Here is a 284,585-nt window from a genome sequence, read left to right as displayed (position 1 = left end):
CCCGCCCCCTCATTGCTGGCCCCTCCCGCCACAGCCGTAGCGCTTGAGTAATCATTCCCGTCGCGGGGCTGGATATTACCAACTTGTTTAGGCTGAAGTTTTCCTCCGACCGCCACCGTAATTATGGCCGCGCCTGACACAGCGCTACGTGCAGATAATACAGTAGAGCCTCGTCCACCGACGCGCACGGAGCCCAAAATAACAGCCCTGTGGGGGAGGAGAACACAGGAGGATGAGGATGGGGAGGAAGATAAACACAGGAGACAGGAAGAGGAGAGGACATGGAAGGAAGGGGAGAAGACGCAGATGGAGGAGGAAGACGGGAGAGACACGGGAGAAGAGGAGGCGTACGGAGGAGCGGAGCTCTGAGAGGGATGGAGGCGTTATTCCTCCCTCATGGTCTGAATGGGTATTGTGAACGGAGAAGGTCACCTGGCACGATCGGCCCCGCCGTCTCACGCTTTAATCACAGCATCGCTCACTCCTGTCACATTAGCTCTCATATCAATCACCCATCACATTAATCGACAAATAAATCACGGCGATGGCGCTAATGGCCGTGTCGGTCGTGCCGATCGGGCGCGGGAGGGAGGGGTCGCTGGCTCAACAGCGCCACCTGCCTGGTTTTGGTGGTGCGGAGGCAGAGAGGCCCCGTGCAGGCCACTCGGAGCAGGTGTAGGGCCACTCTGGCCCCAGGACACCACAGACTCGCTGGGCATAATTCTTTCTCTCAAAAGAGGAGGGAGAGAAAATACACTAGGAGAAACAGAGAGGCTAAACTGGGAGAGAGAGAGAGAGAGAGATTCTGCAGAGAGCTCTTATTGTAATGTAAAGGAGAAGTCTGAAGGCCGTTAAGGAGGCGTCTGGGGAGCTCACGGTACGTCTGGATGGGGCCTGACTGAGAGGAGACGGCGTGGTTGCAGCTACGCAGCAGGGTGTGTGGGATTCCACTGGCATGAGGGGGTGGAGGAGGGTGGAGGGGTGGTGATGGGGTGGAGGAGGGTGGAGGGGTGGTGATGGGGTGGAGGAGGGTGGAGGGGTGGTGATGGGGTGGAGGGGTGGTGATGGGGTGGAGGAGGGTGGAGGGGTGGTGATGGGGTGGAGGGGATGCTAACAGGATTGATTTCCTGTAAATGTGCACTGCAAAAGGACAAGGAGCAACTGCAGCAGTACAGTGCAGAATACAGGAAAAGTCTTCACCTCACACACACACACACACACACACACACACACGGAGGAGCACACACACACACACACACACACACACACACACACACACACACACACACACACACACACACACACACACACACACACACTACGAGGCATCACCATCTTTGGGCTCCGTTGTCAATAAAGTGGAGAGATGTCTGTACTTCTGAAGCACTTTTATCACTACATGTGCTCCCTCACTTACCCTCTCTCTCCCCCTCTTCCCTCCTCTCTCTTCCCCTCCTTCTTCCTCTCCCCCTCTCCCAACTCCTTCCCCATCTCTCCTCCATATTAATTGCCCTCAACCGCTCCTCTTCCTCCTTTCTTCACTCCTCTTCCAATTAAACGTGAGTCACTCTCATGTTCTCTCTATCCCCCCCCCAGGTGTGGTCCATGGACGGCTACTACAAGGGCCGGCGTGTGCTGGAGTATCGCACGCTGGGCGACTTCGTGAAGGGCCAGAACTTCGTGCAGCACCTCCTGCCCCACCCGTGGGCCGGGACGGGCCACGTGGTCTACAACGGCTCGCTCTACTACAACAAGTACCAGAGCAACATCCTGATCAAGTACCACTTCCGCTCGCGCAGCGTGCAGGTCCAGCGGAGTCTGGGCGGCGCCGGCTACAACAACACCTTCCCCTACTCCTGGGGCGGCTCCTCCGACATCGACCTGATGGCGGACGAGGGCGGCCTGTGGGCCGTCTACACCACCATCCCCAACGCGGGCAACATCGTCATCAGCCGGCTGGAGCCACACAGCCTGGAGGTGGTGCGCACCTGGGACACCGGCTTCCCCAAACGCAGCGCCGGAGAGTCCTTCATGATCTGTGGCACGCTCTACGTCACCAACTCCCACCTGGCCGGCGCCAAGATCTACTTCGCCTACCACACCAACACGTCCACGTACGAGTACACGGACATCCCCTTCCACAACCAGTACTCGCACATCTCCATGATGGACTACAACCCGCGTGAGCGCGTGCTCTACACCTGGAACAACGGGCACCAGGTGCTGTATAACGTCACCTTGTTTCAGGTCATCAAGACCGCCGGGGACTGAGGCGGGGGTGGGGGGGCAACTCACTCACATCCACACACACCACACACACACACACACACACACACACACACATGCACACACTGACTAAGAGGAGGATGTGACTGAAGCTTAGACTTTTTTTGTACATTTCAATCTTCATCAAACGCTACTACTCACATATACAGAGAGAGGCGGGCCGGCGGCCGGGCCGGTCGATGTGTACGGGCTGGTCTTTTGCTTTTGTTTCCTTTCTGTGATGACTCAGCATGATCCTTCTTCATTTGATTTGTGAGAACAACAAAGAAACAATAAACGTCAGTCTTTAACATTTTAGCGTTTGTCTCTTCTTTTGCCGTGGCCACAGACTACGGGAGTCTCCACGGGGTCCCGTTCCCCCTCACCACTGCGGGACCTCTGGCGGGACGTCAGTTCTCTGTCTCGGGTGGCTGTATGTGAAGTCAGCCCAACTCCCACGTCAGTCTTCCTGAGGAGATTTGTCAGATGGCTCGGGGGGGATGGAGGGGTTGCTGGTGGTGCTTTGGGTTCTATCGTGTGAAGGGAGAGTTGAAGAGGAGAAGGGAAGAGAAGAAGATGAAGAGGGGGTGAGGAATGTTTATGAGGGCATTAGAATGCGTGTGGTGGCCCCGGGCCCCGGGCTGCTCCCACCCCTGCTGCGATGTTCACCATCGTTCGCTTTGGCTAACCAATCGCAGCGTGCCGCTATACGTCCAATCGGGCACATGTGAGCTTGCTCCGCCCCCTCGCTCGTGTGCTATGAGGAAGTGACAAAGGCGGCCTCTGCGTGACCGTCTCCGCTTTTCTTCACTTCCGCTCAGACGTCACAGGGGGTCCGAAACCAGACAGCAAAAACACAAACACTGAGAAGAAGACAGGAGACAGAGGAAGAGAGAGGTGGACAGAAAGGGACAAGCGAGGGAGTGCACAGACAGAAAAGGATATTTGGAGAAGCTCCCGGTTACCTTCTCGTGCGTTTTCTCCTTCCGTTTCGCACAGAGATCCGACAGCCGCCAACGCCGTGGCACGCCGTTGCAGGATGTCGAAAAGCGGGCCGAGCAAATCGGAAATGACCCGTGGCGTGTCTGAGCGCAGAGGCGCCGGCTCACAGAAAGGTCCGCCTAATTGTTATTTCATTTGTGTTAAGTGTGGCGGGAATTATGACTCTGATTCGGCGAGCGTGGCATGAAATGGACTGGAAATACACGGCCAGGACGTCGACCCACGCCCCCTCCTCTCACATACACACGCCCCCTCCTCTCACATACACACGCCCCGGCTTCATCAAAGTAGATTGCGAGTGGGATAACATTAGCTTCAGAGTAGGTCTAAAATCTGCAGTATCTGTGCTGAATAAAAGATGAGCCTCTAACAGCCTCTGTTACTCCATATCACCTTTCTGTCTTATCGGCAATAATGAAGACAGGCTCTAAAATAGAGGGAGAGGAGGAGAGAGAGAGAAAGTTTCAATGACACAAGCAAAACTCCCCCAAAAAGCACCCGTTTCCTCTGCGTTCGAGTGCACATCTCGGAACGAGTCCTTCGGGATAGACAGCTGCTCTGCTTGCACACGCATGTCCAAGTGCTCGAAGGGAAGAAACAAAGCAACAGCGAGAAAATTGCCCCGCAACACGAAAACTGCGCCCCCTGTGGCTGCCGAGTGAGTTTGCAGCGACTCCAGCTTGCTCTACTGGTTAATTAAGACTTACGGGCGAGGTGGGCCGCCTGACAGCTGCTTCATAGGCGACCAATTAAAAAGGCCGCGAACCTTCCCCTCCACTGCAGTGAGACCTATAAAAAATACATCTATTACTGTAATATGCCCCCCCCCAACCCGAGGGTTCCTGCCGGGTGCTGAGTTTAAGGACAACTCGGCCCTGGTGGAACGACCAACTAGGACCCAGGATTCTGGGTCCTAGAGGCCTCCACTTCAGAGGGATAAAGGGGCAGGGGTGCGGAACAGAGCCAGCGGTTGGAGCTCGGGAGCTGTTTTATTATGCTCGTTACCCCCGACCCCCCCCCCCCTCCCCCGCAGACGGAGCGCGGTAATTGGATCGTTAATTGCGTTTTTTTTTTTTTTTTTTTTTTACTCCCGGTGATTCAGCACTCCCCACGCTAATCTCATTATGCCACTGATTTGTGAAGGACGACAGTCCAAATGTTCTGCCCAGGGGCTGCGGGCCGTTTGGCTTTACGACGGCGTTAGCACCGCAACAGGGAACACACCGCCGAGCCGGGAAAAGCTGTGTGAGGCGTCGTCTGAGTGCTAAGAGCCCTTAGTCATCAGTACTCATACCGGTTTAAAAGAGCAGACGATGACAGTGACTGATGATGTGGGCTGATATAATTATTTATTAAAGAAGGACTAGTGTTAGTCACAGTGATTTACTGACTAATGTGAGTCTCAGCTGTGAAATATGACCATCAATCAGTTTTCAGCTGTCAGATTTCTAGATCGTAAATAAATAGCAGAAATTCCAGTAATAAAATCTTATATTGCACTTATATCTGTAACCTCACTCTAAAACTCAAGCATAAAACAAGTATAACAGACTGGAGTGTCGCGTCCCTCAGTAATATGTGATAGTCAAGCAAGATCTGGTGAGTCAAAGCCAGGTGAGTCATGGCCAGGTGAGTCATGGCCAGGTGAGTCAAGGTCAGGTGAGTCAAGGCCAGGTGAGTTAAGACCAGGGGAGTCAAGGCCAAGTGAGTCAAGACCAGGTGAGTCATGGCCAGGTGAGTCAAGGCCAGGTGAGACAAGGCCAGGTGAGTTAAGACCAGGGGAGTCATGGCCAAGTGAGTCAAGACCAGGTGAGTCATGGCCAGGTGAGTCATGGCCAGGTGAGTCAAGGTCAGGTGAGTCAAGGCCAGGTGAGTTAAGACCAGGGGAGTCAAGGCCAAGTGAGCCAAGACCAGGTGAGTCATGGCCAGGTGAGTCAAGGCCAGGTGAGACAAGGCCAGGTGAGTTAAGACCAGGTGAGTTAAGACCAGGTGAGTCAAGGCCAGGTGAGTCTAGACCAGGTCAGTCTAGACCAGGTCAGTCAAGTTTTCATTAATATTTGTGTCCCCTAACGTGCCGATGTGTGCTTGTCATTCACAACATCACCTTCATTTCTGTGGGTTTCCAAATAATAAACAAAGAATCATCAATAGTTCCAAGAGAGAGCAATATTATCACTGCTGGAATTTCCTCTAAAGCCCCCAAATCAGTGGAACAGCCGATTTTATCAGCCGTACAATATTTCAGTCGTGTCCTGTTGGAAAAGGGTCTCCGAGCAACAGCCGATGAGTGAGGGCAGTGCTGGGTGTTAATGTGCCGACCGCCTGGAGGTGGAGCGAACACCTCACACCCCTCATCTGAACACCACCCGACCCCAGCCCACCCCACCCCCGTCCTTCGAGTGGCTGGAGGCAAGCGTAAAACACGAAAGAGCACGGCTCTGACTGATCAGGAGAGACAGGAAGTGAAGTACAGAAGCGTAGCCTGGGTCCTACAGTAAGACAGATAGCCCGCTCTGTGCGCCCGAATAGGAGGCCAGCCGCTCACGGGCAGACTGACACGCAGCAGTAATAGGAGTTCGGTCTGCTCAGTCATGCGGCACAATCGATGAGATTTGAGAGCTGTCTGTAATATTAATAAACCTACAGCACACATCAGTACAACTTCTGCCAAATGGACGCCATGTGGCTTTCAAAACCTCAGAATCGCTACACCGCTCGCGCACGTTTATCTCGACATTTACCGCCTGTGACCCGCTGAGTCACTGATGTGGGGCCGTGGGCGCTACATGAGCGATTGCAGATGAGGTGAGCGTTCGAGATCCCCCGACGTACAGCGTCTTTTTCTGCAAATACCGCTCTTTCCCCAAAAAATACACAGGAGAGGTGAATATCATGTGATGTATATTTATCACGTCAGGACGGAGCCCGAACCACTGGCTGTAGTGGTCGTTCCTGCACTAGACTGAACAGAATGAAGAGAAAAGGAAACGGGGAAGTAACAATTGGTTGTTGAGATGTTTTGTTGAGGTTTTTGAGATGTGGGCAGAAAAGAGATGTCTGTTCTTCAAAAAGAGCTCAAGCTAAACAATAAACAACAATGAACAGTCTGAACCATTCAAGTTCAAATGAATCTGTTGCTTTTGATCTGATCTGCAGTTTCAAAAGCAGAGTTTTGTATTTGTTCTGACGATGCAGACTAACAATATCAAGAATGTTTATGCATTCTGTGCAAAAAAACCAAAAATGTGTTCATTTTCCCTCATGGACAAATAGAGTGCACAGAACAAAACTACTCATAAGTAAACTAAGACTTTTCTTGAGGCATATGAAACTATTCTGCTCTAAACCTAATCTTTTATTCTGAGGTATTTATCATTTACCAAGAGTTCTTTTTGAAAAGTGACACTTAGTGAACCTGGGAAGGCTGAGGGAAAAATATAATAATTAAAAAAACATTTATTTCAACATTTCATAATTTGCACACAAGTAAAAGATATATATATATATATATATATATATATATATATATATATATATATATATATATATATATATATATATATATATATATAATTATTATTTATTATTTTTATTTATTTTTACAGGGACAGTACAACAAAACATTATCACCCATGGGCAAAATATGCAGCGTACACAGGGATTCCAGCCAAAGGCTAATTTACAACCCTTGTCCCTGGTTAGGCATTTAATCTAAAAATTCAAGGAGAATGACAGATTAATAAATACAAATACTTACTTAACATACTTAACAATTTCCTGCCCAATTAGAATGACTGTATATAGATGTAGAAATGGCAATACTTTCTGCAGGGGTCCTCACCCTCATCTTCATCCTCACCCTCATTCTCATCTTCATCCTGATCTTTATTCTCATCCTAATCCTCCTCCTCATTTTCGTTTCTACTGTTCATCACTGCTCACATTTCTTATCACATTTCTATCACCTCAATGAAATTTCAACCATTTTTAAAAATACAGTGCTCATTGCCCCGCCTCCTACAGTAACTGGATATTGGGCAGTGTCACTTTTTGGGGCGTGGCTTGAAGAAACACCCTGATTGGTCCCTGGTGAGCTGGTGCACGGTTTGCACACTGCTTCAGGCTAACGGCCTTGACTGCTGACTCGAGGTTGCACCTCTGGCACCAAAAACCAGCATAAGACCTCCTGGACTAGCCGCTCCGCCAGTATGGCCACGCCTTGGTCCTGGTCCAAGGTCCAGGAATACCTCCTAGTGAAGGGCACGCCGTAGATGTTAAATGGGGAAAACACGAGAGGCACGTTTCCAGGATAGTGGGGGGAAGCCATAATACTTGGACTTGCAGACAGCATTTTAGAAGACACAAGAAGTGACCTAGTCAAACAGGAAAAGACTATTCTATTCGAAGTGGTAGTAAAATGTCTGACTGTGATTCACTCAGAAAGCTTAGGCCACTTGTAGAGTTTAAGAATTGCCTTCCCGTGGGTGTGGTCATGCATTTAAATGAGCAGGCTGTGACCAGCGCATCACAAGCACCTGTTTATGCAGATGAGTTTTGGGGGGGTTTTTTTTGCTTGTTTGTTTTTAAATGTGGTTCTACTAAACAAAAGTCTGAAAACAAATCTAAACCAAGGCGGTGTAGTAAGCATCATTTCCTTTTTGACATCCAGAGCAAGTGCTGATCTGGGGTCAGCTGTGGCCTCTCCGTCCACAGGTATCAGCCAGACTCTGTAGTGCTCTGTGTAGCACCAGCGTAGCACCAGCACTGAAAGAGTCAGAGAATACCGTTCTCTACTCAAGAGAACAGCTTTTTTAATTGTAAACAACGTCTTTAGAAACACTCATACACAGAAAACAAGCAGAAAAGAAAGTGGACTAATGAGGCAAATTAAATTACAGAACACACACACACACACACACACACACACAAACAAACACATCAGAGAGATGGTAACACTATGCTAGACACGCTAATTTTAAGAATAGGGAGAAAACAAGACTAACTAAACAATACACGTAGAAATATTGGCATGAATCAACTACTCAGAACAACACATTAAACATTTAACTTAACAAGACGTCTGTGGCGAAGCAACATGGCATTCTGGGAGTCATCCTCACGCTCCACTATGGTGTCGCTACTGGTCCCAGTCCCTAGGTCCAGTGGCAGCTGCCTCCCACGCTAACGACCCTCATCACGGGTGTGCTCATCGATTTGTTGTCTGGTTGGGGAGGTTTCATCTGCGACTGCAAAATCGGTGCTAAACTTGTGCGGTGTGCACCCGACAATATTTCACTACCCTCACACTCTCGTCCCTTCTCACGATCACAGGTGGTGGTTCTCTCCCTTGCCTACCACATCTCTTTCTCCCACTTCTCCCTCTCTTCTGCTCTCCTCCTTCTCCTCCACCCCCTCCTCCTCTTCCTCCTCCTCCTCCACCCCCTCCTCCTCTTCCTCCTCTCCCTGTTGATGTGGTGGTGAAGTCATAGAGGAGAGAGTGAAATTTGTATTCTAACGGGTCTCTTGTTTTCATCCCGATGCGTTTAGCAGGCGCCATCTGTGTGCGTGTGCGCTGTGGGAGTCTGCGTGGGTGGGCGGGGGCTTCATGACCAGCGAACACTGACCTACCCACAACAACAAATGTATGCAGCTCGGTGCACGCCAAACAGCATTTTGTTAGTTGTTTAGTTGTGTGTGTGTGTGTGTGTGTGTGTGTGTGTGTGTGTGAGAAACCCAGCAGGATGCAGCAGAGTTGTAAATCTTTGCCTAGGCTTAGAGAAGACCCCCCCACACACACACACACCCCCTGCCCCTTTGCCCCTGCGGGGTGTCTGGGGTTTGTGGCACAGGTCGGGTACCAAAAGCCAGATGAATGTGGCAGTTGAAGGCATTTCATTCTGCTCTACCTCCCCAAAGATTGAGAGGAGCGGTGATTCTATGCAGGAGAGTCTCCGTTCTTACCCAGAGCCTGAGACAAATGAGACCTCCTTCTGACAGCAAACGAGAGGCACACGGCCCACTGCAGACAGAAAGATAGAAGGAGAGACACAGGCAGACAGAGAGAGAGAGAGAAAGAGAGAGTAGGTAGTGAGAGTGTCACAGAGAAAGAAAGGGAGAGGGGAGATGTCTAAAACTGTCGAGAAAAAACCCTCAGAATTAATTGAGTTTTCAGGAAGTGTGGATGCAGAGTCAAATCTCAAGAGATGGTTCATCTCGTATCCACAAACATCAACGTCATTAGAATTCCTACAGCAAACCTGCGTTGGGCATCGCACGAATGCCGCAGTGTAATGCAAGCTTACTGAAAGAGGAGTCCTCGAACGTCCCTTAAATCTTCATTACGTTTATGGAGTCAAAACATCAATTCACAATGCCATACATAATAAATCAAAGGCTATATTTTATTGACAAATTCCCCGCCGAGCCTTTTAACTGGGTCGGTTCCGTCTCTGGCTCAGAGCCTCGGGGAGAGCAGCGTCAGTGGAAGAAGTCTTACAAATTTTCCTTTTCATAAAAAAAAAAAAAAAAAAAAAAAAAAACTCGGTGATGATTGGATCTTCTTTTCTGCTCACTTGTAAACCGTACGTGTCTGTGGTTCATGGATGAACAAGATAAATGTAGCAAAGTCACAGGGTCCAGAAGTAAATCTTATTGGGTGGTGCTGGAGTAAAACATAATCTATAGCGTGAATGATGATGTAAAATATGAATCCTGTAGAAGAGTACTGCCTGCTCTTTGGTAGCCTCCACCAACGAATGCACACAAACGAATGCAGTAAATTCATACGTCGTTGAAACACTAACGTCAGCAGAGGGCATACGTGTTCATTAATGGTTGTTGGTGCATCTGGGAAATGCAGTTTTTCCCCCCCAGCTGTGTAAACGGCCTGTGGCCCCGCCCACACACTCCTGTACTCCCAGGGGTAATGAGAAACACACGAGCATACACGCGTCCTGATTCGATTCATTAATATGGAAATTGGAGCACGGCTGCGATCACACCGCTTTATTGATACTTTTATTAAATTAATTCCCTGAAAACAAGCCGGCGGAGTTGCTGAGCTAGTGAGTGGGGCTCTCTCCTGTCTGGGAATATCAATGAGGTCTTATCAATTTTACATTCATCACAGCGAGACAGTGACATCGGCGGAGACCAGAGGAACAGGACTGCCAACCTCAGCCTGTCACCAGACCTCATCACATACACACACTCTCACACACACACACACACACACAGCACTCACACTGCCATTCATCAACATGGTGACATCGGGCCACACAGGACCTCCCGGCAAGTGTTGCCAGTCCCGCATTCTGCCTCACACACACACACACACACACACACACACCTACCTTTATTCAGGAAGTGTAGTGGGGGGGCACAGACCATCGCAGTCATGGCTTTGAAGATCTATTTCCGCGGCTCTTGAACTTCAGTACTGACGGCTAAAAGGCTTTTCAGAGCAAGCAACCTCCGCCTGTAGGCTAATAGAGCATCAGATCCAAACCCAGCAAGCATTTAAAAGCAGCGGGTCCCGGCCGGGGCAAAACGCGCCGGGGATGGTGCTATCGACCGCATCATCGCGGAAGGAGGAGGACACTTCAAAGACCACATTTCCATACAGAGCCTCCAGCCTAGTAATAATATTCATGTTGTCACAAGAGCTTAGATGGAATGTGGCATTGCTTAAAGAGCCACTGTGGGTGTGTGTGTGTGTGTGTGTGTGTGTGTGTGTGTAGATCTGTGTATTATTTGGCTTCTTCTGTTTGTCTGTTTGACTTCAGGTAACCTTGGGTAGCCGCATTGTGGGAATGACAGTTACTGATCGTTATAGTAATTACTAAAAAAAGCACAAGGCTATAGGAGCAATTAGGGCACGCGCCCACCAAGTTTACACCCAACCAGGGAGCTTAGGAGAGGGGGAGAGAATGAGCAGAAGAGCCTCAGGGCAGAGGAGATCATGGACCACTAGGAGGAGGAGGGGAGGTTACAGGAAGGGGAGGAAGGTTGTTTATACACCACAGAGAGGGGACGAAGGTTGTTTATACACCACAGAGAGGTGAGGAAGGTTGTTTATACACCACAGAGAGGGGAGGAAGGTTGTTTATACACCACAGAGAGGGGAGGAAGGTTGTTTATACACCACAGAGAGGGGAGGAAGGTTGTTTATACACCACAGAGAGGTGAGGAAGGTTGTTTATACACCACAGAGAGGTGAGGAAGGTTGTTTATACACCACAGAGAGGGGAGGAAGGTTGTTTATACACCACAGAGAGGTGAGGAAGGTTGTTTATACACCACAGAGAGGGGAGGAAGGTTGTTTATACACCACAGAGAGGGGAGGAAGGTTGTTTATACACCACAGAGAGGTGAGGAAGGTTGTTTATACACCACAGAGAGGGGAGGAAGGTTGTTTATACACCACAGAGAGGAGAGGAAGGTTGTTTATACACCACAGAGAGGGGAGGAATGGAACAGAGAAAAGAGAACAAAAGGTTTGCTGCAGTTTATGAACATCAGGGGAGAAATGTTTGGCAAATGGAGAAGGTAAATAAGTGGGAAAAAATATTTGTGTAGTGTGTGTTATTGGGTTTGTTTACTGCACGTGCATTTGCGTGTGTTTACATTTGGGAGATGGAGGTTGGACAGGTTGGAGGAAATTCTGTATATTCAAGGAACGGGTTTCGACTGGAGTAATGCCTCGTGCCGCAGACGTTACCCTTCTCAAAAGGCATGCGTCTCCACTCTGCTGTCTCGGGTATCAAGAGGCACCGGAGCCGTCTGGCTCAGCCAAGAGGTCGTTCCCAGACCAGGGTGATAAGGAGTAGATGGAGAGAGGTCAACCGTTTCAGCAGGGGGGAGAGAGGGAGACTGATGGAGATAAAGGCCAGCTCCATTTCATCACGGCCATTAAATCTCCAAATTGCCCCACTCTGTTCAGCCCGTACCTCTTTCATATGTGCAAAAGGAGGGAAAGTAGCTTAATTGGGCTAATAGAAAAATCGGAAAGCCTTAATTTCCCCATTACCCTGTTCAAACTGCTGATTACACCTTTGCTGCTTCTCGGGAGAAGGGACAGATTGTGTTAGAAACAGTGCTGCCACTGCGAGATGAGCGCGGCAGACCAAATAATAAACCACCGGGGAGACGGGCGAGCCATCCGTCTGGCCAGACGCGCCTCTACCCTCACGCTTTAGCTCCGCCTCTGGCCCCGCCTCCATCCCCGCCCCCCGGTTCCTCAAGTTCATTTAACTCTCAGTCACCATGGAGGCCAGTAATGTGTTTTATTATCCCATTATCAAGTCCTTTGGCAGTGCTACATGGGAAATACTGAATTAAAATAAAGATGTAGAGGACAGAAGGGAGTATTGTGGCGTTATGTGCCACACTTAGGAGTAGAGGAACTCTAAAAGCAGCATGTCTTCTAAAAACAAAGAACTTGTTGTGACCTACAAGTGGTAAATCAGCCAAGAATGTAACGCGGAGGTACGGTCACTCTGAACCGCCGGGCGTGTCATGCGGGGATACAGATATTGATCAGAAACCAACGACAGGTTGTAACAGGTGCGGAAGTGAGGAGCGAGGGCTCAGCGGCCGGGAGGTCATGGTGGACAGAAGGGGAGTGTGATCCAGTGTGATCCAGTGTGATCGTGGCAGTGGGTAGGTTGGTGACAGGAGCATGCAAATGGAACACGGCCTTCCGGAAAAGGAATTTTTTTTTTCCAGGTTCCAACAAAAGCATTGAAATGGATGTCTGTGTGTGTGTGTGTGTGTGTGTGTGTGTGTGCGTGTGTGTGTGTGTGTGTGTGTGTGTGAATGGATGACGAAACGAACGAAAGAACGAAAAGGGAAAGTATGGGAGACAGTCTTTCACTCACACACGAACTTACTCCATATAATGTGCTTGGTTACAGACACAGATTGCATCATTCAAACACCAGACTTGACGGCCATTTGTTTTCGGAACCTAATCATATTTTGTGCACCCAGACAATCCACTTACATGTGCTTGTTTGCTAAAAAACATACAAATGTGGACTGAATCAGGCTTAAACTGACCAGATTTAAATTATATTTTTATTTCAACAAAGACATCAGACGTGCATCAGGACGCGTAGAGGAAAAGACACCCGATCGTCTGCCAATGCACGAGCTCGGCTCAATACTGCCATTGATTATAAAATTTGTTTTTCATTCCTCTGAGTTTATTTGCAAGCTTATTGTGAGGTAATGAGTGAAATGTGTGCAGCTGCGTGCACGTTTGTGTAATCCTCACTCGAGCAGGGACGGAAAAGCTATTCATACCGACAAAAGCAATTTAAAGTCAAGCAAACACGGAGACCAGAGTGGTGTGTGTGTGTGTGTGTGTGTGTGTGTGTGTGTGTGTGTGCTCGAGGGGACGAAATGAGGCGTCTCACCATCGCGTCCCTCTCCGGCGTGAGCGAGTGATGGCAGCGGGATGAAGACAGAGTGATGAAGGCCCCTGCGGAGAAGAGCGCCTGATGAAATGATTGCAGGACAGGGAAGGGTGGGGGTGTGGTTTGGTGCGGGTGGTGCGGGTGGGTGGTGCGGGTGGGGGCGAGCCAGAGCCAGGCGGGTGTCGGTGGTGCGGGAGAGCCTATAATCACCCCACCCCTCATTTCCTCCCATTCACTTCTGATGGCTCCCTGCAACAGTGGTACAGATGCCTGTCCATATCACACACACACACACACACACACACACACACACACACACACACACACAGAGGTGTACGCAAACACATGCACACACACACTCACAAACTCACAAACACATACACAAGCTCACAAAGAAACCATAATTAGGCCTGGACCGATCGCATGATTATCGTGGGGGGGGCCAACAACAATCTCCTGCAGTGTGTACACAGAGTGGCCCGTGCTGGCCGCCTCTTTTCATACGGTACATTAGCCCTGCAAGAGCAGAACTCAGCACAAAGCCCCCGCCAATGAGTGGGCGGACGTGGGACGCCTGCCGTTACTATGGAGATCTCCAAGCTGATCACACGGACGGTGTGGCGGGCTCCAACAGAACAGTCAAAGGTCACGCTTTATCATATCTCTCATCAGGACCTAGTGTGTGTGTGTGAGTGTGTGTGTGTGTGTGTCAGCGTGTGTACACATGTGAGGGTCTGTGGGTAAAGGTGTCAAAAGGATGAGAGTAAAACAGAACTGTGTGTGTGTGTGTGTGTGTGTGTGTGTGTATGTGTGTGTGTGTGTGTGCGCACATGTTCAACAGGGTGACTGATAATGGATGGTAGAAAGAAAAGGTGAGGACAGAGGGATCATGGAATCAACCAAAGGGAGGAGGGGAAGAAAGAGAAGATGTGCAGGGAGGAAGACGAGGGAGGAGGGGAGGAAGGTGAGGGGAGATAGACAGATAGAAGACAGATGGGGAGGAAGACAACGAAAAGAATGAAGGATGGTAAATATTTAATGAGAGAGTGTATGGAGGGGTGGAGAGGGAGAGAGTGGAGGGAGAGAGGGAGAGGGGAGGAAGAGGTGGAGGGAGAGAGAGAGGGAGAGGGGAGGGGAGAGAGAGGTGGAGGGAGTGAGAGAGGGAGAGAAACACCATGCCCCAGTAGTGACACTCATTCACTCTCTTTTTTTAGACAGCCATCACAGTTTAGCCATGTGATAGCAAAATGTGTCTCCCGCCTCCTTTTCTCTCGCTCTTTCTCATCCCTCTCTCCCCACATCCCCTGCTCTGTCTCTCCTCCTGTCATCAATGCACTGGCACCCTTGGCGCTGCTGTGAAGTCCTGTAGAGAGTCACAAGTGGTAGAGTGAACTTGAGATTGTGAGTGGTAAGCAGAGACAGGGAGACCCCACACAGAGGGGATATACCTGATCTATATGGGGGCAAACACAAGGTGTCATTACGTACATGGATACAGATCTTTAATACAGTATCATTAGAATTCATTGAAGACCTTACAAGTATAGTAATGCATAATGCAGGTGTGTGTAGGTGTGTAGGGAGTGACTTCAGTAAGACAGCATGAAGACTTGGTGCAAACAACACATGACATTTCTCATGTCAGAGCATCATGTTGTTTCTTCAGAGAATTGAAAAAATGAACATAAAAGAGACTCTTTTCCTCCATCACCTCCTATCACTAGCCACACAACACCAACTCAAATAACACCAGCTCAAATAACACCAGCTCAAATAACACCAGATCAAATAACTCACTAGTAATGGTATTGGATTGTACTGTTATTTTCTTCTTCTTCTTTTGGTCTGCAGAGCTGCAGAAAGCGTAAGTGAAAGATTGAGGTCGTCCTCACCCGGCCTGTCTTCAGTGCTGGAGACACGGTGTCAAAAGATGTGCTGCTGGTCTTCAGGATGTGGGCGGGGCAGAGTGCAGCTGGGAGGGGGAGAGGAGATGTTCTTCCCGCCCTCGAGCTCCTCCGCCCCGCCTTGAACACAACAGATGTCTTCCAACCAGAGCGCGCGCCTGCCCGAGCCTTGTAAACGCGTGCAGAAATGATGCGCATGTCGAGATGTCTTGCCGCTGCTGGCTGCAGGTTTCGGGCACATTCTGACGTCTTGCACCTGCGCACTTTCGCCTGAAACAATGTGTGACGCAACCGACACGCAGTACCTCGGCACGCGCACCTTTTCTTTCCATTCCGTGACTGGTGTTGCACGTGCAGCGCCTCGCGGTTTTGTGCTGATTAGCACATTTTCCTGCTAACCAGAGAGAGTGCCTCTAAAGCCGCAGAGCAATTCACTCTGCCTCGTGATGCTGTGAAGATGGGCACGGGATGAATAGTCTCGCGCTGCAATCGCCCACCCTTCTCTGATGGAACAGCTGGCACGAGCCACGACGCAGAGCGCGTCGGGGCCAAAAAAGGTGAGCGTTGAGTAAGTGCACGTTTGGAAAGAGTTCAGGAGAGCGCGGATTTGATTAAAACGTCAACCACTCACGTCCCGGAGGTCGTTTACACGCGGTGTCTGCCGTGAGGAGCGTTGGGACACGTGCCTACGTTCGCTCGCAGACGAGACGACAACATTCCACACGCGCAAGATCGGCCCAAAAACGCGTCGTTCATCACGACACACGAACCGCCGGGATTTGTCCTGGGGAATCCTGTTGCATCTTTAATTGTTTCTGAAGGTTTGCAACCATGCAACACAGCCCGGTTCCCCAGCGAATCTGTGGTCACTCGACTATCACAGAAGTGTGGATATTTGTTCACATGAAGTAAACACACACACACACACACACACACACACACACACCTCTTATTGCAGAGGCAGGCAGGTGTGCTGAATATTGCTCAGCCTCTCAGGAATCAGCATATTGAATTAACCTCCTAGCTGCCCTTTTCATTACTCACACGCGCGCGCGCTCAGACACAAAGGCGAAAGAAAAGGGAAAGTGGAATCTATAAATGCACGTAAAAACGCCTATGAAAAGATACTAGCTCAGAAATACGCGCACGTTCATCATTATGCAAACCAGATTAAGAAAGTGGAGCGGCATCGTATGGCTGGTATTCCGCGTGGCCCATTTGTCCAATTACATTACTCAAGTGAAAACGAACCGGAGTGACAGGTACGGAAGCCGTATGCAGAACCTCACAATAACGAGCGTGTGTGAGAGTGCTCGTGCTTTTCCTCCAACCCACGCGATTATTCATCTCAATCCGTTATTGATGCTATTCAGTGATGTGTAAAAAGTTAAGAGGGTTTTCAGTAGACATGTCTCGGCGTAGTACAGGTGAGCCTAATTAAAACAGTAACAAAACATTGTTATATGACCATACACTACTGTTCTGTTTGTATATTAATATGGCTACACTCAATGGCATGAAGCAAAATAAATCAATAAAAAACGAGGCACGGCAGCTGTTTGAAAGGTTTACATTAGCCTTTTATATTGGCTCTGCATGCATAGAGAAAGCGAAATGCTGCAGTCAACGTGCTCGCGAGCGCCCGTGGCGGTTGACCCCACATTTACATAACATTTAACGCGCTGCACCTGACATTTACCTGTTACACTCGTGTTTCATTTATATATATATATATATATATATATATATATATATATATATATATATATATATATATATATATATAACTGCTATATATAATATGCTATATATTATATATATCCAGTCCTATTATTTTTATATATTAGGACTGGAATACAACATAACTGAAAATTGCTGGGATGAATCAATATTAGACTAGTTTTCGTTTTAATGTGTAGAAAAATAAGGTCTGTGAATCTCAGCACAGCTGGTGTTTTGAGGAAGACCGCGCTATTGTATCGTTAGACTGCATGTTTGTTGATTGCACGTTCAGTCGGGGGAAAAATAGAAAGATAATGAGTTATTAGGCAGACCACATGTGACGAAAAGCCAAGCTAACGTCATTAATTAAACAATTATTTATCCAATCTTTAAAATTGAGCTATTTACATTTCTTATTACTGCTTTATCATTCACTCTAAATGTTCGAGTAAAGTTTGATAGCGGGAGAGGAGAGGAGAGGAGAGGAGAGGAGAAGAGAGAGGAGAGGAGAATTTAGTGGTAGCGTGTAGGTACAATCAGTCACAGACCGGAGTCGTTTGTCTCGGTCTGAAAGGCACTCATTCAATTATTCTCTAACTGTTTACTTTGGTGGGAACAGAGACATGCTGGCAGAAGTATTGATTCATTTATTTTTATACCATACCAATAAACAGCAATACGAGAGCAAAATAAAACTGAATTAAGGGTTCCCACTTCCCACCGTGGAAACACCACCGGTGTAATACAGGTTTGTGGCCGTGCTCTTGTCACGAGGTCTATTTGTCTGCGCGCATGCCTGCGTGGTTTTTTTTTTTTTTGTCCGCCCATGTACAAGGTACTGCAGCAAATCGTTAGCGGGCAAACCAGAATAATACGCTGACTCGTGTAAAGACCAGAGCCCAATTACACACCACGGACGCCTGGCGCTCCGGTTCTGATTGAGTTGCTGCTTGAGCTTTTTAGAACAATTTGTTATTTCAAGGATTTTTTTCAAACTTGCTCAAACAGCCAGAGTGCGCTGCTCAAACGGAGAGGCGGTAAAGCAGTTCAGCGACAAGTAGCATTTACGGTCCAAATTAAGTCCTTGCTCATGTTGGCAGCTACGCTTCCACACAACGCGTTCTTTGTGTTTGTGTCCTTGTGTTACCCACAAAACTTTTCTATCACGCCTCCTTCGCAATAAAAGTGGCCCCGCATCTAATCCGGAATGTATCCAGCGCGCGACTGTATATGAGACACATAACTCAGACTGATGGCAGTCCACAAAACCAACTCTCCAGAAAAAAAGGAAGCCAAACGAAAAGAAGAAAAAAAAAAAACCAGCACATGGGTGTTTAAAGTGGGAGAGAGTGGAGCAGATGGCTTCTGAGCAGGCTAGGTAGTAAGTCTGTGACAGGCGACCACCAGCAAAGAGGACATCGGGCTCCTATAGAGATACTTTAACAGGCCTTGCTGGGAATGACGCCCAGAGATGTGCTTCTTCCTGAACAGCCCTGGCAAATACATTACACAGTATTGATCACACATTATTAAATCAAGACCTTTCCGGAGAGGCACTTGCTTAAGCCTTGAGGTCACAACGTGCACGAGAAAGAGGAAGCAATTATGTCAATGTGCATAGTTCTGGCTCTCAGTAAGTGTGATATTACCAGCACTGTCTGCATCCAACCCGTACTTGGTTCAGAGGGCGATCTCCCTTTTGGAGATCATCTGGAGTGCGTCCGGACCACGGCGGAAGGAAGCGCGGTGCCGGTGAAGCCGCGATAAGGATGTGGCGGCCCGGGCTTCCAGAACCTCGCCTCGCCCTCACACGGTGAACATGACGGCACCGTAACCGAGAATCTCGTTCTGCAGGCAGCCCGGTGTGACCTGTCCTCGGAAACATTTTTTTGTAGAAAGCTTTGCGATCCCAACTGCCGGGCATGGAGAAGGTTGTTATGATTCAAGTCACGCCAGTCGTGGCGATGGGCGCTCGTGGACCGTGTGAGTTAGCTTTTCGCTGTTTACAGAGGCCTCCTCGTTAGCCTGCCGACGGAAGCTCGGAGAGGGTGTCCTGAAGAAAAGCCCGTCCCTGTTAACCAAGTTAATAAGCCATACATAATGCAGCCCTGTGAATATAGTGGGCATCTCACAGAGCTGAAGGACGTAATGTCCATAAGTGGGAGGGACAGAGGGAGGAGTAGGACATGAGGAACTAGTCCCCCAGAAACAGCATGAAAAACCGGGCTTGAAAGTAGCCTACTCATGTTCCGGGAAAGAGCACTGGAGATACTCAAGACCTTAAAGCCGTATCCCCCATAATGCTCTCTGGTCTTCTGCGGCCATTCTGAAGCTCACTCAGAACCGTCTGCTCTTTTTGCTGCTTTCCAAACCCCCGTGGCTAATGGTGTAACTTGTGCTTTTCAGACCATTTGAGGCTTTTAGCGGTCTCAGTTGCCTGGATTACACTGGTGGTCTAGTGGAGTTAATTAGGCTGCCTCAGACTGATGAGAATCAGCCCCTCAATATACAGAAATGTCCCACCAGCGAAGTGGTGCGAACAGACGCGCTAGCAATTTTCATGAAACGGTCAGTAATTCCGTGACCTCCCAGCACCTGTAATAATAAATATAGTGATGTATGTCCTACCCCTGGTCCCAAGGGTAGGAAAGGCGGTGAAGCAGCAGATTTCAATCATATCCTCTGTGTGTGTGTGTGTGTGTGTGTGTGTGTGTGTGTGTGTGTGTGTGTGTGTGTATGATGGTCAAAAAGATAGTGGAGAAGGGGAGTAAGATCCTTGGGGTAAAGTGCTGGGTTGGCAAGGAAAGATTTCTGATCAGAGTTGAGGGAGTTTGTACAATGTGATCTGAATTAGAAATGCAAGATCAGGGAGATGCATAAAAAGATTAAGTTTTAAACAGTGGTTACTAAAACCTAAACAATATTTGCCAGATAAAGGGGAATACTAAATTAATTCATTTATGCATTAATCAAGACATATCGGCAAACATTCTCTTTTTTCCTGACTACTGTTGTAAACCTTATTATTAAACTGCCAATAACCATATCATCAAAACAGCCATTCTTAATACACTACACGGTTTTGTATTAGTGCTTGTCTTGTTGGTCTAATTGTTTAACACATAAAACACACTCTGCTCTGAAGTAAATTATTTTTCAATTCCAAAGAAAATGCCTCTGCATAATATGCAAAAATCAACTGTGTAAGAGTTATACAAAGAAAGACGCACTGACTACAGTGCTTAAAATCAATTTCAGATGAATTAATACTCAAAACAGACCAGTGAAATCTGTGAACCCCGTCATCAGAGGTAGGTTAGGGTGTGCTTTTCACAGTTTGACTGCAGTACCCCACCACTGTGAAGGAGAATGTTTTCCTTGTTTGGATAAAATGAAAAATGCAGACTGAGGAATACTGCCTGAATGAAGAGACTTGGTGGAGGAGTGTAAGTACTGTGTGAAGCACTTTCCTGGACACACACTTGGGTGGGCGTGGAGAAGCTCTGCAAAGATCCTCGGGGTGTCCGTGTGCCTCTCCGCTCGCCGTTAATACTTCAAACATAGTCTTTTAAATGTCTTTGAGTATAGTTGAGTTGTGTGTATGTCTTGATTTTGTTAAATTGTGTGTTAATAAAAAAAACCTCTACTGTCCTAGTGTTATAAGTGTTTGGTTCTCTGTGTGTGAGATGTCAAAGGTTGAGATAGCACTTGTTCCTTGAGCAAAAATGTCTTTCCACTCTTTTTCTGTGCCACTGTTATATGTTTGTATAGAACAAAATGCCTTAGTTCAACACCCAAACCTGCTTAATGTATACAATCTCCACCGAGTTACACATTCTTATATTTCAGGAATAAAAATAATATATCTTTCGCAGAACTGTATAACTATAAAAATATGTATTTTACATCCTCTGCATAACCTTTTCTCTTAAGAGAGTTATTTTTTACTGGCCAGATACAGCATTTGGCCATATTTACATTTGAAGCATATTGCCTGCAATGGCCACCGGCAGCCTTGAGGGCATGTGGTTAAAATACCAGCATGTTTAAATAATGAGAGTAAAAGTGAATGTAGAGTAATGAGCTAGATCTGAGCTTTGATGAAATCCAGCTCTGTCACAAGGAACAATCGATCAACGCAAGAGCTTATAATTCCCCAATCAGTGCTGGTCCCTGTTTTAAACACATTATTCCTGTAGAGCATTGTAACTGTCATTGTGAGGTATGATGGTAAGGGATTGATGGATGGATGAGAATTTCCAAGTGTTAGGAGTGTGTCATGTGTGTGTGGTGTGTGTGTGTGCATGCATGCATATGCGTGCATGAGTGTGTGTGTGTCTGTGTGTGCATGCATGCATGTGTGCGTGCGTGCATGAGAGTGTGTGTGTGCATGCATGCATGTGTGCGTGCATGAGTGTGTGTGTGTGTGTGTGTGACATTGTGTGAGATGATAAAGTGTGTGGTTTGAGGGCTTTGCAGGGTGGGAGGTAGACTGACCTTTGCAGCTACCATTTCTAATATTCTCTACAACACCTTTCCAGAGCTTAAGAACTAAGGGAAAAAATGTCTTCTACCAACTGAGCTGTAGGTGATTGTGGGGATTAGTAGGCCAGCCTCAAATTCTGGAAGTGGTCAGCATCAGGTCTGGATCCCAGACGCCTTATGAAGCCAAATAATAACCACTACTCAGAACCCATCAGCCCATGGGATCCCACAGACTAAACTACAAATACTTACAGTTTACAATACACTCCTACATCCAGCTCTTCCTTCTGAGAGTTCAAGGCACTTTGGTGTCATTGGTCATCATTGTTGCTCACTACAGAGAGGTCTGACAAATGTCCTGGATGAAATCACTACTGTACACCAGCTTAAGGACACTTAATGTACACGAGTCCAAGATGTACACGAGGTTCCAAGGTTCCATAGACTGCCAAAGGTCCATAGACTGTCTATTTGTTGAAGACTCTTATCTTGTAAGTGTTGCAGCATATACATGGTCAGAATGTATTTTCCTTTCACCATCAGTAGATAAGTTGTATCAATGTTACATTTTTGGTTTAAAAAACCAGTGCAATGTTTCTGTGTGTGTGTGTGTGTGGGGGGGGGGAGTGTTAATACAGAAGAATCATAAAAGTGAAGTTGAATTGGAATTAGAATATTTTAGAAAATGGCTTTAGTTGGTGGAGCTTAATAGGTAGTCTGGACAGAGTAAGGCTTTTTCCTCTGAGCTATCTGAATCTTACATAAAGGAGAAGGCAGAAACATGTAGCAGCAGTCTAATCTAAAGGTTATAACATACTGTATATATACTCATAATCTCTGATTATAAAACATAGCCATATGGTTTGTATGTTCCTGCAATAACAATATGCCATTGTTATTGCAGGAACATACAAAGAGAGATGTTACTTTTTGAGCTGCCAGTTTATTTACATTTATGGCATTTAGCAGATGCTCTTATTCAGATCAACTTACACATGCTCTTCGTTAAATTCTCATAGAATATATCCTAGCCAGTACAGGAGGTTGGAGTCAAATTGAACCACTGAGCTGGGAGTCATTAATGCTGATACTTAGAAAGAAATGCAAAAGAACAAGATCAGACAGCCATGAGTGCTATAGCAAACCTAAGAGGTGCCAGAAACATTCTATTAATCAATAAATGTGCAACACTTTGTTTGCGAAGGATTAGAGGTCATTTAAATACTCCTCAAATAGAGGAGTCTTCAGTCTGTGTTTGAAGACAGCAGGGGACGTTCATTCCACCATATGGGTGCTAGAGCAGAGAAGAGACTTCTGTTCTATGAGACTTCAAGGATGGCATTTCAATCTGAGTCATTACTGAGTTTCTGAGTACTCAAGGCATGGATTATGGATCAAGTTTTTACAATTGTCATCATGTATTGAGCGGCTTGGTAATTTTTGGCTTTGTAGGTGAATATCCTGTTTTCGATTTGAAGTGAAGAAACGCAGCAGTGGAATGACGTGTGCACTTAAGAAGACAAGACTAGTCATGCTGGGTCAATCCTGGGTCAATTATAGAGGTCCGATGCCCCACTGAAGAAGACCAGCAAGTATCCAGTTGCAGTAGTGGAGCCTTGACATCATGAGAGACTACGCAATCACCTGGATATAACCCTGTGAGAAATGGTCAAATTCTATGCACGTTGCAGAGGAGAAACTTGTATGACCAGGTCAGGTTTGAAACATGAGTTGAGAATAATAACCGGTCATCCAAAGTTCTCCCAAAGCTCTGAGCAGCTTCAGTTGGTGAGACCAATGGGATGTACAGAAGCTTGATCTTGCTGGGGTTCAGAATCAAGTGGTGGACTGTCATCCATGAAAGAGAGAAGGGGACCTAGCACCAAGCCCTGGGGGACTCCAGTGGAACGTTTAAACGGATTCGATGTGGATTTGCCCCATGTTATCTGATGGGACTGGAACCACTTCCATGCAGAGCCAGTCATTCTGAGATTGGAGAGAACAGTGAGGAGGATGTTGTGCTTAACTGGGTCAAAGGCTGCTGAAAGTTAAAGAAGAATCACGATAGATGACAGCTTGGCTGTTCTGGCAGCATGAAGTTTCTCAGTCACAAAATAAGGGCGGTTTCTGTCGAACGTGCTAGTTTGAAGCCAGACTGATTGGGATCCTGGAGCTGGTTCTGGGAGTGGAAGAAAAATGATTGATTCTAGAATTATAGACTGCTCTTTCAGGATTACACACCACTTGTTCAAGAACCTTTTGAGAGGGAAAAGAGCAGTGACTCTGGTCTGCAATTGCAGATATTTGCTACCCTTATATATATATTGTATATATTGACACCACATGACTGCAGAATGAAGTATAAATCAATCACACTAATGTTACTAGCAAAGTGGGAAACCTTCGTGACTGTCCCATTATCGTTGTCTCTGGGTGCGTTGATTCTAACGGCTCTAAAATTAGACCTTCTTGAGCTTTTCACACATATCAGGTTCTGGGTTTATTTAGAATGGTGCAAAAAGCGATCCTGTGGATTGAGATGGTTTGTGGGTCAGAGGGGTCAAAGGGGAATGACGTGATGAGGCATGTCTTCTCGGGATGCACCACTTAGTGAACTCTTCTCTTTATTGGGCAGTCATGTCAGGTGCCAAGAACAGTGAAGTGAGTCATCAGTGAAGAACAAGAAATGTTGTGGGTCATGGGTATTAGTGTACTACTCTGGTGGGTATTAGTTTAGTACTCTCGTGAGCATTAGTGTACTACTCTCGTGAGCATTAGTGTACTACTCTCGTGGGTATTAGTGTACTACTCTCGTGGGTATTAGTTTACTACTCTCGTGAGTATTAGTGTACTACTCTCGTGAGCATTAGTGTACTACTCTCGTGGGTATTAGTTTAGTATTCTCGTGAGCATTAGTGTACTACTCTCGTGGGTATTAGTGTACTACTCTTGTGGGTATTAGTGTACTACTCTCGTGGGTATTAGTTTAGTACTCTCGTGGGTATTAGTTTAGTACTCTCGTGAGCATTAGTGTACTACTCTCGTGGGTATTCGTGTACTACTCTCGTGGGTATTAGTGTACTACTCTCGTGGGTATTAGTTTAGTACTCTCGTGAGCATTAGTGTACTACTCTCGTGGGTATTAGTGTACTACTCTCGTGGGTATTAGTGTAGTACTCTCGTGGGTATTAGTGTTCATCAAGCCTTGGTCAACATTGGTCTTAGTGAAGCTGTAGTGCTCACAGCTGGGAAGTTTGCATTTATTTGACATAAACCATTACCCAAGAAGGCACTTCATGCATAATCCAGACATAAACCGGTCCTACGGGTCCTTTCACTGTTTATCAGAAAGAAGACTTAACCGATTGGCCACTAAAAGAAACATGCCACACTCCGTTCACGTTTCTGACCAGTGTCAAACAGATGGTTGTTGACCCGTCCGTCCTTGGGCTATCTCGGTTCTGGACCAGTGAAGCACAGGCAGATCATTCCAGGATGTACATCTTGCAAAAGCTGGTACAACAGATAGATACACCCCTTACACACACACACACACACACACATGTACACACATACACATACCAAGATCCTTCCATAACACCCGATTAATTATGAGCACAAATAAGACTCCAATGAGGACATGTAAAAAAACAGGAAGTCCTGCTTTGCACGAGCGCTTCACTGAACTGGGAACAGCTCTTGTATAGACTGACACAGAAGATGAAAGTCAAATATATGTCAAAGTGGAGAAGATACTCATGCATATTTATATATAATTCATAACACTATTGTACTCCATATTCTTTGTTTTATATTTGCCTTTGCTAGTTTACACATTATTTTTACACTGTTTAGAGAGTTCTTTTAAATATGTCCTGAACTCAGCCTAGCTTGTCATTGTGTTCTGTGTGTGCATAAATATTTTCAATAAACTTTAAATCATAAAAACGCTATGAGCACAGTTAAAATGTAATGCATGAGTGAAAATGTCAAAATATCAATATCTACCACGCAAGTGTGAAACAGGACCATTAACAGGAGCGGAAATAGCAGCTTGTGATAGGAATCACAGTCAGAGCACAAGTGCCAATCCACACTCCTTTCTTAAATGCACCAAAACAAACTTCATGTTTGTGAGGTGGATGACACATGAAGTTAGTAGAGGAACGTTTGTGACATGGTGGCAATCTGAGCGTGCGACATATACTGACAATGTAAAAGGAAAGTCAACATCATATTGAGATAAAAAAAAAGAACAACAAGGGGTTTAAATATGACACTGTTGGACAACACACTGCACTTTTTAATGCTCGGAAAAACAAATGTTCATTTGCATAAGGAAAATGGTCACTTTCTGTGAAGAAGGCTCAAACCCAGGCAATGACGTGTACCAGGGATGACAGTGTTTTGAGTCTGGCCATTAAAGCATTATGTTTGACTCTGGCAAATGTTGCCCTCACCACCAGCAGCATCAAAAGCGAAACATATTCTCAATCTCACATGTTCATTCCATGTAATACATTATTCTTTCTGAAACAGGAGCCAAGCTGTACAGCAACAACTTACTAAAGTCTTAGATAGAAACAGTAAAGGAGAAAAGGCAAACGGAACAGTAATTGGAGAGGTCAGAGGGTTAAAATGCAGTTTCTTAAGAAAATAAGATATTTATATTTATAATTGGATATTGTTCATTTACATGAACAAAACATACCTGACAAATTATATATAATAAATCACTAATAATAATTCCAGTACTGAAGCAAGTATATTTATGGCTGTGTGGTTGAGCTAGTCATCAAGATGTATAGCTATGTTATATTACACCAGAAATCTGTGGTCTGGACTGATCTGAGAACGGCAGTCTGGAGTAATACAAGAAGCATCATGGTTGGGTTTCCCAACTGCATCGGAAAACGATGATCTTTAAGCGGTAGAGCCACTTTTACACTGAACACTCTCTCTCTCTCTCTCATTAAAGATGAACTTTACACTATGAAATCTGTGGGAGACAGGTTCCTCCACACCCACCGAGTGTGCCTGGTTCTCCCAGATGAGTGGAGCTAGTTTCACCAGCTTGTGTAGACTGTTCAGGCTTGGTTTCATCACTACTACACCCATTAAGATGGTCTGGCTTCATCACTGCTACACCCATTAAGATGGTCTAGCTTCATCACTGCTACACCCATTAAGATGGTCTAGCTTCATCACCGCTACACCCATTAAGATGGTCTAGCTTCACCACTGCTACAACCATTAAGATGGCCTGGCATCATCACTGCTACACCCATTAAGATGGCCTGGCTTCACCACTGCTACACCCATTAAGATGGTCTGGCTTCACCACTGCTACAACCATTAAGATGGCCTGGCATCATCACTGCTACACCCATTAAGATGGCCTGGCTTCACCACTACTACACCAGCCAGGTGCACCTGGTTTCACAGCAGCTACTCTGGCTAATCAAGCCTTGACTTCCTTTTCTGGCCTGTATCCACCACTGAATTTCCATTCTCACCACATAACACACAGAGCCATTGAACCGCTCTACCTTAACAACTTTTATCATCTTCCAAAAACTGCTGCTATGCCCAACTCGGTTCAAGACGAAACTGTCATAAAACTTTCCACCTCTCTGCTGGCACCAAAATACTCATCTTGGACATCCTCTCGCCCTCCACCCACAATAACCTGCGTGCTCCGTCTTCCTGCCTCTCTTAGCACCTCATTTGCTTTTCTCAGTGTCTGTTTCCTCTATAACCACAGGCCAATAATTAAAATTCAGTAATATTGTTGATCCGTTCTTTGACACATGGCAACAAGCTGCCAATTTCTTCGCCCTAAACCCTGTCTGTCTATAAACCTTCTCCTGAAACATATGCTACAATGCATAAAACTGCTCTTGCAGACTTGATTGAATTTTTCTCTTATAAAAACTAAAACATCACTCCCTTTCAGTCTCTTTCATCACTCCATTTCCTTGGTTTCCTCCAGAGCTTCAAATAATGAAATAGGCAGGTCATCATTTGGAAAGAAATATAGCCTCTCTGGTCATGCTGAGGCTTAGAAACAACACATGTCAACTCTCATAGATGCTTTACATGCAGCAGAATAATTGTCTGGCTGTGGATCTTTCCAGAATTCAGACACTAACTCATAATGACTCCTTTCAACAGTTGCCAAGCTATTTAACCCCCCAGAAAGTATTTTGGCTGTCTTGTGAGAAGTGTGATTCTTTTCTACATTTCTTTGAAAACAAAATCTCTCACATCTGTAGATCAAACTTATGCCCCTCCCCCCTCAACGTTTTAATTTTTTCTTAATAACTACAGAACATCCTTCTCTTTTCAACATGGTTGATTGTTCCCAGAATTATTATATCATTACTACTTGTCAAACCACTACTACCTCTCGTGATAACCTCTCTTATTAAAACCTGTGTATCTGACTTACTGCCACACCTTCTAAATTACTTCTCTTTAGTCGTGTCCCTCTCCACAGTAATTATCCCTTTTCTAAAAAATGGTCTAGAGTATATATTGCTTCATCTCCAAAGGTCTTGTACGAGTTGTTGCTACCCAGTCCCAAGAATACCTAGACAACTGTAAGCTATTTGAATCATTTCAGTCAGGCTTTCACGCTTACCACTGTAATGAAACTGCTCTCATTAGAGTTACTAATGACCTCTTCTTATCTGGTCATACTGGTGCCCCCTCTGTTCTTATCGTTCTCTATTTAAGTGCTGCATCTGACATGGCTTCTCATTCTATCTTCTCTAGGCTCCGTGAGATGGGTATCAGTAGTTCTGTTCTTTGGTTGTCCTCCTACATCACAAGTCTGTTTCAGCGTGTCCCTCAAGGTTCAGTACTTGGACCTCTGCTATTTGGTCATATCATACTACTTAAAACCAGGATTTCTCTTATACGCAGAAGTCAAATGTATGTAAAAGACAAAGCCATTAATAACCCACTTCTCAGACAACTGGAATTCTGTCTATGATAAATCAAACCCCTGAAAGTAAGACTCGTTCCAACCTGATTTGAAATCTGGATATTGTCCTTGATTCAACTCACATGTAGGACTCGTGCTAATGCCGTTGTTAAAATAGCTTTCTTATTACGCCATCCCACACTCAAACTGCTGCTGTGTCTTTTATTCATGTCTTCATTTCCAGCTGCTTCGACTACTGCAACTCATATCCTTACTTCACAAACTTCAAATGGTTCACAATCCTACTGCCAGTCCTTTAACTCAAACCTGCTTGGCTCAGCACAGCACATTCATCCTATGTAATCTCCACTAGCTTGTGGTTAAATATCGCCTGCTTCTTTTGGCCAGGGATTTGAAGCAATGTATGCACATGTGGTGTGTCATACTGCATATGTCACAGCTGTGCCCTTTTACTCTAATCAAGGTCCCATTTGAAAGGATTGGCATGGACCTCAATGGGCCACTGGAGTGAAGGGTACCACGTTGTATTAGTCCTTGTGGGTACCCAGACGCAATGCTGTCCTGTAGCACCTCACCTCAGAGTTGTGGAGGCTTCTCTGTCATCTCCCAGGTTGGAGTCTCAAAAGAGATTCTGACTGTTCAATGCATTGGTGACACACACTCCACAAACTATATTACCTATTGAATTTATTCAAACATTATTCACAAGTGTGTACATGAACATGCTAAAGTTTGGGATAAGTGGCTGGAAGCTCTCCTGTTTGAATTGTGAGCAGTCCAACAGGTCTCCATGGTGTTAGACACCTAACTCAAGAGAATTTGCTGTAGGCTCAAGAACATCAGACCTGCACATATAACAGAAGCACTCAGCTATGTGAATTTGCACAAGAAGACAAGGCCCTCATGTTGATTCCCACACTGATATCTAAATTACTCACCATGTAGCAAGGTCCCGCCAAGATCATAAGATGAACAAGATACACTGACTATGAGGTAGATCTAATGGTAATACACTTCAAATGTACTCCAAATAAATTTCTTTGAACCATGGAGTAAGGAGATCCTTGTTGCACTGGCCACAGAGGTACCTGAGAAAGACGACTTGAGACCATACGATCCTAAAAACCTCAATCTCCTGTTCCCTGTGTTCATACCACCCCAGGAAGCAGAGGTTAACCCATGGTAAGCAAAATTTGCATATGCGTTTTCACCCCAGCCAATCACACAGAACTCCTAGGACACACACAGTCCTCCTAGGACATCACATTGAGAGATTTCCCCCCCCCCCCCCCCCCCCATCCCCAAGACACCACAGGAGTGATTGTCCACAGCTGACCCATACCATTTACCTGCAGACAATTTACAAAATTTACAAATTAAAAGTTGAGGAAGAACTCGGGGCTATGCTTGACATGGGTGTAACCATGGACTCATACAGCAAGTGGAGCAACCAAAGCCTCATGTATTGGTTTGGCTTTCAAAAGCCCTTTCGCGCACACTCACTACAACCTCAAAAGCCCTTTCTCCACGCGGTCAACACTTGTTGCTTAGTAATCAAAGCAAACTTCGGGCTCATACTGTATGTGGTCATTTTATTTTGCAAATTAAAGATGATTATCAAACAGCGCTCCTTCACTACACGTAGAACTATATACACATAATAAAGATATAGATACATATTTAGATTTTTTTTAATTATGTACAACTATTTACAACAGGGCAGGTGGGGTGTTTGTCTCGCTGACGCTGTCCCGCACCACCTCTCTTCATCTCCTCCATCCACTGCTCCACTGTCTTCCCCGCTGGAAAGTCAACAGTATGTGTAAGTTAAACACCTATCCAACGTATTGACAAGCTGCTTAATTGATTAGACGCTTATAATCTAGCATCCCCCAGATGAGATTTGCTACATGTCAGTTCTAAGATCTCCATTCATGAGACAAATGACACAACTATGAAGACAAGCTATGTCCTGTTGTACCATTGGCTGAAACATGCTAACATGTAGGTCACCCATATGGCAAGCTGTCTTCGTTTTTATTCCTTTTTTCTTGATATCAGGAATTCAACTTTTACATGTAAAATATAAAATATTGAAATCAAACTTGTATGTCAGGATACATATGCGTCTGAGTGTAGTGGGTGAGTTTGATGTCAGTATACATATGCATGTAGTGGGTGGGAGTTTGATGCTGTGGACCAGCATTACATTTATTTCTCCCATGGCAGAAATTAGCGTTGAAAGTACCACCTATCGTCACTAAGCAAAAGGCAGGACAGTTGCACCTCCAAACTATTTAAAAAGTACATCAGATTGCACCTGCATATCAGTTTACTTCAGTAATGTTGAGAAGGACCTATCTGCAGGGTATGGGCTGGATGGGTGTGTCAGCATGGCTTAAGTTTACAAAGTTGCATCTGACCAAACCACAAGACACCTGGAACAGTGTATGTTGGACCGAGAGACCAAAGTAGAAATGTTTGGCCATGACACAGCATATCAGCACAAGCCCCTCATACCAGCTGTCAAGGACGGTGGTGGAGGGTTGATGATTTCGGCTTGTTTTGCTGCCACAGGACCTGGGGACCTTGCAGAGACTGAATAATCCATGAACCTCTGTATCCCAAAGTATTCTAGAGTCAAATGTGAAGCCTTCTATCCAAAAAATTAAAGCTTGGCTGAAATTGGGTCAATATATAAAAGAATGGCCCATTCAAATTCCAGACCTTTACCCAGTCAGAAATGCTTCTGTAGGACCTTTAGAAATGCCAACAAGCTCGAATAAACTGGAGCAATTTCATACAGAGTGGGCCAAAACTCCTACAGACCAATGTGAGACTGATGAAATCATACAGAACACTTCAGGATATGGGTGTTAAACATGGGTCTAAAAGGTATTGTTATGGGTGTTAAACATGGGTCTACAAGGTATTGTTATGGGTGTTAAACATGGGTCTACAAGGTATTGTTATGGGTGTTAAACATGGGTCTACAAGGTATTGCTTCATGGGGTGCTTCATGTAGTTTTTCCACACATGGCTTCTCTGTTAAATAAACAATGGCACAGTGGAACCTGTTGGGTGTTCATCTAACATTTTAAGACCTGCTGAGGACCAGACGTTTTTTTATGTCCTGATATATATATATATATATATATATATATATATATATATATATATATATATATAAATTCAGAAATCCAAAATTAAATGCCAAAAAAGAATTATGAACATTTTTAAACTACTTTAAAAGTACATTTGACTATGCAAAAACAACTAGGAAAACAACAACCACAGACTGAATAAATCAAAATAAAACAAAAAATAAACAACCCACTCAGAACATACTTCCTTCTTCTGTATTGCAGAAGTCAGTACGAATACTCACCAAGAATGTGAAATATACCCATATATGAAATAGACCCATTACACTTCATCCCATTCATGCTCAGAAGGAAGCACAGTAGCTCATAATTGTAGATAGGGAGACATATACTTCCAAGTTAAAAAGTAAAGAAATGATCCATGCCTAATTTCTCCTTCAAAAAGGCAAGACAGCTCCTCCTTGAAACCATGTTTCAAAGGACTGTCCGGATGCATCTGAATGTAGTTGATGGACAGGAGATTGATGCAGTTGACCAGTATTACATTTATTTCTCCAACGGTGGTTCACCCAAAGTATTACTTAACTAGCTCTCTAAAATGTATCTACTCAGTTTGTCATGAAATTCTGCCACTTAAACAGTTCAATGCATAACAAAGAATGCATTTACATATATGTACAGGGGGAAGTCACTAATGCTGCAACCAACCTCATCCCCTTTGCATGTAATAATTCTTTCCATTTTGAAAAAGAACCACTTCCACTACTATATCTTGTTTTTTTTTTATTTCATGTCATGAATTGTTTGTCAGTGCAGTTTTAAGTCACTGGAATTGTAGGTGGTCGATTGTAGGTGGTTTATGTAAGTGGAGCAATCTTTCAGAAACAGAGTGGAGAAGCATTGGTCTCAACTACTTTTAACAAAATAATAATCAAATAAAAGATGTAGCACAGAGTGGCAAACGCTAAACACAATCACACATATTCTCCCCATGGATGTGTCAAAGTAAAAGTCTCAACATATGGAATGCAGTATGGTATGAATACTTATAAAACTCTTGAGTAAAGTTACTATCTCACCTGTAACCTAAAGACACTCACCTGATTCTGCCATGCTCTCTTATCCAAACAGATGGATATGTGGATATAGTCATAGAGTATTGAGGAGTGTAGCATTAAATCACTGACAGGAGGTCAGTAGAAACACAAAACAAGATACTGTACTGGAACAAGTCTTTAGACAGTTTTCTCAAGCAACTAATTTTCACGTTCTGATACCATTGCTAAAATAATTGGTCTATTTATAGTGTTCTACATATTTCAGTTTATTGGAATAAATAAAAAGGTGTGTGTGTGTGTGGGGGGGGGGGAGTTGACTAATGAAGGGGGTGTTCAAAGTGACCTGTTGTTGAATAGTTTTTTTTTCCTGAATCCATGAGTCTTGTGAGTATTAAGGCACTGTCGGATACACTACAATAGTTTTAAAGCTTAAGTGTCCTTTCAACTGAAGAAACAAACCAGGCATTCACATAACTCACTGTACATGAATTCTAGAATAGTCTCTACACAGCTGGCATGCTGAAACCCAAGAATTAAGAAACAGTACAAAAAAATGACTTCTGCACAAACATAACATTAAACTAATTCTAATACATATATGTTTGTAAATACACAACCAAACCATAAAGAACAATCATCAAGAATTAAGTGCATGAAACAAAACTATTACATGTCATCTAATTCAAGCTCTAAACAAAGTACACTATCTCATCACCATGGATGGGGAGATGTATATACTTCAAAAACACAGAGGCAAAAGGCAAGACAGCTCAACCTTGTCATTAAGTCAAGATATGGACCCTGAGCCTAACCCTAAGAAACTGTATTTAGAGTAAACTTTAGAAATGACACTTCAGTGTATAGCATTAACCACCTGAATAAGAAGCAGTATAGCTCCATTTGAACCTATATTAAAATAAATTACACTGAATATAAATGTCAGATTTGGTGAATGGCTTCAATCAGTCAACTGTGATAAAAGGCACTTGCTCACCAATTTCACAAAATATTAATTTAGGAGAGTAATATTTTGGTAACCCTTAGCTTTCCATGAGGCTTGTGAGTGTCAAGAATTCTGTCCTCACATGAGTACAGAGCATATAAAGACAGGTATTATGTAATTTACCAACACTGCATCACCATTTTAGGCCCTTTCCTGTTGCAGCAAGACCAGGCAGAGAGTAAAACTCTTAGGGATGTGGTTTGATGAGCTTAGGAGGAAAGACCTCTACTGACCTGCACAGAGCCCAGAGCCCAGAGCCCAGACCCCGGATCTCAGACCCCGGACCTCAGCCCCACTAAACACTCCTGGGATGAGTTGGAATGCCAAGTCAAGCCAAGTCTTCTCACTTAAAATCAGTGCCTGACTGCCTGTAAAAATTAACCTTATCTTGAATAGTTTTTTATTTTCAAATGTCTTGTGAGCATGAATATGAAACTTTCTTTGATCACATGACTTTCCAAAAACATTACAGTAGTTTAAAACAGAGTTGTGCATGATTTGAACATAAAGTGCTTATTCACATGAAAATTACTGTATGGATGGATGACAGAGAAGCTGGATGTTCTGTTCCAGGAAACAAGCTGCACTGCCGGAAAACAAAACCAACAACACACAGCAGGAATAACAGGAATCACTTCCACTACGACCAACGCTCTTAAATCACCTCTAAAGGTGGTGACTCAACTTTAAACCACCAAAAAGTAGCCCACTCAGAATGTGTCTTTTCCCTCAACTGCAACACTCAGACAGAACATTCCTCAGGAACTGCATGAAACAACATTTCTACATTCCACCTTATTCATGTTTATAAAAAAAGCTTATTAGCACATCATAGTATATAGGGAGATGTACTCCTGAATCACGCTTCTAAGTTAAAAGCAATAGAAATAACACCCAACACCCAATTACATCAGTGTTATCCAAATCAAGGTAACAGACTGCACAACGAATGGACGCAACACATTACAAGTCCTGCGTGTTAGATTAGACTGACGAGATTAGACTGACGAGATGTGTGAACAAATACACAAACAACCACACCCACAAGAAGTACATATATGGACACAGACTACGTATACCAGGGGTCGGCAACCTATAGCATGCGTGCCACCGTTGGCGAGTGACCGTAGCGCGCGACTCCGTACACCTCGCGCGAACCTGCACGAGCGGCGGAGGCGTTTATACTTGGCAATCGATCGCGATATAATACTTAATGTGTCCATTTACACCTCACCTCCGCTAACAATTTACACTCACCACACAACACCCCCCCCCCCCCCCCCCGTCAACAATTTACACTTGAGGTTGAAGTATTTAGGATCAACAATAGATAAATATTAATTAGTATATATTAACCACAATTAGAGTTGCCACCTAGGTCTGACAAAAAAACAAGGACACTCTGTCATACGCGAACGTAAATTGTCGAGGGGGGTGTAGAATGGACACATTGAGAAAAAAAAGACGGATGTAAAGTGTGCAGAAACAGTCTAAATAGTCGTTTGAACTAACCTAGTGAAAACCGGGCCATTAAATGAATTTTTTTTTTGCCGGGACCAAATATTAAAAAGAAGGAAAACCGGGACAGCCCTGGAAAACCAGGACAGCGACGTGAAAACCGGGACAGTCCCGGGAAAACCGAGACAGGTAGCAACCCTAACCACAATACAGTAGACCATACAGGGCATGACTGCTGAGAGCCAAAAGCAGTGAAACATCTGTACATTTGTAGCTTCATTAAATGAGTTCCTGTGGTCAAGCTTCTGCTCTGAAGCCCAAGAAGAACTGGAGAAGGTCAAAGCGCATCACGTCTGGACTCTACAGAGGTGAAAGAGTGTTCTTTGGAGCAAACATCTAGCAGTCTGAGGAACAAATCTGGGTTGGTGGAACGTGAATGCTAAAGTACACCGACATTTGAAACAATTAAGTGCCTCCAACATTGTGGCAACAGCATGGGGAAGTCCAAATTAAGATATGATTTGGTCAGTGCAGTGTGGCGAGCCTCCGGTGGTCTGCACAGAGCCCTGACCTCAACACCCCTGAACACTCCTGGGATGAATTGGAATATTGACTCCAGGTCAAGTTTGATTCCCAGTCTGCATGCTGTCTGCTGGTAAATGTATGGAAGTCACTCAAGATAAGACTGTTTGCCAAATGTAGGCTAGTAGTTATTTTTAAACCTCTGTGTTTTCCAGAGTAAAATACATTTTCAATGAAATATTGTATAAACTGAAATTTTACATGATATCTGATTTATTCAAAAGGAAGTATTAGCCATTTGCCCCAATAAGAGCTGTTTGTACATAGCATGGGCTGACTATAATATTGTTCAGTGAAATCTTATTCAACATTCTGAATAAAACAGATATATTTTTATTGCTTTACATTGCAAGTCATAACAGCGTAAAGAACTATAGGAGACTATAGATAGATTTCTACTGAGATTTTTCTACCGAGTGAATTGAATGTCTTCCGTCAGTAGTCACACACAAGAGAAGAGAGACGGAGAAGGCTGAAGGAAATAAGAAAGTTAACATTTTAGCGAGCGCTAGAAGAGTCCCAGTAGTGGGTGGCCAACCCAGCAAACCAACAGCGGGTTCAAAATATTCCCTGAAGCTGCAGGCTAGAACTCAGTTCAGAAACTTCGTACTAAACCTGCAGCATTGTGGGAGGTGTGAACAGCGGACCGGCGAATATGATCATCGGCTAATAAGCTTGGATTGGCTCTCCGTCAAAGTCAGAAAACAGTGCAAGAACTGTGATAACGCAGGTGAGCCTCAGAGGCTGGAAGGCTAGTGATGATCCCAACATAAGGACCTGAAATCCCTGAGAGGAAGTTTCAGACTTGGCTGGACTAATTAACCCAAGATCCAGTCGAGGGAATCATTACACGCTCGTAGCTCCATGTAATTGTGTTGGATACACAGTACTGGGGCCCTTATCAAAGGCAACCAAGAAGCAGACAACTAGTGCTGTACATTTCATATTTAGCGATTCAGGGGTGCAAAAAAGGATGAGAATAGATAAGGCCACACATTTAAAAAATGTAAATGTCAATGACTAAAAAAAAATTGTGTCATATTATATGCAGACAGACAGAATGGTGGAGAGGCCCATAGAGAGTGTACAGTGTTGCAGATTAGCAGTGACAGAAGTTATGCTAATGGTCAAAACCCCAAAACTAGCGAGAGAGATGGACATAATCAGTCCTAATGACCGGTAACACTATTCACTGAAGGGACACAGAGGCTGTGCCATTGTTTCCAGTCAAGGTCAAAAGCAACGGCCAGGTATGCACTGAAGGAATCCTACCCAAGCCAAGTCAAGCCTGTTTTGAGATGGTAAGGCCTGGAGTTTGAACAATGTGCAAGTTGTCAGTCGCACAGTGTGTGTGGGAGGGTCAGAACTAGTACAAACCAAAAGAAACTCAAAGCAAAGCCAGTATGGTACAGGGAGGACAATGAGACAAGCTTCATACTGTGATGAATATTGAGCGAATTGGAGAGCTGGAGCTATTAATGTGTTCTAAAATGGCTCTAAAATGCTTTAAAATGGTGGTTACAGATCTTGATTTGTGCACGTGCACTTGGATTGGAGCTCCACCGGGAAAGTGTCCAAAGAGCAGCACTAATATGGAGAATGGCTGGGCTGAGAGTGGGCCGGGCCAAGGGACGGCGGGTCAGGCACGTGTGGGGGAAGCTCGTGGGACCATGACTGGGTTTGGGCAGACGTTGAGTCAGTTTGGGTATTCCTAGAGGATTTAATTTCAAAGTGTGCAAATAACAGGGGAAAAAAATGATTAAATAAAAACTGGTTACACTGATGTGTTGAAGGTGAGGGGATCATAAGGAATGGATTGTGATGTACAGTTGCAACATATGCATTGCACTGTAAACAATACACAGTGTCTTTGGAGTCTAGGATTAAGGTTGAATGACAAAATCCTGGGCATAATCACCCCCTAATTCCCACTATCCCTCAGTAAATTTTGGAATGGGATTATTCATTCATTGCCAAAATTAGGGAACACCACACACTGTCAAAAATTCTAAAATATGCAACATTATTATTTTTTGACCCCACAATCTGAGAACCGTTCAATCCATGCTAATATTCATGGTAACTACACAGGCGTTTCATATGAAAATCATCCTGCATTGCTAATGATTTGTTTCATGCACCCGGTCCTGCATTATTTAATTAAAAACAAAAAACTCTGCAAAATGAGAAAAGAATAACAATAGGTGGATTTTATGAGGTAAAGTCTGTCCTGTAAGCCTGTTTAGGCCAGAGTCTGATGGAACGTTTGACCACAAACAACACACATCAAATTCCAAATCTGCCATTATCTTGTAAAGCGATAAGTCGCCTGCTGTGTGGGCTGAACTCTTACACGCTGAGGCCACTAGTGAGGAAAGACAGGCTGCTTGATGCCAATACAAACAGAAGTGTACCGACGAACAAACACATAAATAACACAGTGACCATAATAAATAACTCAATTCTAGGTTTTAACCTTAAGAAGGTGGAGTGAGACACATACTATTATAGTGCTTATGCTGTAGTTGAGCGAAAATTTTGTGTAAACTAGCCTCTAAATCAAACTTTGAAATGATTATGGAGAAAATTAGTGGAAGTGTTTGTTTTGAATAACAATTTCCTCACAGAGAAACACACTGACAAAGCAACTAAGAGTGCACATTATGCTATGGTAAATGGCCCAAAATATAAAAATGTAATCTAACGTAATGACAGGAATTAGAAGAGCGTTCCGCTTAGGGGAAATCTAATTGGTCAATTCATGAAACAAAAACTCATGCACAGGCAGAAGAGACGTCACACGGGCAGGAGCCCAGTGTCACGTCAGCAGGGAGGGAATGAGACGCACACGCTGGAATGGAGTGTCTTTATTCTCCGTTGCAACACAGAAATAATAGAAAATTGCCGCAAGCAGGAGTGAAAGGGGTGAGAGGGGCGAGCTGGTGAGGTTTAGCACCGCAGCAGGGACGCTCAGGGCCCCCACAGCACACAGGCGTGAGAAACAACACGCAGCACTCGATGAGTGCTCAAATGGGCAGAGAAAGTTTAAATACAGAGAAAGTAAAAGAGGCAAACAAGGCACAGGTGCAACCAGTCAGTAATCAGGTGACTGGGAGCAGGGTATGTGCATGCGTGTCCAGTGGGCGTGTCCAGTGGGCAAAGTGTCTGATGCACCTTGATCACTGTGAGCTAGGGTCCCAGCAAAGGAGAGTGATAGACATGTAAGGACCCTTAGTTTTACACCTACATTATTAATTATTACATTAATAATGTAATACATTACATAATACATTATTATCTACATCATCAGGTATATTATTATTATTATTATTATTATTATTATTAGTCATATAACCATACGGGCTGTTTGACAAGAAAATAAATAAAAATATATATAGATTATACAGTATTTGAACTAACCCATTTCAAACAATGACTTAATTATAGAGTAAACCAGCAAGTCATACTCCATTGACATTTGGTGACATTTGGTTGATATAAAGTGTTTTTAGTAGGCCTGAAGAAGTGACAGCTAAATAGTTTTAAGGGGTAAGGCCTTTCCATGTAGAGAAAAAGAAAATGTACTGTAATTATTTCAAGGGCTCAAGAACAGAAGCAGTTGTGGTAATAATGTCTACAAACCACAGTTCTGGAAAGAAGAACACAAAGGAGCTACAGTCATACCACTTATATTTATATTCACAGCCCTTGGCAGACACTTGTAACCAGAGCAACATACATGCATATAAACCCACAGTTAAATAGATTATGCACACATATCACTCCAAATATAACTACAAAATGTGGGACATCCTCCTTAATTGGGAGGAATTTTACAATAATTTTATAATAATTGAGTATTGGTCCACCAAGACCCTTGCTAGGTTATTACCAGTGGCGCCGGTGGAAAAGACATTTACATTCCCAGCACAGTCTGAGTTTTTCCCCCTCACTTTCCTCAGGAGCATCTAAATTGCTACGCTCTCGCCTCATCTGCTGTCGTGATTTTAACACTGTTCTGAATCCATGCATACACGGTGCATCATTAGCACAAAATAACAGAAGTCAACTCAGCAACCTCGCTCAAATAATATACTATATTGGATTATTAACTTGTGGATATCTGGAGATTACAGAACCCCAGATGCAACGAACTAATATTATTCCCGAATCACAAATCAGACTCCCACATATGCTGCTTCTTGACTAACAACCCCATTATGCATAGAATAATCAACTACTTTATTAATAGTATCATTACAGCAGATCAGGCTCCATTCAGTTTCACTTTCCTAACAGAACATTAAGCTCTCCCTCCCCCCAGATGGCACTGCAATACTTCCTTACTGTATGGGAGAGGAATTTCTAAAGTTCTTTGACCAGGAATGGGCAGTCATTCTTGAAACTAATGACCACCCTGATATTCCAGCACATTATGGGCAACAGGAAGACGTTGTGATGAGGGGAAAGAAGATGTAGCAGAGGGAAAAAACACTACAAGATGAGATGAAGAAAGACTAGATCTCCTGGATTCTTCAACAGTTCCTTAAGAACTTCTTAAAACCAGAGATGACACATATTATATTACGAACAACAAAAACAAAGATGCCATGTTCAGACTTTGGCAACAGTTTAAACTGGGAAATAAAATTGAAAGATTGTATATAAAATGTATTTATTTATATGAAATTAACTGAGATGCAAATCATTACATCTGATGAGGTTATTTAGGATTATTTATTAATGATTCAGATCCTGATTGAGGTCCTTCTGTTCCACCCTTTAGAAAAGAAGTTAAAAGTTCCTGAACTCTGCCTGCCTGCCTAAACTATCCACAACTCCACCAGAATCAATAAACAGACTTCTTTCTTCTGAAGAAATTAACAAGGCTCTCTTTCTCATGGTCTGATTATAAATCACCTCCCTGCAGTTTTTTCAGGGATTGTCTTGCCCATGACTGTAAATGTAATTGTATAAATTTCCCTAAATACAACCATACCTCATCCTACGAAGATGACTCTCATACTTGTTCTAAAACCAAATAAATAACCTACCGATTATTCAAATTACTGATCCATATCTTTATTCATCTCAGATATAAGAATCATAAGCTACATTTTGTTAGACTGGTGTCTATAATCTCTGAAGTCAAACACAGATCAAACTGACTTAATCAAGTGGAGACACTACTCATAAAATGCACAAAGGTCATTGAAAGTAGTTCACATTTATACCAGCAGCATTTCCCTAAATAAGTCATCAGTTATAGCATTGTGCCTTCATGCTAAAAAAGCTTTGCTTTAGATGTAACAGTTCTTTTTCCACACCTCTCTCAGACACCCAGGATTTGGTCCATAATTTATCACCTGGACAAAATTATTACATGACATGTCACCTGCCTCTTTTTCCTTTTACAAATATGACATGTATCAAAACCTGTTCGGCTACAAAAATGAAGTTAACAAGCATGTTCTCTGTTTCTATTTAAATCTTGGCTGGTTCCATCAGTACAGTACAATCTCAGATATCCAGTCGAAAATGTGTCATAATAAAATCAATTTAAATGCCGATGCATCACCTATTGTGCACAAATCCACCAATTCTCCCACCTGTCAAATTCTAATAAGTAACTATAGCAAGGTGTCTAACTAAAATTGGAGTCTTTGCCCATAAGCAAATTAAACTGGGATGATCCCAGTTACCATCTAAACACACAGCACCATTTCATTAAGTACCGTGACGTTTGTATCTACCCAAACCTAAATGATTTATATCAACTCAGCTACGTACTGCAACTGCAAAAAAACAAGATTATCTACAAAGACGGAATAAAATACCATTATCTCTAATTGGCTGAATATCAACAATAAAAATGAATATCCTTCCTAAAATCAATAAGCTGTTTTCTGTGACCCCTGTCACCCCGTCGTCTGGCTTGTTTGTCTTTATTGACAGTCCAATTATAAAGTTCTACTGGAAACACCAAAAGGCTCAAATCAAATTATGCACCCTCTAAAAGCATAAACATCTTGGAGGAATAGGAGCCCCAAATTTATTTTGCTATTTCTTAGCACATCAACTTTAATTTACATTTGACACGGGACAAGCAACACACATCTTGTGTGTTTAGACATCAAAGACACTAACCAAACATGATGAAGCAGCGTTTAACACTGATGCAACTGGAGTGAACAGAGAAGTGTCAGTGTGTAGCGATTTTTTAAATGTTTGTATTCTCTTGTGCTTATAGCTGAGCTCTTCTGCTGTCTTGGGAGCATGTTATTTTACTATATATTAATACTTTTAGTCTTTTAATGTATGTATTTTTCTTCTCTTTTAATTAATTCATTTCATTATTTATTTAATTCATTTTTCCTGTCCTATGTAAATTATGTATATTTAATTGTATAATAAGTTAAATGTAAATGCTTTATTGCAAAATCCTTAATGAGTTGATCTCAGGATGCAGAAAGCTTCATTGTTTATGTAAAACACATTGCATTCCCACTAGGTATGAAAAGTACTGTACAAATAAGCTTACCTTACCTTGCCATAAGGTAGACATAAGGTTCACTTCACAGACAATCATTTAAAAAACAAACTCCATTTAAAACAGCACTGTACGTACTACTCTAAATGACTGACAGAAATCAGATGAAATCCTCAATCATCCTTCTGATGACCTAGTTCATTGTTTAAGCTTCAAATCAGCAACAAGTCATTCATATTCTCAGCTTGTAGTCGGAGAAGAGTGACCTACCTGGCACTGTTACTCACCGAAGACCTCATGACCTCTGACATCATCAAATTAAACTACAGCACAACACACAACTGTTACTTTCAGTATATGCAACTCAAAAAGATCTAATGAAAGGAATCAGCCTTATAAACTCTCCTCTACTCAAATCTACACTGCTTTAAATCTCAGAAAATGCTTTCACAAATATAATGCATATTCACATGACAACACAATATCACTCTGTGCTGAAAAATGGATTGCACATACAAAGTAGCTATGTTATCTTATCTGGCAAAATATAAGCAGTGATACTTGATCTCTGACCAGCAATTCAAAGCTTTGGTTTGAGCACCTGCCTGTGCTGGTGTCTTATTAGACAAGGAGGATGACATTTCCTGACTTTGTCCTCAGGTCCATAAGTGTGGACGGAGGTTACTGGAGATCCTGGTCTTCGATGCCCCCTTCTGTCTCAATGAAGTATTCCTTAGTAATATCTCTTCATTACAAGTACCCTGCCACCCTGAACCCTTCAGATTAATACTACACACCAGTGCCAAAACAATTATACTACTGAGCGGGAAAGACAGAGACCACATTGCAATAAATACTCAACTGGATCATTCCAACCTGGAATGACAGCAAATCTAAGAAATAGCACTAAATCCTTCCATTTAGTTTCTACTTTACAAAATATAATGAGCCAATCACGTTTTGTTCACAGAACTCACAGAAAATAAAGCACACTTTGTGGTGGGTGGGGGAGCGGGTAGGTGGGGTCAGTTGGGGTTGGCGGGGCAGATGGGGGTTATTATGGACTTAGCTTCATCGCTACCTGTAATTCATTCATATTAGTAGCACTGTGAATGAGATGTAAATGAATGATAACATTAATAACGATGACGCATAATCATAAAAAGTCTGTTTGAAATCATAGGAGCTACTGAGAAAGAAGAAGCAAAAGAAACAAGAAACGGGGTTACATTAGGGTCTGAAATGGCAGCGTTTACCAGGAGGCCACTACACCATCAACAACGAGAAGATAAAAGCACGCGGAGTTAGCAGGAGAGGCAGGAGGTGATGAAACTGCTGAGGGGTGTCGAGTTCACAGCCATGTAAGTTCAGGAGGTGTTGATGTGATCAGAAGAACCAATATATCGGGGGAAAAAAGGTCACAGAAAGGGGAGTCACAGCAGACAGCCTGAGGCAGGAACTTCAGAGAAAACAACCAGAACCAAACACATCCAGCTTCAGCACCATGATCCAAACTGGATATTAGGGCAGGAATACCACTGACTGTGAATGGCAAATATTTGGTTGGCACTACCAATGTGCATAGTACTCCATTAAGCTTCTGATTTATTTGTGCTGACAAATATGTAAGTTGCTCTAGATAAAGGAGTCCTAATACCATAAATGATTTCTACAATTTGGACCAAGTTATTATAAAAATTAAAAAAAATCAATACAAATCAAATATAGCTGCCTTTCAGACCATTCATTTATTATTATTATTATTATTATTATTATTATTATTATTATTATGTGGTGTCATTTATTTTGTTTGGAAGTGTAGCCTTTGAGCAGTGCACAGGCCTGTGATTGATGGCCAGTCAATTGTGTAATACCTGTTGGGCTGATATGTTGAACCTATTTGGTCTGTCACTCTAGTGATCGATTTGATGGATGCTTTGTGGCTGGGCTAAGCGGAAGTGCAGTGTTGTGTTGTGGTGAATGTTTTGAACCTCCACAGTCTGAGCTGTGTCAGAAGTGTCAGAAGCCTGAAAATCTGTGTGCTCGTGGTCCCAGCTGAAGGAGAGTACAAATCTCTCCAGACTACAGGCCTGGCAGGACATACAAAAGAAGAAGAATAGACACGAGAAACAGGCATGCTCTGCAAGAGACTGCCCACAAGGAACCACTGCTGAAGCTGTGAGTGGAGAGACTGCCCACAAGGGAATACTGCTGAAGCTGTGAGTGGAGAGACTCCCCAGAAGGGAATACTGCTGAAGCTGTGAGTGGAGAGACTGCCCACAAGGGAATACTGCTGAAGCTGTGAGTGGAGAGACTCCCCAGAAGGGAATACTGCTGAAGCTGTGAGTGGAGAGACTGCCCACAAGGAACCACTGCTGAAGCTGTGAGTGGAGAGACTGCCCACAAGGAACCACTGCTGAAGCTGTGAGTGGAGAGACTGCCCACAAGGAACCACTGCTGAAGCTGTGAGTGGAGAGACTGCCCACAAGGGAATACTGCTGAAGCTGTGAGTGGAGAGACTCCCCAGAAGGGAATACTGCTGAAGCTGTGAGTGGAGAGACTGCCCACAAGGAACCACTGCTGAAGCTGTGAGTGGAGAGACTGCCCACAAGGAACAACTGCTGAAGCCAAAAATGGAGGACAGCAGAGATGGACATAAGCAATGAAAAAACACTGGAAGAAAAAAAAGTCTCCTCGTCCGGAGGACGTTCATACTCCTCCCCAAAGATTCTGTATGAACACAATCTGTTTTTGGGTTCAACTCATCTACTGACTCCAGAAATGTTTAGGTAGATGCCCTTTGTTTGTATTCCTCAGATGCAAATGTTCTGTGAAGACTTTGTTTTTGCTACTAACTTTTGAATAAATTATTATTAAACATTTCTTTCATATTAAGCTATTAATATGCATTTGGTGTCCGAGCTATTTGTGGAAAGCCCAGGGGAGAACCCTACCTGAGGTTATTAGTATGAACAAGGGCCTCACCAAGGCCGGCAGGCTGAGGGGATCTTCAGGACATCAGATCATATCTGCAGAGTCCTGTTGTTTCATCTGTTACTTCCGCACGGGACAACTGAAGCACACAGTCTGACAGAGTGTCTGGAGTCTTCCTGTACAGTATACAATTGCACTGTAACTCTATTATATTGATCTTAGATTGTATTATATTGTATAGAGCAAGATGAATCTATATTCCAAATAATAAAAACAACATTATTTTGGATTGCAAATTAACTGTTTGGATTGGATTTCATTAACTGTGAAGACCAAGACTGTGTCCTCATTACAACTTTCTCACTAGGTGGTTTATCTACACAGAATACTGTACACTGCCCCAGAGAGGATGACGTGAAAAATGTAAATGTGCCATATTTGTCAATTGTGATTTTTTTCACCACAATAGAAATTTGTCTTCCACTTTTACCCATCTGTGCAGTTAGAACACACACACACACTCTAGTGATTACTAGGGGGCTGTGATGCACACAAACACACACACACACACTAGTGATTACTAGGGGGCTGTGGTACACACGTGCCCAGAGCGGTGGGCAGCCCTAGCCCAGCGCCCGGGGAGCAGTTGGGGTTAGGTGCCTTGCTCAAGGGCACCTCAGTCATGGTCTCAGGCCTGGGAATTGAACCCACAATCCTCCAGTCACAAGACCAGTTCCCTACCTCCCTGATCTTGATTTCAGTATTCCTTAGATAAGTATTGTACCGTATGCGGAGCCTAGCTGTTCGTTGTGCTATAGAGGATTAAAGCTGTTCACGTAGTTATTGCATTTGTCCCTGAAGCACCATTGTTGTTTTACTCATCACCAGACTGTTACCTGGAATATTGGTGTATGATAAGTTGATTTAATAAGTAGAAACCTAAAAATATAATTTACAAATGTTTATCTCTCTATCCATGAGGGAGAGTGGCCGTTTCTTTCTGAGCGAGACTCAAACGGACAGTAATGATTTCATTAATATTATTTCTGTCAGCGATGATCATTCTTACTATATTTTACAGACTGGAAGAAGGTAGTAAATTCAGGGAGGCTTGTTTTATTGAACTTTATTGAAAATATTTTTTTTTATCTGTAGCAGATCTGAAATTGGCATTCTTTTATATGTGTTATGTAGTGTTTAAAATGTTGCTATGTACCTGTGCAGTAATTTAACACTTTAGTTGGTGTGTATTTTGCCAAAAGACTCTATGAGGTGAAAATTGGGAGCGGACACACATCTAAAGAGCCTGTTTTTTTTTTTTTTAAGACAAGACAGATAATTATACAAATAATAATTAGATCCAATGACACTCTCACATTCATCAGCAGTCTCTAGGCATAATCAGAGATGGTAAATGGTGTCAGGGTAAATTGTGAGTTGAAAGGTGGCAGGTCAGAAGACGGAGAGAGGACTCTTCTTCACTTAAGCACACATACAACTGGTACAGTAGTATGAAGGCAACAATAGGACCTCAGGCAGTGAGGCATTCAGTGGACAGCCTTGAGGGTGTGATGTACAGAATGAATGTGATGTACACAATGAGTGTGATGTGTGATGTACACAATGAGTGTGATGTGTGATGTACACAATGAGTGTGATGTACAGAATGAGTGTGATGTGTGATGTACAGAATGTGTGTGATGTACAGAATGAGTGTGATGTGTGATGTATAGAATGAGTGTGATATATAGAATGAGTGTGATGTGTGATGTACAAAATGTGTGTGATGTATAGAATGTGTGATGTATAGAATGAGTGTGATGTATAATGAGTGTGATGTGTGATGTATAGAATGAGTGTGATGTATATAATGAGTGTGATGTGTGATGTACAGAATGAGTGTGATGTGTGATGTATAGAATGTGATGTATAGAATGAGTGTGATGTGTGATGTATAGAATGTGTGTGATGTATAGAACGAGTGTGATTTATAGGATGTGTGATGTATAGAATGAGTGTGACGTATGATGTATAAAATGAGTGTGACATGTGATGTATAGAATGAATGTGATGTGTGATGTATAGAATGAATGTGATGTGTGATGTATAGAATGAGTGTGATGTGTGATGTACAGAATGCATGTGATGTGTGATGTACAGAATGAGTGTGATGTATAGAATGAGTGCGATGTATAGAATGAGTGTGATGTACAGAATGTGTGTGATGTATAGAATGAGTGTGATGTGTGATGTACAGAATGAGTGTGATGTGTGATGTACAGAATGAGTGTGATGTGTATAGAATGAGTGTGATGTATAGAATGTGTGTGATGTATAGAATGTGTGTGATGTATAGAATGAGTGTGATGTGTGATGTATAGAATGAGTGTGATGTGTGATGTATAGAATGAGTGTGATGTATAGAATGTGTGCAATGTATAGAATGAGTGTGATGTATAGAATGTGTGTGATGTATAGAATGAGTGTGATGTATAGAATGAGTGTGATGTGTGATGTACAGAATGAGTGTGATGTGTATAGAATGAGTGTGATGTATAGAATGAGTGTGATGTATAGAATGTGTGCGATGTATAGAATGTGTGTGATGTATAGAATGTGTGTGATATATAGAATGAGTGTGATGTGTGATGTATATAATGAGTGTGATGTACAGAATGAGTGTGATGTGTGATGTATAGAATGAGTGTGATGTATAGAATGTGTGCGATGTATAGAATGAGTGTGATGTATAGAATGTGTGTGATGTATAGAATGTGTGTGATGTATAGAATGAGTGTGATGTGTGATGTATATAATGAGTGTGATGTACAGAATGAGTGTGATGTGTCATGTATAGAATGAGTGTGATGTATAGAATGTGTGCGATGTATAGAATGAGTATGATGTACAGAATGTGTAACGTGCTGATTTGAGTGTGAACCCTTTCTGCAGACTCTAGTCATTAAACCAGTCCTCACCACTGAGTAGCACTCCACTGCAGAGCTCAGAGTGGCCACCGCTCCCGACGCAACACGTGAAGCTGAGCTCCATACCTTCTGTAGCTTCTGCCATCCCTTCAAACCAGACGGCCGTGTTCATTTGGCTCCCGGGAACACCGGATCATGGGTGGTCATGGCTGGAGCCAACAATCCCGTTGGACTTGAACTGAAATCACAATAACAGAGTGAACACTTTTCTTCTGCAGTCATTTAGGATGGAGTGTAGCAGGAACAGCAATAAAAAGGGCATTAGAGTAGTCTAACTTGGAAGCAATGAAGGCACAAAATAGTGATTCTACGTATTTGCTAGAAATGAAAAAAAGGCAGTTTTGTTCAGTGTATTAATGTGAAAATCAAATGGGAGTCATGGGTCAAATATTTTTTATTTCCTTTACAGCAGTTGGCAGTCAGTGTTCTCCGGAGTGACATCCATATTTCATCTGCGTAAGTGTTCCCTGGGACTCAGACCTCCCTCCCACTTCTTTGCCAGGAACTTGATAAGATTATGGACAGTTTGGAGAGACATCAGTACTTTAAAGCCGACAGGCTGGTCAAAAAAGGCACTAATGAGATTTGGGACTGAGTATTAGAACACTGTTTTTACTTTGTTAAGTTTAAATGAAATTTGAGCTTGTACAGGTCACATACAGGTGACTGACGCCAGAGGAAGGGAAATAAAGGTGCTGGGACTAATATCTTAAATATATATGTGTGTGTGTATGTATGTATGTATGTATGTGCGTGCCTGTGTATGTATGTATGTGCGTGCCTGTGTATGTATGTATGTGTGTATGTATGTTTGTGTATGTGTGATATTTTTTGACTTAATGCAGTGGTGACAGAGAGCAGTCTGGAAGGATTAATGCTATTAAAGTAGGACTCTGCTGGAGTGTGTGATTGGACAGTAGTTTAGAGAAGTAGGATCTAAACCAGGTTTGGTAAAAGACAAGAGATGTATTAATATTAGTGATGTCCCGATCCAGCTTTTTTAACTTCCGATCCGATAGCGATATTTATTTGCACTTCCGATCCGATATCGGCCGATACCTATCCGAGCATGTATTAAAGTTTAAAGTTATTTAGCCAACTTACTTTGTTGTCAAACTCAAGTTGAAAAGCGTTTTACTCTTGATAACAAGTAACCAGCTGAATTATGTGTATTTGAATAATACACAATGGTTGGTAAGGAGAAACGGACCTGTTTATTTAGCAATTAATAAACTCAGAATAGACAAAATCCAAGTAAACCAAGGCTTAAAATGCCATAAGTGCAAATAATATTGTAAATTGCATTTTAAAAAGTGGCAGTTTGTCACGCTTCGCAAACATTTCTGCCGTGTTAGTTGTGTAAGACCTTTCTTTTTGGTTTTCTTCGGTTTTCTTTAGAAACGCTTCATGTTGTTTATGATGGTATCTCGCTAAATGCTTGATTAGATTGGTTGTATTAAAAGTTCGTACAGCTTTACCACAATGCTTGACTTTTTTACTGTGGCATATGTCGCACTTTACCTCTTCGTCTTTGTCGTCCTTTAAGGTAAAATAATCCCACACAACTGACATTTTTACCGATAACTTCAAATTTACATGGCCATCTTAATGGTTAGGAGATGCCGCTGAGCTAAATTGGAGAGACGCTATGCTCGTGTGCTGAAAGTGTGCTGGAAAATGCGGACCGGATTTTACTCTCACTGGCGAAAACACAGCAAAAACTGGAATGGATTATCTAAATGGGTGCGCTGGAAAACCCGGACTTAAAAAAACTGGATAGGGAGTCTGGATAGACATTTTCTCGTGCCTGCCGATCCGACACTGATACGCATTTTTTGCAAATATCGGCGGCCGATCCGATCCAAATATTGGATCGGGAAAAGCCTAATTAATATTGTTTTTATTTATTAAGTGAAAAATAGAAGCTGAGATATCATACAAAGCGAAATTAGGCAGAGGCGTCGTAGCTGGCAGAACAGATTTCTAAATAAAGGTGAACTGGGGAGGTGGGGGGGTATCAGGAAAAGAGTGAATAGGGTGATCAGAATGTAAAATTGAACAGGATGATCAAAACAAAAAATCTCTGGTCAGAGGTAACTCAGTAGGTAAAAAGTCCCCATGTAGAGTCGGTATTATTTTGATGGAAGTGACGTTGCAGCCATCAGCAACGATGGGGTTTGGTTTGTTTATTCACAACAGCGTTAGGGTCAGATTTGGGGTTAGAATTGGAATTAGTATTGTAAACCAACAAGTCGAGCTGAAGGACCAAGGGGGGGGGGGGGGGGGGGGGGGGGGGGGATACAGGATGAGTACACGGGATTAGAGAGGATCCCTGTACGTCAGGATGTTTTCACTATATGCCACAGTAGTAACGGTGGGATGAGTGTTCTTTGTAAACCCACTCAAGGTGGTGCTCTCAGGGCCCGGTGTGTGGAGAGGAGGAATGAGAGGATGGAGTAAGCCAGGTCTTTAAGGGTGGAGGTGGGGGTGGGTATCTACATCAAGTGTTTTAGAAATGGTGAGGTTGGAGAGTATATCAAATGCATGTACTCATTTAGTAGTATCTGAGAGATAAAAGCTTGTATTTGGGCAGAGAGCTGAAGATGAAGTGATTTAAGGCTATGATAGGTTAGACTTTTTCATCTCAGGCAGGAAGAAAGTGAAACTGAGCTCGGTAAGCTGCCGATCAGACGCATCAGTCTGGGAACCAGAAACAGTGACACGACATAGAACAGAAGAGCCAGATCAAGTAGGCGGCAATGAAAGTGAGTCAAACCAATCAACACGTTCCTTGAAATGAAAACAATCACACATTGCATTAAAAGCGTAAGAAGCTGTGCAATCAGTATCGAATTACATAATAAAAGTCCCCTCCTAATAACACAGCAGGAGATAAGCCACAAAACAGAATGAGTGGGCCATGTGGTTCAGATAAAAGCCAGAGGATATTTTAGAGGAGCTATAATCAGTGGGAATCAAAAGTAGATACCTCATGCAATTATGAGACCACCGTTCTTCAACTGCTCTGACAGCAATCAGACTCCCGCCTGTAAATGTCAGACAAAGCTTTGCGAGATGACTGCAACTAAGATGTGAGCAGGTGAAAATGATCCCTGGGCGTTTGCCAGGTTTCTTCGAGAAGCAGCATATCCAGCTTATTGCGGAAGACTGTAGCAAAGAAACTTGGTTTGTCAGTTAAGGACCGAAAGCTTCAAAGAGCAAATTTTGGTTGTACACAGACATCATGCTTGACCTGCTAAAAGTGAGAGGAGATCTCCGGGGAGAGGAGTCAGAGATCTAAGAGAGAACTTGCCATAGAAACATGCGGTTTTGACACAGCTAGCCACAAGGCTGAAGGATCACTCACTGCTGGAGAAGACATGTTCCATTTGAGAGCAGGAGTAGACAATACTCTCACCAGGAGTGACAGACTAAGAAGGTACACTCGAGGCTCAGGCACATTTTTCAGCGTTCAGTGCAAATCAAGCCGAGCTGCTCCAGAATCTATAGTCCAAGGACAATTTGCAACAACTTACCCTGATTGTGAATCAAGGTTGTAGTCAGGTTAAAGGTCATGAAGTGTTCACCCCCCCCCTTCCCGGTTCACATTTGCTTGAAGCATTTTCTTTTCTTGAATCTTGTGAACAGTAGTAAGTTCAGAAATCTACAGTCTTGCATAACAGATAATTGACAGTGAGATCGCAGAGATGTGCAGGAGTGTAGGCGTAGCACATTTCAGTGTGTGTGTGTGTGTGTGTGTGTGTGTGTGTGTGTGTGTGTGTGTGTGTGTGTGTGTGTGTTCCCACAACTGACCACAAATCATTCAGAACTCATAGCTGAAAATAGGAATAGGTTATTTCCAAGGCCTACATCATTTCATGTAAAAACAAAATCAGATTTAATTTTCCTTACAGACATGCTACTACATCATCGCACAAATGCATAAGAACATTTTAAATGCAATGCAACTTTCATTTTTTAAACAGTGAACTACAATACGAAAGACCATTATTAATGCACAAATGACTGAAGCCATTACTCAGAATTATCATCAGAAGGAACCACTATAATTCATCATGGACAAGGAAACAAACGTTTATGGACCATATTTCTAAGACAGAAGTTGTAGAAAAACATCCTGAAACTAGTTACAAAACTAGTTCAACAAGTCAACGCTGCCTGGTCCTGAACCATCATTTCAAAAAGATGTTCAAGTATTCTTAAGACGTGGCTCTGTGACTTCCTCGGCAATCATAACTGAAATTACGTTGAAACGGTTTGAGAAATTTCCCTTTGTCGAACAAGAACACTGGAACAGGTCAATAGCTACAGCTGAAAATAAATGTAACTGTTCACGAGACTAACGTGTGAAAATACTCTGCTGTTTTGACTGCACATGTCATTTCATGCGCCAAACAGCAAAGCGTTCTTTTCTAATAAAAATGTTACCAAAGCACCATATATATATATATATATATATATATATATATATATATATATATATATATATATATATATATATATACTGATATATATGAGTTTTAGCTCCTCATTGTGAAATCTAGAGAAAAGAGACATTAGAACAAGAGGAAAGCCAGCGTAGTTTCAAAAAGATGTTCGGTTTCACATACGCATTGGCCTTGATTAACCAAAACTACATCTGTGACCCTGGTGCGCTTTTCTGTGCCAGCCCGTGACTCCATCTGTCCCAAACCTGTAGACCGGAGTGTGGCCAGCGCACTCAGCCAGACTGGGACTGGTGAGCACCAGCCGAGGCCAGCCCACTGAGCCCAGACTTAACCTGCATGTTAAACCTGCAGACCAGGCGTGGCCTACACAAGCACGTGACTGACGCATACGCTTTGCAAAATTTACATACAAAGTTCCGTCTGCACGAGGCGCTTCATAGCCAAGCCGTGTAGCCCTGTCGGGTGAACGTGGTAGCTGGATTTGTAGACGACATGTGTGACGATTGCTGTACTTTTATTGCATGTGGTAAACAAAACTTTAATATGCACAATTGCTGCCGCTAAGCAGGTTAAAAATGACGAGGTGAAGTATTTTTTTTGGCATATAAAAATGAATTTTATTTGAGACTTCTGTTCACTAGCTGTCTAGTCTAGCCAGTTGTGTCTGTATGACAGAAAACTTAAAGAGAAGGTGGAATATGCAATATTAAGTGTTTGCACGTCAGCTTCGGGAAACGCGTGTCACGGTTTTTATTCAACGTGATAGTGGTATTACGTTTGAGTATGGTAAACCGAATGTGGCACCTGGAGAAAACTTTATCATCGACATACAAATGTATCTGCTGTTTATGCTAAAAAGTTTCAGCGGGTTCATTATTCGCAAGCATTCCTTTAGGACCTCTACCTAAAGGAACTGAATTAAATGAGTATTCATCTGCAGGCTTCACTTCAGAGTTAAATGTTCGCCGTGCGTTGTCTGCAACGTAAGTGCACAATGGCACGCAGCAGGTCTATAACAGGCACGCGGCAGGTCTATAGCAGGCACGCGTCTTTATGCCCGCGTCTCAGAGATGCCTGCCGAATGCGTATGGCGTCACAAGCCAGGGTGGCGCGAGCGGTCCGCCGAAAGCTGAAGGCGCTCGTGTCCAGCGGCGGGAGGCGGTGAGGGCGTGGCAGAGTGCAGGGAGGTCGGTGAGGAGCAAATCTCCGACATGCCGAGAGTCTGCTGTGTCTCGAGCGGGGGCTGAGAGCCTCCGGATCCTTAGTAAGGCTCGGGCTGTGTTGTAAATAGCCTGCTACATACTCACTCACTGACTGGGCCCCACACCAGCATGCAACCAATGTTGCTGCATACGTAGCAACCAAAATAAACCAGATCTATTGTGGTGTAGCGCCTCCTGACATGCAATGGTAGTGTAAAATCGTTCACATCATCCTTCATATGTTCACCTGACCTCATAGTGTGGATTGCATTTGTTGCATACTGGACACTATACTGCATAATAATACAGGGACTAGTATGCACTATACATTACGTATGGAGTAAAGTTTGGTATGTAGGAGCAAACTTTGAGCAGAATTGGTTTGGTTGATTGGTGGTCAGGAGGGTGGGGACTGTAAGCCTGGCACAGACAGAGGGAGCCGAGAGTGGACAGTCAGACCAGTGGGAGGAGTCCATATGCAGGGCCATCTGTATGCACACGTGTGTGTGTGTGTGTGTGTGTGTGTGTGTGTGTCAGAGCTGTGAGTGCGGAGGTGTTCTGCCTGCACGTGTGTCTTTGCGTGTGACCGGGGTCTGTGTGGGTGGCGGCGTGTGATGGCACGGCTACATGTTGGCCACGGTGACAGAGAGCAAGACAGAAGCTGTAGAGAAACACGAGAGAAAGAAAGTTAAAGGGAGAGAAAGTAGAGATGTATAAACAGAACATGAAGCCAGCAGAGCGAGAAAGAGAAAAGAAAAAATAAACTCTCTCTCTCCCAGTCTCTCCGTGTGTCTCTCTCCCCACTCCGTATGGGATGGACCTGATTGCAAAGGCATAGTGACAGCCATTTTTAATTTTCTTACAATAACAGAAGATTGTACATGCCAGAAAGACAGTGAAGTGAGAGGGTTTTTCATCAACACCAAGACCATAGTTCCATAACCACACACAGACACATATCGATTCATAGAAATAAATTCAGACAAAATTCAGCAAACACACACACACACAAAAATATAAGTTATTACAATACAAATACAGAGCAGACTGAATGCTGATGCAGAATTAATGGCGAGTGAAAATATCTTCATGATTGTCCTGGTGCAATCAATCGTACGGCGTGGTGCAGAGCGCTGGAATGTGCTAGAGGTGTGCCACGTGACCAAGGACGGCAAACAGACCCCAGCAATTACCCTGCAGAACAGAGGCAAAGCCATTATAAACAAGAGGTTGCAGGCATCATTGTTTACGTGCGTCTCCCCAGGAGACGGCATCCGGTGGGACCGTGTGTGAGCTCGTAGGTCTTACGGAGGCCAAAAGCATCAGCTCAGTAGCGCCAGACGCATGCCACCGCCTCCGGGTCTGGGTGCGGGTGTCAGGGCTCCGCCTCCTACCGTCTCTACACCACCTGCACCACCCCCTTCACCCCCTCCACCCCCTCCGTTCTCCACTGGGGTTTTTTTTTGTATTATAAAAAAATCCACCATCTATTTAGCTGAGTGCTCGCTACCAAGAAGAAAGGGGTTATGCGACGTGTTCTCAGAGTGGAGGAATATTTATGAATATTTATGCATATTTATGATATTTATGGCTCTTGCAGAACTCTGCAGAGCAGGGCCCCCCCACCATCCCCCCCCCCCCCATCCTACCCCAACCCCCTTCACACACAGGCAAGTCACAGCTAGTTCCACTTTCCCTGACTAGACTTAACACTGCACGCAGCATGCGACCAAGGGTCATGTTCACCTTCTCTCTCTCTCTCACACACACACACACACACACACACACTGCTCAGTCTACTCTCAGACAGCCGTGTGAATCAACCATTTCAGTATACATCAAAAGGAGCTCTCTGTCATTCTGGAGCAGACTTTTAAAAAAGAACATTTCAAACTGTCAAAGTGAAATTCCAGGCAGCTGGTTTCATGCCTGTTTTTTTCCCGCACACACATTTACCCCCCAACAAAAGGAGCTCACCCGTTAGGGCAAGTTGCAAGAATACATCCACCCTTTCATCCAAAAGCTCATGTGTGTACATACATAGATGAGATGCCAACTGCTTCCTTTGGGAGGCGAGACAGATATAATAAAGGGACCAGCTTCTGTGGTTCATTAATAAGGTATCAAGCTGGATCATCTGTAGGGTTGCCTAAAGAAAACAACCAGTAGTAGAAGAAAACACAAAAGGATAAAGACTCCCATACGTCCTGGAAGGATTCACACAGCACTGTGACATCTTTGGTGACATTAATAGAATAGAATTGCAAACTTCATGGAAAAAGGAAAAAAAAAAAGGAAAAAGGTTTTTTAAAAATGCATGAAAGCTTCTAAAATGCAAATGAGATTTAAATAAGACGCACACTGATTGTATACGAATGCATATACCAGATATGTCTAACCTAGTGCTAGTGAACCAAGAGTATTACTTCTGTGCATAATAGCTGTACATGTAATAGATTTCTATACACCATGTAAGACTCTGAATGTAGGAAGAATGTAGCCGTAAGTTCCACTCAGAGCAGATACCTTAATAGGTTCTGGACTCTGCATATCAACATGTAAACATCCCCATACACCACAAACAAGAGCTCTCAATTTACAGAGGTAGAACACACACACACACACACACATTCCCACTGCTCTGTGTTCCCTCCTCCAGTTTCCTGGAAGACATTTAGATGCTCCCCAGGGCAGATGCAAGCCTGCCTTCACTGAGAGAGCGACTGTATCACAAACTGTTTGAAGTGTGTGTGTGTTTGTATGCATACACATGCCTGTCCTCCTTTCCATCTCACTGCACCACCGGCAGGTTCATCTGCATAAGACAATTTTGTCCCAGACTCCACCTTTCATAAAACCTTGGCAGGAAAAGAGCGACTTGTCTGCTGATATTAAAAATGTGTTTTGGAGAGACATGAAACCGTTTGGAGGGTGGCGGGTCTCCTCTGTAACCACCGTCCCTCCTCTTCCTCAGACAGCGCGGGAACAGCACACTGCAGCTACAGAGAGAAACGCGCGGGCGACACACACAAGACACAGATGTTTGTAGCTGCTCGCCTGGTCACGGGATCATGCATAAAAACAAATGTGTACAGGAGCCAGGATATTAGACCCGGGGTTAGCAGCAGGGGGCAGGTGGGGGTGGGTGGGGTCTACATTTACAGAGTGTCTCATTTGCAACTTGGTGAAAGATGAATGATAACATAATGGTATTATTTCACTTGGCTTCATTACAGCTCCACCGTTGAGAGATTTTGTCCCAATACCTATAATGCGAATTGCTCCGAAATACCAAACACGTAGAGCTGAGTGCCGCCTGCATCTATCCTGTTGTTCGATCCGTCCTGGACTGCCCTGAACCGGACTGTTGAGTCTGCAACGTGGAGAGGAAGAGCGAGATCGTGAAGATGATCTCCCCCCGCACATGCGCTCAGGTCAGCGCGGCCTCTGCCCTCGGCCCCTCGGTCCAGTTCTTCCGTCTGCTCCCTCCCCCCTTGTCCCCTTGTCCCCTCCCCCCTTGTCCCCTCCCCCACACCCTCAGCTACCTCTGCCTCTTCCTGAACTTCCTTCAGGTGATGATGGTGCCATCTTCTGCTTTCACACTCCTTCTCCTCAACGCCTGTGCCCCCCCCCCCCCCCCCCCCGGCTTGCGTCCGTTTCAGCTGAGCTCCATAGATCAACGTCCGGGTGGGTGGGTATTTCAGAACCTGTTTTTTTTTTTTTTTTTTTTTTTGTGAGGAACTTAGATCTGTTCACTGGGAGCTTGTGGAAGCCAATAAGTATAGGTTAGTTGCTATGGCAATCGGCACCATGAAGCTAACCTACTACGCTGCAGGTTTCCTAGACATAAATCAAGAGTTAATTGTCAGAGCAGCAGAATCTGCAGTGCGAGCACTCCTACATCTGCTGGAATATTACTGGTTAGGAGAGATTATATCAGATTAGAGTGATTAGAGCCTGCTTAAAACACTGACGACTGTGTTCACCAACATATTGTCTGAATCAAATTTATACTTCAAGGATTGTGGTTTGTGTAGTTCTACAAATCTCATGCTTCAGCTTTTCATTGCTTATTTATTTATTTTACCATTTCAAGTTGTCTTTTGAAAGTTAATGTTCAAGATAACTGTGAACATAATTCAGTCCAGTCATTTGTGGTGCACTTTTAATTACATGCATTTTCCCAAAACCACTTTACTGAATCGTTTATTCCATTCACATGTTGGTCTATTCAGCTGGTATTCACAGCATGTTCGAAATCACTGCCGCCCCCCCTGCGTGTAGGTTTGAAAAAGACAGTAGTTTTATTGGAAATAAAAAAATCTGTTGATGTCAACAAGATCTCCTAAGAATTGTAAATTTTGAAAATATATATGTGACTCGCGGAGTAGTAAATGTATGTGTACCGAAATCGTTCCATACCATTAACGTGCAGGGAATGACAAAACCATTTTCTTCCAAGTCTTTACTTCACAATATAAATGCTTCTCTCCACCGTCAAGATAATGGCCTGTGTGATATTACATTGTACCAGGCAGCAAACATCCCCTGCAGATCCAGAGCCAGGCCTGAGACAGGAACACCAGCATCTACAAGGCCAGTCTCCAGCGCCTGAGTGGACTCAGGGTCGCCCCAGAGAGACCTTGAGACGTAGCAGACACCCCGCAACTCCACACGGTGACCCAGAGGAACTTACACGTCCTCTACACTGCTGCAACAAAGACAGCGAAGTCCGGACAGACAGCGCACGGTTCAACTGGAGAAGTTCTTGACCTTCGAAGAAGGTCGAAGAACATTTACTATGGCTGGAGGTCTTATGGTTCTATGTATTTTAGAATTCATGTAAGACATGTTGTCTTCCAACAAAAATGAACAAAACTTTCTATACTGTGCCATTTGAGGGCCTAGGGGCACTGACCATGTCACGTTGAGCAAGTTTAAAAGACCAAAAAACTAATAACAGGAGTAATGGCTATTTCAAACATACATGGAGTAGATGACATTTTCAGCTCCACATGAAAATAGCTTGTTGTAAACTACTCATCAGGCAGAACGCACACAGAACTCCTCCTGCTGTAATCTACACAACGAAGCCCAGCTAGAAGACTACTGCTAGGTGCGTGCCGCTGATGACATGAAGTAGCCCTGAGAAGACCATCCTATAATTTTGGATCATACTTAAAATCATTTACCGTTTCTTTGGTGTCATCCCTATTTAAAAGCACTTGGATTACATAAGATGTTTTTTTTTTTAAAGACCATCACTATCTAACTTATAAGACCGGAAATCAGCAAAATAGCAATTATAGCAATGAAATATTAGCTCAGACTGAAGCATATTGAACAAGTAAATGGACTTTATACAGTTATGTGATTCTATGAACTTGCTTATTGACTCATCTTTTTGGAACGTCTGCAGTTAATTTGCTAATATTGCTGTGTTTACTTCTAAAGTATATTAATCTACATACGTACACATTCATTTTCACTGGAGATGGAGTGGAGGAAGCGACACCTTTGACGGTTCGCATGCCTTGAATCTATTGATCGGCGCTCAACTGATCACGTCTTTTGAAGTTACCTGTGAACGCACCAGTGAATGGTGAGTCAGTCAATTCTTCTTACTAGGTAAAATAAATTGTGAAATATGTAGATCTCAATAAAAATAATGTACCAATGGCATCAGCTCATGTGCACATTACTTGCCCGAGATTCCTGTCTGAAAACCGCAGGGGAGACTGGAAGCTTGTCCAGGCGGCGGAGGTGACGGGACACGTTTACACCTCCTGTCAGTTACTCCATACCTGCGACAGGTGCGCTGCAATGACAGGTGCCTGTACAACAGGCAAAAAACATGCTGTGCTGGCAAAAAGAAATTCAAGAAACGTGTTGGAACAGGAGTTAACACTGGAAGTGCAGAGAATTATTACATGCTGAGAGAGTAGACCCAGTGACATTGCTCCAGGACAAGTACGTAAATACAATCAACACAAAGATCCATTTTAGGAACAGCCTTTACATAATGAATAGATTTACTCATCTTCTTTATTATTCATATCCTCCATCTTCATCCATCATCTTGATTTGTGTCTTTATCCATTAGAGAGTAAAGGTAATGCTTTGAGTGAAAACCACCTTCAGAGAAATAACATGTAATGCTTGTCAACTGCATCAAACTCCATTTCAGCTAAAGGTACTTACTAGCCAACAGGTGATAAACTCATGGGAGTGCATTGGTAAATATTGTACAACGCAAACATTCAACTATTCTCACAGCAGCAAATATTTCCACAGTGAATTATAAGTATTTATTGCCTTAGAATTTCACCACCAATGGTAAAATGCTAACTCTCTCACTCCTGCAGACGGGGGGTGGGGTGGCGGTGGTTCCCACTCTATCAAAACCAAAAACAATTTGTAGAGTACCTGGATAACATGATAAGAAAATTTGTTTCCAATTGTCTACAAATGTAAAAGTTATGGTATGTCATCATAATTTGTCAAGTAGAATCAATAAAAAGATTTATCGAGAGAGAGAGTCGAAGCCTCACATGATACATTATTTAGTACGTTTATTAGTACTGCGTTTTGCGCCACTAAAGTTGGCTGGCAAGTTTTTTTTTCCAGACATTTTAATTAATATTCATAGACTAATTTGTCGATGTATCGAATATCAAATAATAAGCAGCCTGTTTACATCCATAAGATCGATGGTTATGTAGCTAGCTAGCTTGCTAATAAATATATCATCAATTAACAAATTAGTTATGTATGTTTCTTTTAATTGAATATTAAAAAGGTATTGAAATGTTAATATCGCCTCTGACAATGAATCACGTTATTACACGCTTGGCTAAGTGTCCGTGAACTGGCCAATCAGAGGAACGAAGCAGAACCATTAAACACGGTGGCAAGATATATTTCACAGATGACAGCTGCCACCACGTGCAAAACACACGTTGCCATGCGTGTGAACGTGCTCGTGGAACAAACCCCAAGGAGGTGAAAAGTCAGAACAAGCGGCACAGTGGCAATTGAAAATTACACCAGAAAAAGTGTCAAGTCACATGACATGCTGCAGCCCAATTACAGGTCAGCAAGCTGAAAGGGCGGGGCTGATGAGAGGGGATTTCTCCAGAGGAGGCTGCTAGCCTGCAGGTAGAGGAGACCAGGGACGTTCGGGGCTCCGAGTGGTGCTCATTTTTGATTCCTTGACTAGAGAGCCCTGCTTGATTGCCAGTCATGAGGGGAGTCAGTGTGCCTGCAGGCACTGGAAGGGAAAATAGTCCTCAAAATAAACACACACACACACAAACTTTCACTGCAGCTTTAAAATGTTCTAGCCGCAGTCTCCTGTTTACACGTTCTCCACATGGGAGGGGCATAGCAGCAGTCCCTAAAAGAGCGGTTGACAGTCTCGGCAGGCCCAAATACGAGAAAGCCAGCCACAGATAAAGAGAGGAGAGAGAAAGAAAGGAGGGCAATGACAGGAAGTGCAGATAAAGATCTCATGGGCCTTCCTCATTCAAAGTCCACAGTACAGCAGCCATGAAGATGAAAATCACAGCGAAGCTTCAAGCAGATGTACATTAGCTTGCCTTGTTATTCCGATCAGGCTGATGGGAGCTGCCGTGTTTGGAATTTAGACCCGAGGTTTCTGGAGCACTGCGTTTCCCTGCACTAGAGAGAGCGAGAATCCAATCCAACCCAAGCTGATTGTCACAACAGAGGAGATATCTGTTAGCAAATGGCAAAATTAGCACAGTTCTGGAGAGGAACAGACATCTGTTTGGGTTGAGATGGAAACTGAAAGCCAGGTGCAGACGCTAAGGCTTGTGGGTAGCAGCGGACCAGCCAAAGCAGGAGGGTCTTTCTATAATGCTGAAAGGGCTTGGCAGTTCATCAAAGCAGATTTAAAGGGGGCAGAAGCGTAGAGTTCGCGCGTAGCACCGCTGCTTTCGGACGCGAGCGCAGCTGGTCCGGTCCGGCTGAAACGCGTCTATGCCAGCTGCTGACATTCCACCTGTGCCAACTCGTCTCATCCTTCTGCCTTGGTCGGTTGGCATTCTGTGTGGTTAAGGGCATCAAAACAGAACTCAGACTGGGATGTTTGGCGTAGCTGTCCATCAGTGTGCATTGACCAGATCAAACTGCTGCAAAATCAAACACCTGCTATCACACACACACCTGCTGTCTTACACTCACACACACACTCAGATGCCACAGCGAGTTGTTTTTTTCCTTTATCTATTCAAAGCTCACATCCGCGACAAAGGCAGCCAGTCGCCTCAGCAACAGCAAGGTCCTGAAACGGATTAACCTCGGCGAAGCGGCAGCGGTTGCCGCCCGGCTCTCATTAGCATGGCGCGTGGGGCGAACACCAGCACGGCAGCCCCGGGCCACGTGGCCTTCAGAAACAGAGCAGTGACTCAGTCTGGCTCCATCCGTTACCGCTAACGAGGTTGCCGCTAACGAGCGTGACACGCGGAACCGTCGAGCCAAAAGCAGCACGCCACCGGGAGCCGGCCGCGTTGCCGTCGGGCCGAGCCGAGCCCGCCTCCAACACCCGTCACGCCTTGAGCCGTCGCGCGAGCATTTGCGAAACTTCAAAGGAACGAGGGGGCTTCGCGTGTGTCCTGCAAGCGTGCGGGATGGTGGGGCTGCGGGAAAGTGCTGCAGACGACATCACATCCTGAAACGGGCTCAGATTAGCTCGTTTGTTCAGAGGGTAATGAAGGGCACCGAAAATATAAACAGATAACAAAGCGACAAAATCAAAGACGCAGCACCGCCTCGCATACAATTAAGAGGCAGAATGGTTTTGCAAATGAGAGCGCAGACTTAAGACGGAACAGAACAACGAAAGGCAGAGAGAGACACACACACACACACACACACACACACACACGACTCAGGGCCATGCGCAGTACAGTTCTCCACATTTTCTGGGTGCAGCTATATACATGATGGATGTTGCCGTATACACGCAAGGTTCTGCAGCGGTTTGCCAGTCAGATAAATAGTGCGGGAGACTCTGCAGTGCGGTGCGGTCCCTCTGCTCCGAGCCCCCAGCTGATCTCAACACAGCAACCGCAACTGCCCCACAGAGACTAATCTAACAAGGAAGCCATCCGCTCTGTTGCCTATTAGAGCACCTGTGCTGATACAGAGCTAATGACCAATTGCCCAGGCCACATTAATTCCACTTTCCTGCACCCAAAGAGGGGCAGATGCAGCTTGACCCTTGACGGGAGGTCGTAGCGGGGCACCTCCATCCGCTTCCTCCACCCTCTCTGCCAGCCTGTAGTCGCCCCATTCCGGGCACTGGAAAGAGGAATTAATGGGGCCGGATGACGGCGATCTCTGTGGGGTCATCCATCAGCAGGCCGCAGCCGGGGCCCCGGGGATACCAGCCCTGTTCCGTGAGCCGGGTCATCGATCAAAACGGCCACGGCTCACGCCGGAAAGGCGCAGCACGGACCGGACAATGTCACGCAGCCCGATAAACCCCCGGGGTGGGTGGAGGGTGAGGACGCACGAGAGCCCGGAGACCCGAGAGAGCCCGGAGACCCGCGAGAGCCCGGAGACCCGCGAGCACCGTCTAGTGCAGCCCCGGGACGCTGATAACGCAGTCGGTATCTATATCTCTATATCTGCTGTGCATCATTCTCCTTCCTGCGTCCGTGACAAGCTCACCAGCGCTGGCGGGATCTTACACTGCTCCACTGCTGCGTCAGGCGGACTGAAGGCGGACGTGGTACGGATGGAACGGGTGAGGTGAAAGTCATCACAACACTGCAGCCGGGACCTTTCTATTAGTATGTGCCGTCTGGGAAGAACGCAGGAGAAGCTAGGAGGAACCAAACTTCCGGCTGAGCTGGACCTCCCGCACCGGGAGCAGCCCGGTTCCACTGTGGTGTGATTTCCGGCAGCGGGACATCTGGACTGCAGCCAAAGTCCTCGCAGGGCGGCCTGGGTGTAGGTTCTGACGCGAGGGAACGCGAGGAGGGAGACGCACAAGGCCGGGGGCATGTTGGACGGCACAGAGGGGATGAATGGAGCGCGCTGATGCAATCAGCCTGAAAGAAGGTGATGAGACGGCAGACGAGCTGTGTGTGTGTGTGTGTTTGTGTCTGTGTGAGAGATTCTAACTCAAAGCCCTGAAACGTAGATGCACAGGCTGAGCACAACTGCACATCAGCTATTGAGGGCGGTCAAGCCAACAGGGGGGTCAGACAGTGTGTGTGTCCGTGTGTTTGGTGGACAGGACATGGGTCTGGCGTCAACAGATGTGAGGAGCCTGCAGGTGCTTGACTGGGACACTAGCCCCGCCCCCTTGCTGTGAGTGACAGGAGGAAGCACGAGCTGCTGCCACAGACGCAGTAGCAATTAAAAGCTCTAATTAATCAGAGTTATTTATAGAAGCCCATTCATCCCGCCGGCAGGCGCACAGACGAGCGCGAACGATAAACTGCAAACTCTTGTCTCCTGGTCTCTCGCCTAATACCATATCGTCCGGCATTTAGAGCCCGGCTTAAAGGCCAAGGCACTGGGAAGCGTGACGTTCACACGAAACCCCAGTACTGTATTCATCTCACGAGACGCCACCGCAATAGCCAGTGCTGCTACAGCTCAGGCACGAGAGAACGTATGCGGCACGCGCAGGTAACGTCACAGTGTTGACACTATAGGACATAAGTGACGCGAACGATAACGCAGATATGCCCGCTCCCCCCAGAGGTAGACCGTTTGGGCACAATGTCTGCTTTTCCAGCTCTTCACCTCTGCGAGCCACAGCAAAGGAGACTGAGCCATTGCTCTCTTCATACGGCAACTCGTGTCAGACGCTGGTGCAAATCGCGCATTAAAGCTGAACCAACGGCTCCTCGAGCGCAGAGCACGCGCTCTCATTCGGCGCCTCTACAAAGCCCAGAGTCCAACTGGAGTTTAAATCTTTAATTAGCTCTCTGGTGCCAGGCACTGAAATAATTACTTGTTATGTTGCAGCACCCTGCAATGCTATGAGAATGATGCATCAAAAAACAGACGCCGGCTGACGGAGGGAAGCGGCGCTATTTATATAATTTTGATCTCAAAGGCGAAACTAAAAATGACGGCAACTTAAAAAAACAGCGGTTTCTTCTCTCCCTGATGTTCGTAATGGACTATGTTTACTATGGTCTTTTGTGCGCAGTGCCGAGAGACCTGGTAATGTTTCTCAGACGCAATTGAAATGCAAATAAGCATGCAACAACTTCAAAGATGGAGCGCCGTCCTTGATCAGCTAACTGGCGGGTGCACTCCACCGCCTTACACGGAACCGAGCAGTGCCTCTCAAACCCATCGAAGAAACCGCGATTTCATTCCAACCCGTTGTCGCCCTTCATTGGCTACTCGTACTCGTGTACAACCGTTTCCGTGTTTAAAAGCCCTCTGGTTGGGCTATTGAATTTCATTTCAAAGTTATTAAGATATGTTTTATTTAGTAACCTCAGCTATGTCACCATAATTTGCTTGGAGTTCCTTTATGGTGTAGCTGGCAGCATATTAATGATACTCTGTGAACTCAGTTAGCTGACCACGAGAGCACTGTAGAGCTATTTTGGTACAACTATGGTACAAATGGACTATGTATGGTACAATGCGGCAGGATATTCCCAAAACACGCACGCACGCACGCGCACCCCCAACGTCTGCTTCTAAGTGATCCGAGTGGCTGCAGTATGATGTCAAATACGGCAAAAAATTCAAGCGTGGAAGCAAGCGCTAAAAATAGCTTATGCACGTACAGCGCACACACCCCTCCTGACATTGTACAGACCTCTCCACCACCTGCGGCTCGTTGACTGTCCATCATTCATTTCTAGTCAGAAGAAAAAGCGGCACACATTTTTTTTAAAAAGAAAGGGACGTCAAAAAGTCCATTTTCACTTTCATGCTGCCCTGCTCAGTTGCATGTTTCAGTGGGTCCCTGGCCCGGCCCGGGAGCTGATGCCTATTATTAGAACATTTAATTAGAGACAAAGCACACATCTGACTCAACACGTCAATGTTCGATTACCTTTGATCATCAATACCCATGACACGGCACGTGCAGTGCACGTCCGAAGGGGGTCAGGCTAAGCGCAGTAACATTGAGCGCCGCCTGCAGGGTGCACAGCAAACCTGCACGCAATTAATTAACCTTTTACGTCCTGCGGGGGGAGGAAGTTAAAGGGCGATTCAGTGTAACACAGAGACGCGTTCCCTGTAAGAACCATTAACGCAAGAATGTTTGCTTCAGAAAGTAGCATGATGGAAAATGCGGTGCGGAGGGGTATGTGGTGTGGGCGGGTGTAGTTGGGCTATCTTAAAGAACAGCCTGCCCTGCGAAACCTTCTCCACCATCCAGAAAACAGTTTCAGACAGGCTAAGTGTTATGGTAAAACTGACCTTTGAAGTACCTTGGGACGCTGTCTGAGCATACAAATTCCAGGAGTTCAAGAGGAACCCGCGGAGAAGCAGTTAATTCAGGGTAACAATGCTGTTGTAGTCCCACTGTCTACAGAGCTGCCAGGACCCTTTTAATAATGAACAAACCCCAAGCTGGTAAACAGGTTAGTGCAGACAGTAATACCTACAGTCTTATTCCATAGCTCTGGTGAGAATCCAGATAAAAGTGTCGGTTCACTCTCCTGCATGTATGTGACCAGTAATTGGGTAGCGACAACCATGGCAACCAGAGCAGGTCGGCCCTGTGCAACCCAGCTGAACAAAACTAGCCTCAGGTTTGTGCAAGGCAATTAATGCTTCATCCCATTAATGCACGTTAAAGTCAAACCTCGACCCGTGGACTCAAGGAGCAACACTGCCGCCTGGTGGACGTATTTAATATTTAATAAACGGCTTCCTCCCTTCAGAGACGCCGCAGCTCCAATAAGGCAATCGGCTACATGTAGGAGATGTGCGATATTGACGAAAAAATCTCGGTACATGCTTCTGTTTTTATCAAATTCTCTCTGAAATTTATTGTTTATCTTCTGAGCGTGAGGAGTTTTCATATTTCTGAGCGGCCAACACCACACTTAATTATTTCTGTGGACAAATTCCATCAGTGCTCTGTTGAGCCGTTTCTTCTCAAGTTTGAGCAGGCTCTGGGAATAACACACCATCACCAGCAGGCGGCAGTCATGAGACATGGAGGAAAGGCTGTCAGTGACATTGTAATCATGTTTGTTGACGTTCATGGTCACTCAGCTCATCGTTTTTGGACAACATAGCGATTGTGTTAAATCATACCTGCAAAGTTCTAATCCTCCAAGCAAAGCACACTGAGGCATGTAATATAAAATTAGTCAAATGTGACTAACTGAACGGCCTTAAAATGACCCGTGGTTGTGTGCTGCGTTTGGCACAGTATGGATAGTTTTTACTTTTTCTGAGTAATGACTGGGACTTTCCATTAAAAACCTGATGAAGGAAAATAAATTGGATGAAGGATTGCAAAAACAGTAGAAGCCACACCAAGTATTTCAAAGACAAAAAGTGATGCTTGATATGTAGGACACAGAAAAAAACAACACTTTGAACAATGGATTGTTCCACAACGTGCGTTTGACGTCAAACCATATGATCAATGGTGACCAGCAGCAAGCCAGCGATGGGCAAACTGGGAGGATAAACAGCGCCTCCATTCCAGAACAGAGAGCAAACCTGTTACAAAAGACATGACGCAGTTTCAGTTTGGAAATGTGCTCGACATTTATAAAGTCCCTAGAGGCAGAAGATCAATTGTACTGTAAATGGCGCGTGCACAATGCTTAGCTAGAAGGCACCTGGACGTTAGACGGCACCTCCTGTGGAGAGCGCGTAAGCCAGATCTACTCCAAAGCTAGACAAGGACAACGGGGCAGGGTTCCCTCACCTTACCTACCGCACACAGGAATCGGCCTCGACTAGACCATCTTTATTCCGTAAAGGTAAAAACTAGTAAGACAATAGTGGTGGTGTGATAGCTAAAATATATTATTTCTTATATATAAATCTGAAAGTCCTAAAAGTCCTAAGTGTTGCACAATTGAAGTTCCTTTTGTACTTACAGGTTGATAAACCACTGATAATCTGCTCCTTTGAGATTGAGGTGTGGGAAAAACGCTAACATGACGACACATTTATGCATTTAAAAACAATAAATATTATGATCAAATAATATTGGAATCTTGCAGCAGGAAAAAAAAAAATCTAAAAAATCTTATTTTTGCAAGCTGTAGCTGGAATCTAATATCAGGTCTATGTATACTTAACTATGGACTGATTGTCTTAAACGTTTTGAGACAGTATTTTTTAATACTTACGAAAATATTTCTAAGTGGAGAAATGTTTGACCTTATCAATTGGTTTATACTGTGCAATGCCTCATACACGCACACACTCACTCCCTCTCACACATGTGCATACGTGCACACACTCACACGCAGACACACGGTATCTGCACAAACAGGCACCATTTTCAGGAGTGGTGCCTGCTGACACACGAGTTCGTCATGTCGGTCCGTCCAAGCAATAAAGCTACAGAAGTGTGAAGGTCCGGGCGGGCCGGTCCGCTGGGACGGAGAGGGGTGCTGTGGTCCGACTTCATCACCTTCATCCTGATCAGAGCGCCCACGCCGCCATCGAGTCGATCGGCACACGCTTACAATTCTTGTCACGCACACGGGCGCATCGTGCGTCACGCGGACGTCCTGTCCAAATAACACCCTCGAATGTTTCTCTCCGATGAGCTTGAATGCCTTACACCTCAACCGAAGACCTGAAGAGGATTTTATAAACAAACATTCTCACAGGAGCCCAGAATTCTTGATGAGTAGAGAAGAAAAAAAAAAGGCGGAGGAGAGGTGGGTGGTCCCCCTAAAGCTCCGAGTGGCTGAGCTGCCAGAGTAAACCAGAGCCAACAGGATCCTTCATCTCTCCCTCCTCCCCCCCCTGAGGAGAGCAGTGCTCTGTGGCGGACAACGAGGCGTGACACTGCTGTGCGGTGAACGCTGGGACCCGTGCGGTGTGGCATCCGTGTTGGGGGGGTGTGGGGTGGGGTGGGGGGGGGGGGTGTTGGGGGTGGCGGGGTCACTTGTTGAGCGTGATGGTGGCGTAGGAAGTGGGGATGTAGCCCTCCTCGCCGTTACTGCGCCGCACACGCGTCCAGCCGTCGCCCTTGTCCTCCTCCACCACGGCGAGAACCTCCCCCTCCTGCATGGAGATGGTGCCTTCACTGGAGCCTGCCGGCCACAAGGGGGAGCCAGAGCGTAGCAGGAGTGTGAGAGGCGGTAAGAACCAAAAATCAAAAGTAGTCCACAAAGGGCAGAACATAAAACGGTGCGGGATTTCAGGACACACAGGACATTTACGCTGCCGTTTTAGTAGTGATGAAGCTTCTCCATACACACCTGGGAAACTGTAGAGCGCTGTGCATTGGCCAACGTCTTCCTCAAAGTCATCGTCGAACTCGGCGTAGATGGCCTGGGAGCCGTCCGGGGTGCTCTCGTCCGAGTGCGCCCCATCCGGACTGGTGAGGGGGGGGGGACAGCAGGTGAGTAAATCACACCAAACTACCCATCACGCAGCCACACACACACACACACAACGGCTTTAACGACTCTACCGTCCCTGACCCAAATGCAGCCGCGACACCGTGTCCCGTCAGTCCTGCTGCAGGATGTGTATCTTTGTGCTGCTATATCAGAATGCCCCAGTTTGCTGCTCATTTTAGGGGGCTTTTATTAGACAGCCAGGACTGACACACTTTAGGGATGCGTTTGAGAGCCTCTATCTCCACCCACATCCAAAACGCACCTCCCTGAACTTCCTTCCTCTAACGGTGCTTAAAGGCTGCAGCTTTGGCAGAAGAAATCAAGTTAAAATGTAAAATCTGCAGTTTTGCCTCCGCCCGATAATGCTACCCTGGCTACCCAGTTTTGGCAGTAAAAACCCAGAACACTCGCACTTTTGACGAGATTTGTCAAGTTACATCTGGTGTAGCTCGTGTTAACTGAGCCTGGTGAGTCCGAGTGGCTCATTGTTCATTGGGCACCACCAGACGGAGATAAGGCCCTGCCCCTTCCCACAGACACACTTTATTTTTAGCAATATGCGCGTTTGAGATAAGGTTATCGTGTGTTGGTGTGAGTGTGTGTGGTGTGTGAGTGTATATGTATGTGTGTGTGTGTGTGGTGTGTGTGATGGCGCTGACCTGTATGCATTGTGGCCGTCGTTGTTGTTTAGTGAGTGAGTGGAGTAGCGCAGCGTTTCTCCTCGACCTCCTGCTCCCGCCAGCCATGACTGCAATTACAGGGACACACGTGAGAAAAGTGTGTGTGTGTTGGTGTGTGTGCGCGTTGGTGTGTGTGTGACGGAGCTGTGCAGCACCTCGTATTTGTTGAGATCCCCACGGAGTCTCTGGATGTTGTGTGTGGTCTGTGTGATCTGCGGGGCCAGGCTGGCTGGGTCGCCCATCTGAGGGTTCTTCTCATACACGTCCTTCATCTTCCCCAGGGCCTCACTGCACAGGACAGCAGGACAGCATGGAGGGGGAGAGGGAGATGGAGAGAGAGAGACAGAAAGAGGGAAGTAGAGAGAGACATATGCACGTGGTCACACACGTGAATCACCAAGAGCAAGCCCATTCTGGACCACACCCCCCCCCTCCCCCCCGGTAACCCCTGGAGGATCTCGTCGGGCTGGTTGCCATGGCGACGGTTGCCGGGGAGACCGCCGCACCACACTAACCTCTGGTCCAGCTCCTTCTGCAGCTCCTTGCCGATGTCGTCGATCTTCTGCTGCAGACGCTTCCTGCGCTGCTCCGGGGGGAGGTGGCCAAAGTCCTCCGTGGCGGCCGGCTGGGGGAGGAGCAGGGGGAGGAGCAGTGGGAGGAGCAAGGGGAGGAGCAGGGGGAGGAGCAGGGGACAGTCGGATCAGAGCGCCGGCAAACACACACACACACACACACACACACACACCACACCCTTTCCCCATTAGTGGCCCGCACCACAAGCCGTGTTAAATGAGACCTCAGATAGTGAGAGTTGTTTGGTTGTTCTTAAACCGCGAGACCCTCTTAAAATGAGAAACTCCGACACCGCAAGAGTGAATAAGCAGAAAAAGAAGACGTTTACCCGCCAAGAGAATACACTTCAGTTACCTGAATAACAAACCCTCCGTAAGTGTGTTATGGTCTCTCAGCAACAGACTTGGCATTCAACAGAGCAACATGTGACATTTAACAAGTTATGTGGCTTCTGCTGCCACAGTTACAGACTCTGGCCAAGCTGCCTGGTGCGTGTCCGTGTCTGCACCAGTATAATCACCTTTTCCTGTTTGTCTACGGGACATTTACACTGAAGGCCACTGTGACGTTGCGAGGAGACTGACTGGACTCGGGTTTTCCAGAAGGCAGATTATGAAACGTTATCAGCGACATCCACGTTTATGATCATTCAGATGTCCTTCTGAGGTCATATGGACGTTTTAAGCCGCTATATATATTTCTTGTAATGCGTTGTGCTCTCTAGGATTCACTTGTACACAAAGGATATTTAATCCACTTGATTAATCCACCTACTTGAATAATACGCCTGAGTGAATCCACTGACAGTATTACATTGTTTTCTGGGAAATTAATCAAGATGAAAAAACCCTCAGCGACAAGATCCGTCTCAACCCAACCAGTTCGGCTGACCCACTGTTAAACCAGTAAGAGCAACCTGTGCTCCCAGAACTAAGTGCCCGTTACAGTACACCATCACAACCGTCTTACAGGAACCAGGGCTTCACGCGGGGCCCTGAGAACAGGCTGGCATGGTGCACTGTGCGGATACCCATAGGTCTGACCAAGCCCGATGGCCCCCTCTGCAACACCGCCCCCCAGACCTGGACCTGCGAGAGCCATTTATTCAATCACTAATATTTTCTCTGTTTAAACTGGGCTGATGATCCATCACTGGTGCAAAGGAGGCCATGCAGGAAAGAACCCCGTTAAGGTGTAAACACCTCCCAAAAACAACCTAAAGAGAAAACAAAAAACCACACGGCAGAATTACATAAGAGCCCATCCGGACGTTGATAATGGCCAGTCTCTCCAGGGCATATTTCTGAAAGAGAGGGGGAGAGAAACACACACACACACACACAGTCAGGCAGGAGCGTCCGTGAGAGCAGTCACACAGCGGCAGGCTCCTCTGCTCGGGACTCGGGACTGTCACGTGAACCCTGGATGTAGAGCGGCGAGCACTCGCCACACACGACCATTACCCAGAAGTCCCGCGGCCCCTAAACGCGCAGAGAAGTGGTCAGCCCTGGCTCACTCACCGTTCTACGCAGGGTCCTGAAGGAGGAGATTCGGGGTTTGACCGTCTTATTGATCTCCTTTAGACAGTAGGACAGGGGGTCCCGCGTGAACTTGGGGGAGGGGGGCCCGTTAGTGGGCGACGGGGCCGGGGGGGGCGAGAAGGGTGTGAGTGGGGAGGAGGAAGGCTGTGGGTTGGGTGGGGAATGAGGGAGCGGGCGGGGAATGGACATGGGGGGTGGAGCCAACACCAGGCGCAGACCAATAGGAGGGCAGGTACACGACAGCGGGAGGCCGGGAGGAGTACGAGGGTGGGACGAGGGGGGGGAGGGAGACAAAAAAACACACACACACACACACACACACATAGATGACAAGGGAAAGAGAGAGACACCATCAAACACCATGAGCAACATCACAGAGCAGAGGCAGACAACAGTGGAGCCAACCCAGCAGAACAAGAACGCCCAAGAAGCCCCACAGCCCAACGCAGAAGCCCCACAGCCCAACGCTGAAGCCCCACAGCCCAACGCTGAAGCCCCACAGCCCAACGCTGAAGCCCAGCAACGCGGCGACGTCAGAGGAAGGCGCAGCTCCAACAGCAAAACCTCGCAGCAAACATGCAAACTCAGAACAGACGCCCGTCTACTGCGGCCGTGCAGATAAACACTGCATCATGTTTCAGAGCAAAGCTCTGCGGGTACGAGACCCAGGAGTCCACAGTCTCTTCTCTGGGATCTCCAGCGGTTCCTCCAGAGGAGTTACTACAATGGCTGAAATACTGCCTCAGATTTCAAAACTTCTGCTTTTCCACACACACACACACACACACACACACACACACACACACACACACACACACACACACACACACACACACACAAAATGCATCAAAGGTGAACCGGTCAAGCTCCACCACAATAACGCGACTAGCTGAAACAGCAGAATAAAGCCTGAGGCTGCATTTTAAGCACTGCGGTAAACCCAACTGGGAACAATGGGATGGACACTGAGACCGGCCCCGGGCTCCAGCTGAGCTACATACAGGCCCGCACGGGGTCCAAGCCCACTGCACCTTAAAGGAACCGAGCACGGGGCCCGTTCGGCGAGGGCCGCGTCAGTAAAGCTGCCGTCCTATATGTCTACGACGCCGGGCCGCCGAACTCGGACGGCAGACCAGGGCCGGCCGATCCCAGCAGAGCAGTGGAACCAGACAAGCCTTGATAGGCTTCTATCAATTAATCGTTAGTCCTGGTGGAGGCAGACAAACACGGAGGGCTACGCCAGGGAAAACTAGAGCACGTTTAAGAGCACGGCTGGATAAACTAAGAACTAGATACAAGTGGATCGTGTAAAATCAGCTCCAGCGGCCGCAGCACAGCGTGTTGAGTAGAGCCGCACGTGCTCTGGCCTGCTGGAGCAGTTTTACTGGATCCCTGCTACAGGCGGGAGGGAGGACAGCCCCTCACAACCAATCGGCTCAGGAGGCGGGATCTGGCCGTGCATTGTCATTGGTTGGTTTTGGAGACGAGGCAGGGCGGTGCTGCACGCTGACGGGCCGCAGAGGGGAGGAGCGAAGGGAAGAGATGGGTGGGACAGCAGGCATGGTGGGGGTGGGGCAAGGGTGGGGGTGGGTGGGGTTAGGACAGCAGCAGAGGAAGCCAGTCTCCTGGTTCTGCCTCAGGGCCATGTAACGGCGAGTCGCTCGGGCTGGACGCAGGATGAGGAGGGAGGCCCTGGTGGGTCTGCTCTCACGAGGGCCACCATGAGAAGACGAGACCTCTTGCTTGTGCTCGTCACATGGGCCTCGAGAGCTGAATGAGCCCTAACGCTGCTCCCTGAGCACTGGGTCTGACTAACCCCCTTAACCAAGTTACCCAGACGGCAGCCTGATGCTCGACATTTCATAGAGGCGCCATTGTGATGGGACTAAAGGATGTATTCTGTATATGTAGCACTAGTGTGTGTGTGTGTGTGAGTGTGTGTGTGTGTGTGTGTGTCAGAGCTGACCCTGCTCTTACTGGCTTGTACTAGTAATCTCCGGTCATGCTGTCGGTGCACAAGAAAAAAGAGCTCACAGCCAGAGAGACAGCCATGCAAACAGCGTGTGTGTGTGTGTTTAAAGAGAATTGAAATGGCTAGTGAACACCATGCATTTCTACGCCCAACTCAAAAGGTGGAGATCACACCTACACTAGTGTTAAAGGCCTCTAAGGCATCTACAGCTCACTTACAGTGACACTACAGCACACAGCGTCAGACTCATGATACACACGGAGTAGATCAGGATAGCAGACTACACAGAACTAAAGGTGATTTTCAGTGGGATAGACAGACATCATATTTAAAGACAATTGTTTTAATTCTGTTAATTTTAAAAAGCTGCTTCACACACCTGTGTGCATTATATGTTCCAACATGGTTATAATAACGTACATTGCAAACAACACACTGCTTCAGGCAAAACGAAGATACCCCTCCACTCCAGATGCAATGTCGGCATGTACGTCAGCTGTTGCTCCCTGGTGTGTGTGTGGAGTTCCCACACAAGCGTACTGGTTAGGTGATCACCTGGACCTGATCGTGGTGTGTGGAGCAGTGTGTGGCAGACAGGCTGCTAAAATACAGCCGTCCTCAGTAACGCTGACCCTAAGCCCCGCCCACACAGGGGGGGTGGGGTTGTGGTGGGGGGGCCTACCTTGCTCTTTTTGAAGAGCCAGAAGGGTTTGCTCTTGTTTTTGCCCAGCAGGTCCAGCGGGCCCTTGGGCGTGCCCAGGCTGCTGTCGGAGGAGGCACGGTTGATGCCCTGGCTGTAGTCCTCAAACTCCAGATCGCCGGGCCGCTCGAAGCCGGACTTGTGCTGCTCTACGAGAACCAGGGAGTCCTGGGGACACAGGGAGGTTTGAACCCGACTGCCCCCCTCACCGGCGCCCCCTACTGGTGCATGTTAGTACCTCGGCGCGGAGCAGTGACATACGCTAATGTTAGTCAGTGTTCTGAGCAGCCCAGTCAGGCTGCGGTGCCTTAAGTTAAAAACGCCGGCCTGGTGTTTGATCTTAGCTGGCCAGCAGGGGGCAGGCAGGCTCACGTTCTTTTCGCTGACGTTGCTGGCGGCCCTGGTGATGCCCTCCAGACACTTCCCAACAATAGGCATGACCTGCTTCTCCGTGTCGGCGAACAGGGTGTAGGCCTGCACCAGCTTCCGCACGCGCCTCTCATCCATGTCCTGTAGCTTCTACACACACACACACACACACACACACACACGGTTGTAATGATACCGGTAGGTATAGAAAGCCCAGCCGGTGTGTGGTTACTGAGCTGTTGGACAAAGACGGGCGTGATGGGAGGATTGATGCGGTGGCTTACGTTGAATATGAGAGGCATGTCTGTGAAGTAGAACTGGTTCTGTTCCTTGTTGTATTTCTGCAGCTGGGCAGCGTAGTCGTTCTTACAGTCTTCTGCTATGTGCGTACGCATATGCGCCTGCTGCTTGGCCTAACACACACACACACACACACACACACACACACACACACACACACACACACACACACACACAGTTTGTGTAGAAATACAAACACTGATACATCATCAAGACCCAGAAGTGTTCACATACCTTCTCTACATCAGCTTTTGTAGCGTTGATGTCCTGATCTGTTTTTTCTGCATACTGAGCTGCCTTTTCCGCTTCTCTCCACTCTCTTTCAAAACGCTTTTTACTCTGACACGCACACACACACACACAGACAGACACAGACAGACACAGAGAGAGACAGAGACAGAGACAGAGAGAGAGAGAGAGAGGAGATAATGTTAACCAGCCACTTTGATGCAAGAAAGCATGACAGACCTCTCTTTAAGTTCCCGCCTCACAACATCTGTGTGGGTGCAGTTAAATGGAACAGTGTACTGATAACAGTCACCTGACCAAACATGAGGAGGAGCTGGTAAACACTGACCCCCCCTATCCACAAACACACACACACCCTCTCTGAGGACACGCAAACACACACACCCTCTCTGAGGAGACACAAACACACATGTGAAAAAAACTCTGCTTCTGTTCTACTGTCTTCTCAGTCTCCAAACCACAAGATCAGCAAACCTCAGCTGTACACACACACACACACCCCTCCGAGTGTCTTAATGGGAGCTCATGGTCCCTGGCGGAGACGCTGCTTACGTTGTCCAGTTGCTTGTAGGTACTCTCCAGAGACTGCTGGGCCTTCTTAGCCTCAGACAGATGCTGGAAACCCAGAAGAGACAAAAGAGTCAGAGGACGAGACAGACAGAACTACAGACGAAGACCGTGCCGTCTGTGCCGTCTGTGTCACAGCAGCAGCACACGAGCGCTTGGCGATGCCTGCAAGAGCCTGAAGAGAAACGTCTGAAGAGAAACGTCTGCTACGTGGCTATTTAATTACACGGCAGATCAACCAGCCCACAGCATTCTTCTAAACATCGGAGAAAATGACACAAGCACGCCGTCACCCCCCACGCAAGCGCCACGTTCCCGCCCAACATTTAAATCGCCCTCGAACTACCACCCCGCCCCTCTGCTCTGACCCCGCCCCCGGGAGTGTGTATTTCAGGTGCGGGCGGCCCAGATTCTGCGCGCTCACCGTCTTGCGCTCCAGTTTGAGCTCCTGCAGGTACTTGCTGAGCTCGATGCAGATGTTCATCATCATGTTCTCGGCCACCAGCTCCCGCTGCCCGGCGTAGTCACTCATCTCGTTCAGGATGTCCACGAAGGACTGGTGGTTGGAGAACCTGAGAGCCCCGCACATGCAGAGACGGAACAGGACGTGAAGAAAGGGACACAGTGGGAGGAGGAGGAGGAGACTGAGGAAGAGGACAGACTGTTGGAGACCATGACCGCATGTCCAGATTTCAGGGCAGATATCTGCAAATCATGAGGTGGCTCTCAGAAGAACTCATTTCCATCAGAAGCTTCCTTCCTGGTTCCCAGCAGGAGCAGATTAAAAGCATTTGCATGACTATGCAGCTGTGATCTCAGTCAGAGCCCACAGGTCCTCACTCACTCACTCACTCCCCCGCTCGCTCACCCGCTCGCTCACCCGCTCGCTCACCCGCTCCCATCCAAACAAACCAACGGCTCTGCCAGAATCCTGAGCTACTCCAGAGGAGTATGACAGTCCTGGGGCCCCTAGCCTGAAGAGCTGTTATTACTGACTCTTCTTCATTCATCTCTCCATCCATTCTCACGAGTAGAAATGGCGCTGTAGAAGCTACCTGCATTCCTGCTCCTCCTTGCTGTTTCTTTTGGGGCTGTACTTCTTACTGAGATTCCTGTGGACAAAGACAAACGGCATCACCATCACCACCAGTTAGCAGAGTCACCGCAGTCATCATTCAGCGTTTTGACGTTTCTGAAGAGTTCCCTGGCAGGTTGCTGGTCCATGCACACTGAGCCCTGGAGGTGTAGGAACCCTGGCTAGATCCTACACGTACAGACGGCCTAGCCAACCTGAGAAACCAGTGTTTGGGAGTTTTCTTCACATGGTGTGTTCTGAGTGAATAAAGTTACAGAATGGCCAAACGATACATTGACTTTAAGGTTAATTTGACATGAATGGTTTACACATTCACAAAACATTTAACGCAGAAAAGGATGTATTGCCTACAACTGAAGGAGAATAAGAAAGAGCTTAATAAATGTTTAGTCTGGAAACTAAGCCACCACACACAGCAGGGAGACCCTGGACGGAACCGGGGTGAGAGTTCACAGCATACCAGGCATGGCAGTGATCCACTGTCCACCCTGTATCTGTCCTCTAAAGTCCTCAAACATAGAAAAACCAAACGTGCCCGTGTTCATGTTGGAAAACACGAGGGCTGCTTTGTTTGCCAGTCAGCTGTTTGAGACAGCCAGGCAATAATCCAGAAACGTCTCCGTCCCGCAAAGCACAATGTGCATCAGGGACATCGCAGGTGGGTTCAGACACTTTCCAAACAGACTAATCATGACCAACAGAATACAGGACGCTGAGAAACTAATAATAAATGACTGGGAGATGAATGGGAAGTTGCATAATCACATCAGTCTCCACTGTCAAACAGAAACTCTCATTCATAGTGAACCGACAGCTACGTTCATGCTTTAACACTAGTAGACGTCCACAAGAACAACCAGGACTCGTCATTTCACATTTTCACATCTATGCTGGTAAACCCAGCACTGGGAAGAGGTGGGAAAATGTGAGAAGAGAACCGTGTGTGTGTGTGTGTGTGTGTGTGTGTGTGTGTGTGTGTGTGTGTGTGTGTGTAAGAAGGTTCTCTCCTCTACCACATCCTCTCTGTCATATGCTGGTCTGCTCCCACTTCCTCTGCCAGAGGCACAGGGCACAGGAAGACGTCACATGACCAGCAGAGCAATGGACGCCAGTGCCCAAAAACAACAACAGTGGGGGGAGAGGAGGCGGAGCCAGAGAACCAGTAAATGAGAGACTGGGGAAGACGGAGGGAGGGAGGGACAAACTCCTGGGGGACAAGTGAGCGTCTCCAGCGTCTCCAGTGGTGTCTGGGCAGAGGCCAAGTCTACTAATCAAGTAAGCTCACAAGTTCATTCTGCAACAACACCCAACATAAACTTCACAGTACATTAAAAGTTCGCACTAACACACGCGTGCAAAACTCGCACGTGTACACACACACACACACACACACACACACACACACACACACACACACACACACACACACACACACACACACACACACACTTCTATATCCTAGCTGGCAAGCCCAGATTGTAAAATCCCTCACCGTAGTTGCTTGGCATAGTTCTGTTCAATCTCTGTCCGTTCCTTAACAAACTTAACGTATCTGTCCACCAGCTCCAGCCCAGAGAGCGTGTGTTTTTCAATGACATCACACTGGTCCTGTAGGAAGAATGAGACACTTTAAAACACAAAACTTAGACACAATGGACACCCTCACTAACAGTTTGACCTCCGTGATAACTCTGCTACATGCGATTATGATGTCCCCTCTGATGTAACATGGTTAATCACTGGCCAGTCACATTTTCCCTATTTACGCTGAATTTCTTCGATCAAGCGAACCCTGTGATTAATCAAAACATCCGTAGAACATTACTCACGAACATCTGGCCCGGTCACGCGTGCAGCGCACAACAAAAAGAATTATGATTGGTCAGACTACTCATTACCATACTGCCGCCTTTGGCAAAATCAGTAGTGCAAAGCGCGACATCGCAGTGGAGATGAACAAACTATTTATCACGCTGGCATGCCGTGAGCTAAACCGCACTTCAAAAGCAACCTGCTTTGGCATCCAGCATGCAAATGATACTGCGGCGAGATCGTGTTGGCACAGACGGGGACGGTGCTAAATGGATCTCACTAGATCAGCCTCCACGCTACACCACACATTCCACAGATTCCCCCACGAGTTTACAACCCCAACCTTCAGTGGCGTTATCTGGGGGAGGCCTTCCTGGCTGCAGTAAATTCAGCCCCGGGTCGCCACGGGAACAGTTGAAGGGCGCTGTGGCCTGACGGCGTCATCACTCGCAGTCAGGACACAGGAAGTGGAAGACCTCTGTGCTTCCTGCTGCTTTTCGGCACGGCTCAAGAAAAACATACAAAATATGAATATTGTGGCACGTTATTTCCTCCAGGGCAGCGGGCAGGGCTGAAACCCACAGGAAAGGCCGAGCTAATTTGTTATCTACACGTTGCTCAGTGCGTGTCAGGGTTTTCGTTCTCCCTATCTTTTCCTCCTCCTCCTCCTCCACACACACACACACACACACACACACACACACACACACACACACACACACACAAGGCTGAACAGAACTGCTGCTCCTAGCTCTTTGCTCCTTCGAGAGCAGGCATGCCTGCGTGTGAGCGTCATGACCGAGAAATGCTCCCCGGGCTCACGGTCAGCACCGTCATGGGCCTCACTGCAGGGGCGCTCATGACGCTGGAGGGGAGGGGGGCGGGGGGCGGGGCCTTCCAGGCTAGATTCCTGACAAGCCGGTCCATGTCCCTAACTCCACCCCCCCCCCCAACCTCCCGCCCGCCTCAAAATGGAGCTAAAGAGGGAAGAACAAATAAAGGATTCATCGCCCCCACGTAACCCACTCATTTGTGACTTGGCTCATACCAGTCACATGTAAACTATTTAGCAACATTGGTCCACATTTATGAAGGCTATTCAAAATAACATCAACAATAGCACAACTGAACTTGAAGATTATTTTTTTGGTTGGTTCGCACACTGAACACTTCCCTTTTTCTAGTTAACAACTGTCTCAAGGTTTTTTCAGCAGAAAAAAACCCCCCTGCTTCAGAAAGTGCAGGCCTAATTATCACACAGCCCACATACAAGTCGCAGGGTACTGAGCCTGGACCAGAGCCTTTCCCCTCTGAGCCCCTCTCCTCGCCCAGCCGAGCTCCAGCATCATCCCAGAGCCTGTGGGGCCAGCACAAAGCCGGACGGCCAGCCCTGCTGCGGGGCAGCGGCCCAGACACATGCCTCCCCCGTTAGTCACGCCGCGCTGCTGTAACGGCTTAACACACGGCCTGCTGCACCACATTTTTACAAGTTGACTAGAAAAGCGCTCATACTGGCAGACGTTGAGGGCTGGGGCGAGTATTAACAGCACACGGCGCGCACCCCCGAGGAGACGCGTGAAGGGCGATGCTGGCAGGAACAGAGCGTGGAGCACTGGGGAGCACTGGGAACACTGGGGAACACGAGGGCTGATGACACAGCTGTGGGCAAGTGAGTGGCACTCAAACGCCAAACGCACGCAGAAACAGTTGGGTCCAAAAACCAAAGCCGTTGCTTAGAGAGGAAGTAAATCAAGAGAAGACTAATGAGACTGGCCTCTCCCTCTCTCTCTCTCTCCCTTTCCTTTTCTCTTTCACATTCTCTGCCCTGGCTGATTCATGACCACTCTGAGTCATTCATAAACATTCGGCTTTAGGGAAAGTGTTCTTGCTCCTCCCGCTAGAAACAAAAGCCTCAGAGACACGCACGCTACCACAGGGCAGTCCCGGGCGGCACCTCGTGCCTCCCAAACTCACCGGTACGACTGCAGCCTGATGCCGAGCGGGCTAGGAGGCGCTGTTCTGAAGTCCATCTCTCACACTTACTCGCTGACGAAAACATTTGTTAACATCAAAAATAAAACACAGTGACATGGGCCAGATCATGTGTCAACAAATTAGGGCAAAACTAATTAGGTTGGTGCTGGAGCCCAGAAGATGAAAAGGGGACAGAGTCTAGAAGCCCAGGGGAACTGGTGTAATGGGGTCAGAAAATCCCCACCCACCTCTGTGTAATGCTCCAATTAAATACCGTTAGTCAGTCGGATGGGTACACATTCCGTGTGCTTGTAAAGATGCTTTTTTCCCCCCCGACATGGGACAAATGCCTTCAAACATCTCAAACCAAAAGTAGCAATGGGCCAAAGTGATTTTTTATTCAGTTGTATAAGCAGAGTGAATAGGAAGTTGAACAGTCCGAAAACACGCTACAGGGGTAACAGGGCTCAACTATGCCAGCTCCATCTATAGAAATAACTGTGCTAGTTTCTCAATAATGTTCATAAGTCTGCAATCCTACACAATGCACGAAGCGCAGGAGCAAACACGTTTGCATGCGAGAAAATGCCCTACTTCAAAAACCGCATCGCCCTCAAACCCGACACAAACCCCATAAAAACGGATCTCAAATATCTTGTTGAAGAGACACAGAAATCATTGGATGTTTCTAAAGCTAAATCTACCTTAGCATCCACTGAACCTGAACGATGCCAAGAGAGCTCAAAAGTAACTCATCAAACTCAAACGTAAGACCCAACGGCAGCAAAGGAATGCAAACCCGAGCCATAATGGATAACTAACTTAACTAACATACATTACGAGTCCCAGAGTAAGTTATTTCATCCCCGTTAAACATATTTATCTTGGTCAACTACTATTTAAAAACCCAAAAGAGCGCAAAAGATACCGGACAGCTCGGAGTGAGCTAACAAGGTAACTTAACGTTTATTATCATTTCTAGCTGGTTAACTAATGTTGTCAGGAGTATTTATAAAAGTAAAACAATGTAACATAACCTATCCAGATGTACCCTGGAAGTTGCAGGATAACTATAGCTATTGGTCTAATACAAGTACCGCCAGCTGGTTAATCTCAAGCGACGTTGGTCAAGTCCGCGGTGTCTCCTGTTGATATGACACTTGGCAAACCAAGACAGACGAAAATTCATATAACCTAGCCAACTTATTAGTTTATTATTATATGTCAATCGATGGTGGCACCGTAAACCATTAATAAGAAGACTGGCCAGCTAGATGTAGGCTACTGCAAAGCAGGTTTTAAAAGTTGAACGTTTTCCTCGGCACGCCAGGCTATTAATGAGAAATAACACTTCAAAAACACAGACAACAGTTAACTGATAAACTGATGGACGCTAAAACTAAAACTACGAACCCACCTAGTTTGATAAGCATGAATGTGTTTAGTTGAACCGCCAAACTCACCCAGAGATCCGTCCCCCAGTCCATATCTGCGGAACCCAAAGTAGTGTTGTTGTTGGCTAATAAAAATGTAAATAACTTATCCCAACTCACCACCCCACGGAACTACGAGTGTTAGTCACATAAAAGTGTTGTTTATCTTTCTCATTTAACGTGATGCATAACACAACCGGATTAAATATTCAGTGCGAAGCCTAGCTAGCTATCTAACCCGTTGTCCCAAGTAATTTTCTTTGCAAAGCAAAGGGATCAACTGGCTTTCATATCCGCGTCACTCCCAGATCCCGATCCTTAAAGGAACCGGGTCGGATTTCCACGTCTCTTGGGAATACGGGAGATGAGTCGGGATGCTTAATGCATGGGAGAACTCCAACAAAATATCTTCTTATAGTTAAAATAAACGATTTTTATTGATTATTCTGATACCAATTGCACAATGTCATTTTTAGAAAGGACAGAACACTTAAATTGTATCCTAGCGATTAACTTCTACTGTAAATGATAATATGTATTTAGAGAAATAATATTGTAAAGAGAAAAAAATCCATTGCCTTTATCCAATGTAGTTTGTTACCAGTTTAGTTTAATTTACAATAACTTACCATTACACAATTCATGGGGTTTGATAAGATTATTATGAGTGGAGTGATGTGAGACAGTAATTGAGAACAGCAGATACATTTATACATTGGATCTGTTGCATCAGACATACATATGTGACTGAAAAAACATTTTTAAACAGCTTACATTCTGAGGATTACCAACCTCCCCGCAAAAATACGTTTGATTTGATCCATGACAAAGTAAAAAATAAAATGCATGCAATTCTTTACACGCCACACTTATTTTTAATGAAGTGGTTTAAGCTTTGTAATACAGTAAAAGAGAACTATACGCGTGCTTAGTTTCTTTCAGAGGCTAATGTGACATTTTGGACATTAATACCATCAAATTAATAAAAATGCAAACAAAACAATATGTTTACTCATGCCACTGATCAGCGCTCCTCGCCTCTAGAGGTCTGTTTGTTGTATTGGGCTGGCTGGCTGTGAGTGAAGCTGCATGTCATCTTCAAAGCTTTCCTTCGCCTTTCAGCATGTAACAGTTTGTTGTTTATAATTTATTAGCCATTTTCTGACAATTGTCCAAAATACCCATGTCAGTTGTTTATCAACAGCATCTTAATACCTTCATGCTTACGCTTTATGTCATATTTTCCAGTTCGTTTTTTCTTCCGTAGCCACAGGATAAATACACATATACATATAAAACATATAATCAAAATAACTAATATGCATATATGTAGGATACTGTAATCTAAAAAGATAGAAAAGAATAAAGATAATTAGAAATAATTTAAATAAGTGTAGGAAGCAGAGGTTAATTCTCTTACTGTCTTTTGAATATTCATAAATATTTGATTTCATAAACATTTAGGTCATTTGTAATGACTACATGAGATTACCAAAGGAAACATATTTTATAGACTAAATTCAAATAGCCTACCTTCTTTCACCACGACTTCCCATGTCTGGCTCTGAATTGGGTTCGTAGCAGTGCAAGTATACAGGCCAGCATGAGCAGACGTGACTCGAGAAATCTTTAGTGTACTATGTCGCCTCCCAGCGGCTATAGTTTGATTTTTAAACCGCCACTCCACGTCAGGTTCCGGATTCCCGTTAGCACTGCAGGTCAGTGACAAGTCCCTCAATATCGATACGACCACTAAATTCACAATGTCTGACACGATTTCTGGCGCGTCTGTGGAGAAGATTTTTGTGTTATACATGTCACAATTTGCGGTTGTGGATTTAACTTGTTATAATTACTTAGAATCGGATCACAGATAATTTAAAAATCAGTGTGCACAGAAAAATGCAAGCAAAGATGAAAGATGAAGCACAATTTAGAATTAGAATTAGAATTTTAAAAATCTTTTTTATGTAGTACTGTCTATTTGTAGCCTACATTACAAAATATGACGATCAACCCAGTGTTGTGATGTATACATAAGATCAGGCCCGTTGACAGTCTTGCTGGGGCCCCCGGGACAAGAAAGTTTCATGTGCCCCCCCCCCCCCCCCCCCCCCCCCCCCGATAACGTCATTTGAATTTCCTCTGTAGTATATAATATAGCCACACATCAAAGCTGTTTCTGACAGCTTACTGGTTTATACTTGACGCGTCGCGGCGCGAGGGTCCGCGCGGCGAAAATTACGTAATCGCAATGGCACCGCCACCGGGCCTCACGCGCTGTCGATTCGAACCTCTCGAATTTTGTAACTTCGCGCGCGCCGCGCTTCTGCGCAATGAACAAAGTCACGTTTGCAGGGTCCATACACCTTTACAAGGTGGAATTAAAGCACTTGTACGGCACTTTAAAGGTCCATTTCAATATTTCCCAGCACGTTAAACTTAAAAATTTTTTTTTTAACTAAGTTAAATATACTCGAAATGATTCGAAATAATTCGCTTTTTATCACATTATTTAATGGTTGTTTATTTTCAAAACGCCCAATCTTAACGTCTTCACGTTCTCTCATGTTTTGTCCTGGAGTTACAAGAGGCTCGTATTTGTTAACGTAATCCAGGAACTGTTCAGTCAGACAGCTATTTGTTGTGAAACGAAGTAGTTACAATTTCAAGCATTTTCAAGTACTTTAGCCTAAATTTCAGCATTATTCAAACCTGGAACACAATGCAACATTAAAATTCGTCAGGTAAATGTTTTTCCTTTCTTTTCTGCGCTCCAGATTTCTGTATTTACTTTACTTTAACGATCCACCACTGTATTTCCCGCTGTTGGGCGGGTACCAGCCGGCTACGGTCGGTGCTGGATCAAACCATTTTTCAGTGTGAGGCGGGGGTGTATGCACTTAATGGAAAATATGCAGATAGGTAAGAAAAAAACATATATTTTAGCCATTTAGCTTATTTTGAGTAAAGAAAGTTATAGTAATGAAAGATTTCAAGATTATTTAAAATTATAGACTTTAAATAAAAATAAATTGCTGGGCTCTTTGATGGGCCCCCCTGGCGCTGGGGCCCGGGACAACAGACCCGGTTGTCCCCCCCTGTCGACAGGGCTGCATAAGATATATGTGTAGAAGAAGGAACATTCGGAAGAAGACTCACAGTACACTGTAAACTTGAGAGGATCTGATTTCAGTGTAGGAGGAGGCTGAGGTCCTACTGGTCCCAGTCTGAGCTCTGCCTCACACCAGTACTCAGCTCCATCATCATCTCTGCTGGGGGAAATCTGGAGTGTAGCAGACTGGTCCACTGGAGTCTTGGTGGAGTCATTAAAGAACGTTTCTGTCAGTAGAGTTTGTCCTTTGTACCACTTCACAGTGAGGCGCTGAACTGGGGCAACATTCTGAATGTCACACTGGAGTTTGTACTGTCTGTCCTCCGTCACTGGGCCTGTGTGATTCATGAAGCTGATGGACACACTGTCTGGAGTTTCTGTAACAAAAAGTGAGATTTTTATGTTTTTTAGTTTTTTTCTTTGTATTTCAGTGACAATATCAAGTATTAAAGGCGACCAGTAAGACACTCACTATATATTATAACTGGGAGATGCATCCTGTCCTGCTGTCCTTGTTCATTTATGTTAATGTAGCACAATGGCCGTATGTCCCAATGCACGAGACTGGGCATGCTCCAGGTGATGAACTGGACATCTTTCGTTAAGTCTACAGGTCCCTGAGACGCCTCCCAGCCTAACCCAATGTGGTCTTGGGAATAGGAGCAGTTCACAGAGACGGGGTCTCCGTATTCCACCACCACGGCAGGAGGCTGAAGAACAACAGGACAGTTACCTGCCAGAAGAGATGAACACCATTAACCTTCAGGTGACCTGCTCAGAGCATAATGGGGAAAATCTATGAATCTGCATCAGTCGATTTTAAAACCTGCTTATGATTGATGGAAGAAGGTCCATATACCTTTGGTCCTTCGGTTGTGGTTTTGAAATCAAACAATAAATAATAATAAATGAATAAGCCAATCTGTGGATCCACCAGAAATTATTTCAGAGAACCAATTAATCAAGTGCAAAGGAGACAATGTAATCTGTGGATTACTCACACTTTACTGTAAGAATAAGTCTATTTGACATCACAGTAGATGTGGACTGAGATCCTGCTGGATCCTGTCTGAGCTTCGCCACACACCGGTAATCAGCTCCATCATCAGATAAGGTGGGACGGATCCAGTGTGTGGTAGACTTGATCATTAGAGGGTTGATGTGATTAAATGATTCAGACATCAGTAGAGTGGATCCTTTGTACCACGTCACAGTGAGGAGGTGAACAGGAGTGACATTCTGAATGTCACACCGGAGCTCATACCACACGCCCTCAATCACTGGTCCTGTGTGTCCCACAACACTGATGGACACCATACCTGCAGCTTCTGCAACAAGAAATGATCCCAAAAAAAAACATTTACCATTTGATCCACAAGCAACTTCCTTTCATATATAGTTTAAATGCATTTTTAATCATTTTGGGCAGGAAGCTTTGCATGAGAACCGCAGATTGGCTTGCACACTGGTATAACAGCACATCGCTGATTGGCTTGCACACTAGTATAACCAGGGCCGGAGTGGGACACTTTTTCAGCCTGGGAGTTTCATGCCCAATGTAACGGAGCTCACGTCCGTTCCATGTCCGGTCAGTGGTGTAACCCAAGATTAAATGTTTAAGAGCAGAACTCTGAGAAGAGGGGGGGCTGTCTGGGAATGCAGAGGCGTGAGGGCCTGGTTGTAATGTATCAATTGAGTTTGATTAGTTAGGTTAATTTGTTTTTTTTTGTTTTTGGTTTTGTTTTTGTGCATTCTTTATTATTACTGTTGGTGGAATGCCAAGGCACTCTGCACGTGGACTAAAATAAATATGGTATGGTGGAACTTCCGGTTCTGTTTTTCAGTTTTTGCAAACGCCGTTCGGCTATACTACAACACCCAAATCCGGCCCAAAATTATTTTTCCCTCCCAATCGGCACAAACTAGAGACTGACATGAGCCGGCCCATCGGGAATCCTCCCGAATCTCCCGATTAGCCACTCCGGCTCTGGGTATAACAGCACATTGCTGATTGGCTTGCACACTGGTGTAACAGCACATCGCTGATTGGCTTGCACACTGGTATAACAGCACATCGCTGATTGGCTTGCACACTGGTGTAACAGCACATCGCTGATTGGCTTGCACACTGGTATAACAGCACATCGCTGATTGGCTTGCACACTGGTGTAACAGCATATCGCTGATTGGCTTGCACACTGGTATAACAGCACATCACTGCTTGGCTTGCACACTGGTGTAACAGCACATCACTGATTGGCTTGCACACTGGTGTAACAGCACATCGCTGATTGGCTTGCACACTGGTATAACAGCACATCGCTGATTGGCTTGCACACTGGTGTAACAGCACATCGCTGATTGGCTTGCACACTGGTGTACTCATAAGGGTCCTGTGGTTCTGAGTATCACTCAGGTGCCGGTAGGACTGAGTCTGTGTTCTTCAGCCGGCCTGACGGCTCTCAGGACTGTTATTGTCTATGACGTCTACGGAGTCTTCTCTGTTTGGATAGTTCACATCTATGCATTACATTGCTGTTTCTGTTTGAAAGTTGTAAGAAAACACCTTTTCTTACTTTGGTTTGTCTCCTAAACATTGAGTCGTGCATGTGTTGTCACACAATGGTCTCAAAAGAAATGCTTACGCTTTGGGTAGTGGCCATTATACACTACAACTCATAATGGCCACTACAAACTACAAACATTTTACTGAATAAATATTACTTCAAAAAGTCCTACTTTTTTGAAGCGGAGACGCGAGACGTGAAATACCGGTTGCACCCACATGGACGGAGGGAGCAGCAGCCGATAAGTAACTGGATTAATTTGCTTGTCTACTTTGAAGGGTCCCAAGTATCCCGGACCGGCAGATCCTTGGCGGAAAGCCAGACACATTGCCAAGGGAGGAAGGACATGGCAGAGAGACGATGTTTGTCCGTACTGCAGCGATTCCCAGCCTAGGCCGACAACAATGCCTTACGGGCCTTATGCCATGCCAACCGGCATCTCCATCTCCACCTCCGTTTCCTGGTCGGCGAACATAGGAGGTGTGTACACACAGAGGCATTTGAAGGGTGTCATACCAATGGCCGAGTGCCATAGGGTGTTGTGGGCATATTCCGCCCAAAGGAGCTGGTCGGACCAGGAGGATGGGTTAGAGGACGCCAGACACCTGAGCATTTGTTCCAGGTCCTGGTTCGTCCTCTCCGTCTAGCCGTGGGCGACCCTATATTGGATACAATGTCCACAGGGAAGCCATGGTGCCTCACGATGTTATGGAGAAACAGAGACGCCAATTCACGGGCTGAGGGGAGTTTAGGCAGTGCCAGGAACCTAGCTTTTTTAGAAAATTGATCTACAATGACTAAGATGGTGGTGTTACCCCGCAACGGGGGTAATCCGTTGACAAAATCGAGAGCCACATGGCCTGGATGGGATAGGAAGAGGATGTAGCAAATCAGGTGGTTTGGTTTGGGAGACCTTATTGCGGGCGCACGTCCCACAGGCCGACATGTATATCTCCACCCCTTGGTCTATGCCAAGCCACCAGAAACGCCACTGCAGGAGCTAGAGGGTGCGACAGGACCCCAGGTGAGCCACGAAAGGGGAGTTATGTCCCTGATCCATCACCTTCTGTTTCAAGGTAGGATAAACGTACAGACGGCCAGGAGGTCCCCCTCTAGGACCAGGAACACGGGTAAGTGACCGCTTGACGGCAGCTTCAACGTCCCACTGGATAGGTGCCATTATTTTAACAGGCGGTATAATGGTGCTGGGTTTGTGTGCTCAGGTGGCAATTACCACTAACGAGATAACGCGTCAGATTTAACATTTTTGGTACCAGGTCAATAGGAGAGGGCGAAATTAAACCGGCTAAAGAACAGCAACCACCTAGCCTGTCTAAGCTAGAGTCGTTTAGCCTGCTGGAGATTTTTATGGTCCATCAATACCAAAAATGGGTGTTTGGCCCCCTCCAGCCAGTGCCTCCACTCTTCAAGTGCCATTTTGACGGCAAGTAACTCTTTGGTATATAAATGAGAATATCGTCAAGGTAGACGAAGGCTTAACGGTCAAGGGCTTCTCTGAGCACTTAATTTATAAGGCGTTGGAAAACCGCCGGGGCATTCATCAATCCAAATGGCATTACTAGATATTCGTAGTGCCCTGACGGCGTGATAAACGTGGTTTCGTGAAGATGGTGGCCTGTTATAACGCCTCGAATGCCGTGGCCATAAGGGGTAATGGATGACGGTCTTTGATAGTTACCTTATTGCGCCCACGGTAATCTATACATGGTCTCAATCCGCCATCTTTCTTCCCAACAAATAAGAAACCTGCACTGTGTCTGTGTCTAGACTAAGAACAAGTTTACAATGGACATTCTCCACTGACATGGTCATTTAGTCCTTCACTAGTCCAATCTGACCCATAATAAACAAGCAGTGTCTTACCTTCAACATCTACTCTAACAGACCGCCGTGTTTCCCCCAGTGAATTGTGGGCGATGCATGTGTATGTGCCAATATTACGTCCACTGGCACCGTTTATGATCAGCATGGACACTCCGTCTTCACTCATGTTCCTCACGTTGGGTTCTGGGTGGTAGATCCATTCATACTCTGGCCGAGGTCTGGCCGAGGAAAAACACTTCAGAAACACCCAGGACCCCTCAGTTACTGACTGATCATTCAGCTCCATAATGTCTGCAGGAGGGTCTGAGGAAAGAGCAAAGCCCAGATAAGTCCACCTTCCTCTGCTGTGTTACTGTGCTTACCGGGAATGTCCAGCACTGCTGAGACTGTACACCTCTATAGTGCCACAGAAAAACACTCACTTACACTGCACCTCGATCTCCAGCGTGTGGTTGGCTGTGGAGTTGTTGCTTGCTGCTAGGACGTATGTCCCTGCATCAGTCCTTTGCATTATTTGTGGGAAAACCACTATGTCTCCCTCTTTTAGCCACATCAGTTCAGGTTGTGGAAAACCTGCAACCGTGCAGTTGGGGTCCAACTCCTCATTCTCTGGGACTGTGATGCTGTTTCTACATGAAATCTCTGGTCCATCTGCAGCAGTAGAGAAGACAGATGAAGCTGAGTGAGTGTGTGTGTGTGTGTGTGTGTGTGTGTGTGTGTGTGTGTGTGTGTGTGTGTGTGTGTGAGAGTGTGTGTGTATGTGTGTGTGTGTGTGTGTGTGTGTAGTGCCAGTGAAATCCACACTACAGGCCATCAGATCTTTGTGCCCAGTGTCTGCACTGCCATTTATTACCATCACGTGGTTTATTTGTATTTATTTGTAAGTAATGTCAATTTCTAGTATCTGGAGTCTCCAATTGTGTGAAATGATCATTGGTCTGAGAAATCTGGGGTACACTCTCACTGAAGCATATGAATCCAGCCAATACTTTCTTTGTTACTACCATCTGTTCAGTGAAACCCACTATCTGCCTAAATCGTTTACCACATTGCTCACGGTCTTTTGCCAGCCTTCAAATGCAGATTCATGAACCCACATCCATAAATGTGGAATCTGATCCTTACCTGATCCGTATTTTCTCACTGGACCATGTGGACACATATAAAAACAGTTCAGATGCTAAACATCAGGGCCCCTCCTCCACCCCACTGCCCCATCCTAAAATGACATGTAAGAAAGAAACGCATAACACACATTAATACACTTACACATCACAAACACCGTCAGCTGGTGCTGAGTGTCTGCATCAGCGTACATGGTGAATTTATGTCCATTTTCAATTCTACTGAGTGGGCGGGTGGGGTCAAAGGTCAGCCCCGCCCTCAGCCACCTAGGCTCAGGCAGAGGATTTCCTGTGACACTGCAGTAGTCCTGTAGGCTTTCTCCCTCATACAGCCACAAGACCTCAGGACAGTTGGAAACCTCAGGACCATCTAGGGGTGAAGCAGGGTAGAGATCTCCATGACAACAAACACTACATTCTACTTCCAGCAATGCACCACATCTAACTGTCACATAGTAATGTATCATTATGAGTAACAACATATGATGACAACAGGATTTAATCTCTCATTACAGTCCATGGAGTCAAATGATAATTGTGAATGACGTGGTCATTTCTTACAACACTAATCAATACACCTTAGATGGCTTTCATCCATGATTACGATAATGAGCAGTACTCATATGTGAAGAATAACTTACAATACACAGTAGTTCTGAGAGGATCTGATTTCAGTGTAGAAGGAGGCTGAGGTCCTACTGGTCCCAGTCTGAGCTCTGCCTCACACCAGTACTCAGCTCCATCATCATCTCTGCTGGGGGAAATCTGGAGTGTAGCAGACTGGTCCACTGGAGTCTTGGTGGAGTCATTAAAGAACGTTTCTGTCAGTAGAGTTTGTCCTTTGTACCACTTCACAGTGAGGCGCTGAACTGGGGCAACATTCTGAATGTCACACTGGAGTTTGTACTGTCTGCCCTCCGTCACTGGGCCTGTGTGGTTCATGAAGCCGATGGACACACTGTCTGGAGTTTCTGTTACAAAAAGTGAGATTTTTATGTTTTTTAGTTTTTTTTCTTTGTATTTCAGTGGCAATATCAAGTATTAAAGGCGACCAGTAAGACACTCACTATATATTATAACTGGGAGATACATCCTCTCCTGCTGTCCTTGTTCATTTATGTTAATGTAGCACAATGGCCGTATGTCCCAATGCTTGAGACTGGGCACGCTCCAGGTGATGAACTGGACATCTTTCGTTAAGTCTACAGGTCCCTGAGACGCCTCCCAGCCTAACCCAATGTGGTATTGGGAATAGGAGCAGTTCACCGAGACGGAGTCTCCGTATTCCACCACCACGGCGGGAGGCTGAAGAACAACAGGACAGTTACCTGCCAGAAGAGATGAACACCATTAACCTTCAGGTGACCTGCTCAGAGCATAATGGGGAAAATCTATGAATCTGCATCAGCCCATTTTAAAACCTGCTTATGATTGATGGAAGAAGGTCCATATACCTTTGGTCCTTCGGTTGTGGTTTTGAAATCAAACAATAAATAATAATAAATGAATAAGCCAATTTGTGGATCCACCAGAAATGATGTCAGAGTACCATTTTATCAAGTGCAAAGGAGACAATGTAATCTGTGGATTACTCACACTCTACTGTAAGAATAAGTCTATTTGACATCACAGTAGATGTAGACTGAGATCCTGCTGGATCCTGTCTGAGCTCCGCCACACACCGGTAATCAGTTCCATCATCAGATAAGGTGGGACGGATCCAGTGTGTGGTAGACTTGATCATTAAAGGGTTGGTGTGATTAAATGATTCAGACGTCAGCAGAGTGGATCCTTTGTACCACGTCACAGTGAGGAGGTGAACAGGAGCGACATTCTGAATGTCACACCGGAGCTCATACCACGCGCCCTCAATCACTGGTCCTGTGTGTCCCACAACACTGATGGACACCATGTCTGCAGCTTCTGCAACAAGAAATGATCCCAAAAAAACATTTACCATTTGATCCACAAACAACTTCCTTTCATATATAGTTTAAATGCATTTTTTATAATTTTGGGCAGGAAGCTTTGCATGAGAACCACTGATTGGCTTGCACACTGGTGTAACAGCACATCGCTGATTGGCTTGCACACTGGTGTAACAGCACATCGCTGATTGGCTTGCACACTGGTGTAACAGCACATCGCTGATTGGCTTGCACACTGGTGTAACAGCACATCACTGATTGGCTTGCACACTGGTGTAACAGCACATCACTGATTGGCTTGCACACTGGTGTAACAGCACATCACTGATTGGCTTGCACACTGGTGTACTCATAAGGGTCCTGTGGTTCTGAGCATCACTCAGGTGCCGGTAGGACTGAGTCTGTGTTCTTCCTGTTATTGTCTATGACAGGGGTAATCAATTAAATCTTTCCGCGGTCCATTTTTGGCAGATAGCTCAGACCTTAGGTCCGGGTCCGCGGTGGCGAACGAAAGTTGTTGAGCGGGGGGGGGGGGGGGGGTGGCGAACGAAAGTTGTTGAGCGGGGGCGAACGTAACACTCAATGGGTGGTGAACGTACGTAACACTCGTCTAAAAATAAATTCTCCGGTTTAAAATATAGTCTCCCGTTAAAAAATTTTTGGCATTTGGGTCCGTATCCAGTTAATCAGGAATGTGATTGGGTCCGGACAGGACGGCGTTCGGGTCCGGATCCGGACCGCGGTCCGCCATTTGGTGATACCTGGTCTATGACGTCTACGGAGTCTTCTCTGTTTGGATAGTTCACATCTATGCATCACACAATGGTCTCAAAAGAAATGCTTACTCTTTGGGTAGTGGCCATTATACACTACAATTCTGAAACATTTTACTGTGTGAGTGTGAGTGCAGGCCAGAGGGGGAGTGGGGAGGGGGGATAACCGGGCCCCAGCACGGAACCAGCAAACCGTGCCTAGTGTGAGTACGCCCTAACACGCACTGCTCAGGAAGTAGCACCTGCCACACCCTTTTTAACAATTTTAGCTGTTTCAATAAGAAACACAAGCACAGAAGTTTGTAATGCTCACAATTTCAGTTTTGTATTCATATATTTCACACCAAAATGATTATCAAGTATCCAACAGGGTTAAAAAGAAATGAGTGACAATTTTTTATGCATTTGTAAACACTGCTTATCAATTACTGTTAAGAGTTCTATCAAGCAGTGAATCCATCTCTCACCATAGTCTTCTACACAGTTTCGTGTCACTACAGTTCATCCTGCTTCTAGAACCTTCCCCGAGCCCTCATCATAGCACAAGAGCCTTCACCGTGTTGAGCCCTCACCATAGCACAAGATCCTTCACTGTGTTGAGCCCTCACCATAGCACAAGATCCTTCACTGTGTTGAGCCCTCACCATAGCACAAGATCCTTCACCGTGTTGAGCCCTCACCATAGCACAAGATCCTTCACCGTGTTGAGCCCTCACCATAGCACAAGATCCTTCACTGTGTTGAGCCCTCACCATAGCACAAGATCCTTCACTGTGTTGAGCCCTCACCATAGCACAAGATCCTTCACTGTGTTGAGCCCTCACCATAGCACAAGATCCTTCACTGTGTTGAGCCCTCACCATAGCACAAGAGGGCAAAAACACCATGTTGAAAGTGAAAGTGGCAAATGTGATGTGTATTAGGTGAATGCGATGTAGTTCTGCCATGTCGCCTATGTGGCACGCGACATAGAAACACCCTGTAGGGAGGTTCAAACGAACCTTCGGCTGTTAACGACCATTCACGGTGAACTCAAAGGTGGACACTTACCGCCATCTATGAGTGTAATCAGCAGCAGGACGATCAGGTGGAGCATGGTTCTCCTTACCCAGAAGACAAGCAATGATGGCTGTGGTTGGTGGTGTTGAGGTGGAGGAGGAGGGTGGAGATAACTGGTCCTCAACATGGATGCTCAACCCGGCCGTGTGTCTATAGCAATTGTCTGTTGTGAGTGTAGCATGAGAAACTGAAGACTGAACAGGAAATCCTGTTCGTGGAGGCATTATATGGCAAACCACATGAAGGAAGCAACCTCACAACCTCACAGCAGAGACTGTGTGAGTGTTCGACTGTACATACATTCATACAATGAAATACTTGTACTATAGTGGGCAGTGAGCATGTTGTATTTGTTATATTTCTTGACAAGAAGAATGTGCATGTCCCAGTGATTTCCAGATACCCCTGTGTTATGGCACTTCTTTTATTATTAAATGCTTACTGTGTACAGGGTTCTGTGGCCATGAACATCATAGATGAGATGCTGAGAGATGCTTTTCTCTGTCGGTCAGACTCCGTAGTCCTGCTGAAACCTTATCACTGCTGACACCTTTCTACTCATGAGCAGTTTTGACATTCATTTATAACAAACTGATAATAAATGCTTACAAATATGGTACAAATGTCATACACTTCAGAGTTTTATAAGAGTTAAACTTATAGCTTACAATAACTTATACACAACCACAAACTAAACACACACACACTCACTCAGAAGGCTTGACAATAAGTCAACACATACCATATAACCCTATATAATAACATTGATAATAAATACTCAATTGTAGTACATCAACCCTCAAAGCAAAATCCAAACCACACAGCCAGACACAACACACTGCGTGTTACAAAAAAAATTAAATCAGTTTTACAATACTGGTTTTGCAATCTTCATGTCAGTGTCCATTTGGAGATAAACACAATACAGTGTCTATTTGAACAATAAAAAAGAATCATCTTCTTAAAGCCTTTTGTGCATCACCATCTACTACCACATAGCATGCAGCCAGGTGATTTGCCCATCCAGGTAATTCAGCACTAAGCATCCTCTGGTCTCTGGTCCCCGGGGACTTTGCCAGTCTCAGTGTGCCGATTTCTCTCCTGCTCTGTTTAAATGGGTTTGATCATCATGGCGACCTTTTTCAGTGAGTAAGATCCTCCATGAAACTCCGCCCAGTAGATCCCATCCTGGTAGCGGCTTCGGTAATGGCCCCCTCTGTACCACACCCCGTTCAGGTTGGAGTGGGCGCACATGTGGTACCACCAGCCTCCCTTCTGTTAGTGGGCGCAGTTTCCTATTGGTGGAGAGAACACAGTCAAGGCACTGCGAGCACTGGAGTCAAAACTGGGATGGGACAGGGGCGGGGCTATGGGAGGTGCAAGGGGAGAGGAGGCGGGGCCTACCCGAGTAGGCGTCCTTGTCACGGTCGAGAGTGGTGAAGGCTTTGTCGCTGTGCCAGGAGAGGGAGTCGCCCGCATTGCCCTGTTAGCCGCCCAGACACAAGCGGTACCAGTTGCTCTCTGGCTCCAGGCGGAAGCTGTCGTACTCGGCGAACACCTGCCGGCCCTGCCAGTCCTCGAGGACCACCTGGAGCTTGTAGGTGGCTTGTGACGTCAGCCAGTACAGGTGCTCCAGACCTAGCCAGTACTCACCATCCAAGTTCCCAACACCTTGCTGTGGAGAAGCAGTAGTGGACAATTAGTGTTTTCATAATGTTTCCCTTAATATACTGTAGATTAAGCTTCACACTATTTATTGTTTAAGGTGCTTTCTAATCACTCCTACAAAAACAACCTTTTACAGCCATATGCAGAACTGAAAGATAAACAAATAATTGTACTACAGCTGTATTATACTGTTGGTTCATGATTACAAGTGTAAATTCGCCACAGATCAAGGCTTGGTAGATGATTACCTGAACCATCGATTGCATTTTCTTAACAATAAGACGACATGGTTAGCTAAAGTGCCACAGATAAAAACCTTTACCACCCAAAGCCAACGAAACGGTGAATGTTTGTGTATAGAGCCTGCTAGCTACACACGTGGACAAAATTGTTGGTACCCCAACAAATTCATGCACATGTATGGAACTTTGAAGGTCCATTTTCAGTATTTTCCAGCATCTTCAGCTTAATTTACATATTTATACAAATACACATATACTCGAAATTATTCCAAATAATTCACTTTTTATCTCATTAAAGAGATGGTACCGTGTTTGGTAACAGCAGCAGCCCTACCTAGAGACAGTGTCGCGTTTGCTGGAGTGAAAGTAAATTCCTATCTCTGCCTCCCTAAAGAGGGTGAAATATTGGCCTTCAAAAATTCACCTTCGAACTTGAAGAAACACATCAATGTAAGTTATAAATATAACGCACAGAAGACACACCAGCTTTAGCTGTCAGTAAGCACTAGTTAGGTTAGATATCTTAGCTAACTAACTTAATTATGTTCATGACGTGCTGCAGTAATCACTTAACATTAGCTGGCAATCATAAAGGCGATGTCACGCTGAGTTGTGTTTTTAGCAACAGTAAGCCGTGTCTCTTTTCATGCTGACTAATCATGTGCCCATTTTTATAGTGTAGTGTTTTTATAGGGTAAGGGCATTTATTGAGGGTAAACGCAGGGCAGTAGGCTCACCCTTAGAATTAGATGGACAGATTTTACATCCAAAATACACCTCGTTTTCTCAGCTAAATTAAGGCAAACTTGTACTTCTGCGTCAAACCTACGACGTAGCGGGACATAGGTTATCTATTTTTTGTGTACGAAGTGTTAAGCCCAGTTTTTTAAGTTGCTACTTGTTTGTACATACAGAACACTTGTATTTTTGGTCTTTGACATCTATGATTTGTAAGTCATATATAAAAACAATTGGTAATCAAAGACGGCTTTCTTTAATTAATCCCGGATGCATTCCCGACCCGAATTTTAACCTGAACCTGAATTTCGACCCGAACCTGAATTTCGACCTGAACCTGAATTTTAACTTGAATTTTTGCATACCTGAATGAATTTTACAGACTGTTTTTTCAAGTAATAATGATTTCAGTTTCAGGTTCTGGTGATACTAAAAAAGCTCCATACATTCCTCCCCCCAACAATTTACACTGAACGATTCGGTGAACGAATCTTTTGAACGAATCTTTTTAGTGAACTGATTCTAATGATTCGGTTCATCTAAAAGAACTGTTTTGCCCATCGCTAACGCACATGGACTATTCCAAACACACCTTCACAACCGCATCTAAGGCACGTGATAGATAGGTAGCCCCAGAAACAGCCCACGTAAGGCCCATGTGACCACAAAGTTAAGCTCATGTAACCACAAAGTAGAGGCCATGTCACCACAATGTAGAGCCCATGTGACTAAAACGTAACCCCTACGTCAACAAGGGGTGGGTATATTGGCGGCCACCAATAGTATGTAAGTCCTAAACATCTAAACGTCTTAAGACGTCCAAATTTGACGTGTTAACACGGACGTCATTCTAGGCGTATTGACCCAAACGGCGTTCCATAGATCTGCAATAGAGGTGTGCGGAGTCACGCGCTATGGTCATCCGTCCAGCGTGTCGCGTGCCAGTGATTATGCCTCGGCGTGCCAACGGTGGCACGCGTGCTATAGGTTGCCGACCCCTGTTCTATATGGAGGTAAATCTGTAGCAAAACTTGAGAGCGTAAAGGACCTGATTTGAGAACTTGTAAAACAAAATCTGTATGTGTATTTTTTATTTGAGAACCTGTAAACTAAAAGTTGTACTTATAGTTTTAATTTGAGAACTTGTAGAATAAGATAATAAAAATCTGAGCGTGAATGTTAAAAAATTACACAGCACAACTTCAAATCTGCTCTGCTCGACTTTTGCAACACATATCTCGGTGTACATGTTGCAAAACAGATTTGTGATGGATGCTGAACAATTACGGATAATTCCATCTATGATGGCACAAACTAGCTAGTGACAAGTATTATTCTAATAATTATCATTACTTTTCTAAGCAAAGAAACATCATAATGACATTAGATTCAAATTTTCATCAAGTGCCTTTATCGATCATATTCTAGTATTGCTGTCTAATACCATTTGCCATGCTTGTGTAACCCTATAATTTGAATGACACTATTATTCCAGGTCTCTTTTCCGAGGGGTGGGAAGAAATATAGTCGGGGTAAAAGTAAAGTAGAATTCTCTTTATTTCCAGCTGAACAGCTCAGGACAGGATAACTGGTAGTAGCAACTACACACACTTCTTCTTCCTCTCTCTCGTGCGAGCACCACTTCCAGCTCCCAAGGTTTCCCTTAATAACATATTTTCCGCTACTTTTCCCCCCACGCTTTGAACCATGCAGCTTATACTGAGGTGCGGCTTTTCTGTAGATTTTTCTTCACCCTTCAGGGGCGGAACAGAAAGTTAATCAGGTGGTAGGACAAAGTTGTAAATCAAAGAAGAAAGTGCTCATTTTCATTTAGCACATGCAAGCAGCAGGCACGACAGAGATATTTTTTCAAACCAACATGTGTTGTGCCGAATTCCGACTCCCCTCATTTGCACACGCATAAAGATGCTACAGATGATATTCGGGAGTTACAGTGACTATAACTTAGTTCATTGAGCACTCTAGTTTTGTCCTAACTAGATATTTAGACATAATACTGCTGTAATACTGCGAAGTCATGTGGTCAGAGGTAAACTTCGGTATAGTCAGTGTGTATTTTATTTAAAATAATTAACACCCTTGAGCCAGTGTGTCTTTGGACGTAGATAATGCCGTGCAGTTTGCTGTGATGGATAATTAAAGTCCAGCTCTAATTTATGCATAGAAACATAAATGGACAATATTGTAGCGTCGGTCCAATGGGGGACGGCGCTATGTACCCATGAACCCCTGCGATATATATACATATATATATATATATATATATATATATATATATATATATATATCCGGTATTACTCTAGTCTCTACGTGATGTTGTGGTTACGTTGTGTTATGATGGATGTGTGTGTAATTATGTGGGTTATGTAGTTTAGGTCTCCCCTTATCAGTGTGTGTATGTGTACACCAGTGGCGGATGCTGGTCTTTCAAGGAGGGGAAGCTAAATTTCGGCTTGAGTGATAGAAGTCAGTCTCCAAACACAAGCAGCTACAACAAAAACCACCAGAAATAGAAGCTCCATTTGTCGCTAGTCGTTTTTAACGAAGAAAATGCCGCTAAGAGGATTAGGAAAATCTCCGGTTCAACTCAGAACAGAATGAAAATAATTTTTTTTTTAATTAAACGCTCCCGCGGAGGTTTACGCCAAAAGATCGCTGATTCGCTCATTTCGCTGTAAATCAAAAAGGGATTCAGCCTCAGACAGATCATCCAATCATCATGCAGAAGCTGAGCGTCCGGGCCAGCCGAGGCCAGCCCACTGCCCCATAGACCCCTAGAGACGCTGAGCGTCCGATGGGCGGGACAAAGCCCAGCATTTATCCAATGGCTCGTCTCGTTTCGCTGCACTCTTTGCTTCGCTATTGAACTCTGTAGACTATTGACCGTATATATAATGCACGTCACCGTTGACTCCCATTGTGAGTTTTTGAAGCCACCAAGATGGCCGCACGGACACCGCCATCTTGAAAATTGGAGCCAGAGCATGCGCATTAGAACCGGTAGGCAGGACAGTTTCTCCGCCAGAGACCGTATCTCCACCCCGACATTCGTTAGGATACGCGCACCAGTATAGACACTTTTGACGTTTTATAAAATAAACAAAGGTGAAAGGTTTTAATATTGCTGTCGAGAGTTTTGCGTTCACGTTTGAGCGTCTGGTATAAGATGTCAACCAACGCAGCTATTAACTGTCAATCACCTTATCGCCACACCCCTTTAAGTAACACTTAATAACTTCTATAAAATCTGTTTATCGTAGAGAAAAACACTGGGAGAGATACTAACGCAATGGTGTCTTATAGAATTGACAAAATATAATTGCTCACAAAACTTATTTTACGTGTAATAAAAATTAAAAGTTTCTCGTCCGGACCGTTCACTAACATGGGAATGGGCGGGGTTAAAAGTTGTACTGCAGCCAGCCACTAGAGGGCAGCTGACTAACGGAGGCTTCACTTTTCACTCGCGTCGTTCAGTCCACTTAGGGGGGTGTAAATAGACACAATGATATCGAAATTATATTATATTATATCGCGATCGATCGCCGAGTATAAACGCCTCCGCTTAGCAGAGCGCTGAGGAGCGATTTCGATTGGAGGATCGTGCTCTCTGTCTGAGATTTTTTGCTGATGCTGGTCCAGCGTGTCGCGTGCCACTGATTATGCCTCCGCGTGCCAACGGTGGCACGCGTGCCATAGGTTGCCGACCCCTGCTGTAGACGCTCAGCGTCCACACCGTTTAAAGCTGCGGGACTGAGTGAGAGGAAAGCCGCGTTGTTACCAGCGATAAGAAGCTGATTCTGAACAACACAACAGTATATGTTTGATCACTTATTTTTGACATTTTAGGGGAAGCTGAGCTTCCCTTGCAGTCTTGGAGCAATCGCCACTGGTGTACATTTATGAGTATCCCCCGCAGTGTCTGTGTAGTATTGTTGTGTTAATGTCTTTCCCCCGTGTTTGTGTATTATTTGAGTCTGTTCTACGTGATCACAGCTTCATACGTGATTATGATGTTGAGGCAATTCATTAAAAACATCCCTGTTGCATTGACAACTTATCTGCCAGTTCTCTCTTTTTTCAACAACACAATGTAATCTGTATGGTCTGTATGCGAGCATAAACAGGGAAGTCGGAGTTCGGCACAACACCAGCTGCAAGTGATGCACTCTCGAATAAAACGGTTTTCGTGCAACTTTATTCTACAAAAAAAAAAAAAAAAAACACCGCGGTGAAGTTAGTTTCAAGTTGGATATTGGATATTCAAGCTCCACGGAGATTGCGGCATCTACCTCACGGTTGATCCAAATCAGGCACTATGAACTCGGCCAGCCGCTCTCTGTCGCTCCCTCCTCTCACGCGCGGAGGTTCACTTAAGGACCACACAGTGAACAGGGAAAACGCAGCGTATTCAATTTTCAGCCAACTCATCGCTCCGTTCTTTTACACGCCGCACGAGCATGGCTTCACATCAACCTGTTTATCATTCTTTAGAGATATTCCAATATTTTCAAGTAATCAATGAATGTTTTTAACAAATGTATAATGTAGCCGGCAGTCCCCCTCCTGGCCGCTAGGGTGCGCTTTGCCCAGCCAGTAGTAAATGGCTAACCGGAATGTAGAGCCTCAGTCTTGTGTTGTACTGTGTGAAGGTGCCAGAGAGAAGTGATGCTGTATTATTGCTGTATGAAGAGAGAGATCGTCGGGTAATAAAACCGCTGCGACTGCACGGCGATTGAAAAGAATACTTCTGGTGTCCAGTCTCCCTTCTTTTCCCCTACGACAACCAAAAAAAATACACAATGCAGAGCCAGCGGGAAACTCAAGGCGGACTGAGTGCGTGGTGGTTAAGCGCAGGACACAACGGGTTACATCTTTTTTTGTGACAACCACAATAGGAGATGCGTACGGGCTCTTACTTGGACTTATTACACCTGCTTCTTCCATTTCTGTGATGGCCTCCCTCACTGCCACTGCACTAGATGGATGGGGAGCGGCAGCAATTTTTGACTCCAATGCCGCCATTCTGGTAATATGCTCCTCCTGTGTCAGGGCCAGTTTTTTTACCAAAGCCGTCAACTCAGCTAGATCAGCATCCCGCTTTCTCACATACTCTGGTTTATGATTTTGCTCACTTACTGCGTTTGCTACATGGACTTGGTTAATCGGCCTTTTCACTCTCGGCTGAGAGAGGGATTTTCTTGATTCCCTGGCTAGGAGGCGCAGTTCAGACTGGAGTTCCCGAAAACTCATGAGTCTGGGTTTTGTATAGTTATGCATATATAGCTTACTTTAGCTATCACGGAGAGACAACCAGTACACCGCTTCAAGCACATTTCCATTTATTAACCAGTATCCCCCCCAGCCCCTACACACAGCATTCTGGGTAACGTAGTTCTCACCAGTACACCTCCTCCTTTTAGATGAGCAATACTCCATACAAATAGCATTCTGTAGCATGTACTTTTTTAAATGTTTCTCCAACATCTTCACATATTTTCTTTAACCATGAACACCTTTTACTTGAACACATTTCAGAACTACATTGCTTTGTTTCCACAATTTTCTTTAACCTTTTTAAACAGTCCATTATCTTGCCATGACACTCTCGCCACCTTCATCTTTTTTTTTTTTTTCCAAAAAAAAAATAAAACAGTTCATTTGTCCAGTCTAACAGGAGGTCTAGACAATCTTCCAGATCTTGTGACAAATCCAGTTGGACGTAGATGGCGTCTGTTTCGCCTCAACATCCCTCGAGAAGTGTCAACCAAGTAAGATCTCGGAGTATGAGCTGGTCCAATGACAGAACCTTGGACCTGCTCTGTAGCAAGCCAAACCTTTTGCCCCATGTGAAGCTTGGGAAGTGGACGAGAGCCGTGGCGTCGGTTGTAGTTACTTGCCTGTCGCTCTCGCACTGCTTCATCCTTCTTGCGGAACTCTTGTAGATTAGGCCACGCTGGGGACAAATTTCTAGGAGGTTGGGGTAATGTTGTGCGCAAGCGTCTCCCCATAAGTAGTTGGGAGGGAGAGAAGCCATGCTCTAAAGGCGTTGCTCTGTACACTAGCAGTGCTTTGCTGTAGTCTCTCTCCTTTTTCCACAGTCCTTTGATGGTGCGCACTGCCCGTTCTGCTTCCCCGTTAGCTTGAGGATAACGTGGGCTACTGGTGGTGTGTATGAATTTGAACTCACGTGCAAAATGTCTAAAGGTGTCTGACACAAACTGCGGTCCGTTGTCAGAAACAACCTCGTCAGGGATGCCATGGCGTGCAAACGCGTCCTTGATCGCTCGCACTGTGACCTCTGAGGATGTGGTCTTGAGCTCTGCCACTTCGATGTATCTGGAGAAATAATCCACAATGAGCACATAGTGCTTCTTTTCATGCTCAAAGAGGTCCATACCTACTTTACACCAAGGGCGAGCTGGGACTGAGCTAGGTAACAGTGGCTCACACCGCTGCACTCTGTGTTGCATGCATATGTCACAGTTTTCCACCATCAGCCTGATTTCAGATGACAGACCTGGCCACCAAACAGAATGATGAGCTCTGGCTCAGCATTTAGAAATGCCCTGGTGTCCCTCATGAATCCTTTCAAGGATGTCTTTCTGTAGTTGAACTGGAATCACTAATCTGTCACTCTTTAGGAGAAGGTTATCCACCACGGTCAGTACGGCTCTGACTTGCCAAAAGTGTCTTAAGTCTTTGCCTACTGCGTGTTTCTCTGGCCAGCCAGCTAAGCAGTAGTGTTTGACTTTCTGACATGTGTTGTCAGCTGCTTGGGCCTCTCGTATCTGTTTCAGACGAGTCTCAGACACAGGCAGTGATGCCACTATGGTGTCCACAAAAACCCTAACATCTTTTTCCAACTGCTGATCAGCTTGTGTCCACACGTCATTGAGCGGTGCACGTGACAGTGTGTCTGCAGTTATAAGGTTTTTTCCTGGGACATGCTGTATGTCATAAGAGAATCTCAAGAGGCGAAGGCGGAATCTGAGAATTCTAGGTGGTAACTCATCTAGGCCTCTGGTACCCAGAAGGGGTACGAGTGGTTTATGGTCAGTGAGTAATGTGAAGTGGAGGCCTTGGAGATATGAGACTAACCTTTCACATGCCCATGTTACCGCCAGTGCTTCTTTTTCAATTTGCGCATAGCGCTTCTCTGTGTCACTCAGCCCTCTTGAAATGTATGTGACAGGTTTCCACGTGTCATCACTTTGTCTTTGTGTAAGTACAGCACCGACACGGTATGAAGATGCATCTGCTGCAACCCTGGTCTCTCTCTCTGGTGAGTACTGGGCCAATACTTTTGGTGAACTCAGCTCTTCTTTGAGTTTGCCGAAAGCTGTTCTTTGTGGATCTCCCCAGCACCATTCATTTCTTTCTCTTAGTAGCTCCTTCAGTGGAGTTGTAAATGAAGCAAGCTGTGGGAGGAATTTTGCGAGGTAATTTGCCATTCCCATAACTCTGCGCACGTCAGCCACACAGGTTGGCTCAGGCATTTGAAGGATTGCTCTCACCTTGTTTGGGTCTGCCTCTAAACCCTTCGCTGTGATTTTGTGTCCCACAAAAAGCATTTCACTCTTGCCAAACTCACACTTTTCATTCAGAGTGAGGCCTTCAGATTTGAAGTTTCTGCAACACCTTGTGCAAACGCTGTTCATGCTCGATCGTGTCTTGGCCAAAAACAAGAATGTCATCGGCATGGCAGATCACTCCATCAAAGTTCTCTAGTAGCTGTGACATTCTGCGTTGAAAGTGTTCTGGGGCAGATACTATCCCAAAAGGGAGTCGATTGAAAAAATATCTCCCAAACGGTGTAATGAATGTAGTGAGAGGCTTTGATTCATTCGTGAGGGGAATCTGCCAAAATCCTGACCTAGCATCCAATTTCGTGAACACTTTGGCATTGGACAGCATCGCTAGGGACTGGTCTACAGCTGGTAGAATGTGGCGTTCTCTCTTGACCCACTTATTCAAGTTAGTGAGATCTACACATATGCGGATTTTCCCATTTGGCTTGGGGACCACTACCATACCTGCACACCATGCTGTAGGGTGGCTCACCTTGGAAATGACCCCCATACGCTCCATCCGGTCTAGCTCCTCCTTCACCTTCTCTCTCAGTGGCAGTGGAACTCTGCGGGGTGTTGAAAGCGTATATGGTGACGCATTTTGTTCCAGGTCAATGTGATATGGCTCTTGCAGTAGCCCAAGCCCTCTAAACACAGAGGGGTATGCCGCAACAAAGTTTGGAGTGTTTTGTTGTGTAACCGCATCTATGCGGTGGACAAGGCTCAATGCTTCAAGTGCTGGGAGCCCCAATAGTGCTTTTGTCAGTCCAGCAACAACATAAACGTCCTGTGTGCAGCTCCACCCCTTCGTCTTAAGGACTCCTTGAAAACACCCTTTTACATCTAGGATGTTATGGCCTGGCCCATAAAGCACCTTCTTTGCTTTTTTGAGGTGTCCAAGTTTGTTTTTGATGAAAACACTCTCTGGGACCGCTGACACTGCTGCTCCTGTGTCTAATTTGAACTGGAGGATTGTTCCATTTATGGAAATTGTTTCTGTCCACTCTAGAACAGTAGATGAGGACAATTCTCCGAGAAAACCGAAGTCCTCTGAGCAGGATTCACATTCACCATGAGACACAGAGTCTATTTTCGATGTACGACATGCAGCGGCAAAGTGTCCTTTTTTGTGACATTTATGGCATTCAGCCTCTCTAGCAGGACAATCTTTCCATGCGTGCTTTTTTCCAGCACCACATCTGCCACAGTCTCTTTGGTACTGATGCTGTTTACCTTTATGGATGCCTTTTCTGTCTTGTTTTTCATACTTTGCGTTTTGAAAAATCTTTTTGTTTCCCGCTTTTCCTCTTATAGCATCTACATTAATGCCTTTGGCTGCTTCTGAATTTTTATAGCCATGCAGTACCACTTGCTGTTTTTTCACGGTTTCATTTTGGCGGACTTTTTGTATCGCTTTGCTCAAAGTTAAGTCAGGATCTAGCTGCAGAAGTTCGGACAATCTGTGGTCTCGAATTCCCACTACAAGCCTATCCCTGATTAGCTCTTCTTTCAGCGTGCCAAAATTACACTGCTCTGCGAGCTTATGTACTGCTGTGATAAATGCCTCTGCACTTTCCCCCTCTTCTTGGCATCTGCGATTGAACTGGGCTCTTTCAAATATAACACTATGTTTCCCTACACAGTGTTGCTGAAATGCTTGTACAACTGTGTCGTATTTCTTCTTGTCTGACTCACTGAGGGGCAGTACTGCTAGGATATCGTCTGCTTCATCTCCCATAGCGTAGAGTAAAGAGTTTACCTGATATTCCTCTGGTTTTGTGCTCAGTCCTGATGCTAGACGAAAGCGTTCAAACCGCCTAATCCACCTGGGCCACTCGGCTGAGTTGGAAAAGTCGAAGGGCTCCGGGTGTGTCATCTGTACTGCTGCAACTGCCATTTCTTCAATTTATTTATTTTTTTGTGCTATGAGTCAAATTTGTTGGGAATAAAAAAAAACACGCCGGTGGTTTTTGCTAAGCTGCACTGCTCTCGCTCGAGTTTCGCGCGCCTTTTCTTTTTCTCTCCGTAACTCGGTTTTTCTTTTCCGTTCACAGCGACAGCCTCGAGTCCGCTCACTTTACGCATGTAGTGGCAAATGTACGTGGCATTCGCTAAACTGCTCACTTCTGACACCATGTATAGTTATGCATATATAGCTTACTTTAGCTATCACGGAGAGACAACCAGTACACCGCTTCCAGCACATTTCCATTTATTAACCAGTATCCCCCCCAGCCCCTACACACAGCATTCTGGGTAACGTAGTTCTCACCAGTACAGGTTTCATTGGGGAAATACGCATGTACACTTCCTCATCATGTAATCCTCTCAGGAATTGACGAGTTAACTTTCCATCCCTGTCAGCAAAGGGGTAACCGCCATTTTGTGTTTCTTCCACCGTGCAAAGAATGGACTCTAGGGCAATGGCATACGAGCATGCGGTCTCACCGCTATCCATTTGTTTTGCTGATTAAGCTTGGGGGAGTTAACTTTGTACAGCAGGGTGCTTATATATATATATATATATATATATATATATATATATATATATATATATATATATATATATATATAATATATATGCATGTATAAACAGTGTATGTGCTTTGCGACAAAAAATAAATAAATAAAATCAATTGAAGAGAAAAAAAAAATAAGAATAATTTTTTCAGACCAGTAGCCTATACGAACTTCAGCATACAAGTGCTACTACAACTGCCACCATCTAGCATAATACACCCAAATATTTATGGGCTTACCAGTTAAATCACAAGCACATCATCTATTTCTAGATACAGGATCACAACCACTGTACTAAAAATGATTATTATTAGTATTATATACTAATAATATATATATATATATATATATGATATATATATATATAAAATAATTATTTTTTGTTTTATTCAAAACCAATAACAGAGATATCAGTTCAAAGGATATAGAAACCAAATCTGTGACTGCTGACTGCGATCCGGGTTGTCACGGCACCAAAGATGTAACCCGTTGTGTCCTGCGCTTAACAACCACGCACTCAGTCCGCCTTGAGTTTCCCGCTGGCTCTGCGTTGTGTATTTTTTTTGGTTGTCGTAGGGGAAAAGAAGGGAGACTGGACACCAGAAGTATTCTTTTCAATCGCCGTGCAGTCGCAGCGGTTTTATTACTCGACGAGCTCTCTCTTCATACAGCAATAATACAGCATCACTTCTCTCTGGCACCTTCACACAGTACAACACAAGACTGAGGCTCTACATTCCGGTTAGCCATTTACTACTGGCTGGGCAAAGCGCACCCTAGCGGCCAGGAGGGGGACTGCCGGCTACAATTGACCATATGCAATCAATTAAATCATTTTTAACAATGTATTACTAATTATGAAATAATTGTATAATAAAAATCAATCAATGTATTTGGCTACTACCAGTTATCCTGTCCTGAGCTGTTCAGCTGGAAATCTAAACTTCAAGTGCAACTTTTAGTTTACAGGTTCTCAAATTAAAACTACAAGTGCAACTTTTAGTTTACAGGTTCTCAAATTAAAACTACAAGTGCAACTTTTAATTTACAAGTTCTCAAATTAAAAATACACGTACAGATTTTGTTTTACAAGTTCTCAAATCGGGTCCTTCACGCTCTCAAGTTTTGCTACAGAATTATCTCCATAGTTCTACACCTTTACACAGAACACTTATTGTAGCAACCCTTGGATCCCAAAGAGAGTCTCGACAGGCAATTAAGTTTCCTTTATTTTTTGCTCATGAAACGTAAACTCATTTATTTCGTCTCATAGCGCTGTGAAAACTGAATAAAATACAAACAATACATCAGTCACTCCATACAAATCTCACACACCAACCATATACAGGCCATACAAACTAAGACATACCTCGCTAAGGACTACAAGCACGGATTCCCTTACTCCGTCTTTAGACACAGGCGTCAATATTTTCTTTGAAAAAATGCAAACCCGCAATATACTCTGCATCTAGGCTTGTTACAAACAGCTACGTCTCATTACGCCCACCTGTGACTTCTCTACCTTTATAGGTCCTCCGCCTTGTGCAATCCACGGCATTCTCAGCAGGACAAATTTAATTATACAAATACAAAACACACACACAAACATCCACAGAATGTAAATACATCAACACACAAAGCCCAAATTAAATTAATTTAAACTCTGTGATGATCCTGGTCATTTACACTTGTATTTGTGGTCTTTGACATCTTTGATTTGTAAGTGATATATAAAAACAATTGAAAATCAAACTTTGACGGCTTTCTTTAATTAATTCAAAACACAATACTTGTACTTTTTACTTTCAGTACTTGAATAATACATTTTAGAATAAACTACTTGCAATACTTAAGTACAAAAAATGCTGAATAATTCTGTACTTCTACTTAAGTAAAGTTTTTAAAGAACACTTCAACTTCTACTCAAGTCAATTTTTTTGATAGGGTACTTGTACTTTTACTCAAGTATGGGTGTCTAATACTTTATACAACACTGCAATTCAGTATGTAACAGTTTGTTGTTTATAATTTATTAGCCATTTTCTGACAACTGTCCAAAATACCCATGTCAGTTGTTTCTCAACAACATGTGAATACCTTCATGCTTACGCTTTATGTCATATTTTTGTTTTAAACTGTTCTAAGTAGCCTCGTTGTTTAAGTTGTTCACCATAGGGTGGCAGTATAGCGCCTTATACACGTAAATGTTCAGGCGAGCGTTAGAAATCTGCATGTTGGCGGTAGAAAACCTGTGTGTGTGTGTGCTGGATAAGAATAAAGAGCCTTCGAGCTGCCTTCCCTTCCGTGAAGTGTTTGTGCTGCGTCCAGTTCGTCATTTCTTCCGTAGCCAAAGGACAAATACACTTATACATATAAAACATATAATCAAAATAACTGGTATACATATCTGTAGGATACTGTAATCTAAAAAGATAGAAAAGAATAAAGATAATTAGAAATAATTTAAATAAGTGTAGGAAGCAGAGGTTAATTCTCTTACTGCCTTTTGAATATTCATAAATATTTGATCATAAACATTTAGGTCATGTGTAATGACTACATGAGATTACCAAAGGAAACATATTTTATAGACTAAATTCAAATAGCCTACCTTCTTTCACCACGACTTCCCATGTCTGGCTCTGAATTGGGTTCGTAGCAGTGCAAGTATACAGGCCAGCATGAGCAGACGTGACTCGAGAAATCTTTAGTGTACTATGTCGCCTCCCAGCGGCTATAGTTTGATTTTTAAACCGCCACTCCACGTCAGGTTCCGGATTCCCGTTAGCACTGCAGGTCAGTGACAAGTCCCTCAATATCGATACGTCCACTAAGTTCACAATGTCTGACACGATTTCTGGCGCGTCTGTGGAGAAGATTTTTGTGTTATACATGTCACAATTTGCGGTTGTGGATTTAACTTGTTATAATTACTTAGAATCGGATCACAGATAATTTAAAAATCAGTGTGCACAGAAAAATGCAAGTAAAGATGAAAGATGAAGCACAATTTAGAATTAGAATTAGAATTTTAAAAATCTTTTTTATGCATTACTGTCTATTTGTAGCCTACATTACAAAATATGATGATCAACCCAGTGTTGTGATGTATACATAAGATATATGTGTAGAAGAAGGAACATTCGGAAGAAGACTCACAGTACACTGTAAACTTGAGAGGATCTGATTTCAGTGTAGGAGGAGGCTGAGGTCCTACTGGTCCCAGTCTGAGCTCTGCCTCACACCAGTACTCAGCTCCATCATCATCTCTGCTGGGGGAAATCTGGAGTGTAGCAGACTGGTCCACTGGAGTCTTGGTGGAATTATTAAAGAACGTTTCTGTCAGTAGAGTTTGTCCTTTGTACCACTTCACAGTGAGGCGCTGAACTGGGCCAACATTCTGAATGTCACACTGGAGTTTGTACTGTCTGCCCTCCGTCACTGGGCCTGTGTGATTCATGAAGCCGATGGACACACTGTCTGGAGTTTCTGTTACAAAAAGTTTGTTTTTTAGTTTTTTTTCTTTGTATTTCAGTGAAAATATCAAGTACTAAAGGCGACCAGTAAGACACTCACTATATATTATAACTGGGAGATGCCTTCTGTCCTGGTTTCCTTGTTCATTTATGTTGATGAAGCACAATGGCCGTATGTCCCAGTGCACGAGACTGGACACGCTCCAGGTAATGAACTGGACATCTTTCGTTAAGTCTACAGGTCCCTGAGACGCCTCCCAGCCTAACCCAATGTGGTCTTGGGAATAGGAGCAGTTCACCGAGACGGAGTCTCCATATTCCACCACCACGGCAGGAGGCTGAAGAACAACAGGACAGTTACCTGCCAGAAGAGATGAACACCATTAACCTTCAGGTGACCTGCTCAGAGCTTAATGGGGAAAATCTATGAATCTGCATCAGTCCATAAACCTTTGGTCATTTGATTTTTCCTTTTCATTTTTTCACTTGGTCAAATATGTGAATGGGCAAGACTGAGTCAAGTTCAAATGTGTCATGTGAATGGTTATCTGAAATATATGAAGGCCATATGAAGGACCTGCAAGGAATTAAGCATTTATTCTGTATTTGATAATGAATTTCCCCTTTCTTCCTCATTTCTAGAGAGGTTACCCACATGGAGCATCACAAGACATTGTTGAACAACCGATTATATATCAGATTGCGAAGTGGTGAAACCTTTTAATAAGTCTGAGTCTAAACACCTACACCTAAACACCAGCACCTAAACAAACACCTGCACCTAAACACCCATCTGGTTTTATTTGCAAAGTTATTTAATAAGCTGCTTATTTGTGTATTAACACTTAAGCTGGGCAACCAGCTCAAATAACTCAGTTCTGCATGGTTTAATTCATGTGTAACAGGCAGAAAGACAATACGTAAATTGGGCCTTTGAGTTTGCTAAATGTCCTCGATAGCCATGGTGAGCAAGGATCTCAGAGATCGACTAGAAACATCAGCTGGCACTGAACGGACATTTAAGATGTCAGAGAACCATTTTATCAAGTGCAAAGGAGACAATGTAATCTGTGGAGTACTCACACTTTACTGTACGAATAAGTCCATTTGACGTCACAGTAGTTGTAGACTGAGATCCTGCTGGATCCTGTCTGAGCTTCGCCACACACCGGTAATCAGTTCCATCATCAGATAAGGTGGGACGGATCCAGTGTGTGGTAGACTTGATCATTAAAGGGTTGGTGTGATTAAATGATTCAGACGACAGCACAGTGGATCCTTTGTACCACGTCACAGTGAGGAGGTGAACAGGAGCGACATTCTGAATGTCACACCGGAGCTCATACCACACGCCCTCAATCACTGGTCCTGTGTGTCCCACAACACTGATGGACACCATGCCTGGAGTTCCTGACAAGAGGAAAGCATATTATATTTTTGTCAGTAAAACGCATGATGTTGAAAGATACAGAGACATTTTTGTCAAACCTATACATAGAATTTTGAAATGTTATGTACATATTGTCACGGTGAGGGGGCCGGGTCGCCACCAGAGGGCGCGCAACCCGGCCAGCAGCCGATCCCAGCACACACCCCCGCGCACGCAGCCACTCCCACAGTCGCAATCACCATCATACTGAGCACCTGTTTCTTGTTTACTTTGCACTTCTCTGACTCTGTGGTTTAAAAATTCCCAGTGCAAGTTCAAAGACACTGATTCATTAACACACTCCACTTCAACAGAGTCTCTGTACTCTAGGACCACAGAAGCAGGTTTCATAATAATGTGACACGGAGCCTCTGCGCCTGCATAAGCAGGAATACGAGAAAGTTATATTACATTTAAGTTAAGTTTCATGCCACGTCCATGTACAAATGTGCTGTACAAATGTACAACGGTACAACAGAAAAAGCGCATAAGGGTTATGCTACCACAGGAAGGAAACTCTCTTGTGGACCTGGTTCCTGAACTTCCTTAGTGGAATTCCAGACATAACATCTAATCAGTCAAAAAATAGTTTAATATCCTGCTAAATAACACTATCTAAATATCAAACATCATGATTTGTTCGGTGTCTAGCGGTCGTGGACACAAATACAAGCGCCGTACCATTATCCGTATATTTTGAACACAATCTACGTTATAACAGCCCAGTTCTAAATGTGATCCCGAAGAACAGTCCAGGTCGCGGAACATGACCACAGTCGCTGACCCAAAGTGTTACAGCAAAAACATCTCACGCTAAATGTTCTCTGAAGTTCAGTAACAGTGTTGGACTGCCACAAGCTTATAGGAAAGAAATGGGAAGAAAATGCCCCCACCGTCCAGCATACTGGGAAGCGCCAGCAAATCCAGAATAAGACATGTATACACACTCCGGTAATGGTACAGAAATGCCATTTTACGGCACCGTGTCGGTACTGGTCGTTGTTCTGTGTTCTTGGCGGTGGTTGTTCGCCACATGTATGAGTTCATTCGATGTTGCTCTTTCTGAATCAACGTTTACCTCGGCAAATCTAGCAAATCTACCCCTCCTGCCCTCGCCTCCCACCCCAGGAAGACGCCCCCCCCCCCGCCCTCCCCCACTCCGGCAACAATGTGAACTGTATTTGATTCAAATCAACAAGATCCTGTTTGTATCACAGGGCTAGCCTTACCGACGTCGACATGGGCGGAAAAATAAAAATAAAACATATTTTAAAAAGCAATAAAATAACTAATCAAGAAAATATCATTAGCTCGTCATCTGCTAACACAAGGTTTTTCAGCTGTGTAATGGTTTCGAGCAACACTGTATTCCTAAAGAACCAGATAAGCTTTTAAATCGACCCTGCAAACTGAACCGTCTTCTTGGTTTTTGACAACCACGATCGATGAAAACTGATCTTATCCTTAACGTTGCCCTTTCACATGCACCCTGGCCTCCTCATACCGATGTTAGGTTTTAGTCGCGTGTTAAATTAAAGCCAGAACCAGTGGAGATGACCTCAGCTTACTAGGGCTGGCCCGAATAGCGTTTTTTGAGCTCCGGATATTCGGCACTGATTCGAAGCGAATATTCGAAGCTTCGTTTTTAAATAAGACGGATTAAAAACAAATTATATTAAGAATATAAAATACTTTCTAAAACGGGTCAGAAACTGGCGGACCGCGGTCCGGATCCGGACCCGAACGCAGTCCTGTCCGGACCCAATCTCATTCCTGATTTACTGGATACGGAAATGCCATCCCATCCGGACCCAGAATAAATTGTTAAAAATATTTCTTAATTTTGACGGGAGAATTCATTTTAAACCGGAGCATTTATTTCGCCGCTATTGAAAATATTGAAAATAGCGCTGAACTCCGTCACGAGTGTTACGTCCCCCGGACCGCAGGCCAGAGCTATCTGCCAAATTTGGCCCGCAGAACAATATAGTTGATTAACCCTGTTCTAAACAAATGAACTTTTTTATATTGAGCTTATAGCTTACGTGCAAAACCACAAAAAACAGCTATTTAGCTACGCACTGCACATCATTAAACTGAAATCGGCCAACAACAACACAATTTACAATGACTTTCGTCCACTGTAATATAATTAACAATGTTTAAGAATATAAAATACTTTCTGGACAAACAATTTTTTTTGTTTCAAGTCGGCCTATAACCCAAGTACTAAAACACAAAAACACAGCTATTCATTGGGCCGGTGTTCTGTCGGATTTTCCTACTTTGTCGAATTTTCCTACCGTATCAGCTGGCAGCGAGTATTTATAGACTAGTCTGTCGAATTTTCCTACCTTGTCGATTTTTCCTACCGTGTCCGTTGGCATCGCGTATTTGTAGACGTATTTCTTAGTTTGTTTACCTTATGGAAACGTCGTAATGTAGCGCAAATCAGCGTTTAAAAAGTAGTATTGCAGACGTATCTCTTAGTTTGTTTACCTTATGGAAACGTAATGTAGCGCAAATCAGCGTTTAAAAAGTAGTATTGCAGACGTATCTCTTAGTTTGTTTACCTTATGGAAACGTCGTAATGTAGCGCAAATCAGCGTTTAAAAAGTAGTACTGTAGACGTATCTCTTAATTTGTTTTCCTTATGGAAACGTCGTAATGTAGCGCAAATCAGCGTTTAAAAAGTAGTATTGTAGACGTATCTCTTATTTGTTTACCTTATGGAAACGTAGTAATGTAGCGCAAATCAGCGTTTAAAAAGTAGGATGAGCTTTAAAATAAAAGTTTTATTTTGCGTATTAATGTATTATTAATAATAATACAAGCAAATTGGATTGTTTACATCTTTGAATGAACACGTTTTTAGCCTGTGTGTCATTATAAACCAGCATTAAGTGCAACACTACAGGTAGGAAATTTCGACAGCCTAAATGTCATTATAAACCAGCATTAAGTTCATCAACACTATAGGTAGGAAATTTCGACAGCCTAAATGTCATTATAAACCAGCATTAAGTTCATCAACACTATAGGTAGGAAATTTCGACAGCCTAAATGTCATTAAATAAGAGCATCACCAGCATCTACTCTAGTTAGACTCATTTAACAGCAGAAAAAACTATGAGCAATAGGCTATGCCAGAAATATCTTCAGTCAGATTTTTCTGAATCCAGTGTTGCGTATGCTTTGTTATAGATTTTTCTAATAAAGTTTGGCTGTTTTCAGAATCAGTTTAATTTGTAATTTCAAATACAAGCACCATTTTCCTTGAGTGGCTGCTGCGTATGCACATTTCAAGATCTGAGACACCCAGGTTGTTGTTTATGATACAACAATGTCTTACCTGCCATAGTAATAACCTTTATTTCTCCAAATAGGTCATTAAGAACAATTTTCTTTGAAACAGGGTTAAGTGCAGTTTACTATAATAAGAAAAAACCTCCAGCATATTTGTAGTGATGTATTTTATTTATAAGTGCCTTTCACCTCAAGTACACTTTACAAAAAAAAAATTAAATTATTGAATTTACATTTGTATCTGTACACTTTCTACAGAGGTAGTTGGTGTTATTGCTGTAATGGACACATTCAAAATGTGCCCAACGGCTGCACATGTCACACTGCACCTAAAAAAAATTAAACATGTCAATTGGAAACCATAAACACTGCATGAAACAACTAAATCAAAATACACATCTATAATGTTTACAAGCATTATGTGTAATCCTTACTGATTGTATTGTAACCGTACTGCATATATGCAGATAAATAAATATGTACCATTTCAGTCATGCTCTTCTCAGCATCCCCTTCCAGCATAGAGCAAACTGTGCAGTAGTCCTCTGCGTTACCTAGAAGCATATTTATTATCATTACGTCGGCATATTAGGACATTAGTTACTTCAATAATAATGTTAGATGACAAAGCACTGTTAATAATAATCATCTTTGATGACGCACTGTTCATCAGCAAGTTGTCACTGTTAGGCCCCTGAGCAAGGCCCTTAACCCTCAATTACTCAGTTTAGTGTTCCATTGTAATTGTAAGTCGCTTTGGATAAAGGCTTATGCTAAATGTAAATAACACTTTATATTCTTCTAATCATCTAACCGAAATTGATTCCGAGAGTATATATGAGGGACAAAATGTAATGTGTTGTATGGTAATGCTAAAAAAACTCACCTTTACGTGCAAGCAATGAACAGGCTATCCCCATTCGTGCAGTGCTAACAGCTGCTTGTGTTGTCTGCACATTTTCTACAGCTCCAGTCAAAAGGAATTCTTCAGCGAACTGCAATATCAATTATTTACAAAAAGTTGAAATCTTAAATCATATACTCATTGGCCTGAAGATATTTGTGAACAAAAACTGAAAAAGTGAATATATACCTTCATTACTAAAACACCACAACTGCTCCCATCTTCTTGTTCTTTGTGTTTGAATACTGTTGTTCGCCATTCAGCACCGGAATCTTTGTGTCCAATTGTATTGAGAAAATTCCTATTTGGCCCAAGACACATTTTATAATCTGGAAGCGTGCATTTCTTTGTAACAAAGATGAATTATGTTTCTCAATAAGAAGTATTACCTCCAGTTCCGCAAAATTTTTCTCTCATATGATCCTTCATTTCCCATTGGATCAATGATGGAGACTATCTTTCTTGACATGGTGACAATCTAATAAAAAATACAATGCAAGTTTTGTACAATCCAGCATCAAAATGATAAAAGTTGAGTAATGTCTGTAAATCAAAGCAACATTGGAGTTATGTAATTTGAGAACACACACCACAAGAATCCAATGTCCACCAGTATTGGCAGGGAACAGCCAGGTGTCCTCAACTGGAAACTTCATCTGCATTAAATTTTTAAGAGAAAGTATTAGCTATGGTTCTAAATGTAGTAAATGTTGCAGTGACCAGTATTGTGTAGGTGCACATACATTTCTGAGACATCGAAACTGCCCAGCGACCAAGGAAGACCCAACCACTGCATTCAGCTGATATACAGGCATCTGTAAAGCACCAAGCAGCAATTAGTGTAGGGAAAAATATGAAAGAAGCACATTTTCAAAATAACTATACTTAAACACGACTTGCCTTATGTTCTTCTATCAGCTGATGCAGATATGCATCAATCACCTGCATTCACATAATAGTTGTTAATAAACATATACAATTGTGTCCAGAAAGTCAAAATCTACATCAGGATTTTGTTCCAACTGCTGGGCCGATCCGAATTGTTCAATCCAGCACCAAAAGTGTCCAGCCAGTTGAAACAAAATAGTGGGTAGGACACATTACAAATGTATTTCTGAATCTTACTTCATCAGCAACCCATGCCATCTCTTGCAGTGTTCTAAAAGATGAATCATACAATTTGTATGGCCCAACAACTGCTTCCACCTGGTTAAGGTCTTTTGAATTCCAGAGCCTCAAAACTGAAAATAAATATGTAAACATTAGCATCACCCTACCTATTATCTATTGATAAATGAGGCAAATACAGGGCCAACAGGCCAACTTAAAATGAACAGTGTACTAACATGCAAATTTCACAACATGCATAACATGCAAACAACCAAAAATGATTTAGACATGATAACCTAATCAATGCAAATGTAATATTTGTTTAACAATTGTTTATAACCATTAACACGGACTGTGGGAGAATCAATATGAAGAGAGCTTACACCAAGGAAGCAGTGTGCACACATATTGCATTTTCATAGGTTATTATGTCCATAACATAGGTTATATGTTCCACACGTGAAACAGAGCAAACCTGGTGAGTACCACACTGGTAAAAACACAGCAAACCTGGTGAGTACCATACTGGCAACAAACGGACCAACTGGTCAAACTCTGAGATAATTATAACACCTTCATTTTGAATGATTCTTTGAACACTTGATGAGCTTCCAATTGCAGGCCTCTCTGCTACTGTTGTTGCTTGGACCTGTATTGTGTCATCAAATTGTTTCGGAGCAAAGTGTATCACTGAGCACCGCAGTAAATTTTGATTGGTGCACTCTGCTGAAAAGCTGTTCTTGGGGGAAGACATGCTGCTACTGCTGGCTGGCTGACAGGACAGTGACCTGTCCAACTTGTGTCCTGCTTGGCATCTTCTATATGGCTTTAAATGGCCAATGTTGTATTTATTTTTAAGTATTGTTCCATCCTGATTCTTTAATTTGACAAGTTTACCACACATTGAATGTATAACATATGGACCAAAAAAATCGGGTTCTATTTTTCCACCTTTCCTTCCTCGCTTCCTCAAGTACTTCATCATCCACATGATATGCTATATTTTTGTACTTCTTCTGCGATTTTCTGGCATATGCTTCTATTTGTTTTTCCTGAGACTTACATATGTTCTCATCTGTTTGTTTTTTAACAGCTTCCATAGCTTTTGTTTTAGAGTCAAGGAACTCGCTGCAGCCGCCTTCAGGGAGAATAATGGTGGAAAGCTAAATTGAAATAGTCAAAAAAATGTTGCCACAATTAGTGAATACACTACATTGAATATCTGTCATTGAGCTGTCATCCTTGAAAGTGGACAAGGAACTTGTGTCTTCGGTGTTATTTTTCTGTTAATTTAAAAATTTTAACTTGCCATGCATAATTTATTTCTGGCGATGTAATCAAAAGGACAGTTCTTACATTATAGTAATAAGTAGCAAGTAGTTAATTACAATTGGAAATTGCCCACGAGCACACTTACTGGCAGTTCTTTGGGAACCTCAGAAGGGAACACTGCCTCCCTCCCATACATCAAAAGAAATGGAGAGTGTTTAGTGGTGGTGTGTACTTTGGACCTCAGGGCAAACAGAGTGGCATCCAGGAAAACATTCCAATCATTTTGCTGGTCGTTCACTAATTTTTTAAGGGCTCTGCAAATGAATAAATATATGAATGAATATATATAAGAATATATATATTCTTAACTGTGCGGGTGACTGCTGGTTCTCTGTGTGTAAACCACTCATACACAGAGAACCAGCAGTCACCTGCACAGTTAAGAAATGGTCTGTGGAAACAGAGGAGGCGTTAAAGGACTGTTTTGAGTCAACTATGTGGGAAGTACTGTGTGATCCTCATGGGGAAGACCTGGATAACCTCACACACTGCATTACTGACTATGTTCATTTCTGTGTGGAGAACACTGTAACCACAAAAACATGGATCAACCCGGATATAAAAGCTCTGCTAAAAAAAAAGAAGAGAGCATTTAAATCAGGAAACAGAGACAAGCTTAAAAACATACAGAAGGAGTTAAGGAGGAAGATTCTGGAGGGGAAAGCCTGTTACAAGAGGAGAATGGAAGATCAGCTACAGCAGAGAAATGTGAGGGGATCTGGAATGGCCTAAAAACCATCTCGGGTCACAGAAAGCCAGAGTCACAGGTGGTGGGGGACCAGAAATGGGTGAACGACTTAAATCTGTTTTTCAATAGATTTGATCACTCTCCCCCTCCTCCAAATCCAACACCTCTTCTGCAGCCTTTGTCTACAAGTGTAGTCCTGACCCAGGGGTACTCAGTGTCTGCCCCCTCAAATACCTCCATTAGCACCTTTTGCTGTTCACAATCACCAAACCGGTTCCAGGAACAACACACAGACACCTGGAGCAACTTAACCCTCACAACGACCCAAGTGAGAAATCAGCTTAAAAAGATTAAACCAGGTAAAGCGGTTGGCTTTACCTGATGGCTGTACTCTTAGCACCTTTTTGGATTGTGTTGCAGGCATGAAATTCAGAAATTTATCTACATTAACAACTGAAAATGTTGGTCTGCAATGGCATGAAAGACAAAGTATATTTGCTACTTTCCATAAAGTCCTACTTAGGGGTAGAATTAAATACAAAAATGTACCGTTTTATGTTATCGTTCGTCTTTTCATCCAGTCCATTTGTTTGTGGATGATAAGCTGCCGTTACACTCCTCTCGATGTGTAGCATCTCACAAAGCCTATGGTTGAGCTAAAAAAAACAAAAAAACAATTATTGTAATCGAATCTATGTTTAAAATAAACACTCAATTAGCATGCATAATAACATAAATCACAAGCATCACAAGAATAATGTCAAAACAACTATGAATCCTAAAAAACTTTTAGGATTGCTAAAAAGTTTTCCAGTTTATTATGGAAAAAAACCTAAAAAAAAAAAAAAAAAAAAAAACTTACGTCGTTGACAAATTCCCGTCCCTGATCCGAAAGGATGCGTTTTGGACAGCCATGTCTGTAAATGACTGCACAAAGGCTTCTACCCACTTCGGATGCTGATTTGCTCTTCAATGGGAATGCTTCTACCCATTTCGAGAAGTAATCAGTCACTGTGAGTATATATTGGAAGCCATCGACAGTTTTTGGTAATGGTCCTGTTAGGTCAATACCAATTAGCTCCCAGACCGCAGAGACCTACCAACCAAAAAACAAATAAGCTATAATTAAAAGTAGGGCAGATCACAGTACATTTCTTACATGATTTGATTTTTGATCACGGACATTGTTGATTACAAACTGAGCGCAATTATCTAATTAGAATTTGTGCACTACAGCAAGGATAATGTTGAATAAACTTTAATAATAATATTTCGCACATACATTTAAGTTCACTAAAAATTGTTACTGCAAGTAACTGCATTACCTTAATGCACTGTAGTGGTTGGGCGGCAGTCAAAGGTTTTCCAATTTTTTGGCATTTATCGCATTCTAATACCTTTAACATAAAATCAATTATGTAGACATGGCTTGCAATTATTTGAAAATGCATGAATTGGTTCTAAATTAACAAATTAGGGAAAAAACAGAAAATATAAATTAATAAACAAAAAACACATACCCAGTTGTCAATGTCAACTGACATTCCATGCCAGTAAAATCTGGAGCACAAGGATGCCCGTGTTTTTAAGATGCCCGAATGGCCCCCCATGGGTGAGGAATGAAACTCTTTAAACAGCCCCATGGCTTCATCCTTGGTTTTAATAACTCTCCTATTTTTCCCATAAAAGAGTTCTCCAGCTAAATCAAGACAACAATGGTTATAGATGAGATAGTCGTTTCAAAGACTTTCCACAGATGACTCAAAATTCATATACACTAACCTTTTAGCTGAAAGTTGGAGGCATATCTCCGAAGGGTTTGTCGCTGGGACTTATCATATCCGGATGGGTATGACCCAGAAGACAGAAAACCATATACTGTTTCCCACTTGTTTTCCATGGCTATCACAAATGACAGAAATAAGAAAAGAATCAAATAAAGTATATTATATGTTAAGTGTTATTGTCTGGACATAAACTTTTAAAATGACATTCAACAAACACTATACATATATTGTGTGCATAGATATACACATTTTCTCTGAGCTCACTTATCTCATATACTATAATGTTAAACTGAACAAACGTCGGGGGTCACCAATTTAAGAGATTTAGAAGATTTTCACTTCTCTCTTTCATGTGTGTTCCAAACAGGTCAATCAAACGACATTTGTGTGTCGATGAACCAACACAATTAAAGGAAGAAACGCATGTAGTAACGAGTCAACTTACTGCTGTATTACTGAAATACCTGTACTACACTGTTGAAAAACGCTTGTTACCCGGTTAAAAAAACATTATAAATAGCAATAAAACATTAAAAAAAGAACATGTTCACTTACTGCACTGATGTAGGAGTAAATGGCGTTGATGTGGAGGTAGTAAAACGGCGCTGTTTAAAACATTTTACACAACTAGTTAACTTAAGGCACAGTTGATAAACGGTTAAAAAAACATTATAAATAGCGATAAAACATTAAAAAAAGAACACGTTCACTTACTGCACTGATGTAGGAGTAAATGGTGTTGATGTGGAGGTAGTAAAACGGCGCTGTTTAAAACATTTTACACAACTAGTTAACTTAAGGCACAGTTGAAAAACGCTTGTTACACGGTTAAAAAAACATTATAAATAACAATAAAACATTAAAGGAGCACGTTCACTTACTGCACTGAGGTGGGAGTAAATGGCTTGATGGAGGTAATAAATAGGTAATAACAGGTAGTGAAACGGCGCTGTTTAAAACATTTTAAACAACCAGTTAACTTAATGCACAGTTGAAAACATTGCAATTGCAAACAAAGAAGAAATTATAAACAAGAAATAAACTTACTGCACAACTGAAAGGACTAAATAGTACTGCACTGTTGAAATTCGCTAGAAGGTAGGAAAATTCGATGGGTGTAGTAGGCGGCCACCAAAATAGTGACGTAAAAGGGACTTGCGCATGCGCAGTAAGCCGTGGTATGAATTTTCGATGGGTAGGAAAAATCGACAGAACACCGGCTTGCGCAGCGGAGCAGCCGCGGACACTGGGCCGATGTGCGCAGCGAAAAAATCGGGGGGGAAACACAAAAAAAGACATGAAACGCGGGGAGAAACATTCTGTAAACAACAGACTTTTAATAGCTTCAAAAGAAATCAATATTAAATTATTATAGATTACAGGGAAGCTTAAACAAACGCCAAATTTAATAACGGAGCACACACATTAAAAATACCTAATACCCAGGGCTTAATTTGAGCCGGATCCTGCTGGAATATGATCCGGGAACTCTTTAATTTTGAAGCGTGCGTTCCGGTAACTGTCTGCCTCGATCCGGCAACATTTTATGTTGTCCGCTGTTTGCGTTCCGGCATCGTTTGATTTACAAATTAAGCACTGCTAATACCTAATGCATTTTGCCTCTCATATACCGCCATTAACCTGAACGGAACTGTAACGTTAGAGTGAGGCGGAGCTAAGAAAAAAAACCACGAATATCCGAATACCAAAATTAAAAACCGAATACCTACTCAATGACCGAATATCCGAATATCTGAATATTCGGGTCCAGCCCTACAGCTTACCTCAACATACAACCAACATACAGTGTTTGTTTACATATTTGCCTCATATTGTAGATCCTGTATTGCCTAGTAAAGATTTACAATTGCCTAGTAAAAAGAAGTTTACCATATGGTCTCGAACCTATGATTATTATCATTTGAATCCATATCACATAATTCCAGGCATATAAACTCTTAACACCTGTAATACAAAGTTGTGATTTGGACATAGCCTATGTCTTTGGAGTTTGTGGAATAGCCCCAGTCTTTTTGTCACGGTGAGGCAGCCCCCTTCTGGTCGCCTCCGTCCACAGCGGCTGTTGTTGTTGTTGTTGTTTTGTGACGTCGTGTGCGTCCCTCAGGTCATTCATTTATAACAAACCGATAATAAATGCTTACAATAACTTATACACAACCACAAACTAAACACACACACACTCACTCAGTAGGATTGACAATAAGTCAACACATACCATATAACCCTATATAATAACATTGATAATACATACTCAATTGTAGTACATCAACCCTCAAAGCAAAATCCAAACCACACAGCCAGATACAACACACTGCGTGTTACAAAAAAATTAAATCAGTTTTACAATACTGGTTTTGCAATCTTTATGTCAGTGTCTATTTGAACAATAAAAAGAATCATCTTCTTAAAGCCTTTCATGCATCACCATCTACTACCACATAGCATGCATCCAGGTGATCTGCCCATCCAGGTAATTCAGCACTAAGCATCCTCTGGTCTCTGGTCCCCGGGGACTTACCCAGTCTCAGTGTGCCGATTTCTCTCCTGCTCTGATTAAATGGGTTTGATCATCATGGCGACCTTTTTCAGTGAGTAAGATCCTCCGTGAAACTCCACCCAGTAGATCCCATCCTGGTAGCGGCTTCGGTAATGGCCCCCTCTGTACCACACCCCGTTCAGGTTGGAGTGGGCGCACATGTGGTACCACCAGCCTCCCTTCTGTTAGTGGGCGCAGTTTCCTATTGGTGGAGAGAACACAGTCAAGGCACTGCGAGCACTGGAGTCAAAACTGGGATGGGACAGGGGTGGGGCTATGGGAGGGGCAAGGGAACAGAGGCGGGGCCTACCCGAGTAGGCGTCCTTGTCACGGTCGAGAGTGGTGAAGGCTTTGTCGCTGTGCCAGGAGAGGGAGTCGCCCGCATTGCCATGGTAGCCGCCCAGACGCAGGCGGTACCAGTCGCTCTCTGGCTCCAGGCGGAAGCTGTCGTACTCGGCGAACACCTGCCGGCCCTGCCAGTCCTCCAGGACCACCTGGAGCTTGTAGGTGGCTTGTGACGTCAGCCAGTACTCACCATCCAAGTTCCCAAAGCCTTGCTGTGGAGAAGCAGTAGTGGACGATTAGTGTTTTCATAATGTTTCCCTTAATATACTGTAGATTAAGCTTCACACTTCTTTATTTATTGTTTAAGGTGCTTTCTAATCACTCCTACAAAAACAAACTTTTACAGCCATACGCAGAACTGAAAGATAAACTAATAATTGTACTACAGCTGTATTATACTGTTGGTTCATCGACTCTCCTAGCGGTCGATGAACCATCCTAGGTTCCCGAACCTGCTTCAACATTTTCTTAACAATAAGACGCCATGGTTAGCTAAAGAGCCACAGATAAAATCCTTTACCACCCAAAGCCAACGAAACGGTGAATGTTTGTTTATAGAGCCTGCTAGCTACACACGTGAACAAAATTGTTGGTAATGACAGAAAAACCCACAATCCGTCAAACTATTTGTCGATGTTTGAGCCAAAGTGGACTTCATGGGAGACAACCATGGAGGACACCATTGTTGACAACAAAACATAAAAAAGCCAGACTGGAATTTGCCAAACTTCATGTTGACAAGCCACAAAGCTTCTGGAAGAATGTCCTATGGACAGATGAGACAAAAATTGAACTTTTTGGCAAGGCACATCAGCTCTATGTTCACAGACGGAAAAATGAAGCATATCAAGAAAAGAACACTCTCCCTACTGTAGCTATGTCTCGTCTGAGTTCTTTATTAATCTGAATATAGTTTGCTGTATACAGTTTTTCCACTCCCTTTGGAATATTCACTCCCAGATATTTAATTGTTTCTGAATTCCATTTAATTTTATATTTATCTTTTAACTCCGATGTTGGGGCGTAGTTCATGGCCAATATCTGTGTTTTGTCGACATTAAGTTTGTACACTGAATAATATCCATATTCCTCCAGTTGATTCATCAGTGCAGGAAAAGACATTAGGTTGCTCCAGATAGCCACCACATCATCTGCAAACAGTCCTATCTTGTGTTCATCACCTTTTACCTCGATCCCTCTAATGTCCTGGTTTTGCCTAAATGCCTGTGCTAATGGCTCTATAAATATGCAGAGTTGTATAGTAACGAAATAGAACTACTTCACTACTGTTCTTAAGTACTAAATGCTGTATCTGTACTTTACTGGAGTCTTATTTTTTTCAACTACTACACTTTTACTTTACTACATATTTTCCATCAGTTTAATACTTTTACTCCGATAAATATTTTACGTGCTGTATAGTTATTCGTTACAATTTTAAACATGTTAGCTGGCGCTGTCACTGGCATTGATCTATATTAATATAGATCAATGGTCACCGGTCAAGCAATCAGGCAGTCTTATGAGAAAACTGCGCATGCTCCGGTCGTGTCTCGTTTACTCTGCTACTGCCTTCACTGAACACTTGAGCTTTGTAATCTAGGTTCACTTGACACATCGTGACTGGCGCAAGGGTCCACGCGGCAAAAATGATGCAATCTCGGTGGCTCTGCCCATGCGCGTTGGCCACGCGCGGTCGCGTCGCGAAGTCGTGCACCTTTCGATTTTTGTGCGTGCGAAGTTACAAGGTGAAATTCACGCACATGTATGGAACTTTGAAGGTCCATTTTCAGTATTTTCCAGCATCTTCAGCTTAATTTACATATTTATACAAATACACATATACTCGAAATTATTCCAAATAATTCACTTTTTATCTCATTAAAGAGATGGTACCGTGTTTGGTAACAGCAGCACCCTACCTAGAGACAGTGTTTGCGTTTGCTGGAGTGAAAGTAAATTCCTATCTCTGCCTCCCTAAAGAGGGTGAAATATTGGCCTTCAAAAATTCACCTTCGAACTTGAAGAAACACATCAATGTAAGTTATAAATATAACGCACAGAAGACACACCAGCTTTAGCTGTCAGTAAGCACTAGTTAGGTTAGATATCGTAGCTAACTAACTTAATTATGTTCATGACGTGCTGCAGTATTCACTTAACATTAGCTGGCAATCATAAAGGCGATGTCACGCTGAGTTGTGTTTTTAGCAACAGTAAGCCGTGTCTCTTTTCATGCTGACTAGTCATGTGCCCATTTTTATAGTGTAGTGTTTTTATAGGGTAAGGGCATTTATTGAGGGTAAACGCAGGGCAGTAGGCTCACCCTTAGAATTAGATGGATAGATTTTACATCCAAAATACACCTCGTTTTCTCAGCTAAATTAAGGCGAACTTGTACTTCTGCGTCAAACCTACGACGTAGCGGGACATAGGTTATCTATTTTTTGTGTACGAAGTGTTAAGCCCAGTTTTTTAAGTTGCTACTTGTTTGTACATACAGAACACTTGTATTTTTGGTCTTTGACATCTATGATTTGTAAGTCATATATAAAAACAATTGGTAATCAAAGATGGCTTTCTTTAATTATTCCCGGATGCATTCCCGACCCGAATTTTAACCTGAACCTGAATTTCGACCTGAACCTGAATTTTAGCTTGAATTTTTGCATACCTGAATGAATTTTACAGACTGTTTTTTGAAGTAATAATGATTTCAGTTTCAGGTTCTGGTGACACTAAAAAAGCCCCATACATTCCCCCCCCCAACAATTTACACTCGCCACTGAATGATTCGGTGAATGAATCTTTTGAACGAATCTTTTTAGTGAACTGATTCTAATGATTCGGTTCATCTAAAAGAACTGTTTTGCCCATCGCTAACCCACATGGACTATTCCAAACACACCTTCACAACCGCGTCTAAGGCACGTGATAGATACGTAGCCCCAGAAACAGCCCACGTAAGGCCCATGTAACCACAAAGTTAAGCCCATGTAACCACAAAGTAGAGGCCATGTCACCACAATGTAGAGCCCATGTGATTAAAACATAATCCCTACAACAAGGGGTGGGTATATTGGCGGCCACCAATAGTATGTAAGTCCTAAACATCTAAACGTCTTAAGACGTCCAAATTTGACGTGTTAACACGGACGTCATTCTAGGCGTATTGACCCAAACGGCATTCCATAGATCTGCCATAGAGGTGTGCGGAGTTGCGCGCTACGATCACCCGTCCAGCATGTCGCGTGCCAGTGATTATGCCTCAGCGTGCCAACGGTGGCACGCGTGCTATAGGTTGCCGACCCCTGTTCTATATGGAGGTAAATCTGTAGCAAAACTTGAGAGCGTAAAGGACCTGATTTGAGAACTTGTAAAACAAAATCTGTATGTGTATTTTTAATTTGAGAACCTGTAAACTAAAAGTTGTACTTATAGTTTTAATTTGAGAACCTGTAAACTAAAAGTTGCACTTATAGTTTTAATTTGAGAACTTGTAGAATAAAAATCTGAGCGTGAATGTTAAAAAATTACACCGCACAACTTCAAATCTGCTCTGCTCGACTTTTGCAACACATATCTCGGTGTACATGTTGCAAAACAGATTTGTGCACTTGTACGGGGAAGTGGGTGGAGCGGTGTGGTGGTGGGCGGGGCAGTGGGGGATGGAACAAGAATCATGACTCAGCTTATTTTTCGCTGCAAAAAGAAAAGAATCGGATGCTGAACAATTACGGATAATTCCATCTATGATGGCACAAACTAGCTAGTGACAAGTATTATTCTAATAATTATCATTATTTTTCTAAGCAAAGAAACATCATAATGACATTAGATTCAAATTTTCATCAAGTGCCTTTATCGATCATATTCTAGTATTGCTGTCTAATACCATTTGCCATGCTTGTGTAACCCTATAATTTGAATGACACTATTATTCCAGGTCTCTTTTCCGAGGGGTGGGAAGAAAAATAGTCAGGTTAAAAGTAAAGTAGAATTCTCTTTATTTCCAGCTGAACAGCTCAGGACAGGATAACTGGTAGTAGCAACTACACACACTTCTTCCTCTCTCTCGTGCGAGCACCACTTCCAGCTCCCAAGGTGTCCCTTAATAACATACTTTCCGCTACTTTTCCCCTCACGCTTTGAACAATGCAGCTTATACTGAGGTGCGGCTTTTCTGTAGATTTTTCTTCACCCTTCAGGGGCGGAACAGAAAGTTAATCAGGTGGTAGGTCAAAGTTGTAAATCAAAGAAGAAAGTGCTCATTTTCATTTAGCACATGCAAGCAGCAGGCACGACAGAGATATTTTTTCAAACCAACATGTGTTGTGCCGAATTTCGACTCCCCTCATTTGCACATGCATAAAGACGCCACAGATCATATTCGGGAGTTACAGTGATTATAACTTAGTTCATTGAGCACTCTAGTTTTGTCCTAACTAGATATTTAGACTAGTGGTGGGACTTTAACGCGTTAATTTCGATTAATTAATTACAGGAAAATTAACGCACTAAAAAAATTAACGCATTTTAACGCACGATACACTTTTGCATCGTGGAATGTTTCTCAGTGCACGAGTTCCAGGCGTACAGATTATATGGACGCACGATAAGATGAGCATGATGCAGATGACTGAAGAGGCTACGCTGGTGGATGGGAAATTTAAATATAAGAAACTTCCAGATGGAAGTTCAAACAAAAATAGTGTTATTTACACTTTATGTAGGAAGGAGTTCGCTTATCACAGGAGCACTTCCACCCTTCGTTACCACCTCAACGCAAAACATGTTGCAGCTAAAGCTGGGCGCACACTGTACGATATTTTAAATCGTGTACTCAGCTCCAGCTCAAACTGTACGACTAAATCGCAGGAGAGTCGGCTCGTGGAGCTGCTTCAACAGTGCGATACTCTCACGAGGAGCGATTTGAATTTCAATCATGTTTGATATTCTTGCGACGCTGCGATTTCTGATCGGGAGTTGGTCGTGAGGTGTGAATCGCTCCTCGTTTACCTGTGTAAACTATACGATGCACGACACGCGATTGAGCCGAAACGAGTGAAAAATCGGCTGAAAATGGGCCAAAAATCGCACAGTGTACGCCCAGCTTAACGCGCAGGTCAGTAATGGTAACTTAGCTGCTAAATGTATTCCTAGTACGATAGGGTGACCTAAAGGTCCGCATTTCACATCCTGTCCCGGTCGTCCCGGGTTTTTTTTAAAGTGAGGAAATGTCCTGGTTTTTAAAGTACCTTCATTGGACCATTAAGACTGGATTAAACTTTCGCGAGTGACCGTAGCGCGCGACTCCGCACGCGTTTATACATGACGCGTCACATTATTTGTGTTGTTCGCTCTCTGTGGTCGAAGATAAAGGCTTACAAGAAGCGCTGCACATTGCGTCAACTGATGCAAGTTACGAACTACCGTCCAGGGGTGAGTTTCCCCAAAACGTTCTTAGCACCAAGTACTTCTTAACCTCGTACGTAAGAACGAGGGGAAAAAACAGGTTATTGTGAAAGGGAAGTAAAACAGGTTATTGTGAAGAGCGCCACAAATGTGGCTCTGACTGGGGATCACTGGACCTCTGTTAGCAACAAGAATTATCTTGGTGTGACAGCTCATATTATAGATGATGAATCTATAGATGATGAAGATCCAGTCATTTGCTTTGAGCATGCAGAAGACCACTTCTAGGCACTATGGAGATGCCTGTGGCAGAGGCCTGGGAAATTTAGGAAAAGTATACCATCTAAAATGGTATTAAAAAACATCTTCTGATTTACTTCAATTCTTCCAATATCCTGAGCAAAACTCCCAAAATTAAACAACATTTTTGGTCAGAATTTCCAATGTTCTGAACTGTTTTCTGCACTCATATATTGGTCTGTGTAGTAGACTGGTGGAAAAATAAACAAGATGTTGAAGTTTGATTATGTTCATTGATTCATTCATCATTCAAACTTAAATTAATATTTATCATGTTAAATACTGAAATGCGATTAAAATGCGATTAATTTCGATTAATTAATTACAAAGCTTCCGATTAATTCGATTAATTTTTTTAATCGCGTCCCACCCCTAATTTAGACATAATACTGCTGTAATACTGCAAAGTCATGTGGTCAGAGGTGAACTTCGGTATAGCCAGTGTGTTTTTTTTTATTTTTATAATTAACACCCTTGAGCCATTGTGTCTTTGGACGTAGATAATGCCGTGGCATTTGCTGTGATGGATAATTAAAGTCCAATCCAATCCAATCCATTTTATTTATATAGCACTTTAAAACAACAAATGTATACCAAAGTGCTGTACACATACTGAAAGAATAAGAAACATAAAACAGCACAAATATAAAATTTAAATTTTGTGTTTAAATAAAAACACCAAATTTAGGAAGAAAACACACAACACAACCCAAAGCTATAGAAACAAATAAAGCACTAAGAAAATCAAATTAAATCAAAAGCCAATGAAAAAAGATGTGTTTTTAAATGAGATTTAAAAACGGCGAGTGACTCAATCTGCCTAATGTGCAAAGGAAGGTCATTCCACAATTTTGGACCCGCAGCTGAAAAGGAGCGATCACCTCTGCACTTTCTCAGTGTCCTCGGAACAGTAAGGAGGCACTGATCTGTTGACCTAAGCGAGCATGCTGGGCTATAGTGTTGTAATAGGTCGGACAGATACTGGGGGGCGAGACCATGAAGAGATTTAAAAACAAATAAAAGAATTTTAAACTGAATTCGAAAAAGGACCGGAAGCCAATGCAATGATTTTAAAATTGGGGTGATGTGCTCTCGTTTTTTTGTATTTGTTAACAGCCGTGCAGCAGCATTTTGCACAAGCTGGAGTCTGGCAATGGACTTCTGGTCAAGACCAAAGTAAAGCGCATTACAGTAGTCCAAGCGATTAGTAATAAAAGCATGAATTAAAATCTCAAAATGGTGACGAGGGAGGACTGATTTAATTTTGGCCAACTGTCTAATTTGAAAAAAGCTTGCTTTAACAACAGTACTAATCTGCGAGTCAAACCTCAGATTACTGTCGAACTTCACACCAAGGTTTGTCACAGTAGGTTTAACATATTGTGTCAAGGCACCTAGATCACAGTCATTAACTCCAGTGTCATTTGGGCCAAACACTATTACCTCAGTCTTCTTTTCATTAAAATGTAAAAAATTATTAGTCATCCACGCCCTAATTTCCTCAACACATTGTAAAAGTCCTTCCAAAGAGTGGGTATCCTGTCGCTTTAGTGGCATATAAATTTGTGAATCATCTGCATAAAAATGAAAAGAGACACCATGCCTTCTTAATATGGAGCCAAGAGGGAGCAGATACAATGAGAAAAGAAGAGGCCCAAGAATAGAACCCTGGGCCACTCCACATGTGAGAGGGGCTATGGAAGACTCAGTGGCCCCCAGACGAACACAAAAGCTTCTACGTGTCAGGTAGGACTTAAACCACTCTAGGGCAAGGCCCTGGATACCCACACAGTTATAAAGACGAGATAATAGAATTTTATGGTCCACTGTATCGAAAGCTGCGGTTAAATCCAGCAAAATAACTATGACCCCTTGACCCTTATCAATGGCTAAAAGGACATCATTAAAAACTCTCAGTAGTGCAGTTTCCGTGCTATGCAGAGATTTAAAACCAGACTGGAATTGTTCAAGAATTTTGTGCTCATCTAAGAACACGGTTAGCTGCTGATGAACAACCTTTTCTAAAATCTTAGAAATGAACAGAAGTTTAGAAATAGGCCTGAAATTAGAGAGGACAGAGGTGTCCAGTCCAGACTTCTTGATAAGTGGTTGTACCACAGCATGTTTAAAACTATCAGGTACAACACCATTTGCCAAGCTGCTGTTTATAATATTAAGGACATCAGGGGCTAAAATTGGAAAAAGTTCTTTAAACAAACGAGGTGGGTCATTAGGTGAGCCAGAGGGCTTCATGTGACCAATAATTTGTTCCAATAACTTTAAACTGACAGGCTCAAAGTTATCAAGAACAGCAGAGAATGTGGCAGCTACAGGTAGGTCAGACAAAGGTGGACCAATAAGGGCCCTAATGCTCTCGATCTTACCAACAAAGACATGCAGGAACCTCTCACACAATTCAACAGAAGCTTCCGGACAGGCTGCATATGGAGCATTAAGAACCTTATTCAGTGTTTCAAACAATACACGAGGTTTGTTTTTATTTGCCAGAATAATATCAGAGAAATACTTAGATTTTGCAGCTTTCACTGTCTTCTGATAAAGACGCCATTTGCCTTTTAATATCTGAAGGGAAACTACAAGTTTGTCATTTTTCCACTTTCGCTCAGCTTTTCTACACTCCCGTCTAGCAGCACGAGTGTCATCATTCAGCCATGGTTCAGTACTTGGTTTGGAGTGTCTTATTTTAACAGGAGCCACGGTATCCAATATAGACTGACACTTAAAATTAAAGCTAGTCATCAGAGCCTCTACATCAGTAGCACCACAAGGAGCATCTGATGTAAAGGTAGAGAAGACCGGAGAAATTTGCAACAGTGGACGAATTTATAACGCGACATTGTTGCACAGTAACACACTGTTTATCCATATGACAAGGCAATAAAACGTCAAAAATAACAGGCATGTGGTCTGAAAACGTAGCAGTACAAATCTCTAGATTGGAAACAGAAAACCCATGTGTTAAAACCAAGTCAAGTGTGTGCCCCCGTTCCTGAGTGGGACCAGTTACACACTGCACAAGGTTAAAAGAGTCAATGAGGGTTAAGAAGTCTTTAGACATAGGCTTATCCGGGCAGCAAACATGGATATTAAAATCACCAAGAATTAAAAGGTAATCATACTTCGGCAGTATCTCCGTCAAAAAGTCGCTCAGTTGTCCAATAAAGTCTTTGTTATATTTCGGCGGTCTGTAGATAACAGTGCATAGCATTTGACAAGTGGTGCCAAGCTCAAACATGTTCAGTTCAAAGCTGGAATAAAGCGGCACTGGGGTAAGCTGTTTACAATTAAACTTATTTTTGTAAATCGTTGCTATGCCACCCCCGCGACCAGTTGTACGAGGAGAGTTAAAAAACACACACTCTGGTGGTACCAGTTCACACATGACACTGGACTCACCTACGGACATCCAGGTTTCTGTAATGCAAAGAAAGTCCAGCTCATGCGTCGTGAAGAAATCCTTTAGAATAAACGTCTTGTTAGCTAGCGATCTAGCATTTACCAGGGCTACTCTGCCACTGGTGATCACCGGGGCTTTATCCGTCACTATAGCGCGGCCAGCTCTTATTTATTCATAGAAACATAAATTGACAATATTGTAGCGTCAGTCCAATGGGGGACGGCGCTACGTACCCATGAGCCCCTGCGACTCCGGTATTACTCTACGTGATGTTGTGGTTACGTTGTGTTATGATGGATGTGTGTGTAATTATGTGGGTTATGTAGTTTAGGTCCCCCCTTATCAGTTTGTGTATGTGTACATTTATGAGTATCCCCCGCCCTGTCTGTGTAGTATTGTTGTGTTAATGCCTTACCCCTGTGTTTGTGTATTATTTGAGTCTGTTCTACGTGATCACAGCTTCATACGTGATTACGATGTTGAGGGAATTCATTAAAAACATCCCTGTTGCATTGACAACTTACAGTGGGTTGCAAAAGTATTCATACCCCTTGAACTTTTCCATATTTTGTCACATTACAACCACAAACATAAATATATTTCACTGGAATTTAATGTGAAAGACCAACACAAAGTGGTATACAATTGTGAAGTGGAAGGAAAATTATACATGAATCAAAACATTTTTTACAAATAAAAAACTAATAAGTGCGATTAGTTCTTTCTCCATATTGACTCTAATTCTTTCTCCATATTGATTCTCCTTGATCTGACTGCAGCTTTTGACACCATTTCCCACACCATCCTTTTAAATAGATTATCTTCCATAGGCATTAACCATATCGCACTCAACTGGTTTCACTCTTATCTCTCTGGCCGCACACAGTTCATACAACTTAAATCCTTCAGGTCTCAGTCCTCTCCGGTTTCTTCTGGTGTGCCCCAGGGGTCTGTCCTGGGGCCCCTCCTTTTCATCATCTATCTGCTACCCCTTGGAAATATATTTCGCACATTTAACATTGATTTCCACTGCTATGCGGATGACACCCAGCTCTACATAGCCAGTAATCCTAACTCTCCATTCCCTCCCTCATCCCTCTCCAATTGTCTGCCTGAAATAAAAACCTGGTTCTCCTCTAATTTCCTTAAACTAAACTCTGATGAAACAGAAATATTGCTCTGCGGTACAAAATGCACACTATCCAAAGTTCACAGTTCCTCTATCCTGATTGACAGCTCCATAGTCTCCCCCTCACCACAGGTTAAGAGTCTGGGTGTCATCTTAGACAGCACTCTTTCATTTCACTCCCACATTAGCAATATAACCCGGGCTGCGTACTTTCATCTCCGCAACATCAATCGTCTACGTCCCTCCCTCACCCCACACACTGCCTCTATTCTTGTTCACAGCCTCGTTACCTCCCGTATTGATTATTGCAACTCTCTCCTTTATGGCCTTCCTCAAAAGTCCCTCAATAAACTTCAACTGGTTCAGAATGCAGCCGCTCGTATTATCTTTAGGACGCCATCATCTCACCACATCTCACCTATCCTCAAACAACTCCACTGGCTACCGGTTAGATTCAGAATACATTTTAAAATCCTCTTATATACATTCAAGGTACTCCACAATCTGGCTCCACCATATCTCTCAAACCTCCTCACTATCACATCTTCCTCCCGCTCCCTCAGATCCTCCTCCTCCACTCATCTATCTGGCCACCTGCTCGTTTAAGTACTATGGGGTACAGAGCTTTCAGTCGCTCTGCTCCCAAACTCTGGAACGCTCTCCCGCCAGACATCCGCAATATAGATTCACTCCCTCTTTTCAAAACACAACTTAAAACTCACCTGTTCAACATCGCTTACTCCCAATAACCTCTTTGTCTGTTTTTTGTTTAGGTATGTGTTGTTTTGGTACTGTATGTGCTGCATGTTTTCTAATTTCTTGGAAAGTGTCCTTGGGTGTCCTGAAAGGCGCTTGAAATAAAATGTATTATTATTATTATTATTATTATTACGCCCACCTGTGACTTCTCTACCTTTATAGGTGCTCCGCCTTGTGCAATCCATGGTATTCTCAGCAGGACAAATTTAATTATACAAATACAAAACACACACACAAACATCCACAGAATATAAATACATCAACACACAAAGCCCAAATTAAATTAATTTAAACTCTGTGATGATCCTGGTCATTTACACTTGTATTTGTGGTCTTTGACATCTTTGATTTGTAAGTGATATATAAAAACAATTGAAAATCAAACTTTGACGGCTTTCTTTAATTAATTCAAAACACAATACTTGTACTTTTTACTTTCAGTACTTGAATAATACATTTTAGAATAAACTAATTGCAATACTTAAGTACAAAAAATGCTGAATAATTCTGTACTTCTACTTAAGTAAAGTTTTTAAAGAACACTTCAACTTCTACTCAAGTCAATTTTTTGATAGGGTACTTGTACTTTTACTCAAGTATGGGTGTCTAATACTTTATACAACACTGCATTTCAGTATGTAACAGTTTGTTGTTTATAATTTATTAGTGTTTGTGCTGCGTCCAGTTCGTTTTTTCTTCCGTAGCCACAGGACAAATACACTTATACGTATAAAACATATAATCAAAATAATGGTATACATATCTGTAGGATACTGTAATCTAAAAAGATAGAAAAGAATAAAGATAATTAGAAATAATTTAAATAAGTGTAGGAAGCAGAGGTTAATTCTCTTACTGTCTTTTGAATATTCATAAATATTTGATTTCATAAACATTTAGGTCATTTGTAATGACTACATGAGATTACCAAAGGAAACATATTTTATAGTCTAAATTCAAATAGCCTACCTTCTTTCACCACGACTTCCCAAGTCTGGCTCTGAATTGGGTTCGTAGCAGTGCAAGTATACAGGCCAGCATGAGCAGACGTGACTCGAGAAATCTTTAGTGTACTATGTCGCCTCCCAGCGGCTATAGTTTGATTTTTAAACCTCCACTCCACGTGAGGTTCCGGATTCCCGTTAGCACTGCAGGTCAGTGACAAGTCCCTCAATATCGATACGTCCACTAAGTTCACAATGTCTGACACGATTTCTGGCGCGTCTGTGGAGAATATTTTTATTGTTATACATGTCACAATTTGCGGTTGTGGATTTAACTTATTATAATTACTTAGAATCGGATCACAGATAATTTAAAAGTCAGTGTGCACAGAAAAATACAAGTAAAGATGAAATAGTTAGAAGCACAATTTAGAATTAGAATTAAAAAAATATTTTTTTATGTATTACTGTCTATTTGTAGCCTACATTACAAAATATGATGATCAACCCAGTGTTGTGATGTATACATAAGATATATGTGTAGAAGAAGGAACATTCGGAAGAAGACTCACAGTACACTGTAAACTTGAGAGGATCTGATTTCAGTGTAGGAGGAGGCTGAGGTCCTACTGGTCCCAGTCTGAGCTCTGCCTCACACCAGTACTCAGCTCCATCATCATCTCTGCTGGGGGAAATCTGGAGTGTAGCAGACTGGTCCACTGGAGTCTTGGTGGAGTCATTAAAGAACGTTTCTGTCAGTAGAGTTTGTCCTTTGTACCACTTCACAGTGAGGCGCTGAACTGGGGCAACATTCTGAATGTCACACTGGAGTTTGTACTGTCTGCCCTCCGTCACTGGGCCTGTGTGATTCATGAAGCTGATGGACACACTGTCTGGAGTTTCTGTTACAAAAAGTGAGATTTTTATGTTTTTTTTTTGTTTTTTTTCTTTGTATTTCAGGGAAAATAACAAGTATTAAAGGCGACCAGAGAGACACTCACTATATATTATAACTGGGAGATACATTCTGTCCTGCTGTCCTTGTTCATTTATGTTGATGTAGCACAATGGCCGTATGTCCCAATGCACGAGACTGGGCACGCTCCAGGTAATGAACTGGACATCTTTCGTTGAGTCTACAGGTCCCTGAGATGCCTCCCAGCCTAACCCAATGTGGTCTTGGGAATAGGAGCAGTTCACCGAGACGGAGTCTCCGTATTCCACCACCACGGCAGGAGGCTGAAGAACAACAGGACAGTTACCTGCCAGAAGAGATGAACACCATTAACCTTCAGGTGACCTGCTCAGAGCTTAATGGGGAAAATCTATGAATCTGCATCAGTCCATTTTAAAACCTGCTTTTGATTGATGGAAGAAGGTCCTTTGGTCCTTTTGGTTGTGGTTTTGAAATCAAACAATAAATAAATAATAATAAATGAATAAGCCAATTTGTGGATCTACCAGAAATGATGTCAGAGTACAATTTTATCAAATGCAAAGGAGACAATGTAATCTGTGGATTACTCACACTCTACTGTAAGAATAAGTCTATTTGACATCACAGTAGTTGTAGACTGAGATCCTGCTGGATCCTGTCTGAGCTTCGCCACACACCGGTAATCAGCTCCATCATCAGATAAAGTGGGATGGATCCTGTGTGTGGTAGACTTGATCATTAAAGGGTTGGTGTGATTAAATGATTCAGATGTCAGCAGAGTGGATCCTTTGTACCACGTCACAGTGAGGAGGTGAACAGGAGCGACATTCTGAATGTCACATCGGAGCTCATACCACACGCCCTCAATCATTGATCCACAAACAACTTCCTTTCATATATAGTTTAAATGCATTTTTTATCATTTTGTGCAGGAAGCTTTGCATGAGAACCGCTGATTGGCTTGCACACTGGTATAACAGCACATCGCTGATTGGCTTGCACACTAGTATAACCAGGGCCGGAGTGGGACACTTTTTCAGCCCGGGAGTTTCATGCCCAAATCCGGCCCAAAATGATTTTTCCCTCCCAATCGGCCCAAACTAGAGACTGACATGAGCCAGCCCATCGGGAATCCTCCCGAATCTCCCGATTAACCACTCCGGCTCTGGGTATAACAGCACATTGCTGATTGGCTTGCACACTGGTATAACAGCACATCGCTGATTTGCTTGCACACTGGTATAACAGGACATCACTGATTGGCTTGCACACTGGTGTAACAGCACATCGCTGATTGGCTTGCACACTGGTATAACAGGACATCACTGATTGGCTTGCACACTGGTGTAACAGCACATCGCTGATTGGCTTGCACACTGGTGTAACAGCACATCGCTGATTGGCTTGCACACTGGTATAACAGCACATCGCTGATTGGCTTGCACACTGGTGTAACAGCACATCGCTGATTGGCTTGCACACTGGTGTACTCATAAGGGTCCTGTGGTTCTGAGTATCACTCAGGTGCCGGTAGGACTGAGTCTGTGTTCTCCAGCCGGTCTGACGGCTCTCAGGCCTGTTATTGTCTATGACGTCTACGGAGTCTTCTCTGTTTGGATAGTTCACATCTATGCATTACGCTGCTGTTTCTGTTTGGTTTGTGTCCTAAACATCGAGTCGTGCGTGTGTTGTCACACAATGGTCTCAAAAGAAATGCTTACGCTTTGGGTAGCCATTTTAAACTACAATTCTGAAACATTTTACTGAATAAATATTACTGTTAAAAGTCCTACTTTTTTGTATCAGTGATTAACTTCAGGATACAGAAAACAAGGTAAAATTACAGGCAACCCCTACTAATGTGTTTCTGCTGATGAAAAAGTCACATGCGATTGAGTTCATGACTCGGCCAGTAACACGCACTGCTCAGGAAGTAGCACCTGCCACACCTCTCGGAGGTTTCGTGTGGTGGGTTTGGCTTTGTGAACATTTGTGGGGGTATTTTAGCAATTTTAGCTGTTTCAATGAGAAACACAAGCCCAGGAGTTTGTAATGCTCACAATTTCAGTTTTGTATTCACATATTTCACACCGAGTGAATCAAGTCATTATCAAGTATCCAACAGGGTTAAAAAGAAATGAGTGAAATTAGTTTTTTTATGCATTTGTAAACACTGCTTATCAATTACTGTTAAGAGCTCTATCAAGCAGTGAATCTGTCTCTCACCATAGTCTTCTACACAGTTTCGTGTCACTACAGTTCATCCTGCTTCTAGAGCCTTCTCCGAGCCTCCCCCCCCAGTCAACAAATTAAGTTCGCCAACACCCCCCCTCCCCCCGGTCAACAACGTGCTTGCCCAGCCCAATTACACTTTGGCCCGTCCAAAAATTGTTGGCTGCATCCGCCACTGGTCCTGCCATGTCGCCTATGTGGCACGCGACATAGAATCACCCTGGAGGGAGGTTCAAACGACCCTTCGGCTGTTAACGACCATTAACGGTGAACTCAAAGGTGGACACTTACCGCCATCTATGAGTGTAATCAGCAGCAAGACGATCAGGTGGAGCATGGTTCTCCTTACCCAGAAGACAAGCAATGATGGTGGTGGTTGGTGGTGTTGAGGTGGAGGAGGAGGGTGGAGATAACTGGTCCTCAACATGGATGCTCAACCCGGCCGTGTGTCTATAGCAATTGTCTGTTGTGAGTGTAGCATGAGAAACTGAAGACTGAACAGGAAATCTTGTTCGTGGAGGCATTATATGGCAAACCACATGAAGGAAGCAACCTCACAGCAGAGACTGTGTGAGTGTTCGACTGTACATACATTCATACAATGAAATATTTGTACTATAGTGGGCAGTGAGCATGTTGTATTTGTTATATTTCTTGACAAGAAGAATGTGCATGTCCCAGTGATTTCCAGATACCCCTGTGTTATGGCACTTCTTTTATTATTAAATGCTTACTGTGTACAGGGTTCTGTGGCCATGAACATCATAGATGAGATGCTGAGATGCTTTTCTCTGTTGGTCAGACTCTGTAGTCCAGCTGAAACCTCATCACTGCTGATACCTTTCTACTCGTGAGCAGTTTTGACATTCATTTATAACAAACTGGTAATAAATGCATACAAATATGGTACAAATGTCATACACTTCAGAGTTTTATAAGAGTTAAACTTATAGCTTATAATAACTTAGCTGTTGTCTCATATGCACAACCACAAACTAAACACACACACTCACACTCAGTAGGATTGACAATAAGTCAACACGTACCATATAACCCTATATAATATCATTGATAATACATACTCAATTGTATTACATCAACCCTCAAAGCAAAATCCAAACCACACAGCCAGACACAGCACACTGCGTTTTACAAAAAAAAATTAAATCAATTTTACAATACTGGTTTTGCAATCTTCATGTCAGTGTCCATTTGGAGATAAACACAATACAGTGTCTATTTGAACAATATAAAAGAATCATCTTCTTAAAGCCTTTCATGCATCACCATCTACTACCACATAGCATGCAGCCAGGTGATTTGCCCATCCAGATAATTCAGTACTAAGCATCCTCTGGTCTCTGGTCCCCGGGGACTTTGCCAGTCTCAGTGTGCCGGTTTCTCTCCTGCTCTGATTAAATGGGTTTGATCATCATGGCGACCTTTTTCAGTGAGTAAGATCCTCCGTGAAACTCCGCCCAGTAGATCCCATCCTGGTAGCGGCTTCGGTAATGGCCCCCTCTGTACCACACCCCGTTCAGGTTGGAGTGGGCGCACATGTGGTACCACCAGCCTCCCTTCTGGTAGTGGGCGCAGTTTCCTATTGGTGGAGAGAACACAGTCAAGGCACTGTGAGCACTGGAGTCAAAACTGGGATAGGACAGGGGCGGGGCTAGGGGAGGGGCAAGGGTAGGGGAGGCGGGGTCTACCCGAGTAGGCGTCCTTGTCACGGTCGAGAGTGGTGAAGGCTTTGTCGCTGTGCCAGGAGAGGGAGTCGCCCGCATTGCCATGGTAGCCGCCCAGACGCAGGCGGTACCAGTCGCTCTCTGGCTCCAGGCGGAAGCTGTCGTACTCGGCGAACACCTGCCGGCCCTGCCAGTCCTCCAGGACCACCTGGAGCTTGTAGGTGGCTTGTGATGTCAGCCAGTACAGGTGCTCCAGACCTAGCCAGTACTCACCATCCAAGTTCCCAAAGCCTTGCTGTGGAGAAGCAGTAGTGGACGATTAGTGTTTTCATAATGTCTCCCTTAATATACTGTAGATTAAGCTTCACACTTCTTTATTTATTGTTTAAAGTGCTTTCTAATCACTCTTACAGAAACAACCTTTTACTGCCATACACAGAAAAAAAGATAAACAAATAATTGTACTACAGCTGTATTATACTCTTGGTTCATCGACTCTCATAGTGGTTAAAAAAGATTAAGTTAATTTATGCTGCGATTGAGAGAAGGGTTGTATGATAAGACAACCTTGTATTGATCCCACGTCCTGAAGAAGTTGACGGAGCCGTCCTGTCTCCTCTGGATGACGGTCCAGCCGCCCTCCGCGCGGCCATGCTCACACCACGCCTGCAGCAGACGGTTGGAGTTGCGGGGGCGCAGTAGGTATATGCCACTGGTGCTTTCGCCCGAGTCCAGAACATGCTGGCAGTCCCGCCACGGCCCTGTAGGGGGAGCAAATATGGGGTGAGATTACTGGCTTTAAATATGAGAGCACAAAGATAAGGTTAAATCGAGCAAATCAGACACACTGAGTATGCAAAATCAAGAAAACCGAGCAAAAACAGTGACAGCGAGAGCAAAGAAACAAGAATGGTACGGTTTCAGCGCATGTTTCAGTTTTTTCCTCACTTCTAAAATTTCTGCTCGCTTCATGATCTGTGACATATTTACAAGTGTAAATACGTCACAGATCAAGGCTTGGTAGATGATTACCTGAACCATCAATTGCATTTTTTTAACAATAAGACACCATGGTTAGCTAAAGTGCCACCACGGACGTAGTTTTTTTCAAACTTTTTCAAAAGCCGGTTTTGGTCCCCCCCAGTTTTTACAGTTAAAACCAAATATTTAAGTAGCGACGAAGTCATGTCCCCCCCACTTTTTAACGGTTAAAAAAACAATATCCAAATAGCGACAAATCTAGCACTAGGATCATGCAGCTCCGAGCCCCCCCCCCCCCCCTCAACAATTTTTGTTCACAGCGCTCAACAATTTTCATTCAAACCCCCCCCCCCCCCCCCGCTCAACAATTTTTGTTCACAGCGCTCAACAATTTTCATTCAACCCCCCCCCCCCCCCCCCCCCGCTCAACAGTTCGCCACCCCAGGTTGTGTCCCCCCCACTTATGAAATCAAAACTACGTCCATGAGTGCCACAGATAAAAACCTTTACCACCCAAAGCCAACGAAATGGTGAATGTTTGTGTATGGAGCCCGCTAGCTATAACATTAGCTAGTTAGTAGCTACTCAAGTTAATTAGACAGCTAGCTAATTAATGATCGTAGGTGGATGCATCAACCGTAAAACCTAGCCGAAATTAGCAAAACATCTGAAACTAGCTATTAGCTATTCATGACGTCTAATAGTTTAAAAAACATTTATTCAACATGTCTCATGCATGTAAGATTGGCAGCAGTAAGGGTGCAGCGTCTGTTGTACGATTTATCAAATCGGGTCGTGACATGCCCACTTGCAGTTGCAATCGATGGTTCAGGTAATCTACCAAGCCTTGATCAGTGACGTATTTACACTTGTAATCATGAAGCGAGCAGAAAACTGAAACACACGCTGAAAACAGTGAAGTGAGCGCACTTAATCGTACAATTCTTGTTTCTCTGCTCTAGGTGTCACTGTTTTTATTTGGTTTTCTTGATTTTGCATGCTCAGTGTGTCTGACTTTCTCGATTTAACCTTATCTTTGCGCTCTTTGCGTGAGACAGTAATTTCACTCCATAAATGTGGCGTATAAACATCAATCAAGGAACTTTTATTGATCTTGCCGTGATAGTCTCCACTGGCAAGGACATCTAGTTTTTTTAAGTCAATTCAACAAGACCTCAAACACAGAAGAAAATGTGCACAATTGTCAACTTGTATAATGCAATATGATTTTTAAAAATTCAAGGCCCCTAAAACTGTCACGGATGGGAAAGTTCAATCTCTATGTCAGTCATTCATTCATTATCCTTAATCCCACTAGTCGGGGTCACGGGGGGCTGGAGCCAATCCCAACATCTCTGGGCGAAGGCAGGGTACACCATGGGCAGCCAGTCCACCGCATGGCCAACACACACACACACACACTCACACCTATGGGCAATTCAGAGTGATCAATCACCCTACTATGCATGTCTTTTGGACTGTGGGAGGAAAACCCACACAGGCACAGGGAGAACATGCAAACTCTACACAGAGCAGCCCAGACCGAGAATTGAACACAGACCGCCTTGCTGTGAGGCTAGGCCACCTACACCACCATGCCACCCCTATGTCAGTCATAGTCATTAAAATAAAATTTAAAATATTAAAATAAATATATGTTATTTGAGTTTAATGTACTGCGGGGTTTGACGGTTTGCAGTAGTCTGCAGCAGGAGAGTAAAATTTGTTGTTATTTTCCCTTCTTGTTTAGGATATTATTTTAATTAAACAATCGGAAATCGGAGCTGAAATTGCTTCTAATGTGCATTTATAGTTTTAAAAAAGGGAAACAAATTTCATTAAACCTGAAAAATTAGGAGTTTAACGGAAGCCGAGAGCTATGAAATATGAATTCTAGAGATAACTGGACATTGACATAAAATGGACAGTTTCTTGCCTGCTGATCAAAGGTAAACACGTATGGACCCGTTCCCCAGGGTTGCATATAATTTTCATCTAATAACTTTCAAAACTAAAGCTTAATCACAATCACATCACGTATTAAAATATACGTTTAAAAAATAATAATTTTTAAGACTATCCTCTTGCTCTATCCCCAAAAATGCATAGCTATTTTTACAATAACGCGTTAAATACCAGGAGACTGACCAACCTGGGCTGGTCAGTCACTACAATTCAGTTTCCTATAGTGGTGTCCTTAAACTGCGCGTGCGTTAAATGATTAAGAGACGTAATGAGTGGATGGAGCCAAGCAGCTCGGAATTCTAGTGTGTTTATCCCATCCCAGGCGAGGTCACGTACTGTATACACACCCGCACTCCCCCCGCCTCCTCTTATCTGTACAGCGCAGAGGAATGTCCAGAGGGTCTCTTCCACAGTGTGCCCAAGAAACGTGTCTGACATCAAGAATTATACATCTCCCTTAACACACAAGTGCATACACACACGCAGAGGGGAGGGGAGCACATTTGTAACTACAACATCCCAAAATTCAGTTTTGAAAACATCTAACAAATCCTAGTGTCACACGAGGAAGACAGACATGTCTATTGTAAACCCAGTCGACAGACGGGACACACCTAAATGGCTCACGCTAGGATGAACCCAATGCCAGAGAACCACTGTTATGGTGTAAGACCTGTTACTGTTATTGTCTCAGGGTTTCTTCCATTATTGCTGCTGCCATGAACAATAGCTGCAATTTTATGGAAGGTGGAGCCTCTGAAATGAGCAACCACCTACTACCACCCTGTAATCTAGCAACACCGTAGCACAAACATCACACAGTTGGTGTCATGGGTTTGTAATTCAGTGACTTCCTCACGGTGGGAAGGGTGATGATTAGACTCTGTTCACTGAAGTGTGTGTGTGTGTGTGTGTGTGTGTGTGTGTGTGTGTGCGTGCGTGCAAGTTGGACACAACTCCCTGAGCTCTGGCTTCGTTCAGACTTCCTGCGGACAAAAGGCCACTGACACTAAGGGCCTCGACAGAGGATCACTGACACACATTCACTGACACGCACATTCACTGACACACTTACATGCTCTGTTACTCTCTAAATACTCTGTGAATACTCTGTTAGGGCACGCACCACTTTAATGCATTACCAGCATCTTGAACATTTAGCATTTCACTGGAGCTATCTGAGAATGGGAGGTGGAGTACTATGGAGTGATTTTTGTTTCAAAAGTTCCACAGAAGCAAAAGTAAATCTGCAGGCAAAATTCTTAGCATCAAGAGCAGAAAGTATTTGTTAAGAATGCTAAACAGAAAAAAATATATCAAAAGTATATTTTTAAAATATAATTGGTTATTTGAAACTTATTTTCGTTTGCATTTTGACAAGTTTTTTGTTCCATTGTTTTTGTTTTTTTGGATTTTCCCAGTAAGGTCTTTTGCTTCTGGATCCTCTCTTTGCTTCTGCTTTGTTTTTTGCTTCTGAGTTTTGGAACACATTTCACGTGTGGGAGGGTCTTAGATGAAGACGTTCCTCTGCAATCTCCATTGGTCACTGATTCCGGACTGACACAGAGCTCTGAAACCGCCTCTGGGACCAAGCCACGCCCACCCCACCAGCTTCCCAGCATTTTCAAACATGGCGGAACGCGGTGGTTCTGTTTCACAGCAGCATGTAAACTGAGTTTTACCATTAAAGTTTATACGAAGTTTATAATTAATTGCTAAATGGTCTGTAGATATTGCAAATACTCATATTTCTTCCACACATCAGTGTTTTCTCTCCATCCAGTTCACAAAAATTTTAAAAATCTCACGCTGGTGAAGTGTGCTAAATATTAACCGTCATGCTTAATGTAGTTATTATACAGTGTACATTTGCACCACTCCATAGAGTACTACCATGGCAACCACAGCAGAAGCTGCAATAATAAGAGTTCATTGGTTGTTTTCAGTTATCATAATGCACAGAAGAACAGCTTCCTGCTCGGAGTCTGACTGTACCTGGAGTTTTAGTCACGGGGTAGCTGACGAACGGTGCGTCTGTAGGCAGATCTCTCAAGGTGAACCCCTGCATCTGCTGTGCTTTCTCCTGGCGCTGGGGGGCGCTCTGGTCTCTCTGAACATTGGTGATGGCGTTCTCCAGCCTGGCGGGCTTATTAGACACTGATGATGCAGCTTCCTGTCACGGTTATGACAAACATCATCGTTACTTTATTAGAACGTGCCAAATGATATTCGAACCCCCCGCGACGGACACGTCTCACCTGCCACACGTCGGTGGCGTTACGGCACTGACACTGCTTCTCTAAGCGTGCCATCATCTGACTCTGGCTGTTCACCAGAGTGGCGAGGGACTCGTACTTCTTCTCCAGCTCTCCACAGCTGCTGGAGATCTGCAGCATCTGATCAAGAGATCAGAGATCAGGATTCGCCGCAGCAAGACATGAAAAAAATATCGGGTTAATGTTAACGTTGGTTATACTGGAGAAGAGCTTGTAGGGGCCTGATATCGTTATGGAAATGAGATTGTGCTGATCCTTCTACACCTCCTTTGAATTGTCGTTACAAATGATATTTCAGAGCCTTAACCTCAAGGTCTGTCCAAACACAAGCGTTTTTTTGGACGCTGGCCCAAAGTGTGTCTGAAGAGGGCAGCCCTTCACGAGTGTGGGTGAAGATACAGTAGCTACTTCGAGCATCCCAAGCAAACGGTAACGCTGCAGAACTCCGACGCTGTACCTGCGTGGTGGCATTCAGCAACAGGCCCTCCAGTTGTCTTTGCTCTTGCACCTGCTCCTGCTTGCTCGTGACCTCCTGCAGGAGTTGGGCGTACAGCTGGCTCACGCGGGAGTTCACCGCCTCGTTCTCCCTCCGCAGCGCGTGCACCTCGCTCGCCAGCGCCCCCTCCTGCCCCAGCTGCGCACGCAGCACCTCCAGCTGCTCCTGCTGCCGGCTGAGCTGGGCGCGCAGGGCCGCCGTCTCCGAGCCGTTGGCCCGGCCCGTCTCGGCGTGGCTCACGCACAGCGCCCCCTGCAGCTTCTGCTGGGGTACAATGAAGGTGTAGGAGCAGCGGCCCACTTTCGGCCCGGACGGGCGTGCCGATCGAGGCGGGGCGCCCTTGCTGTCCACGCTGTCGGGGTCGGGATCCCCAACTCGGCTCTCCATGCCAGACACCACCAAACCCACCAGCACCAGCAGAACTACCACGCGTGTCACCTGGGGCTCCATTAGTACATCTACAACTTGATCTTTTCTACAGCAGGCTTTTCTGAAGAGACAAACACACACATACTGCTGCTTTAGATGATTGGAGATTCACCAAGAGGATCCTACTTGGAAAACCTAATAACAAACTTTTTAAAGCCAGTTGAAAATCAAACTTTCACAACAAAGCTTCACTCTTTCAGACTCTGCAGCTTTGAAGCATGCCAGATGTTCCCATTAAACTCTGGGAGGTCTTTGCCTATTGCTGGGTTAATTAGCATGTCAACATGAGCAAAACTATTGTCAACAACAATAAAAAAACAAGCCAAGCCATCTCTCTGTCATTCCATATTCAAATGTACATAGAGCACATCCAAAATGCCTCAGCAACACCATCTGAATTTAAAAGTAATGATTTGACGTGAACAGGAACAGAACTCAATTGATTACGGCATTGTACCGCACCCAGGAAAAACAATCAAGACAAATAGTAAAAATGAAAACACATTTAGACTGTATGAGATAAAAAGCAGGTATAGTGTCTTACATTTATAATCCCGAAGATCTCTGCTTGTGCCCTTTGACGCCGTCAGTCTTGAGACGCAGTTAAAGTTGCTGTTTTGTGTGCAGAGCGTCCTTTGCAGAACCATGTAGCCTTCCACTGGTCAACGAACTAAATGATGATGAGAAGCTACAGGAACCTACCCTGCCCTGCCCTGCCTGAACTAGGGAGAGGCTCGCGAGAACAGAGCAAGATGGTAGCGAGTCACACACATACAGAGTTTTAACGCGGCCAGATAAGCCCCCACCATGGACTGACCAAACAGAGCAGAGCAATCACACAGCTGCCACGGCACCGCCTCCTCGTTCTCAGCTTCTGGGCTGGCCTGACCTCCACCCTGCCCAACTCCTCCGCCCTCCCCAACTCCTCCATCACTCCCCTTCGCACCCATCCTGTAAAAGGAGGTCGCCAAGAAGCGCTGTGTTAAAATAACATTCAGGGATGTGGCTGACCGTCACTCAGTGGCAGACGGCTGCAGGGGGGCAGTGAACACCTTGAATATTTTAGAAGTATGCAAGTCATTATAAAGGTGAATGCACATTAAAGTATATAATAAATTATGTTTTATTTCAATTCCTTGGCACATTATTGAATAAATGTGAATATGTTCACAATCTGCCAAGGAATCATAAATTATCCTAACAAATTCCAATTTCAGTGCATTATACTTCATGGGTGTAAGTTGATTAAACAGAAATTTTACTTATTAACTGAAAATAAACTATAATAATAATAACGGCAATAACAAGAAGTTCAATTTAAAAAGTCAAAAGTACTTTTTAAAATTAAGTTAAAAGTCAAAAGTAGAAAGAATGTTAACATGTGAATTTCATTTTGTGGTTCAACCAATAAAACAAGTGTTTAATGTTTCAGATGTTTTCTGGTTTATTCCTGAATAGGCGCTGTGTGATTCCATGGAACTGTGTGTTTAGCAGAAACAGAGCGTTATAATTGTTTAGAATCTATTTGAATTTTAAATTAGTGAAAGTAGAAATACAAAATGTCTAGAAACAGTGTAAAACTTATTTTTAAACGTACAATAAGTTAAACAATAAGTTGCACAATACGTTAAAGGGTGGGCGTGGCACCCTTAATGCTACTAGATAGGCTGTGTCTTGAATGAACTATTGTTACATATGTTTAATGAAGGTTTCCTCCTCTATAAAATAAAACTTCTAATTAGTCAAGATGTAAGCTCCCCCCCATTTTCATAAGCTGCGTTTCGGAGTAAAACAAGAAACAGTGATTGAAGAGGTACGAAGCATCATCACCAGTCTGAAATATGTGCTTGTGGGAGTAATTATGTTGAAGGGTATCAAGCAACGCTGCTGGAGTTCATTACGCCTCCCGGCCAGCTGGTGGCGATGCAGGCAAATACAACGGCCCGACCGAAAGAGGTTCCCTTTGGCTGGCTAGAAATCACACGCATGCGCAAGTGCACCACGTGTATTGGAGTGTACCTGGCTTTCAACGTAACGTAGCCCCAGCTGTACGGCTAGCGTTGAAGATGCGCTTTACTAGATCACAAAAACATATATTAAACTGAAAGATTATTTAGACTGACGCGAATTCCTTCAAAAAGTAGTTATTTGCTCAGTCAGTTGAAAAGATGGTTAAAAGCAAGGTAAGCATCGAGTCGAAAGATGTATTTGTAAGTTAGCTAGCAGTTAGCTAAGTGCTATATACTTTTGTGCTAGAGTTTAAAGAACCTCTCATATAATGTAAAGTTGTTTGTTATTAGTTATTTATACGCTTGGCGTTTATGTGGTGTAGTGTGTTCCCTTCTTCAAACGTCCAGATAGCTGTATGTTATTATACTTCATGTCCTGTTGTGGTTGTAGATCACATATAGTGTAAATCATTAGTGTGTGATGGTGATTTGTTTGATCCCGCAGTCCAAGAACCAGAAGAAGGCACGCGTGACTTCCAACCGTGAAGCCGACGAGACGTTCAACACGGTGCCGCACTCCTTCGTCTTCCACCGTGGTCAGATCGGGAAGACCGCCGGGCAGCTGGTGACGGACATGCGGCGGGTCATGGAGCCCTACACCGCGCGGTCTCTGAAGGTACCCACCTCTCCTCACGCCGAGTGTCTTCACCTCTTCCGTTTAGGAGTTTTTAAGAATCTTGATGTGTTTTTGCAGGTTAAAAAGAAAAACGTCTTAAAAGACTTCGTGACCGTGGCAGGACCACTGGGAGTAACACATTTTCTTGTATTCACCAAAACTCCATCCAGTATTAATTTAGTAAGTACCACATAAAGGAAAACACGACCATGATGGTGCGTTTTCGTTGCTGACATCCCCAGAGGACTATGATCGTGATGAAAGGATGCGTATGAAGATTTCATGAACAGATGCATTAAAGCATTTCATCCAATGAATGAATGTTCATGGCTTGAATAGTGAATCTTATTAATATATATATATATATATATATATATATATATATATATATATATTGATGATGCATGCACACACCACCTAAAGTGAATTTCTTCTCACAGAGGCTGGCTCGACTTCCCAAGGGTCCTACTCTCCACTTCAGGGTTACTAAGGTATAGAGGGCAGCTTCCTTTTTGGAAATCTCAAAGTCTGATAGTGTGCAGGACCAGATGATGAAGTGTTTTTATGTTGACTGCAAAGTGATCGTGCAAAGTAAACGCACTGACAAACCTGCTGTTTCAACAGCCCTGTGTAATCAGAACATCTCAGTGTTGTCAAGTAATTGTGTGTGTGTGTGTGTGTGTCTCACTTCCAGTATTCCCTCATCAAAGATGTAGTTTCCTCGCAGAAAAGGCAACGGATGCATGGACAGCAGTTTGCCCACCACCCGTTGCTGGTCCTGAATAACTTTGGCATTGAGGGCATGCACGTCAAGCTAATGGCCACCATGTTTCAGAACCTGTTCCCCTCCATTAATGTGCACCAGGTATCGTTTACTCCTTTTTGATGCACCGTTGCAGATTGGCACCATGTTGGTAATTTATGATGATGATGAATGTATAGTCTCCTGAGCACAGCAGTGATTTGACTTGTACTCTGATGTCCTCTGCTGTGAACTGAGATGTTTACAGGTGGGTTTGGCTGCAGTCTTTAAACAATCTCACCCCCCCCCCCCCTTTAAGGTGAACCTCAACAACATAAAGAGGTGCGTGCTGGTCAATTACGATCCAGCGTCTCAAGAGATAGAGTTCCGTCATTAGTAAGTAATGTGTGTGTGTGTGTGTGTGTGTGTGTGTGTGTGTTGTGGAGTGACAGGGTGCACATGATGATAACTTTGCCCATGACACTTTTGCTGATTGCTTAATAGTAAACGCACTGATGGCCCCCTCGATGGTGGCTGGGTGGTGCTAGAGTGATTTGCCCCTGCCTCAGCCCCCTTCTCCCCCCACCCTGCAGCAGCCTGAAGGTGGTCCCGGTGGGCATGAGCCGAGGGGTGAAGAAGATCATCCAGGAGAAGTTCCCCAACATGAGCAAGCTGGAGGACATCAGTGATCTGCTCATGAGGTGAGGCGGGGCTGGGCTCGTGGAGGAGGCGGGGCTGGGCCTGTGGAGGAGGTGACCTCGATGCAAATGATGATGTGTTGATTCTCAGTGAGCTTCCTGTGATCTATCAAAGTAAACGCTCTGATGCATCCCTAATGCTACAAGATCCCGCCCACCCTCTGCGCGTTGCATCGAGGCCCCGCCCCTAACGACCTCTGTTCCCTTCCAGGGGAGTGAACCTGTCGGAAAGCGAGGCTGAGCAGGACGGCGAGCACAACATCACGGAGCTGCCGCAGGTGTACTCCGGCCGCGGGAACATGCAATCCCAGCAGAGCGCCGTGCGTCTCACCGAGGTCAGGGAGGAGTCTTGAGGAATAAAGCCCAACATTTCTGCCCACGCCCTGTGCAACTGCTCCTAAATCACCCCCTTGAATATTATTTTTTCCCCCCTCCTCTGTAGATTGGTCCTAGAATGACCCTCCAGCTGACGAAGATTGTGGAAGGCGTAGGAGATGGAAACGTACTTTATCATTCTACTAGTAAGTTCCGTAAATTCAGGGAAGAGCGTTTTGGGTCTAGAGGGCTAAGGCAGCAGAAACGTGATTGGAAGTGTGGTCTGGTAACGAAAGGCGATCTGGTGTTTGTGCAGTCACAAAAACGGAGGAGGAGCTTCAGAAGATCCTGAAGAGGAAGGAGGCCCGTCTGAAGGAGAAGGAGGAGCGCAGGAGGAAGCAGGAGCACAACATAGCTGTGAAGAAGGACAAACAAGACAAGAACAAGTAAATGTCACTGTGGCTAAAGCAGAGAGCTGAGGAGAAGTGGTTTTGTCACACGTGAGCTGAAAGGAGGCATGGTTTTATCACACTTGGGCTGAGAAGCAGGGTTTTGTCACACGTGAGCTGAAAGGAGGCATGGTTTTATCACACATGAGCTGAGAAGCAGGGTTTTGTCACACGTGAGCTGAGTAGAAACATGGTTTTGACACAAGTGACTACTTCAGGTCCAGGATAGAAAAGGCTGTGTGGAATGTGGCCTTTGATTGGACATGAATGTCCTTTTTAATGAGCTGAGATCTCCCACACAGGAAAAAGAGTCTGGAAGGCATGAAGAAGAAGAAGCAGAGTGCAGAGGTCACGGCCGACGAGGGTGACGTGGAGGATCCTGGGATGCAGGAGGACCAGGCCGGGGTCGAGGAGTCTGAGGACGAGGTGGAGTACTACAGACAGGCGGTCGGGGAGGAGCCGGACGAAGGTATGGTTTCTCTTCTCAGTCATACCTGGTGAAGATATCGTTTCTTCTTCTGCTTTCTACCAGAGCAAGAACGTCTTGCATTGATCTGCTTTGCTTCCCCTTCTCCCCTCAGACATGTTCCCTACGGCAAAGAGGAAGCGCACTCCGACTAGCTCGGCCAGGCCTTTCAAAAAGAGGAAACTTTCCGCACCACGATCTGCTGGTGAAGAAAAACAACGTCCAAAGTCTGCGGCTGCCAAATTCCTCCCTGGCAAGAAGCTTGGAGGGAAGACAGCGGGGAGGTTTGGTGCAGGAGGAAGAGGGTCCGGTGCTAGAAAGGCAGGGGCAGCTGAGACGAGGTTTGGCAAGAGCGAAGGGGGCAAGAAGTTTGGAGGTCAACAACGGGACCAGTCAAGAGGAAGGACTATGGGGACATCAAAGTTTAAAGGACACAGGTCAAAGACGGGATTTAAGGCGAGACCACATATCGGTCGTGCGAAGAAGGACTTGAAATCAAAGAAGGGCAAGAGGTGAAAGGGTGGATTTATATAGACGTAGCAATGCTAGGAGAATCGTACCCACTGATGGACCACCGTACCCACCAGCCTTGTCCAATTTGAACATGTAACGTGTTTTTTTGGCAATGAAAGGCCGTCTAACAATGTACTTCTGCATTGTAAAGAAAAAATGTTGGTTTCCTATCTTTACAACAATTAAATTGTTTTTGTGTGAAAAACTTTTGTGACTCTCGCTGATGAGTTTTATTTGACTTTGACAAGAAAATTGCAAAATCTACGGAGGAAGGGACTGAGAGTTAAGGGTAGTGGGTGTGCTGATATAAGCATCACACAGGAAGACAAGCACAGGAAACGAACAGGAAAGACTGTACAAGTGACTTTGTGTGAAGTTACATTAATGTAAGTATGCTTTTCTTTAATGTATAAATATACAAACAAGTAACTGGAAGTGGACCTTGTCATTGTGGGTTATTTAATGACAAGGTCCACTGCTTTAGGTACTATTGTACTTCTAATTTTAAGAATTATTTGGAAAAGTAGAATACGAAAATGATTTAAAAGAAGATGCCTATATCAGATTTGATTTGACCTTTCAAAGTATCTTTTATAAAACCTTTTCCCCTCTAACAGTTATGCTATGGGTGTGGTTTCTGTGCTGAACTCCACTAGTTTTGGAACACACGAGGAGTTAGAACTAAATTTCATCTTGAGTTGCGGATTCGTGGAGTGTTTTTATTATTTTACAGAATATTCAAGTAAGTTCAAGAAAGTATTTTTATATAATTTTAAATACGGCTCACATTAAATTAATAATCAAATAGCTTTGTAATCCTCAAATGAAACGGTTCGTGCTATATACGACTCTTCTAAATGTTTACACCAGGTGTCACTCTCATGGTCCGCCGCGTCAATGTGGCCCGCGAGAGCTTCAAAACCTAAAATAAGTAAAATACGTGCAATACCAAAAACTACATTTCCCACAATTATGTTACCCGTAAAGTGACGGCATCTCGACACTGCAGTGTTTCCACATCCATGCGATTTCCTACAAATAATGATCCCAAAATGTCCAGATGGAAGGGTGTTTCAAGATGTGAAAGCGAATACATGTTTGTGCTTCAAGGAGAAATGTCTTGTGTTATGAAGTAGTGGCGGTTGTCAAAAAGTACAACCAACGTCGGCATTTTGAGACCAAACACGGAGCTAAGTATGTCAAAATTAGACACCAAGAAACAACAAACTGCCAAAGAATTAAAAGGCAAACCGCGATCGCAACAGAATACGTTCACAACCACAAACGATGCGGCAGTAATCGCGAGTGTTGTGGCTGAAGAAACCGCCGTACTTCAGACTTTTTCAGAGGAGCGTTTGTGAAGCACTGTTGCTATTTTCACAGTTAGCCTACTTGAAATTTCAAGTTTTGAACAAAGTAAATGTGATCTATTTGTTATTTTTCTTTATTCACTTGGGAAAGTTTGATCGTTGATTGATGAAGTAGCCTAATGTGGGTTTCATAACCTAAAAAAATTAAAGGATTTTTGTTATAACAGCAATAAGCGAACATATTTTTTACATCTGTGCAAATATATGTAATATTTGTAACTTGAATAATAAATTCAAAGTTATTAAACATTAAGAAGTAGTTACATTTATAAGTTACTTCTGGCCCTCTTTGGACAACTATTATGCTGAAGTGGCCCGCGGTGAAGACGAGTTTGACACCACTGACATATATATATATACATACATACACACGGCCTCTGGTTTACAGCGTTTACTAAATGTTTACTAACAGCAACACCGACGCCACTAGGTGTCAGTATAATGACTTTTACACGATGTACACTGGGAGAAAATTACTTAAATCGTTTAAGACTGGAAAAATGATATTGCTCCTTCAGTAGCATACGAGGGTCTTCGACTGTCATTGTTGTGTTTGGATGTTAAATAATTAAAAGAAGAAGATTGGAAGATTATGATATAACCAAAAGGCAGAACATTAAGACGCACAAAATGTGGTTGAAATCTGTTGAGCCATGTCTTTAAAAGGTAATATCTTTGAAACGCTCATTCTTCAGCCATTTCCTGTTTTGAAGTCTTTCTACTCCAACACATTTAGACTGAATACTTATTACTGTTATGGCTGCGACTGGGATTTTTTTTTTTTGTATAGTAAATATATGAGCTTACACATCCCATGGTAAAAACTTATTTTTTCATGACCATTTCTCTTACGAATGTGCAACCGTACTTTACATCAAACAACAGTTTAAAAATGCAATATAATACATAGTACATAGACCTCTGAATGCCCTTTGTCATCATAATTCACTTTTTAAGGCTGTTGTGAAACTACAGCAACTCTGCATTTCTCGTCTGCAGAAAGCTCGGCGTGATGAGCAAAACGAACAGATGCGACGAGACATTTCAACAGCACCTTTTACCCGCAGTCTATGGCATAGAGATGTGCGTGGCTCTGGCGGGGAACGTGTTTGCACTGTGGCTGCTCGTGACCAAGGAGAGGAGAAACTGGCACACGGGAGTTGTGTTCTCGTGCAACCTGATCATCAGCGACATCCTTTACGCCCTGACCCTCCCACTTCTGATCGTCTACTACTCAAACGGAAAGGACTGGAAATTCGGCTCCTTCACGTGTAAAATGGAGCGCTACCTTTTCACGTGCAACCTGTACGTGAGCATTTTCTTCATCATGTGCATCAGCATCAACAGGTACCTGGCCATCGTGCACCCGTTCTTCACGCGCCAGAGCGTGCGCCCCAAACATGCCAAGATGGCCAGTGCAGTTGTCTGGGTGGCCGTGGCAATCATCTCAGCCCCCGTCCTCAAATTTGCAGGGGTCAGGGATAAAAATAACACTGTGTCAGAGTGTACTACATTTGCAAATATAGATAAGGAGGATAAGTTTATCTTCAGTCTTGTTATTACTATTATTGGATGCATGATGCCGTTTGTGGTTACTCTTGCGTCATATGTCGGCGTGATATGGGTAGTTTTAAAAAATGCGAATATTACCACGTTGGAGAAAAAAAAAGTGGCTCTGATTGTATCGTTAGTCTGCGTGCTGTATCTCATTTCTTTTGTGCCCTATCATATCCTAAAAATATTGAACTATTACCAGAAAGGAACTGCAAAAATAAACAGAAATTGTTTTTTGTACAATGCTTACCAAGTGTCACGAGGGCTGGCCTGCCTCAACATGTGCTTGCATCCCATACTGTACATGGCTGTCTTTGATAGTATTAGGACAGCTTGCTGTAGGAAGAATTCCGAGGAATCTTTCAACATGAAAACCAAGGAGTGTGACCCCTGATGTGTTCTGCTCAGACTTACAGAAGATTGCTCTGACATGATTCCTGCCTTTGTATACCTATTACCTACAGTGTCTCACTGCAATCTGTAACGTAGATACGTTTACAGTGTGGCAAACTTGTATATAATAAAGTTTCTATAAATATGTCAAAATATGTCTGAACAAGTATTAACGAAAAATGTTCGTAATGTATGTAGTAGTATATAGTAATATATAAGCTGACAGAAGTCGTTTTGGTCCCCGGTTTCTCAGTCATTTTAATGTTATATGAAATGTCTTGCTATTTAACACACACCGATAATTTATATATATTATCTATATAGAGAGATTATGAATTCATCAGTTGCGCAAGCTGATTTTATAAATAGTTGCCCAGCCTGCACATGTACGCCACTGCGCGCCTCCTAGCCCATAGATGGCGCTGTGGTGCGCTGATCTACGCTGACTTCTTCCCCGGAAACTCTCTCCTCAAGTCGGTAGCGTAGTGCGAGCGGGCAGCAGACATGCCGTCGATCGAGTACGACGAGTAAGTAGACCTAAAAACACAACACAAAACAACCAGCGACATTCTGACTGTGTATATAAACTCTTTCCGTGTGTAGTTGTCTAATTACGGGTGTTCTCCTCAGCTCGAAGCCCAGCTGGGCCGACCAAGTGGAAGAGGAGGGAGACGAAGGTGCGTGACGGCCTTGTTAGCCGGCTAGCTTAGCCCACCAGCCCGCCGGATAAACCCTCCAAACACAGACCCACCCTGTACCTCAGGGACACGAATGGTTCTGTCGTGTCAAAATAAAACAACATTTGTGTTATAACTTTTTAAAGTTGACTCCATATTTGACACTAGTCATACGTATTCATACTTGAGGTGAATTCGGCGAACGGGCGTCTCTCTTAACGTCTAACTGCGAGCTGTTAGGAGGAGATAACTACTCACCCAGGTCTTGTTCTTTATGTACTGCTGAAAGGCGGATCTTGATCGTGTGTTTCTTTTTAAGGCACCCTCCCCTCACCAAAAGAGACGGTCAAAGGTAATATAAAGACCGTCACGGAGTATAAGATTGATGATGATGGCAAGAAGGTCAAGGTGAGAACTGCTGATTTGGGGTCTGAGGATGTTGTTTGTAAGATGAGAAATGAGCCCTGCCTGTTCGGCCATGCTCACGGTCTCTCTGTCCTGCTACAGATCATCCGAACTTTCAAAATGGAGACACGGAAGGCGTCCAAAGCGGTTGCTAAGAGGAAGGTGTGAATAATGCTACACCACTTCATAATTTGTACAGCTTTGTTTAGTAGAGCTGTTTACATCAGTCTTGTGTAAAAAAAAAAAAAAAAAAACAACATTGTATGGATATGCTATGATGTTTCTTTGTACAGAACTGGAAGAAATTTGGCAACTCCGAATATGATGCACCAGGGCCCAACGTTGCCACAACCACCGTCAGTGATGATGTGTTCATGACATTCATCTCCAGTAAAGAGGTTGGTGGTCCCTTCTGTTCAGCTGCCATATTGCCGATTTTCACCCCAATCAGAATTAGTCCTCTGCATTTACATCTGTGCAGTGAGAAAACGCGCGCACACACACACACACACACACGTGATCACTAGGGGTGGATGGTAGCCGGCGCCTATGGAGTTGGGATTAAGTGGGTCAAGGGGACATCAGTCATGAAGAATCGAACCCACGACCCTCTGGTCACAAGACCAGTTCCCTAACCACCAGAACATCAAAGTTTGATTTGTGAAGCACTGACATTATATGAAAATATTCCCTTTAGTGTGCATGTCTCTTAAGGCTTTAAGTCTCTGAGACTGCGGCATCTTACTGCAAAGTCACAAACATCACAAACCCTGCGTGGCCATTTTAGGGACTGGAGAGGCTTCTTTCCTCTTTTGCAGGACTTAAATTCACAAGACCAGGACGAAGATCCCATGAACAAGCTGAAAGGCCAAAAGATCGTGTCCTGCCGCATCTGTAAGGGAGACCACTGGACGACCCGCTGTCCCTACAAAGACACGCTGGGCCCCATGCAGAAGGAGCTGGCCGAGCAGCTGGGTCTGTCCACGGGAGAGAAGGAAAAGACTACAGGTGTGTGAGCGTGATGTGGGTCCACTTACACCAGAGAGCGCTGACTTGACGGCTGTGTCCCAGGGTCCTCGTCATACTACGTTAACCGTCATGTGTGTTATCTTCTCAACCCCACGTAGTTGAGGTTGGAAAAGTCTAGTCAGATGCTGAATCAAATCATTCATACAGTGATCGATTGTGAAGGCACAGAGCTAGAATATGCTGGGACTGCTAAAATGTTTTTTTAGTTGATTAGCACTGATATGAGATCTGCTTTTCTTTATTTTTTTTATGGCTTTCTGTATAGAACCTGAGCCTGCCCAGCCAGTCCAGAGCAAGACTGGGAAGTACGTTCCTCCCAGCCTTCGGGACGGAGGCACACGGCGAGGAGAATCCATGCAACCTAACCGCAGAGGTAGGCCGCACATCTACACGACCCACACGCCACCTACAAGAGTAGCGTTTCTACAGAACGGTGGAGAGTTACTTGGGTAAACGAGCACTGCCGCTCCTCTCCAGCTGACGACAACGCCACCATCCGCGTGACCAACTTGTCTGAAGACACGAGGGAGACGGACCTGCAGGAGCTCTTCAGGCCCTTTGGCTCCATCTCCAGGATCTACCTGGCCAAGGACAAGAACACGGGCCAGTCCAAGGTGAGGGGTGTCGGGCCGCTCTGCGCGAGTAGTCCCTTTTTCAGCCTCTTGGCCAACCGGTAACCCTCTTGGTTTTGTGCGGGCGCCAGGGTTTCGCCTTCATCAGCTTCCACCGGCGTGAGGACGCAGCCAGGGCCATCGCAGGGGTGTCGGGCTTCGGCTACGATCATCTCATTCTCAACGTGGAATGGGCCAAGTAAGTGTTGCTCACACACACACACCCACGTGGCCAAGACGTGCGTCTTTGCTTTTACGCAACCAGTTCCTGTGTAATAACAAATGGTTCATCTTTTCCAGACCATCTAACAACTAGGCTGAAGCATTCGTTTGTATTCCATGGAGGAGGATCCCGTATTCGTCCAGTGCACTCTGGCTGTTGATGGGATTAATGTGCTGAGAAATAAATGACTTTTTTGATGGAGTAAGAGGTGTTGCTGTGCATAGCAGGAAAAAAAAAATCACATGAACCAGTTTTGGAGACATGATGCTTTGATAAACTTGTGGGTTTTTGCAAAAGTATAACCGCTACTATCTGATGTGCACTGATGAACCGATAGCAGTTGTAGAATAACTTGTTGTAGTTTCGACGTTGAATCATCTGCACATCTTGCACGTCAAACATCAGCAATCACATTTAGTTGCACATCTCTAAACCATTATAAACTTACATCTGCGTTCACTGAACAGTGTTAAATCCACAGGTTTTTTTACATACTACCCACTTCCCTGGCCAGTTTTACTGCTGACATGGTGGGAACAGTTTCAAAGCACACACTGAACAGCCAGAGCTGTGGTGAAGCCAATTTTCTAAACCCAAGTCTCAATGTAAAGCTAAATAATTTGATATAGCGTTAACTGCTTCACTGACACCATTATAAATAGCAGTTACATGTAATGAAGACTTAAGGTGGTCACCCTACCGGAGATGCAAATCCATGTCTGTAAGGAGGTAAATGGGTGCTTGGACCATGGGAACCAGAGCTCACTCACCAGCATAGCAGCAATCATTTGATATTGAGTACCACCAAGGATGGGTGCAAAACCTTACATAACTGAATACAGTATGTTCTAGGAGAGTACAAACTTGGGTTGTCAGCCATGTGTAGGGGAGGACCATTACATTCAGTTCATGCTTTGAGATAATGAAGGTATCTTACAAAAGATTTGTTTAGTGTACGTTAGTAAAGTGGGACCACACGACTTCTGTCAGAATGTGACCCATGTTTATTTGAAAGCCTATGTTAAGTTTTCTTAAGTAGAAATCTTGGACAAACCTCTGTCCAAACTTAATACACACATCAACATGCGAAATGCTAACATCTCACACAGACTTTGCAAGCTAAGGGCTTGAAACTTGTGCACATGTAGCATGCATCACGAACAGTCTTATTCATGGAACATAAGACATGCATGCAATATTTTATCCAAAGCCACCAAAAAAAACTTCGACAGCTATGCATTGGAGTGACACTTAGCCTAATAAAGCACCATGTTAAAGAACCCCTCCGATTGATTGTCATTAATAAGAACATTAGTGATGCATGCTGCATGTGTGCAAGTTCCAAGCCCTTATTTGTTTTTGAGATCCACCATCAACCATGGTACGTGAACCCACCCAACATTTGAACAGTTCAGCTGCCTTTCATGTGGTAATACTCTGGGACTAGTAGATGAACAGATAATATTTTATATCTGGTGGGTTTTTTTTAAGATAGCGAATACGAGAATCCTGTGCTATGCTCAGTTCTGTCTAGGCACGCAGTCTCACGCAGAACTGGAGGATCGGGTCACGTTGTTCCATCCAAATGAACAGATGTTAAAGCAGGCGTAAAAAGGCGGAGGACACGCCCACTTAACCTCCCACGCTTGGACTTGCTGTGCTGTTGTCATCTTCTCACTTCTGCAGAATGCATCTTGGCCTAGACTAGCCAGACTTAAACACCCAACCAGGACACACCAGCTGACTCCAGGAGAAAACCCCTGTACTAAACACATTTACACAAGTTTGACATCCATTTGATAAGAGCTTTATTTGAAATATTAACAACATATAAAAACTACATAGAATTTATTCCACCGTGAGTGGAGATTGCAAATACATGGTTAAAAATCACATTTATAAATCGATAAAACATCACCTTCAATGGCACTGCACAGTCCGCAGGGAAGCCAACTAGAACGGCCAGACTTGAACACCAGGGTACGAGTTAATGGAATGGGCAAAATAAAGTAGACGTGAAGAGCTCACGTCAGATCTGGAGTCTCCACAAGCTCTATTCACACAACTCCATTTTCTCCTGTTTCACTGGCTCTGAAGGAAAGGAGGGGAAAGTTAAAGTCAACAGTGGTAACGGAAAACTACGAAAAAGAACATGGAGGAAACCAAGACTCAAGGGGGTGTGTGTGTGTGTGTGTGTGTTAGGGTTGCAACGGTATGAGATTTTCACGGTATGATAACCGTCTCAGGAAATACCACGGTATCACGGTATCAGTTTGTTACATATATTATTAAAATATACACTGACCCTTAAAGAAATTGCACCAAAAGCTTTTTTTTTGTTCAATGAACTATTGCATACAAAATGTCTCCTTTAAAAAAAATAAGCTGTACACCTGTTTATATAAATACTGCAAAATTAGAGAAACCTAAATCATGGATTTCAGTAGGCCTACAAATATTTAAGTTATTTAATATCTGATACACTGAACCTGGGTCAGTGTCTAATCAACAACTGTTGTAAACGTCCATTTTACTGCCAAGTTGAAATATAACCAGATACTGCATAAAGAGAGGATTTATTTCTGACATGATCCTCACAATAGAGATTTCTATTTTAAGGCTTTCACACAGTCTGGTTTTAACATATGAAAAACAGGCACGTCAGAATTTGAAAATGAAATCATGAAAATGGGCGTCTTTCACATCCAGTGAAAGCAAAGACCTTAAAAAGCTAGGTTTATACTTTCGCAAGTGACTGTAGCGCGCGAATACGCACACCTTGCGCGAACCGCGGAAGCGTTACACCCCTCAAAAACAGGGGAAGGAACATTTACCTGACAAATTTTAATGTTGCTTTGTGTTTCAGGTTTGAAAAGTGCTGGAATTTAGGCTAAAGTACTTGATAATACTTGAAATTGTAACTACTTTGTTTCACAACAAATATCTGTCTGACTGAACAGTTCTCCTGTGTTATGTTAACAAATATGAGCCTCTTGTAATTCCAGGACGAAACATGAGAGAACGTGAAGACGTTAAGATTGGGTGTTTTGAAAATAAACAACCATTAAATAATGTGATAAAAAGCTAATTCGAATAATTGAGTATATGTATAAATATTTATTAATTTTTAACGTGCTGGGAAATATTGAAATGGACCTTGAAAGAGACGTACAAGTGATACAATTCCACCTTGTATAGGTGTATGAACCCGGCAAACATGACTTTGTTCATTGCACTGAAGCGCGGCGCGCGCGCAAAGTTTCAAATTTCGAGAGGTGCACGACTTCGTGAACCGACAGCGCACGAGACCCTTGTGCACGGCTAGCCATTACGTCATTTTCGCCACTGATTTTAGTTTAGCCTTTTTTTTTGTTAAAAATGTTTAAGTCTGATGCACTTTCTGCCATTCTCACCGCTGTGCGCTGAGTAGCTGAACCGGAGCGGAGTTGCGCATGCGCGGGTCAGTTTCTCCGCTGGCTTGCTTTTTACCGGTAATAAGCAAACGCACACGGTATGATAACCGTGCATTTTAATACCGTGGTATACCGTGAAACTGGTTACCGCTGCAACCCTAGTGTGCGTGTGTATTTTCTCACAGAAGTTTCCACGACCTCAGCACCATCAGTATGTGAATCTCACCTGCTGCGTTGTCCCTCATTTTCTTCTGGACACATTTTTTGACTTCAAGTCCAATGGCTTTGGAGAGGGGCGGAGGCACTGCGTTCCCAACCTAGCACACAGAGGACATTAAATGTGGGCTGTGTACGCATGTAGCCAAAAAAAAAAGAAAGACACACACACACACACGTTGGCGTAAGTGCTACCTGTCGATGCTTGTCTAGGATGTTCCCGAAGAAGCGGTAGGTGTCGGGGAAGCCCTGGGAGCGTGCACATTCCCGCACGCTGACCACGCGGTGCTGCTCTGCGTGGAGCACGCGGCCCTGAAACAGAAACTTGCGCTCAGCAACAGCTCAGTCTGCACCGCAGGGTCACAAACCTCAACAGGGACTGAAAACCCCACCATGTTTGTGCTTGATGTTAACCAAGTGATGTCAACACAGCAGTAGGAGTGGTGGGGGGGTGTGTGTGTGTGTGTGTGTGTATGTGAAGGGACACCGACCTGTTTGCCCATGGGCTCAGGGTTGGTCACGGTGGTGCTGAAGAAGCCGTCCCACTCCAGCCTGCCGTAGAGCCCGGCCCAGTGGTTGTGACGGTTGCCCGTGTGAGGCAGACACCATGGGATCAGCGTGTTGAACTGCCGGTCCGCTGGATCACAGGGCTTACCTAAGGCACCGCCGTAAAAGGGAACCCCGGTTACCAACTCCTGTAGGACCAACAGGACAAACCGCATTTCCCCCCTCAGGAGCGTGGTGGGCGACCTGCAGCAAGCCCGGCGAGGTACTGACCTCCGGCACAAGCGCAGACTCCCCTCAGCGCCCCCGTGCCGCTACGCCCGTTCTTCTTGTCCGAGTGGGTGTAGCGGAGCTTCTTGGTGGTGGTGCCGTCCCGCAGCCGCACCTCCATGTTGGGCAGGTCCCTCCAGTCGGAGCCCGGGGCCAGGGGGATGTGGCGCATACGGGCCGCCACCAGGGCGCTCATGTCCTGCAAGAGAGCGAGACTCAGCACCGCACGCAAGACTGATGCGTCAACGATGTCTCGTCAGCGACAAAAAAAAACCCCATAAATCGCGTCTTAGCAGAGGGAGAGGGTCGGGTCCAGTCCTGGGGCTAAAGACTGCCATGCACATTAAGCGCTGAACATCGGTTTATCGTGTGCTTGTGTGAATTAAAGAGCACGAGGTCTGGTCACGCAGTGTGGTGTGAAGGTCAGACCTTGCAGATGTGGTCTCTGAGGATGGGCTGGTACTGAGACCCTCTGATCTGTCTCTGGAACCAGGACTGCGGCTCCCCGTTGTAGGAGATCTCCAGAGCGGACGCTCCGTTCTGGATCTCCGGCAGGTCGGACATGGTGTCCCGCACCGTAATCGTACGGTAGATGCCACCGTTCCCCCTAGGGCAGGGGAAAAATAAAATAATCACTCCAGCACGCTCCATTTCCAGGGGCGAGGAGGTCAGCCGAGGTTCTGGAGGGACTGCGTGTTCCGTTACGTTCGGGCCGCTTTACCTCGTGGCGTTCGTGACGAATCTCTTGTCGTCCACCACCACGCTGAGGGAGCACGCTCGCGGAGCGAAGACGTGCAGGGGCTCCGGGTAGCGTGGGAGCGTCTCCCCCGGGGCTGCAGCCAGGATGATGGCCCTGCGCCGGGTCTGGGCCACTCCGTACTGCCCTGCCTACGCGCACCAAACGAGAAGGAGGAACGTCACACCCCCACCTGCCCAAACACGGCGTGCTGGAAGAGACGGTTGCACTGCAGGAGTCGCCACGCGCATCCCCACGCAGCAGAAAGGGGGCGCTCACCTGAAGAACGCCGAACGTGCACTGGTATCCCATGCGCACGAGGCAGCGCAGGGTGAGCTTTAGGACCATGGAGCGCTTGAACGACACAAAGTTCCTGACGTTTTCCAGCAGGAAGAACTTTGGCCTGTAGTAGTCGCAGTAACTGAAAACGGAAGAACGACGTAAATGAGAACGAGAGAACACGCCAGAGCTGGAGATGACGGGGCAGCTTGATACATCACAACACTTTCTATAGCGAAACGGCAGAAAGCTTAAAATTATTCACAACATCCTGACTCCAATTTCAAGTTTCGATGAGCTGCTTCTTCACACAATTGAAGACGAATGCTCGATATTACTGACAAAAAAACAGGTATTCTGGAATTGCAGAACTGTAGCGCACAGTCAACGCTGTGCCACAGCTGCGCTGACCTCAGGTAAGACACCACCAGGGAGTTCTTGAACTTGGAGTACGTGCGCGAGTTGAAGCGGTTCATGCCGCTGAAGCCTTGGCACGGCGGCCCGCCGCACAGCATCTCCACGTCGCCCTTCTGCGGGAGCCTCTGGCCCAGGGAGTTGGTCTTCTCGCCGGACATGACCAGCTTCAGCAGCACGTTGCAGTCCTCCGTGAAGACCGTGGTGCCGGGGTTGTTCAGCCGGAAGGCCTGAGCGGCAGGATCCCACATCTCGATGGCCCAGTGGGTCTCAGAGATCCCTGGGAGAAAGAAAAGAGACGTCATCATCCTCAGAGGGGTCAGGGCTTCACACACGAGATTAGACAATACCACATAAGGGGACGACGGATGAGGACACTGTCCCTGGAAGATCCGTCTTCCCTACACATCTCAGCTCCTGCGTAACAGCCAAAGTGAAGGTTTTGAGGGGCACGTGAGCTCTTACCTGCTTGGTGGAAGCCCTCGGAAAGGCCACCACAGCCAGAAAACACATCCAGTGTCCGGAGCTTCTGGACCTTCAGCTCCTGAGGCTCTTGCTCCTGCACTTCCTGAGAAGGAGCTTTCCCCTTCCCTTTACCTGTGTGTGTGTGTGTGTGTGTGTGTGTGTGTGGAGAGAGATGGAGCACAGGTCAACGTCCGTTTTTGAACAAGCGCACAGATCGGTGAGTGCGTGGGTCATCTCTACCTTTGCCCTTGCCTTTCCCTTTGCCCTTGTGTACCACGGAGCGGGCGTGGTTCGGCGGGTCTTCAAAGCTCTTCGATTTGGAGCTGTAGGCCTGTGGTGATCAACAGTCCTGTGAGTGTTACTGACCACGTTCACACAGAGGCTCACCAGATATCCCAGCATGCTGTGCAGAGCTTAGGACTGGGCGATACGATTATCTTTCAAAATATCCTTTCCTCAATAGAAATGTGTGGCGCGGTCGACACATCGACAGAACAGTTGAAATAAAATGGCAAAATTCTTACTCCACTATATCAGATTTGTGGTCAAGTCCCACATCTGAAACCTGTACGAGTCTCACTCACTCAATCTTCATTAACCAATACAGGAATGTGAAGAGCAAATATCTTCAAATGACGTATTGAAAAGCCCACAGGCAAATAATCACTACACCATAAACCATTTGCTTCATATTTTCATGAATCCATTTATAAATGTTTTTCTTTTTAAGAAGATTTTGATCTTAGGTTCAGGAGTTTCAGAATTTGGGCTTAATCACTGCACAGAAAACAGATTCAACTCCTCCATTTGCCTTTGAGTGTAGGCAAAGACACGAGGGTGGAGGGAGCTGTGGGTGTGAAGTAAGAAAGTTGGAGCTGCCTTCACTTTCTCCTGGAATAAGAAACACTTCTACTGCCCAAGAAGATCACCTGCCACAACACAAACTGGTGACAGGCAACCACCAGGTGGCAATCACGTCAAAGAATGACTGGAGCAGTGATAAAGCAGCACAAGCCCATCTCACTCAGGGACAAGAGCAGGTACTTGGCTCCCACCTGGCAGGACGGAGATATGGGGGGGGGGGGGGGTGCGCACGAGGCCTCCAAGGCACCTTTGGAACTCTGATTCAAGCCCACAGTGCACCTCTGCAGATCTCAAGACTCTGAACACCAAGATGGAGAAAGAACAAATGTCCTAGCACACCTGAACGAAGTATGCTGACCGTTAAAACAGACGGGCCGCCTGCCTGACGACAACCTCGATGGACGCACACTTCAAAAGATCAAGCCAGAAAAGAATGAAGCCATCAAAACGCGAGGCACTGGAGGAGAACCAAGACACGTCCTCTTCAGTCAGAAGAGGGGAAGAAGGAGGAAGAGAGAGAAAAGAAGGAGGTACTGCAACGCTACCCACCCAGAACAAAACAGAGGTCACTGGGGAGGTTTTTTTTGTTTGTCTTTTTTAAAGAAATCAGACCCCATCAGCACAGGACTCTGATAAGGACACAATGGAACAGGAGCTTGACAATGACTCGCTGGCACCAGATACAGACAGTGAAAGACGCCCTGCAGTGGTGGAACATCCAGGACAGGAACTTCCCAAGAGTGAAGGGCCTTGACAAAGCGCTTCTTGTGCGTCCCTGCAACCAGCACCCCCTTCGATAGGGCTTCTCTCTCGGGAGTTTGGGGGGTGGGGGTGGTGGTGTACTGTGACTTGCCAGACAGCGGCTTTAAACCCGGAGGCAGTGGACAGACTCGTCTTCCTTGCTTGGAACCCCCACCCTGTTTAAAAATTTTTATTAACTTTTCTTTGTAGGTTCCCCCCCCCCCCCCCCCCCCCCCAAGTTTGAATCCAAGCTAAGATTTTATTCTGTATTAATACCCACTTTATTTGAGGCTAACCAACACATTTACTTTGTTTTCCTGTAAAGCTTTAAAGTTTTAGGAATTTGAACATTCTACTATACTGTACTGATGTACTACATACATCAATGCCAACCGATATGAAAGATGAATATTTCTCTCTCTCTCTCTCCCTCTCTCTATATCACCCAGTCCTAGCTGAGGTCGACCTTTGCTCCGATTTTACCTCCAGGAAGTAGAACCGATCGGGTCCGCCACTGGAGTACTCCTGCACGCTCTCCACCAGGTCTTCACCATACTCCACCCGACAGCGGCCCAGCACGTCCGCCATGCTGACGGTCACCTCTTCGTCACTCCAGTACAGCTGGTTTATGTCAGTGTGGTAGCCTGCCTTTGGGCCCTTGTGAGTGTTCTCTGGTCTGGGAAGAAAGGTCACGCGTAAGGGCCCCCCCCCCTTCACAGCTGACCCACCGTGAAGCCCCCTGGTCCCGTGCTCCTCACCTGTAGAACTTGTAGAGACGCAGCTTCACCTCCGACGTGTCCGGCTTGGCGGCACCGCGCTTGCTGCAGAAGATCTCCTTGATGCGGCCGACCCGGAAGGGCTCCGGGGCGTCCAGGTTGGAGCCTTTGATGTAGTCGGAGGACTTGCGGTAGTACTCCGGGTACAGCTCCTCGTCCACGTCCTCCTTACGGTGAGGCCGCTTCATCGGGCTGGCGGCCTTAACCCTGGGAACACGGAGGAGGCGGAGGAATGAAGGGGAGCTCGTACGAGAGCGAAGAAGCCAGCAGACAAGACGGCTGATGGTCAGAGACACCTGGTCGTCTGGTTCTTACCCGAAACCGAAGGCGTCAGGAGGCAGGTAGACGCCGTCCCCCACCCTGTACTGCACCCCCTTCAGGCAGGCCAGGGAATAGAAGACTTTGGAGTCGCTCTCCTCGTCCTCCAGGGGTTCGAGGGCACGAGGCGTTTCCTGCTGCGTTTGCTCCGCATTCCTGGTGCAGCTGGCGCAAAACCTTCACAGACAGCAGCGCAGCGGTGAAGACGCTACCGACCCGACAGCTCCCAGAGAAACGCTAGCAGACGCCGGGTCGTCGGACCTCGGCACGATCGTCGGGCTTCGAGCTGAGACCAGGGAGAACAATTCAACTCACTTGTACTTGCAGTCTTCGTCGGGTATGACCATGGGAGGCGTCTCAAAGCGGGCAAACTCGCCATCGTACCACAGCTGATAAAAGAAGCTTTTGCCATCATCCTCAATGACCTTTATGTCATCAACTAGGCCTCCCTGAGGAGAAAAAAAAGTTATATATATTAAAATAAATAAAACAATTCAGTACATAAAACTAAACAGATCGGCAAGATCTTGCAATATATTCAAAGCATTTGTATTAATACAACTTGGACTAAACCTTGACCTGCAATGTGATCACTGGATAAACAAGGATTTCAAAAAACATGATTGGGAACTTCAGACTGTTTTGGAGACGGACACACACACACACACACAACTACTGCAGAGGCAACGTTGCGATACCAAGTCAACGTCCATTAGCGTGTGGCTGGGGACTCTGAGGAGACGCACCTCCATGAACCAGTCGTCGGAGGGAGCCTTGTAGAGCACGTCCACCTTGCCGTGCACAAAGCTCAGCTGCATGTCCTCACACTCATCCACCAGGAAGAGCTCCAGCGGGTCTGAGGACTCGCCCAGAACCGTGTCTGTGCCCCGGCAGAACCAGTGCGCGTGAAACATCATGACGCCTTCCTCCCACAGTGCCGTGATCCTGGAAACCAAAGCCGGGTGTCGGGGTCCGTTACAGGCATCTGGTGTACACTTTAAACTTGATTTTTAAAAAACCCCCCACTTTACCTGGCCAGGTAGAGTGGATTGGAGGGGTTATCTGGGCTGACGGACACACAGTCTCCAACCTCGATAACTTCACTGGCCACACGCACCTTCATATAGTAGGCCCGCTTGCCCTCGGTCTGTCAGGAGGGGCACACATCAACCACACACCTCCAACTGTACCAACACTCTGAACACACCGTTAGCACCAAAACCAGTAGTTTCACACTACCTGCATATTGGTCATATTTGTGGTGAACATACCTTAACCGGCTCTCCCACCCACGTGATGGTGTTCTTGGTCTGCTTCTTCTTGGCTTGAGACATCTTCTTCGACGCATCCTTAAGGAGCGGCATAACATCGTCTTCATCAATGTTCTCATCATCCTCCGCTTCCTTCACGGCCATGTTGGGACATCTGAATGAGAGACAAGATGGCCACTTAGCTCCGTTTCATCAGCATGGACTTCAGTGGGCACATTAGGTTTTGCAAATTAAAAGGCCAATTGTGTGCCCCCCCCCCCAGTCAAAAAAGGTCTTTAGATTCCTGTGCTCCCTACGACAGACGGCAGTGGGGTCAATAAAAAACAGAGGTCTGGTCTTCATTTCCATTACTCATGCAGCAAACACGCTGACATCACGAGGAGATCACGAGAGCACGGAGTAAGAGAACAGAATGATGACCGAGACGGGGTGCAGCAGAGAAGACAAGCCCTTAGGTGAGCGGACTGGGTTCAGTGTAACTACGGGAACAAACACACCAGGAAGACCTGGTTTCATTACTGAAGTAGTCTGAACGATGTTTCGGACCTCACAACCCTAAGTTCCTCTTTACAGCTAAATTTAAACCTGCGTTGGCAGTGATGAATCTAAAACAGACAATTGTGCAACATTCACACACATTGAACCCCCAAGCACAAAAACGCAAAAATGTATCTATTGCCCATTTAAACCAAGGCTTAAATGCAACACACTCTGGAAAAAAGTTGCCTCATAGTTGTAACAAAATATTTTGTACATTACACAATGATGAGAAAAGGCCAACAGAAAGCATTGCAGACGCACGTCTCTGGTCTACAGTAACCAAGGCCCAGTGTTGGGTTCTGGACCACATGAGCGGGAATCATCAGAACAGAACATGAGTATCCGGAGAGAGCTTCCTCTGCTCCAGCACTTATTGGGAGGAGCAGCTGTTGTGAAGAGACAGAGTGGAGAGACGAGAACGTTTTACCTCCTCTTCTGACACGCCTGCTTGCTGCGACCGCTGCCTCCGAATTTGATCATGTCCTTACAGGCAGAGCACTTGCCACAGTCGGGGGCTTGGCAGACCTGGGCGGGTGATTGGGGGGGGGGGGGGGGGGGGGGGGGGGGGGGGGGGGGGGGGGGGGATACAAAAGCGCACTTATTAAAAGTAACACGGGGCATTTCCAACAGAAACCTGATTCATGGGGGCGGGAGCAACCATCCCAGTCCCTGACAAGCACGTACTGAGTGCAGTTCACAGGAAGCACCCAGGCACATCCAGCTGATCTTCCACACAATAGTTTGAACCAAACACGATGAAACACGACAGTCAGTCACGGATTAGGCTTTAGGGTCGAGTTCAGTCCTCATTAAACGAAGCAGCCTCAGTCCGTTCCCCATAAAGATAACTGCACTGAATGAAGTCATGTCTTTGTAAGGCTGACTGCATTGTTGGTTGAAAATAAGCCATTTTATTATGTCAAATGTTAGGACCCCCCCCCCCCCCCCCCCCCCCCCCCCCCCCCGAGAGCATTTACCATTTGAGGCATTTCAAATTCATGCTTCCTAGTGTTTGTACAGGTTATTACCATGGAAAATGAATGGAAGAAATGGGATATGGGATTTGAGCCACCGCTGGAACAGAAACGGCTTCTGATTGATTTTCTGGCATTCTGTGCAACAGCTTTTAGTTGAAACATCAACATGTACCGTTTTAAATTAAAGTTTTTCAAAAGCGACCAGTAGTGCCAGAGAGCACCTCCTCACCTCACAGACTCCACAGCGCTGTCTCTTAACTCCGCCTCCATCCTTGTTATTCTGGTCAATCTGGTCCGAGAAAAAGGCGTCAAAGATCTGGTACACCAGTTTGGTGGTGGTGGCCTTGGTGGGGCCCTTCAGGTCCTTCTCGATCTTGGTGGGGTGGCGGATGGCCTGCCTCCGGGCCGCACGCCTGGGAACAGGAGAGGGGGGGGAAGGCGGGTGGGACGGGGGTCACGGCTAGACTGGGAGCGTGCCAGCAGTCAAGCTGAGATGGAGACATGCAGCTAATCGGTGTGGGGGTGGGGCGGCGGGGGCGAAGCAGGGGGGGCACCTCAGGGCAGGGGGGACGTAGGCTGTGCTTCACACAGGCTGAGTGTGGTGCCCAAGCTAAGGTGGAGGGAGGGGGTGGTTAGGGAGCGCTTACATTTTTTTTTTTTTTTTTTAAGGCATTCGAGGGTCAAATTTGAGAAATGTTTATGCTAATCTGCACCAAATCTGGACTGCTGGAAGGTTTCCAAGGCTGATCGCTGAAACCTCACAGCCAATGAGGGGGGGGCAAGAAATCTAGACGCAGTAAAACTATCAGGATGAGCGCAGTACAGCTACATCACCCGTCCCTTACAGCCACTGATGAAAGCTGGCATCACTGTCCCATCAGGCAGCAGTCGTGAAAACACCACGAGAAGCACAAGCACTCCAGAGACGGGAGGCGGGCGTTACCTACCAGTACAGGAGCATGCTGCAGTGGGGAATGCCAGAGGAGCGTTAGACATGAACACAGCACAGGCAGCCGCATCCACCAGCATTCGGTCAACAGTGCCCCCCCCCCCCACAACACCCCACCCGGGTACACGAGCTACACCACCCGCCCCCCTCGAAACCACCACGCCGAGCAGTTGTGCATCCACTCGAACGACGAGCAGAACGCGGAGCAGAGAGGCCCAACAAAACAGTGGAATCGTTTTAGAAAGAACGTAAGCCAGTTTAAGTCCAAACGACACGAGGAAAAATAATTAACAGATGCTATATTGCCTACTCAATGACATGCAACAACAACAAAGACAATTAGTTCTTTCATTTTGCTATTTGAGCCGTGCTATTCTACTGCAATTTCCGTCCGAGTGATTTAAGGCTGGATAGTGGCACTGCAAATCCAGCTTTAAATAAACCACAGCAAATGGCATTTCTGCAGTCGCCATTTCCATGAAAAACATGGGCCTATAAATGTGCCAAGACATCCTTGCCAAATATGCTTCAGAAAGACTTATGGTGTTTGTACTAAAGACTGTAAATGAAGCATGGTCTTCTCCCAGCAACACTGGACACGAGAACCAGAGCAAGAGAGGTATTACGAGGGGGAGAGGGGGAGAGGGGTGGGGGTGTCTGGAGGCAGTTAGAGGGACCAGCAGTCAGAGATTCGGATATCCGAGTTGGCCGCATATTTTCATACACTGCATGCGGCTAACAGATTCAGAGTAACTAAACTTGGTGTTAATCGGGAGGAAACGTCAAACCAGCCGTCCGAGCCCCATCGGGCCACACCCGAGCTGGAAGCAGGCAGGTGGTGGTGGTGGTGGCCTGCTGGAAGGAGAGGGGCTGTGCCCGTAGCAGCCAGGGTGCCGAGGAAGGCCCGACCCAGGGGCGCGTCCTCCAGGTCTCCGTGCCTACCTCTTTCCCAGAGTGACTCCAGCCAGCTTAATGAGGTCTCTCATGCACGGGGTAACGATGATGGGCTGCTCGTCGGAGTCCCCCGCCTCGTCGTAGCTCTCCACCTGCTCCACCACAAACTGAGCGTGGCGCAGCAGGGTGTCCTCGGTGAAGCGGTTGAAGTTCAGGCCAGCAGGGGGCACTGTGGTCTGAGAAAGGCAGGTAGGTATTCAGACACCCAATTCCCTACACACGAGTTAAACTGCACTGTCAAAAAGAACAGCTCAGTGAGTTCAACAGCAGTTAACAACTAAATAGACAGAACAGAGCAGAGGATGTATTAATAAAAATGGCTTCAAAATGTACAGTAATAGATTTAGAAGAACAGGGAGGGGAAACCTGGCCATAAAAATCACTGTGGTCAGGGGCAGGATACTAGAAAAGAGAAGTGCTGCTCTAGTTGCCTGAAGCCAGAGGCGAGCGGGGTGTAAAAGGACAGAAGTAGCGACTCCTTCAGACATGTTTCTGGGAGCAGGGAGGACATTTTGGTCATAAAAGAGCAAAACGATGTGGTTTAGAACTGCTCCTCGGATTAAAGCAGAGACAGGACTCGAGTTTCAAGTGCATGTTTAAACATCAATTAACCAAAGAAAGCCAAGAGAAACTGGAATGTTCGTTCACTGGTAAAACAAACAAAAAATAAAATAAAGATTCCACTAAACCACAGTTTGGTCTGTGGGCAGCAGTAGATGAATAAACAGGAAGCAATTGTTTAAAAACAAAAACCTTGCCATTAAAAAGAACCTAGCCTTCAATACATACATACATACACACGTGATCATTCCAATGGATCCACAGTAATTCACTTTGGACTGTGTGTGTGTGTACACACACACGTGCATCAGGCTTCTCGTTAGTAAATCCCACAGTGTTTATACAAACCTCAATTTTGTTAAGCAGGTCTTCGTATGTCACATCAGGGTTCTTCTGAAGAAACTCCACCACGATCTTGCTCATGTAGATCTTCTCCTGCATCAGCGCGAAGATGCGCGAGTACTCCTCGCTCGGCTCCATCAGGATGTAGTCGGCAAACGCTGCAGAGCGGCGGACCAGAAACGGAGAGCGATGAAGGCAAAATCACCACCACCCGTGACCCGGGGCAAAGCGTGAAAGTGAGCGGGGCTACCTGTGGTGAAGCCGATGAGAGCCTTCTCCCCGCCATCGAACCCCGTGATCCACCACGCGTTGATGGGCCCCAGCTTTTTAGCAGGGACCCCGCCTTGAAGAAGCAAAAGAGATCAAATGTTTATGAAGTCAGGTCCTAGAGGGAGATCAAGATTAGTTGGAGATTTGGATCGTCAGAAGCTTAAATAGTGGCCTTTTTAGGCCCCTTGGGCATCTATTTCTGGCCTGCGAGCGGTTTTGAAAAGTTTTTTTTTTTTAATGATTTTTTTTTTTTTTTTCAATCTCGCTACCCGCTCTTATTTTGAAATCACGCACCGCGATCTCAAGACGATGCTGGGGATTTCCTCCATGGCAACAACAAACAGCAGCAGCAACACATTTACCGACCGGAGCAATAATGACATGCCCGAAATTTTGTTTTGAATAAAAAGGAAAAGTTATATTGTTATGATACGTTATCATACACAGGGTTAGGGTTATATAAATGGCCCCTTGAGTCATTGAAAAAATATGTGGCCCCTCATCATTTCTATTTGAGTACCCCTGCTCTAGACATACCATCCATGCATGGGTTGTCATCGTAGATGGGCTTGACCGCACAACTGAAGTACAACTCAACGTTCTTCTCTATGAGTCCAGAATCGAACGGACACAGGTGGCCACGCTTGTCGTACACACTGAAAAGGTCAAGAGACGTACATGTACACAGTCCGGAAAAGTGCCGTTCTCCGAGTGCCATACGAAATCTTTCCTACCTGAAGTTGGTGATCTTGTGCTGAGGCAGGTCTTCATAGCTCTCAAAGCCATCTTCGTTCGAGTCAAACAAGGAGAGACGCTCATCAGTCAACATCTCTGGTTCGTCGAGCTGTCAACACAGTGTAAAAAAGGTACAGGACCCAAGGCAAACTTAACCAACATCCATATCAGCAATACCAACGGTGCACAAGAAAGTGTATATTAATCATTTACCATCCTAGTCAATTAAGAGCAATTTACTATAGTGGCCGATTGTATGACACAGTGACAAACACAAAACCATTAAACTGCTGAGCAAAAAGCAAAAAATAAAAACACTACCGCATCATCGGGGTCTCCCTGGAAAAACTTAAGGTCAGAGTCATCCAGGTACTGCCTGCAATCTGGACATTTGGGTGGAGGGGTCTGAAATCGGAGGGTGAGACTTTGAAGATCACGCAGCAGAGTCAGTCACCGAAAGGCATGCTGGATAGTTACGCAATGAAGTCAACCATCACCTTGACTGTGTTCACGGATGTGGCCTTCTCAGTGGTCGAGTCGTCAGTGGCAGGCCTGAGAGAGAGAGGGGGGGCAACTGAGGACACCAAGCAGCACAGCACAGCTTGCCTCAACGTGGTAGAGGATACACCACACATTAGATATGACTTTTGGCACAGAGGAAAACGAGCAAGTGCTCCGAAATGACTTACTTCTCATCCATGTCCGTTTTAAGGCGTTTTTCTTCCCGAAGCTTTTAATGAAGTAAACAAAACACATAAATCACACGTGTCCACCAAGAACATAAGATATTTTGAGCTTTACCGATATGCCAGATCTCGACATGTAAGGAGAACATGCGCCTGAGGGCTGTGCGTACCTCCTCCACATCATCTTCCTCTGGTTTAGCTTCCGCAGCTCCATTCGAGTCCTCCCCATTCACCTCCTCCGACTTGCGCTTTGGCCTGCAGTAGAAACACGGGGCTCAGTACTTGTGAGAGCTCAACATAAAACCGCAGTCCTGAATCTACAACACTCAGTGTCTCACCACAAACAGTCACCGAGTAATTCTTTGGCAGATATAGAAGACATAAGGCACTGCAGTTAATAGTTACATAATTATCTTTCCACCACAAAGGAAAATAAGTTATTTAAAAAATATATAAATAAAGACACACACACAAACCTGGAAACAAAGAATAGAGGGGAATGTACTCTTACACTCTCGAGAACATTGACAGGATAGTGGGCTGCTTCCCAGAGTTGCGCGTGACCCTAGTACTGCCCGGAGATCCTGTCGGATGGATCAGAAAGATAATATTACCTCTGAATCAAGTGGAACAGAGTTCCTTTTGAACTTATGGCACTTCAAATGACGAGTGAACGCGCTTCAAAAGCCAAGCGCGGCGCTCTCCGTACTTCTGGGATCGGACTCCGCTTTGCCACGCCGTCCGCCCCGGCCCTTCGCCGCACTAGGCGACTTCACAGACTCCTTTTCCTCCAGAGTTTCCATGGCCGCTTCCTTTTCTCCATTATCTTTATGAGACCCGTTTTCGGAGAAGCCGTTCGAATGGCCGTTGGGCTCCGCGCCGTCGCCCTGATCGTCCTTGCCCAGAACTACAGCCTTCTTCAGCAGCGCCTTCACCTCCGACGTGTAGACCTCCTGAAGAGAACACGGGAGGAGGTGAGAAGATCCCGACACCTACTAGATGTAAAAGATTAACACCACAACAAAAACAAACAAACAGAACAACAAAAAGGCAAGAGATGCTCACAGTGGAAAGTTCGGAGTTCTTTAGTTTGGCCTCGAGGGTTTTGAGTTGGTCCTGAGTGTCAGCACGCAGGAAATCCTGCAGTAACCTGAGCTTCTCCTTCACACATTCCTAGAGTGCACGATGCGCGTTCACGTATAATTAGAAGGGCACGTCATCACAACATTATATTACGAACCCTTTCCCCGCCAAATATTGGCGAAAAACATTGAGTGATGCATACCTCATCTGACAAACTTTCGCCACCTTTTTCCAGCACCTTCAATCTGGAAGCATAAATAATATAATCTTGAACTTGGGTGGTTAGTCAGCCATCCATCCAACAGTACTGTAACGTTAGCTGCCTTACTTACGAAAGATCATTTATTACTGTTTTTATAAAGCCCAGCTAATAAAGAAGCACGACTGAATGTAGCAGCAAAGATAAACTTAGCACGCTAGGTAATCATTTCCTGCTAAACGTGACCCGACCTGACACTACGAACACGGGAGGCTTTTATACGGACAAGCACTTGGGCGGCGATTAGCGACGCGGTGTCGTGACTTTTAATAGAGCCAGAACCTCGTACGCGTTTCGATTATAATCACGGGGGAGCTGTCACATGCGGGACAACAACACCAGCCGCCATCATTTGGCGCCAAATTCAGCCTGCCTCGCGACAGCGCGCGAGCCGCCTAATGCTAGGCTAACCGTGTCACGGACCAAAACAAGCAGCCAGCTTAGCCTGCTAGCGTCTCGGAGGACTCGCCATTTCAACGGAGGCTGCGTCGCAGGTCTCTGGTTTGCTGGCTAATCGTTTGAAACGGACGTCGCACGCGATTTATTCCGCGGGCTTTTCCCCCCCGTCCGCCCGCTACACCGCGCCATTGTGTGTGTGTGTGCGCGCGCGCCGTGCGCGTGAGGACGGGCTCGGCGTTAGCCTAGCCGCCTCCATGTTGACCGTCGTCGGAGACGCCGAGGAGAAGCGGCGTACCGTTCCTTCACATCCTCTGGCAGAGACAATGAGGTCCTGGTAGGCATCTCAAGTGTGAATACGAGCGGATAAAATAGCAGAGCAAGATGACACCAAAAAACAAAATCGGCAATTAAAAGTGGACCGTGCTAAAATAAAGTAAAACTGACAGCGCCACCAGCAGAGCTCGTCGTGGGGGCTGAATGGGTTTATATGATTTCTTAGCAGCTGTGAATGCGCGCGGGCCGCTTTTTCGCGCGGAAAGGCGGGTAATTTGGACCATACCAATAATTCAAAGAACGGGGTTCAACCATGTTAAATAATATACGTTTACTTAACAGAGATTTAGACGTGAAGGAAAACCAAAGTAGGGCGTCTCAAAAATATAAAAAAAAACCCGGCTTAAATGTAACAATAATAATTGGCACAACATAATTAAACCACTCTAATCATCATGGAATCGACCAACGTGAGGCTTCGCCACAGATAAAAACAGGGTGACCAGATGATGCATTGTATCACTTTCAATTGGGTTTGTGTCGTGTAGTGGGTGGTGTCTGCCAAGGCGGGAGATACTCTTGGTTTACTATAGTTTCTATTAGAACACCTGTTATTTGTAAACCATAAACCGTCCAGCCTGCAGATATGAAATGATGCAAATAATCCGTAACGATGCGCCAGACGAATATTTAAGCTAATGACTATGAACGACCCAATATTATGACATATGAAGCTTATGTAGATTATACGGTTTGGTAATAAACAAATAAATAAATAGCTAACTGTATGTGGTTTTACCTAGTCTGCAATGATAGTATCAGAATGTACATTTACAACATTTGGCAGATGCATTGGTATTACACGTGTGGTTTGTAGTCTCTAATACATTCACACGTACACACCCTTCATGTCAGCATATAGGTCGGTGTCAATACTACAGCTGTAAGGACAAGACACATTCACCACCTGAGTGCCATGACAGAAGAATCTTGATACATTATTTTTTTTTTTGTATTTTGATGGCTGGTGGTTCACGTCGAACCACACTAAATGCTCAAATGGGACGAGGTGCACAGCAGCGTCTGACGCGAACAGTTATAGGGAGACAGTGGCATGAACGTAGCACCAGTCCACGTATCTGTGTACTGTATGTGTTGCAGGGGTTTGACAGCACAGGGGAGCGAGTTGTAGTCCAGTGTCGAAATGACAAAGGGACCAGGCCAACATGTAAGTGGCTTCATTAAGAGAGAGAGAGAGACTACACATGTAGAGGAAAAACCTTTATGGCCCAATCAACAATATGAGGAGAGTGATGCAGGAATCAAATTACTACACAACATAGAACAAATTATTAGCAGTGGTCTATACAGCCTAAATAAACCAGAATGCAGTAATCAGTTTTATTTTGGACCTGTAATAGGATATGTGTGAAAATGACAAACATGTGCAGTTCCGTTTTTGAGTCATTCTGATTTGTATAAAATAATCACTGTATTACTAATCTCTTATTTATAGTTACTGAGGCGTATTCTTGTAAGGAACTTCTATTTATATAATAATTAATGTAGCTACTGCAAAATCTAATACAAACCTCACTAATCAAAAGCAAATCGTTTCTCTTTTAGTCTTTCACACGTACAAATAATATCACGTTCCTATCCATGTGCGGGAGACATTTGGTCTCCACGGTGATATATAAACATCTGCACACACACACACACACACACACACACACAAACACACACACACACGCACACACCTCAGTAGTACCTAACCAGTCCAGCAGAGGGAATAGTCTACACATGGCTGAAAAAAAATCCACTATGCCATCCGCTCTCCTTACTAACCACAAGTTGGTTCTTTGGGAACAGTTATGGTCCGGGTGGGGCGTGAGGTTATGGGAAACAGAGACTTTTAAGATCTAGGTTAGCAGTCCAGCCATACGACTCTGCAGCTGTTCTATAGTGGTTTGCTGGGCCTAATGTCACTTCCTGCTCAAAGCCGGTCTGTCCTAGCAACATGGTCTCCCGGGAGGTTTGTCTTAAGTTCTCACTCTGGAATTCTGGGTGTCTGAGAGCAGCCAGGGGAGTCTCCCCCCCCCCCCCCTCCCCCCCAATGCTTATCCGTTCCTGGTTCTCTTAGGTTCAGATTTTCCTTCTGGGCCAACAGCCCCACCCCACGTTGTGCCGTCTCGTGACTGATCCAAGCCGCAGTCTTTCCCATGATGCCGTTTCACCTCCCCCCCGTCCTCTTACCTCATCTTGGGCTCATCCTTATGCTCCACAGCAACGCTCCCACACCCCTGGAGCTGGCACGCCTGGCTGGCCCGTCAGGAGTCAGAGCTAATGGTTCTAGGCAACATCAGACAAAATCTCTCTTCATGTCTGTGCATGTTTAGATAATACTTTGCCCATTTTATTTCCAGTTATGCTTCTTTCAAGTCATGGGAAGTTCCTGCTTTGGTAATGCATTTGAGATACTGCTTAGAGGCTCTTTATAGTTGCACTAGTAATTACTTTAAAACTAATTTCTTATAAGAAGCATCCGCTGCATTAATAGCATTATGAAAGAACACAAGAACATCTGACAATTACTGTAAAACATTACCCAGGATCTAATTATGGCAAAGCTTGTGTGATGAAGTAGGACATGAAAACCTTTTTTGTATTTAATTTACTTTATATCAAAGGGATGAACAACATGTTTATGTACCAATATTAGTGTTTAGGATTGTACCGATTTAACACAGGTAGCTTGCTACTAGACACACGAGGCTATTGCACACAAGACATTCCATACATATGTACACCATTTAGACAAACATTCCATACATACGTACATTACAATACATACATTTTCATATATGCACAATACAAAAACATCTTTCCACAGGGTTAAACAACATTTTACACAGAACAAAGGCAACAGGTATGCTTGCAGACCAACTCTTCATATAAAAAAAAGCATAAGAATGATTTTGGAAAAGCTGCCAAAGTGTGCTTTCTGTCAAGATGAACAGAGGAACTGACCACAGGATCAAACGTGGGGGGGTAAAAACGAAGGACGAGGTCGGCCCTGAACAACAGGAAGCTCCAGGAAATGCTGGACCTCCTGTGGCTGCAGGAAACGGGAAGTTTTAGGCAGAATAATTAACCTCTGACCTATGACACAAAAGTGGCGCCTCTTCGGGGACATGACAAGAGGGTGACCTTTTAACGTAATCCCAATGTCAGACCTTTCCTACCTCTTCAACAACGACATCTTTCAGTCTGGATTTGAACGGGGCGGTCGTTTATTATGTTTTTATATTTCACAGTGACCATAACCACCTCTTTGATTGTCCCCGACAGCTCAATACGCAACAAGAGAAAAACTAAACAAGCAAAAAAAACGAAAAACAATAAAGATCAGTGTTCGGTAATACTGTCACAAAGCTAAGCTTTTGGCCACAACACTTCACGCCAACATTCACTTACCGGGGAGCGTGAAACACGACGTGGCTGCATCGCAACCGCGCCGTAACGCCGTTCGAGATGTGCCAACGCCATTTCCGCTTTAGGGAACGCGTTTTCTGATTCCACGTCCCCTTGGGAGTCATGAAGAAAAGCCAATTATGCACAAACCAGAGCAAGAGGCCGACGGAGAGGGGCAGGAAGAGTTAATGATGACAGTGTACACGAATACGCCATAACGTTTTTTTTTTACACAGGTTAGAATGTCATGCAATATAATGAAGTGGATTATTTAGGGGGAGGTTTTAGCTGTAGTTAATCAAAGGGAATCACGCTTAGATATGATGGGACACGTTGGAAGATTGGGCACTCCTGGCTCAAAATGAGTGCGTTATGGAGTGTGACTCATCACTCCCCGTCATTTCTTACTCAACAAAGACAGTTGAGCTACTCCAATAATCAGCTTTCATGTGACTTTGGCCAACAAGTCAATCATACATACAATCACAAAATGCTTAAAAGTGCATCACCTTAAATGTTTGTTTTAAGACAAAAACTCAAATTTTGTATTTGTTATAGAGGCTGAAACCATTTTTTGGTCAGTGCCATGATAAAAAATAAAACGTCAAAATACATCTTGTAAATTTGGCTTCTTATTACATCACAACATGAAAAACAACACAGTGAGAAATTTAAATGTCTTAAAATAAAAAAAAAGTCTAAAACGGGAAATTCCATGACTGTGAAAATCCATGACGCCGAGTCCATACCATAACGGCAAAATTTGCTCTAAGCTCGTACGAGTCCACTGAAGATGATTACGGATTCACGCGGGCCGACTCTTCTCGCATACGTCAATGCAGACACCTCCGTCGCCCCTCTGGCGGCATTTGCGCCTTTCCTTCGTGGAGTGCGATTCCACAGGGGCGCAAGTCCCCCTGCCTTCTCCCCAGTTCTAAAAGCACCCGCCAGCTTTCACTCACATGGCCCTTCCAGCCCCCGCCCTCCTCCCCCCCCCGGTTCAAACACAAGTGGTACAGTCCTGCATGATGGGTGTGGACTGGTTTTCGTGTTTGTTGGTGCAGTGTTCCAGAGAGCTGGAGCTCTTGAGGGGCACCATGCAGCGTTCGGAGGGCCGGCCGCTCTGGAACAGGCCCCAGCAGCACAGCACTCTCAGGAACTCGCGTCGCATGTCCTTGCTACGCAGGGTGTAGATGAGCGGGTTGAGGGCGGAGTTCAGAGTGGCGATGCCGAAGAAGATGTCGGCGTGGCTGAGGATGGGGCAGGAGGACATCTTGCAGGACGTGTCCAGGAGGAGGATGGTGAAGGCGGGCAGCCAGCACACGATGAACACCCCCAGCACGATGGTGACGGTCTTCAGCAGGGCGTAGGCCTTGGAGTTGGTGGCTTCCTGGTGGCTGGAGCGCACTATCAGGTAGATGCGGACGTACAGGATGACGATGGAGAGCAAGATGACGCTGAAGATGGTGACCACGAAGCAGATGTAGCGCCGGGAGTTGAGGGGCATGACGGCCGAGCACTCGGAGAGTTCGTTGATGCAGTTCCATCCAATGATGGGCAGGCCGCCCAGGAGGATGGAGGTGACCCAGCAGGCCCCGATCAGGAGGAACATGCGACAAGTCTTGTTGGATCCGTAAACCTTGACTTTGGTGATGGCGATGTAGCGCTCGATGGCGATGGCTAGCAGGCTGAACACCGACGCGGCCAGGGCGATGAAGGCGGTGCCCTCCCTGATGAACCACTGCACCGGCACCAGGTTAAAAGTCCTCGAGCCCGAGAAGATGATGTTGGCGATGTAGGCCGAGCCGGCCAGCAGATCGGAGAAGGCCAGGTTCCCGATGAAGAAGAACATGGCGGAGTGGAACTTCTTGTTCCGGAACACGGCGATGAGCACCAGAAGGTTCTCCAGGATGATGACGCTGCAGATGATGATGAAGATGATGTTCAGCGAGCTGGGCCCGTCTTTGCTCTTTATGCGCTGGTTCAGGTCCTCCTCCTTCATCTCCTTGGCACAGGCGTAGTGCAGCATGATCAGAGACTTGTTGTAGTACTGGTGGTACTTGTTCAACTTTGGGCTTTCAGAGCAGAATTCCATTGCTCTCTGCATTTTCCCAAACCGCCTGTCTGAGATGCTCCGGGTCTGCAGAAATCAGGGGAAAGGAGGCTGCACTGGACCCAGAGTCACGTCTCAGTGGCCCAGGAAGTTCTTCTGGGTCGCCTGCACACAAACACACAGCAGCAACAGCATATTCAGGAGCAGTGGCAGTGAGAAACAGAACAAGTAATAATCCTTCACTTCTGGGGAGCAAAAACGAGAAGCTGTGTGAAACATTGCTGAAGCTCTTCTGCTGTGGACCTGTACCTTGAACACGTCCTGTTCCCGTTACACATGATGTCATGTAAGAATGGGTGTGAGGGATTTTCACATTGTTTTCTACAGATGTGAGTTGATCACGCACATGCTGGGGATAAAACACGACATCGCTAGAGCTCTGGAATTTCCCCTTTGAGAAAACATTCACCAAACCAAAATTCTGGCAACAACTACAAGCTTCTCTCTCTCTTTCTCTCCCTCTCTGTCTATCACACACACACACACACACACACACACACACACACACACACACACACACACACACACACACACACACACACACAAAGAGTGTATTAAGAGCCTGCTTCACCTACACCCACAGGCAAGGACTACAGGTAGTACAGCAAACCGGTGTCTTTGACTTATACATGCACACTTGTGTGACATAACAAAAGTGTGACAAAAGCCAACCTGTGTTCCAATTACTAGTTCTAGTAGATGAGTAATTGCACCAGCAGTCATTTTAGATTCAGCAAATTCTTCAGGTTAAAAATCCCCATTTGGCTGGAAATGAGTTCAAACCAACCACAGGAAATGCTTTTCAAGGGGCTAATTCTTATTCTACAGCAGGCTTGTGCTTTGCCCTCTACTGGAGTTCATCTGGAGAAATTCTGCCAAAGCAACAGCTTACACTCCTGTTCACCTCTGCGTGCGTGTGTGTGTGTGTGTGTGTGTGTGTGTGTGTTTGTTCGTCGTGCTACAAATCCATCAACAATAGATTACCAGGCTCATGGTCAAGTAAGTTAACATGTCCTGTGTTGTCTCCAGCTAACGGAGCAGCACCATTATCTGATATCTAATGGTTCACTATCTAATCTTGCTAGTATCCTTAATCTGTACAAACAATCATAGTTCCCATAGTGCTTGTCACGAGGTTGGGATGGTAACTTCAGTAGTTTGAGTATTAGTCATGAGATGACTAAAAATACCACAGTGTGCTACATACTGTGTGTCGGGGGGTACAGTACTCATTTTACCACCGTCATTTACGTTTCTGATGTCTCTGAAGTAAAACGGAGATCACAAAAAGGGAATATTAGACATCAAGTTTATTAAATTCGCAACAAGCTCTGACTGGAGACTGGAAACAGGTCTTTGTGAGTGTTTGGAAGTGACTCATGAAGATTCTGTAGCCAAGTAATCGCTCTGCTGTCTGATCACTGGCAGATGGTGAGGAACGTCGGCCCATGCGATGCCAAACGGGCCCAGAATATGTATGAAAGTGAAAAAGAAACGTTGGCAACATATTGAGACGTCTTTAGTTTTCATCTGATTTTCGTTTGCTGTGGGTGCCAGTATCTTTCCTGTCTGTGTTCGTCTGACATGCTGACAGAGCTTGTATTTATTTCACTGCTTACCACACACCCTGATAGACCAACCCATAACCTATATCAATAGTTAATCAATGGACTGTGTATATTTCTACTTATTTAGTTTATATCTATATTACATTTGTACATTTTTATATATTAGAACAATGCTTCAATTGCATTTTTTGGGTCACAATAAAAGCACAAAACTCAGTGATGCTTTTCTTGGACCTAATTTATTTTTATTACTGGGTGGTAATAATACGGTGACTGTCGTATTGTGGAGATATTGACCAATACCCAGCTCTGCTGAGATATTACAAAGGGCAGGGGGTGGGGTGGGCGGAGGGGGGGTGGGAGGGGTGAGGGGTCAAGGCTGGAGCTCAGAGATGAGTTCATCAAGCAGAATGGCATCAACAGACAAAAGCAGGAATCTGAGACATCTGCATGTTACGCATATGCGTGTGTGTGTGTGTGTGCACACACACATCGCCCACCCACCTCCCTGCACAAGGAAACAAGGGCTAACAATGCACACGATTCAAAATCTGTCAAGGAAGCACACGTGGACACCCACATCCACCCATCCACACACACACTCGCACACACACACAAAGTAAACATACTGACACACGGCTCTCGACAGCAGGAGAAAAGACAAAAAGGTGCAGCTGCACACAGACATGTCTGTCGCACATCTGTAGTCCACAGCCACTAATAACCAGCAGGACGTTTCCTCAAGCAAGAACAAAGAACAATGGTGCTCCTTCTCCACAGAGAACGGCTCTAAAAACAGCCACCGTGGACGTAAACCGATACCAAATCACGCCAGACGACACCCATCGAATTACCGCCATTACCGCGATCCTTTTCAAAAGGCAGGAGGAGAGCGGCTCGGGTTCCCGGCGCGGTTTGGAAGGCGCGTTCAGCCGTAGCTCCTGGGTGGAGCGCGCGGGCTTCGTCGCCTTCACTCCGCACGCGGGGCAGAGGCGAGCGGAGACGCTGGAGACCATTCTGCTCCGACAGCCTTGTGGCGTGGCCGTGGAGGCCAAAGGTCGCGGTGGGTGGGGATGGGAGGGTGGGTTTCGAAGGCGTGCGGCGGAACCTGACGGGCCGGTTCGACCGCAGGACCCGTCCATGGACGCCGTACCCTGACCCCACCTCCTGTACTGTAGGGCTGTACTACACAGCCCTTCCTGCCATATATTTACCTTGTACTTGCCTTAAACAGGAAAAGCTGCTGAGACTCACAGCTCATTCCTGTTGAAATCACAACAGCACTAAAAATAAACAACAACCTTAAAATTAATGGCCACACGTGCCAGACACTCACGCCGCACTGCTGTCGTAATAGACTGTAGAATGTATTTCTCAGCGTGGTATAGTCCGTTTATTGGAGAGCAAAGTGAGATACGAGATCTAAGTGCTAAAGCTGAGGTGGATGTGTATGTGGACAGACCTCATGTTAGGTGGGAGGTCTCACTGAGCTGAAGGTTACGTGATAAACACAGGAGTGCGTGTGAGTGTGCGAGAGATGGTGCTCGCTGGATATGCCACCAGCACTATAAAAAAGGCAGCGACAGAACGAACATCCGGTTCAGCGTGCACGGCTAGTACAAGGGTGAGAGGCACGGTGTGTGTGTGTGTGTGTGTGTGTGAGGGGGGGTTGGGGGTGTGGTTGGCATGTCTTGTTGTGTGGTGACAAATAAATAAAAGGTTCCCTCAACGCTTAGCATGGAGACCACATCAGGTTCGCCTCACGGCAACCCTGGAGCACACGCTCGCTGCTGCCGTGCACTGCCCTCCGTGCCCTGCCCCTCGTGCCCTGCCCTGCCCTCCGTGCCCTGCCCTGCCCTGCCCCTCGTGCCCTGCCCTGCCCCTCGTGCCCTGCCCTGCCCCTCGTGCCCTGCCCTGCCCTCCGTGCCCTGCCCTGCCCCTCGTGCCCTGCCCTCCGTGCACGCAGGAGCTGTAATGGCGTTAACCATTAACCCCACTGAGGGCTGGCATCAGCCAACACCTGTGAAACCCGAGTCGAGCTCCTGGGTGCAGCCCCGCCCACGGCCCACTGACAGCTCCACAAAAGCCCCAGGTGCCTGCTTCCCAAGCAACACCTGATAAGCCCCAATTACCCCACCACCCCCCCACACCCCCCCACCCCCCCCCCCCCCCCCCCCACCCCCCCACCACAAATGCCCGCCTCGCTGCCAAACTGCTTTCTGCGCTCTGAAACCAAGAGCAACGATGGTGCCGGGTTACGGCCAGAGAGCGCTCACTCCATCAGACCGCAGTTGGACCGCAGGAAAACAATAAGCTCTCAGTGAGCGGGATGGGCTTTGCCCCGAGCTCAAACGCAGGGCTCTGAGGCGCAGAGCGGATCTCAGCTCCGGCTGGGCCGATTGTAATCGCCTCCGTCCATGTTGCTGAAACCCTGAGAGAATCTCTCTGCCTTTGTCTCTCTTTGTATTCCTCTTCCCTCTCATACTCAATTAGACGCCATGCAGTTTACTGGTGCACCAACACGCTCACATCCTACTCAGTCCTCCTGACACTTCTGGGCTTTTAAGGGTCTGTGTGTGCGTTTGTGTGTGTGTGTGTGTGTTCTCTCATGGGTACGGCTGTGCAATGTTCCATCTCTGGGATAATGGTGCAGTTAGAGTGCGCTATTACCATCCTCGTGATGTAAACAGTCATCTCCACACCATCACCCCCCCCTTCCCCACCACCATCACCCTCTCTCTCCCCACCCTCACTCTCGTATTCCATCCATCGCTTCCAAACACCTTACAGAGAGCATTCCCTCACCATCTGGTGGGGTGTCACTTCTACCTGCTTTCTTAATATCACACCAGAAAACAGACAGACGTCTGCTAATTGAATTCACCACCAGAAGAGTGTAAATATCCAAGCTGCTACTGACAGGAGCCGTCTGACCTCACACACACACACACACACACACACACACACACACACAGTACAGAATCACAGAGCGCAACGCTCCTTTCAGCTCTGCCTCACTGTGCACTGTCACGAGTAATCATGCTGATTGGACAGAGCAGAGTTCCTGTGTAATGCAGAGATATGGAAGCCTGGAGGTGTGAAGGCAGATCCAGGAAGGGAGATTAATGACACTCACTCCAGCAGAGGCCTCAGAATCAGAATCACACACGCACGTGCACGCACGCACAAACACACAAACACACACACACACGCTCACACACACACACAAACATTTGGATTTCAAATATGAAGAAAACAAACAAATTATGTTTTTTACGTATTGATTACACACGTGAATAATAATACTCGCAAATATATATCTACAATAAATAATCACCGATTTTAAATAGCTTCAGGCATATTGTGAATATCTACATAAAAAAGGCAAACAAAAACCTACTTTAAACTACCAGAACATATTCTTGACACCGTTTTTTCTGTGCAGAGGTCAGGGGTCAAGGTGAGTGGAGCATAACTGGTGTTTTTCATGCTGCTGTAAGCTGGCGGCTGAGCTCAACTTCATAGCTATTCTGCAGCCAACCCTCAAACCTGCGACGCACCAATACCGATAAATATGTCTAAACATGTTTACACTTCACTGTTCAGTTCTGTTTTGTAAGGGATGAAGGGATGACGCTTTAAACTTAAAACACTTTAATCAATTGGAAATAAATGGAAAATAAATGAAACCCGAGAAATGAATCACATGCACTACCCCCTTCACACGTGCACACTGGTACCGTAGCGGGACCAGTACACTCGTACTGCAGTAACCCACCAACACAGGAAAACTCAAATGTCAGCAGTTCTTGTTTTTTTTTTTATAACAAAGCGAAGATCAAAAAGCTGGAGGCTTAGGTGTGAAAATCCGTATCTCGAAGCTGTATCGATGAGACACCCAGATGAGAAAAAAGACTTTGAAAGAAGAGACCTACTGAACATTTTACACGCTGCACATTTCACAGGCAAACTGTCTCACGCACACACACACACACACACACACACACACACACACACACACACACACACACACACACACACACACACACACACACACACACACACACACACACACACACACACAGCTTGCCTATCTCAACACATGGAACTGCTACACCAACAGATGCTGCATGCTATAGCTGTCCTACCAATCATTATCCATGGACACGCGCACACCCACACACACACACACACACACACACTCACACACACAATCGTTAGTCTGGCACCATGCTGTTTCACAGTAGGCTACTGGTCCTGCTACTGAGCCTCCCTCTGCTTCTCTTTATATCATAGCCTCAGGCCTTCTCTCTCTAACACACACACACACACACACACACACACACACACACACTATGGCTGTGCATCAATCGAGCCCACAGAAGAACGGCAGATCCTGGAATCCTAGCGGGCCTCTGCAAGTTCACAGCAGGGCAAAGAGAAGTGCTGTTGCGTACTGACCTTTGACCCCCAACCCCATGCTCTCTCTGCCTCTGCGAGGGGTTCGGAAAGCGCTCCAGTGTGAAGAGAGGCAATCAGAGCTCCATTCACCTCTGATGAAACGGAGAGAGAGACGGGTACAGACAGACGAAGACGGAGGCAGAGAGAGCCAGCCTGCGGAGCCATAACAAGACGGCTAAACTCCCTCGTGCATCTGGTCTTATCTGTGGGACGTGGCTGAGGACCACCGTGCTACCAGACAGAGTGATGGTGTCTGTCTGATGTGTGTGATGGTGTCTGTCTGTTTCATCCTTTCCTCCAGGGGACCGTGGATAAGAATCAATCCCCACAACCAACATGGTGAACAGTGGTGTAAGCACACAAAGCACTTTCTTATGCACCATTTAACTGACAAGGAAGGTTTCTTCCGTTGTTCTGTGGCTTTACTAAATAGGATGATATTGTCCCACACACACACTCACTTACGCACGCACGCTTGTGCTAGTACCTGACCACATGCACTATAAAAACCTTCCCTTCCACAGAGCATCAGCAGTTCTCACAGAGAATTTGAGGATGTAACAAGACCGTGGCTGTGATTACACCACCGATAGTTTCTACGTGGTGCCATGGATGTTTCTCAGCATGTGCAAGCACACGCCATCACACACAGCGTTACCCCCACACACTAACATCTGCTAGCGTCACCACCAACCGCATGAGTACCTTGGCACACAGGCGGTTACTGAGATCATGGTTGGGGGGGGGGGTTTCAGACTGCTACCGGAGGTACACAGATGTGAAACATGGCCTGGCCACGAGATATGACGCTGTGATACTAATAATAATGGCGTATGAAACTTTGGTATGTGCCGATGGATCCAATATAGGTAGATATGTCACTATACGTAGGAGACGCTTAAATCTGCCAAAGAAAAAAACAGAAGACAACAAACAGGAAAAAGTCAATGACTGATCTATGCTGTTAGCTCTCATGAATAAGGATGTCCTGCCTTTTGTTTTATAAATGTGTATCTCACAGGGCAACACACTGAAAAATACACACACACACACACACACACACACACACACACACACAGCAATGGTAAACTAGTGTAGTAAGAGGTAAAAAGGTAACTATACCATGTGCCTTGTAGACAGAAACAAGTTATGGTAATGCCCAACGAGTTATGGTAATACACATTTGCAAATCCGTTAATATTTTACTCTGTGGATTCCTTTGGTGAGCGGGGAACTTCTACTCATAAGAGAGGTAAATGAATCATATCTTTCATTATTCTCTCTCGATCGAGCACACGAGCTATGTTTTATTGTCTATTTATGGCTGCCGTTTATTTGCTGGTAGGTTCTTAGCACGTGGGTGAGAGACAGGAACAAAGGTGTGTGGGAAGACGGGCACTGCAGCTCCGGCAGCCTGGACGTCCGGCAGCCGCCTGTGACCCCCCCGCCCCCCCCCATCTGCCCTGTGGGGCAGACAGCAGAAGAGGATGCACATCCATGGCTCTTAGTGACTCGTCAACCCTGTTTATGAGCACTACGTCCAGCACGCACGCACGCACGCCCCCGTCTCCACGCTCACGCTCCCACACAACTACTCACCACAAAGGATCAAAGTCGCGGAGAGACGATTAAAAGTCGCCACGCCGGACTGAACCGGAGACGCGGTGCCTCCTTCCGCCGGGAGGCCATTATGAGAGCAGCTCTTCTTCAACACAGCTTCAGCGCTGTTGTGGGCTTGTAGAGGCATGGCTCTCTCGAGCTGACCTGCTAAGCAGAGAACCTCAAAAACAGGACAGCTGAACCACGGGCTTGAGAACCCTCGACTCCTTCGGGTGTCACGCTTGAGAAATGTTTATAGAAACGAGGGCACTTAACCACCTAACAACTCAGTCATATTCATTCTATTGTTGATGTGGTTTGACTCTGGTATGACCTTGTGATATGAAGTGCAAGGGGGCACTCAGATGTGACGAGCCAATCAGCAAGCCCGATCTGAAGCAAGATGTCTCTGTGCCTCTCGCATTTCAGCAGAAGGCAGCTTTCCCACACCTGCGCGAGCGTTACTCACGCATGCGTGAAACAGAGGCCTCGACGATAGGCTCCCGCCGTCTCTGTCTGACGCCTCCGCTCTCGTTCGGTGTAATCAGTACACACACACACACACACACACACACGAGCGTGTCCGTGTGCGTCTCAGACAGACGCTAGGAAGAAAAGAAACACCAGACATGCCAGACAAATGTTTTTGAGGAAGCAACATGATGTTCAGGCTCAGATATGGACGGCCGAGGGGCGTCACGCGTGCGTCCCCATGTGGGTGGAGTTGAAACACGCCCCCCCCCCCCGTGTGTGCGTGTACGCGAGTGCAGGTGTCTGTGAGCATCTGCCTGCCAGCTGATGGGTGATACTCTCTCCTCGGTGTTGTCTTCTCTCTCCGTCCCGTCCGGATGCCGTTCCCCAGGGGGGCCGTGGTTTCCGCTGACAGTACACTGTGTGCAGTCGGTTTCTGTTTCTCACCGGCGTGTCGTCTTGACGCAAAAGCCTCACACAGTGTGTTAACTATAACGTGCCTTTGAGTACTGAGAAAGGCATTATGTTGGTGTAACCTCAGTCTTTCACCAAAAACTCATACAAAAGGCAAAACAACAGAGCCGTAAGGCATTAAGACCACAGAAGGTGGCAACAGACGAGGCCCTTTAGAGCTAGGACATGAAGGCCGCTCCTGAAACTTAAGTGTACACAAGTACGTGCAGGTTTTGGCTCAGTCACAAAAAAGCAAGAGAGAACCTTCCAGTCTTTCTCAGGCCTGCCTGACATGTGAGAATGTTGATGGGAGCCTACACAGTCTCCCCAGTGCACCCGTTAATGCAAAACACACACACACACACACACACACGGATTAAGTGATATGGACCACAGTCCCAGGAGGAAGATTAAAGGGCAGGAGCCTGTCCTGTTCTTCCAGAACACTCCCAGCTCTCGTGATGTTTGAACTCTCCCACTGGGTGTGGTTATGCTTCTGTTCACGCCACCGATCTGCAGCGGATCGAATTCAAGCGCCGATACGGCGGTGGAACCAGAACTGTGCTGATCCGTGTGCAACCAGGGAGCCCATCCCTGGAGAGACGAGACCTCCTGAGAAATCGTATTAAAGCAGCGCGAAACCGTATAATCACAACATGCACAGCTTCTAGGGGGCACAGCAGGTCCAGCTTCACGTCCATCTGGGAGGAGCTCACACAGCCAAGCTGCTCCACAGCCTCTCGGCCAGCCGTTCAGAAGAAGAAGAAGAAGAAAAAAAAAAAACTCACACACCCACGGGGGCCGCGGTGTGATAAGCAGTTGGCCAGAACAGCAGGGCTTTCCGGCACTTGGTGAAAACCGGCAGAACAGAGTTAAAAAAAAAAAAAAAAAAAGAGTTTAAGCGATGGGTACAAAGCCCGCTGGAATTTGGAAAGAATGCTGCTGTGTGCAGAAGAGGCCGTGGAGACACTGGGCGGTATTGTCCGAGCCTCTGTGTGTCCCGTCTGCACGTGAGCGCGTTCTCAGGCTCTTATCGCTGTGCGTACGTCTTATCGACGACCCGTGTGTTTGTCCTGGGTGCGTTGCATTCATCAGGTCAGGCCAGTGGAAGAGGCGGTCGCCTCCTGTCCATTAAACCTGCAGAACCCCGGCAGCCGGTTCCGTCAACAGGTCTAGCTTCTGTTCATACACGACAAGAAACGCGAGCCTCGTTTAGCGCGACCTGCGCCGGGAACGTCATTTTGCGCAAAAACTATTACACGCAAAGCATTTTATGAGTACTTGTATGAGATCTTTGATCTCCAGCGTCAGCGCACAGCTATGCAACAGCTCAGCAGCACAAGTGAGATTCAGGGAAGCCCCAGGAGGACGCGGGAGAGGACGGCCCCGCCATTCTCATGCTAAGCAGCACCGCGGTGATGGGAAGGATCCACCTTTCACCGGTGCCCATGGACATTCATGACCCCTGCATTAGCATGTGCATGGGTCTGATGCCATCACAGAGGGCCGTGGCTGAGAGGGTAGGGCTGTGTAGGGACAGATGGGGGGGACAGGGTCTCCAGTCTGAAACTCCTGGCCAGCTCTCAGGTCCAGTCTGTCCAGCTGCACAAACAAAGGGGGAGGGCACGATGAGCAGGGTGGGGTAGGGGGTGTGGTCGTTTTCTGAACCGGGCCGCACGCAGACCCCGATGCGACCCTCTGTCTGCCCACCTGATCAGGGCTCTCGTCGGCCCGAAAACCCCGACGGCAATGCGAAGTGGAGCGCTTCAGGCCAGAAATGCTTCGGAATACAGCTCTCGTGCCTTCACGCTTCAGTAGTGAAAGAAAGGGTTTCCAAGCCTCTGTGGCTGGGAGAGAATATCATCGTAATGTGGGAGTCAGCCAGCAGCCGCGGCAAAGACGGCACCTGTTCATTGGCCAAAAGGCTTCTGTTGAATTCGTTTTGCACTTGCTGAAGCAGTGAAGATGTGGTCACACAAACAGGAACCGAGGAGACCTGAAGCAAAACCTATGAGGCTGAAAGCTAGTAATGTCATTCACGACAGAGGAAGGAGCTAAACAGCATGGTTGTATTTCAGTTGTGATGAGTCGCTCAAAAACTCACTGCAGCGAGTAAAAGAGAAAAAGGAGGAAAGGCAAGTGAAAGCAAATTGAGTTCGCATACTACATCCTGAGTTTTACTTCAGCTATGAAAAAAAAACAAGATTAGAAAAGTGATCTGGTATTTTGTAGTAAACGTCAGCTAGAAGCAGGTCGTAATGCTCTTCCTTTTGCTTGCAGTGTGACCTAAAATGGCTAAAGTCTTATCCTAACTGGTGCTCTTCTTAGTAAATATTTACAAAGCTGTCCCTATGGAGCCCGGGCTACATCTGTCTGTGGCAAACAGACGAATTGTGCCGGGTGTCTGCACTGTATACAGCATCAATTTCAGGATGTGCCCTCATTGTCCCTCGCTAAATGAATGCACGCTACTGTTTATAAGACTGGTAGCATGCAGGACGGGTAGTCGGAGAAAAGGAGACAGTTTGTGTGTGAACTGCACATGCAGTGTGTTTCTGGGACACTCCCATTTCTTAGTGGGGGGGGGGTGTTTGGGATCTCTGCATCGCCGGCTGGGAGTTGTAACTTGCTGAGGAGTAGCAGAGTCTTGAAACAGAAGGCATTTATTTTGCTGCAGCTGCCACACCCTGGGAGAAGCATTTCTCTGGCCAGGCAGCGTGTGCGTGCGGGCCCAAGGCAGCCCGGGCGGAGAGGGCCTTACGGCCTCGGTTAATATCACACTTCCGCCGGTGGCACGATCCGCCTGGCGGGGCTGGCACACACTGGCGACCGCAAGGATTTTCTGCAATCGACGGAAGGAAGACTTACCCTAGGGTTCAGAAAACCTCCATCATAGCAGCGGGGCGGCAGGTGCCCGAAGACACACGCGCTTCGGCATACAACAACGATCATTATGCTACGATCACGTTTGGGAAACCATTTACCAGTAATTGTTCTCAGCCTGTACTAGGCTATTCTGAGGACTTTGAGAACATTTTTTTTTCCATGATGTGCCCGAGCTGATATTTTGTTCCTGAACCCTCACAGGGCAGATTGTGCGAGTGTGACCGACACAAGGGGCACAAATTTCCCCCAGTGACGGCGCTCGGTCACCCTCCTCCCTTGAACTCGGGGTTCCATGCTCCAAAGTCCTTGAGGAATTGCTCCGCCCACACATTGAGATGGCTCCACCCTCAACCCCTCATGTGACCAAGCCCAAGAATCCCACACTTCCCGTTCCCACCGCTGCTTGCCTCCTTCATTTGTTTATCCTTCCGTTCACTTATACATCTGTTTATTTATTCGCTTGTTTATTTAGCTTGCTTTCTCATGCATTGCTCATGGTCGTCCTTCAGTAACAGCAGTCAGGTTTCATGGGTGACCTTTTAGTGTGCAGGCTAACTCATAAGGAGTGAATTACCCTCTCAAACTGTGGGACATGAAGGCAGAGTTGAAATCTGGGTCAGCGATTCCCTGCCTCACCTACACTCATTTTTTTTTTGGTAACTGTGGGATCGCATGGTTCCCACAGTGTCCCAGAGGATTCCAGCACTGCACCAGCTCCGTTTTTAGTCAGGGATGTGAAATTAAATCCATTAATTCACATCATTTGCTGTCTGCCAAGCACATAAGTAGCAGCTGTCTGCAGAAAGATGACTGTTGATTCCAATTATTTCACGTGTACGCATTAATTTACCTACATACCTCATCTTTAGTTTGTTTCCTGAGTGTGAGCAGGATTTAAGGGCTGAACACTGTGACCATGTAGATCACAGCCCAGTATTTACATGGCCAGTAAGAATGACAAGACTGTAGTATCACAACTGTTGCTAAATATTACATTCTTTATGAGGGTCAGATTATAGGATATGTGCTCAAACCCCAGACGTGTATGTTAGGGGGAGTCGGCATCAAGACAGCAGGGCGTTATGGGTATTGTGGTTTCTAACTGGCGCTTTATCTGTGGTCACAGCTGGATAGGGCTGAAGAGGGGGCTGCTGGGAGAACCGGCAGGTGCGCACGCAAACAATGGTTTACCGCCACGCTCTGTCCAGACACAGCCTGAGGTCTGGTGGCGCAAGACAGCACGCTCTCCACACCATTCACCGGAGGGCGTGCTGCCCACGCCCAAATGAGACGCCCCACACCCCAAACCAGCACGTCTGCCCTTTCAGCCCAGCACTCAATGGACCCAGTGAAAGCCCCATTCAACACCTGATATACCTGCTCGGCCTCATGCCCCCTCCCTCGGCCTCGTGCCCCCTCCCTCGGCCTCATGGCCTTGGAAATGATGTTATCGTCACGCTGAAATGTTTGCTGTTCCATAAGCAGCACTTGGTAACTCCATTTGAGCCCATTGTTTATATGGCCTGGCTGCAGTCAGGGACCAGACAGATAATTCAATCTAGAGCTCTCTGAAGAATTACACTAGAGGGGAAGGCTGCACGCACACAACTCACATTCCTGAAAGTCTGCAGCACTGCAAATGACAGACGAACAGCTTTCATCAGGGCAATAATGGGTATTTCATCCATAACAGCTTAACTATGCAACAGAGCCATCACGTACCAAGAGACCAGATTTACACCCTCTCCTCCTCCTTCACACCTACTCCTTCTCTCCTTTCCTCACACTCACTCTCTTTCTGACATGCCAGGGTGTCAGCGGAGAAAGATTAACTTTGTGTTTAAGGTGTTGCATGTTTTGTTCAACTCTGTGAGGTGTTTTTCCTTTAGCCTTGTCTGAGAGACTATTTATTTTATATCCATTTAACTATTTGACCTGAAATCAACAGCCTGTATGGTCAAACATGGACATTTAAGATAAAACAGTAGTGGCCTGAAGACATTCCACTGATTCACTACACAATAACCTGTTTACAAACAGAATGTTTCAGTCAAAGCAAGTGGATTCCTACGTGTATAATATCTGATTCTCTGTTATTAGTGAAGATTTTCATACTCCTTAAGTGAAAACTGCGCGCTTTGCGAGAGACACGTGAACGGCACGTTACAGGTGTAGATACTAAGCGTCAAACATAATGGTGTAAAAGTCTTTTGTCTTATTAATGCATCCTTTAGGAACAATGGGACCAGTGCGGTGACGGACGGGCAAATCCCCAAAAGTCCGGGCGAGGGGGCTGATCCGCCAGTACTGGCACCCTGGGACGTACAGACAAACACGGTCCGTCCTCGCTGACAAAAGAGTGACTACAATAAACATTGTGTAGTAAAGTAACTCCGCAAGAACATACGAAGTTGATGTTTAACTCCACACACGTTACATATTAAATGAGATCGTCACCATAATCTAAATATAGTCTTGTATCCTGCTCTCAAAATAGGTTTATTTGGAGAAATTAATGAATATAACTTGCACAGAGCTAGCTAGTAACTAGGAAGCTAAGTGACAGAAGTCGCACCGTCAATTAACTTAGTTAACAGGCCAGATGATAATCTACAGATAACCTTAGCTAGCTAGAGGTGTCGGTGATTCGAAGAATTACAGTCTTATTTCACCAACATTCACTGACAAAATAAATGATCAATAAAAGCAGCGTATATGCAATACAAAAGACACAGCCTTTCAAAAACCATGCATAAGTCAGCTCCAGTGAAAGGCAGAGGTAACAGACATAATCTTCCAAGTTGACTGAGGTTTTGTCAAAATCTAAATCTTGTCAGTAATCTAAAGGATTACAAATGCTAAAATGATACAAGTGTTTGATTAATGGGTTCAAATGACCTGCAAAATAATCCATTCTGAAACGACATGCGTGCATCTCTGGTCATAGGTACACTTACCCCATGTGCGATGCCCGGAGGAGAGAACAATGTTCTGGTATCGACAGCCTTCATTTACAAAGCCCACATTAATTCAGTAATTCCTCCTGTGACTTGGAGAGTTTAAAAACCGCCCGTCCGATACTGGTACAATAACCAAAACTTTTCTCTTGTAAGTTACATTAAAGTATCAACTCTAAACATCAAATTGTAACCACCGAAAAAGTCTTCCGCGCCCTCGGGTTGGTTTAGGCCAGTGTTACCTATGGCCACCTGGCATTTTTGGATCAAATCCTCCGGTAGTCGGTGAGCCACGGTGCAGTAATCCCACGGAGCAGGCGAGTGTGATCTCGCGCACAGAACAACAGTCTCGAGCTGCAGAGCAGGGCGCGCGCGCGGACGCATGCGCGCCTTCGCCCTTCCACAGCTCGTAGGTTGGCTCGCGCGGTACCTGGATTGTGCGTTTGAGAAAAAAAAAAACCGTAGCTCGCGTGAGACAACGTAAATCTCAGAATTCTCTAATTTCAACAACAGATTGCGAATTGTAGGACACAAACGCCGCGTTTCGTGTAAACTGTTACGTTCTCTCGTTTTTTCGGTTTATCCAAATGAAGTCCAGATGTTTTTTTTTTCTTCTTTTTTGTTCCACCTCCTCACTTCCTCTCTCTCCTCGCTGTCCGTCCCTGAAAGGTTTGTGCTTGTCACGTTGAAACTCGGTTCGTCAGACCCCCAGAACTGTGCTGTGACTCTCTTGAGTCGACAGTGGGATATTCGGCTTCTTGGCCATCAAACGAACCCCAGTTCTAGACGATTTAGCCTACTTTGTTTAAATATTTTAAGCAGAATAATTAACTATTAGAGCCACATAACACATTGTGTCTTGCATGACTTGCTTGTGCTTGGTCAATTTGGATTATATCACAGAAATGAATAACCACAATGCAAATTGTGTTGACCATCTTTTTTTGTGTTTTTGACAGCTCCACTTCAAAATGATATACAATCAGGTCTGTTTTTGAGTTCTCTCATCACATTACAAACAAAGACCCAACGATTATCCTTCTCTCATGTAATGGGTCGAACAGAAGAGTGACAGCCCAACTCCTATACTTTCACCTGGCCCCGGTATGACAGCCATTTGTAACCCTAACCCTAGGAAATCTGACATATTTTGAAAGGCTGTTTGCAGTTTGGTTCATTTTGGCCCCCGATACACTTGCCCTGTGCGAGTGCATTTCTGTCTGTTTCTGTATGCCAGTACAATCAATTCGGTGTCTTCACGTGAGTGCTATAATCCTTTTTTCTGTTTTTTTTATTAGCTAAGCCTCAGGTGTGTGGTCTGGTCCGGGCTTGTGTTACGTCGTGCATGGTCATGAAAAAACAGGCTAGGGATTTCGTGGCATGCATAGCAATACAGTAAAATACATCACACTGGTAATGAATGACAGACACGTTACGAGGTGAGTGCCATTTTGACTGTTTTATGAATCGTCAGTATTGAAATTACTGGTGCATAGTTGGATTGCCATCAGTAGTCAGGTACGACCAAGTCATGTTCATGAGTTGAGCAATGGTTCTGGTAAAGATTGCAACAGAGATGAAATTACATGTCAAGCAGAGTTAAGACTGTCTGGTTATTTTCAGAGAACACAGAAGCACAACTTGTGACAAAAAAACGGATCATTGTGCAGAATTTTTAATGTAGATGAAAGTGCACCACAAAAAAAAAATCCTTAAAAAATTGCTTCCAATCAGATCGCTGCATTTCTTTCAGCGTAGGGGAGGGGTCAGGAACCCTGACCTCACTTCCTGCTAGTGCGTCTCACAGGCACAGGATTGTCTGTGAGAATGTGACAGGACTCATGGGACACACACACACACACACACATACACATGGCAGCTGTTTGCAGCCCCCAGTTTAGGCTCTGCACCAAGGTCCCTTACAGATTCGGTGCTCTCCACAGGATATTCGCCAAAATGGTAAAAATAAAAAATGCCCTCCTATTTTCCGAAAGGTGCAAACCTTTTCTTTGCCCACTGAAAGTTCCACTGACGTTGACGCCTTACAAAAGACGGGACACAGCACACATGTTGGTTTCCACATGCCACAGGTTGGTTTCCACCACAAAATTTCCTGTACTAACACAAGTCTTTCTTTAAGGTGGCATATTCTTTATTTCATTGTTTGCTCAGAAAGTAAAACAGTAAGTAATATCTGAGTCACTTAAATTTCAACTGTTCACTAAATGTCGACACTCATAAGCAAGTAAAGACAAATAATTTATAACATCAAAATAGCATTCATGATTTTCTGTCAAAATTGAGGTTTGGCATTTTTTTTAGGCTAGAGAGATTGGGTATTTTAAAGTGTTTTCAAATAAAAATACGTCTATCTGACTCCCAAATATGATCAACACTTTTATCTTAAACATCTTTGTCTCATACATAAGAAAAGGATTCACTCTTTATTAAAGACATTGGGTCTAGAATGGACATGCTTATTTGTCCGTCGTATACCGATAGGCAATATGATATAACACCCTCACTGTATTTCACTTTTTCAACTGAGGAACTAAATCTGTTTCCTCAAAAGTGAGAATAAGCAGCAAACAGCTGGCCTAAAATCTTCCTCTTTGTGTTACACATACAAGTTAGTGGATACTGAGGCTTATGTTGCAATCATGTGCTTCACAGTCATGTGATTTAATCCAACGGACAGGTCCAAAATGATGCCTTCTGAAGGCCCACATGTTCAAATCATCCATCCCTCAGGGAAACAGATTTGGTCAGGCTTTGCCAGCTATCTGTTTGATGTCGTGTGCTATCATGCCTGTGTTTGGATGAATGGACAGATCATCTCATATTTTTTGAAAATTCTATATGACCATAGATTTGAGAAAGGGGCTAAACAGAGGTATTAACTGTTACTCTGGTTTGTCACATACACACCAACCAGTAGTAGTGTATTTGTGTCACATGAGTCTAGTCATCTTATAATTTGTAAGCGCACACCTATCCTTGCAGGATAAAATAAAATCTGTAATTAAAATTACTTTTCACATGCTTGATACAGTATATGTTACTGTGCAAATTCTGCAAATATCTGCAGAGATCACACAGATCCTCATTGATTAATTTAACAAAAAATAAACTGAATTTCTCCTAAACAAAGGAAATACTTTATTATTTCATTCTTCGAAGTATGCGCTTGTGATTGGTCATTCCATTTAGAGCTGACCAATCAGACCAGCTTCACTCTATTTTATATGTTCTACTCACTGAGTTCTTGTAGCTACTGCACCTTCACTTCAGTATTTTCCCCATTACTGAGAAATTAACTCATGGCACCTTGAGTGAAAATGGCTTATCTCAGTCCCTCGTTAATCATCTGTTAGTAGGTGAAGTGTTGTCTCTGCCACCTGTCTGTAAGACCTCTTCACAGGTGGAGGTGACCACATCCACACCTAGTTGGCTTTACCTGTTATCACGTCTGCCCCCTCCTCTTGAAGCAGCTTTCTGGGTTTACATGGCTTTCTGGGTTTGTGCACATTTTTACCTTTTAAGTGTCTCTCGCCTAAAAGTTTTGGCGCATTATTATTAGATGTGCCCTCGTACAGGGTAATAGACTACAGGGTTAAAGATTATCTCAGCTAAAGCAGAAAAGGCTGTTCCCATATTCTGAAGTTTTGTGTTTGCTGGTTTTCATGTTGACTGCTATGTATGTGTGTTCTCGGTGTTGGGTTTCATTCTGAAGACTTCATTCCTCCTGTTCAGGCAGAGATTGGAAAGAGAAAGACAGAGAGATAAAGGGGGGCTCGAAACCCCTGAGAGTGCTCCACCATGAGAAGACAGTGAAAGACAGAGAGAGAGAGATAAAGGGGGGCTCGAAACCACAAAGTGCTCCAACGCGAGATGCCAGTGCTAAGAGGGCGCAAGTTGCGTGACTTCCTGCAGATTAGGCCATTATTTACAGAGCAGCACTTGAGTGGCTTTAACAAAACACATTCTAACCCACACAACTCTTATAACAAGTTTCTGTATTAATTCTATTATGGAGAAAACAGGTCTGCTCATTTGCGCTGTAACACAACTCCTGCAGTGTCATTTAACACAGATTGTGGTTTTCAAACATGTGTTTAATTAATGAGGAGAAGTGTCAGCTTCTACCAAAAAGTTATTATGGCCCAGTTTTGTTCATAGAAATATGGAGAATGATAGACACGTAGGTGGGAAGAAGTGCACCATCACAGTCACTGATATCTCTGGAAACACCAAAGGGGGTAAAGGTCATATCTAGTGCTTTGACCTGGAACCATATGGCAACCATCAGAGTCCCGTCGTCTTTGGCTTGGAAATTCAACACTGACAGACGCTCTGTGATATTAGGTCAAAGAGAGCATCTGATGTTAATCCACATGTGAGGGTAAATTAGAAGTATTTGTAAAATTGGATTGGTCATACAGATTTTCTTCCAACATTTTTTAATACTGGTGTCCCTTATATGGGCAGAAAGACAAACATGATTTTGACATGAACTACCTTCATCTCCAGTTCTGTGTACTAATTTGGAAAACTGTAATGTACACAATTTATAGGCTGTGTTATTTTAGTTATTCCAAGAAATAAAAAGAGCTAATTTTAACAGTTACTAAATCTATTAATAAACAAATGACCAGCTAAGTACTCATTGTATGATCTCAGAAAACTTCTTGCAGGACCAAAGTTAGGAATTGCCAATGATCACTTTGACTTCTTTACAAAGCTTAATTGGAAAAACAGATACTTCTTTTTAAATTTGTTTACAAAATAAAAAAAAACACACATAAAAAAAAATCACTCAGACTCAGTGCTTTCGATCGGACAGGCCCAGAGTTTGAGGAGGGTTACACGGAATGGGGGAGTGATGGATAGGGGAATGGAGGAAGGATGTGGAAGGAAATGAAGGAAGATCTGAATGAATGAGTGTTCACAGGCCACCAGGGGAGGGGAGGGGAGGGGAGGAGAGGGGAGGAGAGGAGAGGTGGAGGAGAGGAGGAAGTGGAGGGAGGTAAGGCAGCGGAGAGTGAAACAAGCTTTGGGAGGGCGGCCACATGCATGCAACCACTGAAAGCTACAGAGTCCAAACACCAGCATGACAGAGATGGACTTCCAGTGGGGTTGGATGCCAGTGCTCATGTCATGTAGCCCAGCACTGTGTGAAGATGTGTGGGGGAGGGTGGTTTTACTTGTATTACTTTGACCATAGAATAGAATACTAATGCTTTTCATTAAGCCACACAAACACCCTTGTCTACATTTTGTCATTTACTACCCACGTAGCCCTGGGGGCAGAGTGTTGAGTCAGAGGTCAATGTTAGGGGTCATCTGATAACATGGAGTGCATGCAGCACTCAGCCAGGGCTTTCATGTGTCCACCTGCTGGTCTCATGCCTGCTGCGTGTGCACACACATACGCACACACACACACACACACACAATTACGTCCTACAAGCTGTGAGTGTAGATTGATGAACACAGTGAGTGAAAAGACTCCAAACAAGGTGGGGAGAAAATGACGGGTGGAGTCGGGTGGGGGTGTAGGGGGCCAGATGGCTGGCAGATGTCATGCGGTGTATCACGGACAGAGGAAACGATTGGAAAGGTGTGGTGGGCGAAGCTCCTCACATCCAGAAAAGTCTGTTCTGTCTTAATGCTGTCTTGATGCACATTTGCTTTCGTAGAGAACTGAATATTTCGGGGGAGGGGGGGGTTTATATGTGATTGAGAAATTTGAAAATAACAAAATGAGTAAAAGAGGAAATGTCAGGCTGACGGGCCGTTTGGAAATGTCACACCGGCCTGACAGAGCTAGCTGCAACACCGGTGACACTCGCCCCTCACGACAACACACACACGCAGCACCGTGAGGCAGACACTCGGCTAGACACTCGGCTAGACGGCCAGACAGGGAAATGAGACTATGTGGTGTCTTTGTGTCTCTTGCATTAATTCCTGTGCCTTTATATGAGCTCATTATTAACGCCTGTGTTTTCAAGAGGACATTTTACACAGAGGTGCACATAGTTATGATCAACCAAGAAACAATTCCTAAGGCCAAAAAGAGACAGACTGCGTAAGCCTGATTTCCACATCAGCGAAAGCCGTTTTTACTGAATCACACAACTTGGCATGAGTTTCTGCTCTGTGAGTATCCGAATACTCATCGGTACGTGTCTGCAAGCGTCGGAACAGACCCTTCAGTCACGTTGACATTTTGCAGCCACAAACCCACCGTTAAGCTTCTGGGTGGCGAAGGTTGCATCACAGCGCTTAGGATTTCTGTTCGAGCCCTCAGTGAAACGATCGGACTTCTGCATTTGAACTTCCACAGCCCCCCACAGTCGCATCTTCTCACCATGGTTTTTTGTTTGGACTCGTACTGCTTTCTCTGGTCTCTGGTTTGACAGTACAGGTCTGTGCAGGGTTTGCAGTTCTCTGGAAGGACAGGATTTCTTACTTTGCTTTTTTTTTTTTTTTAAACCAGGACTGGATTCTGCGTAACAGGGTGTGGAAGGAGCTCTGGAAAAGTTTTGTGATGTTGTTACAGCTGTGCTATAACTACAGTATGACCTCATAGGCCATAGAGAATCAAAACTCAAATAACACGCTGGGAGTGCAAAAAAAGCTGGCAATTAAAGAATCGTAGCCTGTGATTCAAAATAGAGTTCGATACATTGCTGTTTGGCAGTTGGGACAAATTCAACATTTCGAGAACAGAAATGACTGGAGTGGGTTAACTTGCAATTCAGTTTGAATCATTGTCTGCTGCTTTCTGTTCCTCACTAGCCTGTGGTCACATTTGGCCTTCAGTCTAAGTGTTCGTCAGTCTAAGTGTTCGTCAGTGTAAGTGTTCTAACGCTGCCCCAAGCGTTGCCTCGTCTGCCGCTGAACTCGATATGGGACACAGCGTCCGTGCGGTTTTGCCCGTGGCTGACACTGTCGTAAGTTAACAGATCTCTTACTGGGCAGTCTGTTTGCCAAATAGCTGTGTGCTCACAATCTGTGAAAAGTGGCCACACACTGCAATTCAGAGATGCATGGCAGGTACTTACGATCTTAATCCAAGCACTGCAGTAAGATGGTAATCGGTTTTGTTGACATGTCTCTTATCCCAAAAGGAAAGGCGTACGTTGTCCTATGGCTGAAGAATTGGCCTAGGAAATGATCCTCTATGGAATTATGGGAAATTCTCTTTATAGTAGGCCTGAGGGTGGGTAGAGAGAAACATGGGATTAGACCCATTTTTGACAGTGTAATAGAGTCAAACACTGAGCAAGTCCATTGCTTACTATGTGCTGAGGTGTGTGTGTGTGTGTGTGTGTGTGCGCGCAGGGGGAGGGGGAGGGGGGGGGGGGGTGCGAAGCTATTAGGGAAGCTGTTTTTAGTGACTGCGGACCAAACAGCTAAGCTGGAGAATTTCCAGAGTTTATCTTGAAAGTCGAAGAGTTTGGCAGTGATGCAGAAAGGTCCATAAAACACTGAACATGACTGCTCCAAAGGCCAGGGTCCGGGAGAGAGAGAGTGCTGCTCTTAATCACGAGCTCACATGGATCCACACATGCTGCTCTGTGCTGGTGCTAAATGAAAGCAGATTGCTCTTGATGGACTGAGTCTCTATGGTGAAACGGAGGAGGCTATGGGTGTCATTGAGTAAAAATGAAGGGGGTTGTTATTCTGTGAGTCTTGCGTTGGCGCGGATGCTGACAACGAAAAAAAAATGTTTCTTTTTAACTTTTATCTTAAAGGGCAAGGACACAGATGTAGCCATGTTTTTGCACGCTGCAATGTGACACACACACACACACACACTCCCAATTCACTCATCACGTCACTCTTTACCCCAGCCTTCAGCTAAACCCATCTCTCACTCTCCTCTACTAGACTCAAGAGTTCCAGAACCAGTTGACTCTAAGCCAAGGCAATATCTTATAGGCTCTCGCTAGACACACAAGTCGTCCACACTGAAGAGTTCATCTTGACCCCTCAGGCACTCACTCTGCCATGGGTCAGTGCCAGAGGCATGAGGCAGATACCACTCAGGGCTCTCTGGTGTCCAGTAACGCTCCTTTACTTCTCACAGACTTCCCTCGGAGTGGAAAACGGATCTGTGGGGAGGGGTGGGACGAATCCGCTGGGCAGTCTGTAGTCCCCCTGTCTCTGTGGTCCCCCTGTCTCTGTAGTCCGCCTGTCTCTTCGTGTGCCCTGGAAGTCAATTGATTTAATGGCCATCATGAAATATGGCCCCTTCGTTGCCCTCGGCCCGTGGTCCCCAGCCAGCCTCTTTCACTGAGCTCCCTCGGCTTCTCAAAAAGGCTCTGGATTCCAGGAAAGTTGGAGTAGAGATCTTGGCCCTATAAATCAGCCCCTGTCCACATGAGGAACGGGGGTGGGGAGGTGGGTTGGGGTAAGATGGAGAGAGAGACATCCCCCCCCCACAAGTGCCTCCACCTTCCCTGAGCTGAGGGAGGGAGTGGAACCAGGGGGAGACGCATTAGGGACTCCTCGCCAAGCGCCGTCCCCAGGTGTGGTCTCTCCTCTGCCTGCGCCGGTGTCAGTGGCAAGAGGAGGTGTGGGGAACATGCCGCCATTATAGCTCCACTCCCTGCAATCAACATGGGGGTGAAAAGAAGGGTGGTTTTATTGCTACTTGCTCTGGCCTGTCTCACCGCTGTCATGGGGAGGGGGCAACTGCAAGTGTGCCGGAAAAATAAGATGAGAGTAGAAACAAAGAGTAGAAACAGCATGTCTCTCAAAAGAGCGCTGCAGCTGAAAGCTAACTGTAGCTAAAAAAGCTAATATAGCTAGTCTTCTGTAAACATTTGTCCAAATCTACATACTCTTGCTTCAAATGAATTTTCATGAAATCTAGAACAAATATCTGATATCCACAGTATCTAACAGTAATACTGTGTATATATTTTTCAGCTGTGTGAAGATGATGAAAAATAAGGTAAAGAACAATACTACATTATGTACAGAGGAAAAAGTGATTTTTGTTGTTCAAGATGGCTGCCGTCCTAATGTTACAGTGTTGAGTTGTATGGTAAACGTCTGTTCTTTTTTAGTAGATCACAGTAGCTCTACTGTGTCTTGATCCACTGTGACAAAACGTCACTCAGTGTCTAAATATTTAGCTGAAAGATTTGGGGTGAGATGGACTTCCATTGACTTGTTGAAATCATTTTGTGGCTTCATTGCAAAACTTAAAAAAGCAAACGTCGGCCATCACATTTCATTGGCTGACTGACTACATTCGGGGCAGGCGCACCATTCTGTGTTTTCTTTAAGGTCGCACATGTGCAGTTTTAATCTCCAAGCCCTTGCTGTTTACTTAATTGCCGAGAGGCAGTTTGATGAATAGAAGCGTTCCTGCGCTGCAGGCGACATGCTAACCGCTCCGCACGGTACCAAGCCCACATAAATGATGAACCTGTCCACACACGCACATTAAGCTTGCGGAGGGCGATTGGCGGAGGAGCAGGGCTGAGTGCACGATGACACATCCCTGTGTGTGCGCCTCCTCCAGGGCTAGCTGTCGGGAGAGGAGCACTTAGCCGAGCTTCCAGAGTCAGTAAACAGGGAACACTGGTAAACATCCAGGGCCTCTCGCTTCTCTCCCAGTTGCCTGAGATTTCGCAGCTGACTCCAGCTACGTCTCCAAGTCTCGATGGGGCGGAGGGGTTGTGGCACGGCCTCCTCTCCCCTCAGGGACGCCCTGCCTTCGCAAACAAACCAACCCCCGGGCTTCTGGCCTAATGGGAACCAGATCTACCCCGGGACCGAGGTCCAGCAAACACCCTTCACACGCACACACACGCACTCCGCGCATATTCACACACAAACAGACTAGCAGGCTCACGAACACACATACTCGCGCACACACATACTCGCACACACACCCAAGCGCGCACACACACACGCATACACATGTACACAAGCGCATGCGCCAGCTAACACGCACACGGGAAGGCACGCAGGCACACACACACGTGCGTCACGCACTCCGTCTGTGGAAGGCGCAGCACAACTGCTCCAAACGGACCTGAATGTGGCCCCTCCCTCTGCTCTGTCTCACACAGCAGAGCTCCACCTCTTAGAGCTGTGGCTCACCTCTCCTGACCCCGGGAGGGGGGGGGGAGGTCAGGGACGCAAATGAGCTTTACCTCCCTACACTCTCATCCAGACACCTCTAACCTCACCTCCCTTCCTCTGTGTCTCACACACACACACACACACACACACACACACACACACACACACACACACACACACACACATACGTCTCATTCCCCTCCTCACCTTCTCCTTTCTGTCTTCTCCGTTTGCCTGCCCTTACATTTCTTTGAACACCCCCCCCCCCCCCCCACCACCACCACCACCTCCTCTTTTCACTCCTCCCATGCCTAACATTGTACAGTCTGGCGTTCTTGGCGGGCTGTTCCATTTTGCTGGCTGCCGGGGGCTGCCCTTGACCCCGAGACGCTGTTCCTTTTCCCGGCGAGATAATGAGTGCACAGGAGGGCCATTGTGCAAGGCCGCCTCTCTTCAGCTGTTTCTGGGTTGTTAGCCACGTTCTCCACCGGCATTTGGCTAACGGGAGCCCCAGGCCAGGCTTCTGGGTGCAGCAGCCCTGGACCTCACCACCACCAGCAGGCTGAATGTCCTCATTGTGAGGGTTTATGGCCTATCTCTGAACATTCGCCCAGCCTCGTCACTGTTTCATCGATGCTTTTTTTTCTTTCTTTTTTTCTGAGCAGACGAAAGCGCAAAACAAGAGAGTTCAGAGACACGGCTAACTTCCACATTCGTTGCCCGAGGTGGACAGAAGATGTCTATTTTCCTCTTTCCTCCCGAACAGAGAACGTCCTTGTGCGCAGCTTGGACACTGAGACCAACTGCCATTTGTTCGGGCTCGCCCCTGTCCCACAGACGCCCCGTCTCCCTGCCCGCTCGCTCAACCCTGGGTTTGCCACGCTCGTACGCGTCCGTTTTTGTATGTGTGACGAGCTGTGGGCTCTTTTCAAAATCATTTTGGGGCGCTGCTGTCATGGTCTTGTGCTTTCCTGCCAGTAAACTGAAATCTCCTCCTTGTCTCATTACATCTCAGTATATCAAATATCACATGTCTCTCATTCCCTATTAGTTTCTCTCGCTCTTTCTCCGTGTCTGTGGGTGTCTTTTTGGGTGGGGCATGCTTTTCTGGCACCACTCACTGTGTTGTGTCGTGTTTGGCAAGCCCGGCCAAGAAAACTGGAGGAAAGTCTAGTTGTGTGTGTTTGTGAGCAAGTCTGGAGAGAGAGAAAGAGAGAGAGAGAGAGAGAGAGAGTGAGAGAGTGCAAGAGAGAGTGAGAGAAAGAGTGAGAGAAAGAACGTGTGACAAACAGATTGTGTCTGTTTATGCAGCGTCAGCACGAGTTGGGAGCGTGACCGATCTGCTGCAGCAGGGCCGTGCACACAGGCCAGGTGTGTCACGCGCCCGTGTCTGTCAGTGCGTGTCACGTTCTGTTCGGTGTGTGAACATTTGGGTGAGTCTGGGAAACGTTGCCTCAGGATCGATGTACCAGCTGCCTCGACAATCCATCACGGAATTCTCGCAGCTACTTCCTGAACGCTTGGGAACTGAGTTGAGCTCAGCAGGTCCTCACGCTGTCAGTTTACCTCAGTTTGGTATTAACCTAGCTAGAGATCGAGTTCAGGCCCACAACAGCGATCTAACTACTTTTCCTTCAGGTTTAGGGAGTTTTAAAAAGACTTTGTTTCTTGGACTTGGAAACTAATCTTCAAAGGAAGCAATAAATCATAAAGTAATAGAACTGAAGTAAGAAATTAATCACTATAGATGTGTAAGCGATAACCTGGAGCTCATGCAAGCACCTGGTAAACATTAAAATGTGACTCAGGGGTGGAGGAGGGTGGAGGGGGTGGAGGGGGCACTGAGTCTCTCTTTAAACCTGATTCCATTAAATTAGCCAAATAAAGGTCCCATCAAAACTCCCCAGTATAATTCTTTTTCGTTCCTGCGTTTCTGTGTGTGCCTGTATTTTGTGTGTGTGCATATGTCATCACTGTGTGCGCTTCCTATGGTAAGACGTCTCTGAGGATGGGAAGGTCTGATCGGGCGCTGGTCCAGAGAGGTGCGTCCGAGGCCAAGGATGAAAATCCGGCCCGGTGTCGGACCGATGTGGAAGCGAAGTTAGCTTGACGTTTCCCTGACCTTCCTTTCTTTCTTTTCTGTCAGGCAGGAAGACGCACGCAAACAGTACGCTTCACTGAACTGCATCATGGGAAACAACGCCGGGCGTTCTTCTCCCTGTTCCTCTCATCACAGGCCTGTATGAGCAGGCTCGCAGCTTACGAGCGCGATGGAGGGATGTTCCGCCATCGTGCCGCAACCAGGCCCGCATCTGACCCGCATCTGACCCGCACCTGGCTCGCATACGACCCGCGCTGGCCCCCAGGCCCGGGGCTTTGGCGCTGGCCGCAATCCGGCTCACTCCGGCTGCCACGTGGGGCCCTGTTGTTTCTGCCAAGCCCTCACACGGATCCTCACTCGGATTTTCTCCTGGCTGCTCCAACCGCGTTTCTTTTAATGAGGGAGAAAGAGGAGAATTTGTCCATCCAGCTCTGATGATGTGGCACAAATGAGTTGGGGGGCCTTCACATCCCCCCCTCTCTCTCTCTTTTCCTCCCTCCATATGAAATATTTAAGGAAGTGTGGGATTACTTTCACAAGGAGAACTTGAACCCCCTCCCGACTTCCTGCCCCGTGATGAGGTCACCAGTCTCTGAGGGAGAGTCTGTGAAATGCCAGCACCAGGGAGGTGCTGAGAGAGATGAGAAAGGAGGAGAGCGTGTGGGCGAAGACTGGTGGGGGGGGGGGGGGGGGGGGGGGGCTGGTTTTAAAGGGGGCAGAAGTGGCACTGGAAGGGCAGAAAGGTCACAGGCAGATTGACCCAGGTCTCATATACCCCAGAGACTTGGCCTCAACACAGCAGGAGTTCACATTATAGAGTCATTCTGCTCTCCTAAACCAAACACAGGCCTGTGGGTGTGGGGAGGTGAGTGTGAATGTTCCTCAAGCCAAGAATATCTCCAGAACTGGAGAGAACCGGAGGGAAGAAGACTGTAGCACACTGGGCTCTCGCTCTCCCACAGATGGCTGTGTGAGGCTTTGTTTGTTGGGGCGTCTGCAAGGGAGGATGTGCACCACTGATGGATGAGCAGAGATAGAGATCGCAGGCGCTTCACCCACATGGCTGCTGTTCCAGACAATTACGAGACGTCAGGACTGTGAGATTCCCCTTTTTCTTCATCCTGAATCAAAGGAGGTTCAGGACGATGGTGGCAAGTCAAAGGGGTCCAGTGTGACCCAGCTGCCTGCCTGCAGGGTTAGGAGGGCGAGGGGCGGGGTGAGGAGAGGGAGGGGCGCGGTGAGGAGAGGGAGGGGCGGGGTGAGGAGGGTGAGGGGCGGGGTGAGGAGAGGGAGGGGCGGGGTGAGGAGAGGGAGGGGTGGGGTGAGGAGGGCGAGGGGCGGGGTGAGGAGAGGGAGGGGCAGGGTGAGGGGCGGGGTGAGGAGAGGCGAGGGGCGGGGTGAGGAGGATGAGGGGCGGGGTGAGGAGAGGGAGGGGTGGGGTGAGGAGGGCGAGGGGCGGGGTGAGGAGAGGGAGGGGCGGGGTGAGGAGGGCGATGGGCGGGATGAGGAGAGGGAGGGGCGGGGTGAGGAGGGCGAGGGGCGGGGTCAGGAGGGTGAGGGGCTGGATGAGCAGAGGGAGGGCGGGGTGAGAAGGGGAGGGGCGGGGTGCGAAGGGCCACCATGTAGAATTCAGATCCTGGCCTTTGCTAGGTGGGAGAGGCTTTACACAAACACACACACACACAAACACAAATACATACAAAGCCATCTTGTTCGAGCGCATGGCCCAGATGGAAGGATTCTGTTGCCAAGGATGCTGATCGCCACTTCCTGTCCGTGTCTACTAATGCCGGTCTTCAAACGAGGCGCTAGAACAAAGAGTCCCACAGTGCTGCAGGGCCTTGGTGATGCAGGCTCACTGGACCAGCGTATCAGCCCCCCATCTCACTCACACACTCTGTCTCTCACGCACACACACTCTGCCTCTCACACACACACACTCTGCCTCACACTCACTGGCTCACGCATATGCAGACGTGCACGTACACATACTCGCCCCCGCATGCATTTATGCACGCACTTTCACAGATACTCACAGAATGGAACAGAAACTCATAAATAGGGGGGGGGGGGGGGGGGGTGGGGGGGGTCCTTCTCTTTCCTAAACCCCCCCCCCCCCCAACCTTCTCTCTCTCTCTCTTTCTCTCTCATCCCTGGGTAGCAACAGACTAATGTTTTCCAGATGCTATATTTACTGGCCTTGCCCAACTGTGAAAGTGCCCCTCTCCCAGAAGCCCAGACCCGGCCCCGGGGGCCTCTGGAGGGGGAGGACTCCTGCCTGTGATCCCCTCTCCTTCCCCTCTCTACCCTCTGAGAAGGGGATGTCTTTACCCTCCTCATCCCTCGTGATTCCCCATCACTGCCTGGCCCATCCCCCACCACCCAGTCACAACATCTGAAGGTCAGAGGGACTCAAATGTTAGTCTTTCCACCAGCTGGTTCAACATTTAATCTACTCTCTTAGGCATTAGACACCTAAAGAATGCGGTCTAAATTGCTGGGCCATTAAGCATAAATTAATGCTTCTTTTCTTGTTGTTCCTGCAGTGCTGTAATCCCTGGAAGCCAGTCTCCAGGGACCGGGGGGCAGTCTGTAGAACTCCCACACGGCCATGTTTGTTTTGATAATGGCTCAGGACCGACAAGACCGTTGTTAGACCCAGCGGGAGAGGAAGCAAAAGGCCGCCCTAACCGCGCCGACGCACAGACGGGTCGCGCTTTAGAGCTCGCGCTTAAGAGCTCGTGCTTAAGGGCTCATGCTCCGTCTGCTCTCCTCCGGTCTCCCGAGGTCACCGATTTAAACTCTAATTGGCCTCAAGCAACACTTACGCCACACTGTGCCCACAGCAGGTTTCTTATGTTGCTCTACATGCCTTGGCCCCAGGGACAGCGAGGCCTTTCTCCGGGTCCCTGGGGGCGGGATGGGTTCTGCACTCCTGACTACATCTCTGCCCTCTGACAAGGGGCCGTCAGAGACCGGGAGACACGCCGTTCTCACGGGGAGAGAGCGGAGGGCAGGCCGCAAGTCTGGGAGTCTGAGAAAACCAGCCGCCTTGGCTGGGAGATGGTCCTCAGTGTACTGAGAGAGGAGGAGGGAGAGGAGTGAGGGAGGGAGGCGGAGGAGAGAACAGATAGCTGGATAAACAGACAGAGGCAGACAGATGGCCAGATGTGATTTATCATACATTATAGTACACTTGTCTGTCTAAATTACCCTAGGGAAAATCTGGGAGAAATGTTGACCATTGTGCACAGAATAATTGATTTACAAATAATTGAATTGAACAAAATATCTCAATGATTTAGTTCCAGAAAGAGAAAAACATGGAACGCCAAAGAGAGTTTGAGGGGGTGTTCTGGGTATGATGCAACGTTTCGGTCCTCATCACTCATAACGAAGTCTTTTCCAAAACAAACCACTGACCAGCAAAGACAACCACCTTCAGTCTCCTCTCCTGACTTTCTCAGGTTCCGTACCGTTTACAGAAGTTCAAGAGAAACTATTTCGAAAATGAAAGTTGTATCCAACAGCATTTCTTGGAAGCCCTGGCACAAAGTAAGAAGAAGAAAAAAGGAGTAGTAGTAACCGCAAACGTGCGGGTACAACAGAGTAAAGGACGCTGGATTACGTTACATTAACACTGTTAAGGACACTGGATTAGATTACATCTAAACTGTTTTGGCAGGCGGGCCGTGGGTCCGGGGGTACAAACGAGACTGGGGTCCAACGTCGGAATGGGAAAAGTCAGAGGATGGAGCATCTCTGTGAGAATATGGCCATCTGTAGCACACACACACTCTGGACCCAAACCAAAACCAACACGCTAAAATTACACTACTCACAGAAAGGGTTATTTGGCATTTGGGTGAAATTTATGGAAAATGTAAAAGGTTCACGCCACAATGATATTATATCATGAAAGTAAGCCAAGCAGACACATCTCATCCCACCTCATCAAACAATTTATTGAAACAAAAGCCAACAATTGTGGGGATTTACCCCAACAAACAATGCCAACGTCTCAATAACTTCTCATGTCATCAGTTACAGCTTGAGAATGACATCATATGATGTTCACAAGTCCACTTATGGTCTGCTGAGTCATGGCATCCAGCTGTTCTTGAAGGGCGGCCCACAGGTGGTTCAGGTTCTGAGGTACAGAGTTAAGAGCCTCTACACGGTGACTCAGCTGATCCCAGAGGTTTGCTATGGGACTCAGGTCTGGAGAAAGTGCAGGCCAGTATATTTGAGGCACCCCAGTCTCCAGTTGTCGTTCCATAATGATGCAATCTCGATGAGCTGGAACACTGCCATCCATGAAGATCAAATTAGGCCTGTGTTCTTCATGCAGAGGCACAATGGCTGGATTAATAAATGTTGTGTGGCATTTATCATCCGGTTCCACAGGGCACTGTTCACAGTGAAGTGGTCATCGCTGTGGGATGTGGCCAAAGGACGTCCACGTCTTTGCCTTTCTGTGACTCTCTGTATGACACTCTTTGACACTCAGTGGCCACTTCCATCTGAGAACATCCTGACTGAAGTCTCACAGTGGAGAGGTACTGTTAGTTGTTAGGTGTCCTCTTGGTCTCATGATGCCAAAATGTGAACAGCATGATGAGGAGAACTGTTCAAATACCAATTCTAATTGAATCAGGAAAACTTGATTTATGGATCAAATACCTGTTGTGATTTTTTGCTGTTAAGCTCCTTGTTAGAGAACAGCAAGTTGTGCCAAACGTACTGAAACACTGAACAGTTAGACTTGTGCATTCAAATGTTTAGAGAAGGTCTCATTATGTTCACCTGTAAATGTTAGAGTGAATTTTAGATTCATTCTGAAATTTCACCCAAAAGCCAAATATCCCAAACATTTTGTGTAGTGTGTAACACCATATCCATGTTTAAAGTAGTAAGAAACAGAAAAATAACATGTTTAGAATACTGTGACAGAACCAGTGGACCACAATTTCCGTATCCAACAGAACTAAAGAAGGACGTAAATGTCTGGTTATACTGGTTAAACTATCTGGTTAGGTTACCGAAACCAGCAGTTTGAGGTCTCCTGACATGCAGAGCTAACATGATGCAACAAAACTGTCAGAGCTGGGTTTTATTTAGTTATAGCGAGAAGGTGCCGTCCTGTGGTGCCGGTCTGTCTCCATCTTCCAGGTCTGGTGTTGAAGGTCTGGCTCGCGCCTGAGCTCCTCCCACACGTGTCTTCACCACGCCGCGATCCTCGCCACACACGTGTCTTCACAACGGCCCTCTGAAGTCTATGCGGTCGACATCACTGGTGTTTCCCAAATCCGCAGGAAATGGGAGACTATTCACTGCTGGGATCAGCCTTGTCGACTGGACATCTGTTTGCAATAGCCAAGCATTTCAAACTGGTTTGGACTCAAAGGGCTCGATTTCCTATTACGAGACTGCCACCTTGTGTCTCGCAGTAGGAAATGTAATTTTGACGTGAAAACATAATTTTAGCTTTGAAAATGAAGCGAGCTCAAATGTGTCAGAAGCAGTCACTTTACACGTATGCCTAATTTTAAAGGACAATTTAACAACATATCATAAGGCAACATTTTAGTTGAGGATGACGTGTTCTATACTTTTTACACTTTTTTTTTTTACATTTACACTTACACGTAACATTTTTTATCGTAATGTCGTTTATATCCACTAGATGGCGCGCCGGCACTATATCGTTTTCATCATTTGTAGGTCTACGTGTATCCTACACACGTGTCCACGGGGATAATCTGCTTCCAAATGGAAGAGAATAAATACGTTAAACGAAGCCGGTCCTGTTGACCTTCAAAACTGCTTGCCTTAGGAAAATTGTCAAGCAATGAGGTAAGAGAGTCTGCACGCTGAGAAAAAGCAGAATCCACCCAGCACTGCGTGTCCCACAACAAAACACTGCTCCTAAATAAACGAGCATATGGCCAATAGGGAACAGAGAAGGTATGTGAACACTTACACAAGCCAGCTGTTGCGTTTTCATCCGCAGCCATGGCTAGAGGAACTTAACTATGAACTGCAACCAAACGATTTAAAACCATTTCCAGCACCTTCCTAACAGACGTAGGAGAGGAGCTCAAGTAGGGTGACCAAACGTCCGTATTTCCCGGGACATGTCCGTATTTCACGTCCTGTCCCGGGCGTCCCGGGATATTTTTTAAAACTGTGGAAATGTCCTGGTTTTTAAATTACGTTAATCGGGCCATTAATTCTACAGGCACCAGGACCCTGAGCACGGAATCCCTGAGCCTCATCAGTTGAGCCTCATCATACTGAACTGGCGGAGAACCAACAATTTACGTTCGCCACCCCCCCCCCCCCCCCCCCACCCACCCCGCTCGACAACTTACGTTCGCGCCCACCCCCCCCCCCCCCCCCCCCCCCCCCGTGTCCTGGTTTTCCCAAACAAAAATATGGTCACCCTAGCTCAAGAATACAAACAATGTGCACACAAACGTTTTAGTTTAGCCCGTGTTTAACCACCTCTTTACGACAGACAGGTCGATTTTTGTGAAGTCAATCTTCTGAACCGTTCACTTAATTTACTACTCTGACTCGTTTGGGTTTGCCATTGAGGTTACAACAGGCTCAAAACAATTCTGATTATAAAAATGGACGGAAGCATGTTACAAAGCTTCAACACGTATTGTTAGGCCCTCTCTAACCCTCCACAGAATGGGTAACCAAAGTTGACTGAAAAAACCATACAAACATGTTTCCTAAATTTCACCACCACTAACAACAACAACATATTTATGTAGGCGTCTGTACATATGCCTGGTTACTACACTGGTCACTCCTTCTGAGAGTGTAACTCATCAAACCGTCTCGCTAATGCAGGGACTCGCTGTTGTGTAGCTACATACATGTCCCTTGGGGTGATATTCTGAAAACTGAACATTATATAAGTCATCGAGTTTTCCCAGAGGGTAGATTCCACTATATGTACAGAGCCTCTAAAATCTAGAAGGTAACCGTGCTGCCCAGGGGGACTGAGTCTTCGTCCCTGTCTGGACAGGTGCACCATACCATACCAATAAGACTCTTAGTGCTACATTTACATACCTTATTCAGTTTCTGTGTTGCAACAAATGACTGTATTGCAATGTAAAATCTAACAGCTACTGAAAATAACTGTGGTCAGATAATTGCAGTCAGCTCAAATAACTATAGTTAGGAGAGTGGCAAGTCTAATCAGGATACAGTTGTTCATATTACCAATAAATCCTTGCAGAACCTCAGAAAAGTGGGGAAAAAAGAGAGTTGTGTTTATGCCAACTGGAGTGATCAGAAAATCAGTCATCAGAGTCAAAATAATCGAGAACTTCTTTGGTTGAGTGTATATTTGAATGTCGTGTGCTGTGTTTATATGTTAGCTCCAGTCTCCTCCTTGGTCAGCCTAACAGTCTGGTACGCATCTTCATGGATCCCATGACACCAGGTGTTTCCCTCATCTTTACTTCCACGAGCATAATATGAAACAGAACGTACTCAAAACATTACAGTATGGGTTTATACATTTTTGTTTTGTTGCCAACAAACTAACAAAGCCCATGTCACAGAATGCTGACCCCAGTCCATATGGGAAACGCCCACTGATGTGACCACACCCACTCCAGTCCTGCGTCGCTCCTATATCCCCGTTATCGGTCAACCCCACGTCACCTGCACCTCCTTCTCTTTTCCTCTTCTCACTCACTATTTAAGCCCCACAGGTTCCTGTTGTCGGTACTGCATGTTGAAGTCAGTGTCCTTTCGCTTACTCTTGTCACTGCAATGACTTCCGCTTACAGAAGTGCTACTGCGATGATTTTGCGGCATTGTCAGCTTTTTGGTTTGTGGTCTGATGAGTCTTCATGGATAACAATAGACATTAGACCACACCCCTCAGCTCTCGCACTCTACACCACCACCGTTATACATCAATGCGAACACATTCATTAATCCATGTACTATACGTTTACGGCACTTTAGCTAGAGTGACTTCCAAAACTGCAAATCATCTACTCATAGACTGTATCCTAGCCAGTGCAGTAGGTTAGAGTTCAAGGCACGAGTGAACCAGAATCCTGCTGAAATACAGGAATCAGTGTTGACAGAAGAAAGGCAAAACAATCATGCGCTCTATATCAGACAATGATACGGGGAAAAAACAACCAATATCCAGCAGTAAGTGCATGTTAGAGTCTCAGGTACTCTACTGCAAGAGTGGTACGAGATATTCAGAGATATAAATCAGAACTATAGAGGTCTCTTAAGAATGGAAAGTTCATCATGGCTGAGCACAAAAGCTTGACATACTCAGATAAGGGATACCTATAAATAGATTGGAAGAACTTATTATAGACAATAAATAAGTATCGGTGTCATTTCCGATCCAGTGTTTTGGGTCAGTGCATCATTAATTTTAGAACTACTGTGACTAAAGATCACCACAACATAGACGCACCGGTTTGCGCTGGCCAGCGACATCCGATGTGTGGTGACCTTACGAAATAATATCAGGTCACGTCTAGCCAGTATCCGACCTGCCTGATAAAGTCAGCACTGATGCTGTGTGTTGGATTGGTGTATCATTAATTATTTACATTTATGGCATTTGGCAGACGCCCTTATCCAGAGCGACTTACATTTTTATCTCATTTTTTTATACAAGTGAGCAATTGAGGGTTAAGGGCCTTGCTCAGGGGCACCTCAGTCATGGACTCAGGTCTGGGAATCGAACCCGGGACCCTTCGGTCACAAGACCAGTTCCCTAACCACCAGGCCATGACTGCCCTTATCGTCACTATTTTAAATTAGCTTTTTTAGTCTTATGATTCATATCATGGTATGAAACTGTGACAAATGTATATAATATATAAGGCTGACAAAGACACCTTGATCACAATTTGATCATATGAAATAAAACAATGTGACTCGTCTTACAAATTTTAGCTGTCCATGTTTGAAATACACAACGGCTTGCGGTGTGATAACATGAGCCACCTTGAGTTCAAGCGATGCTAAGAGTAATAATAGAAGAATAATAATAATATATATAGAGTAATATTAGAAGAGGTGTCAACAATACATATTTTCATTAGAAGGCGAAGTATAAATGTGAAAAATTAACTGCCAAAACTACGACTCAACCTAGGGCTCCACGAACAGCAAAGAATAAGACAAAACACAGGGTATAAGTACACAAGATAATGAGGGACCAAACCATACACAGCTGTTAACACTAACGAGGGGCGGTTTTACAAATGACAAGGTGTGGGCACAGAAATCTAAACACAGTGGCACATGGAAGACTCAAACAAGGACTTGAGTAACAGATGAGGGCGGGGCCAGGTGTGACAGTAATACTGGTTACCGTCACATCTCCACACTACAATACTGGTTACCTTTACTGCCTTGAGGAGCAGGGGTGAGTATAATTAAATGTCTGCCTGGCAGCTGCTAGTGGTAGTTGTTAGATATGAAATTGTCATGCAGAGCTGCTGACAATGAAGCAGTTTGCTCTAATGTTAAGCATTTGTTTGACTTTCACAAAAAAAAAAAGAATTTCTTCATTCAGTGAAAAAGAACAAACAAGTCCATAACTGAAACCTTCACCACTTCCGCAACAATCCAAACAATTCCAAATATTTTCTTATCTGGGAAAAGCACCAGAGTTTCTCTTGCCATGAATCACAGAGTTCTCGAAAATCCAACCTTGTGCCTAGGAACATTTCCTGGAAATCCCCTCTGGACACTTGTTCCCAATAATGAGTATGGTAGGTCCTACACAAAGTTTGATTCTCTTCTGTTTTCGTGTAAATATATACAATGTAAGCAGCATGTCCTTAACACTCAATAATGTCCTTTATGTGCACAATGGATGACATTAAAGTTAAGTAACTTACTAAATACACAATGCCCTGTTAAACTGTATTACAGATTACAGATCCACCCATCCATCCATTATCCGAACTGCTTAATCCCAATAGTCGGGGTCACGGGGGGCTGGAGCCAATCCCAGCATCTCCGGGCGAAGGCAGGGTACACCATGGGCAGGTCGCCAGTCCACCACATGGCCAACACACCCACACACACACACACACCTATGGGCATTTTACATTGACCAATCAACCTACCACGCATGTCTTTGGACTGTGGGAGGAAACTGGAGTACCTGGAGAAAACCCACGCACAGGGAGAACATGCAAACTCCACACAGAGCCGCCCAAACCGAGAATTAAACCCAGACTGCCTTGCTATGAGGTGCTAACCACCACACCACCATACTGCCCGTCAGATTACAGATGACCTATTTAAAATATAGTCTAGCATTGCTGAGGTAGTCTACTGTTTCAGAAGTTTTCACCGATGTAAACATCCTAGATAGGTATAGAACTCTAGTTAGAAATGTCATAGCATTCAGTTGAGAAAGGAACATATCTTGAAAAAGAGGATCAGATTCTTTACAAATGTTGCATTACAACTAGAGCGTAAGTGATAACTTGTCATCTGATAACAACTGCGGATAGAACATGAAACAAATTTGCCATCAATGCTGGTTGATTGATCTCCAGTAACGCGATATTACCGCCAAAGAAACATAAAAGAGGCTTTATTTGGTCCAAATATCTTTTACTGAAAATGTTTAACATATGAAACATACAGTATGCACGATAAACAAATTTGGTGAAAACATTGAAAAAATCTCATGTGCACGTGAACTGTATGTGTTCACAATCAGAAAAGCTATTAGCACTTATATTGCACCCCTCCAGAATGATATCATAACTGCACATCTGTTTCAAGTCATAGTCTGCAAGTGAATGGAGTAAAACATCCAAAGCCCCCTGGGTAAGAAAACAACTCGCGTACCTCTATTAAATGCAGGCTTAAGCGTTTACTCGATTTGTAAACAACTTCAACAACAACAACAACAACATCCAACAACAACAAATCGATTGGAGGTAAAAAAAAAAGTTAGTGATCATTCGTACCTTATAACGTAATCCTATTTTGATATATTTAATGTTTTTGTATCATAAATGCCATAATGTCACCCCTATCTGCGACACACTGTATATAATAGCTGTGTCCAACTTTTATCCCCCCATAGTAATCATTGTAAACATAATCGATACCTTTGTTCCCCCTAGAGTGATCGTTGTAAACATAATCGATACCTTTGTCCTTTGCAAAAATAGCAGTAAATTAAAAAATGAATGCAAAATCTGCGAGATTGGGTGACAAACTATCAGTGTACACTGTAGCCACCGTGCCGTTCGTGCAGAGCTGCGTGGACAGAATCCATGTTCAATTTATGAAAATTAAGTGATTCCAGCATTTATTCTGTTCTATTCTTTATAACAACATTTAAGCTTCCAAGACTTTAGTTGAAAAAGATCTAATGAAAAATATGTTCAAATTGGAATTATTGACAAAAATAATCTATAGTTCTCAGAACAATGTACTTTGAGCTTTACTGCAAAAAAGTGTTTTAGTAAGTGTTTCAGTTGTGTTTCTTCAGTAACAGTCAGAAGTGTATTCAACAGTGTGCCTCCGTGATGACCCCCAGCTTGTCATGGGTGGCTTTTTAGTCAAATTATGTCAAATGATATAGATTTTAAGTTTAAACAGGTTTTAGGTTCTGTAGAGTGTTTGATGTTCTGTGACTGAATGTGCTGATGTTCGAAAAGTGATACCAGTTATGCAGAAGAGTCTGTGTTAGGCCATAATAATTGACTAGAGTTAAACTGTCTTTTGTAATGGTGCCACTGATAATGTTATAGTGGTCTTCTGGGTCCATTAATTGGAAAATGCAATGTTTATCCTAATCAAGATGGATGAACCATTGACATGAATACAACACCAACAGTCCAGTCATATAGTCATCAGCAGCTGGGGTGAAGGCCTACACAGGACATACCCAAGAAGAGTACAGATGCAGTATTTACATGCTGTGTCAGAACAGGAACTGAGAGGAGTCCGATTGGGAGTGGCTTTTTATCCAAATTAACACTCTATAAGTAGCGGTTATGATAAAGGTTGCAATTCAGGCTATAAAAATCCTACAGGGTTAGCCAGGATGATGCAGCTTATTCCTTTTCTGGAGATTAAGGGACCACAGTACGATGGTGTAAAATTCAGGGATGAGGTGAGGCAGGTACTGGGTAATGGTGGTGGTGTTCTGGATACCTGGGATGAGACTTCAAATGCAGTGAGGGATGTGGCTAGGAAGGTACTTGACCTCAGGACAGAGGAAGATAGACATGGAGTCGTGGTGGTGGAATGAGGAAGTTCAGGAAAGTTTGAGAGGAAAGCGGTTGGCTAAAAATAATTGGGATTTTCAGCGAGATGAAGAAAGTAGACAGAGGTACAAGGAGATGTGTCGTAAGGCAAAGAGAGCAGAGGCTAAAGAGAAGGCATATAGCAAGCTGTCTGAGAAGTTGGACACTAAGGAAGGGGAAAAGCATCTGTACAGATTGGCCAGACAGAGAAACCGTGATGGGCAGGATGTGCAGCAGGTTAGGATAGCAAAGGATAAAGATGGAAATGTATTGTCTGGTGAGGAGAGTGTCTTGGGAAGGTGGAAGGAGTATTTTGAGGAACTGATGAATCAAGAGAATGAAAGGGATAGAAGGTTAGAAGAGGTAGAGGTTGTGGATCAGGAAGTGCCCCAGGTGAGCAAGGAGGAAGTAAGGGCTGCAATTCGGAGAATGAAGTGTGGTAAGGCAGTTGGACCGGATGATATTCCAGTGGAGGCATGGAAATGTTTGGGAGAGACAGCAGTGGAGTTCTTGACTGGGTTATTTAACAGAATCTTGGAAGGTCAGAAGATGCCTGAGGAGTGGAGACGAAGCATAATGGTGCCGATTTTCAAGAATAAGGGTGACGTTCAGAGCTGTAGTAATTACAGGGGAATAAAGTTGATCAGTCACAGCCTGAAAATCTGGGAAAGGAAAGAGTAGTGGAAGCTATAGGCTTAGAAGAGAGGTAGAGATCTGTGAGCAGCAGTATGGTTTCATGCCAGCTAAGTGCACCACAGATGCTATGTTTGCTTTGAGAGTGTTAATGGAGAAGTATAGGGAAGGACAGAAGGAGTTACATTGTGTGTTTGTTGACTTAGAGAAAGCTTATGATAGAGTACAGAGACAGGAGCTGTGGTATTGTATGAGGAAGTCAGGAGTAGCAGAAAAGTATGTGAGGGTGGTGCAGGATATATATGAGAACAGTGTGACAGCAGTGAGATGTGCGGTAGGAATGACAGATGGGTTTAAAGTTGGGGTAGGACTACATCAGGGATCAGCCCTGAGTCCCTTCCTGTTCGCAATTGTCATGGACAGACTGACGGACGAGGTTAGGCAGGAGTCCCCTTGGACTATGATGTTTGCTGATGACATTGTGATCTGTAGTGAGAGTAGGGAGCAGGTGGAGGTGAGCTTGGAAAGATGGAGATATGCTTTGGAGAGCAGGGGAATGAAAGTGAGCAGGAGTAAAACAGAGTACATGTGTGTGAATGAGAGGGCAAATGGTGGACAGGTCCAGTTACAAGGAGTTGATTTGGTGAAGGTTGACGAGTTTACCTACTTAGGGTCGAGGGTACAGAATAATGGAGGAAGTGAAAGAGAGGTAAAGAGGAGAGGTGCAGGTAGGGTGGTGTGGATGGCATAAAGTGTCTGGGGTGATCTGTGATAGAAGGGTGTCGGCTAGAATGAAAGGAAAGATCTATAGGACAGTAGTGAGACCTGCTATGTTGTATGGACTGGAGACAGTGGCACTGACAGAGAGACAGGTGAGGGAGATGGAGGTGTCTGAGATGAAGATGTTGAGATTCTCATTTCGAGTGATGAGGAAGGATAGGATCAGAAATGAGTTTATTAGAAGATCAGCACATGTAGCATGTTTTGGAGCTAAAGTTAGAGAAGCGAGATTGAGATGGTTTGGACATGTACAGAGGAGGGAGGAGAGGTATATTGGTAGGAGGGTCTTGAGGATGGAACTTCCAGGCAAGAGGAGGAGAGGTAGACCTAAGAGGAGGTTTATGGATGCAGTGGTAGAGGATATGAGAGTGGCTGGTGTGTCAGTGGAGGATGTAGAGCCAGACAGGGCCAGATGGAGGAGTTTGATCCGCTGTGGCGACTCCTAAATGGGAATTGCCAAAAAAAAGAAGAAGAAGAAGAATGTTAGTGAATCCCAGTTTGGGTACCTAGCATCAACAGGATCGGGCCCATCAACTTTTAATGAAGTCCCTGTGTTTGCAGCAGGCAGTGGTGGTGAGGATTCTACAGATATAATTGAGCATGTAATATCCTGACAGATGATACTACAGGTCAGGAAGTGATGAGGTTCCACTATGCCAAGGATATGAAGAAGCACAACATATATGTTGTATAAATGATGTTTTTTGTTATATAAAAGGCGAGAGCCGTTGCCTGTACTTCTAACCCTTCTTCTCGAGCATCGCTGAGTTTTAATAATCAATATTACATGGAACTGAATACAGGCCACGTGGGATTGCAGTATTATGCCAAAAACGTTGGGAGTAGGACAGAAAGAGGAGTGGAATAGATCTGCCAAGAGTTGTGGACAAACCAAAGAAATATGGATTTATTTCATTATAATACAAAGGAACCAAAATCCCTTACTGGAATTTTACTGGAGTGGGTTGTGTCTGACCAATTCAGGGACTTTTTGTAGGGACTAAAACTTCCTGTTTTACTGATAATAACCCAGTGAGTCACCTTAAAGGGCCCCTACCACTGAAAATGTATTTTCCCTCTTTACTTAAAGACAGAATTTTAAATATGTAAATATTATTAAAGATTCAGAATGCGCCATTCATGTCTCCAGTCTATACAGTTCAAATATGGAATCTAAGCTGTGTTTAAATTACTTTCTGTGATATAATGAGAATAAACTATTTTGCATATGTAACGTATTGAACAGGCAGAGAGGGATCCAAATGCGGAAGAACACCGCTTTTATTGAAATGAGACGCTGGTACAAACACAGGCAGGTGAATCACGAGTACTAGGATCAGTAGTAACAGCGTTTTCTTGGCGTGGTCAGGACGGTCCAGGGTCATACCGGGGGAGCAGAAGTCAGGAGGTACAGAGGGACTAGGCAGGGGTCAAGGTCGGGGACGTAAGCGAGGGTCAGAACACAGGAGAGCAGACAGGTAATAGAAAGGCTTGGTACGCGGCATGAGTCGGCAATACTTTGCAACTGAGATGTGCTGGTGAAGTGCTTAAGTAAGGCTGAAGGGGGCGTGGTAATGAGGGGCAAGTGAGGTTGATTAAGAAAGATCAGGTGGCATTCCTGACAGCATATCTCCACCTAATCGTCCCGTAGCAGATTAGCCTGAACGTCTTTCATTACAGTTCTCAGGTGTGATTCTGTGATGTCTGAATTAGGTAGCAGATCAGAGACAGTTAGAGGTCCCACCTCCCTGTCAGACAGCATTTTATTAGCATAGGTGAACACAAATCTTTCCTTCAGTTTAGTACAGAGAAAACAATCAAATAGTGTTCTCGTAGTTGCACATAAATCTCTTGTGTCAAAACCCAAATCGGTCCCTAAAACAGACCTTTTCAAACCTTCACAAACTGTCCATAATCTTGGCGTGTTCTTTGCCTGTGTGCTCACCATTGCGTCTCACGTAAACCTGCTCACCAAAACATAAAACACTTCTTCTTCTTCATTTTTCTTCTTCTTCCTGTATTCGGTGTCAAATACGTAGAAACACTCATACATGCTATCATCACCTGTTATTGACCAGATAAGTGAGATTTCCCCTTCTGTGCTCTCTCCACAACAACCATAAACAGACTACATTATATTCAGAATTCATCCCATTGGCTCCTCCCTCATGCCAGGCATTCACAGCATTTCAGAATTCCCCCTCCCCCACTTCATTTACCCCCCCCCCCCCCTTCCTCCCTTTTTCACTCCAGTCTCCTGACATGGGGGTTTTTCAGCTCACACTACACTCTCTTCCTGGGGTGGCAGGTCTTTTGGCACTGTGGCCCGTAAACGTCTAAATTTCCTGCCTCAGTATTTTCTGCTCATCTAATTACCTATTCACTGTAATCATCTGTTGTCCATCTGCACTTAAATGTGTGTTTATTGTTTTGATGTGCATAGCGACCTTGAGCTGTGGAAAGGGCATAATAAATAAACCATACTTTCTATTATTCTTAAGTACCTCTTTCCTCAGTCCTTGTTGAACAAGTTCAAAGTTCATAAAGCAGATGCGGAGAGGAAAAGTGGATGGGGGTGGAGGCATAAACATGTTTTGTTCATTCTTTCATCATCTTGGGCCATTGTGTGCATGCACACAGTGGACCAGGACTGTACCAAGTGAGCTTTGTTGGGGAGAGGGGTGCATTTTGATCATGTTTGTTTATTTTTCACAGCCAAGGATTATGGCTTTAATTATAACTTATCTAATTTGATGTCTTGGTCTGTTTAATCTGTACATGAAGAACATTCTGACATTACAGCCCCAGGGTTGCCAACTCTCACGCATTGAGCGTGAGACACATGCATTTGACTGTCTTCACACGCTCTCACGCCACACATCCAATTTCTCAAGCCAAAAAAAAAAATCTAGTTTATTTACCTCTGATCCACATATATGATTCAATGAGTTACTAGTTCGCTCTGGCGCCAACCACTGGCGATCGATTGATCGCGATATAATACTCAATTTGTGTCTATTTTACACCCGGTAACAATTTACCCCCAACAATTTGAAAAGTTGGCAACCCTGAAGCCCCAGTCTGTTACATGTGTATATTAACATTCCTTTTAAGAAAGTAAGGAAGAAGTAAAGTGTTTATGTAGAATCTGGCTAGATTTCGCATTAACACTTTGAGAAAGCATGACCTTTATTTTAAAAAATGTATATCCATTTAGCTCTCTGCCTCAAGCACTTTTATTGTGACATTTCTTTTTGCGCTTCCTCCATTTTGACTCCAGAGCTAAAAAGAGCAGAAACATCAGTCTTAATGTGACTTTTTTTGCTGATACTTTCTGCACACTGCTTTAATGTGCTTTTGAGGGGATCTGTGGCTTTGTTTTCTTGAGCTGCATTAGTCCAATAAGACACGCTGACACACTGTCCACAGTGTGAGTGTTCGTCCAAACATCACGCTCAAAAACTCACAGCACACCAAGTACTGCTCAGAACCGTTTTTGGGGTGTACTGTTAAATGTGCTATATGTGGCATGTGGATAATGCCAGCTCAAATTATTCCCTGCAGAAGAATTGCTACTCACCCAGACTCTGATTCTGCCACACTTGCAGGTGCCTGACTGAGCCCCATGAAGTGTCATGCCAGTTCAAGGACTGCAAGGTTATTTATAGGCAGTGTGGACATGTGCTTAATGTATCTGGAGCTTATGTTGCCTATGACTGACTGAGGTTTCAAATTGAGCTACAGCAAATCCGAACTGTAGACTCGTTAATCTATCTCACTGGTTATTATGCCAGTCTGTAATATCAGTAATATGTTGTATTTTTTTACTGGCTTTGAACTATTTCGTAATATAATAAATGAAGCTAAAAGTGTTGTTCTAGATGTCTGTCAGCAGATTATTTTACAGTGGAGTATGTCTGCTGCCCACAACAGTGAGGTAAAATGATTATGTACAAAGAAACAGAAATGGCTTTCATGGATAGCACAAAACATGATTTAGGCAAATAAAAATAACTGGAACAATGCAATTATCACATCAGCCCCTCTCGGGATTCTTGCCACGAGACCTACAAACTACATTCTCCATAATCCTCCTGTTCGTTCCCTGTTCCCTGTGTATTGATTCCTCCTGGTGTGATCCTCATGTTTGTCGTGTTCTTTGTGAACTCTTGTTCAGTTTAAGCTGTGTTGTTTTTCTCTGCCATATTTCTGTTTTGCTTTGGACAGTTTGGATTTTTTGTCTCCTGTTCAAACCCCGTTTTACCTGAACCTGCTTTTCTCTCCACTTTTGCCTGTGAAGTCTGACAGCCGTGATACTTTGAGATCTGTTGTTATCACTGCTGCTTTTCTGAAGGGTTACTCACTGATTTGAATATTTGACTGAAGATAACAATGTTTCTGAGTGTAGGGGGTATGGGGGGGTTTTCACTTCATTCAAAGTAAATCTCCCATGACTCATCCCTGGGGCTGCAGTGGGGTTCTTGCAAACCACGTGACTTTTGTTCAGGCATTCCCCCAGCCGTCTTATCCCCCATTGGACCACATTTCCTTTAGTGAAACTACAGAACATGTAAAAAAAAGTTACAAGTTACAAGTTACAAAAACAAAGAAAGAAGACATTTTTAACACACCCTGTGGCATTTCAAATGAAAGCAAGAGGAAACAGAAAATTTGAAGCATCAACACACTCGTTTCTTTGATCACTGAGGAAGCATGTACATGCGTGTACATTATTCATGAAGTGATGATTACATGTTCATATGTGTTGGGCAGGAGGGCGTCACCAGGAAAGAAGCAGCATACTACAATGGGACGTTTTCCTAGAAACTGAGCAGTTTTTCCTGTTTACACTTATGATATGGTCGGGGCCAATAATTGGAACTGTGGAAGGCTGATGTCATAATGAAACCAATTATGCCCTCTTCCTTTTATCCAATCAAGTAAGTTAACCTTCGGAAAACCCTATAGTATACAAAATGGAAAGCCATGCTTCCTGTGTAAATCCAAGGGTCAAAGATGACCAGGCATATTACTTTAGAGGAGGAGAAATGTTTAACGAAAAAGAAACGGAGGGAAAGTTCCGAGATGGACATCAGCATTTCCAGGAAATAATGCGTTTTTCCTGGGACATGCTGATTCAGCTCATTGGACCAAAACCAGACTGCTGAAATTATCTCTCTCAATATTTTGACAGTGTAATCGTAGAGGAAACGTGTCCTTGCTTGGAAAAGGCTTGGCTTATTTTCATGCTTGTATCATTTTAGTAACATACTGAGGTGACAATTATGATAATTATCTCACATCTTGTCATGGTATATCTTGATAGCGTGTGATTACTCTAGTTACTGATTATACGGGCAGCATGGTGGCTTGGTGGTTAGCATGTTTGCCTCTCAGCACTGGGGTCTTGGGTTCAAGTCCCTATCTGAGTGGAGTTTCCATGTTCTCCCCGTGTCTGCGTGGGTTTCCTCCAGGATCTCCGGTTTCCTCCCACGGTCCAAAAACATGGAGGTTAGGTAAATTGGCAGTCCCAGACAAATTCTACCTGAGTGTGTGTCTGTGTCTCTCTCTGTTCAATAAAAAAACAAGTTGTTGTCTGAGTGTGTGTGCATGAATGTGTGTGTGCTTGTATGCCCAGTGGTGGATGGTGCTCTGCCACTAGGGTCTGTCCTCTCTCCCCTTCCTGCACCCCATTCAGTCCCCCAGGGGGTGTGGATCCCGGTAGAGAGTACGCTGTGCGCAATTGGCTGCCGCTTCTCACCGGTGTGTGATTGGTTGTCTGTAACGTAGCTGTGTTAACAATTGTAAAGCGCCTTGGGTATCTAGATAAGGTGCTTTATAAATTGAAACATTCATTCATTCATTCATTCATACCTTGTATAACAGTCCACATTGTATTGTGGTTGTGTAATGCAGTGAGTCACTAAGGACTGATTTTGGACCAATGCTAATTCTAAAACAGAAGTAATATTAAGATGTCTTAATAGTCATGAATGTTCACTGAATCGCCCTAGTTGAACCCCCCCCCTCTAGTGTATCTTTGAACACTGTTGTATCACGGGATGATAAAGCAGCACAAATGTGAACACAGGGAGCAGAAAGATCCTCTCATTTTGATTGCCTCACATCTCTCACAAAATGTCCTTCAGCTGTCTCAGACTGAGACAGTAAACATTATCCTCGTCTCTCTTCCCTGTCAGGCGCATTTCTGCACCACTTCATTACAAATGACCCGTGTTCAGCTGTCATTCATGAACTAACTCTGCTGTCTGTTTGATATGGGTGAGAACCCCCCCCCCCCCCCAGTGTCCTTTATCTGTCCTTCACGTCCAGCTGTCTCAACACATTCCGTCCTCTACAGCTCACCCGCTTCATTCCCCGGGCGAGGGTTTAAGAACACAAACAGTGTTTTGTTTGACCAGTCATGACTTTCATAAGAAGATTGCAGTGGATGTGTAGATGATCAAAAATGCTCTTCATAAAGCTGTAATGACTGTTAGAGAAGGCTCTGGGAGAGATTCCTGGATATGAAACTGTTGTGCAACATTGTTGCAATATTTAAAATAACAGAAAGAATTAGGTGCATATCATGTTTCATTGTTGCAAGCAAATTGTGACTTGGGCTTTTTGTTTTGGGGGCACGACGGTGGTTTGTGTCCTGAGGTGACCCCACAGAGGTCACGCCGAGTTGTGCTGTTGATGGTTGTCTTTGCCCTGTGCATGCCTGCATCTGGGACAGGGGTCTTGATCTTTTGTTCTGTTTTTCTTCGTGACTGAAGGCATTTATTACTCGCATGCGGTCTGCCACGTGTGCTATTGGTAATCACTAGACCATATTATCAAGTGATTCATGCTGAAGACCCTAATGTTTTAGCAATGTGTTTGACTTAGTGTGATGTAATAGCTTTTCCCTACTTGACTGGCATAGTAAACGTTGCCATGCTGTCCAGTTACTAATACACAGCACTGTGTATATATCTGCACACTCCCCATTCCACTGCTCACGCACACATCCTGTCTTGTTCTTTAGCGGATTCCTGTTCTTTACTGGAATACGATCCTCCCTCACTCTCTCTCCCTGACTCAGGCCCCCGGCCCCCACTCTGCAGACACGGCCCAGAACACTTGGGCAGTGTTGCATTTTCTTTAACTCGCTCTCACACCACCTTCCTTCCTTACATCTGATCTCCATCTTGTGGGATTTTCACTGGTGGTGGGGGAGGAGAGGCATTGGCCAATAGGAGATGAAATTTAACTGGATTACTCACATTAACCTCTCTTGTCCAATGCTATTTGGCTGCTTTTTAATAAAAAAGATAGATATTCAGTTGTAACCTCAGTATCTACAGCCCTGTGAGAAATCCTCTGCACTTTACCTTCAAAATCAATGTATGGTTATAAGCATCGAGACCCAGATTATGTTTTACTCAAACTGTGTGAAGATACCTTCGGTAATATTTATTTTTACTTTAAAGAACATGAATATTTACACGTGGAAATGGTCTACAGTGACCTTAAACTAGTCTTCATCTTGCCAAAATGTAATTCATGTTAGTCTCCAACTTTCCTCTTTCCAAATGCCTTGTGTGTATTCTCCTGTTTGTGGATTCTCCTGTTTGTCCTGTTCAAGATTCGTATTTGATTGGCAGTGATAGCGTGACAAAAATAATTTTATATATATGTAAACTTTGTTGTCATCACTGTCACGTTGAGGACCCCGGCCCCTTCCTTTTGGGCGTGTGTATACGTTGTCCACGTGCTTTGTCTGCGTCAGTGGGACTCCGTGGTGAGGGCTATGTCGTGTGAATAATGTGTCTCACCTGTGAATCGTCTCGTACTCACGTGGGGCTAATGTGGTCTATTTAATGTGCGCTCGCGCAGTGTCCTGTGCTCGTCGTTGTCTGAGTCTACACGTTTTGTGTTAAAGTGTATCTGTTTCTCGTGCGCTGATTGCGCAATACCATATCAGTAAAGTGACGTTTGCTGAAACTGGAGGATTCTGTGTCTCGTCCTTCACGCCGCACCCACCGTCACAATCACCAGTCACCAGAAGAAAGCATTTTGCATTATATGTATTTACTTATGTATAATACGTGTGTAACATAACCCGTATTCTTTGAAAAAACAGAAGTGGAGAAAAGGGACAAAAAAGTTAAAGCGTCTATATCATGAGTGGAATCCAAAAACCCGAAATGAATCCGATTGCTTGTCTTCTCAGTTTAGACGCAGTCCAAGACACTCACGAGTGTCAGTATTTAGTCACAGTCAACAGTGTTGTTTAAACGGAGTTTACTGAGGAGATAACGTGCGACAGAGCAACACCGGAGCAAAAATCAATAACCCAAATGACCAAGCTACGTCTACTTTGTTTGTCTACTTTGTTGCCTACTTTGTTCACCCACTATGGGCCACTTCCAGAAAAACAGACGACTCTTTCAGTAATGTAGCAGTGTGGTCCACCCTCCCCTGCCCTACGGGAGGGAGGAGCGAGTTCTCCACACACGAGCCCACTCGGTTCCGCCGCAAGTCACTCCGCGCGGGGATGAGACAGCGGCGCATGGCACCATCTCTAACACAACTCACACACTTTAAAGTTTTGGCTGTTCTGAGCACAAGCTCTGCCGCCTACGGCACATTTTAAAATCAGACTGAAATCCTCAACACTTTGGGATCAAATGTGTAAAGGAAATTTATTTCGGATTTTTCTCTGGTTGTCTGTTTATTTTTGCAAAAATGTCGCAGGTGAGTTAAGATATTTGCTTCATTGGCCATAACGTACTATCATACGAGTGGAACGGGGTCGGGATTCAGTTTCATTTTTTTCATTAATGTATAAAGTTTAAGTTCATATCAATTGGGAGTTTTAACTAAATAGCGTTCAGTTTGCTTTCCTTGCGTGTGGAACTACCTAAACCACCTGTAATCGGCTACGATGTCTGGGAAGTGTTTGCAGGGGTGTTAGTCCAGCAGTGCAACATGTTCAGGGTTTCTATACTTATATGCTACGCGAAAAGTGCTTAATTGTGCCAAGACCTGGTCTGTGTTGTTTTATACAGTGACCTGTGGAGGAGAGGTAACCCACACAACCTGTTATAACTCCTATATAACTGGTATTCAAATCTGCTTGTGAAAATCCTGCAGCTTTGCCTAAATGTATATATCTAAACGTATGACCTATGTATCATCTCTCTGAAATCTTCATTAGAATTAGCCTACAGTTTGATGCATTTCAGCAGCCTACATTGTACTGTATTTTTAAGTATGTCTGAAATATTTTACAGTTTGGAGTAGGGCACCCACACATGTGCAGTCATATTATGTGAACAATAGATAATTTTAATCAGTGATCGATCACATGACATTTAAGCATTAAATGTTTGTGATGCGTATGTAGCACTTCAAAATAATCTGTATAGGTTTGACAAAAATGTCTCTGTATCTTTCAACATCATACATTTTACTGACAAAATTATAATATGCTTTCCTCTTGTCAGGAACTCCAGGCATGGTGTCCATCAGTGTTGTGGGACACACGGGACCAGTGATTGAGGGTGTGTGGTATGAGCTCCGGTGTGACATTCAGAATGTTGCTCCTGTTCACCTCCTCACTGTGACGTGGTACAAAGGATCCGCTGTGCTGTCGTCTGAATCATTTAATCACACCAACCCTTTAATGATCAAGTCTACCACACACTGGATCCGTCCCACTTTATCTGATAATGGAGCTGATTACCGGTGTGTGGCGGAGCTCAGACAGGATCCAGCAGGATCTCAGTCTACAACTACTGTGATGTCAAATAGACTTATTCTTACAGTAGAGTGTGAGTAATCCACAGTTTACATTGTCTACTTTACACTTGATAAAATGGTACTCTGACATCTTAAATGTCACTTCAGTGTCAGCTGATGTTTCTGGTGGATCTCTGAGATCCTTGTTCATTACCTTGCAATCCGGTATATAATCTGTTGTCTTGTAATTCCACTTGAGAGAAATTTCTCAAGAAATGGGGAAGAAAGGGGAAATTCAATATCAAATACAGAATAAATGCTTAATTCCTTGCAGGTCCTTCATATGGCCTTCATATATTTCAGATAACCATTCACATGACACATTTGAACTTGACTCAGTCTTGTGCATTCACATATTTGACCAAGTGAAAAAATGAAAAGGGAAAACTGTGATTTCAAAAGGAAAACCAAATGACCAAAGGTTTATGGACTGATGCAGATTATTTGATCTTCCCCAGTAAGCTCTGAGCAGGTCACCTGAAGGTTAATGGTGTTCATCTCTTGGACTGATGCAGATTATTTGATCTTCCCCAGTAAGCTCTGAGCAGGTCACCTAAAGGTTAATTGTGTTCATCTCTTCTGGCAGGTAACTGTCCTGTTGTTCTTCAGCCTCCCGCCGTGGTGGTGGAATACAGAGACTCCGTCTCGGTGAACTGCTCCTATTCCCAAGCCCACATTGGGATGGCCTGGGAGGCGTCTCAGGGACCTGTAGACTTAACAAAAGATGTCCAGTTCATCACCTGGAGCGTGCCCAGTCTCAAGCATTGGGACATACTGCCATTGTGCTTCATCAACATTAATGAACAAGGACCCCAGGACAGAAGGCATCTCCCAGTTATAATATATAGTGAGTGTCTTACTGGTCGCATTTAATACTTGATATTTTCACTGAAATACAAAGAAAAAAAACTAAAAAACAAACTTTTTGTAACAGAAACTCCAGACAGTGTGTCCATCGGCTTCATGAACCACACAGGCCCAGTGACGGAGGGCAGACAGTACAAACTCCAGTGTGACATTCAGATTGTTGCCCCAATTCAGCGCCTCACTGTGAAGTGGTACAAAGGACAAACTCTACTGACAGAAACGTTCTTTAATAACTCCACCAAGACTCCAGTGGACCAGTCTGCTACACTCCAGATTTCCCCCAGCAGAGATGATGATGGAGCTGAGTACTGGTGTGAGGCAGAGCTCAGACTGGGACCAGTAGGACCTCAGCCTCCACCTACACTGAAATCAGATCCTCTTAGCGTCACTGTGTATTGTAAGTTATTCTTCACATATGAGTGCTGCTCATTATCATAATCATGGATGAAAGCCATCTAAGGTATATTGATTAGTGTTGTAAGAAATGACCACGTCATTCACAATTATCATTTGATTCCGTGGACAGCAATGAGAGATTAAATCCTGTTGTCATCATATGTTGTTACTCATAATGACACATTACTATGTGACAGTTAGATGTGGTGGATTGCTGGAAGTACAGTGTAGTGTTTGTTGTCATGGAGATCTCTACCCTGCTTCACCCCTAGATGGTCCTGAGGTTTCCAACTGTCCTGAGGTCTTGTGGCTGTATGAGGGAGAAAGCCTACAGGACTACTGCAGTGTCACAGGAAATCCTCTGCCTGAGCCTAGGTGGCTGAGGGCGGGGCTGACCTTTGACCCCACCCGCCCACTCAGTAGAATTGAAAACGGACATAAATTCACCATGTACGCTGATGCAGACACTCAGCACCAGCTGACGGTGTTTGTGATGTGTAAGTGTATTAATGTGTGTTATGATGTGTAAGTGTATTAATGTGTGTTATGCGTTTCTTTCTTGCATGTCATTTTAGGATGGGGGCAGTGGGGTGGGGGAGGGGCCCTGATGTTTAGCATCTGAACTGTTTTTATATGTGTCCACATGGTCCAGTGAGAAAATACGGATCAGGTAAGGATCAGATTCCACATTTATGGATGTGCGTTCATGAATCTGCATTTGAAGGCTGGCAAAAGACCGTGAGCAATGTGGTAAACGATTTAGACAGATAGTGGGTTTCACTGAACAGATGGTAGTAACAAAGAAAGTATTGGCTGGATTCATATGCTTCAATGAGAGTGTACCCCAGACTTCTCAGACCAATGATCATTTCAAAAAGTTGACATTACTTATAATTGTCGTCGAAAGAAAACAGAAATAAACCATGTGATGGTAATAAATGGCAGTGCAGACACTGGGCACAGAGATCTGATGGCATGTAGTGTGGATTTCTCTGGCACTACACACACACACACACACACACACACACACACACACACACACACTCACTCACTCAGCTTCATCTGTCTTCTCTACTACTGCAGATGGACCAGAGATTTCATGTAGAAACAACATCACAGTCCCAGAGAACGAGGAGTTTGACCCCGACTGCACGGTTGCAGGTTTTCCAGAACCTGAACTGATGTGGCTGAAAGAGGGAGACATAGTGGTTTTCCCACAAATAATGCAAAGGACTGATGCAGGGACATATGTCCTACTAGCAAGCAACAACTTCACAGCCAACCACACGCTGGAGATCGAGGTGCAGTGTAAGTGAGTGTTTTTCTGTGGCACCATAGAGGTGTACAGTCTCAGCAGTGCTGGACATTCCCAGTAAGCACAGTAACACAGCAGAGGAAGGTGGACTTATCTGGGCTTTGCTCTTTCCTCAGACCCTCCTGCAGACATTATGGAGCTGAATGATCAGTCAGTAACTGAGGGGTCCTGGGTGTTTCTGAAGTGTTTTTCCTCGGCCAGACCTCGGCCAGAGTATGAATGGATCTACCACCCAGAACCCAACGTGACGACCACGATTGAAGACGGAATGTCCGGGCTGATCATAAACGATGCCAGTGGACGTAATATTGGCACATACACATGCATCGCCCGCAATTTGCTGGGGGAAACACGGCGGTCTGTTAGAGTTGATGTTGAAGGTAAGACACTGCTTGCTTATTATGGGTCAGATTGGACTAGTGAAGGAGTAAATGACCATGTCAGCGGAGAATGTCCATTGTAAACTTGTTCTTAGTCTAGACACAGAGACACTATTACAGAGCCCCTATCAATACGGCACATTATCCAACCTCTGATAAAGTATTAAATTGCCACTACATAGGATATGCATTTCTCAATATTGCACAATAGATGTTGTTAATTTTCTATAAATATGCCTTAATTTTAAAGAGCCAGATTATATTGTGGGCAGAATCATATCATTGCAACATTAAATCCATTAAATTCCCAAAAGACCATTGCATATCCTGATATGAGCACTGATAAATTTTTAAATGCTCATTAAAAATGTTTTTTTTATGTTAAGGCAAGGCAAGGCAAGTTTATTTATATAGCACCTTTCATACACAACGGTCATTCAAAGTGCTTTACAAATGAAAAGAAAACACAGAAAAATGTAAAACAATAGATTTAAGAAATTAATCACATATATAAAGAAAAATATATAATAAAATAACATAGAATGTAAAAAGTACAGTAAATAAAATAATAAAAAGTAAATAAGATCTAAAGGGGGGGAGCAAAGATAAGAACAGTAAAAATAAAATGTTAGACTTAAACATAAAAAAAAGAAACAAACACAATAAAATCTAAAATAGGAAGCATGATTAAAACAGTAGATTTAAAGGAAGTTAAATTAATGAAGATAAAAGTGCTGTTACAGAGTAAAGGTAATTAAACTGAGCTGAAGGCCTGCTCAAACATGAAGGTTTTCAGTCTGGATTTAAAGGTATCTAGTGTTGGGGCTCTTCTAATGCTCTCTGACAACCGGTTCCATTTCTGAACGGCGTAGTAGCTAAACGCCGCCTCTCCATGTTTAGTTTATACCTTAGGCTGCATTAACTGACCAGTTCCTAATGATCTGAGAGTTCTGCTCGGCTCATATTGTTGGAGCACATCCAATAAATATACTGGTCCTACACCATTAAGACATTTATAGACCAGTAATAGTACCTTAAAGTCTATCCTGTAACATACGGGTATCCAGTGTAAGGATTTAAGGATGGGAGTGATGTGCTCCCTTCTTTTACTCCTAGTGAGAACTCTGGCAGCTGCATTTTGAATCAGCTGAAGCTGTTTAATTGTCTTTTTTGGGAGTCCAGTTAGGAGCCCATTACAGTAATCAATCCTACTAGAAACAAAGGCGTGGATGAGTTTCTCCAGGTCTGCTTTAGCCATACAATCTCTGATTTTGTTGATGTTTTTGAGGTGATAGAAAGCTGATTTGGTGACAGCTTTGACATGACTGCTAAAGGTGAGATCAGAGTCCATTAGTACACCAAGGTTACGTACTAGTTCTTTAGATTTTAGGCCTCTCGAATCTAGATAGGCAGCTAGTCTGTGTCTTTCATTGCTGTTCCCAAATAAAATAATCTCCGTTTTATCTTTATTTAACTGCAGAAAGTTGTGTTTCATCCACTTGTTTATGTGCTCAAGGCATTTACACAGTGAGTCTAGGGGACCGTAGTCGTTTGGGCAGAGAGCCATGTAGATCTGAGTGTCATCTGCATAGCTGTGGTAAGATATCCCATAAGTATGCATGATTTCACCCAGAGGAATCATATATAAATTAAATAAGAGTGGCCCAAGAATTGAACCCTGGGGTACACCACAGGTCACTGGCACAGTCTCAGAAACATTACCCTCCATTTCCACAAAGAAGTTCCTTCCTTTAAGGTATGAACTGAACCATTTTAGGACAGTTCCTGAGAGTCCAACCCAGTTTTCAAGTCTATTTATGAGAATTTTGTGGTCAATGGTGTCAAAGGCAGCGCTGAGATTGAGCAGTAGAAGAACAGACATGTTTCCTGAGTCTGTACTTAGCCGAATGTCATTGATAACCCTAATTAGTGCAGTCTCAGTACTATGATTAGGTCTGAAGCCAGACTGAAATTGGTCTAGACAGCTATTTGTGGACAGAAAGTGCATAATTTGCTTGAAGACAATTTTTTCTATTATTTTTCCAATGAATGGTAGATTAGAAATTGGTCTATAATTATTCAACAAGCTTGTATCTAGGGTTTTCTTTTTCAAGAGAGGCTTCACAACTGCAGTTTTTAATGCACTCGGAAATACACCTGACATGAGTGAGGAATTTACTATTTGAAGAATGTTCACAGATATTGCAGGAAAGACATTCTTTAAAAACTTGGTTAGACAAAAGACTGGGGCTATTTCACAAACTCCAAAGACATATGTCCAAATCACAGCTTTGTATTACAGGTGTTAAGAGTTTATATGCCTGGAATTATGTGATATGGATTCAAATGATAATAATCATAGGTTCGAGACCATATGGTAAACTTATTTTTACTAGGCAATTGTAAATCTTTACTAGGCAATACAGGATCTACAATATGAGGCAAATATGTAAACAAACACTGTATGTTGAGGTAAGCTGAGGTCATCTTGACTGGTTCTGGCTTTAATTTAACACGCGACTAGAACCTAACATCGGTATGAGGAGGCCAGGGTGCATGTGAAAGCGCAACGTTAAGGATAAGATCAGTTTTCATCGATCGTGGTTGTCAAAAACCAAGAAGACGGTTCAGTTTGCAGGGTCACAGAGTCGAGTTAAAAGCTTATCTGGTTCTTTAGGAATACAGTGTTGCTCGAAACCATTACACAGCTGAAAAACTTCGTGTTAGCAGATGACGAGCTAATGATATTTTCTCGATTAGTTATTTTATTGCTTTTTAAAAGATTTTTTCGCCCATGTCGACGTGGGTAAGGCTGGCCCTGTGATACAAACAGGATCTAGTTGATTTGAATCAAATACAGTTCACATTGTGGACGGGGGGAGGGCTGGGGGGGGGCGTTTTCCTGGGGTGAGAGGCGAGGGCAGGAGGGCTGGATTTGCTAGATTTGCCGAGGTAAACGTTGGGACTAGTTCCTCGAGTGGAAATTCAAAAAGAGCAACATCGCATGAACTCATACATGTGGCGAACAACCACCGCCAAGAACACAGAACAACGACCAGTACCGACACGGTGCCGTAAAATGGCATTTCTGTACCAGTACCGGAGTGTGTATACATGTCTTATTCTGGATTTGCTGGCGCTTCCCAGTATGCTGGACGGTGGGGGCATTTTCTTCCCATTTCTTTCCTACAAGCTTGTGGCAGTCCAGCACTGTTACTGAACTTCGGAGAACATTTAGCGTGAGATGTTTGTGCTGTAACACTTTGGGTCAGCGACTGTGGTCGTGTTCCGCGACCTGGACTGTTCTTCGGGATCACATTTAGAACTGGGCTGTTATAACGTAGATTGTGTTCAAAATATACGGATAACGGTACGGCGCTTGTATTTGTGTCCACGACCGCTAGACACCGTACAAACCACGATGTTTGATATTTAGATGGTGTTATTTAGCAGGATATTAAACTACTTGACTGATTAGACGTTATGTCTGGAATTCCACTAAGGAAGTTCAGGAACCAGGTCCACAAGAGTTTACTTCCTGTGGTACCATAACCGTTATGCGCTTTTTCTGTTTGCGTGTTAAACACTGTTGTACATTTGTACAGCACATTTGTACATGGACGTGGCATGAAACTTAACTTAAATGTAATATAACTTTCTCGTGTTCCTTCTTATGCAGGTGTAGAGGCTCCGTGTCACATTATCATGAAACCTGCTTCTGTCGTCCTGGAGTACAGAGACTCTGTTGAAGTGGAGTGTGTTAATGAATCAGTGTCTTTGAACTTGCACTGGGAATTTTTAAACCACAGAGTTAATAAGAGAAATTTGCTGGTTAACGCCTCACAGTTTAAGTACTGGAATGAAAGGCCATCGTGCACTGGACATTTCCTTTTTCATGACAACTGTACAAAGTATTTGGATATTACTCTATACAGTAAGTGTGCATTGTTTTATTTAAGTGCAGACCTTTGTAGGTTTATTTCTTTTTCATTTTTTCCCGAAGAAATTTCTTTTTCATTTTTCCCCCATCTATTTCCATGAGCATGAATTTTAACATTACGTATTACCCAGTGTAATGCCTGTGTTGATCATGCATTTCAATAATTCTCATTTCTTTTTTCACAATATCTTCAGGTATTGTTTAGTCAGAATATGTTTTCCTTTTCAGAAACTCCAGACAGTGTGTCCATCAGCTTCATGAATCACACAGGCCCAGTGACGGGGGACAGACAGTACAAACTCCAGTGTGACATTCAGAATGTTGCCCCAGTTCAGCACCTCACTGTGAAGTGGTACAAAGAACAAACTCTACTGACAGAAACGTTCTTTAATGACTCCACCAAGACTCCAGTGAACCAGTCTGCTACACTCCAGATTTCCCCCAGCAGAGATGATGATGGAGCTGAGTACTGGTGTGAGGCAGAGCTCAGACTGGGACCAGCAGGACCTCAGCCTCCTCCTACACTGAAATCAGATCCTCTCAGCATCAATGTGCATCGTAAGTCAACATCAATTATTTAATTCAAGAAGTCTTAAATAATATTTATAGAAAGTATGAATTTTATAATTATACTTCAGGGCATAGAATTTGTTTCATGTGGATGATGTCACCCATCTTTTTTCCCAATAACTTATAAATTAACATTAATTATTTTAATCAGTGATTGATCACATGGCAATTAAGCACATCACAGAAGTTTGTGATATGTACATAACATTTCAAAATTCTATGTATAGGTTTGACAAAAATGTCTCTGTATCTTTCAACATCATACATTTTACTGACAAAAATATAATATCAAATCAAATCAAATATATTTGTAAAGCGCTTTTCACAACATATGTTTTATGTTGTTTTATGCTTTTCACAACATATGTTTCACAACATATGTTTAATATGCTTTCCTCTTGTCAGGAACTCCAGGCATGGTGTCCATCAGTGTTGTGGGACACACGGGACCAGTGATTGAGGGTGTGTGGTATGAGCTCCGGTGTGACATTCAGAATGTCGCTCCTGTTCACCTCCTCACTGTGACGTGGTATAAAGGATCCACTGTGCTGTCGTCTGAATCATTTAATCACACCAACCCTTTAATGATCAAGTCTACCACACACTGGATCCGTCCCACCTTATCTGATAATGGAGCTGATTACCGGTGTGTGGCGGAGCTCAGACAGGATCCAGCAGGATCTCAGTCTACAACTACTGTGACGTCAAATAGACTTATTCGTACAGTAAAGTGTGAGTACTCCACAGATTACATTGTCTCCTTTACATTTGATTAAATGGTACTCTGACATCTTAAATGTCCGTTCAGTGTCAGCTGATGTTTCTGGTGGATCTCTGAGATCCTTGCTCACCATGGCTATCGAGGACATTTAGCAAACTCAAAGGCCCAATTTAAGTATTGTCTTTCTGCCTGTTACACATGAAATAAACCATGCAGAACTGAGTTATTTGAGCTGGTTGCCCAGCTTAAGTGTTAATACACAAATAAGCAGCTTATTAAATAACTTTGCAAATAAAACCAGATGGGTGTTTAGGTGCAGGTGTTTAGGTGCAGGTGTTTAGGTGCAGGTGTTTAGGTGCAGGTGTTTGTTTAGGTGCAGGTGTTTAGGTGCAGGTGTTTAGGTGCAGGTGTTTAGGTGCAGGTGTTTGTTTAGGTGCAGGTGTTTAGGTGCAGGTGTTTAGGTGCTGGTGTTTAGGTGCTGGTGTTTAGGTGCTGGTGTTTAGGTGCAGGTGTTTAGGTGCAGGTGTTTAGGTGCAGGTGTTTAGGTGCAGGTGTTTAGGTGCAGGTGTTTAGGTGCTGGTGTTTAGGTGCAGGTGTTTAGGTGCAGGTGTTTAGGTGCTGGTGTTTAGGTGCAGGTGTTTAGGTGCAGGTGTTTAGGTGCAGGTGTTTAGGTGCTGGTGTTTAGGTGCAGGTGTTTAGGTGCAGGTGTTTAGGTGCTGGTGTGCAGGTGTTTGTTTAGGTGCAGGTGTTTGTTTAGGTGCTGGTGTTTAGGTGCTGGTGTTTAGGTGCTGGTGTTTAGGTGCAGGTGTTTAGGTGCTGGTGTTTAGGTGCTGGTGTTTAGGTGCTGGTGTTTAGGTGCTGGTGTTTAGGTGCTGGTGTTTAGGTGCTGGTGTTTGTTTAGGTGCTGGTGTTTGTTTAGGTGCTGGTGTTTAGGTGCAGGTGTTTAGGTGCAGGTGTTTAGACTCAGACTTATTAAAAGGTTTCACCACTTCGCAATCCGATATATAATCGGTTGTTCAACAATGTCTTGTGATGCTCCATGTGGGTAACCTCTCTAGAAATGAGGAAGAAAGGGGAAATTCAATATCAAATACAGAATAAATGCTTAATTCCTTGCAGGTCCTTCATACGGCCTTCATATATTTCAGATAACCATTCACATGACACATTTGAACTTGACTCAGTTTTGCCCATTCACATATTTGACCAAGTGAAAAAATGAAAAGGAAAAACCAAATGACCAAAGGTTTATGGACTGATGCAGATTCTTTGATCTTCCCCATTAAGCTCTGAGCAGGTCACCTGAAGGTTAATGGTGTTCATCTCTTCTGGCAGGTAACTGTCCTGTTGTTCTTCAGCCTCCTGCCGTGGTGGTGGAATACGGAGACTCCGTCTCGGTGAACTGCTCCTATTCCCAAGCCCACATTGGGATGGCCTGGGAGGCGTCTCAGGGATCTGTAGACTTAACGAAAGATGTCCAGTTCATCACCTGGAGCGTGCCCAGTCTCGTGCATTGGGACATACTGCCATTGTGCTACATCAACATTAATGAACAAGGACCCCAGGACAGAAGGCATCTCCCAGTTATAATATATAGTGAGTGTCTTACTGGTCGCATTTAATACTTGATATTTTCACTGAAATACAAAGAAAAAAAACTAAAAAACAAACTTTTTGTAACAGAAACTCCAGACAGTGTGTCCATCGGCTTCATGAACCACACAGGCCCAGTGATGGAGGGCAGACAGTACAAACTCCAGTGTGACATTCAGAATGTTGTCCCAGTTCAGCACCTCACTGTGAAGTGGTACAAAGGACAAACTCTACTGACAGAAACGTTCTTTAATGACTCCACCAAGACTCCAGTGAACCAGTCTGCTACACTCCAGATTTCCCCCAGCAGAGATGATGATGGAGCTGAGTACTGGTGTGAGGCAGAGCTCAGACTGGGACCAGTAGGACCTCAGCCTCCTCCTACACTGAAATCAGATCCTCTCAGAACTACTGTGCATCGTAAGTGAACGTTGGTAATTTCATACAAGAAATCATAAATTATCTTCTTAGAAAGTATGAATTTTATGGTTCATGTGGACGTCACCCAGAGGTCCTCATCCCATCTTTTTTCCTCATCTTCTCTTGCTCTCCCTCTGTGAAGACATGCCTGTTATCAACAAGAAAAAATTACCACCTGTGGTGCCCGTGTTTTGGGGCTATCCAGAGGTGCTTGTTTGCGAAGCCAAGGGGCATCCACCCCCGATTATCTCATGGACCTCCAACAGAGCGGATGGGGGAAACCTGACCATTACAGAAGCCTCAGTTGAGAATGGTGGTGTGTACAACTGCACTGCTACGAACTCTGTCGGCACTGACTTCGTGTCAGTGAGAGTGGTCGTGAAAGGTAATGCAACTCTTTTTTTTTTTATGACACCTTCTCCTTCTAAGCTTCATTCATTGCTTTTCAGCTCATTGACGTAGGCAAACTCTCAAAATATCACGTTTAAGAACACTTTGGTGGGGGGTGGGGGGGTGATGTCTAGAGTGAAGGCAATGTTTGATAATCAAGTGTTGGTAGTGACTGTGAATGGTACAAACCATGTAACCACTTTAGAAAAACTCATCCTCAGTATTTTTGAATACATTGATTAGCTGGATAAGGCGTCCTTGGTTAGCTTTGTGTCCAAAAAGTCATTCACACAGATGTTGCCCCAACCAGTGCTTTCCAAAGCTAAACAATACACCAGACTGAAATGACCTGCTGAAAGGGACTCATTAAATATTCTTAAGCATGGCTGTGTGATGAGTGCTCTGACGTAAGCCCAGAGCCACCATGATAGCGCTCTTGCGCTCCTGTGAGATGGTCTGAGCTACACCCTCTGGTTCTGCTGTGACTCTTGCCACAGGGGTTTGTTGTGGAGCGTGTATCAACATCTTGGGGCCTTTAGTACGCCATTTTGGCTGTGCATTTTGGCTGTGCATGGATCTGAGTGATGTGAGCTATGGGTGGGCCTTGGCTATTCTATTGCATCTCTGTGTTAGTGGGCAAAGTGCCTCATGAAACAAGGAACTTTAGTCATTTTTCCACAGTGTTTTCCAACTGTTTTTGCACTTCCTCTCCTGGGCTGGAAAGTCTCTCATTGTTCCATACTAGGAACGAGCATGTCGTTCAAATGATGATGAGCTTGGCTCAGCTTGGAGAAATTCAATCTGAAAGTAGCTGTTATTTAAATCTTTTCTTGCTTCTTTTGGTGTGTTCTGTTTCCCCCTGACACAGAGGACTACCTGCCCGTGGTTGCAGGTTTTGTTGCACTTGTGGTGGTGGCCACCTCGCTGGTCTTCGTCAGCATATACTCCATCTACTACAAAAACACCAAGATGGGCCGATACATCGTGGAGGGCGCCGGCCCCAGCGCTCTGAACAGAAACGTAGCACAGAATGGGAAAGACCACACCATTCCCATGAAGAAGCTCTCACAGAGCACTATCTGTGCGTAGAAGACTCTGACTTTTGGCCAACGTGCTGAGTTCTGACAACTCGGGTCCGACCGCCTGTTGTGGTGACGGAAGGAGTGGCTTCGTGTTGGTAAATGCGGTGCCTGGGAGGCTGTATCGAGTGGATTGGACCAGGTCCTAGCTGAGCCAAGCTCCACTTAACACATTCACCAGCTTGTTTAGTCATCGTCCGTCAATCAAACCCTACCAACACGTCCACTAATATGTTTGCTTTGTCATCTCTCTTATACCTAGAACTAAGATTTTATGTTGTATTAGTGGAGGTCACTTTGATTAAACTACTGTTTTCCCTCAGGACGAAAGCAGTACAGCAAGCTTTGAAGCTCCTGACTGCATGTCTGATTTTATTTGCATTTACCTTGATTGAGCTTTGCCCAGAATTGCGCTTCCGTAGCACAGTGATGAACCACTAGACCACTAGATCTGCAAACTAGATCACAATACTGCTGTGCTGACTAGTGTGGGTCCCATGTGCAAGACCTCAGGCCCTGTTCAGTCCTTCTGAGTGTCTCTCTGCAATTTATTCTCTGCAATGAAACTACATGCCTTATCACACTGGTTATTTTGAAGTCGTGTAAAATGTTTATTTATTTTGACAAAACTGTACACTTACAGTATGTTAAATTATGAATTATTAACGGTCAGTTTATGTAGATATGTGGCAAAATGTATTTTCAGTTGTGAATATGTGGAGGAAAAGGCACTTAATATGTTGTATATTTGTTGAAGGATGGAATGTAAGGGACTGAGTGGCCCATTAGAGTTTTGTTACCCATTGTTAAAGTAGGTGGGCAAGTTGCTTGTCTTGACAGAAGTGTTATTATGCATTATTGACTGTAAACTTGATAGAGGAAATGATGCAACTAAGTCGTTCCTGTTTCCTGCTGTATCTGATTTATGCGTTTTTGCAGTATTTGTACACTCCCACCAATGTTCAACATACAAACACAGTATTTGTACACTCCCACCAATGTTCAACATACAAACACAGTATTTGTACACTCCCACCAATGTTCAACATACAAACACAGTATTTGTACACTCCCACCAATGTTCAACATAAATCCTAACAACTTAAATCTACAGAATTCTTACTCATTATAATGCCTTCTACTCCAGTACTGGAGATGTTATATATTTTTGCTATTTGTAAATGCTTTTACTGAGAACTTGAACATAAACATTTTTATATAACCACTGAGAAAATTGTTCATTGTTTAACTTCTTACTTTTGTGGTGTTCTTAATGGGGAAATACAAAGAATGACCTCATCACTGGTTTTAGGATTAGCAAGTATTTCATATGGGATTTTGCCTAAATTCATGTGTACATATTGTATCAGATGTAATATGTCTTTATTTATTAGGTTCATCAGGTTATTTTTGACACATTTTAAGTTAATATTGCAAAAAACACACTGATTCTTAGTTGCAAAAACTTTGAGAGTAGCAGTAGTGGGTAGAACATAGTGGACCCATGTGAACATTTGCACCCCCTGTTGGTCAAAGATAGGTCTATTTCAGTTACCCATCCAACACGGTTACCTAGCACAGTAGCGCTATACGAGTTGTAGATTCAACACATGGAGAAGATGTTCAGTGGAACAGGCCTTTTTGGAACAGGCCTGTGTTGTTCAGATGCCAGCGACGGAGGAAAACAAATGCTTTTCAATCCTTCTGCTTCTCTTCTCAGTTGCCAAATGCCCCGTGGTGCTCACGCCCCCTGTAGTGCTGGTGGAATACGGCGCCGCCGTCTCAGTGGACTGTTCCACCTCCCTCGCCCACAGGGGGATGGGCTGGGAGGCGTCTCAGGGACGAGTGGACACGAGGGACGATGTCCAGCTCATCACCTGGAGCGTGCCCAGTCTCGTGCAGTGGGACATAAAGCCGTTGTGCTACGTCAACTTAAATAAGACAGGACTGCAGTGCCAGCGCAGTCTGACAGTTCATATTTACAGTAAGTTGTAGAGCCCAAACCGTCAGCACAGTTAAATAAAGCAACAGTGCTCAAATGAGTCATGGCACTCCTGGTTACTTAAGTCAGGAGGTGTTTTCAAATGTTTTTACTGGGGGGAGGGGCTTGTAGTCTTTGGCATTTTAGTATATTTCTTATTGTTACATATTTACCAGGACAATGTGAATATTTGTATGTCTCAACAGAAACTCCAGACAGGGTGTCCATCAGCATGCCGGATCAGACAGGCCCAGTGTCGGAGGGCAAACCGTACGAACTCCAGTGTGACATTCAGAATGTTGCCCCAGTTCAGCGCCTCACTGTGAAGTGGTACAAAGGACACACGCTTGTGGCGAAGACGTCGATCTCTGACTCCACAGAGACTCCGGTAAATCAGTCTACTAGATTCAGGATCGTGCCAAGCCGAGTGGACGATGGAGCTCAGTACAGGTGTGAAGCCGAGCTGGATCTGAACTGGGAGAGCACTGGGACGCAGCGTGCTCCTAGACTGTCTTCAGATGTTCTTGGTGTTGCAGTGCATTGTGAGTCGTGGCGTAACTACATTACCCAGAAACACTTGGTACTTTTTACCTCAGAAAATTCTAAAAGCAGTTAATGGTTATTTGACTGTTGTTATTACTAAGGGAAGAAGTCTTGACGGGATTCTGAAGTTCATCTCCACTTTTCACAGACAGTCCTGAGGCCTCCAGACTTGTGGAAATCTTTGACGAGTCTTCTGAAGATGCCATATTGAACTGCACTGTAGCAGCTAATCCACCTCCATGGTACAGCTGGCACTCAACAAATACGAAAAAGGAATTTAATCACGGCCTGCCAGTCCTCTCTTCATCCTCTCTGAGTTCAGGAAACTACACTTGCACCGCCTCAAACACGATTGGCACTGTTAGCAAACTGTTCATCGTCAAAGCTAAACCCAAAGGTTAGTAAAGATATTTCCCCAATGTCTTTAGTTCTCTTTATCAGTTATAGATTTGTTGTCATGTGCCTACCATGTCCACTGGATTCAATTTTTCATCTTGTCAAGAATAAATTTTTTTCTCTCTTCAAAGTAAACTTTGCTTGCAAGGTTATTCACTAAATGAGATTTGCCTAGCAAGTCAGCAACCATCAAAAGCAGTGTTATTATTTTGTATCAAAATTAATATTCTATTTCCTTCATAGGTGTCAAATACTCCACTTTCTGGGCCATTGTTGGACCCTTCGTTGGCTTGGCTGTGGTGTTGATAGTTGGCTACATATTCAAACTGAGGTTTGGCTAGAATAGAGCCTTCTGAAAACCATGCTAACCATTTTTTCTGAATGTGAGCCAACTCTAGGCATGTAGACTCTGGAAGATTCCTGGTTCTTCAGACGATCCTGCAAAGAGTTTAATTACTAAGAGAACCCCTTTAAACTCAGACTCTGTTCAAGGGTGGTAATGTTACAGTGCAGAAATGAGCATAATTCTTTCTTACATTGTAACATCTATGGTCGGTCAGACTCCAAGCACCATATTTTTGCTGTGAATGTACCTCAGTCAGGTAAACTACCACTTTGGAAAAACGTTCAGTGTTTTTATGCTTGAATACTTTATTTATGTTTTTATCTTATTTATCTTTTCTTGAAGACATTTGTTAAGCATGTGCAACTTTTTGTAGTTTAACATCTGTTTAACGACAGCTAAATGGTGACATTTCAGTAGTGTTGTTTTTGTTTAAGTTCAGTCCAATATGGTGGTAATTTTATCACTGATTCACATTAATTTCTGTGCCATCAGCGCTAAGTTGCACATAATGAATGACCATCTTCCAGCAGTTCACAGGAGTGCACTTGTAAATGTTACTGTATCTCCTAAAGTGCCTCATTTGGTAATGTGGTTCTACTGCATTTAAAGTAATTCAGCTTCTAATTGATTAACTGAAATGCTTATTAAGTATTAGGAATGTATTATTAACTAAGTGACTCTTTTTACTTAGTAAAAAGGAACTACTTTGTTCAGTAGTAAACTTATGCTTAATTTTTTGGTACTTTTAATTTAATTAAATTAGTTCATTAAAATCAACTTATTTAATAACGAAGACGAAAGCAGGGTTTTTATGAAAAAGTATAACTGTAATTAAGCTATGTACATCACTGTCTCTTCCATAACCTCAGTGTCATCGCTTGTCTTATGTGATAGATTATTAAGTTTTCCTTGCTTTTTGTAAAATTATTTTGTACTGCCTTTCTCACGATTATCATGTGTTTTGTGACTTGTGCCAAAGAATTGTGTTTATTCTTGTTAGATAACTTAGCTACAGTACTCAGACCCACAATGATCACATATTTTTTAATCAAATCCAGAGTCCAAATCTTTCAGCTCAGCACAAGTGCACATCATTTCAGATACATTCGATTTTATAGCTTGTCAAGGTATATCAGGAGTCCTTCACTCTCCCCTTTTACGTTCAACAAACACGATGTCTGGACGTCCGCCGTACGTGCTGTCCCTCAGCTCCTAAGGTTCACGACTGTTCTGAGGTTCCCCCATGACATCAGTAGTATCTCTGGTCTCCACCAGCTGGGTGGAGCGGTCGTCCACACGGTCGTAGTGGGGACCGGCCTGAAGACTGTGACGCGGAAGCCTACACCACTCTTTCCTTTCTCTTTTATGTTGTTGTTGTGTTGTGCTTGCAGTCACCAGACTGAACGTATGACCTGTATCCATGGAGATGTGTTGCATAAAGCGCAGGAATGTCTGAACACTGTGTGCTGCTTCATTTACTGCAATAACTCCTCCACCTTTGAATAACTCCTCCACCTTAGAATAACCCCTCCACCTTACAATAACCCCTCCACCGCATACTCAAATGTGAGACCTTTAATTAGCATTACCACTGCTGCTACTCAGAGGTGAAATGAGATGTTAAATGAATAAATCATGCGAGATGTTTATCCGGCATAATTGTACTGGTCTCCATGTAACTTCCGTTTTACAGAAGAACTGCAGTATATATTCTCACAAAGATGAGTCAGTGGAGAATTTGGCCAAGGCAAGTCTATTTAAGGTACAAAAAAGATACTTGTTATGAAATGCTGTTACTAATACGAGTGCCTCTACATCATGTTAAAAATACCCTGGCAAAAAAAAAAAAAAAAAAGTAGTAGAAAATGTGTTGTCATAGCAACCTGCCTGCAGTGAGCACTTTCTGACCAGCTTGCTAAAAAAAACACCCACAGCTTGGGTCAAAGCTTGGAACAGCGGCAAAGAACAACAAGTCCATATCTAACAGTCAAGTTAAGTGAAATGTTGTTCTTTTTTTTTACAACAAATGTCCCAAAGCAGCTTTACAAATGAAAGAGTCCAGATTACTAATGAGTGAACTACTGGACACAGTAGCAAGGAAAAACAACCTGGGTGAAATTAAGGAAGTAAAATATAATAATAATAATTAGTAATCTCTGACCCGTGTTCCTTGGGCCAGGTAATAACCAATCCATGGTTTAATTTTCTCTGTGTGACCCTGAGGCAGGGTCAAAGGTCATTCTGTTGGACTCTTGCCTCTGGGTCTTCCTCGCTGGTTTTTGGAAGGAAAGGCTTTTCAGCACAGACTCTACGTTGGAATGGGCAAATTTGACATTACTTTAATAAAAAAAAAACTGTAAAAATCTAAATTTGGGGGTTGTGATGGGTCAGCATCGTGATGTGAGTCTGCCGTCGCAGATGTATGATAATTAAAATAGGGAAAGTTACTGTGTGGCACTGAACGCCCTATAGGGGCGCCATAGAGTGCTCTTTAGGGTTGGAAAAGAACAGAAGCGATAATAAGAGTTCGATGCTACTTCATGTTCATACATGTGTCCGTGTGCGCTACTTATACCACTAATTTCCAGATTGCGACTCGAACCCTGAAAAGCTCGCTTACAATAGCATCGCATATTGGTCCAACCCTAATGGATAGTATTATAGGCTGATGAAACGTCTATAAACAATATTATTGCATTCGTTTTTGCGGTACCAAATGTCCATAAAAAATGTAATACGTAATTATTTAAAACAACGCTCTAAATATTACAGGAAAGTTTAATCCAGTGAAACACGCCGACTTTTATTTTGACAAGAATTTGGCAAGGTTTGTAACCCGGTAGTGTTTCGGCAGTGCAATTGTTTTCATGTCTTTCGTGCTAGAAACACGTGAAATAATCTAGATATCTAAATAGACTCGATTTGCTTCGCTTCCTTAATAAGGTAACATTGCACACATTGTAATCGGCCAATGTTGTTTTAATAAATGTCTTAAATATGCTAACTTTAACGATATTCTGTAAATGAGTGCTTGCATTTCCATACACAGTAGCATAATACAGCTCCATGTTCAGACACTAATCAATTTGTGCCAAACTATATACCTTAAATTGGCATAAAATAAATATTAATAAATCAGGATCAATTATACGATACATGTAAAGTATCATTTTGGACCATTTGTATTTTGCAGGATTAGAGAGATGAGAGATGTCTTTGGCATATTGCCACAAGTTGTCAGTAAAGTGTTATGCCCGAGCGCTTTGCAACATCAAGTCGTGCACGAGTATTAAAACTAATCAGAGGCGCTACAACAACAGCAGCACTAACTCCCGCAGGAGGGTGGTCATTACTGGAATAGGACTAGTGTCTCCACTCGGAACAGGGACGTCTCTACCCTGGCAGCATCTGATAGGTGGAGGAAGTGGAATCGTTGCATTGGACCCTGAGGAATACACAGCAGTGCCATGTAGGGTCGCTGCCCGGGTTCCCAGAGGAGATGGTGAAGGGGAGTTTAAGGAAGCAGCGTTTGCTTCACGAGGGGAAGTCAACAGCATGTCCCCTGCCACCGTCATGGCCCTGGGAGCTGCCCAGCTAGCGCTGGACGACTGTGGGTGGAACCCGCAAAGCCCTGAGGAACAGCAGAACACAGGTGTGGCTGTTGGCATGGGCATGGTGCCCCTGGAGGAGATCGCCCGCACTGCCGCGGCCTTCCACAGGCGCGGCTACAGCAAGGTCAGCCCTTTCTTCGTCCCCCGCATCTTGGTCAACATGGCCGCCGGGCACATCAGCATCAAACACAAGCTGAAGGGCCCCAACCACGCCGTGTCCACCGCCTGCACCACCGGGGCCCACGCCGTCGGAGACGCAGCCCGCTTCATCTCCCGTGGAGACGCCACGGCGATGGTCGCCGGCGGCACCGAAGCGTGCATCAGCCCGCTGTCCATAGCGGGATTTGCCCGGGCTCGGGCCCTCAGCACCAGCTGGAACCAGCAGCCCAGGCTGGCCTCCCGACCCTTCCACCCAGAGAGAGAGGGCTTCGTGATGGGCGAGGGGGCAGCGGTTCTGGTTCTGGAGGAATACAGCCATGCCGTAGAGAGAGGAGCCCGCGTCTACGCTGAAGTTCTGGGCTATGGTCTCTCGGGGGACGCCAGCCACATCACTGCACCCACTACAGACGGAGATGGAGCTTTCAGGTGCGGCACCCAGCATATACATATATTTGTTTTTGTTTTAATGCACATGTTTTATCTCCTAGGTGGCTAGATGAGTAAAATTACATAAAACCATTCCTGAACTGCATATTCATGCATTGTCTAGGGTTGCAATATGGTCTGTTTCTAATAGCTCTGCCATATAATTATCTATATTGAAACAGCAGTAAAAAATGTGTTCTAATCTTCTCTACTTGTTGTTCATCCTTTTGCTACTGTCTGTTTTGCTCATACAACATTCTCTCATACAAGTTCCAGCGTTCAGACTTATTCTTTCACATTCGGCTCTGCCACAGGTGCATGTCAGCTGCTCTCCGTGACGCAGGGGTATCACCTTCAGATGTGACTTACATAAATGCCCACGCCACCTCCACGCCACTAGGGGACGCTGCAGAGAACGCTGCCATAAAGAGGCTCTTCCAGCAGCACTCCCCATCGCTTGCTGTTTCATCCACAAAAGGGGCAACAGGGCATCTGCTTGGGGCAGCAGGGGCTTTGGAGGCAGCCTTCACCGCACTGGCATGTTACCACGGCACTCTACCCCCAACTCTGAATCTGGACCGGACTGAGCTGGAGTTTGACCTGAACTATGTTCCCTGTACTGCCCAGTCCTGGAGCACGCAGGGCAGGAGAATTGCCCTCACTAATTCTTTTGGGTTTGGTGGAACGAACGCTTCGCTGTGTCTGGCCAGTGTGTGAGATAGTGATTGGGTGGATGATTGTTTTGGCATCTTCACTAAAACAAGACATCTTTGATTTGATTAATTCTGTTGAGTGCATCTTTGTGATTTCTTTATTGAAGTAACTGGACTGATGTTCTCATAATTGATACACTCTCGTTAATCAAATGTGAAACTGAATTGATTCACTTACTGGAATTGGTGGTTTAACAATGAAGGTGATTGTAATACGTATTTGAAAGAGGCACAGATGAGTGAACTGAAAAGATTTGAAATCTGCCATTTGTTGACAGTGAAAATACATACACAGATCTAAGTGGGTTGTTGTGTTGAGCCTACAGTTTTGGGGGGGGGGGTTCGTTCAGTAGGAACCTTTTGATATCCTCATATCTCAGAAGCTAATTATAAACGGAGTCTCTTCATACTCGTTATATTGCATTCAGCAGCTTTTTTTTTACACCTGATTTTCACCCAACCTGCTCGTGCACGACGCGTTACGTAAAGCTTTGTGTTACCGTGGCAACCCGTGTGTCGACAACGAAGGTCCGACGTGCCGCGTGAGCCGCGTGAGCCGCGTCCGGTAACGTAGCAACTTACAAACCGTCGCAAAATCAGCCCCGGACGCTCGTGTAGCGTATAGTGGAAAACACACGATATACTGTATATATATATTCACCAACGTGATTATTGTACGCGTGAGTTAACGACAACCGGACACGCCGCCATTTAGCGACATAAAGACGTAACCGGAAGGTTTATGAGAGGACACCGACGTCGGTGTAGGCCGCGGTGAGACGCTCGGGCTAGCTAACGGGGCTAACGGGCTCTGGGACGCGCTAATTCTGGTCGAGGACCGACCGAGCACGACCGCCGTGATCCGGTTCCTCCGCGGAGCCGCTAGCTAACAGCCCGGTTCCGTGTGTGTAGTGTATAAGCAGCGCTCCGGTACCGGCATGTTTAAGAACACGTTTCAGAGCGGCTTCCTGTCCATCCTGTACAGTATCGGCAGCAAACCTCTCCAAATATGGGATAAAAAGGTAAGAAACGACTAAAGTGGCGGAGCAGCCCGCCGTCTAACGTTCATCCAGCTAGGGTCGCTTCGCTAATAGCCACGGTAGCGGTGTTGACTAGTACACACTTACTGGGGACTAATATATCTAGTTTGTCGCTGTGAATCCAAAGAGGAGCTAACTAGCAGGTTAGGTGTTCTAATGTAACTCGGCTGTCAGTGAGCCCACAGGTGTTTGGTGAGCCAGCTGTAGTTATTGTGGAGTTAATGTGGAGTTAATGGGTAATGTGGAGTAACTGCCCTTCTTGACTGGCTACTCTGTTTAACCCCAATGACACTTTGATGCAGGTGAGAAATGGACACATAAAGCGGATTACAGACAACGATATTCAGTCTTTGGTGCTTGAAGTCGAAGGAACTAACGTCAGGTAAGAACGGTTACTCAGCCTTTTATACAAACACGTTGCTGGGATAACACGAATTTCCCATGCATATGGATCCATATTAATCTTTAAATAATTTGTTGTGTATTCAAACCTCTTATATTAACACACTGAGGAAATATGCCAGGGCCATGTGGTGCAGTCATACTATGAACCGTGTAGAGCATCACAAGTCTGGAGACTGATATTGGACCTCTGAGGGTTCAAGACCGTGAGCCTGGAGTTTGATTGGTGCTGTATTACAGCCTCTTACTGCTGTGCTTTCTTATCTCCACAGCACAACCTACATCACATGCCCAGCAGATCCAAAGAAAACCCTTGGCATCAAACTGCCTTTCCTGGTTATGATCATCAAGAATCTGAAGAAGTATTTCACATTTGAAGTCCAGGTATGGATGATCATGCTTGCATCTTGCGGTGTACAATAATAACAACCGATCTATGCTACTATCTAGGATGCATTCTGTGAACAGATACAAGGTGCTTTGTAAGTCGCTCTTATCCAGAATGTCTGTTAAATGACCTAAATGTAAATAATTGTTAGTTATATTGTATCTTGTGCTGATGGATATTCTGTTCTATATTCATTGTCTTACTTATTATATACTGTATTACTTTTTATTACCTTTATTTAGTATTATTTATGGAATCTAATGTATGTATTGTATATAAACAATAAAAAGTTTATTATTGTGTCCGTCTCCTTGTATGGGATAAGTGTTTAATTTTTCTCTTTGCATCTCAGGTACTGGACGATAAGAACGTGCGTCGGAGATTCCGGGCCAGTAACTACCAGAGCACCACACGGGTGAAGCCCTTCATCTGCACCATGCCCATGAGACTGGATGACGGCTGGAACCAGATCCAGTTCAACCTGTCCGACTTCACACGGCGGGCTTACGGCACCAATTACATAGAGACGCTCCGTGTACAGGTGGGACAGAGACACTGTGTGGAGGAAAACGGGCTTGAGCTTGTAGGAACGTAAAATGAAGTGCAGGCCATTTGTAGAAGCAACTTTATTCAAATAAAACATGACAAATAAAACATTTATCAAAACGTTTACTAAACGTTTTAGTAATCACATGCTAATGCAGAGCTGGGTTAAGTAAGTGGGTAGAGATGGTCTCATAGTTCTCTTTCAAAACGTCTCTGAAATTTCGTAAGAGCATTCATGGATTTTGAATAAATATGGGAGGATAAAATGAAGTCTGTTGTTTGGCAACTGCTGAACATTTGGCAGAAGGCCAGGAACAAGATGCTCTGGACACTTGCTCTGCAGTGAAATGTGTGAAAATGTGGTAGAAATACACTTTTTTTACGTTTTACTTTATAAAAAACAAAGCCTGTATAATTTATCTCCAATCTTGCAGATTCATGCAAACTGCCGCATAAGAAGAGTGTACTTTTCGGATAGACTCTATGCTGAAGACGAACTCCCAGCTGAATTTAAACTCTATTTGCCAGTGCAAAACAAAGCAAAGGTAAGTAATTCTCAACCCGAGTTTCCACATCTAACAAATATAAGACTAGTGAGAACAGGAGAGGAGCGAGTCCCTCAGCCCTATTATGCTAGAGGTGAGGCTAGACTCAATAATTAGGGTAGACAGTTTAAATAAAGTCTGGATGGGAACGCAGTGAATCTGTCCTATTAAGTTACTGAAGTTCTTTAACTGGAATTCTGTAAGCGAACAGTTGTCGGTCTCATTGGATTTGCTGCACATAATCCTGCTGTCCCCTCATAAATCTTTTACCTGGTCTTGTGTTTGTTTACAGCAGTGAGGAGCCACATCTGAACCACATTCCTTATTCTCCACCCGTTTTTCCTGCAGTTTTCCCACATCTGACATTTACAGATTTGCCTTGTATTTTTCAATATTATTTTGAAACCATGTGATTTGCGTGTGTGTGTGTGTTCCCTGATAAACAAATGGTTTATGTGCACAATGTGAATTCAGAATACAACCTGTAAAAATTTTAGGTAGTGCAATTATGTGATTTTATAATCTTGCATTTAAAAGACGAGTCATACGTTTAAAAGGTTTTATTGAACTGGAACATCAGCTGCCACAGAAGATTCAGCACTGCTGTACGACTGTAGCCCTGCACGACTACAGAAGATTCAGCACTGCTGTACGACTGTAGCCCTGCACGACTACAGAAGATTCAGCACTGCTGTACGACTGTAGCCCTGCACGACTACAGAAGATTCAGCACTGCTGTACGACTGTAGCGCTGCATGACTACAGAAGATTCAGCACTGCTGTACGACTGTAGCCCTGCACGACTACAGAAGATTCAGCACTGCTGTACGACTGTAGCCCTGCACGACTACAGAAGATTCAGCACTGCTGTATGACTGTAGCCCTGCACGACTACAGAAGATTCAGCACTGCTGTACGACTGTAGCCCTGCACGACTACAGAGGCTCATATGTACATACAGGTTCATATTCAAACCCACACATCATTTTGTTAAAGGTCATGGATATTTATAATACTTTGGTAAGGGGGAGGGGATAAAAACTCAATATTAAAATAAACACTTCTTATGAAATTCTGAAATTTTGGTATTAAAATCTAAATCAGTCTACAGTGTGCAAATTGAAATTCTTTATGCAATAGCTTTCAAATGTTTATGGTCTGGTGAACTGGAGAAAAACGTAGTACAGTTTCTAACAAAAAATGTCTCTGTGTAGGAACGGTGTACAGCGACGGCCTGTTGCTATGGGCCCAATTGTACACATGCTGGTCACCAATGGCAAATGAATCGTCCTGGGACAGAACTTCAACACTATTGCCATGTCATTTACACTGTTGTGTCAGGCACATGAAAGTACTAATGAAACAAAAATAGTATGGTATATCTCTGATACCATTAAGACGACTCTTCATACAGAGGGTGTACTGAAAAACTAAAAAAAACAAGTTCATCAATCAATTGGTAAAATAGTTTTTGTGACATATACATCATATAGATATATATTTAAATATTAAATAGAAACAATAGATGACAAAAAAGGTTTACTATCACAGACCTTATTAAATTGTTTTCCATGAGGTATAATTGTGTGTAGTGGTTTCCTTTTAACAGGAGTCTGTAAAGATTAGGGGAGGTGTTTGTTTGCACTGCTTTTAAGACTATTGAGAATCTACAAGAGAGGGGAAGTTTCTCAACTGTTAGCAAGGTTACGCTAGACACAATTATGAACTAGGGTAGCCAAATTTAATAAGGTCTGAACTGAAATACAGTGAATCTCTCCTATATGGTTACTGAAGGTCTTTAACCGGAAACCTGTAAAGGCTTAGCAACCTGCATGCATTCTGGGTAAAGTGCAAGAACTTAAAGCTGTACTGTATCAAAGCAGAACTGAAAAACGAACCCACTTATGTACCGCATTTAACATTCAAGAAAGTTACATGAAAATGGAAAACCAAATCAGGTGATATTTTTCGGCAATGCACAAATGATGCTCATCATTTCATGTTGATCTTAGTCCGTCTGTTTCAAAACGTGAAGAAGGCTGTGCACTGCTGTGCTGCATTTGTTGGGCAGTGTTTCTGGACCGGTACACGTGGTAACAAGAGTCCATCTCTCATTAGCTCCACGCTCATGAAATGCTTCTGATCTTTTAGTGGCAACGGATTGGATCTTTGTTACCTGTTTCGTTTTATTATTTGGGTGAAAAATATCCTTAAAAATGTCCTGATCTTTTAAAAATAAAGTGTGACTCACACTGAGCTTTTCACAGCACAGTCAGACTGTCCTGTTCTCTGACATGCCTCTATAATGAAGCACATAGTAATCATGGACATACATCAACACAGCAATGGGCTGGCCAATGATCAGAGAGATCCAGACTGCTGCATTGCCATAGTTACCCCTCAAGAACCGGCCCACAAACATGGCAAGGGGAATCTGAAATAAAATTAAAGTAAAAGATAATAATTAAATAAGATACAAATAGTAAAGATGTGTAGATGTCTCTACACAACTTCTTCCAGGGTTGTGGGGAATACATATAATTAGAAATGACAAGGACTTCTCCTGACCTGGACCATCATTCCCATGAAGGCCCATAACCGGAACATCTTCAGTGGGAAACTCACGAGGTACTAGAACAGATCCCACACAAATCACATGTGAGCAGTTCTCTGGACACAAGTGAAGCCTCTGTAAACTACATAAGGCCTCGAGGTGGAGAATACACACTGTAATTTAGTCAAAGTGTAAAGCTAACGTGTGTGTGTGTGTGTGTGTGTGTGGAGTGCCGTTTTAAATACTGTCTACTGAGTGATGTTTTTGTGCTGCGGCCGTCTCTCTCAACCTCGTGGAAGAAGGCAGAGACCAGGAACACCGCCAGCTGAGCCGTCAGTTTGTTCACGCCTCTTCTCAACATGGGTTTATAAAAATGTCTGGGGAAAATTAACAGGCAGAAACCGTTTATTGTATGAAAATCTGTATCTGAAACAAATAGAGCTGTCAGGCCTGGATGGGATATACTTGGCTGAAACATCTTAATATGAACACCAAGGGTTTGTCAAAAAAAAAAAAAAGCAATGCACTGCTGAGTGTTCATGTTGTAGATAAAGTGTATGAAGCTCAGATAAAGACCAGACTCACCGCAGACACCATTTATGAACGGGGATATTCCAGTTTGCCCAAAAATAGGGGACGGTTTCTGAGTTCCTACAAACACAAGAAGCCCACTCAGAGGTTATCACATTGTTCCAGTTTCTGCTCAGATCCATCTACAACTGGTCATAAACCTCCACGCACCTCCACCTTGAAGAACACTTAGTACAAAATGATTTGGTCAAGTCTAGCTTAGCTTTGCATCATTCGTTTCCTGCAAAGGTCTGGCATGGGGCAGGTTTCATGTTTTACTAAAGAGATGCTTCTATTGAGTAACAGTGGCCATCATCCATGAACTCATTTTAATGGAGTTTCTTTTTGAGTAAATTACCAAACCTAGACAGCCACTCTAAGACTTGTGAAGCGTTCAGTTACAGTACAGCAGCAAACAGGATCATGAATCCAGGGTTAGGGTTGGTGTCTGTACTGCTCTGATCCACCTCATCACTCTTCGCTGTGCTTTAGAAAACCCAAGTATCAAGATGAAGAATGAACTAACCACCAGTCTCTATAAAATTCTCGGTCTCCAAACTGCATCAGCTCAGCGACGAAGTTCATGGAGGAATGGAAGAACCAGTAGAAGAAGATGAGCCATATGAAGTGATTAGGTACCTGCAGGAGAAGACAGAGGAGAGGAGAGGAGAGGAGAGGCCCAGAGGAGATGGCACCTGTTCCATTAGACACCCTGAACACAGGAGCACCAGGGACTCTATTCCTGCCCGCTGCCCTCTGCAGTACTCACAGCCAGCTTTAGGAGGCGCTCCACCATCCTTGACAAGTCCATGTTCTGCCACAAACAAAACAAAACTGTCCATATTCATCTAAATGCATGACCTGAAGTTCAACCACTACCCAACTCCCACTCCATGAAACCGCACCGAGCAACTGAACTTTGTTTTACATTATCTGATGCTTCAACTTCTGACCTCCGTTTGGTTTCCACAGAGTAACCTATCTCACCTAACATCTCCACTCTACTGTTGCTTTCTTCCAAACCTGTTGGTTAACTCAAACTTCTAATTTCCTGGGCATCTCTGTAGTGTCAGGCTATCGGTGACCTTCATCGTGTTTTTCGTGTTTTATTGGGTGTATTAGACAGACTGGTCTCCTCAGCCCTTAAACATCATTCTGTCTGATGCAGTAACGAATGATTACACTCGTGATGTGACCTGTAGGAGGGATCTGATGGCACAACTCAATGGCTTACAGCAGAATGATGAGTCTTTACCTGAAAAGGTTTCATGGAGTTCTGAATTGTGGGGACCATCCACTAGAAAACAGGAAGGACTATAAGGACATAGCACACAAACAGGACTTGAGGTGCAGTAAGGGTTCAGGTAAGTAAGGAGAATGAGTTTCAGTTCATCTGTACACACCTGCTGTATTAATCCCACTTGTAACTGCATCAAGAAGAGCTGCGGGCAAATAGAAGTGCTGATTTTAAACTTAAACACCAAATCCTAAGTGACTAGGAGTATATTTCAGAAAGGATATTAATAAAGAAAAGATAAAGTAGTGTTAAAATGCCTTCAGATATAAAATTTGCAGTATTAATATACAAATTTAAAAGTAATTTAAAAAGTAAATGTTCACATAATCTGGTTTGTGGTGCGATTAAGACACTCACCATCTCAAAAAGCCTCCTCAGCAGGAAACGCTTCCGTATCCGTGGAGATCGGGGAAAGTTTAGCTCGTAGCACAGTGTTGGGGCAAAAACAAAATAGTATATATCTACGTGGAAAGGGCAGAACACAACAGGTAACCATAGCAACAGCAATGCCGAGCAGGGTGGCTTAGGGCAGTGAATAAAGATAATAGTTAATCGTCCCAGGTCAGTAACGCCCTGCGTGTGTGATTAGTGTAACATGATATTTCTGACAGGGTGTTCAGTGAAGAAACGTGCAGCGGTGCTACCTCTGTGGGTGAGGTTGCCCGGGTAGGTCACATGACAGTGTGCTGCTCTCCCATTGGCCTTGGGCACAGATGGACCTAAGGTGGGGAGCATGGGTTGTTTTAATGTAGAACTGCAATGAGGGGTTGTAGAGCAATCTGTCCAGCAGATGGCAGTATTATAAAAGATGTAAAGGAGGTCAAATTTATCGCCAGCATGACAGAAAGTATAGGCAGAGTGGAATGTGTACAGAGTGTTTGCTCATTCTGTTCAATCCAAACACACACACACACACACACACACACACACACACACACACACACACACACACACACACACACACACACACACACACACACACACACACACACACAAGCATATACCTCTGGCATGGTGTGTAGAGCAGTTCATCTGGATGTCAGTTAGATTTAACACTCATAGTACACTTAACCACACCAGTGTTAACCTGACAACCTGTTTCTTTACAGCCCAGTACATTTTAATACTCAACGTGCTCTAAAGCCTTGCAAGTGTAGCAACTTTGGTCTAACTACCCCAGCCACACTGTTAACTACAGGAGCATGAGAAGGGCTTCGATTACTCTGGTCTGGATACCACAGCCACACTGTTAACCACAGGAACACAAGGTGGGGCTTGGCTGCTTTGGTCTGGGTACCACAGCCACACAGTAGGAGCATGACACCGGAGCTTGGTTGCACTCACAGGAGTTGGAGCGGGACAGCATACGGGCCTTGGCCTGCCTAATCTCCCTGCACCACTTGTTCACATCTTTGTAGGAGTAGAGTTTCAGGAAAAGCACTGTGTACACGGCCAGAGCAAAGACTCCGCCCACTGGCAACACACACAGACCCACACACACCCAGAAGAGAGGATTGTTATGAACAAAGAGCATACACAAAGGAAAATCTACAATATCATTGCCATTTCAGAACGTTGTCAGTAATATGATGTTATAGCGTAACAGATAAAAAAGCATTTGAGAAATAAAATCGACGGTCACATTCTCATTTCAGATAATGACATGCCTGCAATTTCTAAAGGCGAAAGTGTGAAGGCCAAACCATACCTGGGGTCATGGAGGTCATAATGAGGACAGTGCCTGACGGAAAGCACAAGACAGCAGCCAGATTGACACAATGAAGGAATGCTCCGACACTCTCTGAGATCATGCCCTGCATCGAGAGAGACCAGCCAAACGACCAAAAATCTCAAAGGGTGACATTACTGATGTGTGGTCAGTGAACAGGGTCCCGCAGGTGACCCTAGTTATCATGACTCACCACAGCCAGTCTTCGCTCAGTGTACAGAGCCGCCATTATGGACACGTTGGACGCTAAAAGAGAAAATGCACAAGTTGGACGTGCTTCCCCTCACCATGTGGCAGTGACATGGGCAGAACAGTAAAATCAAAATAAATGAATAACAGATGATTACCAATGATAAGGCATGGAGCAGGCCAGCTGTAGGGGTCCTTTAAGAAGAGAGAGATGACCTGGATGGGGTCCACCAGTATCCCATATCTGTAGAGGTGAAGACAACAGAGAAGCAATATCAAGCACTTTAGCTGCAAGGCTGTACAGCCCGTCTTCTTCCTGTTACTGCTCACCCTAATTAAACAGATGAAACTTTAGAATGGCATATGGGACAGGAACACCATGCTGGAAATGCAGAAAACACACACACACACACACACACACACACACACACACACACACACACACACACACACACACACACACACACACACACACACACACACACACACACACACATATATGGCAAAGCTGGCATGGTGATGTGTGTTCAAGCCAGAACTGTACAACTCAAGCCCCTTGTCACTTCCTGTGAGACTCTGCAGTGTGGAAGTTCTCCTGTTACGCTACTCTTTGTTTTGCAGTGTCTGTGGTAATAGTTGGGGATTTGAGTTAGCTTGCACTCTCTCATTACCGTCTCATACTAGTTGTTATTGCAATGGGAATTTTATATAAGTCACCACACACTTACTTTATAAGGTTCTCCAGGAATAGGCGTGCATTAGACAAAACCTGAGAGAGAGAGAGAGAGAGAGAGAGAGAGAGAGAGAGAATGAATCCCACTGTTAGTTTACAGGATGCTGTAGTTAATGATCTGAAATGGCCATATTTTGCTTCCTGATTATCTCTATTTGGTACATACTCTAAGGCAGAACTCAGCGCTAGGGCAGAAAGCAGCTATGCAGGGATCAAAGTCTGCAGCTCTGTGATGGGAAGGGATGGGCCGCGTTATCAGTGAAGCCTCCTCCTGATAAAGGCAGCTATAAAGGAGCGTGACCTCTGTCAACACCGCTACACGTGCCACTGCTAACGAGACCCACGGCATGCGTGCCTCAGCGATGCCGTCCTTTGTAACTAAAGAACAAAAACCTTAAAACTTCAAATCTTCTCCCTCTTCACAGACCTTTTTCTGCTGTCAAAGAAACACTAAGGAGACTGAGGCACAGCACAAGAAACTGTTCAAGAAAAAGAAAGATCAGTTTGACTTCCCAATCTATTTAACCATCCAGCGACTGGCTGGTCAGTGTGGCGCCAGGCCCGAGTCCAGGCCAACCTCATTATGGCAACACTGTGATTGATGGTTTCACAAACCCATGCCGTGGTCATTACCAAGAAGCTTTAGGCCGCCCGCCTCAGTTCATTTCACTGAATTCATTATTAAGATCATGATTTATGAAATGACTGGAATCAGATCTGCTTCCTGCAGTCCAAGCAGAATTTCCTGTTATCAGTGATTTCCTTTCCTATATTATTTTGCATATTATATGCTTTTTGTTGTGGCGGTCAAAGAAATGTGAAATTGTGGCATTACTGTTTTGCTTTTGACTGAAGGTTTGCTTTGAACTGATTCAGGCACAGACTGTATATGAGATTAAATTGACTATTATATAAGACGATATTAATTCATATTATGCAAGCGAGGGAAAAAATGGGCACGCACATTGTTAGTTCAGAGTTTTTTTTTCATGGTTCCAACTCACTGAGGACCGTCTTCCTCTGTCACAAGGTCTACTTTCTTCCTCCGAAATCTCCCCAATCCAGCGGTTTCCTACTTAGCGTCCATAATTATTCATTACCAGGCGCAAAGCGTTGAGGGACGTTCTGAGGGACTATGATGAGAAGAGGAGAATCCCAGTGAGGACATCAGTGTGATCTTGTTTCAAAGACGGGATTAATACTGACTTTGCGGATTGGTCTCGGCGGCACTGAGGCGACCGCTCTACTTTCTGACGGCGCTTCAGGAGGAAACGGCCATTTATTTTTAGAGAGCGCGAGCGGCGCTTCCGAGCGCTCATTAAAATAATCCTCTAAAACGTTTAGGTTTTGATAGGCGTGAAAAATAAATGAACTCTAAGAGACCCCTCGCGGCTCAGATGAAGACCGCAATGTCCCTCGGAAGGAGCAGCGTGGCTGTGCGTTTCTCCCTGTATGTAAATTCAGTCGTTGCCGAAAAGGTGTCGAAGAACTGGACTGAACAGGGGAGGCGCCGCTAGGCGGCCCACGGTCCCTTAGAGATCACTGGGTGAAAGACTGGGGTGAAGGTGTTGGGGTGAAGGAGTTGGGGTGAAGGTGTTGGGGTGAAGGTGTTGGGGTCAGAGGCGGTCTTTGTATAGAGGCGTTCCTAGGCAACTGCCTTGGGCCCCTCCCACTGCAGCCCACTGTATGGGCCCCCTGATTAGCTGACTTATTTCTCGCATATTAATGTTGATGGGCCCCATAGCAAAATTCGCCTTGAGCCCCCAAATTTCTAAGTCCGCCACTGGTTGGGGTAAAGGTGTTGGGGTGAAGGTGTTGGGGTGAAGGAGTTGGGGTGATGGTGTTAGGGTGAAGGTGTTGGGGTATGAGGGGATGGGGACTGCTTCAGTGGTCGGGTTGGTATCTTGGATTTGTTTTCTGTATGCTAATGAACTCTGTTCACGATTTACAAGGGTGGACGCACGTGAGCGGGAAATGCACGAGTAAACTTTAACTCTTTCACAAACCCGCTGGTGCTTGCTGTGAGGTAGGCTGTGGGGAAGGTCAGGAGTTAGCTGTCATCTGTCGCTGATCGTGGCAACTGGTGTGACAAAGCCAGGTCACCTAAACCTCGTCCAAATGGTCTGTTGGACACGCGGAGGTCATGCCCCTCTGCACTCCACAGTTGCACCAGCTCCTTTTGCAGTTCAGTTAGGGGACATGTGGACAGCCAAAGACTTACGAAAGGCACATACTGCGACACAGTATGATTACTCAAAATATATATTTTAATATTAATTAAAATAACTCGTTAGTAAAGAGTTTATAAATGGCTCCAGCGGAAGGGTTGGGAGTTTGTGGCTGCAAACGTGTGATCCAGTGGTCTGAAGATGGCAGTTCAACAGCCATGCGTAAGGATTTCTGTGGTATAAGCATTGGCAGCTTGGATGGGAGCATGAAATGAAAAGCTCCCACTCTGGGGGATTTGGCCTAAGAGCACAGACAGTTCATGTTCTATAGGGGTGCCTGCCCTGCCCTGATTATGGCCTCTGGAGACACTAATTATCTAACAAGCTAGTAATCAAGCCACCCATTAGTGAAATCAGGAGTGTCAAAGCAGCCAATTGTGTAGCACTGTGGCCCTCGAACACCCAAATTGGACAGCTCAGTATTGGAGTATCTGTATAGGTTTCCCATTGTTCCATAAATGTAGGTTGTGTTTTATGAGTACAAATTTTCTGTGAGAGTAGGTTATGACTGGAGTGAAATCTAAATCGAAATTCTTATCAAACTCATAATCAGCCTTGTGATCAAGATACTTAAGTAGTGTTATGAGCTTTGAAATTCTAAAATATTTTAGTGTACTCATATACCTAACCATTTTATTGGGTCACTGCAGTTGGTGACCTTTATTTGTTCCTTGCTGTGAGGTTTCTGTAGCTCTCTAAAGCTGGCCTCACCGAAGATCACGTGATGGAAGTGCAGATCAAACAACTTCCTTTTATGACCCTGATAACAGTCTTTCCCAGTCTGGGTCATGAACTATCCCTGAACGGCAGGCTTGCCTGTCTTTCCCTCTCCCAACATTCCTGACAGAACACTTTAGCTAATAAACAAGGTCTTTATGAGGCTGAAATGACTGGGCTGTGGTCAGGTAATACTGCCTTAGAGCAATGTCTCATATCTGTGTACGAGACAATACCTGCTCATGCTCCACTACTACTACAGAGTGGTGTGTATGTGTATTTACAGGAAGCCCACAGCTCCAAAATGGCAGGTGGAGGGTCTCCAGGACTCGGCCAGTGTGGCGGTGGTGGTTGGTGGAGGGGGGGGGGGGTGTAGGAGCCCAAGGGGACGCATAAAAATAACCATCGGCAGTCATGAGTGGCATCTCCCAGGCTTTAGCTAATGGTGAGGCTGCAGGAGATGACACTGCACTACACCACAAAAGCCCAAATCTGTGGCCCGTAATGGCCCAGTTTGTTAGCAGTCTGCTGACAGCATTCTGCACTGAAATAGGAACTGGGTCCCAGTTTAGGGTGATGCTAGATGTGCCGGGTGAAAGCTGTGAGGAATGCTGTGTTAAAGATGGTGTGCGGTTACGCGTATTTACACGGCCTTTCAGCTGTTTTAGAAGAGCTGGTTAATCGGGCAGTCAGTGCAGTGTGAGACGCTTCTTGTGTGCTGTGAATGATAAACAGTCAGGCCACACACAAAACATTCCAACGAAGTTACAAGCCATCACATCAAGCCGCCAGTAACCTGATGACATCAGGGCTTTCCTTTTAAATTTCAGGCCACAGCCCCTTCTAGTCCATAGTGCTCTTACCAGCATGACCACACACCAGTTGAGGATCCCCCTGTAGTTGCTGTAGCCACTCTCTGAGCTGAGAAGGGATTCCTGCAGTCGGTGGCATCTATAGGGAGATCAAAGGTTGAGTGATGTTTTTAAAAGTTTTCATCACCAGAAATGTTGGCTTAGCACAGGAATTAACACGTCTGAACTGGATTACACTTATTTTACAAACCACCTAAATTGTTAAACTGACTTCCTTGAAGAGAACTTAGTAAATAGAGGGTGTTTTTGTTTCAAAATCGTCCCTTGAGGATAAATAAAGTAATCTCTCTATCTAGCTGTCGGAAAGGGTTGCACAATTATGCAATTTTCTGAAGAAATGTCTTTAGAAACCCAAGGGCATTTGTCTTGTGAAAACATCAAGTTGTGATCTGACATTGGTCAGTTACAGAAGTGTGAAAATGCTGAGCAATATTTCAACAAGTGTTGAATCTTAGAGTGGAGGGCGCGCGCGCACACACAAACACACACACACACACACACACACACACACACACACACACATACACACCCATGCATACACATATTTACTCCTTTAATCTCTATTCATGTTTGTGTAGACAGTCAATTTATAAACATAGCGTTCACTTCTCTGTCTCTCTCTTTCTCTTCTACACTCTCTCACCACAAACTTACAACCTCATATATTCACATACAGTATAGGACTTTCAACTTTGGGGCAACCAAGGCCCACTGAGCTTTTAGCATGTGAATGGTGTTCAGTCACTGGTCCAAACCCAAACAGTAACCGGACTACTGGATGCCTCCGCTGTTATCATTTTTGTGAGGGACAACACCTGATGCCCAGTTATTCCAAACAGGAACACTGGACACCAGATTTTCAACTGCACCTGGATTAATTGCAGAAAACCATAGTATGACCTTAGTATTAAGTCTATTTTACAACCACCACTTGAATGTTATCGGTGTTATTACATCGTACAGCCCAATCAACTAATGTCTATTAGATCGGAAGCCCTTCGCGGTAAGGAGAAAGGAAACGACTGACACTATGCGCTTTAATGTGTGTCAGGTCTAGTGTGATAACATCGGGCGTAACGAGTAACTGCACACCTGGATCCCGTGTTACATGACAGAGGGAAGAATCCATAACGAGCAGTAATTTAATCGCGTTGAGCCAATTTGTCCCATTCTGATGAGCTGCTAGTTTCATATATTTAATAAGAGGGTTTGGCATATATCGTAAACAGTTTTTTTTTTTGCATATGTCAACACTGTAGTAGCAAGTCATATGCATATTTTTCTCATAAAAGCAGAGCCCGTGGGTGCCGTTACCTGAACTGACTGCCATTGTCAGCTCACGCATTCACCAGACACCCAAAAAAGGAAGCAAGATTTCAGCCTACGTATCCAAAATGCGATTCACCTGAGTTTATCCTTATGCACATCATTACTGCTCCTGTGTTTGCGCGCCGCCGATGTGTCGCGCGCCTTGTCCCCTTTGACTGGACAGTGAGTGCCAGCGTCTTCTGCAGTGGCAGGCTGGTTCCCGTTGGCTTGCTTTGAACCCGTCCCCGCTGTTTCTCCAGAAATGGTCGTTCTTCGTCTGCGCGTTACAGGGCCTCTCTCGTATCTGTCGCCCATGGTTCGGTTTAAGTTAAGACGGACCCACACATCGTAATAACGCTAGTGTCTCTCATGTTCTCATGTGGCCGGTGACTGAAGTGATCTTTGAGATCTGTGTCGCATAAAAAAGGATGGGTACGTTCATCACTGTCGGGCACTCCGGGCTGCGCAGATATTGCGCAAAGGCAAATGGGTAATGAATGAAGAAATTCCATTTTTAATACATCGTGGCCACAGCAAAATACGAGATCAATTTGTCGCCACCAAATATGTTGTAAAATTATGTATCTTTTCTCCCAGAATCTTTGCCATGAACTAAAAAAACTCGACCTATCAGTGGCAATCTTCATGGCTCAGCAGCAAGTGTATATAGTACCTGCTGCACTGTAACCTTTCTGTGGTTACATCGATTACAGAGTCTTCATATAACTCATATGTGCAGCAACTGCAGTATATTTGTACACTATTTCAATACATTATTGCTAATATGGATTATTCGATATAAAACAAGTCAGGTCAATGATTTTTCTATGTATCTAGCGAAAGCATGCCTTTTTAATATAGAGGAGAGTCCTAATGGTATGAAGATAGTAATACAACGTTTGCGCTGAGTTCTCCACAATAAACTTGTATTTTTAGACTTTAGAAAAATGCTAGCGTGGTGCTTATTGGAGCAAAAGCGGTGTAACTGTCTTGGGGAAAATAACTGACAGTGGGAATTAACCGGCATATAAAATACGGGAATTGAGAACTAGACAAACAAATAAAATAAAACAAAAAAAAAAACAAACAACAAATCGGCTAAATAATAATTTAAATTATTCCAGCACACGGATTCTACCGATTGTAACTAAAGTGTTACTGTTTTTTTAGTAACATTTTAATGTAATATTTCGCTTTTTATTATTAATTTGAAGGCTTATATGTTAAGGCAAACCTAGGCAGTATGCATATTTGAAACAATTGCTGCAGTCAACTGTCTTCTACACTGCGTAGGCCAATTCAAAATTTACCGGAATGAAATCGAAATGGCGATCAGGGTTGAGTGTCTAAATTATATCCCTCACACCTTTTATCTTAAGAATTCTGATTTATTGTCACTGATATTCTCAATCAGATTGTTTTGCGAAGAACGGCTGGAACAGGTAGTGAACTCGTCAGAAGTCAAGCTGGTGCCCCATGAACACACCCAGCTGTCACTGGTTCTCAGGTATAAAACGCGTGGGACACAATGATATTGGACAGTCTAGAACATCTGAACAATAGACAAATTGATATGTTCTTGTTTTTGCTTTGTCTAACAGTATATTTGTACACGTGCATGTGCGTCCCTGTATGTGTATTATAAAAAGGAGAATTCATTGTTCAAGATATTCAAATGTAAAGTCAGTGATCGCTTGTAGAGTTGACGCTTTCTGTTCATCAGCTGACATATTTTACAATTTCTTCTGTCACTAGAGCAAAATTTAAATTAGACTATGACGAAGAAGTGAAAACTTGATCCTTTTCCACGTTTTAGTCAAACAAAATGTAAATAAGCGACCACGCGCCCATTTGTTTTCAGGAGGCGGGTTGGAGTTTCTAACTGTAATCTGACCAATGGTCTTGTGTCTTTCTGTACACGTTAACCAATTGCGTGGAAGCCGGAGACCATTTTTTTTGTAGTCAAGGTTGGTTTACACACCGGCGTTTGGAAGGCGCTGCTACCAATGAAAAAGAAGCTTGCTAAACAACTAGGTAGCTAGCTAGATAGGCGACAGCTTGAGTTAAAGGAAATTCCTGTTAACAAAAGTATGTTTTTAAACACGGCGTTCAGGCAGCTAGATAGCTAGTTAATTTAAATGCCTTAATACGACCAGAAAACTGTTTTAATTATTTTAAAGGAGATGAAAAAGGTGAAAAAAAGACACCAACAGAGCGGGTCCCGAACAGCTTCCAACATTAACCCTAACGGTCGGAGACACGAAGGTACGCTGTTTTTAATTGTGTTTAAAGGTTCATGATGTTGTGTTTGAATGCCGAAACGTTTTTCTGCCTGTACAATTCTGCTGTTGACGTTGGAAGACAGGTTACTTGACGGTTAGCTGCCTGGATCTCTTATCTGGTGTAACGTGCGTTCTGGCGCGTCTTCTACGTCAGCGGTAGATCCACAGATCATATCAGATCCCCCCCGCCCCCGCCCCCGCCCCCGCCCCCGCCCCCGCCCCCGCCCCCGCCCCGCCCCCGGAGTCAGGTGGATCTACAACGTCGCCAGCCAATGAGCTTGTAGTTTAATCAACTACAAGGGGTTACAAAAGCCCCAAAGAAATTTGGTTAAAGGTCCAGAATTGATTACCACCTCTGAATTACGTGAACTAACACCTTTGTGGACAATTAGAAATGGATCTAGGAATGTCTCAAAAATGCTGCATTGCTTTTTATGTTAGGATTCAGCTTTGCGTCTTTGTGAGTCAATCCGTGTTTTTATGTGGCACAACACTTGGAACTGTATAAACGTAACTGTACGTTCATACAATGAATAGAAAAACGACTGTAAGCCAGAGTTATGATTGTCAGATAATTTAGGGAAGAATTCAGCAAACCAGACACGATTTATTCTACATAACATTTGCTGTGTTGTTTATTCGATACTGATTAGATGTAGACGGCATTGTTTCATGAGCTGCTTTTAAGACAAGTATGGAGTTAGTCTAAAATTGTGTTTAAGTGTTAAAACAAGATCAGCTAGTCAGGCACCAATATCTAAAATGTGTAAATACAAATAAAACGAATTAAATAGGATGTCCATTACACAACAACATCAGAAAATCAATGTGGAAACACAAAAGACAAAGCAATTATGAAATGCAATTAGAAAAGAAAAAATAAATAGCTACATTTCAGTGAAAACTTTTGAAAACGGTGAAAGTTTTTAGAAGTACTCAATTTACACAAATATACAGTAATGGAAAACCCAGTGGATATCAAATGTATTTTCTGATTATTGGGTATTGTTTATGGTCTCATTTTTCTTTCATGTGCAAGTCAGATTCCATTTATTTGAATGAAGATGACGTCAGAGTCTTAGCATGGGTGTCAAATTGTTATGGGCACGTAGTAGAAAAAAAGAAAACATAGTGCCCAGGGTAAGAATCCATCTCACAGAGTATGAAAGACTAAGCATGTCTAGCAGAATGGATGCACACCATTAACACAAACAGTAATGAGCTGGTAGCTTGTTCTCTGGTGAACAGGCTATATGTGCATTGTCTGGTTCTATAGAGATCATCACTCCCAGAAACATCCACTTTGCACTCTGTATTCATGTATGATTTTAGAATTTCTCTATCACACATTGGTTTTTGTTTGTTGGGTCTAGTGTACTGGCATATCACTGTGTAGTATGGAAAATCAGTATTATGGCGAGCAGATCCCCACTGTGTTTGTAGAGTACTGCTGGACACAGAAGGGAGATGCTCCCGTGTCCAAATATAGACAAAATCAGCCTTGTTTATGAATAAGTAATATACGAATTGTTAATTTAATTGCTCTGTCACTTAAAAACCATGTGTGTTGATAGAAAATGCCCCACTGGCACCATTAAGCCCCACTGGCCCCATTAATGCATGCTCAGTGTCACCAGTTATACATAGTTAAGCAACTATTTGCTCATTGCCTACCCGGTGACTAAGGCCGCATCAACCCCCTCTGCCACCATTATCGCACGGTCTCGCCAGTTACGCATAGTTAAGCAACCACAGGTTTATGGCCTTCCCAGTGACTAAGGCCATAGCAAGCCCCACTGGCATCATTAAAAATAAACGGGCAAAGGTGATTGTGAATACATTAGTTTAAAAAGCCCCCATCACAATGTCGTAAGGCAAAAATGTGTGCTGGGGCTTCACTGGCACTAGAAAAGATTCCGTCAACCTTATTCTTTGTGAGCACTTTAGCCTTTGTGAGAACAAACAAACAAAAAAATGTTGCATCTTAACGGTTGTTTAAATATCACAAATGTGAGCAAGATCTATCTCTTACCCTGCACAGCAATGCCCTACACCAGAGATGAGAAGACAATATGTTAATACAGAGCAGGGATACCGCTAGTGTTGTCAGGTCTCATTCTACACACTGTTCTGTGGCATGTTTGCTTCTGTTTGTAGGGGTCTGTCTGGACTCTGTTTTAAAACTCTTGTGTGCTACCAGAGCAAAATCGGCCTGCGTGCTTGAGGGTGACAACAGTATTTGAATTGTAGAGTTTATTATACACCAGAGGCTCACTGACCTTTTCTGTCTGAAATATTGCCAAGTGGACAGCTGTAGATGCTCATGGCCGCTTACCTACTTTCATCAGATCGTCAGACTCACTTGAGCAAAGATGAATAAGTGGCAGTTATAACTCCCTCGTCTGTCAAAGCTCGCCAACAAAAGAAGTAAACAAGTTGCAGAAAGAGAACTATCTGACTGCAGAGTAGTAAAGAGATTTTTTTACATAAAATTGTGACCACCTTTTGTTTTTTTTCATTTGCACCTTTTATCACTTTCTATGAGACCTTACATGATGTAAAAAAACAAAAAATGACATAACAGGATATAATAAACAGGATTGTTGTGTAATCCATCACTGTTTTTTTTTTAGTTCTGTGTGAATTGTATTTATTTTGCTGGCAGAATGCATCTCCTGGAAGAAGCAGAAGCTATTAGACATTCACCAGGCACTGAACAGTGACCCCGTGGACATCGAGACCCTACGGAGAGCAGCTGTTAGCGAGGGCGGCTTGTTGACCGACCATGTGCGAAGGAAAGTTTGGCCTAAGCTCCTCAGTGTCAATGTGTTTGACCTGCCCGCCAAACCTGGTAAGTGTGTGTGAATTTTGAGTTGTGTTGTTTACATTTAGGGTCGGAAGTGGATGGAGAGGATCGTTGTCATAAAGATGTCGTCCACAGTTAATTATTTTTTTCTTTTTTTCTCTGTTTGACATTTTTTTTTGTCCTCTCGTCCACTAGCTAAATCTATTAGGGAGAATCATAAGGACTACAACCAGGTGCTTCTTGATGTTAGACGGTCCATGCGACGTTTCCCAAGAGGTAGTTGTTATCTCGTTTTTAAGAATATTTGACTCATCCGTTTTCTTGTGACCTCTGGACTGCCCGTTGTCCTGTTTTGTAACCAGCAGCGTCTAGAAAGTTCTGGGACTCACAGTTTGGCGTGTAGAATAACATGGTACTGAGTCACACTCCTTGGATGTCACTTCTAAGACATGTTGGACCAACACAATGCCTGCGTCCTCTAAATCTGCCATCCCTAAGCTAATTTCAGCTAATTTATTTTTGATTCGTTTTCTCATTCTCTTTTCCTCCACCTCTCCATCGCTCTGTCTCGTTTTGTGTCAGGAATGAGAGCTGATGAGAGGGAGGTTCTTCAGGAGCAGTTGATTGACATCATTTTGGATGTTCTGAGGAGGAACCCACAGCTGCATTACTACCAGGGTTACCATGATATAGTGGTGACCTTCCTGCTGGTGGTGGGAGAGAGGGTGGCCATAGCCATGGTGGAGAAGCTGTCCAATCATCACCTCAGGTTTGTTACAACATTTGATTGGTTATTGATTTGATTATTCTTTCCTACAAACTAGACCTGTCGTTCATTTTTTTAAAGCAAGTCCAGACAGGTCCTTCTGCACCCTCCCCCGTTCTTCATCACACGTAAACAATGTGAGATGACGTAATGGCTCATGAATATTGGAAACATTATGAGTCACAGCTCTGTTGCCAGTCATTACCCGTGTTTCGGTTTTTCTCTTTCTGATTGACGTAGAGAAAATGTGTTGACAAAAACAACCACAACAAATCTAATTAGAAGAATCACTAAACCATATTGAACAAATTGTTTTAAATGTTTTGGGGTGGGTAGGTGGGGGGGGTGGGGGGGGGGGTTGGTGACAATCACTGGTCTTGAGATCAGTGTTTCTTCATGACCACCATCTTCCTGGATGGGGTTTGTGCAGGGACTTCATGGACCCCACCATGGACAGCACCAAGCACATTCTCAACTACCTGATGCCCATCCTGGAACAGGTGGACCGGGAGCTGCATGACTTCATGCTGAGGTGGGGCTTCTCCAGGGTCTGCCCGCCAACACAGGCAGTCATGGCCTGGTGGTTAGGGAACTGGTCTTGTGACCGGAGGGTTGTGGGTTCGATTCCCAGACCTGAGGCCATGACTGAGGTGCCCTTGAGCAAGGCCCTTAACCCTCAATTGCTCACTTGTATAAAAAAAAATGAGATAAAAATGTAAGTCGCTCTGGATAAGGACGTCTGCCAAATGCCATAAATGTAAATGTAAACACTTTACTAACCCTTTGTGTGCTAAGGTCTACCGTAGCAGTCCATCTTTTTTTACAGAAACATTGGTCTTCTATGAGACGGGAATGAGAACACAATAAGGATGTTATTTTTTAACCTTTTTAAGTTGTAACTGAGCATGAAGACATGAATGAATGTTCGGTTAGGAGATCCCAGAAGAATGAGGTGTATTAATGTTATAAGACCTTGACCTATGAGCACAAATTATATGAAACATGTGACTGACATGTATTTTCTTCACACTACTACATAACTACATGTTCTCTTGTAAAGAGATGAAAAGAGACGATTCAGTAAATTTGATCAATAGCAAATGAAAGTTGATCGTACGGTAAAGAAAAAGCACGTTTTGGCTTGTTGCAGTGTCACTGCATATGCGGAATATTTCTTAATGTTATATTTCTGATCTAATTGACTGTGGTACTGAATTCCATGGACGTGGTTCTCTGAAAGAAGACAGTCGGGCAGATGCAGGCGTCCTGTGTGGAACTGGGCAGAGTCCTCTGTCTGCTGGACCTGTACTGACTGTTTGCAGTAGATTTAAAGTTGATAGTCATATGAAAATGAGGAATGAATCCATGCATAAACCTTAGGCAGACAATTTTATATTTGATGAGGTTTTCCAAGCTAAGCAGTTGATACTTCTTTAGAATATGACAGTGTTGAAACCTGAATGTGTGTGCATTTTGTGTAATTTCAGTGGCTTAAAGCTGTAATGTGTATTAGCCCTGATTAGCCCTGAATCTACACTGCATTAGCTGTAGCGGGAAGGATTTATTGTTTAGATGGACAGTGATTTGTTTGGAAAACCAGTTTTTTTAAATACCTTTGAGCTGATGGGTCTGTAATTGGATGTCAGGGTCACCACCATTGACGGAGATCATAGCAGCAGGCATCCCTTGACCAAATGAAAAGTGCATTGATAGATTAACTGTTAAAGAATTGATCTGTTTTGGCATGACTGTCCATACCATAGACATCCTTAGCCTTCAATGGCTTAAGAGACTTAAGAGGCTACTTTTGCACTTTTTCTCAGATGCTGTTCTCAGTACTAGTGGTGGCTCACTAGCACTGACAGTTTGTACTCTGCTGAATTGTGAAACCTTGGTCTTTGGTAGCCACATCAACCTGTGAGATTATGTCATTAACATTTCGTTCAGTTGGCTTTCGTGAGATATTGCTTTGACCGCTTCATTTTGTAATCCAATTCCATAGTTTGAGTTATCATGAGAATTTTCAAAGATTATTATGGTCTGCCTTTCTTCTTCTCAATTATCGTCTTACATATGCCCATCATGAAGCATCTCTGGTTTTGTGACTGTTTTTACAGCACAGCTTCCATTAATTTTCGAGTGTTATCGTTCGCCCAGGGGAGAGACTGTTTCTTGTTTTTATGTTTCATTTTAATTGAAAATTTACGTCTTTGAAGTCCTCTCGCTTGTATTTCAGGACACCAAAGAATTCCTTATTGCCTACATGACTATTAAACAGCACGGCCGTTTGTTTTCTTGAAGGAGCACCAGATTATGTTCTGACGACACACTCGGCGTACTGTGTGATTTCTGTAATCCTTTCGGGCCTATTCTAATCCTATTTCTCAATATCAATCTGGATACTGGTGTTTGTTGTTTATTTTGGCCATTTGAGCCGAGTGAAAACCATCAATTGCATCTTTTGAACTTTCTACTTGAAGCCTTCTCTTCCCAATTCGAATTGAAGTCACTCGTAGCCCAACCCTTACATCACACAGATATAATACATCTTAACATGCACCACGAAGGCCTGAAGAGGTAGATATCGTAGCGGATCGGCGGATGGAGTCTTTGACCTATTCACCTCAGTTCGGACTCTCCTGTAAATACCATAAACAACATTCTTAAAGCAGCGGACTGAGAATCATGACGCCAAGTTTCTGACCAACTGACCAAATCTATAATGGCAGTCCTGTAAAATGTGCACACCTACGTATTATACTACTGCTTCTAGATAAAGGGAGAATGGAAAACCATCAAGACTGTGATTTTCAATTCCTCTGATTTATACCAATGAAGCCCACGAGCATTTGCTATGTTGTGGATCGTATTTAATTATTATTGTTGTGTATTGGGTGATCGTTGCAGTCATTTGATATTGGCCGGTTGTACAAACTTCATAATTCCCACATAGAATAACGGACCATTCCAGGTTATTCCAACATGACCTGATTTTCAGACAGGACATTGTTGACCTCAAATGCTTGATTTTGTACTGAATATAAAAGTCCCGTCTGTGTATGGTAACAGAAGTAGACAGGGCGTCCCTGCAGAACAACACGGTCTCTGTTCTTCACCTTGTAAGAGAGCAGATTTGTTTATTTATGGGGCTGCTTTGTATGTAAATGTTAGACTTTCATGACCTGTTGAAGTGGAAGGTTTCCTTCGCATAACGAAACGGAGAGTTCAGCGTGTTTTCCTCTAGGGGGCAGCAGAGCGTGACTTTAACCTCAGCCATGCATAGGAAAGTTCTGCACTGGTGTCCTGTACTGCCTTCTGAACCTACGAAGGTGTGTGTGTGTGTGTGTGTGTGTGTGTGTGTGTGTGTGTGGGGGGGTGTGTGTGGGGGTGTGTGTGGGGGTGTGTGTGGGGGTGTGTGTGTGTGTGTGTTCCGTGTGCACATGCATACCATTTTTTTGTGCTAGGATCAGCCTCCGGGCTTCAGAGGCGTGGTAATGCAGGTCTGTGTTATCTTTTGATAGCTGCATGGCTTTTAAACCACTCTGCAGTGTGTGATGCACAAAAAACATACTCATACCATTTGATTTTTCATGCATAATGCAGCACGTCTTGGATTTGTTTTTTGTGATGTGTGTGTGTGTGTGTGTGTGTGTGTGTGTGTGTGTGTGTGTGTGTCATGTGTTCAAGTGCAGGCCAATCAGAAGACAGCAGAAGAGTGCTCTGTTGCATACCTATTCCCTAGACTGTATATAAAAGGAAGTTATTTTTAATGGTTTGTCATTTAAAATGTAGAGAATAAGAGACTCGTGATAAATATTGTATGCGTGTGTCCAGGAATCTGTGCGTAGTGCACCGCGGTTGTCCAGGTTTAATGGGCGAGCCCATCCAGTTGCTAAGGCCACTCTCCAGACTAACAAGCCCACACTCGATATAGCCCAGCTCCAGAACTTTCCGATCTCCCAGCAATCCTGCTTGCTTGGCTTTTTTTTTTCTTACTTGCTTTGCATCAAATGACAATTTGTTTCCCACGCGCAGCGTTCACTGTAAGGACTCTGCGTCGGGAGGATGGGTTCGGCTGCCGTGCGCGGCGTGCTGCTAAAAATGTTGGCGGGTGCTCTGTGTGAAACCACGGCTAGCAGCGGAGAGCATCCACGGTGTCTGGAATCACCAGCCACCCGAGCTGCTTTTTTTTGGGGGCGTTTTCAGCCCGGTTTTTGACTAAATTATGCTGAATTACGGGGAGGAAGCCTTTGTGGTTTTAGGAGTAGGCTTACTCTTTGAAGAAAAAAAAAACAAGCTTTTATGTTTCTAGATATCAACCATCCTGTAAAAATCCGTCTTTCCCGGCTCCTCGTGTGTACGTCGTTATCGTTTAATCCGCATAAAGTCCGCAGCCCCCTCAGAACAGGAAACGGCCACTCGGAAAGGTCATCCTCGCTGGCGGCAGAGATGAAGGTGCAGGCGAGGACGCTGGTGTGGGTCGAGCTCGCCGTCCGCTGGGACGCCTGCTAACGCTGCCCCGTCAGCCGTGATGTCCTCTGTGTGGAGGGCCCTTTAACTTACTGTGTTCACATGCCTCCTTAACCATGGCAGCTCAGTTCAAGCATACGTAAAGTATATACCAGCATACTACATAGTAGTAACATATGAACCATATACCTGTATACTACATAGTAGTAACATATGAACCATACACCAGCATACTACATAGCAATAACATATGAACCAGCATACTACACATAGTGGTGTTGGCCTGCCTCACAGATGAGGCTGGATATTGTCTGCAGGCTTTCGTACGTGTCTGTGAGTAAACCCCAGCGGTTTCTGACATTTCTGCTCTGAAGGCCTGGTTTTTTTTTTCACGTTGATTATTTTTGCGCAGGGCGAGACCTTGGTTGGGCGGTTTATGCTGTAATAACAGACTGGTAGAATTAGCCGATCAGCACGCTGGTGTTTTAAGAAAATGGCAGGCTTGAGAGAGAAACTGAGCCAGCTTTGTATAGATTCATATCTATATCATTCCTTTAAATAATACCTGTATATACCTTAAGGAGGCTTTTTGCTCTTTCCATGTGTGATGCAGGGCTGAGGTTGGCACCATATTCGCCCTGAGCTGGCTGATCACGTGGTACGGCCACGTCCTCTCAGACTTCCGGCATGTTCTACGGCTCTACGATTTCTTCCTGGCCTCCCATCCACTGATGGCCGTTTACTTTGCTGCTGTGGTAAGTACCGGCGCACCTCTACAGACCGTGAGGTTTCTTTTGTTGTGTTCCCTGGTCTCTTTTCAGTCTCCCTCTTTCCCACTCTTTCTCCTCTCTGTCTCTTCACGCTGACGAGGGCTCTGTGACCTTTAACCTCTGCACTGAGGTTGGATTAGAGAATCAGCGATTTGCTTTCTTTGATGAGGTCGTTGAAGCACTTGCAGGACACAAAATAAATTATTATAAGTCACATGACACAGACAGTTCCATGTTCCATTCTAATTCTACAATCCCAAACAGAATCACATCCGTGTCCTAGCAAATATTTTCTTGGGTTAATGTCTTTGTGTTTTCTGGATCCTGGAGTAAAGCGTCAAAACACTTTTTCTCTGCTTTTTTGGATACCTGCCTTGTCAACATCAAGAAATTGTTGACATCCCCCCAAAGATGCCGTGTGTGTGTGTGTACTTTAGTTTTTTTTGTTCCTGTGTGAGAATTCAGGGCACTTTGTTGTAGTGAGAGGAGTTAATTAAACATCTCTAATGAACTCACCAGAGGTTCATGTCGAGGGGGCTGCTTGTGTTTGTGCTAGATTGCTTTAACTGGCCTGCTTTCTCATCTCTATGAAAGCTGGGGGGGGCGTTTGAAGTCCGGATAACAAAGCGGGCAGGAAATGTAGTTCATCCGGCCTCTCAGGCCACCGAGGCCCGCGGCTTTGACCCCGTACGCCCCCCCCCAACCCCCCCAACCCACCCCCGAGCCCCCCCCACTGGCCTGTGCCACAGTTCTTCTCTAGCGAGCAGGCTGCATGATTGATGAAAAAGAAAGCGCGTTTGAAACGTGTGTAGCGGTGTTGACGGTTTGTGTGTAGTTTGTTGTTGGTGGTGTGTGCGCGTGTGTGTGCGTGTGCGTGTGTGTGTGAGTAGTTCACACATGATGACGGTGTGTTTGAGGAGCAGCGTGGATCTGGAGCTGCGGGCTGCACCAGCGTCTTTCAGCAGGGCAGATGTTCTGTAGGAAGCAGCAGGTGTGGTGGAGAAGAACCTCCTATAGGGGCGTGTCAGCGCTACACCCGAGAGCCGCTGTCTATAACGACTGTCTAACGTCCTGTTTCCTGTTGCGGGAGCAGGTCGTGTTGCATCGTGAGCGGGAGGTGAAGACCAGCGAGTGTGACATGGCCAACGTTCACCACCTGCTCTCCCACATCCCGCAAGACCTGCCGTACGAACATCTGATCACCCGCGCACGGAGTCTCTTCACACGCTTCCCACCAGCCACGCTCACACGCTCCGCCGCCCTGCAGTCCCGCAAAAGGTCCGACACACACACACGCGCACACACACACACGCGCGCACACACACATATACACACACATATACACACACACACATACATATACACACACACGCACACACACACACACACATATACACACACATATACACACACACACATACATATACACACACACGCGCACACACACACACACACGCGCACACACACATATACACACACACACACACCATACTCATATGGGACAGCAGAGCTCTGAACTAAAGCTACTTTCATGCACTACCAATTATGTGCAAAACGTCCATTAATATCCTGAGAGTAACCAGTGGACTTAAACGTGGGCCCTTTACGTAAGATGCACTTAGGGCCGTGAAAAAAGTAGACGATGTCGGCCAATTTCAGCCTATTTGTTTTGAGTTATTTTATTGTTTTTAGGTGGCATGTTAAACCGCCTGACTGTAAGGCCCCCTCCGCATGCACAGCCCCTTGTCGTCATCAAATGCAAATTCATTCTTGCTTATTAGTGTTGCTAAAAGATTCTTTATAAAGTGTCCAGCAGGTGGAGCTGTAGAGCGTGTAATCACGGCTCGTCTCCCTCACTCAGCTGCGGCTTGTGCTGCTATTGTGATGTGAGGGACAATTAAGCCTTTGCTGTTTGGATTTCAGCAGTGGCTGTCAGTGGGGAGATTGAGTGTGTAGATGGCACTCCTCGCACAGGTGGACCCACTTTGATGATGTTTATCGGTCATGGCGGGAGGTAACCGACTCCTCCAGTATATTGGGGGGGGGGGGGGGGGGGGGGGGGGGGGGGGGTTGCGGTATTTCTTCCCTTCACAGCTTTTGCAGTTCTGGAAAAACCATCAGAGGAAAAACCTGCCTGGGTTTAGATCCACCGGTGTCTGCTGTGGCAGATTAAAGGAGGGAGAGAGAGGAGAGGGAGGGAGAGAGAGAGGGAAGGAGGAGGGAGAAAGAGGGGGGGAGGGAGAGAGAGAAGGAGGGTGAGAGAGGGAGAGAGATAGAGACAGAGTGTTTATTCCTTTTTCCTTTCTGTGGGAGATGAGAACATGAGGGCTGAAATACAGGGCAGGCCTCCAATAAACAAACCCCAGTCTCTGGGTAATTATGTGCCTGCCTGGTTTTGCATAACCCCTCCCCCTCTAGCATCTGTGGCCTCTCTGGGAAGAGGGTGGGTGTGCGTGTGTGCGTGAGCATGCGTGTGTGTGTGTGTGTGTGTGTGTGTGTGTGTGTGTGTGTGCTGCTGCATTGTTCTCTGAGGTGTTGAAGCGAACACACACCCAAGCTGTGACCTGTAGCCCTACACTGTATTGTGTTACCTGACCCTGTAGCCTGTAGTAATGAGGAGAGGCTAGACCGCTTCTAATGACACTGACCCCCAAATGTTCTTCACTAATACCTATACACACACACACACACACACACACACACACACACACACACACACACACACACAGATGAACAGGCCTTTGTTCCCATGTGCCCTTGTGTATTCAGCTGTGATTTCCTGTTGCTCAACCAATTGTGAGGTGCGGAAAAGGAGAAGAAGCACACAGGGCAGTGAGGAAGATGATGTGTGCTTCATCCCTCCTCTCCTCCTGGCTCTGCATGTGTCCATCTCTCTCTCTATCTCTCTCTCTCTCTCTCTCTCTCTCTCTCTCTCTCTCTCTCTCTCTCTCTCTCTCTCTGAGAGCTCTATTAAGCGGTGCACGCTGGAGTGTTCACCCTGCAGCACCCCATGCAGTGTGGACTTTCTCCAGGATGCTGGAGCACATCTGCTCCACACCACCACGCTGGCTGCATCAGCTCCTCCCGACGGGGCGTTTCGGACCGACTGGACTTTGGGAGACCATCGGTGGTCTCTCCACGCTGCAGAACCGGGAACACTGGGTATAGTGTAAACTGGGTATAGTGTAAACTGGGTATAGTGTAAACTGGGTATAGTGTAAACGCAAAGGAAGCTCAGCGATCCAAACGGTTCCAGAGGACCGTTTGCCTTCCCCCACCTTTCCCGCTGACCTTGGACCGAGCTGCTCAGTCAAGCCTCTTGTTTAGGCCTGGAGGTTAACCGAGCCGAAACATCTGGTCAGACGAGCCCAGACGGACCGGATCTGAGGGAGGTGGTCACTAGATGGGTTTCTTCTGGAGCGATACCTTTAAGGGACAGCTCGAGCTCTCGCCTCTGTAGCCATGATTGGAGGAGGGCTGCGTGTGGAGGAATTTCTGCTGCATCAGGACATTACACAGACCCATCATAGACGCATTCCACAGACACATCATACTCTCTTACATATATGCGCACATGAACACGCTCTCTCACACACACACACACACACACACACACACACACACACACACACACAAAAAGCATAAGCACTTTAAGGCTGTAGGCTTATCATCAGAGCTTTACCTGCAGGTAGAATGTGAAGCCGGGCTGAAATTGTGTGCACCCTCTGTTAGCAGAACTCCATCATGGTGCTTACAAACTGTCTCTAAAACCACTGCTAGGCTGCTGAAAGGTGCTGCCAGCAAGCGGGCTCGGGTTCGGGCTGTTCTTTACGTCCCAGTAGGAGAAACTAGCCTTCAAATATGGCTTTTATATTTTGTTAAAATAAACTTGCTCTGTGCTCTGAGTGATCAGTTTATTACCAACCCTGCAGCTGCACCTAATTGGCTGTCATACATTTAACAGTACAGTTCTCAGGTCAGCACTTCTGCTGCCCCTGTTGTACTGTGCATGCGTTTAATATGGATTTATACTATAAACACACTTGTAAATGCTGCTTATGCAAACATAAGAATACACACATGTGTATGCATTTATTGCATAGAAGTAAACACATTTATATATTTCACATGTGATAATCAAACACACATTTTAAAGCATGATTCATAAAAGAGGAACTTAGAAACATGGCACATTTTATGCTGGGGACAGAATGAGCTACTGTTAGCCCATTTCCATGTAGAATCTTACAGTGTTGAAAATGTGCTGTGTGTGTGTGTGTGTGTGTGTGTGTGTGTGTGTGTGTTTCTTCAGTCAGCACAGAGGGAGTTCGGCGAGTTGAGTCTTACCATACGTCAGTGTGTCATGTCTGTAGAAGACGGTCACTCAAGCACACAGAGAGCATTATGGGTCACAAGGACAGCAGGACAGCAGAGATGCCGATTCTCCAACACACACAACACACGCTCGCACGCGTTAATACATTCGTACATACACACACTCATGGTTAATTGGGCATGCCATCTCTGTGGCACACATCTAAT

General features: G+C 44.8%; 16 protein-coding genes, 4 long non-coding RNA genes and 1 other non-coding gene across 34 annotated transcripts in view; 10 read left to right on the top strand and 11 right to left on the bottom strand.

Annotated features, from left to right (window-relative positions):
- olfm2a (olfactomedin 2a) overlaps positions 1-2,578 on the top strand; it is a 44,338-nt gene extending 41,760 nt beyond the window's left edge. For all 3 annotated transcript variants that reach the window (XM_077009964.1, XM_077009962.1, XM_077009963.1), the window contains exon 6: positions 1,597-2,578. In XM_077009964.1, coding sequence (XP_076866079.1) covers positions 1,597-2,271 — 675 coding nt within the window. In that variant the 3' untranslated portion in view covers positions 2,272-2,578. The remainder of the gene's footprint in view (positions 1-1,596) is intronic.
- Positions 2,579-32,077: 29,499 nt separating this feature from the next.
- On the bottom strand, positions 32,078-32,287 carry LOC143517802 (small nucleolar RNA U3). The gene has a single exon (XR_013132062.1). It is a non-coding gene; the product is annotated as a small nucleolar RNA U3 (small nucleolar RNA).
- A 36,631-nt stretch (positions 32,288-68,918) lies between these two features.
- trip10a (thyroid hormone receptor interactor 10a) lies at positions 68,919-83,140 on the bottom strand. Of its 3 annotated transcripts, none has more exons than XM_077009952.1 (15): positions 82,892-83,140; positions 79,135-79,250; positions 77,602-77,658; positions 76,971-77,118; positions 76,532-76,594; positions 75,965-76,069; positions 75,715-75,843; positions 75,434-75,580; positions 75,044-75,229; positions 72,369-72,533; positions 70,791-70,900; positions 70,431-70,563; positions 70,255-70,343; positions 69,452-69,570; positions 68,919-69,283 (listed from the first exon to the last, which is right to left on the bottom strand). In XM_077009952.1, exons 1-15 carry the CDS (start codon positions 82,913-82,915, stop codon positions 69,132-69,134), a joined length of 1,743 nt encoding a protein of 580 aa, XP_076866067.1. In that variant the 5' UTR covers positions 82,916-83,140; the 3' UTR covers positions 68,919-69,131. The 3 variants fall into 3 exon arrangements, with proteins under 3 accessions (XP_076866067.1, XP_076866069.1, XP_076866070.1); XM_077009954.1 differs by lacking the exon at positions 72,369-72,533 and adding an exon at positions 72,101-72,151 and having other exon boundaries at positions 82,892-83,139; XM_077009955.1 differs by lacking the exon at positions 72,369-72,533 and having other exon boundaries at positions 82,892-83,139.
- Positions 82,001-93,192, top strand: LOC143517447 (uncharacterized). Of its 2 annotated transcripts, none has more exons than XR_013131949.1 (4): positions 82,001-82,278; positions 86,583-86,742; positions 88,822-89,023; positions 92,714-93,192. It is a non-coding gene; the product is annotated as an uncharacterized LOC143517447 (long non-coding RNA). The 2 variants fall into 2 exon arrangements; XR_013131948.1 differs by lacking the exon at positions 82,001-82,278 and adding an exon at positions 86,232-86,365.
- Positions 83,369-95,454, bottom strand: LOC143517441 (vascular cell adhesion protein 1). Its single transcript, XM_077009951.1, has 12 exons — positions 95,264-95,454; positions 93,109-93,435; positions 92,580-92,840; positions 92,154-92,483; positions 91,658-91,882; positions 90,815-91,039; positions 90,428-90,691; positions 86,978-87,304; positions 86,449-86,709; positions 86,024-86,353; positions 84,395-84,649; positions 83,369-84,205 (listed from the first exon to the last, which is right to left on the bottom strand). Exons 1-12 carry the CDS (start codon positions 95,397-95,399, stop codon positions 84,048-84,050), a joined length of 3,099 nt encoding a protein of 1,032 aa, XP_076866066.1. The 5' UTR covers positions 95,400-95,454; the 3' UTR covers positions 83,369-84,047.
- A 13,214-nt stretch (positions 95,455-108,668) lies between these two features.
- On the bottom strand, positions 108,669-114,035 carry LOC143517444 (vascular cell adhesion protein 1-like). The gene is made up of 6 exons (XM_077009958.1): positions 113,831-114,035; positions 112,592-112,918; positions 111,609-111,869; positions 111,192-111,521; positions 110,644-110,898; positions 108,669-110,456 (listed from the first exon to the last, which is right to left on the bottom strand). The coding sequence occupies exons 1-6, from the start codon at positions 113,982-113,984 to the stop codon at positions 110,365-110,367; spliced, it is 1,419 nt and encodes a 472-aa protein (XP_076866073.1). The 5' UTR covers positions 113,985-114,035; the 3' UTR covers positions 108,669-110,364.
- Positions 114,036-118,052: 4,017 nt separating this feature from the next.
- LOC143517448 (uncharacterized) lies at positions 118,053-119,801 on the bottom strand. The gene is made up of 3 exons (XR_013131950.1): positions 119,675-119,801; positions 118,273-118,388; positions 118,053-118,089 (listed from the first exon to the last, which is right to left on the bottom strand). It is a non-coding gene; the product is annotated as an uncharacterized LOC143517448 (long non-coding RNA).
- A 1,026-nt stretch (positions 119,802-120,827) lies between these two features.
- LOC143517446 (uncharacterized) lies at positions 120,828-124,034 on the bottom strand. Its single transcript, XR_013131947.1, has 8 exons — positions 123,112-124,034; positions 122,946-123,013; positions 122,779-122,828; positions 122,060-122,669; positions 121,798-121,976; positions 121,603-121,674; positions 121,140-121,373; positions 120,828-120,933 (listed from the first exon to the last, which is right to left on the bottom strand). It is a non-coding gene; the product is annotated as an uncharacterized LOC143517446 (long non-coding RNA).
- A 574-nt stretch (positions 124,035-124,608) lies between these two features.
- Positions 124,609-148,761, bottom strand: angptl6 (angiopoietin-like 6). 2 transcript variants are annotated; one of them, XM_077009957.1, is made up of 7 exons: positions 148,477-148,761; positions 147,465-147,993; positions 146,990-147,127; positions 146,727-146,904; positions 142,353-142,546; positions 124,932-125,178; positions 124,609-124,823 (listed from the first exon to the last, which is right to left on the bottom strand). In XM_077009957.1, the coding sequence occupies exons 2-7, from the start codon at positions 147,951-147,953 to the stop codon at positions 124,807-124,809; spliced, it is 1,263 nt and encodes a 420-aa protein (XP_076866072.1). In that variant the 5' UTR covers positions 147,954-147,993; positions 148,477-148,761; the 3' UTR covers positions 124,609-124,806. The 2 variants fall into 2 exon arrangements, with proteins under 2 accessions (XP_076866072.1, XP_076866071.1); XM_077009956.1 differs by lacking the exons at positions 124,609-124,823; positions 124,932-125,178 and adding exons at positions 140,836-141,700; positions 141,810-142,080 and having other exon boundaries at positions 148,477-148,751.
- On the bottom strand, positions 136,110-140,582 carry LOC143517445 (vascular cell adhesion protein 1-like). 2 transcript variants are annotated; one of them, XM_077009959.1, is made up of 6 exons: positions 140,392-140,582; positions 138,460-138,584; positions 137,933-138,193; positions 137,504-137,833; positions 136,957-137,211; positions 136,110-136,767 (listed from the first exon to the last, which is right to left on the bottom strand). In XM_077009959.1, exons 2-6 carry the CDS (start codon positions 138,488-138,490, stop codon positions 136,730-136,732), a joined length of 915 nt encoding a protein of 304 aa, XP_076866074.1. In that variant the 5' UTR covers positions 138,491-138,584; positions 140,392-140,582; the 3' UTR covers positions 136,110-136,729. The 2 variants fall into 2 exon arrangements, with proteins under 2 accessions (XP_076866074.1, XP_076866075.1); XM_077009960.1 differs by having other exon boundaries at positions 140,450-140,582.
- Positions 148,762-149,927: 1,166 nt separating the features above from the next.
- ppan (peter pan homolog) lies at positions 149,928-153,743 on the top strand. Its single transcript, XM_077009944.1, has 12 exons — positions 149,928-150,115; positions 150,387-150,557; positions 150,636-150,737; positions 150,998-151,048; positions 151,252-151,422; positions 151,619-151,695; positions 151,893-152,000; positions 152,209-152,332; positions 152,440-152,518; positions 152,629-152,758; positions 153,064-153,230; positions 153,343-153,743. Exons 1-12 carry the CDS (start codon positions 150,101-150,103, stop codon positions 153,741-153,743), a joined length of 1,596 nt encoding a protein of 531 aa, XP_076866059.1. The 5' UTR covers positions 149,928-150,100.
- Positions 153,744-154,001: 258 nt separating this feature from the next.
- Positions 154,002-157,307, top strand: p2ry11 (purinergic receptor P2Y11). 2 transcript variants are annotated; one of them, XM_077009948.1, is made up of 2 exons: positions 154,002-154,126; positions 156,110-157,307. In XM_077009948.1, exon 2 carries the CDS (start codon positions 156,123-156,125, stop codon positions 157,056-157,058), a length of 936 nt encoding a protein of 311 aa, XP_076866063.1. In that variant the 5' UTR covers positions 154,002-154,126; positions 156,110-156,122; the 3' UTR covers positions 157,059-157,307. The 2 variants fall into 2 exon arrangements, with proteins under 2 accessions (XP_076866063.1, XP_076866064.1); XM_077009949.1 differs by lacking the exon at positions 154,002-154,126 and adding an exon at positions 155,590-155,776.
- A 156-nt stretch (positions 157,308-157,463) lies between these two features.
- Positions 157,464-160,203, top strand: eif3g (eukaryotic translation initiation factor 3, subunit G). Its single transcript, XM_077009950.1, has 10 exons — positions 157,464-157,584; positions 157,688-157,734; positions 158,054-158,142; positions 158,242-158,301; positions 158,433-158,537; positions 158,958-159,147; positions 159,434-159,541; positions 159,646-159,782; positions 159,872-159,978; positions 160,080-160,203. The coding sequence occupies exons 1-10, from the start codon at positions 157,562-157,564 to the stop codon at positions 160,093-160,095; spliced, it is 882 nt and encodes a 293-aa protein (XP_076866065.1). The 5' UTR covers positions 157,464-157,561; the 3' UTR covers positions 160,096-160,203.
- Positions 160,204-161,793: 1,590 nt separating this feature from the next.
- dnmt1 (DNA (cytosine-5-)-methyltransferase 1) lies at positions 161,794-178,542 on the bottom strand. The gene is made up of 34 exons (XM_077009943.1): positions 178,320-178,542; positions 177,569-177,611; positions 177,349-177,456; positions 176,993-177,236; positions 176,795-176,867; positions 176,454-176,538; positions 176,287-176,327; positions 176,095-176,149; positions 175,919-176,002; positions 175,597-175,706; positions 175,400-175,518; positions 174,843-174,935; positions 174,599-174,750; positions 173,678-173,865; positions 172,016-172,199; positions 171,237-171,334; positions 170,270-170,423; positions 170,030-170,145; positions 169,745-169,943; positions 169,314-169,447; positions 168,996-169,175; positions 168,663-168,887; positions 168,388-168,580; positions 166,540-166,630; positions 166,300-166,431; positions 165,832-166,114; positions 165,421-165,562; positions 165,127-165,293; positions 164,835-165,012; positions 164,409-164,604; positions 164,123-164,286; positions 163,827-163,943; positions 163,642-163,732; positions 161,794-162,093 (listed from the first exon to the last, which is right to left on the bottom strand). The coding sequence occupies exons 1-34, from the start codon at positions 178,364-178,366 to the stop codon at positions 162,056-162,058; spliced, it is 4,524 nt and encodes a 1,507-aa protein (XP_076866058.1). The 5' UTR covers positions 178,367-178,542; the 3' UTR covers positions 161,794-162,055.
- A 3,386-nt stretch (positions 178,543-181,928) lies between these two features.
- s1pr2 (sphingosine-1-phosphate receptor 2) lies at positions 181,929-198,684 on the bottom strand. Of its 2 annotated transcripts, none has more exons than XM_077009946.1 (2): positions 198,280-198,684; positions 181,929-183,989 (listed from the first exon to the last, which is right to left on the bottom strand). In XM_077009946.1, exon 2 carries the CDS (start codon positions 183,876-183,878, stop codon positions 182,772-182,774), a length of 1,107 nt encoding a protein of 368 aa, XP_076866061.1. In that variant the 5' UTR covers positions 183,879-183,989; positions 198,280-198,684; the 3' UTR covers positions 181,929-182,771. The 2 variants fall into 2 exon arrangements, with proteins under 2 accessions (XP_076866061.1, XP_076866062.1); XM_077009947.1 differs by lacking the exon at positions 198,280-198,684 and adding an exon at positions 191,513-192,018.
- A 143-nt stretch (positions 198,685-198,827) lies between these two features.
- On the top strand, positions 198,828-199,877 carry LOC143517440 (uncharacterized). Its single transcript, XR_013131946.1, has 3 exons — positions 198,828-198,948; positions 199,239-199,383; positions 199,578-199,877. It is a non-coding gene; the product is annotated as an uncharacterized LOC143517440 (long non-coding RNA).
- Positions 199,878-232,691: 32,814 nt separating this feature from the next.
- Positions 232,692-250,379, top strand: LOC143517434 (hemicentin-1-like). Of its 3 annotated transcripts, XM_077009940.1 has the most exons (17): positions 232,692-232,938; positions 233,691-234,017; positions 234,572-234,832; positions 234,920-235,249; positions 235,521-235,745; positions 236,332-236,556; positions 236,680-236,943; positions 240,623-240,877; positions 241,112-241,441; positions 241,859-242,185; positions 243,510-243,770; positions 243,858-244,187; positions 244,330-244,572; positions 247,377-247,640; positions 247,844-248,179; positions 248,329-248,577; positions 248,820-250,379. In XM_077009940.1, exons 1-17 carry the CDS (start codon positions 232,872-232,874, stop codon positions 248,915-248,917), a joined length of 4,392 nt encoding a protein of 1,463 aa, XP_076866055.1. In that variant the 5' UTR covers positions 232,692-232,871; the 3' UTR covers positions 248,918-250,379. The 3 variants fall into 3 exon arrangements, with proteins under 3 accessions (XP_076866055.1, XP_076866056.1, XP_076866057.1); XM_077009941.1 differs by lacking the exon at positions 248,820-250,379 and having other exon boundaries at positions 232,694-232,938; positions 248,282-248,411; XM_077009942.1 differs by lacking the exons at positions 247,377-247,640; positions 247,844-248,179; positions 248,329-248,577; positions 248,820-250,379 and adding an exon at positions 245,446-247,348 and having other exon boundaries at positions 232,701-232,938.
- A 1,112-nt stretch (positions 250,380-251,491) lies between these two features.
- Positions 251,492-254,216, top strand: oxsm (3-oxoacyl-ACP synthase, mitochondrial). Its single transcript, XM_077009937.1, has 3 exons — positions 251,492-251,865; positions 252,116-253,118; positions 253,433-254,216. The coding sequence occupies exons 2-3, from the start codon at positions 252,133-252,135 to the stop codon at positions 253,833-253,835; spliced, it is 1,389 nt and encodes a 462-aa protein (XP_076866052.1). The 5' UTR covers positions 251,492-251,865; positions 252,116-252,132; the 3' UTR covers positions 253,836-254,216.
- Positions 254,217-254,419: 203 nt separating this feature from the next.
- On the top strand, positions 254,420-257,248 carry cfap20 (cilia and flagella associated protein 20). 2 transcript variants are annotated; one of them, XM_077009939.1, is made up of 6 exons: positions 254,420-254,853; positions 255,174-255,253; positions 255,546-255,657; positions 256,014-256,202; positions 256,642-256,752; positions 257,048-257,248. In XM_077009939.1, the coding sequence occupies exons 1-6, from the start codon at positions 254,770-254,772 to the stop codon at positions 257,048-257,050; spliced, it is 579 nt and encodes a 192-aa protein (XP_076866054.1). In that variant the 5' UTR covers positions 254,420-254,769; the 3' UTR covers positions 257,051-257,248. The 2 variants fall into 2 exon arrangements, with proteins under 2 accessions (XP_076866054.1, XP_076866053.1); XM_077009938.1 differs by having other exon boundaries at positions 257,045-257,248.
- A 1,757-nt stretch (positions 257,249-259,005) lies between these two features.
- dgat1a (diacylglycerol O-acyltransferase 1a) lies at positions 259,006-269,382 on the bottom strand. Its single transcript, XM_077009935.1, has 17 exons — positions 269,047-269,382; positions 267,633-267,720; positions 263,820-263,860; positions 263,250-263,335; positions 263,096-263,148; positions 262,882-262,987; positions 262,518-262,646; positions 261,818-261,892; positions 261,531-261,634; positions 261,280-261,318; positions 261,132-261,173; positions 260,646-260,690; positions 260,403-260,515; positions 259,892-259,957; positions 259,596-259,683; positions 259,321-259,383; positions 259,006-259,186 (listed from the first exon to the last, which is right to left on the bottom strand). The coding sequence occupies exons 1-17, from the start codon at positions 269,262-269,264 to the stop codon at positions 259,025-259,027; spliced, it is 1,518 nt and encodes a 505-aa protein (XP_076866050.1). The 5' UTR covers positions 269,265-269,382; the 3' UTR covers positions 259,006-259,024.
- Positions 269,383-270,940: 1,558 nt separating this feature from the next.
- The window catches only part of LOC143516287 (TBC1 domain family member 20), a 13,845-nt gene continuing 200 nt past the window's right edge, over positions 270,941-284,585 (top strand). The window contains exons 1-8 of one of the 2 annotated variants that reach the window (XM_077007844.1): positions 270,941-271,214; positions 273,897-274,082; positions 274,233-274,313; positions 274,620-274,806; positions 275,234-275,335; positions 279,887-280,028; positions 281,137-281,321; positions 284,356-284,585. The exon at positions 284,356-284,585 is cut by the window's right edge and continues 192 nt beyond it. In XM_077007844.1, coding sequence (XP_076863959.1) covers positions 271,133-271,214; positions 273,897-274,082; positions 274,233-274,313; positions 274,620-274,806; positions 275,234-275,335; positions 279,887-280,028; positions 281,137-281,321; positions 284,356-284,383 — 993 coding nt within the window. In that variant the 5' untranslated portion in view covers positions 270,941-271,132 and the 3' untranslated portion in view covers positions 284,384-284,585. The remainder of the gene's footprint in view (positions 271,215-273,896; positions 274,083-274,232; positions 274,314-274,619; positions 274,807-275,233; positions 275,336-279,886; positions 280,029-281,136; positions 281,322-284,355) is intronic. The other variant, XM_077007845.1, reaches the window with a different exon arrangement.

This window comes from Brachyhypopomus gauderio, chromosome 6, assembly GCF_052324685.1.
Source record: "Brachyhypopomus gauderio isolate BG-103 chromosome 6, BGAUD_0.2, whole genome shotgun sequence".
Lineage (NCBI taxonomy): Eukaryota > Metazoa > Chordata > Actinopteri > Gymnotiformes > Hypopomidae > Brachyhypopomus > Brachyhypopomus gauderio.
The sequence above is the reverse complement of the archived record's forward strand: the minus strand, read 5'-3'. Positions and strand labels throughout refer to the sequence as shown.

Excerpts from the sequence above, each read along its gene's own strand:
- trip10a (XM_077009952.1), bottom strand. The coding sequence starts at position 82,915 with ATGGACTGGGGGACGGATCTCTGG. Across the intron at positions 76,070-76,531 it reads CCTACAAGCAACTGGACAAC|AGTAAAAAGCGTTTTGAAAG; the intron begins GTAAGCAGCGTC and ends TGTGCGTGTCAG. Across the intron at positions 75,844-75,964 it reads CAAAAGCTGATGTAGAGAAG|GCCAAGCAGCAGGCGCATAT; the intron begins GTATGTGAACAC and ends TGTGTGTGTTAG.
- LOC143517441 (XM_077009951.1), bottom strand. The coding sequence starts at position 95,399 with ATGTTGAGGACCAGTTATCTCCACCCTCCTCCTCCACCTCAACACCAC. Across the intron at positions 87,305-90,427 it reads TGTTAGAGTAGATGTTGAAG|AAGCTGCAGGTATGGTGTCC; the intron begins GTAAGACACTGC and ends TTCTTGTTGCAG. Across the intron at positions 84,650-86,023 it reads TCTCAAGTTTACAGTGTACT|ACGCGCCAGAAATCGTGTCA; the intron begins GTGAGTCTTCTT and ends TCTTCTCCACAG.
- LOC143517444 (XM_077009958.1), bottom strand. The coding sequence starts at position 113,984 with ATGAACTCATACATGTGGCGAACAACCACCGCCAAGAACACAGAACAA. Across the intron at positions 111,870-112,591 it reads ACTTATTCGTACAGTAAAGT|GTAACTGTCCTGTTGTTCTT; the intron begins GTGAGTACTCCA and ends CTCTTCTGGCAG. Across the intron at positions 110,457-110,643 it reads GGAAGTCGTGGTGAAAGAAG|ATTACAGTATCCTACAGATA; the intron begins GTAGGCTATTTG and ends CTATCTTTTTAG.
- LOC143517445 (XM_077009959.1), bottom strand. The coding sequence starts at position 138,490 with ATGTCAAATAGACTTATTCTTACAGTAGAGT. Across the intron at positions 137,834-137,932 it reads TCTCCCAGTTATAATATATA|AAACTCCAGACAGTGTGTCC; the intron begins GTGAGTGTCTCT and ends TTTTTGTAACAG. Across the intron at positions 136,768-136,956 it reads GGAAGTCGTGGTGAAAGAAG|ATTACAGTATCCTACAGATA; the intron begins GTAGGCTATTTG and ends CTATCTTTTTAG.
- angptl6 (XM_077009956.1), bottom strand. The coding sequence starts at position 147,953 with ATGGAGCCCCAGGTGACACGCGTGGTAGTTCTGCTGGTGCTGGTGGGT. Across the intron at positions 146,905-146,989 it reads ACGCCACCGACGTGTGGCAG|GAAGCTGCATCATCAGTGTC; the intron begins GTGAGACGTGTC and ends TAACCGTGACAG. Across the intron at positions 142,547-146,726 it reads CCCCGTGACTAAAACTCCAG|GGCCGTGGCGGGACTGCCAG; the intron begins GTACAGTCAGAC and ends CTCCCCCTACAG.
- ppan (XM_077009944.1), top strand. Across the intron at positions 151,049-151,251 it reads TCCACTTCAGGGTTACTAAG|TATTCCCTCATCAAAGATGT; the intron begins GTATAGAGGGCA and ends TCTCACTTCCAG. Across the intron at positions 152,519-152,628 it reads CGTACTTTATCATTCTACTA|TCACAAAAACGGAGGAGGAG; the intron begins GTAAGTTCCGTA and ends GTGTTTGTGCAG.
- p2ry11 (XM_077009948.1), top strand. The coding sequence starts at position 156,123 with ATGAGCAAAACGAACAGATGCGACGAGACATTTCAACAGCACCTTTTA.
- eif3g (XM_077009950.1), top strand. The coding sequence starts at position 157,562 with ATGCCGTCGATCGAGTACGACGA. Across the intron at positions 157,585-157,687 it reads CCGTCGATCGAGTACGACGA|CTCGAAGCCCAGCTGGGCCG; the intron begins GTAAGTAGACCT and ends TGTTCTCCTCAG. Across the intron at positions 159,783-159,871 it reads AGAACACGGGCCAGTCCAAG|GGTTTCGCCTTCATCAGCTT; the intron begins GTGAGGGGTGTC and ends TGCGGGCGCCAG.
- dnmt1 (XM_077009943.1), bottom strand. The coding sequence starts at position 178,366 with ATGCCTACCAGGACCTCATTGTCTCTGCCAGAGGATGTGAAGGAACG. Across the intron at positions 175,519-175,596 it reads CACAAGATCACCAACTTCAG|TGTGTACGACAAGCGTGGCC; the intron begins GTAGGAAAGATT and ends TGACCTTTTCAG. Across the intron at positions 173,866-174,598 it reads ACCTGCTTAACAAAATTGAG|ACCACAGTGCCCCCTGCTGG; the intron begins GTTTGTATAAAC and ends TGCCTTTCTCAG.
- s1pr2 (XM_077009946.1), bottom strand. The coding sequence starts at position 183,878 with ATGCAGAGAGCAATGGAATTCTGCTCTGAAAGCCCAAAGTTGAACAAG.
- LOC143517434 (XM_077009940.1), top strand. The coding sequence starts at position 232,872 with ATGTGTAAAGGAAATTTATTTCGGATTTTTCTCTGGTTGTCTGTTTAT. Across the intron at positions 235,746-236,331 it reads GCTGACGGTGTTTGTGATGT|ATGGACCAGAGATTTCATGT; the intron begins GTAAGTGTATTA and ends CTACTACTGCAG. Across the intron at positions 242,186-243,509 it reads ACTTATTCGTACAGTAAAGT|GTAACTGTCCTGTTGTTCTT; the intron begins GTGAGTACTCCA and ends CTCTTCTGGCAG.
- oxsm (XM_077009937.1), top strand. The coding sequence starts at position 252,133 with ATGTCTTTGGCATATTGCCACAAGTTGTCAGTAAAGTGTTATGCCCGA. Across the intron at positions 253,119-253,432 it reads GACGGAGATGGAGCTTTCAG|GTGCATGTCAGCTGCTCTCC; the intron begins GTGCGGCACCCA and ends GCTCTGCCACAG.
- cfap20 (XM_077009938.1), top strand. The coding sequence starts at position 254,770 with ATGTTTAAGAACACGTTTCAGAGCGGCTTCCTGTCCATCCTGTACAGT. Across the intron at positions 255,254-255,545 it reads GTCGAAGGAACTAACGTCAG|CACAACCTACATCACATGCC; the intron begins GTAAGAACGGTT and ends TTATCTCCACAG. Across the intron at positions 255,658-256,013 it reads ATTTCACATTTGAAGTCCAG|GTACTGGACGATAAGAACGT; the intron begins GTATGGATGATC and ends TTTGCATCTCAG.
- dgat1a (XM_077009935.1), bottom strand. The coding sequence starts at position 269,264 with ATGGGCGACAGATACGAGAGAGGCCCTGTAACGCGCAGACGAAGAACG. Across the intron at positions 261,635-261,817 it reads GGGCAACCTCACCCACAGAG|ATATATACTATTTTGTTTTT; the intron begins GTAGCACCGCTG and ends CTTTCCACGTAG. Across the intron at positions 261,319-261,530 it reads TGAGGAGGCTTTTTGAGATG|CTCTTCTTGATGCAGTTACA; the intron begins GTGAGTGTCTTA and ends ATTTGCCCGCAG.